Source organism: Epinephelus lanceolatus, chromosome 13 (assembly GCF_041903045.1).
Source record: "Epinephelus lanceolatus isolate andai-2023 chromosome 13, ASM4190304v1, whole genome shotgun sequence".
In the NCBI taxonomy this organism is placed as follows: Eukaryota; Metazoa; Chordata; class Actinopteri; order Perciformes; family Serranidae; genus Epinephelus; species Epinephelus lanceolatus.
Window position 1 is genome coordinate 39,421,460 of NC_135746.1, and position 288,358 is coordinate 39,709,817.

General features: G+C 40.0%; 8 protein-coding genes across 12 annotated transcripts; 6 read left to right on the forward strand and 2 right to left on the reverse strand.

Annotated features, from left to right (window-relative positions):
• The first annotated feature begins 8,363 nt into the window (after nt 1–8,363).
• LOC117270666 (B2 bradykinin receptor) lies at nt 8,364–15,420 on the forward strand. Its single transcript, XM_078174101.1, has 2 exons — nt 8,364–8,448; nt 12,695–15,420. Exon 2 carries the CDS (start codon nt 12,701–12,703, stop codon nt 13,793–13,795), a length of 1,095 nt encoding a protein of 364 aa, XP_078030227.1. The 5' UTR covers nt 8,364–8,448; nt 12,695–12,700; the 3' UTR covers nt 13,796–15,420.
• A 3,479-nt stretch (nt 15,421–18,899) lies between these two features.
• cep85l (centrosomal protein 85L) lies at nt 18,900–41,236 on the forward strand. Of its 3 annotated transcripts, none has more exons than XM_078174100.1 (13): nt 18,900–19,201; nt 23,127–23,291; nt 26,072–26,931; nt 28,228–28,313; nt 28,877–28,994; nt 29,083–29,262; nt 30,758–30,910; nt 31,068–31,219; nt 33,080–33,197; nt 33,283–33,333; nt 34,956–35,060; nt 36,031–36,211; nt 36,866–41,236. In XM_078174100.1, the coding sequence occupies exons 1-13, from the start codon at nt 19,153–19,155 to the stop codon at nt 37,030–37,032; spliced, it is 2,385 nt and encodes a 794-aa protein (XP_078030226.1). In that variant the 5' UTR covers nt 18,900–19,152; the 3' UTR covers nt 37,033–41,236. The 3 variants fall into 3 exon arrangements, with proteins under 3 accessions (XP_078030226.1, XP_078030225.1, XP_033505003.2); XM_078174099.1 differs by having other exon boundaries at nt 18,901–19,201; nt 31,065–31,219; XM_033649112.2 differs by having other exon boundaries at nt 18,901–19,201; nt 29,095–29,262; nt 31,065–31,219.
• Nucleotides 41,237–48,253: 7,017 nt separating this feature from the next.
• On the reverse strand, nt 48,254–79,263 carry gopc (golgi-associated PDZ and coiled-coil motif containing). Of its 2 annotated transcripts, XM_033648848.2 has the most exons (9): nt 78,722–79,219; nt 67,222–67,386; nt 60,269–60,292; nt 56,934–57,109; nt 56,673–56,838; nt 56,490–56,585; nt 52,989–53,153; nt 52,743–52,908; nt 48,254–49,278 (listed from the first exon to the last, which is right to left on the reverse strand). In XM_033648848.2, the coding sequence occupies exons 1-9, from the start codon at nt 78,980–78,982 to the stop codon at nt 49,163–49,165; spliced, it is 1,335 nt and encodes a 444-aa protein (XP_033504739.1). In that variant the 5' UTR covers nt 78,983–79,219; the 3' UTR covers nt 48,254–49,162. The 2 variants fall into 2 exon arrangements, with proteins under 2 accessions (XP_033504739.1, XP_033504740.1); XM_033648849.2 differs by lacking the exon at nt 60,269–60,292 and having other exon boundaries at nt 78,722–79,263.
• Nucleotides 79,264–103,116: 23,853 nt separating this feature from the next.
• Nucleotides 103,117–126,153, forward strand: mcm9 (minichromosome maintenance 9 homologous recombination repair factor). 2 transcript variants are annotated; one of them, XM_078174102.1, is made up of 15 exons: nt 103,117–103,241; nt 103,631–103,814; nt 106,945–107,107; nt 108,071–108,177; nt 111,000–111,206; nt 111,315–111,396; nt 112,550–112,750; nt 112,858–112,983; nt 114,034–114,153; nt 114,306–114,480; nt 116,231–116,433; nt 116,842–117,045; nt 118,112–118,194; nt 118,661–118,806; nt 121,401–126,153. In XM_078174102.1, the coding sequence occupies exons 2-15, from the start codon at nt 103,650–103,652 to the stop codon at nt 123,334–123,336; spliced, it is 3,918 nt and encodes a 1,305-aa protein (XP_078030228.1). In that variant the 5' UTR covers nt 103,117–103,241; nt 103,631–103,649; the 3' UTR covers nt 123,337–126,153. The 2 variants fall into 2 exon arrangements, with proteins under 2 accessions (XP_078030228.1, XP_078030229.1); XM_078174103.1 differs by lacking the exons at nt 118,112–118,194; nt 118,661–118,806; nt 121,401–126,153 and adding an exon at nt 117,158–118,091.
• A 2,823-nt stretch (nt 126,154–128,976) lies between these two features.
• Nucleotides 128,977–135,041, reverse strand: LOC117270517 (gap junction Cx32.2 protein-like). Its single transcript, XM_033648168.2, has 2 exons — nt 134,898–135,041; nt 128,977–132,289 (listed from the first exon to the last, which is right to left on the reverse strand). Exon 2 carries the CDS (start codon nt 132,278–132,280, stop codon nt 131,519–131,521), a length of 762 nt encoding a protein of 253 aa, XP_033504059.1. The 5' UTR covers nt 132,281–132,289; nt 134,898–135,041; the 3' UTR covers nt 128,977–131,518.
• A 1,110-nt stretch (nt 135,042–136,151) lies between these two features.
• On the forward strand, nt 136,152–139,060 carry LOC117270524 (gap junction Cx32.2 protein-like). The gene is made up of 2 exons (XM_033648178.2): nt 136,152–136,293; nt 137,247–139,060. The coding sequence occupies exon 2, from the start codon at nt 137,263–137,265 to the stop codon at nt 138,133–138,135; it is 873 nt and encodes a 290-aa protein (XP_033504069.1). The 5' UTR covers nt 136,152–136,293; nt 137,247–137,262; the 3' UTR covers nt 138,136–139,060.
• Nucleotides 139,061–153,029: 13,969 nt separating this feature from the next.
• On the forward strand, nt 153,030–160,139 carry LOC117270823 (mRNA decay activator protein ZFP36L1-like). Its single transcript, XM_033648731.2, has 2 exons — nt 153,030–153,206; nt 156,388–160,139. The coding sequence occupies exons 1-2, from the start codon at nt 153,153–153,155 to the stop codon at nt 157,405–157,407; spliced, it is 1,074 nt and encodes a 357-aa protein (XP_033504622.1). The 5' UTR covers nt 153,030–153,152; the 3' UTR covers nt 157,408–160,139.
• Nucleotides 160,140–220,337: 60,198 nt separating this feature from the next.
• Nucleotides 220,338–244,538, forward strand: LOC117271059 (prostaglandin E2 receptor EP2 subtype-like). The gene is made up of 2 exons (XM_033649144.2): nt 220,338–221,265; nt 238,772–244,538. Exons 1-2 carry the CDS (start codon nt 220,468–220,470, stop codon nt 239,027–239,029), a joined length of 1,056 nt encoding a protein of 351 aa, XP_033505035.2. The 5' UTR covers nt 220,338–220,467; the 3' UTR covers nt 239,030–244,538.
• The last annotated feature ends 43,820 nt before the right edge of the window (nt 244,539–288,358 follow it).

Below are 288,358 nucleotides of genomic sequence, written 5' to 3' on the forward strand. Positions count from 1 at the left end.
TCACCCAAACGAGCAGTGTTCACGCACGGTAGGACTCTAAAGCCAATCCCTGTTCTTTTTTCCTACTTCCTTTTGTGCTTAAACCTAACTGTGTTTTTGTTGCCTAAATCCAACCATGTGTTTGTTGTTGGAGGAAAATAAAGTTAATTCACAGTGCTGTCTCGACGTAGTGCCTTTAATTTGAAAAAGACTGTATGTAAACGTTAAATTTCCTGTGAAAATGGAAGCGTATCTTGATAAAAGAGAACTTAAATGTCACGGAATGTCAACAACCAATGCGCCCAGGGTACCTTGCACATCTTATGTGGACATGGAAAGTCTATGACCAAAGCGCCAATATGTGATGAGGTCGGAGTGAGAATGTGTAGTGTAAAACTTAAGATGTGAACAAATCACAAGTGTCATGACAATCGCCAAAGGTGGCCTGTACCCTACGCAAGAGAAATCATCACAGCAGAAGATGGCATATTCGCAAATTCTGGCAATACTTGTTGCACCTGTTTATGTAAATTCCAGCATGGCTGACTACTGATGAAGTATCAGGGTCTTGAAGGGTTATCCCATTTTACAGAGGAAGAATGCAATCACTACCCTTTGTAACTCTGTTCTGGGGGGCCTTGTGGAATTCAAAAAGGGGTACGGGTAAAATTAAGACATAGGATTGGGCCCCTGTCAGTCTGGATGGATTTCCTAGAGTTTTTTTTTTCTTTTTACTGAAAAAAGGTGCCTGCTTTGACTGAAAACTAGGTTGATGATACCCTGGAAATCCAGAGTTCTCGCGAGAGCACAATTTGAATTTGCTCAGCGAGTCACTCTGGCAATCAGTGATGATGGTCATTACCCATGCCCTTGGAGCCGAGCTGCACCAGTCACATCGGTGTATCTGATATAGGCCAGAGGTGAGCTAAACAGATGACAACAGCGCTGCGACGACGAAGTCCGGAATCAGTCAGTAAACATTGCAAGATGGCTACGGATGAACACCAGTTGTTTGAAACGGCTTTGGCCGCTACAATGAATGAGTTAGACTTGGCTTTTTCTCTAAAAGAGGAACAGAAGACGGCGCTTGAGTCTTTCCTTTACAAGAAGGACGTTTTTTGCTGTTTTGCCACACGGATACGGCAAGAGTCTAATCTACCAGTTAGCTCCACTGGTAGCGCTCTGGATATGTCACCCCATGCATTGTTCTGATTGGTCGTAGTGTTATCCAATTGCGTGCAGTGATATTTACAAATGCATGCTTGGTGCTGCCCCTCGAGTTGGGCCATTTGCATTACTCATAGCCAGACCCTAAATCTTTCTAGATTTGGGTCTGGATTTCCAGGCTAGGTTGATGAGAGAGGAGGGGCTGAAACAAAAAAAGTAAAGCTAGCTCAGTGAACTGAGAAAACACTAAATTGCTCTGAGAGAGTCTGCAGATTCAGATCTGTCTCTTTACATTATACACATTCATTAAAAAAAAAAAATGAATTAGTGCAGCTTTAATTTAAAGGTCTGGTGGGTACAATTTAGGGGGGTTGGCAGAAATGGAATATAATTTAATAAATATGTTTTCTTTAGTGTATAATCACCTGAAAATCAAAATCATTGTTTTTTGTTTTTTCATCACAGAATAAGCCGTTTATATCTCCATAGGGAGCAGGTCCTCGTCTTAGTCCGGCATGTTGCACCACCATGTATCTACAGGAGCATAGAATGGACAAAAAAAAAAACTGGCTCTTGATAGGGCCATTGCTTTTTCACGTTGGCCATGGTTGTTAGAAGCCCTTCTGCAGTGAGCAGTGTCAAAAAAAAGCACTGTGTTTTTTTTATAAGTGAAACTGCTTTATTCAGTGTTTTTAGCGGTTTAAATCACCAGGTCCATTTGTTTTGGAGAGGAAGACACCTCTGTGAATAATTCAGCTCCTGGTAGAAACCTCCTGAACATCTGGACTTTAAGTTACTATAGAATAAAGGTGTTGGAAAAAGACTATTTGTAAAAAAAGAAGAAAAAAAAGAAAGAAAAAAAAAGAGTTATTTTTCATTGTTTTCACTGGATTCAGTCGCTTGGTGCATTTGTTTCAGAGAGGGAGAGTCCTCTGTGGATAATCTGGCTTCCAGTAGGGTTTGCATGTTCACGACACAACCTCTGCCACCATAACCAGAAGCCTTGGAAGCTGGAATGACCACACCAAAGAAATGGACACAAGGTGTGTCTCCATTATCTCCCTTATCTTCAGCAGGTGTTTGACGGTGTTACCTCCTCTTGGATTACGTTCTTTAGATGCCTTAAAAGCACACACCTGTTGCTGATCATGTGAGGAGCAAACCTCCAGATGCAATATGTACTGTTATTTACAGATTTCTGTGCAACCACACTGATGACTTGAGATGATCTAGACATTTTTTTGGGGTGTGCTGGAATTGTTATGCTTATGATGACAGTGCGTGAAACAGGGTTTATTTACGCCAGAGATCTGACCTTCAGGTCACAGTCAGTTAAAGGAAAGCCAAGCTCAGAGTTCAGTTTCTCTACGATTTCTTTGTTTACCTCATCTGTCCAGGATTGCAGTGTGTATTTTAGGACTCCTCCGGGGCTAGTTGTGTAACACTGTTGCTGGCAGGAAATGACAGTGGGGATAAAGATCATTAACTGCTGGCGTGTCATCATACTAACCCCTCCCTCCTTATGTGTGAGTTGGTGATGCACAAGCACAGATCTGTTTATTTTCTTCTTCATATTTTTCTCCTGGTGCTGAAAATAGCCTTCATGTGAGAGTCAGAGGGGAAAAAAGTCCAAGGTCTAATGAAAACTTCACCAGTTCAGTGTATAATAAAACAAAGACATTTTATTGTTGATTTTCAAGAGTCCAAAGAGACAAATGGCAGAACAGAATGTCTTCAATTTTCCCTCGGTCCTTCCAAAAGAAGAAAGAATTAAGTGTTGGCTTGACTGTTACATAAATGTTGTGACACAAGATAAAGTGCTGGTGGTGTGTAGTCTACTGTCTGGTTTATATTGAGAGCTATTATAAAGGGATGTAAAGTTAAGGGCCACAATTATTAATAAATGTTCCCATGAATGCATCATCCTACCTTTTTTTAGCTTTATTTACTCAATGGCAATAACACAGTCACTCTGACAACCCCCTCAAAAATCAAAAAATGCAGGGTATAGAATCTTGAGTTGTTGAGGCACTTTTCTATATTCTGGTATGATTGTATTGTTTTTTCTATTGTGTGATTGATTTGACTGTCATGATGTATGTTGCGTGGCTGTGATTATATATTGGGATTGCTGAGTTCCTGTCACACAACAAATTTACCTTCGGGTACTAATAAAGAAACCTTGAACCTTGAACCTTGATGTGTGTCTCTGATGGTGTCATAAGTCAGTGCAGGTATATTCAATTTTTATGTCTTCGCGCTGGCGACAGCCATGGCTGGAGGCTTTATGTTTCTGACGGTTGTCCGTCCGTCAGTCCCATCCTTCTAAATGTAATATCTCAAGAACACGTTGAGGGAATTTCTTAAAATTTGGCACAAACATCCACATTGACTCAGCAATGATTAGAATGTTTTGGTTTAGTTTAGTTTAGTTAAGAAGGGACAGTGCAAATTAATAAATACACATGGTATAAAAAAAAAATGCCAGAATTAGCCAAATGGCTATTTTTCATCAGTAGGTCCTTAGCCAAAATGTTACACAAGGCTACCTAAAAAACAACAAAGCAAAAAACAAACAAATAAAAAACAAAACAATTCAAAAAAGAAAACAGTGCATCTGTCTTATGCTCATGAACATGGTATCTCAAGAAGGCCATGAGAGAATTTCCTAAAGTTTGGCACAAATGTTCACTTGGTCTCAACAATGACCTGTTTAGAATTTGGTGGTCAAAGGTCAAATGTCAAGGACACTGTGACCTCACAAAACATGTTTTGGGCCTTAATTCAAGAATTCATCCGCTAATTAGGACAGAATTTCACACAAATGTCTCATATAATGATGAGGTCAAAGGTCAACTTCACTGCGACATCATAATGTTCTGCAAAAATGCTTTCTGGCCATTATTCAATGTCATAGTAGACAAGGGGAGACATTTGGTCAGATACTGAACTGGTTACTCTAATTTTGGGTGCCCACCTTGAAACTGTACTGACCACCACCATATATGGAAGTGATAATTCCATGACTGTAGGATATTGAAATAAATAAGCTAAATAAATAAAAGTAAAAGATATGCTACTGTATGTAACTATTTTGTAATATATATGGGGTTTTTTTGTTTTGTTTTTTTGCTTGAGCACCTGACCCATAAAACATCTGTCCATGGTGCTGTTAATGGTCTTAAAAACCTCTCTGAGAAGGGGGTGAAGGAGACAGGGTGGCTACAGGGGGCATGACTGGTAGTTGGGGAGGAGTTGGCTTATTTGCTGGCAGATAAAGTGCCAGACAAAGAACTGGAGACTATAAAATGTTTGTTCAACTAGTTTAGCATCTAGATTTATTTGACAAAAGGATGGAGCCAACAACAATATTAGGAGGCAGCTCCCAAGTGCAAGAGCTGGCAGATAGAAATATTATGGTTTGCAAAAATCTCCTAGGGTCATCTGGACTGTCTCTGGTCTATGATATATAATCACTGATTTAGGCTTTTATAGTGGAAGCAGTGCAGTGATTATGTAGTTGACAGAAATGTTGCCTGTCAGCCTCGGAGCCAGACTTCCTAGCCTTGGCACAAAGCTGGTTTCTCTAACGTGAGAAGCCTGCCAGCTGAGAATTGAACCAGGTGCTATCACGGCCCTTCCCCACCCTGAACTGACAAATAGGACCATGTTTATTCATAAAATAATCAAGTGCCATGGTTGCTATGCAACCATAATATTACTGGGAAATGTATTTACAGTAGTAATGTCACAATGCAGAACTTCATGTATTTGTGTTTTTCTGTATGCACTCATTGAGGGGAAAGGGAAAGCCCAGCAAAGGAGAGGACCTCCCTAAAGGGATTGATGATGAAGCATCAGGACAAGGAGGGTTCTCCTCCCTCCGTCACACTTTCAGTAACATTTAATATCTAGATAGCACGAGAAGCTATGATCAGGGACTCAAGGATTTGGATGCTTGGTTCTTATTTGATTGACAAAAAGCAAAGCTCTTTTCTTTAAGATAATTCATCAGGGTCATCACTGTATACTGATGCTCTGTTGAGGTAGCCTATGTAAATCTACTTTCAGAAACATTTGATGTACTCTTTTGTTAAAATATGTATCACATGCATACATTTTGTGTTGGACTTGGATACAAGATCTGGAATGCATCCCATGTCTAGTAGTTTATACATAAATACTAGTACTGTGTGAAAAGTGAGAAACGTCTCCTGGAAAAAGCAAAAATTCAAACCACGTGCAGGATGGCAAAGGACAACAACCACCTTATCACTCAACAACTGAGCATATCAGCTCAACACTCATTCATGAAGTGTTGGTAAATCTGTGAGTAGATTTGCACATAAAAAACCTTGGTTCTTAAAACCTGCACCGAGTTCATGAACACCACGGAAAACTAGGTTTTGATGTGTGTATGTTTATGAATGCCAATCAATCGTAAATTTACAGCACACTGCCGTTGGTCAACAATTAGCATACATCCACGTCCATGAATATCCACTGACCACCGTATATGGAGGTGATAATTAGCTACTATGCATAGGTGCATCCAAACATGGGGCAAACAAAGAAAGAGAGAGAGAGAGAAAAACAAAAACATTTCCGACGCTGAGACTGAAGTTCGTACTTGTACTCATCATCTTCTGCTTATCCGGGTCCGGGTCGCGGCGGCCTCAGCCTCAGCAAAGAAGCCCAGACAGTCCTCTCCCCAGCCACTTCCGTCAGCTCTTCCGAGGGAACCCGGAGACATTCCCAGACAGCCGGGCGATGTAATCCCTCCAGCGTGTCCTGGGCGGCCCAGAGGTCTCCTCCCAGTTGGACATGCCTGAAACACCTCCCAAGGGAGGCGTCCGGAAGGCATCCTTACCAGATGCTCGAACCACCTCAACTGGCTCCTCTCAGTGTGGAGGAGCAGCGGCTCTACTCCGAGTCCCTCCCGGATGTCCGAGCTCCTCACCCTATCTCTAAGGCTGAGCCCAGCCACCCTGCGGTGGAAACTCATTTCTGCCGCTTGTTCTCGCGATCTCGTTCTTTCGGTCACTACCCTGAGCTCGTGACCATAGGTGAGGGTTGGGACGTAGATCGACCAGTAAATTGATAGCTTTGCTTTCTGGCTAAGCTCCTTTTTCACCACAATGGATTGGTTAAGTTGGCTCTTGGGACATGGAGACTGAAGTTATTTTTATATTAATTATATATAGACCCAAGTAAAAAAATCCAATTAATGGCCACATTTATGAGTTGGACCTGACACATATTGAGTGAAATTTAAAAACGCCATAATGTACAAATTCAGTAGCAAAACCATCTGAAATATCATCAACATGGACATTAAAGTCACCAGCAATCAAAACTTTGTCATGACAGAGAACAACAGAGAACTGGATTTTGGAGGACGATAACAACACAAAGATCAGCTGGAGAGATTGGTTGAAGGCAACAGGCCACGTTTAAAAGACTTTGTTAAAAATAACAGCCACCCTACTGCGACCACGAGTCCTGGTAACCTGATAAAATTAATATTAAGGGGACATAATTCTAAAACCAAGCTGTGTTCCCTCAGTTTGGACCAGGTCTCAGTAAAAAACATAAAATCAAGATTTTCAGATAAAATAAAAACTTAAAAAGTCTTATTTGAAAGCGATTGTACATTTAAAAGAGCTAACTTGACACTAGTAGTTTTAGGCACAGCTGTTTGCTCATAGAGCCACAATCCTGGTTTCATTTAGTACATCCTGAAAATCCTTCCAAGCCTGCAGGAGCAAGCTGTAGAATGATGTCAAAAACACCTGCTCAGCCTGTAGCAGGTGTCACCTCCCAGTCCTCCTCAGCAGCAGCTAGACAGCATCCAAGCGACTACATACACACGTCATACAGAAGTCTCTGGGTAGTTTGTAGCTTCAACAAAATTGTCTTTGACTGAATGTTACTGAAGTGAGCCCATTCCCACCCTCCACCATGGGCAGGTAAAGGCCGGCTGACCACACCCCTGTCATGTTATTACCAGTGTTTGGGGTAATACATTAATACATTGCAAAGTAATGCATCACATAATTATGTTGCTAGTTGCGTTACAGAGGTTCCTCAAAAAATGATGCCAGCCATCTCTGAGAAGTCAATCTGCAGCTGATTCTGACCAAAAAGTGTAAATCCTGACCAGATTTTATGTTTGAAACCTTTTTATTAATGCTTAATTATGTTTGTAGTTTGATATGGCATACAAATTTGACCAACTTTAGCAATAGTAACAAGCTAAGATGCTTTTAGTTAGGAAGTACTTGTCTGAGGACATCAGGGCTTTATTATTGTATTATCACAGCATTTCACACAGGCCAATCAGGTGTGACAGACTGTTCCTGCAGATAAAAAGGATATTCCTGGCTTGGCGTATGGAGCAAGGAGTTAAAAATGAACAGTTCAAAAGGCTTTTAGATATGTTGCATTATTTGGATTGTTTTATTCTTTGCACAGCTGTGTTCAGGCATTTAAATGAACAGTGTGGACAGTTTGACATGAACAGTGACCCCTAACTCACAGAGTTACAAAACATTGAACAAATGTTGCATTGTTTGTAATTTTGTTTTTGCAAAACAAAATTCAGACATTGAAATACAGTAAATGGTTTTGTACCATATTTTGCATTTGTGACTATTAGAAATGAACCCATCATCCCCATATGAAGACATCTTTTTTTTCCAAACCATTCACTGTTCAATAACAGTGCTTAGTTTTTTATACATATCAGATATAACTTATCACAAAGAGCTAGGAAAAATTAAAAAAAAAGGCATAACAAACAAAAGCTTGGGTCTCAGAAGGATGAAATAGTTACAGGTGATTGTGAAAAGTTTGATTTTGGTGGTGACTCAAAATCTGAAACCAGACTAGGACATGTTGATTCAAAGACTATGAGAAAAGAAAACAAATGCAAGACAATGAATGTCATTCTTTTTCTGCATCAGCACACGTGTGTTCTTCTGTGTTCTCATGTGTCACTAAACCCAAAAAGACTTTTTGTCACCAATCACTGAGTCAGGGATTAAAGTAAAAGCATAATGCTACTGGATAGTGAATACCATTTTGGTGAGGCAGAACACAGCAGAGGAGCTGTGGGGGGAAACAGATGGAAGTTGTGAGTGATGACGCAGTGATTATCTCTGGGTCTGCATGTATAAAAGTGACCAGTCTTCCAGTGCTCACTCCAGTGGAGGCCTGATCATTGCGTCGATTATGTGCTGGAAATGAACCTGAGGCACATCTGGATGGAAAACACAGAGCCAGCCAAACTACAGAGATAAGGTGAGCGGTTCAAAAGCTTTTAACAAAGCAGATAGAAAGCAAAGTATATTTCTTGGCAGTTTCTCTGAGCTTTTTATTTTTAGTGCATGGATAGGGACAAATTTATTACAGCATGCAGTGACAGTGTGTTGTAGTTAGGCCATTTCTGGTGTTGAGTATTTACTATACACTTTGATCCAGTCCTACTTCCAGCAAAACTACACTTACCTTAAATGGACATCTGTAAAAATATTACAGAGTTGGAGCAATAGACGATCTCAAACAAAAATGTAAACAGTGGGGGAAAAAACAGGCAGAATTTCACACCATTTATGACACAACACGTCATGCTTTTGCTCTGAGTAAAGACGGAAAGTAGGCTATGGCTGAGCCACTCTGCGATGGTATCTGTTTCTCATAAGTGATGAAGCATTGCTCACCTCCAAAGGAGGGAGGCAGAGATACCATATTTCATGAAGAGATAGCATCTTTCTGCAGGAATTACAAATTTATGCAATAACAGTAATTTAAGGTCCGTGTGATATTTTCCGACTAAGAAACAGCAAAAAATCGGAACCCCTTACAATGTGGCAAGGAGTCATCCATTACCTTTAGTATGAATGAATGGATGAATGAATTATTCTGATTATTGTGTCATGCAAGCAGTTATGCTCAGCCCACATGGGCTTACAAGACACCGTAAATTCAGCGCAAGCCAGGATCAGAGTCCACACATAAATTCAGGCAGCATTAAAGGAAAGAAAATAGAGCAAAGTAGCAAAAGCATCACACATAATCAGATAATCACTTTGGAAGACGAAGTTTGCGGATCACACACACACACACACACAGGCATTTATCATGTAAAACTGAAAAAATAAATCAAAATAAATACTAATTGAACAAACTTTCCAGGCTTTAGCAACAAAGTTGGCAAACTTAAACACATCAAAATTAAACAGCTACTCTAGCTTTTGGTCATCTGAGCACCAGAAAATATCAGGGTCAGAACGAGCCATTTCATGGAACATTATATCTCTTAAGTCAACACAGTTTGTATAATATAAAATAAAATGGGACTCACTTTGCACTTCACCCAATCACACATCTCACATCGCCTGTTTTCTTCCTCAATATCATTGAATCAACTAATCTCAGTGGCCAGAGGAAGAGTACCAGCTCTCAGCTGTGCAACTAAAGATCTTTGGCTTCCAGATAAGTAGGATGTTACATATGGTTCAGGGCCACACATCTGTTTTATATGCATTCGTATTAGGCATTGACAGAATGTTTTCAAACCACTTTTTTTCTTAGTATGTAACACCTTGTTCACCTGCCTCAGCAAATCAAAATTAGGTAACCTCTAACAGAATCTGAACTGTGTGGCAAGGCTTTGAACAAAACCGAAATGGTGATCACATATTTCTACAGCTGTAGCTTCATTCCATTGGCTCTGGGTCAAATTTTCAAAATCAATCCTGTAAGTATGGGACTGAATTAAAAATTTTACTCTTGATATACATGATCAGGCACCTCTGTATTTAAAAAGAGTTGTTGGGCCCTCTGACCACTAGGGGGGAACATCAGGTCTTCTAATCATTTCAGTTTTATTTGACTTAATTGCATAAATAGTACTGTATTGGTTTATGTGAGTTTCTTACGACGGAGTATTAGGGCCACATTGAAGAAAAAAAAAATCTGAGATTTCGAGAATAAAGTCGAAATATTACGAGAAAAAACTCGTAATATTTCGAGAATAAAGTCATAACTGAGAAAAAGTCATAATATTACGAGAATAAAGTCGAAATATTATGAGATTAAAGTCATAATTTAACGAGATTAAAGTCATAATATTACAAGAATAAAGTCGTAGTTTTTAAGGATAATAACCAACAACAAACAGAATATCAGATTGTCTTTCATGCCGTTGTAAGTAGCCTACTTAATTAGGTTCGGGAACCGGCACTGTGCTGGTTCTGTGTCAGTGGAAACTCCGGGCCCAGCTCTGCCACTGACTGGCCAGTCTGACATTCTTCATAAGACATAAAGAACGTTAGTGAAGGCTAGTGTAATATTAATGTGCCTGCTGCGGCTGGATCTGTGGGCGTTTGGTGGCTAAGAAGAGTGTTAAGAGTGGGTCAGCTCGATCTTACAACTGCTTCTTAGTGAAAGATCTTAAGCTAAAAGCGATCCGGGAAACGTGGCCATTATCATGTCAACATACAGGGAAAATGTGTCCAGAGTTTATGACATTTACTGGGAGAGCTACAGCCATTTGACTAAAGCTGACGTTATTACTGCTGTAGCATGATGTTATTAGGCTAAATACTACATTTCTAACAGTGTCTGAGCTGATTTATTGACACAGCATGCTTGTAGGCTGCTGTAACGTTAGGTTTACAGAGGAAATAATGGGATGTGACTTAATGGGGTGAAAATATCGTTAGTGAAACAGAAACAAGCGTTAGTTAGGGGACAAGAGTCACAAAGACTCACGTATGTTAAAAGTTACTAACAACCGGTGTATTTACTGTCTGCTATGTGTCCGGGGTCCTTCACCTGTGGAACGAGTAACGTGACCACTAATTGTCCCCAAACGAATGCATGTTTCTGTTAGGCCTATGTGTTTCACTAACGTTCTTTATGTATTATGAAGAATGTCAGACTGGCCAATCAGTGGCAGAGTTGGGCCCGGAGTTTCCACTGACACAGAACCGGCACGGTGCCCGTTCCCGAACCTAATTAAGTAGGCTACTTACAACGGCATGAAAGACAATCTGATATTCTGTTTGTTGTTGGTTATTTCCTTAAAAACTACGACTTTATTCTCGTAATATTATGACTTTAATCTCGTTAAATTACGACTTTAATCTCATAATATTTCGACTTTATTCTTGTAATATTATGACTTTTTTCTCAAAATATTACGACTTTAATCTTGTAATATTTCGACTTTATTCTCGAAATTTATGATTTTTTTTTGCTTCAATGTGGCCCTAATACTCCATCGTAGTTTCTTGACTCAGTTAAATGGAAATGTTATTTGTGATTGAAAAAGTGGTAAAAGTGTTGCTTGGTTTGACTGTCACCAATCTGCCCAAGGAGAATCCCAAAAATGCCCAATTTCAATAAAGCAGCCCATTTTTTTTTTTTAATTTTTTATTTCATTTCTAATTTTAAATCTAAATTTTCTAATTTTTGCCCTTTCAGGAATTGAATAGACTTAGGATGTGCCTTCAATGCACTGTTTTAATTAATTACAAAAACCTAAAACCACTGTTATATATTGAAAAATTATCTCCACCAACTCATCTTGATAATTCTTGACTAAATTTAAAAGCCTTCACTTATGTGAACAGATGTTAGCTTTTACAAGTCTACAAAGTTTCATTACAGAGCCACAGTATGAGTGAGTAGTAAATCCAGTTGGGAGATCCAGTTGGGAGAAAAATGTTCAGATCGTTACTTTAGTTAAATGAAAAATAGCCCAATTCAGCACACCTAGCCTGACAACAAGGCTTATACATTTTTATCCTTGTTTTATGTACTGTGTTCTCTGTCTCCAGCCCATTCTCACTCCCAGGTTGTCAAAGACTGATGCTTTGTCACGTTCATTGTGAAACTGATGCGGAAGGCACCCTTTGGCAACTCTATGAGACATGCTGGGCTTTCATCTGTGGCAGTATTTGAAGCTCAGAGTAACTGATGTGAAATAAAGAATGAGAAAGTCTGCATAGCGTGGGAGAGAGGGGAGTTAGATGGGTCAAATGCAGACTTAAACGTCCACTGTTTATGTCCTGTGTGAAAACAAAAGTCAGTGCAGTTTTAGCGTAACGTTACATTGTTCATTCGTCACATACTTACATCACTCACGTGATATATTTACCCCACGTTATGTATTAATTTCAACTCAAAACATGACTTTTTTCCTACACCTAACCAAGTGGTTTGTTGCCCAATCTTCTCTTTGACTATTTGACAACGTTATGTGTTTCATCCAAGAGGCATTTATGCGTCATGTCACGTCAATGGGTGTTTTTGGTATCTGTATCACATGCCGAGGGCCGTGAGAAAGTGTCAGTTTTTGACGACCTGGGATGAGAACATGTTGCTGAGTTGTATGTTCTTCTGCCCCTTTTCTTCTCGCTGTAAAGTACGTTCTAACTTCAGTTTTGAAAAGTGCTGTAGTACTGTACATAAAGCTTGCTTTCTTATGATGACACTGCTTTGATTACAAATGTTCTTTGACCACTGCTGTCATTCACAGGTTCCAATGGTTGTGAATGCATCAGACTGGTTGGTCCCAACTGTGGGCCCGGAGCTGGACCCCTGCAGTAACTACACTGAAGCCTGGCTGTGGCTGTCCTCCCTGCAGCCGGCCTACCTGGGTTTGATCAGCATTGTGGGGCTGGTGGGGAACGGCCTGGTTCTCTGCGTGTTCTGCCTGCAGAGGAAGCCCTGCACTGTGGCAGATGTCTACCTGGGCAACCTGGCAGTTGCTGATTTGGTCATGATGTCCTGCCTACCCTTCTGGGCTGTTACCATCGCCCGAGACTACCAGTGGGACTTTGGAGAGGTCCTCTGTAAGCTAGTCAATGTGGCCATCTGTATGAACTACATCTGCAGCATTCTGTTCCTCATGCTGGTCAGCATGGATCGCTATCTGGCTCTGGTGAGGCCCATGAGCACCAGCCGTCTGAGGAGAGCCACCTGGGCCAAGCGTATCTGCCTGGGGATCTGGAGCCTGGGCTTCTTCTTCACTCTACCCATCCTGCTCTTCCGCACAGTGATGCACGTAGAGGATCCTGGTGTGGACGCCTGCATTCTGGCCTACCCCCACCCAGCGTGGAGCTTGCACCACAATATTACCAGTAATGTGTTGGGCTTCCTGATCCCTGTCCTGGTGATGGCTTACTGCACTCGTCACATTGTGACCGTGCTGAGGGACAGGGGAGCAGGAGGACTCCCTGGGGTGAGGGCGGAGAGGAAGGCCACCTACTTGGTCCTGGCCGTTCTTGCTGTCTTCCTCTTTTGCTGGACACCGCACCAGGTGATGCGGTTTCTTGACACTCTGGATTACTTCCAGGTCACACCTGGATGCCTCTGGGGTCATGTCCTGGACATTGGCATACAGCTGTCTACATATCTGGCATACAGCCACAGTGCTGTTAACCCCTTCCTGTTTGTCATTGTGGGGAAGCATTTCAGGAGAAGGGCCAAAGAGGTGTTTGGAAAAACATTGAACCCCTGGTCCAAAAACATGTCCTACCTGACTGTGAGCTTCACTTCAGTGAATAGACTCAATGAAACACAACGTATAAGTATTGAAAAGTTTAAAAAATCTGGACTAAAACAAACTGTATCATGACCAGTGGCCTGGTCAGGCAGTGGGACGCCTCAGTGATTAACTTTAAAGCTGTACTCATTGAAAACAGCAGAACACACTGTAAACACAACACTGATATATTATCACTTTATAAAGTTGATATGGCATTTTTGTTTGTAAACAGTTGCTTAATTATATGTCCAGCAGACACATTAGCATCCAATCTTCTTTGCATTATTGCGTAATTTTGTTGATGCAGTCCCCACCCATGGAACAACACAGCAGAGCTCTTTGCTTGATGCAGTTGGACCAAGGGCCACTGACCAGGCATTGATTTTTCATTAATCAGGAGTGAAACCAGGTTGCATAAAAAGGTCTGTAGAGTGGAACTGCAAAGTTGTTGATGGTGCTCTGTGAGGGGTTTTGAGGGTGAGGGCTTAATTCGATCTATTTTCAATATTAAAAATACTGATTAGTGCAGCTTTAACTACAACTTCTTGTTTGCCATTGACGTATGCATGATCTGGAATGTTCCAGATGATTCTTGTTGAGTTGTAATTACCGGAGGCCGCATGCACCAGTATTGCCAAGGGACTTATTAGCACAGAAGTTCCACTTGGTTCTGTGTCTATGCCCTCCTTCCCTTTGCCTTTTCTTATTGTCTCTGTCATTATTTTGCTGACATGCTGAGAAACATTATCATCTCTAACAGATTCATTCCCAGTGTAAAATCTTGGAGATTTATGATGTAATAGATGCTAAATGACTGCTGTTAAGTGCTGGAGATGAATCCCAATGTGATTTATTAAGAGTATTATTGTCTCTGAGCTTCTGCTGTCTATGAGCAAGTGCATCATTCAGGTCCTGCACTATGAAGGGAACTTATTTCAACGTGATTAAACTGAAGGACGGTCACATTTCACATTTCTTTAAAAAAAAAAAAGAAAGAAGTTGCTCAAAATAGAAGTAGTTTGATAAAGATCCAATCATCATCTTAGTTGGTAGTCATTTTATAATCAAGGCACGTCTTTTCTCGGATAGGCACACAAGGTGCAATTAAAGTGACTTATCAAATGTTTTGGCAGTTTTAAATGCTAAAGTGAACACACAGTTTCAACAGTGAAAGTAATTATCTGACTATTAAAGGCTGTTTAACTTTTTCTATGAAACATAAAGGGTAAGCCTGGTAATATTCCATTATTTTTATTGTCAACAAATCATGTGCAGACCAATGAATTGATACTGAGAAGTACTGTATGTGTATCCAAGAGAAAAACTCTTGTTTTAATTTAGAGTTGTAATTATTTTAGCATGAACACAGTAGTTATTGCCAGTTGGTATTGGTGAGGTGTATAGATGTGTTATTATAATCTTCTAATTGATGAAGTTTATTAAGGGGTGTAGGGGTTCAACTGTGTTTTAAAAGGGTCTCATTGGTATTGTTGGGATTTTGTTTGAAATTAACAAGACCAAATGTAATTTGTATACCAAACCTGAGCCATCATGTGACACTTAGGCCTATTTTCCTTTCGTAATGTATAACGTATGGAGTAAGTTGTTTTAAATGACATGACACCAGTGAGAGGTGAATAGTTCTGAAATGTATATATTGTATTTGTTAATGTATTTCATAAACCTTTGTCGTACCTACCTTGCATATCACTGGATGTATTGAATGAGCATTTGAGAAATAAAACTGCTGGTGGTTCATAAGTGATGATTGAGAGGGATTACTTTTGTGTGAGTCTCTATATTGTTTTTTTTTCGTTGTTGTTGTTTGTTTTGTTTTTTTTAAGGAAAGTCCTACATAGTATACCTTTAAAGGTCCAGTGTGTGTGATTTAGGTGGATATATTTTTAGAAATGGAATATAATGAGTATGTTTTATTTAGTATATAACGATGTGAAAATAAGAATTGTTGTGTTTTCATTATCAGAATGAGCCATTTATAACTACATAATAGTGATGGCCTCATGAAGCCTCATGAAGCATTTTCTTTATTTTCTGAGCCCCCTAGATGGTGCTTTTTGTTCATCAAAAGGTTGAAAGGATACTGAACTGCCATTCCTTGAGCCTATCCCTGTAAACCAAGAGCGCCATCTAGTGGGCTCAAAAAATAAACAAAAAGGCTTTATTAAGTCACATTTAGCCAGTGATGGCTAAATATTAAGTCACATTTAGCCATCACTACCACATAGGGGGCTGCTCATTATCTACGGAGATAGCCATGTTGCACTGTTTCTACAGGGGTCCAGAATTGACAAACCAAACACTGGCTCTAGACGACGACATTCGCATTTTATTTATTTATTTTTTATTTTTATTTTTACATTTTTGCATCAGCTACGGTAGTTATCTCCCCACTCCAAAGAGCACTGGAGAAACACCTATTTGTAATGTAAAAACTGCTTTATTCAGTGTTTTACAAGTTTAACTTTCTGAACGTCTATATCTTAAGTTATCAGAGAAAAAAGGTGAGTGCAAATTAGCAGGTGCTTGGATTGTCAGCCCATCTGTGATTTGCCAAACAGTGTGGGAGAAATACTGATTTGTAACGTGACACTGCTTTATTCACTGTTTTTACCGTTTTTAATCACCTGGACCATTTGTTTTCGAGAGGAAGACACCTCTGTGAATAATTTGGCTCCCACTAAAACCTCCTGAACAATGAACACTGAAGGAATTCTAACCAGGACAAGTTTCCATTGGTTGCAATCTGCAATCTTCACCGCTAGCCAGAGTCCTTCACAGGTCCATTTTTAAAAACAGGCACACCTCCATACCTCCATTCCGTACCAGAAAACATTCAGTGAAATCACTGCCAGGTTAGGAAACATTTTAGCATGCTCCACCACCATATAACCTCAAAAAGATTCTCCTTGTGTGTCTTGAAATCAATGTGGGCTGCCACCCAGGCTGCAAAGTTTCATGGCTGGAGTCCTCCACGTCAGTGACAAATGTGACTACGGTGTCAAAGTTTGACTTGTGTCACTGACTTTCAAAATAAAATATATTGTGGCTTGATAATAGTGATTTAGATGTCTATATACTGCAAATCTTTTTCATTTCTTTTATTCAGAAAAATAAAAAATAGATTTAAGTTCTCACCCTCTGCCCACCCGCATGTAGTTCATTTTTACCTGTGCTCGTACCTGTGAATTCATATATATACCTTTTTGTTTTTCACTTGTCACACAGCTTTTTGCAGGTTACCTGTAGGGTACAACCCAGCGCTTGATGCTGCCACTAGCTGCCACTGAAATTTGACACACAGTTCCTTTAAGTGAACACACACACAAGACTAAGTCATTAAAAACAGTGTTCTGAAAGCTGGGCTCAATTCAGCTGACCCTCATGATCACATTGGTGAATAACATGGTAACCGATGGGAGAAGGTGACATCTTTAAACTACTAAAAAGAAAAGCTGCTTCACTGACCTGTCCGTGTTTTAATAGCTTGATTTTTCAAAAACAAATGTTGCCTCTCAGTCCTCAGGTATGTGATCCCTTCACCCATCAACAACCACTGGTAGACCTTCAATTTGCTGGAGCGCAAAACAGTAGCACCATCTAGTGGAGACACTGGCACAGTGCTTAGTGTCACCATCAGTATGACAGGTGTGTGTCCAAGCTTGCCTGGCAAAAATACAAAACAAACTACTTTTCAACCATGACTCTGACTGAAGAAAACCAACTGTGCACCTTACACCTTCCCTCTGTTTTTGTGTTGCCATGTTTCTCTATATTCCTCCTACTCACACTTCTCCTGGTAAACACTGTGGTTATTACAAAATGTGTGAATTGCATTTTTTAATTAAAATGTAATGATATGATGTATCATGTAATAACCAACCAAACTGGATAGATGGTAAATGGTAGCGATGGCCTCATGAAGCCTCTTGAAGCAATTTCTTTATTTCCTGAGCCCACTAGATGGTGCTCTTGGTTCAAAGAGAGAGGGTCAAAGAATAGCATTTCAGTGTGCTTTCAACCTTTTGTTGAACAAAAAGTGCCATCTAGTGGGCTCAGAAAATAAAGAAAATGCTTTATGAGGCTTCATGAGGCCATCACTAGTAAATGGACCTGCATTTGTATAGCGCCTTTCAAGTCTTCTGATCACTCCAAGCACTTTTGTTGCTTTAATCATGAAAATATCTCCCATTCCAGTTTCAAACCTGCCACCTTTTTGCTGTTAGGTGACAATGCCAAGCACTGCACCGCCATGCCACTGTGCAATGTATGTTGTATAACCTTTTATACATTTGTGTAAAAAGTCTATTGAATCAAATTTTTAAAAGAAATTCAATGGCCGAATAAATTTCCTCTGAAATAAATAAGTTCCCTGAAATATAAAAATGTGTTAATACCAAATAACAGTCTATAACTAAAAAAATTTCTCTGAAATAACAAAGTGTGGGATTATGAAATAAAAGTTCCCCAAAATACATAAATATAGAATTAAGAAATATATAAATGTAAAATTACAAAATAGTAGTCCCCTGAAATATATAAGTATGGGATTATGAAGTAAAAATACCTGGAAATAAATGAATGTAGAATTCCGAGATAAAAAAAATCTCCAGAAAAAAAAGTGGGATTTTAAAATAAAAGTAAAAGTAATAAAAATAAAATAAACAAATGTGGGATTACGAGATGAATGTCTCCTGCATTAAATAAATGTAGACCTGTGAAATAAAAGTCCCTTGAAATACATTAATGTGTATATAAAGAATATAAGTCCAGTTAAATAAACAAATGTGGAATTATGAAATAGCCTAAATGTTCTCTGAAATAAATAAATCTGGAAATATGACATAAAAGTCCACTTAACTGAAAAAAATGTTAAATTTTGAAATAAAGGTAGACCTACCCTAAAATTAATAAATGTGGAATTACGAAATAAAAGTACCCAAAATAAAAAAATGTGGCTATAATGACCACTTTCTATATTATATTTATTTGTATTAAACATGTATTGCCTCATTTTTTTACTTCAGGATTTGTTCATAACCATATTTTTTTATTTTAAAGTTTATTTTTATTTTTATTTTTATTTGATATTGGCCGAACTGACACTCCGTAGCCCTGACAGTGGCTGCAGTGGCCCGTGGTTGAGCTCTGAGCTGCGGAGGCGGAGTTTGTTGAATCACTTCCTCTCAGAGGACGTTCAGCTCCGGACGTGCGGGCTTAATTTATAGGAAGGATACCGTTATAGGACGGAGAATGTTTTTCACACCGACAACATTTCAGATACGGTTTTTTTAATCATTTGTACTATAATGTAATGAATATCAGAGTACTCGTCTTTTCTGATTTTGGCCTCGTCCTTTATTTTGTCCTCTGATCGGACTGACGTTTTTTCCCTGCTGTTTATAACATACAGCCAAGAATAACACAGAATGTGGTACAGGAGTGATTTAGAAGACGGATACGAGTCTACTAAAACAGGTGAGTCGCCTATAAGATAACGGTGAGAAGAGAGCGGTGTGTGCTGAGAAGATGATGCTTGAGATGCGAGCTAGCTGGATGTGGTTGTGGTTTAAAGGCCACCAGCTGCTGCAGTACAGCAGCTAGCACACATGAGCAACTACTGGGATATTACACCACTGTGATACTACAGACTGCATTAACACGAAGGATCAACTAACTGAGCACAGAGAGAAGAAGAAGTGTGTGTTGGTGTGGTTTCTTTGCTCTGAGGAGTCACACAGCAGCTGCAAGTAAACTGAAGAGAGCAGATAAGAAAGCAGCTGAGATTACTGGAGGTGCGGCACTAACTCGGCCTAAACGAGTCAGTGATCATTGAGGACTGGGATGTGCTTGAAATCAATTGATTACAATAAGTATCAATACGTATGTAAATACTGCATATGGACTAGAGTAGTATACCACAGTAGTCTTCATAATGTAAACAGTGGTGTAGTGGTAGATGATGAGGTGTGTGCACTACTGGGTAACGTTAGATGAGTAAGTTACAGAGGAGGAAGTGGGAATACTGTGCTATATCAATGGCTCTTTAGCTGATAAGTGGGTATACTGTAAACTGACAGAAAAAGAGGTGGGTTAACCCTGTACACCTGTATACCCTCCACTACACCGCTGAATACAGTTTCAGTTTAATTTATTTAAGAAGGGACAGTGCACATTAATAAATACAGGAGGTAAAAAAATGTCACAATTAGCCAAGAGGCTGTTTTTCATCTGTAGTCCCTTGACCAACATGTTACACAAGGCTACCTTAAATACAACACAGCATAAAGCAAAAAAACACCAAAACAAAACAAAAAAAAAACGTGGCATGCACTTTAAAATATTTTTTGAACAGGACATGCAATTTAAAACTGGAAAAGGACATACTAGCAGGAGTCAGCAACCTTTACTATCAAAAGAGAGACAGTTAAAGTAAAAAAAAAAGTCTATATCAGTATATATTTGTGCTTTACAATAAAGATAACACAGCCTATTGGGTCCTAATAAGCTAATCAATATTACTAGGCTAATAGTTGTAAATGAGCATTGATTATTTTGTGCATAAACATTGCGTTGGCGGTGAAAGCAAAGAAATCTGTCCCTCACTATTGAGTTCTCTGTTTTCCTCTGAGAATTTTTCTTTCCTGGATTTGGAATCAATAGCTAGCCCAGCCAGGGAGACTCCACCACTAACTAGCCACCGCTATTCAGATTCACCAAAATTTAGGAGAAGGCGCCAGGTCATAGATGTATGACGCAAACTTAAGTTGATGTAAGGAGTGTTAAAACTTTTTTTTGAAAGTGTATGAGTGTTTTGAAAAATGTATGAATCACTTTAAGCTTACGTCAATGTAAAATGTAAAATTAAAACATAAAAAAATAACTTGTTATTGACTTCCATATAATTTCTTGTAAAAGCCACATAGAGCCACTGAAGAGGGGGTGTGTATATCAAACACAAGTTTTAATATTTTATTAAATCATCTCAACTTAAAATCTGATATTTTTTTTAGAATTGGGCAGTGATGGAAATGCTTTGGTTTTTTGTCTAGTGTTTTGAGTGCTTGTTTGAATGAAACAGTATTTGAGTGTTTTATTGTAGCCTACATCATACAAAGCTCTAATCATACGTAAACAAAAGCTTCAATAGCTATTTTTTTTAAAAAAGTTTTTAATTACTACTGTCTCGAATCATTATTCATAACATGTTACTGTTAGATTTTCAATAGAAGGGGTGAGGGGGTAAAAATCGATAAAGCATTGTATCGCAATATTTTTGTGTGTCAATATTGCATCATCACACAGTGCCAAGTATCATTTTTTAAATTATATTGATTATTAATAGGACAAATACAAATTAAACCTCCACACTAGAATAATATAATCAATTGCTTTTTCAGACCACTAGATACATTTTGCTGCTGAAAAAAAAACTGGCTGAAATGAGATGAACAGACTGCAAACCTTATCTTATTAGATAAAACATATGTTGACAAAGTGTTTTTCTTTTGGGACATAAAATGCAACTGAAAAAGGTAATGGTAAGGTAAATCAATATATTTTATCACAATACTCAGCATATTACAACATATTTAAAATTGCAATAATATTGTTTTATGACTTAAGTATCATGATAATATTGTATCGTGGATCCTGTGGTGATTCCCACCCCAAGTTTATATACCAGGCGAATACTGTTGTGTCACTAACACTCAGCGTAGTTAATACTATGAAATACTGAGTGAAATCTATAAAGGAATGCAAGTTCATTCTGTAGCATCACCAGGAAGTCACATGATGGCATCCACCACTCCAGTCTTTGTGGAGGTGGTTGGGTAGGGTCCACCTGTTAATGCATTCCTGTAGGCCACATTTGATCCTGACAACAGGAGGGATATAATATATAAGGAAAGACTACCTGCAGATACTAAAGAGAGAGACTGAGACAACAGACTTACCTCGAGCTCAAATAGGCCTTGTGGATTCACTTACTGGTTTACACAAAATTAGGGGTGGGAATCTCTAGGCACCTCACGATTCGATTCAATTCTGATTCCGAGGGCAATGATTCTCGATTCTAAAACGAGCCAATAAGAAAATTTACACTAGATATTGAAAAAACATTATTGTAATAAAGCTGGGAATACATATCCAGTGCATACAAACTGTATTACTCACTGTGGTTGAGATGACTACACTCCACCGGTCCATCCTCCTCATCCACAAATCTCAACGGGACTCTCCTGTCCCTCGTCGACCTCCTCGACATTTCTCCTCCAGTATTTACAAAACTATAACTGACTATAACTATCTATGAACTATAAAAACACGAACTATTGTAAGAAAAGACAAACGGTGGCAAAACTACAAACTATGGTGAAAACACGACGAAAACACAACAAAAAACACTCAAAAACACGGCATAAAAAAACTCAAAAGCTCTCAAAAAACACAAATACTATTATTTACAACACTAAATATATTTCACAAAGAAAACGCCACCAAAACTCCGCTAAAACATTCCAACTTGCACTCTCCTCGTCAGCTGTCACACTCCTCCTGCTGTGCTCACTTCCCTCCCCTCCTCCACAGGTAATGACGTCACTACCGTAATGTTCTTGCTGTGCTTCTCAGCTTTCAGAATCCGTTGGAATTACGTCAATAGTGCGAATGGTCGAGGAATTACGGTAATTTGAAAAATCAATTATGAGTTTTCCACATCAGTGCTCGCATCGTTCAAGACAGAATCTCGATGCATCTAAAAATCGATTTTTTCCCCCACACCGACACAAAATTATTTGGCAACTGTTTTGATAATTGATAAGGCTCATCATTTAAGTCTTACTTGAAAATGCAAAAACATCACAGGTTCCATCGCCTGAATATTTGCTATACTTTAAAATGAAACATCATATTTTTGGTTTTGGATTTGTGGTTGGACAAAACAAGACCTTTGAATGTGTCAGCTTCATTTCCATGTCTGGGTCTGTTTCACCTCGAGACGCGCACTCAATCCTTCAAACACACACATACACACACGAGTGTGTACATGCACACAGCATTATGGCAGTCTCCCACTGGCTGATGATAATCATGAGGGCTGACGAAGTGCTGTTAGTGAGCAATGCACCTTTGTTCAGTCAGAACTCCCTCAGATCAAACTTGCTAGATATTTACAGTGCGTCTTAGATCCTGACACTGAGAACAGAGGCTTTTCAGCATTCAGCAGTACATGGAATCCAAAGTGTAACACTTACCTGAGTATCCAATAACTATTGGATGGCTTGCCATGAATGTTGTACACTCAAGTCTCTGTCAGAATTATTTGTCCAATATTTTGTCTTTGACCAATTACCGAAAAAAAAACCTAATAAGAATATCATTTTCAAAACTGTTGTTTTAGGCTCCAGTGGCGGTGGATCTCCAGGATGGGTTCCTGGCCATGAATCAGCCTGGCACAGTAACCCTCCTGGTCCTGGGAACAGTATCTGTGGTGGGCGCAGACACAGCACGGTGTCTGACAGTGGGGACACTGGCATTGGCACATACTGCTCTGACAGCGTGGAAGGTAGGAGGTCCTGTCTGTGTGCTCTGCACTGTTTGTCTCTTGCAGTAGTTTTGTATTAGCTTAAAACAAATGTGAGTGTGGTGTAATGAACTATCAGCAAAACTACAGCGTTATTTTACAGGATCCCTCTTACAGTCAAACATTCAGCATTCCCAAACAACACAACACATCAAGCAAACCTAAGAAACCAAATGGAAAGTTTGCTTGTGCTGAACATGATTGATATAGCAGCATTACCAATACACTAGAGATATGAGGCTTATGCATCACATAACACCAAAAAACAAAGAGGCTGATGGATATGTGGATTTAATGATGCTCATAAGCTGTTTAGCATTCACCCACAGCTGGAACAGTAAACCATGAGTGTATATTTAACAACTGCAGTATCACTGCCAACACACAATAATTCATGACAAACAACTCCCATATTATGTAACTCCAGAAAACTCCCAACAAGGGAGCTGCTGCTCTGTCTCCTCCAGAAGCTCACTTTGTTTTGCTTCTAGTTCTGCTAAAATTTGCACAAATCTTTATTTTCTCGTTATTTGGAATCAGCTGCGTCAAAGTTTTAAGGTGATACATTGTGCCAAATGTATGTTTCTCTTCTGATTGTTCTGCACTGTTCTAACATATAACACAACAGCGTTGACATATAACATACATGTCAGCAGCACTTTCTAAACAATAACAATGGCATTAACATGGCACGAAGATCATTTACCGTCCTCTGCTTTGAGGGTAAGGAGCTCCTGGACCTCATTGTTTTCCCAATTTGTGGCTATTGTTGTCCACTGTTTTTCTTTGAGTTACCTGCTAACTGCTATCAGCTGCTTTTTTCCTGTTGGTGGTTCGCACACATAATAGATTGTCAAATGTTACACCTGTCAAGTGGTGGGGGAAAAAGTGATAAAGCATAGTATCACGATATTTTGCATGGTGATATTGTATCAATACAATACATCATACAATATACACACCTTTTGGTACTAGATTATAAAATCAATTGCTTTTTTGGTCCACTAGATGGTGCTGATGGTGTTTTTCCTGGTGAGGTCAGCAGATGTCTTAGTCAACAGCATTTAGCAAGAATTTCATCAAAGCAAAGATGGAGGCAGCAGAGAAAGAAATCAGACATGCGCCGTCTGGGTTTAAATATCTGGACTTATTTAGGATTTTTTAACATGAAAGGAAAGAAGGACTTGGATATGACATAGGCGATTTGTAAGCAGTGTCATATGAGAATAAAATACTCAGGCAATACTACAAAAATAACACAGTCCATCATCTGCTTCATTTGCAAAGATCTGCGTCCATACAGCTTTGTTGAAAACTAAGGCTTTTGTTACATGCCAGAAACACTGGAACCCAGGTATGTGACTCTGTCCTGATCATTTTTCACCGACACAGCCATACCCAAGCTCTGCAGAGAAGTGAAGCATAAAGTTGAGGAATGTACTCAAACAGCAGGAAGGGTGGCATTAACTTGTGATGCCTGGTCTTTAAGGTCAGAGGATCCATATGTAACTATTACGACACATTATCTCACAGAGGAGTGGTGACTGTTGTCTCACGTTCTCCAAACTAGAGCAGTACATGAAAGTCACACCGGAGCAAACACTGCAGACCTCCTGCAAAATGCGGCACAGGAATGGGGGATTGTGGATAAGCCTTACCATTCAGTTAGCAGGATACCTGCATGTGAAGTGTTAATCTGGCCTCACAGAGGGCGTCAAATCTGCCAACAGTTCAGTTTGTCAGGTGTATGCAGCATTTCTGACTAGCTTTCAGTCTGCTTTGCATCACATTTTGCTGCAATAAAAATAATCAAACTGAGATGAACAGACTGAAATCTTTAACTTATGAATTAAAATTTATGTTGACAAAATTTCCCTTGGAGGAAATAACTAATAATTGCAATATATCGCAATATATCTTATCACAATACTCATCATATTGCAATATCCTGGGTCCTCTGGCGATTCCCAACCATAGTCCTGTCCATGGTCCCATCCTGCCGGCTTTCCTTTTTACACAGAGGTCGTTTTGGCACTGTTACTACCTCTGCTACTACCTTCAAGGCGAGATCACTCTGTCCACCCATTACATGATTGTACCTTTTATACAGAATGGCGAGGCAACATAATAGTGTGAAGTTCTTGCCTTGAATAGACAGTGTGAAAGGGGATATAGACTGTAGATCACACATTAAAGGTAACATAATTTTTTCCTCTTACCTGTAGTGCTGTTTACCAGTCTAGATTGTTTTGGTGGGAGTTGCCCAGTGTTGGAGACATTATCTGTAGAGATGTATGCCTTCTCTCCAATATAATGGAACTAGATGACACTCAGCTTATGGTGCTCAAAGCGCCAAAAAAATACATTTGAAAAACTCAACAGACTCACAAACAACAACAGCTCAACTTTGTAGAAATCATGACCTGCTTACTCAAGATAATCCAGACCTTGCTGCTTGCCAACTGTATCACTGCACAGAAGGAAGAGTGCATCTACTCATTGGCAAAAGGCTTGTGCTGATAGTGTAAGCCAGCAGTATCAAACTAAGATGCACACTTCCTTCTGCAATCTAGACTGATAAATAGCACTAAGGGTAAGAAGAACATGTGTTTTTAATTTAGGGGTTAAGTGTGTGAAGTGCCTTAAAAGCACATATATACCCGAAATTTTAATGCTTAATTCAAGTTAAAGTTTAATAAAAAACATTTTCTCTGTGTGACCAAACCCTGCCTAATGGTCTGTTTGGCCTGTATGTCTTACAGACGACTCCAGTTCCAGTACCACGCCTCTATCCTTCCAGCCGCTGTCCCAGCATCACTTGGGCCAGGATGATAGCGCCGTCCCTTTTGTCCACGTCATGCTGTCCCCGTCCTCCTCACCCTACACCAGTTTTAGAGTTCCAGCCTCACCCAGCAGCTCAGGTCGTTGGAGCAGGTCTTGCCAGCTGCTTACACCAGCCATATCTCCCCTGGGTGCACCAAGCTGTCTGGACATGAAGGACCACCAGCCCATCAGGAGGTGGTCCTCCCTCACCAAGTTGTCATCTGGGGCTGATAAAAGCTCCACTAGGACATCATGTGATCAGTACAATGCAGATTCACATGGCTCCCTGGACAGAAATCTGCTCTATGGGTATAAAAAAGAGCCTGCTCGGGCAAACGTGGACCTTTATCTGCCTTTATCCTCTTCCATGCTCTGCCACAGCCTGCTGCAGCGCTCACCAGGAGCTGGCCCCTGCTACCGGTACAACCACAGCAGTAGATCCAGCGGTTTGGACACAGACATGTCCCTTTCCTCAGCTCTGTCATCTTCAGTCAAGCACAGCAGTTTGGACATGAACTACAGTGCTTTACCAGAAGCTAAACTGTCTCGTGGAGGTACACAGGTTTATGGCCTCAGCTTACCCAAACAAGCAGACTCTCCACTGGGTCATCAGACTGACAGAGGCTCCCCGATTCAGCCCTCAGTCCGCACCCAGATGTGGCTGACTGAGCAGATGGAGTACAGACCCAAAGGAGAGAGTGTAGGAGGTCAGATCAGTACTGCTGGGACAGAGGCCTGCGGCGGAGATGGACCGTTATCATGTCAGCAAGGACATCAGCAGGAACCAGGGCTTAGTCAGGTGAGAGGAGGGGTATAATAATGAAGCTAGAGGGAGAGGGAAGGTATACACAGTGGCATGCAAAAGTTTGGGCACCCCTGGTTCAAATTTCGTTTACTGTGGACAGTTGTAGAAGATGAATTGATTTTCAAAAAGCAACATTACTTTTTAATTTCAATCTTTTACAGTTTCAAAATAACAAAAAAGGAATAGGGCCTGAATAAAAAAACAACAACAAAACTTTAAAAACCAAAACTCAACTCGATAATTGTTTAGATCTCCCATGCCGTGGTTCTGATAATTCATTTAAATCAATCTGAGTTTCAATTTGGTGCTGCACATGCCTCGTGCTACAGGCATCTATTCTCTGGGATTCTTTAAGAATTTGTGTATACACAAACTTTTTGTTGTTTACAAATTCTTGGACTTTGGATTGAATTTTGAAAAAACAACTTTAATGTCTGAACCAACAGGAAATAAAGTATTAAGCTTGATCGCAGGCTAAATTGAAGGGTTCTGATAGGAAAGTAAAAACAAGAGAAAATATAAACTAAAGCTTGCATTTAAGGTCTGAAGAAAAGACCCATGTTTGCAAGAGGCTAAATTAGAACCAAACTTCCCCCCAAAAGACTCTTTTCTCTTCAGCACTCTGTTAACTTCATATTAAAGAAATGTGAGGTAAAAATTATCCTCAGTGTGTCAGTATGTCGGAGTAACCTCTACTCTGTACATCCAGAAAAATTTAAACCTTACTACAGAACATGGTCCATCATTAATACAGAGTAAAAGACATGTGTAGACTCAGCAGACAACATGAAATAAGACAGGTTGATCTACAGGAGAATAAATACTTGAAAACAGTACAGAATGGCTGAGAGTCTTACTGCATTATATTCAATTATATTGTTATTTTGATATGTCACCTGCCACCTGAATTTTGTTTTCCTTTACATAAATAAATGCAACAGAATGCAGGATGTTTTGCGTTTGAGACTCAAAATTTCCTGATGGAGGACCCCCAGACACCCCAACTTAATATGTGTCGCTCACAATATTTAAACAAAATGACACCCTTGTTTGCATCACTGTATGGGCAGTAAAACAGTTACTTAAGTAAGCAAAACTTGTTACTGTATATAACTTTATTTTTGAAATTAAATAGACGGGTACCGTTTTTTTCTTTGCTTGAGCACCTGCCCCCGAAACGTGAGCAACGGATCAAAAACAGATTATGAACATCACTGTTATCAGTTAAGTCGGTATGTACTTGTGCACTGTGTGTGTTACAGCATGTGTGTTGGTGATGTGTGTTTGCAGATGCTGATGGGGAGCTCCCTTCCAGTCAACACTCTGGTGAAAGTTAAAGAGGGGCTGTTGAGACAGAGAGAGCTGGAGATAGAGAGGTACTGCCGGACACACACTTGCCCAGCACGTATTAAGGTGCGCTCACCTATTTTCTGATCCAGACATTCAGAAGGAGCCCGATTATCTACAGGAGTCTCCTCCTCTCCAAAACAACTAGACCAGATGATTTACACTGGTAAAACAAATGAATAAAGTAGTTTCATGTTAAAGAAATCAGTATTTTTCAGATGCTCTTGTTGTGGACTGGCTGCTAATTACACTGGCTACCCTGAAAATGCAAATTTGTCTATCTAGAGCCAGTGTTTGGTTTGTCTGTTCTGGGCTACTGTAGAAACATGGCGGTGAACATGGCAATCTCTGTGAATGAGCACCTGCTCCTTATGTAGACATAAGTGGCTCATTATCAGACAATGAAAACACAGTGATAATTATTTTCTAAGTAATTATTCACTAAGAAAAGATACTTGCATCCATATTCCATTTCTGCCAATTTATCCCCTCCAAATCCTACACACTGGACCTTTAATACAAAGCTGCTGTGTGATGCTCTCGAAAGGCCAGATGACAGTGTTTGTGAGCAGGCTCATGTTGTGTGTTTTAGACAGAAGCAGCAGATCTTGCAGCTCCACGCTCGGATCAGAGAGAATGAGCTCAGAGCTCAGCAGGTCCTGCAGAGCCAGAGAGGATGGTTCGATGAGCCACACATCCCAAGTACTAAGGTACCAATACTTTGTGATGAATGAGTATCCAAATTCTTACTGTGATAATCACATCCCTTCATAAGACAAGTCACAGCACAAGTTGTAGTTTTTCCAACAGGAATCAGCGATGAGAACACCATGCAAACAGCCGTCTGACAGGCTGTGCTGTGATGAAGATCTTGGTAGGAAGCTGGCAGTGGCTGAACTGGAAGTTCTTCATTTGAACGAGTTCTTCAAGCAAGCCACACAAAAATACACAGAGGACATCAGGAAACTGGAGGAGAAGGTACAACAAGGACAGAACAGAGCTGATGAGAACAAATTCATCCATGTGTGTTTGTCAATATGTGTTTATGCTTTTTATATTATGTTGAAAACAGTTGAAGTCCCCCTCCACTCAGATATGTGTTTTTCTTCTTTTTATGTCCCCTGAATGTCTGACCTAGACTCTACTGACTTGTATCTGTGCGAGGTGTTTTCACTCCTCTACTGTGCACAAATCTGAGATTCAGACGTACGCTGAGTGAGCTAGATTAGGTTCATCACTAATACGAAAGCCAATCACTGACTAATACAGGAAACTCATATCAACAAGGTAACAGACGTTGACACAACACAAGCAAAGAGACCTGAAACCCTCCAGCACAGAGCGGACTCGTCGTGATGTTGTTACTTAAAAATCTCTTGAACTTTTTGGACAGAATTTTTATGTAAGTAACTTGTACACCATCTGTGCCCTACTTGTTAACAGACATCTACTTATTTACAAGCAGTGTAAGAGTCACAGTATTGATTGACACACTAGAAGTCAAATGCTACATCTGCCCCAACACTTAGAGCAATCATATGTAATTAATCATATCAGCTATGAGAGGTTAGTGTGAGGAAAATACTGTAAATGAAATTTCTCAAAATGAGACATCAGTTTGTCATTTGTCAGGCGAGAGGATCATCGCAGACCATGTGTATAATGACTCATGGTTTTGTCTCGTTTCTGATTGGTGCAATTTTAGATTTTACAGTCGCCCCTTGTCACAGTTGTCCCCAGTCTCCCCTACAGAGAGCAGAGTTAGCATTAGCAAAGTGAAAGTTTAGACAGCAAACATGGCAGAGTGGCAGTTTTGGGATGGAAACCATCCCCAGATGGTCCATACACTGTTTACCAAAAACCCTCATCATACCACATTATTGTATGTTTCACAAACCCTAACGCTGTGTCAGTCACTTTCTGCAAGCTAACAAGCTAACAAATGAAAGATGCTGACTACACTTACCATGCTGAAACATCTTTTTGTTGCGGATTATGGTGCACAACAGACTTGTCATCTGATTCTGACTGAGGCTCAGACATGTACAGCTGAATCGCTCCCGTGTTTACGCTAACGCTAGCCATCTCCATACACTCTCCTCTTTCACCATTCACCCTCGAGCAGCGGTGATTTTTTTTGGTCTGTTTTTATATTTTTCTATTTATACATCATGCTATTTTAATATCTAACAAGTGCTGCTTTATTTAATTTATGTGCATGTGTGTTTTGTGCTCTGAATTTATTTGTGTGTGTGTGTGTGTGTGTGTGTGTTTTACTATATACTCAGGGAATACCTCCTAATCTCATTATTTTGCACTGCAGCACAATGACAATAAAGTCTATTCTATTATATTCTATTAAACGAAGAAAAGATCATAACAGTTTAAACATGTCTGGAGGGGGACTTTAATTACATTCACCAGGATAATATGAAATCAGTGTATAAGTGACATGATGTGTTTCTGTTGACAGATAAAGACGAGGGATCGTTACATCAGCAGTCTGAAGAAGAAGTGTCAGAGGGAGAGCCAACAGAACCAAGAAAAACAGCAACGCATAGAGACACTGGAGAAATACCTGTCTGACCTGCCGACACTGGATGAGGTGCAGGCCCAGGCCCAGCAGGTATATACACACACACACACACACACACACACAAAATTGTTTGTAATGCTCAACTGGTTAATGAATACCCCATTAACTTGTAGTACAGTGATGTTCATTGACCACACTGTGTGTGTGTGTGTGTGTGTGTGTGTGTGTGTGTGTGTGCGCTCAGCAGGAGGAGGTGCAACAGAAAGCCAAGGATCTGGAAAAAACAGCATCTCGCTTACAACAGAGCCTAGAAGAAGGGTTTGCTCTGATGAAGGAGAAAGACATCAGCATTGAAATGCAGGCCATGAGGGAGAAGGAGCTGATGGCATCTGTACAAAGGTACATTATCAACCAGAAAATTACACAGTTAACACAAGTTCTCCTCAACTTGCTGTTACACTGCTCAGTTCCCCTTTTGTATGCACCATCCATTTGGCCCCATTTTACCATGTTGTTCTGCAGCTTTCATGTTTGGTAATCCTTCCAGAAAGATGCTTAAGATTCTTTAAGCCTGTTCTTGACCAGGTACCATTTCCTCCCAGTAACACGTAAAGAAGAGTTTTCTCTGACAGGCTGGCCGTCATCCATTTTTCCGTAAGGACCAGTCTGCATGAAATTTGATTATTTTCACCAGAGGTTTGGTTTATTACATTATCCTGCATCTGGCAGGCCCCAAGGTGTTGAATCTTCCCCAAAAGACAGACTTTGACACATTTGTGCTGTAGAAGACAAACCACTTGGTTTATGGTGACCAGAAAGAAACACTAACTTCTGATTGTACAAACAGTACTGCAGTGGGAAATTATTTGACCCAATAACAATGATGGGTTCTTGTCAAAATGGTCTCAACTACAACCAGTAAAGGGTTAACTAATGTTGGCAGGATCTGACTGGGGGTAGGTAAATAGCAGAGGTCTAACCTGTCACATCACACCTTTCTTTAAAACAAGTCGGAAAACCCTAAGAGACAGTGCACATGCTGCGTCTTTAACTGCCTGGAAAATGCAAGGTCAGGCACTGGGTGCTACTCCTGTGCCTTTTCTGTACCAACTTTCAAGAGCACAGTGGCAGGTTGCACCTGTGGTTGCTAAGCAACCATAACAAGCACCATATCTTAGCTGAAATCCTGAGGGTAGAGCTGATCTTCTTCCAGACACTGTTTGTGTGTAGGCTTGTTGTCTGTAGGACAGATGTAAAGCTCTGGCAGCCCTGCACTAAATTAATAAACTTCTTCTCCATATTTATCACAGACTAATATTTACTCATGAAGGGAAAGACGTCTGCTGGCTGTGATTGGTTGTTTCTCAGGGCGCAGCTGTCGCACCCTGGAAAATAGGCGCTTGGTGTCGCTCTGGTTTTGACCATGCCTGCTGTGCATCTACACTGAAAGCAATTAATTTGAGGGCTCAAAAAATGCAGCATGTGCATGGCCCCTTATTTCACAGTTTTTGCTCTAGCCACGTCAGAATAAGACATTCCACTGTATTTGCCATACAAACACTGCAGCAACATGTCCACAGATAGAAGTTGCATAGTACTGTGTGTACCGCTGATTTAATGAAACACAAATAAGATGGCATTTGCTAATAAACAGTGTATTACTACAGCTTTCTTTACAGTTGGAAACATGGAGCAGCCATCTTGGATTTGGAGGTCAGGGTTGGTGAGGTTCTCCCAACTTTCCAGATCAGAAAGTCCAGGAGGATTTCAAGTTGAAATTTCTTACTGAGAAGTCAGAAGCTCCAACCTCTCAGTTCAAATGGAACGTACCAAGAGTCCCAAAGGCTGCTTACAAATGAGCACTGATCTGATCGGACTAATTCCTAGCACTCTTGTCTGAGCTGGGGTTCTGTTAGACTGCAGGAACAACACCACGGCTTTCGTGCAGGGATAAACGGGAGCCTTTCCCTCTCTCTCTTTTTATCTTATCTCCGTACAAAGATAACATCTTGAAATAAAAGGGTTTTTTAATCAATTTAAAACATTTTTAACTCACATGATCACATCTATACCTTAATTTGCAAGGCCCAGAGTGGATGTGTGTCAACTGGTGTCTATAACTTCATATGCAGTTGCGCTGCACTAAATTCCTTTGCACTTAGTCTGAAGGAACTCCCCCCTCTACATTCGATAAGAAACTGCTGTGAACATGGTCTTATGTCTTGCTCTGTGTAAGTACATGTCTGTCTCTTGGTGCAGCCTGCAGCAGAAGGTGCAGCACTGCTTGGACGATGGGGTGAGGTTGCCCATGCAGGACCTGAAGCGGCTTGAGATGGAAAACACTCAACTCCTGGAGCAGCAAAACCACAGCAGCAGGGTAGCATCCCAAACACACACATGCACAAAGCATGCACACATAAACAAATGAACTCCACTAACATGTTCTCTGTGTTCCCCACCAGCTGATCGAGCACCAGAAAGAGCGGATAGAGAGGCTGACCTTGCAGCTTACGGTGAGAAATAAAAATCACACACTCAGTTTTTTTTTAACCTTGAGGCCATTGTCTTTAAATAGAATAAAGACGTGTGCCTTAATTTAAAACAAAAATATAAGATGTTGTAGTTTGGCTTTAACTGCCTCCTGACTTATATTTAACAGACAGACATGAGGGTGGGATTGATTTGTAATCTCACTCTTAGGAAGAAATCAAGAGTTCTCCTCAAATCTATAGAGCTTTTTATGTCAGGTTCAGACTGCATGACATTTTTGCCTGTTCTGACAGTCACTATCCAAGACCAATGACCGCTGGTAATCTTTCACAACTTGTGTAATGTCATCAGATTATTCATGTCCTGTTTCTTAATATATAATGACGAAAACTCTTTGTGTGGGTGTGTCTGTTCGACGTTTTTCTCCTGACTGACTTGGTCAATCCATGTGAAATTTGGCCCAGTGGTAGAGGGTCATGGGAGGATGCGAATGAAGCAATATTACATCAATTGGCCAAAGGGGGCGCTATAGCAACCGATTGAAATTGCAAACTTTGAATGGGCATATCTCATGACCCGTATGTCGTACATGAAACTTTGAACAGAGATGCCTCTCCTCATGAGGAACAAATTTGCCTCAAGAACCCATAACTTCCGGTTATATGGATTTTCCACCATTTTGAATTTTTTGAAAAACACTTAAAATCGATCTCTTCCTAGGAAGTTTGACCAATCTGCATGAAACTTGGTGAACATAATCTAGGGACAAATATCTAAAGTTCCCTCTTGGCAGAAGTTGGAAAACTCACTAAAACTGAGCTTCTATAAGGCAATGAATATTGCGGAGGGCGTGGCTCATCACATAAAGGTGTATAACATCTCAAGGGTGTCACTGATCACCACGCAACTTTGAAGGCATATGACCACACATAATCTGAGGGGACCCCTCCATTATTGACCCCATCAAACACAATGGGGGCGCTAGAGAGCTAATTTCTTATCTAGGCCTAACCGCCATATCGATTTTTGCTAAACTTGGTAGATATGTAGAACAGGACTATAACAACAGAAAAATGCTTAAAAATGGCTAAAATGTGACCGATCGCTGTGGCTCCCCCTGTGGCCGAATGTTTTTTGTTTTTTTTTTCTAATTTTTGGTATGACTAAGTCATGGTATGGTATGCTGTACATAATCACAGAAACTGTCAGTGTGTCATTCTGTCAGTCAGTCATTCTGTCTGTCCCATGTTTTTCTACTCACTGGCGTGGTCAATCTATGTGAAACTGCACATAGGCATTGAGGAATGGCATAGGTAGAAGGTGACAAAGCTACCAATGGGTATGGACTAGGTTATCACTATTACTATTATTTCAGTCACTACGGCTGTTAATGTCCCAGCTGAACTGTTATTGTAGGAATGTAAATAGTGCCACCAGATGGCAGGAGCTACATTTGAAGTACCGCATACAAACAATGCATGTCACTGAATCCTCCACAACAAAAAAAGTAGAAGTAGAAAAACCTCTCAGCCTGTAAAGTCCTTATGATGGAGAAAAGCTGTCATTTCTGAGCTCACACACATGGTGTATATTCTTCCTCTAAAGAATAAATCAGGCTAACCTGTCACATTTTCTGCTTTGATAGGCCACCAGTACAAGACTGCAAAAAAAGAAAGGTCTCTCTCATCGACAGCAGTCCTCTCTGGAAAAGGAGGACAACCTGACCCCCTCATCCAGAGCCTTACCACAGGTAGCAGTGTTGTCTCTGTCTTTCTGTCTGTCATGCCGCACAGCATATTCTGAGCTAAGGATGTATTTGGTCAGTGATCAGTAGTGGTGATTTGGTTAGGTTGTTCAGATGTCCTCTAGAATTTCAGCACAATCCATCGACTATATACAGATGGACGACATGTCTCCACTTCCTCCCACTGTATGAAATTGAAGCCAAAATATCACAGATACAGGCACTGCCATCCTGCGCTGGTGATGTCATGTGGAAGAAGAGTCTGCACAGTAGTGATTGGTGGGTGGAGCTGTGGTATCAAGGTCTGATCCATACACCTGCCAAACTCAGTCTAGGGTCTGTCACAACTGTCATTCATAATGTGGAACTCCCTTTTTATAGCATTAGATAACTTGAATAAACATAAGTGCTACAAGTGTTACCTAAAATGACAGAACCAGATCGGGAAAAATGTATTTGGTGTGTACTATTGAGTTTTGGTTTGGCCCATGTCCCATATGCTAGGGGGGCGGGTGTAAGACCTATACTGCAGCCAGCCACCAGGGGGCGATTGAGATGTTTTGGCTTCACTTTTGGGGAGCTGTCATGCTGTCCACCTTTATATACAGTCTATACTGCAAACCAAACTGATCTAAACTGAACTTTGTGTCTTCATTAATTCACACAAACTCATAATGACGTACTGTGTGCCACATATTGCCTGCACTCAAGAGTTCCTATAGGCAGTCAAATCTTTTACTTTGTACACGCTGTGAAGTAGACCCAGCCCATCAGTTCTAAACAAAGTTAGAGAGAAATAGAGATATTTTGAACTGAAAAAGAAAAGTTAGCATCCATATAAGATCAGATCAGTGAAGCGTATTAGCTGGGGGAAAAAAGTTGGATTAGTGCATCCCTGAGGGTCAGGTTTTTTGCTGCATGACATAAATGGCTACCAGAAACTACAATAAATACCCATTTGTTTCCCACTGAGAAGCAGCGACAGGTGGATGAAGGGCTGCCGGTGAGTCCCTTGTCCCATGTGGAGATGCCTGAAGTGGGCCGGCTGCTCAAAGAGATGTCCCTGTGTTTACTGGACCTCCAGGCTCTCTGCAGCATCCTGGCTCAGAGAGCACAGGGCAAAGAGCCCAACCTGTCTCTGCTTCTGGGCATGAAATGTATGTGGGTAACACACACACACACACACACACACACACAGACAGACAAACATAAAACATTAAGTTACAGTATTAAAAGTGTTAGTTGCGAGAGCACCAGTCTCTTAAATGTCCAGTGTGTAAGATTTAGGGGGATATGTTGGCAGAAACTTTAGTCTATAATCACTTGAAAATGAGAACTGTTGTGTATGAACTGTGTGAGCTGCAGTGACATGCCAAAGTCTGTCAGAAATACATGAAACTGTGTTTTTGAGTGTTCTATAATTGCCAGGTCTGTTTGTTCAGGAAAGAAAGAGACCTCTGTGGATAATTCGGTCCATGGTATAAACCTGAGCCCTGAGATGCTGAATAGTGTCAGAGAAACGCTGAATTGTAATGTAAAACTGCTTTATGCAGTGTTTGTAGCAATTCTAATCACCTGCTTCATGTGTTTTGGAGAAGAAGAGACCTCTGTGGACAAAAACTTTCTGAACAATGAACACTGAAGGAATTCTGGCCGGCACAAGTTTTTAGCTGGTTGCAATTTGCAATTCACAGCTAGAGGCCACCAAATCCCCCTAAATCTTACGCACTTCACCTTTGACTAAATGTCCACTGAGTTACTTCAGGTAACAATCTGGCACAATCTGATAACTGTTTGCTGTCTGTGTCCAGCACTGAGTGTTTCGGCGGAGGAGAGTGACAGCAGAGAGGTGGTGGAAGAAGAACTGCGGTTTAAGCTGCTGGAGGTGGGCCAGCTCAGGAGAGACATCGATGAGCTGAGGAAAAGCATCTCAGACCGCTACGCTCAGTATATGGGTGACAGCTGTGTCTCACAGTGACACCCAGGAGCCTCCAGCTCTGATGGCTCAGTGTTTGTTTTGACTCTTTTACTTCCATATACTTCAGAGATAACCACATCAAGATTAATAATAATAATATATTTACTATAACAAGAATGATAAGGTCCATAACAATGCAGGCTTTCCACAGACAAGTGATGTGTGTCGTCTTCATGATGTGGTTTGTACATGATAACGCATAGTGTTAACATGTCATGTAAGCCAGTCATGTTGTTCAGCCTACCCTCAATATGGCGTTGTTGGCCTTCACATTTATTTTGTTGTGCGCCAGAGCTCGCCCAAAGTGAACCACAAACCTCAGTTTGGTGTTGGACTCAGGACCAGTTTTCTGTATCACACCAGTTCACAACTTTAATATATCAAACATACCAAACTTTCCTGGGTAAAAGCCTCGGATCCAGAAAGAACTTTAAAATTAGCCTAAGTGTGAAGACATCTTCCAACAGTGAACTGCCAGTAACTACACAACTGAAGGAAAGCCTGTTGAGAGAGATGAGGTGTTAGGTCAGACTGGTTTTCTAAACTCGTCTGCTATGAGTCCTCCATCCCATTCGACCACAAAGGTCATATGTTCCTACCTCTGAATATGACCCACAGGACCATGGGTAACTTCGTGGTTAGATTCAGGAAAAAGATCATGGTTTGACTTAAAATAAGTATTACTGTTACTAAAAAAAGACCTGCAGTCTTTTTTATATCTATTTGTATGTCATGTGACACAGTCCTGCACAGGTCCATTTTTTAAAACCCTCACCTGCCCATACCTGTAAAGCTCAGTACCAGAACCGACCCATTACCTGTCATTATGTCAAAGTCAAAGCCGCACCCGCCCATACCCGTTACTAAAAGTCCTGCGACCCAACCCGCACCTGTGATTAAACACACACAGGCTACAGTCACTCCCATTAAGCTGGATGGAGGAAAATTCTCTTTGGCTGCACTCAATGGTGGGATGGTGAAAACATTCTGTGCAATCACTACCAGGTAAGAAAACATTTTAGCATGCTCCTTCCACCACCATAAAACCTCAAAAGGATCCTCCTTGGGAGTCTTGAACTTGTTGTAGGCTGCCACCATATACTGCGGCCATTGGGGCCATATTGCGGCTTGATAATAGTAATTTAGATGTCAAAATATTACACATATACTGCACATCTTTTTCATTAGTTTTATTATGAAAAGTTACACAGCTTTTTGAGGGTTACCCCAACCCGGTGCAGGACTTCTGATGTGACATCTGATGTAACGTCATCACACACCTGTCATATGTGCTACATTAATAATAATAACTGAACGCTGACTTTTAGTTTCACACGGGACACAAACACCCATCTCCTGGATGAAAGTCCAGTGCAGCAGACTTTGAAGCTCTTATTGCTAAGCCACCTGACTTCTTCCTCTGCTCCTGTAGTAATTACTATGGCCACTAGAGGTCGCCTCCTAGCAACAAACACAGTTATGAGCTGCAATTTCTGCTTGTGAAAACAACCTATGTGGTTGTATTTTGAACAACTCAATATTTTTAAGTTGACAATGGATCAAATTATCTGTAATAAAAAAGGTGTTGCTTGTAGTGATGAACAAAGTGAATGAATTCAAACTGTGCAGTTCAGCTCAGCTTTATGGAACGTTTTATTTGTAGCTGTGTATATAAGCAATTGTTATAAGGTGATATGTGAATATTGTATTTACAGCTTGTTATGCTGCCCCCAAGTGGCCCAAAAATTTGTTAATTTCTATGAATACTACAAGCTTGCATTGCTTGTTAATAAGCTTAAATAAGCAGAGAAATTATGGAACGCAGAAGGGCTTTAAACATCTATTTTGACGTTTAATAATTGATAAGTCAAATTTGTTTGTCTTAACAGGTAAAAATATAACGTCTTAACACGTCAAATGCATGTTAAGAGGACAGGAAATGCCTTGTTAACAAGTACATTTCTGACCTTTAAAACAGTCAAGCTTCTATGCCATTGGTTGACATTAACATACCCACCCCTTTATGATGTAGCAACTGCATTCTAGTGATAAGATTTCTCTTTCACTTGTGAGATTGCATCACGTGATCTAGATGTTGTAACAGACCCAGAATAGACTCTGCAGATGTAAAGTTTGGCCATAGCAATGCCCTTTATAAACAAGCCTGTCAATACAAGCAAGTGCTAGCGAGGGTGCTCATCAACACGACGTGAATACAGTGTCATGGTCGCGCACACACAAACATTCACAAAACAGTCCAGAACATGTCCCATTCGTACCAGAATAACCAACAACCTCCCCTTATCCCAAAACACGGCCAAAGGGGCTCTCAATAACAAGTTTAAATTCTAAATTCAGACTTTTTCCAGCGTGTCCGAACTGCATGCTGGATAACATGTAAACTAGCTGCCTGGCGTCACGCCCAGAGTAAATTAAATCAAAGAAACAAAGAAATTAGGAAGTGGCTCGTTCACTCTAAAGAGCCGGTTCACTCCTTCACTTCAAAAAGCCGGTTCAAAGACTTGACTCACCTTTGGACTCTAGCCTCTGTCGCTGAACTGGAACTGTTGTTTTCCTGTTTTAACAGTACAGAACAATACACGCAGACGGCATGCTAATCCTCTTTTCTGGAGCGATTAGGAAATAAAACATGTGGAACACACCACCAGTTGTACCTCAGACAATATAACATGATCATACCTCTGATCATCTCTGACAGCCATCTCAAGGCATTGGTTGTTTTCCTTTTTAACCAAGTGCGTTAGCAATTAGCTTGCCTTGCTCCGTTAGCACATTGTTAAATTTAACAGAGAGTGAGCTAGCTCACGGTAAACAGCTACTCCAAAAAGATGATTTATGATTTCTTATGACTCATGAACAGACAGTAACACGAGGCAAACAATTTACATAATTCTTAATTTCAGCTCCATGTAAAGTGAACAAACGTGACGTTTACCAGATAACGCTCCGCTTGTCTGCCTTAATGACACAGTTTACACATTTACATCACTGCTGACTTACTAAATCGGCGTTCTGCCGAGTGAAACATGACACTGAATTCAGCAGCAGACCTCAGTAATATCAGTAACATAAAGTCGTAAAACAAATAACTTTCGGCATTCATTTCATTTGATATTGAATAATGATGGCAAATCAGTAACACACTCAGAATAAATTCAACACTATGCCCAATGTACTCTAATTTAATTCTGCCCTTTTTGTTCAACAAAAGGTTGAAAGCACACTGATTTGCAATTCTTTGAGCCTCTCCAAGAGCGCCTTCTAGTGGGCTCAGAAAATAAATAAATTGCTTCATGAGGCTTCATGAGGCCATCACTATATTAAACATCTTAAGACATCAGAAATGTACTTGTTAACAGGGCATTTTCTGTCATCTTAAGGTGCATTTGATGTGTGGAGATGTTTTATTTGTACCTGTTAAGATGAACAAATTTACCTTATTAATACGAATGTTAAAATAGACATTTAGAGCCCTTCCACATTCCATAATGAAATCCCACCTCAGCTATGTGGATCTCATGCATCTCTCCTGTTGGTGGTGCGTATCAGACTTGCAGATGTCGGATAACTGTTAGAAACTTTTATCTTTATAAATTTTAATGTCTTAAAAGCAATATGAAGTGTGCAGATGCTCTGTCAACCACCTGATTAAAGCTAACCATAGGACCCTTGAATAATCAATGGGCAGTTTATATTTAACTAATAACTCATCAGGTGATACAAAGCTGTTCCAAGAGGTGTTATTTTACAGTGATCATGTCATATATCATTTGTCATCTGTCACTTGTTAAATGCTTATTGTTTCCAAAATTGTTGGGGGAATTTTGAGCCAAAGACGCTGAAAGAGCAAACTGAAACAGCACAATGCACTTTGTGATAGATTTTGTCTTCTGTGCAACCACACAGGTAACTAAGCTTAATCTATCACACAAACAAACTGACATTTTTTGTCCATGTGATTTAATAATATTGAAGTAGTATAACCAACCGTGAAAACCAAACCAAAGATCTGTTTGGTTATTTAGATGAGTCCACCTGTGGATGTTTGAACAAGCCACTGGATGGCTTGTTACTCTGTATAAGATATTACTCTTTGTTTGATATTATTTCAGTTTCAATGAATGCCAAAGGTCTGTGTTTTGTTTTTCTTTGTTCAGATGGCAAATAAAATTATTTTTCTAAAGTATTTGCATGATTTCTTACAAACAGCTGTCAGAATACCTGCAGGATATTGTGTGCAAGATAAGAAATGAAGCTCAGCGTAAGTTCAGTCAGGAAGTATTTCAGTTGTCTCCATCCCACTGCTTACTCCAATCTATCTAGACTATAAGTGTTCACTCCTCTATGTTTTTTTATGGTCAAGCTGATCAACTTTATTATTTCTTGTAAAACATAGACGTATTTTAAACTTGATGCCTGCAACATTTTCCAAAAAAGTTGGGACAGGGGCAACAAAAGACTGGGGAAGTTATGGCATGCTCAAAAAACAGCTGTTTGGAACATTCCACAGATAAACTGGTTAACTGACATCAGATTAAAGTATCATTAATAGGTATGGAAGGGGCCTCGAAAGGTTCAGTTGTTCACAAAACTGTGTGGGCAAATAGTTCAGCTGTTAAAGAACAAAGTTTCTCAGTGCACACTTGCAAAAAAATATTGATTTCAGCATCTACACTCCATAATATCATTTAAAGATTCAGAGAATCTGAAAAAATCTCTGCATGTAAGGGACAAGGCTGAAAACCAACACTGCATGGCCCTGACCACTGAACCCTCAGACAGCACTGTGTTAAAAACTGACATGATTTTATACTGCACTGCTCTATTTATTTATTTATTGCAGGGCAATACAAAACACTAACAAACTAACAAAAACAGTGAATACAGGCCAGTGAATTAATTGTTGTCATGGGATAAAGAGGACAAGGTTGTGCTGGCTGTCGTGTGTGTGTGCGTGAGAAGAAAAAAATAATTACAAGAAGAAGAAGAAAAAGAAGAAGAAAAAAGAAAAAAATAATAAAATAAACAAAGATAAATTAAAATAATAATAATAATAAAGGGGAAAGAAGTATATTAAAACTAATCCTGCCTTTACCCTGTTACCACTAATACCAATTATTAAGTAATATATGATAATAATAAAGTCATAGGGAGTGTCCCCCCATCCACCTGCAGCGAGGCAGTACCAGGGCATCACTGAAAAAACTCGGGTCAGCAGGGGGAGCTCATCAGGATCAACCAGGTTATTGTTGCATCTTATGGTTATTAATATGACGTTTGGGCAAAAATGTTATATTGTTATAACTGTAGTTTTATTTAAATTTTTGTTATTACTATTATCATTATTATTATCGCAGGTGAGTTGTGTTTCTTTATTTTGACTGATCTGTCTGACTTTGGGTCGCCCCTAGACCCTAAAAGAGCTGGACCTGTGCAGACTAAATCCCTTGAGAAAAAAACCTGCTCCCAGACTGTTCTGACTTCCTGACTGTGTTCACTCTTCCAGTTATCCAATCAAACCTTGTCACGATCTTTCTTAGCCAATCAGGATGCTAATGTCAAATTTAAAATCTGCTCTCTCCTCTGCTGCTGTCAGCTGTCATTTTGGACAGAGTTGATGTGCCCTCCTCCACCCTGTTCACCTCCAGCCATCAGAGTCCAGGACAAGCTCATTCAAGCCCATTCCTCTTCTCATTCGGGCCATCAGCACAATATTTTAAATGTCAAATGGTATTAGAATATCACGTGTGGATGTGCACATTAAGACATTTTGCAGACGTTGGGATCACTGTGTGGGATCACAGTTAGAGAAAAGAGCAGTTCAATGCAGAAGAAAAACCTGTTTGACAGATTGAATCAAAGGGGCAGAATATGATGTGAATACATGGATTAAAAACAGGCACTGAAAAGGTAAGTGGGTAAGAAAACAATTGCTAATTAATGCTCATGCAGTTATAGATGTCCCTGCTAAATATATAACTTCAAACACAGAGTTATTTTCCTCTGCATTGCCTTGCTCCCCTCATTAAAGGCTCAGTTTGTCTCTTTGTCTCTGTAAAGCTTCTTTCAGGCAGTTTTCTGACCCTCTGCTTTTCACTTTACCTCCAGCCTTCTGTGTAATTTAAGATATTCTGTATGTAGGGAAATAGCTTTTCTTTTGTGAGCAGATGAAAACCAGGAAGTTATGACATTTCTCAGGTAAAGTGCAGGACTCTTTCTGTCCATCATACTGACAAAATCTTCAGTATGATTGTGTTGGTCTGGGTGCCTTTGCTTCCCAGTGAACACTAGAATTTCCAAATGTAGCATGAACGTCCTTTGAGTGTCCTTGATTGGGAGTTGACTGTGACCATTGACTGGTTGTAACCATGAGACACAGTTGATGTTGGGCATTCACTGATGGTGTACACTCATCAAAACCACATGAGCTTGGCGAGACATTTGCACTGCATTGTCTCATAATCCCTCCAGGGAGTGCAAATGTCATGCAAAAGGTCCCACCACCTCCCCTACACCAGAACAAGACACTTTGTGCTGACTTTGTGCTGTTTTTTTTGCGTCTCTCTGTAGTTCCTTCACGTCTTCGTTGTCATTTTGTGTCTCTTTGTAGTGATTTTGAGTGTGTGTACACAAAAGCAGGGAGAAAGATCACTTTTCACACCCAATATTCAGTTTATTTTCTTGGTGGTGGGAATTTCTGATGTTAAGACTACACTACTGTAAGCATGGATTACTTTGGGATTACTTTCGTCTCAAAGGTTTAACATTCCTGGACTATCATCATGAGAATGCTTGTGCCTCAAGGTTTTTAAGATTATATGATATCCAGATCAGGTTGGAAACACAGAATGATGCAGGTTAAGGGTAGAATAACTAGTTATTACTACTTATTACTACTACTTATATACTACTTATTAACATACTTTCTAATCACATCAGATTTCATGAGCACATGGGTATGTTTTCATGTATTGTCATGAAATCATAATAAAGAAATGATATCTCTTTGTAGTGAACTCAGTCTCATCCTATCTGATGCTGCCATCTGGCAGTCTCCTAATGGTATTACACACTTTTCACCACTAGAGGGCAGCATAGTTCCATTGAATTTTTCTAAAACGCCAGCCGTTTTCCCTTAAAGGGATAGTGCACCCAAAAATGAAAATGCACCCATTATCTACTCACCCATATGCCGATGGAGGCTCACAACACTTGCGGAGATCCAAGGGGAGAGGGGTAGCAACACAACTCCACCTAATGGAGGCTTACGGCGCCCCAGATTCAAACGTCCAAAAACACATAATTGAAACCACAAAATATCTCCATACTGCTCATCCGTAGTGATCCAAGTGTCCTGAAGCCCTGACAAACGTCATTTGAACTCTGTGCGAAAGCACGTGAACACACATGAACGCAGTGCCCATGTCTCACCGTCTTGCGGAAGCATGCACACCTGAACATGGTGCCCAGAGAGGCAGTTAGAGTTACAGGCTACAATGAGGCTAAAAACAGAGTTCAAATGACGTTTTTCCAAACAACTTTTTATGACGCAAGGGATGTGAGGACTCTAAAACTTCACCTGAGTCTCCCTCGGCATATGGGTGAGTAGATAATGGCTGAATTTTCATTTTGGGGTGCACTATCCCTTTAATGGCTGTCAACACCTCTCCATATCAATGTGTTACTCTATTATCTGACCCTTTTCTCTTTCGACCTGATCACCTCTGTCACAGACATGTAGTCAAGCAGACTATACACACTACATTACTGTGCGACCTGTTTACATTACAGTTTGTACATTTTAACTGGGGATGACCAAATCATTGCTGATTCTGTTATAAACTGCCCTATTTAGATGCCTTTCAATTATGCTGAGAGTTTTGGCTTGCGTGGGACCAAGTCATTGTTTTGCAAGACACAAGTCTCAAGTCTTTGAACTCAAGTCCCAAGTCTAGGCTGAGAAGTCCCAAATCAAGTCCCAAGTCCTAGACGTTGAGTTTCAAGTTCTGAACAAGTCATAACACACTCTTCAATAAAAATAACGCAATATTAAGTTAAGAAAAAATACAAATGCTTTTTAAAATTGCATTAATTGTTAAAATAAGTTTGCTAAAAAGCATTAGCTTTTCATTTTAGCCTTGACTTATCATTCTTTGTCCAACTTCAAATGTCAAGTTAGGAAGTTGTTCCTTCTTTGTCTGTACTTTTCAACCTGCACAATCTTGCATACTGTGATACCTTTTTTGTTGACCAATGCATATTTTTTGTATGTGAACAAAATTATCTTTCATATCATTTTTTCAGACTGGTGCTCAGTAACATAATGTTAGTTCTTCATGTTTCTTTTCTGCAACTTGATTGGATGCTATCTGATCGGTTCAAAGTGGATCATCTGGGGAGTTAAATGTCAACTTGTGTTTGTTGATTCTGAAAATGAAGGGAAATGACTTGATTTGAGGCTCACTTTTTAAATAATTTGCTATCTTCAGGTTTGAGGGTAGGTATTAAGTATTTTCAAGACATATGGCTTAAATCCAAGAAGTCACTGGTGTGAAAGTCCAACTCGAGTTGCAAGTCTGTTTTGATTTTGTCATGTCGATTCTAAAGTCATTAAACTTGTGATCATGTCTAACTCGAGTTCAAGTCATGTGACTCCAGTCCACACCTCTGGCTTGGAGCCTGTCACACCTGCTTGCAAGTCTAGTTAGAATTCATCTTCATTTTATAAACTCTGAGGTGAGTTTAAAGGCACTTAAGACATTTTCAAAAAGACAGCAACAACAAAAAATACTCCAAATGTATTACAAATAAACCAAATTGGAACAAAACTTTATTTAAAGGCTAAATAAATTGCATGACTTGAATACATTACTTATAATAAAGATGCACATCATATGTGTGAAGAGTTTAGAGACACAAACCAAGCACCAAGGAAACAGAATAACAAAAAGCAAGTAAGGAAAGTGACACGTATTCTGGAAGGGCACAAAGTCATGGCGTAGTAAGAGTTCCACTCACTCATGTTCCTTTGGGCTGGATCACTGGCAGCTAGCAGTGGTGACACATATACAAGGGCTGGGCACAATAATGTATCAACTGAATGTCTTTGCATCAAACAGTACAGTGGTGAGGCCTGCGTCTTAATCCAGTTTAGAGGAGTTTGTGGTTTGTTGTATTTTACTACATCATACTGTCAGGTTTGACAAAATATAATGTGCTACAAGAGAATGTAATGTGACACAATAAAAAAAAACAATAACAAATGTAACAAATTACAGTCTACAGCGATACACAGTTCAGAGAGACCCCGTCATTAAGAATGATTGCATTCAATTACATGATATCAGACACGTGTTATTGTGCCCACCCCTGTATTTTCAACATACAGTGACATGCCAAAATATGTTAGTGATGGAACAAGGTTAGAAAGCTATGGCGGGAAAACGGGTAATATCTACCCCACCGTCACCACCTTATAAACAGGATACAATACCAGGGAAAGGTTTTTAGGTCATACAGAGTATGACAAATACAGTCTATAATTACATTGTCTTCAAGGACTTGGGAGGGTATTTGCAATGTCAGTTGTGACATTCTTTCTTTTAAGTATTTAAGTTTTAAAAATATCTAAAGATGGAAGAAAACCTGCTCCCTTACCTAACAACCTAACATGGACATATGGCGTAGTTTGTGTGTTTGATTGTTTTGCTAAATGCTGGCTCTGCAAAGCTGTATGAATTGACAAGGACCCCCTGAACAATGAACATGCCATTAATATCTGGGAATTGGAATACTACTGGGGTGTTAAAGGACACCAGTTGTGTGCCCTACAAAGTTAGAGAAAAAGAAGGTAGCAGTTGTGGCTGGAATTTAGAGGTGCCTTTGAAATGGTACTTCTCAAGATTATTATGGCACAGTGCCTTCAAAGACAGAAAACCCAGGATGGGACAGGATGGGATGTCACTGGCACTGTTGTCAAATGGCGAGAGCAGTCACCAGAGGGTGAGCTACTTCACCTGAAAGCCATCCATTACAAAATTATGGAAGAGGATAAGGGCCACATTTGATAAATGTGTTTAAATTCTGAGTCTAACAAGAAAATTCTGAGCAAGTCAGAATTTTGACTTCAAATTCAGAATTTTGATTATAATCTCAGAATTATGACTTTAATTCTCAGAATCCTTAATTTAATCTCAGAATTATGACTTGAATCTCAGAAATATAATTATTTTTACTCAGAATTCTGACTTTAACCTCTTCATTTTCACTTTAATATGAGAATTCGGACTAATTTTTCCATAATTCTGCTTTAATCTGAGAATTCTAATTCTTAATCTCAGAATCACAATGATTTAAATTCTCATAATTCTCACTTTAATTAAAGAATTCTCACATTATTCTGAGAATTCAGACTTTAATCTAAGAAATCTCACTTTAATCAGCGAAATCTGATTTCAATCTTACAATTCTGACTACAATCTGAGAATTTTGATTTTAATCTCAGAATACTGATTTAAATTCTTAGAATTCTAAATTTAATCTCAGATTTGACTCCGTTCTCAGAATCCCTAACTTTGTCAAGATTCTGACTTCAATCTCAGAGTTATACCAATTTTGATGTCAGAATTTTGACTTTACTCTCAAATGGCTTTTTTTGTTGTTTTTTATTTTGTTTTTTTACATATGACCCTAATCTCCTTTCATACAGATTTCTATGTTGAATGAGAGAGAGAGAGAGAAAAAAGAAAAACAATAAGATTGCAATATGTTCATTGTATGAATAACTATAAAGGTTCAGCATTTTAAACTTTAGAGCCAGAAGTAGCTCGTCAAGTACTTTTACACAGTTCAACATGGATATCTTCAAAAGAAAATTTGTCATTCCTCTTAGCTTTCAGTTATTACTACGTTTATTTATGTGGTTGTTAAAACATTCAGACCCTGCATACATTATTTGACAGAATATCTACCTAGCTTGGGTTTTAAATTTGTTTTAAAAAGGTCGAAAAAGTGTTTTGGTAACAACAGGCAAGATTTTATAGCATTTTTCGCTTTGATATTTATTTCACAGGGTAGAGCATAAATGGCCTTGCTCTTGCTAAGTACAATGATCACTTTGTCTGAGAACGCTGGCAACAGATTTATTCTCTATTTGTAAAACAACACTGAAAATTTCTTTTTTTAATTTAATTTCCTTTCTGAGATATTTCCCTGGCTTCTACTAGGGCCCCTGCAGGACAATAGTCTTGTCATAGTACTGTCGGGACCAGATGAATAACTATGCAAACAGAGGCAAAAAACTCTACAGCGTTTCTCCAAAAGCGGCACCTGAAAAACATTTTTTTAACAATAAGTAACCTCTTCCTCTCTGATGTCAGCTTGGTGACATCTACTTCCTTCAGTTTTCTCATATACAGCGACTGTCTATTTCCATCAGTATCTTAATCTCTATAAACAGATATCTGCATATGTGTGCAGAATCTGTAGGCAACGGCACAAGATTTTGGCGTTCTGGTTTCGGTTTGTAGTACATTTGTAGTACAAGTATTATTGACTAACCATGTTTTAACGGCTGGTAAACAGTCCGTGTGGAGAGGCAGAACGCACTGGCCGAGTTACTATCCCCGAACCCATCGGCTAATGTGTTTTAGCTTTCTTTCTTTTTTGCATTTATATGCAATTATCTGTTTACAGAATTTAGCTGAAATGAGGAAATCTCAACACTCGAACCCCCAAAATATTGGCTGGTGCCCCCAGAAGCTTATAGTTGTCAGACCAATAGCCCATGGGTTCCGAGATTGTTAATCTCTTAATAAAATATCCAGAAAAAGTCAGACATTGTTCAGTATCACTCTCTGCTCTACATATGTTACACTTATGCTTCTTTAAACATGTGTACTTTTACCCCAAATCATTGCCACATGCCCAGACTAGACCCCCGAATTCCATTACCCTAGAACACCGAGAGGAAGAAGGGAAAACAGACGGTTTCTGTTCATTTTCCCTTGTCCCTTGGCTCTTCATAGAATTCTTTGATTCAGTTCTTTGAGAGGGATTTAACACCAATCCTCTTGTTATACCTTCAAATACCGTTGGCTTATTTGAGCCTCTAGGAGGAGCAGTCAGTCTCGGGAGGCTTTGAAGGGGTTTCCTCTGAAGGTGTCTCACTGGAAATCCCAGTATCTCCATTCTCCGCTCCATTGCTCAGTGTCATCTTTTCCAGAGCTACGGGGTGGACACAGATTCAGACATATAATAAGTAATATGTTATTCTACATCATTCAGAAAGCATCTTTCTAACCGCAGTAGAGTTAAGTGGTGTCTGGGCTTGTTTTAATAAGCAGCTCATAGTGGAGAGAGGGTGGAGTCAGTATTGTAGAGGAGGGTAACTATGCAGGTACACGGGGTATACCCGCTTCTTTTTCTGGCCTTTTACAGTATCAGCCAAAAATCCATTGGAATATATACGAGAGTATACCCACTTCCTTGTCGGAAAACCTGCCTATCTACCTAGTAGAGCACTCACCTCATCAACTACCACTACACCACTGGGCGTGGTTCCCTCCTACTGTGTCATTAAGTGTTTTCGGACCACAGGGACTTCTTCAAAGTGGTAAGAACCCCTGTTTTTATTGGGTCCTCACTACAAGAATTAGGAATGATCGCAATTCTTAGGACACAGTTTATAGTTCCTTTTTCAGAGTAGCTCCTCACCCAGCACAATAGGAAACTTAGAGATTTAAGTGTACATTGACTGATCTAAAACATGAGCCAATCCAGCAGCCACCATTCTTAAAAACCTGTTTGCAGACTACAAAAAAACACAAACAACAGCTCGTAAGAAAAAAAAGAAAGACAACATGGACAAATGGATGGACAGTGAAGTCCAGGTTTTACTGAGCATATATACATTGGGGAAACACAACAGGATTTTGATTCATCAAAGCTACGGTGAGGTTGCTATACCAACCGCAGGCCAGTTGACGTCACTTCCCTTGAAGGCATGTAGTACTCAGGGCTCCCCACCAGACAGTTCCTCTCAGGGAATCCCCACAACTGTTTGGTCCGAAAACACCAAATGTGGAATTTCTCAATTATGGGATCAATAAAGGTGTATCTTATCTACCTTTAAGCATCTACACAATGTGTTATTATTGCTAAATGTTGCTTAATGTCAGTCCTGGTCAAAATAATCACTAATTTGCAGTCTGGTGCTTTCACGGGTATCCTGTTTGGTTCGGTTAAAACCAAGCCTAGTCTGGACTTTTCCTCCATGCAGACTATAGTATTGTTCAGACGGGATTCGTTTTACATAGGGGTGTGGACTAATGTCTGTTTACCACAGGATGTCTGTAATATAAATGTCCGATTCGCACGGGACAAGAAATCTGTAATTCTACCAGAGATGGGAGTGGTAACTCGGTCTGTGCCCTGGCGTCACCTCCCTGTCGGCATGTGCGTGCTATGTTGCTTCCTGTAAGCACCAGCTGAAGGATAATAATAATTAATAATTAGCCCAATATGAAATATTGCCCATGATCAGGAATGTGTGTACACAATGATTAGCAATATGGATTTATATTAGGCCTACATAACACAACCAGAAGTCTCGTGGCTCTGAAAAGTGCTTTCCTCTTGACCTTTTTGACTGGTCTCCCATGGAGGGCTATGCGATCATTAGAAAAATGTCCACTATCACGACTGCCAACAACACGAATGCTTCTTCCTGCACCTCCATCATTGAAAAAATGTGGAAAACTAGTTGTAACCATGGAAAAATGGTTGTAAACAGGACGTGACGAAATATTTTCATACATTTTTACAGAGGATCGCGTTCGCGCAGGATTAATATTACGCGAGGTATTTTCTCCGGAGCGTTTTACAGAAGGTAAAAGTCACCGTAATTTTTACTGACATTATCCGTAATGATTACAGACATGACACATTCGGATGGGACTAAAATCCCTGGTAATAATTACTTTACCCTATGTCTCCATGTTAAACTAATGCCATCCTAATAGGGTTTATGATGCAGTTCATTTGTGGTGTGAAAGCAAACCACAGTATTCTGATACTAGATATGTGCTATTAGGATGATTTCAAAAGCTATAGTACAAGTAAAGTAGTGTGTTGTGTTTATATGTATACAGTTCATTAACTTCATCATGAGTGACACAGCAATCTCACCTTAATCTCTCCATAACATTGCTGGACAAGATTAAACTTTTTACTTATCTCACTACCTATTTTCATTACAACTCTAATTCCAAAATGTTGAGATGTTGTGTAACACGTAAATAAAAACGGAACGCAATGATTTTGTAAATATGCACTGATTCTGAATGTATGCCTGCAACACATTCCCATAAAGTTGGGATGAGGCAACATATGACTGGGAAAGGTTGTGAAATTAAAAAAAAAAAAAAAACACAACTGTTTGGAACATCTCACGAGTAAGCTGACTAATTGGTAACAGGTAAAGACATCATGATGGGTGTGAAAGGGACATCCTTGAAAGGCTCAGTTGTTCATAAGCAAAGACAGTCACTTTGTGAAAAACCTTCTAGCTAATAACAAATTGTTACCTAAAGCTAAAACAGCGGTTTATGTCAGACAGTTTAGCTTAATTTGCCTCGTACCTTAACACTCACCAACAGTATTGTTACCTGCAGGCAGTGACTCTCCTCAGCAGCAGAGGGAGGAGCAGAGAGGACAGGAGGACTGATACTGACTGATGTGAGATATTAAGTTTATATTGTGACTTTGTTGTCTTCACACTACTGTTGCTGCTCTAGAAACAACATTTAGCAATAAAATATTCAGTTTTAATCCTGTTTAATCCTTTTTTTTTTAAATAGGGCCTTGTAAAATTTACAGGATTCATTCCCTGAGAATCTCTTTAACATTTGAGCAACACTCTCAACTCTCAACACACAGTTGCATGGAATTTATGGATTTCATCATCTACAAACTATAGTATCATCTAAAGGTTCAGAGAATCCAGAGAATTCTCTGCACGTTGGTAGGCAGGGCTAAAAAAACAATACTCAATGCTCGTGTCCTTCAACCCCTCAGGCTACTTTGTATGAAAAAACAACAAGACTATGTAAAGGATATGCCCACATGGACTCAGGAACACTTAAAACATTGTAAGTAAACACAGTTTGTTGCTGTTTCTACAAATGCAAGTTACCATGCAAAGTGAAAGCCATCAACAACAACATCCAGAAATGCCGTCGACTTCTCTGAGCTGGTCTGACGAGTCCACATTTCATATTAAATATATTGTCCTTGTACTGTATTCAATCGATTAAAGGCAAAAAAAATATTTGTATATCATTTGGTTCTGTTTTTATCTTAACACACAGTGTCCAAACTTTTTTGGAATTGGGATTGTCTTTAACAAGCAATCGATTTGTAATCTAGTAATACTAATAATAATGCTCATAATCATTTATTTCTTTGTGAGCTCTTTGTGGGACTCACATGCACGTGTGGCTGGACCATCTACACACACAGAGGTAGTGCAACTTCATTCTCTGCCAGGACGCCATTACTCCACTAAAACTTCACATAGCAAACAGCAGTTTGCTGCTATATTAATGCTCTGAATACTGCATACAGCACCTGATCCAAGAACCAAGATGTGAGCATCTTATTAGTGGTCAAAACAAGTCTTGAGATCTTACCCTGCAGCGATGCAGAGTTGTTGCTAGGTGGCGCTGTGCTGCTGTCCTCCAGTTCATCTAGGTAGAGTCGATAGCGATGGCCGCTGTCATCTTCATACTCCACGTTCTCATCATCGCTGTCCACCTCCGGAGCCACGTACACCACCTCAAACTCTATCTGTCCTCGCTGACACAGACACACTGAATGAGCATTTTGAGGGAATTGTTGTGGTGCAGTGTGCGCACGTTTGTTAATGCCTGTGTTACCTGCTGGGACAGAATGGTAACAGCCTCCTTGTGTTTGGCATCTCGCAGATTAATGCTGTTGACGGCGAGGATGGCGTCTCCAACATGCAGACCTCCACATCGGTCTGCAGGCTGACTGGGATGGATCTCTGAAATCAGAATAGGAACACCATGCTCCTTCCCACCCTGAGGAGGAAAAACATTAGTTAACTCAACTCAATTTTATGGTGCTGTCGGGCATGTTTTATTAAAGGGAAACTTTGGTGTATTTTATATCCATGGACCATTTTCCCCATGTTTTGTGTCTAAGTGACATTTGGACAACTATTTTGGAAATTGGTTCAGTATTGAGAGACAAAACAGGCTACAATGGGACTACTCTGGGCAAATGACACCATCGATGTATGTCCACTAAAAGTGTTTGTTTTTGCCACTGACAGGCACAGATTGTTATTCTATGTGACAACATTATGGAAATGATCCCTACAGAGATACACATTTTTGTTAAAGAGTAAGATCCTTTTGTTTAACCAGAAACAGCCCAGGAATCACTATCACCAAGCCCACCAGACTCCAAAATAGACAGTGATTTTTGCATCATACAACAAACTTCAAAGTCCACAAACAAAATAAAACTCACAAAGACTGTCTCAGTATGTCACAATCAGCTCTGGTTTGGTAGAAATAAACCTTTAATTCACCCAGTTAGATTATGAAGATACGCTGGCTTTATACACACAAATTTCTGTTTATTTAAATGGTGTCTGGTAGTTTTGTTGCCTCTCTCAGTACTGGACCAATTTCAAAACTTTTTTACCTAGGAAAAAAAACATGGAAAAACAGGGTCCAAGGGTTGAAATATACCACTTAACCTTTATTTTTTTATCTCTAACAGTCCTTTAAGACAGTGAGCAGTTGCTGCTGTTTCTACCGTCTGTATTTTAAAGATGCAGCAGCAGGGCACAACCCCCTGCTACAACGACTACTTTAATCCTTCTAACCACCAGTACCATCAGAGGCTGCTGCTGTCCACCTACTGTTATCTCATCATGCAGCTAAAGAGAGCAGGCTGTGGCTTAAAATAGAGGAAATGGTTGGCAATATGACATAGTCAAGTCTTGCTCATTTATAACCTAATGTTATTTAGACCAGATGTTGAAGGTGATGTTGTTTCACGATAATTTCTTTTGGCCACTGTTGGTGCAGACCAATACAATTAGCTCCTATATTGTTTCCCTCTGTGTGGTTTCTGTGGTTGCCATGGCAACATGGTAAGACACAATGGCATGCTGAAAAAACTGAACCATAACCAACACAATTTAAGCATTTTTTACAGCATTTCTCTGTGCTGTGACATCCTTGACACCCACCAAAATTAGCGTGAATACAGATTTATTAAACGCGAGACCAGCTAAAAACAGGCCATTGATTGCTTGGATGCCCCACTGCCAGTAGATCAGAGCTGTGTACACAGCTCAGCAGACGAGTTGTCCTTTCTATGTTTTATTTTCCTGGTGTGTCACATCTGACATCACGGACAGGCCAGAAAACAGGTTAGTGAATTGTAGAAAGCAGCAGTAACAGAGCCAATACTACATTTTGAAAGATGTTCAAGTGTTGCTTGGAAGGAGATGGATGGTATTTTATGACGGCCTGTCACTACATCGCGGCAGCAAAGGGGCAAACATTGGCGTGTCCACCAGGGTTTTTTGTCCAGTGAGCAAGCTCCTTTAGAGTCAGTTCTCTTTATTTCCAGGTCATTCGTTAGCTGCTTAGAGGGTGTTTTAGTCCCAGATTTTTAAAGCAACACAGTGGAGTTTTTGGGCCCTCAAAATCCAAGATCCTTGTAATGATACATCAACTCACAATAGGTTGGATGACACCTCTGTCATTGCTTGAGAGCGTCTGTTTCGCTTGCACTGGCACTATGTCGTTTCAGGGTTCAGGTAGGAACCCGGACACAAAACAGGACTACAAAATTTGGCTGCTTTACGGCATACATCATATCCCCCTCCTCTCTTTGGAGTAGCGAACGGAGTTACACGTGGTTGTCATGGCAAAGAAAAGGAAGAAGGTGAAGGTGTTGTCTGAGGAGACAAAAAAAAGAAAACAGGAGAGTGATAAAACAAGAGCTCGAACAAGGATTAATATTGGCCTGGCTTTCACACGCTGGCGAGAGCTGAAAGAGGAGGAGGGATGCCTGACTGATGGTGACCTGGCGCTGTTACTGCTGTTACCCTCTACTGAGGAGACTCACTGTCTGCAGGTCGGCTGCCTCAGGTACATCTTCAGATAAAGTGTTAGCCTACGTACAGACAGCTTTCATTTTAGTTTGTCTTTAACACTTTGCTGTTAGCACCGCGAGTGCGATGTGCTTGTGTTGACCGCGATCGTAAATCATAATAGCGGTGAATGAGAGACTGCGGACAGAGCAGATTGAAATATGGCTTTCTACATGCTGATCACATGTATTGATAAAGTACTGGCTTGGCTGGCAGAGGTTTTATCGCACTTACAGTAATAAGCGTAGTTGTCGTCAACTAGAGTGAGCGCTAAGGGCTTTCGCACAGGCGACCTACACCATGTCAGCCTTATGGAATTTTTGTCTATTCAAGAAATTACATTTCATTTATCATTTTCATTTATCTATGGTTTTATTCATGCATGCCTTTTTTTACTTAATTATTTTAATACTGTACCTGAAGTTATATTTGAGCAAAAAGGAAAATGTTTCTTAACCTGTGTCACTGTTTTTATTTGTTTGCTTGAGATGATTACTGACAAGTTGGTTGTATCTTGGTTAAAATGTTCTAAAGGGAAAGATAGAAAATATTGCAATATCTTGTGTGCTGTGAAGTGGTTTGAAAAAAATGAAATCGGAATCAGCCAAAATTGGAATAGGCCATCCAAACAGTCGCAAATCGGAAATGGGGATCGGCCCAAAAAATTGTAATCGGTGCCAGTCTACTAAATAACCTTCCTCAAGTCTATAAGGACAACTTAAATACACATTGATATGTAATTGCTCTCCCCCTCCTCTTCTACTGTGTGCAGGCAGTCACTGTGTTGATGTGTGATGTGTAAAGCAGGCAGAAGGACACCGCTGGCTGCAGGAGCGAGAGTTCAGTCATAGTGAGGTATCAGCAAAACAGAGTACCAGCATAGTAATTGGAAACTTAATGTAACACGTGTGGGAAAGCTGAGTAGTCACTGATCGTCCCTGCTGTGATTGGTGACTAGCAAGCTTAAATCCCAATTGCATATTTGTACTGAATATCGGCTGATAAGGATGGGCAGCCGTTCATTGTGGGTATCCTTAGCTTAGAATTGTGAGGAGGACACCAATCCAGAGCCTTATCTTACAGTGAGAGTTTATTCTCTGCTGCCTGAACATCTTTTGAAGTAACCAGGCTTGCATTCAAAGATATGGAATTATTGGCTGCTTAAACAGATCTTGGATGGTATTTCAAGGGGCTGACTTAACCACATTCAGGAAGAAAAAGAACAGCTGAGACTTCTTACTGTAATGGAGATTCCAAGCCCCTCATGATCATCTTTGACCAGCACCACCTTTCTGATAGGGCCCACTCCCTGGGTCTTCTTCAACATGTCTGGGTCCTGTAATGACATCAACACATTCAGCTCTGGAAGCACAAATAAATAAAGGTATCAACAGTTCCAACTGTTCTGTGGTTTCACACTCACGTGTCCGACAGGAGAGGGGAGAGGTTTCTTAGGATCGTTGCGACCCCTGCACGCGCGGATGACGGTCTTATGGCGGTGAAGGTGAATCTCTGCCTCCAACTGGTTCCACAACTTGTCATGTGCCGGCCCTTTCATGTCACGACCCAGTAACTGGATCTGCTGCACCCTGGAGGACATATCCAAAGATCCTGCTGTCAATTCTAACACCAGGAAGTCCATCCATGTTTTGCTCATCTTTCACGTGAAAGGAGTTGTCCCTACCTGCCAGCTAGTTCCTTGTCCAAGTATTTGGCAGCCAGTCTGGCACCGTACACTTCAGCCTGCAGCACTGCCATGTGTCTGCGCAGAGCCTCGTTTTCTTTCTTAAATAGTCTCACCTCAGCCTCCAGCCTGGCCTCTGCTAATTTCTCCTTCTTGCTGACCTCCAGCTCCTGTTCCTACAACAAGACATCACATGTGAGCACACACAACACAACAAGCACTGGAAGCAAGATGAGTGGATGAGTGAAAATCCTGTTAAACTGTGGTGGCTGAATACAGCACAATTTAGCAGAGGTGGTTTTCACACCCCTTTTAATTCATTTCATTGACAAATGAAAGTACATGGAGAGTTGAATCTTAAAAGTATCTATGTTGAGAAATTTTAATTCATGTATAATAAATTCCAGCCATGCAAATAATAATCAAATAAGATTACTAACTCATATTCAGATTAGGATTAAATGTCTTCCTGAGATTGAAACAGATTACATTGGAGGAAATAAATCCCTGAGAGAAAACAGCTGAAGCTGAAAACTTGAACCAGTTATATCACTGTAAAAATTGCATTTGAAGGTCAGTATTTGGCTCAACAGTCGACAAAGGAAAAAGATTTGGGGAAAATTTACAGTAAAAACCAGAATCTCAATTGACCAATCCTAAATCCCACCCCTTAGTTACTGTTGGTAAATCAGACAATCTTGACAATAAAAAAAAAAAAAAAAAAAAGTTTTTCGTGAAATTCAAAAGTCTAAAAGACTAAAAAGATGACATCATGGCCACAAGTAGTAGAAAATGGATAAAATTTTAGGGGATGGAAAAATGACAATATGATTTCTGAAATTAAATTTTATTAATAAAGAAACAAATAGTGATATAACTGGTTGATTGACATAGCCTAATGATTAAAGCCAAAAAAAAAAAAAAAGGTTAGGAATAATACTCATGAATTATAATTACAGAGTAATACTGTTATGTACCAACTTGATTTTATTTTATAGATACTGTATAAGCGTTGTTGGAGAAAGTCTGAGGACTAAGGGGCCATACACATACTGCCTCTTTAACTGGACCATTTCCTAATTGAGACCATTTCTTAATCTCAATTAACATTGAGATCATTAAGAAAAAATACTGCAGTAAAATGAATAAAACACAGGATCATGATACCCTTTGACATCTCCTGTCATACTGGAGTATTAGTTTCTTTAGACTTTTTAATACAGAGCAAACAAGACCACAGCAAATAGGCAGAAACAGCAAGACTGAAAGGCAGTTTACCATGAGTAAGGACAATAAGAAAAATATGCTAGTTAAAATGCTTTAGGATAATTGCACTCTACTGATCATTCTCAATTTTTCAGTTCATGAATTAGCTTGAAAATGACTGAATACCACCATCTACAGGCATTACGCGACATTTAAGGTGGACCGAGAAATTCCAATCGGAAGCTGTGAATCAGATCACTGTAGATCTACCAGAGCCTTTGAGAGCAATGGCGATGTTACAGAGTCAAAGTTATGTTTTATGTCATGGCAACAAGCGCATAATCCATGTGACTCCAAGGCAGCCATAATAAACAACAGCCTACTATCAGTATCAGACAGTAAATTAAGTACGTGCTGGGCTGAATAAATTCCGGGGCACAGAAATGAGAGAGATTTAATATCAAAATAAAAAAAAGGGATCAAGACCGTTTTTTAAATGTTCTATTTTTGACATGCGCACTAAATGAAATATTTGAAAAAGAAATCGAAATCTGTTTCTTGTTGGACATTGAAAAACAAATAATGAAAGAACAAATCGTTTTCCATTTTATTGTTTTTTCGTTCTTAATTGAAATTCAAATGAACGAATGGTACCGACAATGCATGGGATTGCTGCACCTCAGGTACCTTACCTCAACTGCTTAGCAACTCCTCCAGTCTACAATGAATGCATTGGCCCCAGTATAAACTGTATTCTTTCATTGAAATTACATTTGAAAAAGTGCAGGTTGTATTATATTCAGGAACTAGTTTAAACATTTGGATTGAAGCCACATCACTTCACAGCTTCAGTGCAGTCAAAAGTGACAGCTGAGATGGAGAGATGCAGAAATTTCTTGAAAAAAAAAAGAGGGTCAAGAGAATGGCAAGTTAATTAAGGTTTGAGAGGAATTTCAAAATCATCAATGAGGCGGAAATGTCAAGCAACCATCAAGCAGCCAAGAAATACAGTGTGACAGGTTGTCATGTTAGATAATGGTGAGCTTTCAATGACAGTCTTAGAAATGCTAACAATCAGAATAAAGCTGGAAGCTTTGGAAACTGCCAAGTAGCTGACAAGTCTACAACCAAGTTCAAAGCTGTATCTTTGGCTGGGTTAAAAGAATGATGCACCAAAATGCACTGTCCCCTCAGCACAGAACAAATCTGGTGCAGTGTCAAAGGTAAGAAAAAGATTTATACCCACTTGACCAAACTGGAAATGCTAATCAGAACTGTGTTTTTTAGACTTGGCAGCATCTGTGACTACCCACAAAAAAGTGACACATTTATCATTGTTAAGTAAAGTGACAATGAGAAAAGTCTATCCTCCATCATGTTAGCATGCCAAATTGACAAAGCCAAGCTCCCTCAATATATGTTTATTCTGAAATGTGAGACATGTAGCCCCACTTTTTAAAGTACTTCAGTCTTTCTATTTCATAGACAGCCCAGTTGTTAAAAGACCATCTTTCCAGCAGTAACATACTTATTTGAGTCCTGACCTGCTGTGGAGAAGATCCCTGGCCTCCAAGAAACACAAATGAGGTGCTTGTCACCAAAATTAAGGTGCAGGTCGCTAATTTATCCAATTTTACCAATGTCTGCAAATGAGCAAGTTATTTGCTAGCTTGAACCGCCAGAACTTTCATAGTATGGACAGTGCTAACCACTGAGCCACTGAGCCACTGAGCCGGCCAGCTAAGATGTTTCTGTGTAGAGTTTGAATGTTCTCTCTGTGCCTGCATGGGTTTTCTCCAGGTGCTCTGAGTTCCCCCCACAGTCCAGAGACATGCAGGTTAGATTAATTAGTGACTCTAAAACTGCCTGCACAGGTGAACGTGAGCTGGAATTTTGTACCATTTTTTGTTGTTGTTTAATTTTCACTTAACAGTAACGGAAATTCTCTATGATCGGTCCTTCCTATATTTTACATGGACAGCTGAAAGCTGACTGTGTCAGTAGGAAGGAAGACAGTTGTGACTCATGTCCCAGGCCTTTCTACTCCTGCCTTTAAATATCACTGAATCACTACTTGCGTCAAGTGTAGCTACACAATCTATCCAAAAAATGTACATGCACAAACTTACCATATCGTCCAATGTTGCCGCAGGCTTTAGGAGAAAAGAGGCAGAGGAGGAACAGAAAGATGTTACAGATTAGAGAAAATTTGATTTCAGGCGACAGATTGTGAGTAAGTTAACCATTAAAGTTCAAGAGGCAGATATAATTTAAAGCACATCAGTTGAAAAAAGCAACTGAAAGCAGTGGAAGCAAAGGGAAAGGAGTAGGAAGCAAAGGAAAATGCACTGTCCCATACATGCACACCTTTGGCACTGCAAGTGAAAGTTTTAGGCTTCAAGTCTCAGACACTCTCAGTTACCTCAGACTTACACATGTAACTATACTGATTACACTTTGGGTCCAAAAAATCTTGTAGTGCACAGTTGTACTGCCACTAACTACGTCACACTGCTAATGCTCTGCTTTTGTTTGCCAGCATGTGTGGACAGTGTGAGGCGTTTCTAAATGTTGTCAGCTGTCTGGAGGATTAAATGTTAGAATGAATGTTGAGGGCCATTTGATATCTTATAATGATAATCTCTTAAGAGAAGGAACTATATTAGTATATGTCTGATAATCATGAGCAAAGATAGATTTACATTATTTTAATAATCTTCAATGAATAAACATCCTGTTATCCCTCACCCACCTGGTTTGAACCCGGGGTGGGGGATTCAAACCCTGGGCTGGAGGAGCCCTTCTGTGTGGAGCGTGCATGTTTTCCCTGTGTCAGTGTGGGTTTTCTCTGGGTACTCCGGCTTCCTCCCACAGTCTAAAGGCATGCAGGTTTCTTTGACTCTAAATTGGTTGTAGGTGTGAATGTAAGACTAAATGGTTGTTTGTCACTATGTGCTAGCCCTGTGATAGTCTGACGACGTGCTCCTGACCTAAATTAAGATTTCTTTGTATATTTGTTTTATTAATTGACATTATTTTAATTCTGATTGTTTTTCATCTACCTTGGATTTGTGAAATGTTCTGCTGTTCGGCAAGTGTTTGCCATGTCCTCACAATAAAGAATTGTTTGTGACCTTTACTGTTGTAAAATTATCAACATTTGTTGCTGTATCGTCCAGCTCTAATGGACACTAGCAATTAAAAGAACTGTGTTGGGAAACAATACTGAAGAGACCGCTGCTGTGTTGCAACTTAAAGCTTTGAGTTCACAAGGCTCTGTTAAAAACAATGACTCTAAGTTAGTTGTAGACACTATTTGAGAGATTGTATTTGGATTTGTTAAAAGAATGTGTATTGCAATGTGCTGGGAAACATCAACTGCACTTGTTTATCACAACAACATCAATACAACAAGACTTGCTGTGTGTGATAAACCAAAACTCATACAGAGACAAGATGTGCAGACATGTCAGTAGCTGCTCGTTATAGTCATCGTTTATTTGTTATGTTTTTCCATGACCTCAGCAGCGTACTGTAGGGGGATTATTTACCAGATCAATAAATCCAGATGTCTCTAATGTTGAGCTTTTTTAAGACAACCATGTAAAATAAGACAGAAAGAGAAACATCTGTGCTGTTCATAAAATACACCAGTGCAATGCATGGGGAATGGGCTCTGTCGTTGGCCCAGACTGAACCGCCACTTATACAGTACAAGCCAAAAGTTTGGACACGCCTTCTCATTCAATGCGTTTTCTTTATTTTCATGACTATTTACATTGTAGATTCTCACTGAAGGCATCAAAACTATGAATGAACACATGTGGAGTTATGTACTTAACAAAAAAAGGTGAAATAACTGAAAACATGTTTTATATTCTAGTTTCTTCAAAATAGCCACCCTTTGCTCTGATTACTGCTTTGCACACTCTTGGCATTCTCTCAATGAGCTTCAAGAGGTAGTCACCTGAAATGGTTTTCCAACAGTCTTGAAGGAGTTCCCAGAGGTGTTTAGCACTTGTTGGCCCCTTTGCCTTCACTCTGCGGTCCAGCTCACCCCAAACCATCTCGATTGGGTTCAGGTCCGGTGACTGTGGAGGCCAGGTCATCTGCCGCAGCACTCCATCACTCTCCTTCTTGGTCAAATAGCCCTTACACAGCCTGGAGGTGTGTTTGGGGTCATTGTCCTGTTGAAAAATAAATGATCGTCCAACTAAACGCAAACCGGATGGGATGGCATGTCGCTGCAGGATGCTGTGGTAGCCATGCTGGTTCAGTGTGCCTTCAATTTTGAATAAATCCCCAACAGTGTCACCAGCAAAACACCCCCACACCATCACACCTCCTCCTCCATGCTTCACAGTGGGAACCAGGCATGTGGAATCCATCCGTTCACCTTTTCTGCGTCTTACAAAGACACGGCGGTTGGAACCAAAGATCTCAAATTTGGACTCATCAGACCAAAGCACAGATTTCCACTGGTCTAATGTCCATTCCTTCTGTTTCTTGGCCCAAACAAATCTCTTCTGCTTGTTGCCTCTCCTTAGCAGTGGTTTCCTAGCAGCTATTTGACCATGAAGGCCTGATTGGCGCAGTCTCCTCTTAACAGTTGTTCTAGAGATGGGTCTGCTGCTAGAACTCTGTGTGGCATTCATCTGGTCTCTGATCTGAGCTGCTGTTAACTTGCGATTTCTGAGGCTGGTGACTCGGATGAACTTATCCTCAGAAGCAGAGGTGACTCTTGGTCTTCCTTTCCTGGGTCGGTCCTCATGTGTGCCAGTTTGGTTGTAGCGCTTGATGGTTTTTGCGACTCCACTTGGGGACACATTTAAAGTTTTTGCAATTTTCCGGACTGACTGACCTTCATTTCTTAAAGTAATGATGGCCACTCATTTTTCTTTAGTTAGCTGATTGATTCTTGCCATAATATGAATTTTAACAGTTGTCCAATAGGGCTGTCGGCTGTGTATTAACCTGACTTCTGCACAACACAACTGATGGTCCCAACCCCATTGATAAAGCAAGAAATTCCACTAATTAACCCTGATAAGGCACACCTGTGAAGTGGAAACCATTTCAGGTGACTACCTCTTGAAGCTCATCGAGAGAATGCCAAGAGTGTGCAAAGCAGTAATCAGAGCAAAGGGTGGCTATTTTGAAGAAACTAGAATATAAAACATGTTTTCAGTTATTTCACCTTTTTTTTGTTAAGTACATAACTCCACATGTGTTCATTCATAGTTTTGATGCCTTCAGTGAGAATCTACAATGTAAATAGTCATGAAAATAAAGAAAACGCATTGAATGAGAAGGTGTGTCCAAACTTTTGGCCTGTACTGTATATCCTGACTTCGGGGATCTCCATGTGACACTTCTCCCTCCCTGCATTTTCTCTCTGTATCTATACTGTCTCTATCTAATGTAGGCAAAATGTAAAAAAAAATAAATAAAAAAAATACTTTGCCCTATTGTAAAATGTTATTTATTTGCAGACTAACTCTGGCACACTGTCTAACTCGCATAAATAATTAAACATTTATGTAACTAGACCTCCATCAGGGGAACAGTTTTGTGACAAAGAGAGGCCCTCTAAGTAGGGAGTGGCTGAGTGTGCAATCAACCACATTCCCCACATACAGTGGGTGGGCATAAATATGAAACATCAATTTACTATGTGACAATCCGTAATATTATACAGAGAGAGAGAGAGAGAGAGAGAGAGGGGGGGGGAGGAGTCCAAAAGTCAAAACACACTGTTGTAAACATAAAAAAGTGGGTTTCTAAGACGTGGAAAACAACAGCTCCAACTCTTTCAATTGAGAAGGATTTGTCATTCCACAGAGGGCTTTTCGGGAGAAAGCCTTGGATGTAAAAAATAGATTTGCACGGCAGGGATACCCTTCACAGTTTGACCAGGCATATGAGCTGGCTCTGATAGAGATGCCCTCGGACTTCAGCAGGATTTATACTAATGTGTCAAATTGACGCCATTCCCTAGAAATGTAACTACCCGTTGCAGTGACACAGACCTCCTGTCTATTTTTGTAAGCTGAAAACCATTTCCCTCAGAGGAAACAAAGCTTTTACTTACTTTTATTTCACAGATAAGAAACAATAAATTGTTAAGACAATAAAGCACCCACAAAATACCATTTAAAATCTTGAGTGTGATTTATCCTGGCTTCATATGGGTAGACTCACAAGTCAGTCTTTAGACGGTTTGCTTAACTAAAGACTGATGACTTTCTCCCTGATTTCGTGTTTAGATGGGCGGATACAATTTCAGAGTTTAAAAAAACTCCCTACGTTGCAGAACCAATAGTAAATCTGCAGGGCGGTCCTTTGGTGGCTCGCTGAACTCTTGTGCTTGTAAACATAGTCCGACTAGAAACACGTGTAGCGGTACAAAATGGCTCAGCCGTGCTCGCAGAAAACGCCGTCAAAGTTAGTGGATGTTTGTCGCGTTTGCGGCGACGCATTCTCGCCAACTAAAAGAAACAAACATAATCTTTTACAAGGCCATGACTCATCTGTCCGGCCGGACTCTAGAGAGAATCGCCTTGTTGTTTACAAATACTTCCGGGTAGAAAACCAGCAGAGCTTTTAGCTATATATATATAACGTTAGCCTATATATCACATTTTTCACATCACTATCACCGTTTGGACTAATTCGATGTTTGTAAAGTCTATAAACACAATGATTGAACAAACATTACTATTTCTGTGTGCACGTTTAGCTGGGCTAACCGTTAGCTGTTAGCCCTGTTAGCCGTTAGCAGTGTCTGTAACAGATAATAACTCATTAAACGGTCCGTGAAAAAAATATCTTTTCCAGTGGATATCTTAGTTACAACATGATTGAGCTAGCAAAGCAGTTTTGTGTTGCTATGTGTGGTATTTATTCAGTTTTAGGAAATCACGATGTCTAGAAAGCATCAGTGGCTGCAGCTGACAGGGACAGCTAACAGCAGCAGCAAAGGTAACAGGACGTCATCTGTTAAAAGCCTCCCGTTGTCGGATACGACATGAAACTACTCCAGTTAGCTCAATCATGTTGTAACTAAGACATCCCCTGGAAAAAATATTTTCTTCACGGATGAGCACACGTTTGATAAAACGGAGTTAATTCTCTCTGCATCCATTTTCAAGCTCTCTGTGTGTTTGTTTCCTTGCGGACGAGAAAAGGAGGAGCGCACATTTCCGAGAAGGCGTGTCCTTTTCAAAAACACAAGAGGCGTTGCTTTGTTGACGGCCGTTTTCGCCGGTGTGTTAAACACACTTTAGAAAGGAGTGTCCCCAGACTATCAGAAGGCGGAGATTGTCTGGTGGCGAGACTATCATATGGGTAGAGGAAATCTTCGCTAGCTGCTAGGCTAATTTATGCAACGTAAAATGCCCCAGGCTTGTGCTAATAACGTTAGCATGTTGTATTTGTTTGGAAAATGTGTTTAGTATTATCAGCATTTTCAACTCAATAACGTGACCAATGAGTTTTAAACCACAGACAGACAATGAGCTGATTTTATGTGTTAAGTGTTTTGTAATGACTTTGTATGTTTGTTTTACTGTCTATTTGTCTGATTTCACAGTGTTGTCTTTTGTGTTTGGTGAGCTGAAGACAAATTCCGCCCACGGTGGACAAGAAAGATATATTCTATTCTGTTGTAGTATAATACAGTTGTTTTGTCGGTGAACCTTGTGAGCTGTAATGGAGCCGAACTGTTAAATGTTGGCTTCGTATGAGTAGAGGAAATCTTTGCAAGCCACTAGACTAAATTATACAATGTAAAATGCCATGGGCTTGTGCTAATATATTAAGCATGTTGTATTTGTGGGGAAAATGTGTCCAGCAATAGACAAGTGCTTTGTCTGTGAATCCAGTGAGTTATAATTAAGTGAATTTGTATACTTGTGTTTGAAAATGTCACTATGAAGCCATATTTAATGTGTGTTTTGGGTGTGTTTTGAATCAACTAAACTTAACAGCACTTAACAGAAACACCGCCAATATTCAAACCCTTACCTATGGTCATGAGCTTTGGGTAGTGACTGAAATAATGAGATTGCAGATAACTGTGTAGTAATGATGCTGTTTAATCAGCATCTTGAAATGCCACAGATGTCAGGTGGATGGATTATCTTGGAAAAGGAAAAGTGCTCACTATTTTAGCAAATATGTGACCAAATTTGGAGAGAAATATATCCCCTGAGTGCATTAAAAAAGTCTTAGATCTTCAGCATAAACCTGTGAAAAATGAGATAAAAAACAAACGTGTTGGGTTTAAATTTCTGTTCAGCGTAGATATATTGTCTCAAAATTATTGGTGTTGACTTTTTCTATATGCTGTTATGTTTGTCCACAAATCACAACTACATTGCACTCACGTTTTGTGGAATAAAGGATCTTTTCACAAGGACCTTAGTGTAAAGAATGCAGTCTTGATAAGGCAGAGGCTGATTTGATTATTTTTAAGTATACTTTGATGCAATTTTTGCCCATTGGCATTTTAAAGACCTTGTTGTATTTATTATGAAGGTTCCTATCTATGTATTGATATTGTTTTGTCACTTTCCATGCAAACACGTTCCTACAGGTTCATCTACGAATGCAACCTGTAAAATTTGGAAATGTATCTCTTTAAGCATTTATTAATAAGAGCCTACCTATTTAATGTAAATACTTTTGGGTATGTTTATGATTGTCACTATACAATGTGTTTTTACTTTTTGACTTCTCTCTATGTATAATATGGTGGATTGTCACATAGTAAATTGATGTTTCGTATTTATGCACACCCACTGTATGTGGGGAATGTGGTTGATTGCACACCCACAGCCACTCCCTACTTAGAGGGCCTCTCTTCGTCACAAAATTGTTTGCCTGATGAAGGTCTAGTTACATAAAGGTTGCAATTAATTTGTTTTTTTGGAAGTTAGTCTATGTACAGAGTGTCTAAATTGTGTCCTACTCGTCCCTCTCATGGGCACCTGTTTGGAAATAGATGTGTGAAGTATTCTTTTGATAAAATGTAATTTATTGTCATTGAAGGTTGGAGACAGCATCTCGTCTTCCTACCTACCAGTCTGTCTTTGATGGAGTCAGAGTCTTCAGCCTGGCCTTGCTTGGCATGAAGCTGCAGCTGGAGAGCATGAAGCTGGAGGAGCTGGTCATGGACTTCCCTCTCTATCACTTTCCGCTCAGCTTTAGCCTCAGTCAGCTCAGAACGCAGGTCCACCAGCTGAGCCTGGAGCAGAGGGCAGGAAGAATGAAGGCAAAGAAGAGAGTGGTAGAGGGAGAGGGGGGGGGGGATGAGGGGGGGCATCAGAGACAGATATGTCAGGTTTGAGTCAACACTGCGTTAGCTTCGGAGAATACAGAACAGTCCCAGCAGATCATCCCACTAGGACCTAGGAGTGTGCACTAATGGGGTGAGCAAAGTCAAATTTGACCATTAGATAAGCCATGATTCCAAGGAGTCAACCTCAAATGGGAGACTGAGCTAACATGACTGGACTGTCAGAACACCAAGTCACAAGGTGTCAGTGCTTACCACAAACCATTCAACACTTTATTATCACTGTCAGTACACTGAGAGGACAGCTATGTCCTCGGGGTCTGGAAGTGGGTCTACTAGTTTACAAATAGAGTTTCCATTATAAAGCTTCTCGACCAAAGAGAGCTGAAGTTGAAATGCTGCATTCCAGACAACTTGGAACTCTAAAATGTCTGATTTCCTATGAGTGAAAGTATGATGGAATGCCACTAAAGTCGGAGTTCTTCCTTGTAAACTCCATGAATGTATACAGAGAGCTGGATACAGCGCTGGAGGCAGGGCCCTATTCATTTCATTTCATGGGGATACAATTATCTAATCTTGCAGCTCTTCTAGACTTGCAAAATGTCATGCGATTGAATGGATCAAATTCTGATAGTGAAACGAGTTAATTTGTATATTTCTGTAACAGAGGTTTCCCGTACCGACTTTAAACTCACCCGAATTGATCATCTTGTCAATAGCACTTGCAGGCTCGCTGCGAACAGAACTCGACTCTGTAGCACCTCTTAAAAAGAAGTTAACAAATCAAAGAAAGTTCGCTCCTTGGTACAACTCTCAAACCTGAAAATTAAAACAAATATCGCGAAAATTTGAAAGGAATTGGTGATTAACCAAACTGGAAGAATCTCGTTTAGTCTGGGAGCAAAGTCTCAAAACGTATGAGAGGGGCCTCCGCAATGCCAGAGCAAACTATTACTCAGCATTAATAGAAGAAAATAAGAACAACCCCAGGTTTCTTTTCAACTTCTTTCCAGGCTGACTGAGAGTCACAGCTCTATTGAGCCTTGTATTCCTTTAGCCCTTAGTAACGGTTTTTTAATGACAAAATTCTAACTATTAGAGGCAAAATTCATGACCTCCTGCCCTCAAACGGAACCAATCTTGCCTCAAACACAGCTGTAAGACGTAATATCTAGATAGCTTCTCCTCGATTTCTCTTCAACAACTGACCGCAATGATTTCTTCATCTAAATCATCAACGTGTCTCTTAGACCCCATCCCAACTAGGCTACTTAAGGAGGTCTTTCCTTTAGTTAACACTCACATATTAGATATGATCAATATATCCTTATTGACAGGCTATGTACCACAGTCTTTTAAGGCAGCTGTAATTAAACCTCTTCTAAAAAAAAAAACCCACCTTGGATCCAGAGGTGAGACCAACTATAGACCAATATCTAATCTTCCCTTTCTTTCAAAGATCCTTGAGAAAGTAGTCGCAGACCAGCTGTGTGACTTCTCCATGATAATAATTTATTTTAGGAATTTCAGTCAGGATTTAGAGTGCATCATAGCACTGAGACAGCACTAGTTAAAATTACAAATGACCTTCTGATTGCTTCAGACAAAGGACTTGTCTCTGTACTTGTTTTATTAGATCTTAGTGCAGCATTTGACACAGTTGACCATCAAATTCTGCTCCAGAGACTGGAACATTTAATTGGCCTAAAAGGTTCTGCACTAAACTGGTTTAAATCTTATTTATCTGATCGTTTTCAGGTCGTTCATGTTAATGATGAATCATCTCTACGTACTAAAATTTGTTTTGGAGTTCCACAAGGTTCTGTGCTCGGACCAATCCTATTCAGTCTATATGGGTCAATGACATGATGCTACTTTTTTTGTGTTCATATGGTTTAGTCAAATTTAAAAGGGTTAAAATTTGAAAATAAATGTATAATTAACTTACAAATTTTAATTTTGTGTGGATCCAATATAAAATTTCTGCTTTTAATACATTTTGAGAGAATATATTAGAGGATAATGGCAAAAATGTGTAAGTGGTGTAACCATAAAAACTTGCACCAAATTATTAAACTTGCTTAAAAACACTAAAATTCTTAATGAAACACCATATCAACTAGTTTGGCATGATCTTTAAATTATTACTTTTTTTATTACACGGCTCTATTAAAAGCTGTATTCTGATTGGTCGGTCGCGGCATTTAGCAGTCTGATATTACTGTGTAATGACCGTTGCTAGTAGCAACGGTCATTACACAGTTGCTATGTAGCCCAGCGTTGCTAGGGATGCTGCCCTGCAACACTGCAGCTGTCAAACAACTTCCAAAGGAAAAAACAAACAGAAGTGGCTGATTTTAACATTTCTTTTAACTTATTTGGAGAGTAGCTACAAGGATTTTGAGGAATGGGATGCCGCTGAAGAATAAGAAATGGAGAAGGAAAGAAAAAAAATCAAGCGAAAAACGGCACAAGGAACTAACACCTGAAGAGCCTCAAGTCATAGAGGAGGACAAAGATGAGATAAATACAAAAAAGACAACAAAATGGGCTACTGTACTGTACTACTACTAGACTACTATTCTGACGGACTTTCTCTGCCAAAAAAAAAGAACACGGATTTGAATACACACTCGGCAGTCACGCTTAATGACGCAAGTTTTATGCCTCGGTTCAGTCCACTAAGCCTGGGTGAGTACAAAACTTTCACCAAAAGTTGTCGAATCCGGTCGGTTTTAATGCACTTCGCGGAGGCAGACAAAATTATTTATTTAACTGATAATTAGCCGTGTAATAAGCGGGATAATGTATAATAAGCCGGTGAATACTGGGAAAACAACTCCCTTCAGGGGAATATAAACCCTCCGCTGTGGAGGGGTTATATTCCCCTGTCAGGAGTTATTTTCCCAGTATTCACCAGCTTATTATATATTATCCCCTTACATATTCAATAAAGGTAATGGAATACAATTGTTCTAAACATGAAATTTAATTTGGGGAATCATGAAAGTCAAGTAAACTACATGAAGTGTCAAGTGGTGTAACCACCATTTAAGAGGCCATTTTATATTGTAAAGAAGGCAATGTGACAGGAAATGGTATTACAGAGAAGGACCTCTGATGATCACAACTGCTGCATGACAAGGTTAGAATCTCTTAAAATTACTAATAAATTGACGTTTTTAGACTCTGGTCAGGTTTGGTAAGTTTACATGTCAAATGGTATGACCCTAGAAAAACATTAATAATTCATAAAAATCATTAAAATGAATATTTACTTTAAAAATTATGTTTGAAATATTGAGACTAAGGCCATGTGCTTACACAGGTGTCCATGGTAATGCCTGTAAAATTTGATTTTAAAATGAAATGTGAAATGGTGTAACCGGTTACACCATTTCACAGAGCCTTTCTGTTATAGGCAATTATGTCAAATATCAAAAGTTTATGATAGTAATTTGTTAGATATCAGTAGTTTATGATGCTAATTAAAGATGTATTATAAAAAAAATCCTTTTGATCTTGTACAGTAGCTTTAAAATACCTAAAAATCCAATAATTCATTTAAAGTAGAAATGTTACTCAAACATTAAAATTTCTGTCTGTAAAATACAATTGTTTTATTTATTATTTCTGCTATTTCATTACTAATGTATGATACATTTATAGAAAACTAAAGTAATCAAACTAAATAAATAAAATAAATTTTCCCTATTAGATGCCAGTTTCTAGGAGGGCCACCTGACAACCCCTAAGGGTTTTCTTTTGGCTCCTCCTGCACACTTTTTTTTTTTTTCCTCTTTTAAGTCATCGTTTTTTATATGTGTCAATACTGTATGTATTCTGTTTCTTCTTATTGACATCCTATACTCTTTTTCTTGTGTGCAAATAAAAAAAAAAAAAAGAAAAAAGTGGCTCATCATAGAGTGCTAATGCAAATAAATGCTAATGAATGCTAATGCTGCAGCAAGGGCCAATTACGTCCTTACAAGTTGTTGTTGTCGGGTGACTTTTTCCCTTATCAGAATTTAAAACACAAAACATGAAAGATGAGTTAAATTTTAAAATTAAATGACTGTTGTTAGCAAAGAATTTACAGTAGAAGAAATTAGTTAATTGTTGTCAGCTGTTCCTTTTTCTGAACTTCCTCTCTCATTAAATATTTATCAACCGTATTCACAATAGTAGACCAGTTCACCCTTATGAGTTGTTGTCAGGTGACTTTTTTCTTATCAGAACTTAAGATACAAAACAGTTGAATTTTAAAATGAAACATGATTGTAAAATGTTTTTTTCAGCAAAGAATTGACAGTAGAAGAAATTAGCTCACTGCTGTCAGATGTTCTTTTTTTCTGAACTGAAATAACATGAAAAAAACAAGTTCACTTAACCTTGTTGACTGTCATATTTGATTTTCTGTGTCAATTCCTTCACCAAACAGTGGTGTTTGACTGTAGAAGGAACGTGGTCAGGCAGTGTATCATATTTTTATGAAAAATACCAGTTACACCAATTGACACAACCCAGTGTCATTTGGTGTAACTGGTATTTTTCATAAAAATATGATTATATACAGGAAAATAAATGTGGAGTAAAATGTGGAATACATGTAATCCACTTTTGCAGTGCAACACTGTGTTTTTTAACAAATTTTGCATAATTTGTCATGTGTTATTTAGAAAAAAGTTTTTAGGAAATATCCTGCTCAGTACTGCCAAAATGCACTGAAATTTAAATATAGAAATATTCCAAAAATATCTTATTTCAATTTAATGCTTTTGAAATAAAGATTTTTTATAAGTACACTTAAATCTACTGTAGGTGGATAAAATATTTAATATTTATCATTCTTTCGTGGTTACACCATTTGACATTTTCAGGAACATTCAGTCTTACTTTTCATTAAAAAAAATGTCAATTTCATGCAAATGTCATTTCAAATGACATAAAACCAACAAAAAACAGAATGTACATTTTAACAAATCAGATGCATGCTTTGAAAACTATTTTTGAAGATATTTCTGAATTGCTCATCTTGTCAACCCTTATTTGTCACTGACCCATATATGCTTCCCTTTGGTAACATCATTAGAAATCACTCTGTAAATTTCCATTGTTATGCGGATGATACTGAATTGTATTTATCGATAAAGCCAGAAGAAACTGATCAATTAACTAAACTTCAAAAATCTAAATGAGCACCAATTTCCTTATGTTAAATTCAGACAAAACTGAAATTATTGATCTTGGCCCCAAACAACTCAGAGACTCTTTATCTGATGATATAGTTTCCCTGGATGGCATTGCTCTGGCTTCTAGCACTACCATAAGAAACCTCAGAGAAATATTTGACCAAGATTTGTCTTTTAATTCTCATTTAAAACTAACCTCATGGACTGCGTTTTTTCATCTGCGTAATATTGCGAAAACTAGGCCTATCCTGACCCGAAAAGATGCAGAAGAATTGGTCCAGGCTTTTGTTACCTCTAGGCTGGATTACTGTAACTCTCTATTATCAGGTAACTCTATTAAGTCTTAAAAACTCTCCAGCTAATTCAGAATGCAGCGGCACGTGTACTAACAAGAACTAAGAAACGAGATCATATTTCTCCTGTTTTAGCTTCTCTGCATTGGCTCCCTGTAAAATCCAGAATTGAATTTAAAATCCTACTGTTAACTTATAAAACTCTAAATGGTCAAGCTCAGTCATATCTTAGAGAGCTCATAGTGCCATATTATCCCACCAGAACTCTGCGCTATGAGAACGCAGGGTTACTCGTGGTCCCTAAAGTCTCCAAAAGTAGATCAGGAGCCAGAGCCTTCAGCTATCAGGCTCCTCTCCTGTGGAGTCATCTTCCTGTTGTGGTCCGGGAGGCAGACACCATCTCCACATTTAAGACTAGACTTAAGACTTTCCTTTTTGATAAAGATTATAGTTAGGGCTAGCTCAGGCTTGCCCTGTACCAGCCCCTAGTTAGGCTGACTTAGGCCTCATCTGCCGGGGGGCTTCTGTCCTTCTCTCTCTCTCCTTTGCTAACACTCAAGTCCTGTTACTGCATCTCGCTAACTCGGCTGTACTGCATGTCACTAACTCGGCTTCTTCTCCGGAGCCTTTGTGCTCCACTGTCTCTCAGGTTAACTCATATCGCAGCGGTGCCTGGATGGTGTGACGTATGTGGTTGTGCTGCTGCCGTGGTCCTGCCTGATGCCTCCTGCTACTGTTATCATTAGTCATACTTCTACTGTTATTATACACATATGATTATTGTCACATATGTATACTATCAGATATTAATATATACTTTCAACATATTGTACCACAATAGCCATAATTATTATTATAATATTATTACTTAAATTAATGTTGTTGTAAGCTATTATCATTACCATCTGTCCTGCATCTGTCTCTGTCTCTGTCTCTCTTTCTGTCTCATCCGTGTCATACAGATTAGAGATGTACCAATACCACTTTTTCCTTCCCGATACCGATTCCGATCCCTGGACCTTAGGTATCTGCCCATACTGAGTACCGATCCAATACCAGCGCGTCAAACAAAAATGGATGGGATTTGAATTGTTGAATGTCTCAACTCCTAAAACTCTATGTAAAATATTAAGAAATAAATACATAATAGCAGAATGAATGCCATAAAAAAAATTTTATTATTATTATCCAGTGTTGATACAAATCAAGACACAGGTTAAAGTGCAGCCACACAATTTGGTAAAAAAGACATTTTAAAGACTACAGTAGAATGCTTTTTATACTCCGCTCCGTTTCCGTTTCATTTGCCTGTAGCGTGCGTATGCGTAATGACGTGAAGCATTATGTGGTATCGGATTGGTCATAGGCTGTACTCGCCAATACCCGATACCGCATTTTAGGCAGTATCGGGTATCGGTACAACTCTAATACGGATTACTGTTAATTTATCATGTTGATTTGTTCTGTACGACCTCTATTGCACATCTGTCTGTCCTGGAAGAGGGATCCCTCCTCAGTTGCTCTTCCTGAGGTTTCTATCAATTTTTCCCCCTGTTAAAGGGTTTTTGGGGGAAGTTTTTCTTTATCCGCTGCAAGGATCCTAAGGACAGAGGGATGTCGTATGCTGTAAAGCCCTCTGAGGCAAATTGTGATTTGTGATATTGAGCTTTATAAATAAAACTGATTGATTGAATTCTATGTGGAAAAAGTCAACTGGCACACTTCGCGCTGTCTTTTATTTACCTGTTGCCATGGTGAATCGTGGAGTCGGAGCTCCATTGATGATGGCTTTTTATTGTCGGCTTAACTCAGAGTGAACATACTCAGAGTTGACTGAACTAACTCAGACAGGCTGTTCTGGAACCGGTAACTCAGAGTTTCCCATCTCAGGGTAAATCAACTCAGAGTTCAGGGTTAGACTCAGAGATTGTTGAACCTCCTACCTGGAATACCCCTCAGCTGTGTATTCCATTGCAACACCAACATCAGTTTGTGATAGTCAGCCATGTTTTGTGTTTACACTGGCACTGTGCACCTGGAACTCTTGGAGATCGGAAATTGGACATTTCAACTGGGAAATTCCAACTTCTGACTCTGACTGGAAGGCAGCATGACTAAGACTAAAATCAAGTTTATAACTATGCCTTTGATGGGCACTTTACAGATTGCTGCTTTGACTGCAAAAATAAAACTAATTCATTAAATTTAAATTTGGCAAAAAACCTAAACAAACAATGTTTCATTACTAAATTCTGTCCCTCACTTTAATTTCCATCTCCATCTTTTTATACACCCTGGGCCTGCTCTAGAAAACCATGCATAGTTTTTCCTGGAATATGAATGCAATGTGTGCTTTCTCACCACACTGTCTGCTAGAGGTGGGGGGAAAAAAATCGATACAGCATAGTATCACAATATTTTGCGTGGCGATATTTTATCGATACACAGTGGCCAAGTATCAATCTTTTACATTACTAATTTTTGGAAATCACATTACTAACTTTTGGTACTAGAATAATAAAAATCCATTGCTTTTTGGTCCAGTAGATGGTGCTGAGGTTTTTATCCAAGTATGGTCAGCAGAGGTCTCAGTCATATGAGAATAAAATACTCTGGGAATACTACGAACATGAGGGCTCACACTCCACTGAACAATCGACCAGCATTGGACACACTTAGCTTGACAAAACTACAATCCAACTCTGACAGAGCTAAGAAAATAACACAGTCCATCACCTACTTCATGTGCAAAGATCTGCATCCATACAGCGTTGTTGAAAACTAATGCTGTGTCTCAAATCGCATACTTCTGTACTTACACTTAATATTTTGACTGCATAAGTGCGTTCACACTGAGAAGTATGGAAAAATGCAGTGCACTATGAGTACCCGGATGGTGCACTCAAAACGGTCAAGAAGTTGAGTGTGGAACTATGGACACTTCTAGCCCTCATTGGTCGCCATCTTGGCTACATAGCGGAAGGGGAGGGACCACTTTTCAAACTGGAAATGACGGCCGAGGACTGTGTGACCGTGAATGTCGCTGCATTGTACAAACGTAAGTTATACATGTGTTTTTTGCACTAAGCACCACTATACTGTTGTTGGATATAAGCCAGCAGTATGTTTATTGGGTTAATTTAGCAGTCTGTAATGATTTGGTACCGCGAACGATAACGCTAATGCTAGTTTGCTAACTAGCTAATTTGCAGTCGTCATTTCCGGTAAGTGCACAACAGCCCTACCCTGTTGAAACTTGCGCACTACGCCAATAAATACATAGTGCACATAGTATACTACATGGAAGTGTACTAACGGAAGTATGTGATTTGAGACCCACCATAAGGCTTTTGTTACATGCTAAAAACACTGGAACCCAGGTATGTGACTCCGTCCTGACGTTGTCCACCGACACAGCAGTACCATTATCTGGCGACTGCTGTCTCACATTCTCCAACCTAGAGCAGTACACTAAAGTCAAACTGGAGCAAACAGTGCAGACGAAAATGGGGGATTGCTGACGAAAACCATACGGTTTTAGCAGACAACACTTCTAACATGGGGGTGGCCATCCAGTAAGCCGGATACCTGCATGTGAGGCGTTTAGCTCATGCGCTTAATCTGGCCTAGCAGAGGGTGTCAAATCTGCCAACAGTTCAGACTGTCAGGTGAATGCAGCATTTGTGACAGGCTGGTCAGTCTGTCTGCTTTGCATCACATTTTGCTGCAATAAAAATGGTTAAAGTCAGATAAATAGACTTTAACTTTATCTTATGAGGTAAAACTGATGTTGACAAAGTTTTCCCTTGGGAATATATTTGCAGTTGCAAAAAAAAAGAAAAAATAATAAATTGCAATATATTACAATATATGTTATCGCAATACTCAGCATATCACAATATCACAATAATATTGTATCGTGATAAAAATTACACAACTCTCTTCACTTAACATTCATATGAAATTGGGATGATATTCCTCAAAAATAATTACTTGAATACTTCTATTACTGTTTTTTTAAATGGTATAAACACAAATTTGAACAAGTGAAAATAAAGCACACAGCAAATGTAGGCTACATATGAAATACTGCAGGTTGTAAAGGATGAGCATCTATGGCAAAAAAATTGGGGTGACTGGGATCCAAATTCTGCACAAAAATATTAAACCACAGAAAAAAATCAATTGAAACATTTCTTTTACAATCGGCTTGTGCAAACACATGGCTGCAGTGCTATTCATTTCCTTGCTTGCTTTCATATTTAGTGCTTCACAAGTACTCAGGACTTAAAAGGCTCTAACAGGGCGGTTCTTACTTCAAGTGTGTTGATTGATTCCTATATGCTGCTTGGCTGCTGAAGGAGATTTTGGATGTACGGATTGAAATCTAGTGACAGAGGAGGCCATGGCATATGATTCACATCATTTTCATACTCCTTAAAACCATTCAGTGAGCCCTCATGCCCAGTGGAGGGGAGCACTATCATCCTATCATCTCAATTATCTGTTCTGGTTTTTCCTTTAATTTGTCTCCCATCTGTATCTTCTTGTTCTTTTGGTACAACACAGGCAAAATATGAAGATATTGTTTTATATGAAAACATAAAATATTGAAAAGAAACATCAAAATACACAAATATAACTTTCAATAAATTTGAAAATGTTAGTTTATATTGTACACAATGAGCATAGATATACTGTTTCTGCTGACCATCCCTGTTTGAATTAGGAAACAGAGGAACAAATTGGGAGGCAGGTTTCTGTAGTGACAGATTATGTTTTTCATCCAGATATTTGGAAGAGTTTTGAGGTGTTTTAGAAATCCCCAGAACCGCAGTAATGTTGTTAAATAACCGTCTTTTTTAAATGTTTGGAATGAGTTGTTTTGTTTTTTGTTTTTTTTAAGCTGAATGCTAGTTTGCCCTGTAATGCAACTCTGTAACTCAAATGTAGTTGTATCGTCAAAATGATGCATTGATATCCATTCTGAATAACTGAAACAGTTTGAAAGTCATTTTTTTCCCTACTATCTAAACACCGGTACCAGCTGTGTCTTCTCACTGTCTCTTATTGTTAATGTTTACTACAGTCATTTTGCTGTTCTCTGCTACTAATCAAGACAAGAAAAGCTGTCATGGTCATTTCAAAGCCTTGTTATATTTATCTTTTAATAAAAATTGACCATGTATGCTCTAAATGTCTAATTATTCTCTGTGGTATAAATTGGTATCAAATACAGATATTTTTCAAGGTACTGAAATAATAGTATGAAATATATGAAATAATAATATCAATACACTGTCACCTCATTGCATACATTCTGCAGCAAAAAAAAAAAGACTTAAGTCAGATAAACACAGATAACTTTATCTTATGACATAAACCCGACGTTGACAAAGTTTTCCTTAGGGGACATGGTTTGCAGTTGACAATAAGACAATAAATTGCAATATGTTATTGCAATACTCAGGATATGGCAAACTGTTTAATTTTGAAATAATATTGTATCGTGATTTAAGTATCGAGTGATAATATTATATCGTGTTGCCTCTGGTGATGCACACCCCCAGTATTTACACTGAAATAGAGCAATGTTTTTATGTGCCATATACCGGTCGAGCAGCAGCGACACATCACTAGTCAGAATGACATAAATGGCATACCCAAAGACAGGAACAACACGACATCAACCAGTTTTCTGTGTCGGGAGGGAAGTCTGAACGATGACGAGCGTTACCCTTACTTACAAGGAAATCTGAGGTGTAACGTTAATCGTGCATCACACAAGTTACTAACCTCTAGTTTATGGTTCAGTTGGAAAACCGTCTGGGTTTTGTGACAGAGCTGAGCGAAACAGGAGCTGAGGCTGGTCATCTTCTGCCGACCCTCGTACGTTATATCCACTTGATCCGGGTCTATTTCTCCGAGCAGCAGATCCACGTCCACGAAGGCCTTGTCAAATTCTTTCTCCAGCACTTCTAACCAGCGAAACATGGACATACCGGGGCCAAGGCCCGTGCTTTGACCCACCGGGGAGCATCCAGCCGAAGCGGACATGGCTAGACCACAACAGAACCCTTACGTTAGCGTTAGCTTACTAGCTAACTTTGATGGGGAGTGACGTTAACGTCAGTGGATCCCCTCTCTGGTGACCACTGCGGAGGAACACAGTCGAAATAACGTTGAAACTCGATGACTGGGTTGCGTATTGGCTGGGTGGAATGAAGTCTGTCAAACTGCGTTGACTGATTCTTGGGACAAGCACTGCCTGACCAGGAAGTCCCACATCAGACTGATGACTGTATTTGTACAGCAACTACTACTGTCTGCCTCAATGCAGGCAAAAGTAGTCGACAGCAGAGCAAGAGCTCGAGGAAACCTCGCGATGCCATCTGCTGGTATTACAGGCGAATTATGCCCCCGATTAATCCATTACTAATTAAGAGCCATGCTGTTTCCATGGCAGAGGAAAGTTCAGTCATATTTGTGAACTTAATCTACTCTCTCAAAAATCAGAAACCAGACTAGTAAGGGACTTAGAGAGAAAAAAGAGGGGCATGTCAAATAATTGCACAAGGGAAGGACTATTGGCTATATTTTGGCTTAGGGGACAAGCATACAAATTTAAATGGTTGTAGGCCTATTTTGTAGGCTTCTTATTTCACCACAGATTGAAATAAAAAGGAAACAAATTGCCCAAACTAAACCACTTATGAAAGCCAGAAACTGTGAAAACATAAATTATTGTTGGACACATGTCAGGAACACCTCTTTCAGAAAAAAAATAACCAAATCTGAGCTAAAAATAGTGATATCTCATCACAATCACTTTATTCTATGTCTCACTTAAAATTTGGCCCAAACTAAAACGTTTGCGCGACAAGAGTGGAAAAACCCAGGCTTTTGTCAACTCCAGCATTTTGAACTCAACTTTGAACTTTTAAACATTAAAGGGTACATTTTAAAAATCTAAAAAATTAATTTCCCGCCAGTCACTCAGGGAGTCTCAAGGGAAAGTACTTTGTTGCTTCAGTGAGGGTATAAAACAACAAAAAAAGCAAGACAAAAAACAAAGTAACAACCAAGCCATCCTCTCCTCTGATAAATAAAAAACTGTGCCTAAGTCTCGAACTTGTGATGTCATATGGTATGAAGTCTGAAGCTGCTCCATAGAGAATGACTTGGAGTCATTCTGGACCCACAGTATGTTACTTTTTTTTTTATATATACCTGAATAAGCTTTATTCATTTGTCATGTTCACAGTTCTGAAACAGAAAATGTTCCCATATATTCAGAACATTCCCCTGGGTGCTTTCAGTGTCATCTACAGCCGTGGCCAAAAGTTTTGAGAATCACACAAATATTAATTTTCATAAAGTCTACTGCCTCATTTTTTATGATGGCAATTTGCATGTACTCCAGAATGTTATGAAGAGTGATCAGATGAATTGCAATTAATTGCAAAGTCCCTCTTTGCCATGAAAATGAACTTAATCCCCCCAAAAACATTTCCAATGCATTTCAGTCCTGCCACAGAAGGACCAGCTGACATCATGTCAGTCAGTACGTTTACATGCACAGTTTAATTCCACTTTTAATCGGAATGAAAGGCCATTCCGATTAAAAGTGGTCATGTAAACGGTCATTCTGAATGAAAAATGGTCATTCCGATTGAAAATTAAATCCGATTAAAGGGGGTGGTTTATTCCGTTCGTCATTCTGAATGAAAGAATTTTGTGTGCATGTATACACTCATTCCTCTTTAAGTTCATTCCGGTCTTTCTGCGCATGCTCGTTTCCTTGCCCTTCTGGCGCGATGACGTATATAGCGCGGCTGAGGTAGAGCAGTCGGACTCGTTGCACTCACCAGTTTCCATTCACCACAGCACGGTCTTCTATCTCCCTTCTCCTCCTCCTCAACAGATGAAGCATTAGCAGAACAAGGTTGTTGTCGTACTGCTGCTTCAAGAATATAAGCAAAACACGCCTGAAAAAGGCACTAAGAACGGCGTCGTCAAGCATCTTGTTATCCGGAGCGAGGACTACAGTGTTTTCTTCCAGTAAACGTAAACACGTAACATCCGCCCCGCCCCCTATCCAATCAGAAACATGCCCTGGCCCAAACCTTGCACAGACCTGAATAAAGGCGATTGAACTCATCTCCCATGTAAACCCTCATTCGGAATGAATATTTCCCATGTAAACTACCTGGAAAGACTTTAATTCCGAATGATTTCATTCAGATTTATTTCATTCCGAATGAGAAGCCATCATGTAACCGTAGCCAGTGATTCTCTTGTTAACACAGGTGAGAGTGCTGATGAGGACAAGGTGGAGATCACTTTGTCATGCTGATTGAGTTAGAATAACAGACTGGAAGCTTTAAAAGAGGGTGGTGCTTGAAATCATAGTTCTTCCTCTGTTAACCATGATTACCTGCAAGGAAACACGTGCAGCCATCATTGCTTTGTACAAAAAGGGCTTTACGGGCAAGGATATTGCTGATACTAAGATTGCACCTAAATCAACCATTTATCGAATCATCAAGAACTTCAAGGAGAGAGGTTCAATTGTTGTGAAGAAGACTTCAGGGCGCCCAAGAAAGTCCAGCAAACGCCAGGACCGTCTCCTAAAGTTGATTCAGCTGCGGGATCGGGGCACCACCAGTGCAGAGCTTGCTCAGGAATGGCAGCAGGCAGGTGTGAGTGCATCTGCACGCACAGTGAGGCGAAGACTTTTGGAGGATGGCCTGGTGTCAAGAAGGGCAGCAAAGAAGCCACTTCTCTCCAGGAAAAACAACAGGGACAGACTGATATTCTGCAAAAAGTACAGGACTGCTGAGGACTGGGTAAAGTCATTTTCTCTGATGAATCCCCTTTCCGATTGTTTGGGGCTTCTGGAAAAAAGCTTGTCCGGAGAAGAAAAGGTGAGCGCTACCATCAGTCCTGTGTCATGCCAACAGTAAAGCATCCTGAGACCATCCATGTGTGGGGTTGCTTTTCAGCCAAGGGACTGGGCTCACTCACAATTTTGCCTAAGAACACAGCCATGAATAAAGAATGGTACCAAAACATCCTCCGAGAGCAACTTCTCCCAACCATCCAAGAACAGTTTGGTGACGAACAATGCCTTTTCCAGCATGATGGAGTGCCTTGCCATAAGGCAAAAGTGATAACTACGTGGCTCGGGGAACAAAACATCGAAATTTTGGGTCCATGGCCAGGAAACTCCCCAGACCTTAATCCCATTGAGAACTTGTGGTCAATCCTCAAGAGGCGGGTGGACTAACAAAAACCCACAAATTCTGACAAACTCCAAGCATTGATTATGCAAGAATGGGCTACCATCAGTCAGAATGTGGCCCAGAAGTTAATTGACAGCATGCCAGGGCGAACTGCAGAGGTCTTGAAAAAGAAGGGTCAACATTGCAAATATTGACTCTTTGCATAAACTTACTGTAACTGTCAATAAAAGCCTTTGACCCTTATGAAATGCTTGTAATTATACTTCAGTATATTATAGTAACATCTGACAAAAAGATCTAAAAACACTTGAAGCAGCAAACTTTGTAAAAACCAATACTAGTGTAATTCTCAAAACTTTTGGCCATGGCTGTAGAACATGTTCCACCATTCATTGTCTGTGGAGCAGCCACAGGATTTATACCCTATGACATCACAGATTTGAGTTTTAGCCCTCTAGTTTTGAGATTTGGGGGAGAGACACTCTTATTTAAGAAATTAAAATTACATTTTATGCAGGCTGAATAAATATTAAGATTGCCTTATTAATGATAGGGGTTTCAATATCTCTATTGAAATGTTTTCTGGCCAATAAGGTACAGTAAGTTCCTTTCAAAATTATACGCTCTTTCAAAACTATAACTCTTTATTTGCAGTTGTCCTTGTGCAGAATCATATGCAGATATCAACCATATTATTATGGTTGAGATATGAAGCATATTAAACACACTGTGATTTGAAAATATTTTTTGAAAATTTACTGTTTGGTTTCAACATTTTTGATAAAAACAAGCAACAAGAGATGCAACTTTAATGAAAATGTCACCAAATCTTTATTTACTGTAGGCTATAAGGTCAAAAACCACCAATAACTCCTCCCCTACATCAAGGAGGGGACGCAGCATCTCAAATATATAAAAAGTAAACACGGGACAGTCTGTGCCAGTAATACTAATAAAATATTATATCCACAAATTTAAATATATAATAATTCAAAAACCCCTATTTTTGTCACTCATAGGTGGAATCAAACAGCACATTGACACAATTTCCTCTTCAAATAAAAAGTAGGCTGATAAAACAATTGATATGTGCTCTCTTTGATGTTTGTGTTTAGAAACATTTTGTTGTTCTGGATGTATTCTTTTATTGTATTATAATGAAGCCATACAACTGTCTTCAAACAAAACACACAATTGGAAAAACAAACAAACAAAAAACAGGACAAAACTATATAGCCTACACAGGGGTGTCTACAAGAAACAAAGACATTAAGGAAAATTATTAAAAACTTTACAAATCTCCTTTTTTCCCCATTGATCTACTTATTCTTTAGTACACGTAATGTGGTTCAATCAGTCTATGGTCGTAGCCTTCAAGTCTCAAGCAAGTCTCAAGTCATGGTGAGAAGCAAGCAAATCAAGTCATTGCTCAGGTGAAGGAAGTTGGAGGTCAAGTCATACTTGAAAAACTCATAAAGACAGTGGTAAAGTGCAACTTAATACATTAACTATGGTACTAAAAGTATAAATCTATGTAATTTCTTCTCATGCCACGAACTTTATCTGACAACTTAAGTTATTAGTCTCTTTACAAATTTAGATTTTTGCAAACCTGTGACAACATACTAGCTACATACAGCTGGAACTATGAGTGAATTAGTGAACTGACAGAAAATAAAGATTTAAGTCATTTTTTATGGGAAAACATGTCATGATTCCAGCTTCACAAATGGGAGGAATTTCACTGCTTTTTCTTTTTATTATTTAATAATTTCAATGCATTTTTAATAATGCTGATGTTTGGGCTGTTGGTTTGACAGAACAGACATTGGGGAGGTGTCACTTTGGGCTCTGAGTCATTGTGATGTGATTTTTCATTATTTGCAGAATTTTTATAAATTAAACAATCATTTAGTGGAGAAAATAATCAGCAGATTAACCCATAATTAAAATAATCATTCGTTAATGGTTCAAAATGAACTCCACCTCTACCAACTACAACAGTAAAATCATGCTTTTACATAACGCATGAGTCAGAATAATCACATGATATAGTATTATTATAGTAGACTATAACAGTCAAGGGGGACAAACACCTACCTGCCAGCCTATTGCTTGTCCACACATTTCCCACTCCTGTCGATCCACCGGGCCCACCTCATCAGGCTAACACAGCTCACCTGTGGATCATTATTCCCTGTCACTATAAAGACGCCCACTTCACAGACACTCCTTGCCAGATTGTTCTTCGCCTCATGCAAGACTTTCCAGTGTTTGTTTCCGGACTGCTCCCTTGGTATCGACCCTGCCCATGCCTCACTCTCCTGCTCCGTCTGCTCCCTGGTAAACCACTCTGCTTTCTGTTTTCGACCACGAGCTCTGCTTCTGCCCCCCTGGTTCCTGTTCGCCTGTTTCCTGCAGCTGTCTGGAAAGATCGTCACCCAGCTTTCCAGAGTGAGTTTACTGGTTCAGTCATCTGTGATCCTCTGAACTGTGGATTGCTTCGTTGTGCGGCAGTATGCCTCGCCTTTGAGTGCGCGCCACAGTTTCCACGTTTCATCGCTGCTGGCAAGCTCTCCCCTGTCCACTGCCAGCTTCACATCGGAGAGGCTGTTTTCTCAGCGAGTACTCCTAGTTATGGAACCTCAGCTCTTCTGACATTGCTCTCTGCCTGCCCCCTCTCATTACCATCGCATGCTATTGAACTGCCGCCCAGCAGACGCCGGCACCTCACCTGTGTGCTACTACAGCATTCCATGCGGAGAGCTACAGACTGATTCTGTTCCCCTGGACACTCTGAAACTGAACATTGACTCTCTCTGTTCCCTCACCAGTCTGCACTCCCTGTATTTATTGAAGTAGTGTATTAAAGCTAGGTATAAACTGTTCCGCCTGTACCTAGTGTTGCTTTTGGGCCCAAACTCCACTCGTTACATCATCTGCTGCTCCAGGCCCCTCTCTGAATGGTCAGGGTGAAAGACACTCAATTCACGTTAATATGCATGCTGCTGTGAGAGGGCAGGGATCATAATTATGTATATTTAAATCCCAAAACACAAGCAGAAACAGTAGGGCAAAATAACTTACTGAGTCACGGTGGACTAGGAGGAAAATATCACATGGCACTGGTGCACACATCAAGTGCACATACACACAGAGTGAACTCATGTTCGGAGAGCAGGCAGGATCCCCTTTCACACTGCCTGTTTGGAGCGGGAGCGCTGTATATAAGATACGATCACAGGGAGGGGGGATAGTGTGGTCTGGGTCAAAGTACTGGGAATGGAGGTAGTAACAGACCTGAAATGACTCTTTTCTGCAGGCAGTCTGCAGGATGGGATGATGGGCGGCACAGGTGTGACTTTTTCACAACATGTAATGCATGCGACCCGTTGTGGGAGATTTAAAAAGTAGCTGTTAGCACATAGCGGCTGACTCAAAGAGGCAAAGCAGCTGAAAATGTCTGCAAATTGGGAAAACAATGCGGTTGGGGAGCTCCTTACCCTTCTAGCAGAGGATGAGGAGCTGACAGTGTGTCGCTGGTTTCCAGGCATGTTCAATATTGAATGAGTTATAGGAAACTCACATGTATCACATAAATAGAACCAAATAAAAGGACACGCTGTGAAGCTCATGATGCCGCTGTACTTCCCTGACTGCCATTCCTCCATTCAAAGTTGTGCAGGAGGACACAGCAGTCATAGTGATGGCATGAACACCAGCTGGCGGGTCCGCTCGCACTGCGTTTAAAAAATAAAACTTAATTTCTCAATATCTAGAAAAATACAAATACTTCACAAAAAAGTTGAGTCCTCTTAAGTCACCTGCTGCAAGTCTTAGTCAAGTCTCAAGTCATGAATACCAAATCAACCTGAACTTGTATAGTGCCTTTCTATAGTCAATCTGACAGCTAAAAGCGCTTTACACTATGCATCTACACACACTCATCCATTCACACACATTCACACACAAGGGGCCGAGGCTACTGTATAAGGTGCCACCTGCTACTTAGTTTCTTGACACTCGCACAATTTGGGGTTCAGTATCTTGCCAAAGGGTACTTCAACATGTGTCCTAGAGGAGCCAAGGATCTGACTTCTGATCTTCTGATTAGCTTAGGACCTGCTCTACCTCCTGAGTCAAAGCTGCCCTGCATACTGACTGCATACAGAGTCAAAGTCAAGTTGAATCTTTCATCAGTGTTAGTCAAGCAAGTCTCAAGTCCTCTAGTCTCGCTCACCAGACCTTTCTCAAGAAAAGAAAGGTCTGGCTGGGCCGACTCTCACTTTGAGATTGGAGAAAAAAACGAACCGGCTGCTTGTACTTCTTTCAACCAATCACAATCGTTCTGGGCGGTGCCACAGCAACGGTGCGCTTGCACAAATATTGCCGGGGGGAAACAGGTTTTGGTGTAACACACCCACAAAAATATCACCTACAGGACGCGAACCATGGCAGAAAAATGGCTACATCCCCGCAAGATCAAACACCGCAAAAGTTACTAAAGGACGTGTTGAAAACGGTTGAAAACTGCTACACAACCGGAGGTGGTAGGGCGGGACTTCAGCGGGTGGCTCCGCCCAATGAGAGGCTGATCTCTGCAGGGAACTTCCGCCCACTCAGACTACAAGTCCTCTAGTCAATTCATGTGACTCAAATCCCCCACCTCTGCTCATGACTCATTAATTTCTGCCAGCATGGGTTACTTGAAGAAAGAACAATACAGTCCACTAAAACAGTTATATTTTGTAGAAAAACAAAAACAAATAAGCAGCACCAAGGATATGTATGTGTATGTATGATAAGGCCAGTGCCAAAAAAGTCATGGAACGTGATTTGGCCAGCCACCTGAACAACACTGTGGCCACTATGCTAGATCCACTCCAGTTTGCCTATAAGAGCAGCAGAGGCACAGACGATGCTGTGCTGACTCTGTTTAATACAGTTACAAAACATCTCATGGACCCCAAACGATATGCCAGGGTTTTGTTTGTGGGTTTCAGTTCAGCTTTTAACTCAATGAAGACACATAATACTCCTGAAAAGGCTAATTGATCTTAACATTAACACAGGGTTAGTTCTCTGGATCAGAGACTTTCTTTCCTGCCGTCGACAGAGAGTCTGTGTCAGGAGGAGCATGTCAGATGAGCTCACTGTGAGCACAGGCTGCCCACAAGGATGTGTTCTGTCCCCTGTGCTCTTCTCTCTGTTCACCAATGAATTAATGATCAATGAGGAATATTTTAGATTGTTTAAATATGCTGATGACATGGCCTTAGTTGGTCTTTTACAGCAAACAGATGCATCGGGTGAAACTGCCTACCTGGCCCACACTAAGGCCCTTCAGACATGGTGTCACATCAGCAAGTTAGAAGTTAATGTGACCAATACTAAAGAATTGATTATCTGCACAAAACAAGATTTGAAGACCGAGCCAGTTTCACTCGATGGTCAACATGTTGAAACAGGAAAATTTTAAATATCTCGGTACAGTTCTGTGAGCTTCTCTGGAAATACTGAGTATATTTTCAAGAAATGCTCACAGCAACTTTATCTTCTTAGGAAACTTAGTAGCCTTGGTGTTAGTCAGCAGATTTTAGAATTAGTGTACAAAACTATGCTTGAGAGTGTTGTAACTTTTCACCAGTAAACTCTGTAGGATTTTGACAGTGGCAAGTAAAATAGTTGGCAGGCCACAAAAGCTGTTGACCCAACTCTTTACTGAAGGACGAGAAAGAAAGCAAGGAGTATCTTGGGAAATAGCTCTCACCCTCTCTTTGGCCAGTTTGAACTCTTAAGCTCTGGGAGGCGCTATTGAGTCCCTCTGGCAACCAAAAATGTATTTAAAGGGATAGTGCACCCAAAAATGAAAATTCACCCATATGCCGATGGAGATTCAGGTGACGTTTTAGAGTCCTCACAACACTTGCAGAGATCCAAGGGGAGAGGGGGTATTAACACAACTCCACCTAATGGAGGCTTACGGCGCCCCAGATTCAAACGTCCAAAAACACATAATTGAAACCACAAAATATCTCCATACTGCTCATCCGTAGTGATCCAAGTGTCCTGAAGCCTCGTCATAAAAAGTTGTTTGGAAAAACGTCTATTTGAACTCTGTTTTTAGCCTCATTGTAGCCTGTAACTCTAACTGCCTCTCTGGGCACCGCGTTCATGTGTGCGCGCTTGCGCGTGAGACCAGCAAAAGCACGTGAACACACATGAGCGTGGTGCCTATGTCTCACGGTCTCGCGTTCAAAGCTGGCTGTTTGGACATGACCAGAGCAATGGATGTAGATGGGGAAACAGAAGAGGTGGTAGCAGTTGGTACTGGGGTTGTACAACCCATGGTAACAGCTGGAACAGCCTGAGGAGAAGATGATGATGGGTGTCTGCTGGATAGCTTAACAGTAGAAAAAAAGGAAAATAACAATTAATCACAATGAGCACACTGTGCCATTACTTCAGTGTTTTTTCAGTCAAACAAATATGTTAGTACCTTTGCAGAATGAAATCCACATACAACTCTGTGTTCATATCTGGCTTTTGTGCTGAAGAGGACACTTCTCAATTTGCAAGATATCAAACAAGGCATATAGAACTGAAAAACAAAATCCATATGCACCAGCCCCAAAGTCTTGGCTATAACTTGATTTAAAGGTAACAGTCTTACCTTCTGATGAAGATAATTTCTTCTGTCTTGATGCCGGCCTGTTTCCATCTTCAGAGGGTCAAATTCATGATGCAGCAAGAAACCTCCAAAGCCAACACATTCTTACTCTGACCTCGTCACATATCGACGTTTGGTCATGGTCTTTTCATGTCGAGATATGATGTGCAAGGTACCCTGGGTGTATTGGCTGGTGATGTTCTGAGACGCCGTGTCAACTTCAGCCTGTTACATGCATTGTCTGTTTTCAAAATACACTTTTTTTCACAGGACATGTACAGTTTGCATACAGTCTCTTTCAAAATAAATGGACAATGTCGGTACAACACCGTGTATTGATGTTTTTTTCTTCTTCAGCAGCAAACACACGTGGTTACGTTTAACCAACACACACACACGGTTGGTTTTAGGAAAAAAGAACAGGGTTTGGCTTTACTTTCACATGAGAAGTGAACACCTGCCTCCTGAGTCAGAAGAATCGGTGGTTGTTGGACCCATCCACCACCCGTACCATCCACCCTCCAACATCTGGGGTGCTGTTAAACAATAACAGCGACTGGCCACGTATCAAAGAACAAGCACCTGTTTTCGATGACCTCAGAGTGAGACCGGCTTGCTAAAGCCTGGCCATCCACTCATCATCACAACAATAAATACCAAATAGCATTTATAATAACCTTGCTATAATTACTGACTGATTTTATTGCATAATGACTGCTGCATCATTATATTTATTATTTATAATATTATTCATTACATTTACATAATGACTAAGGGCTCTAGTTTCCCGGCGCAGCGCAAGGTGGCGCAGGGTGGCGAACCCCGCGCAGAGCTAGTTTCGAGCGGCGCAACCCGAGGCGCGCTCAGGGGAGTGGGGAGGTGTCGACAGATCCAGCTTGGCGCAGTGACAGTTTCGTGCCAAAAGGCTTCGCCGAAGGTGCACTGAAAGCTCACCAGCTGAAACCAGGTCTACTGTCAGCGCAGGCGGAGCGCAGCTGGTGTAAGTGGAAGTTTGGCTGACCGGCCGACAGTGCGCACACGTCACCAAAACCTCACAGGCAGGTTTCCAGAATATCAGGCACATTAACGATGCAATAAATACCCACAAAAACCACTTTTCAATGCAACTATCTGCAATCAGCACATAAATGTATCTCTATACCGACTGTCCCGTCACATCTGATGCCAGATCAAAGGGGATTGGCACCGTTTGGCACATTTGGCACGCGTAATGGAAACCCAACCTGATTTGATTAACACAGCTGCAAACTAATGAGTTCACATCCCTCTCAGCCAACCACAAACAGCCACAGCTTCAGATAGGGAGTATATATTCAGCATCTGTCATCTTAGAAAAGTCAAAAGAAAAGAAACAGAGTGAGACTGCGAGAGAGAAAGAGAGAGAGCACACGCGCGCACGAGAGAAACGCAACATTGATTTACAATTGTGGTGACCTCCTCCCAGGCTACCTTTGCATCATCAGCCCGTGGAGGTCTGCTCACAGTTCCGTATATTCGGACACTGTGAGCTTGGACCTCCCGGACCAAAACAACAGTTTCCTCCTGGGAGGAGTTTGGCCATCCGATGCTGCTGCTCTCTTCTGCCATGGCGAATTGGGTAAACTCTCATTACGCCTTCGCGCAGCGCATTTAAGGGCGAGGAGAGGGGCTCATTTGATTGGTGTGATGTGTGTAAAACCCACTCCACGCCTTCTCTCCTCCCTCTTTCCGACTTGCGCAGGTAGAAGGGACGGAGGTGGGAAAGAGGAGTAGCTGCCAGGGCGCACGGTCTACCAAACTTGCAAAATCCGCCTGGCCACACCCAGTTGGCGAAGCGCAGGTGCGCTGCGCCTCCGCCTCGCCCGGTCTGCGTAACTGGAGGCCTCAAAGTCAGTTTTATTTATGTAGTGCCAAATCATAACCAAAATGATCTCAGGACACTTCTCATATAGAGCAGGTCTGGACCATATTCTTAAATTTACAATTCCCACCATGAAGAACCACTTTAACAACAGTGGCAAAGAAAAATTCAGTGGAACCAGATTCTATGGTGGGTGCCCAGGTAAATGACCCAGGTGTCAGGGTAACCCAATCCGGTTCCTACTGGGCTCCACTGACATAGAACACACAGCTAAACATATTTGGGACTAAAAATAACCTCAACAGGAAATTTCAATCAGGCCGTTAATGATCTCAGAAACAAGGGAAGGAGAGATTTCTATGCTATAAAAAAGTCTTCAAACATAGATATACCTAGAATACTTAGAACCTGGCTCAAGATATTTCAGTCTATCATCAAACTGATATTGATTAGTGAAATGTGGGGTCCTCTTTTAACTCAGGACTTGGAACAAACACCCAGTTGAAGATCTACACGCTGAGATTTGCAAGAGTATACTCAGAGTCCACAGGAACACCCCTAACAATGGATGCCCAGCTAAACTCAGCCAATTCCCTCGTTTACTTAGGATATAGACACATCACGTAACAGCACATCAGGACAACCCTCACACAATGCGGTCCAGCGAAATTATAGCTAAATAAAAAGAAAACGACATCAAGTATTGGACATCTACTGTACCACTAAAACCCAAAACGAACTTCAGAGTCATTTGACCCTAAAAAGACAGTACACAATGGCAAACTATCTGACCGCCGTGACAGATCAGAAAAGACCCTAACAACCGGTATGTATGGACTCAGTGATCAGTGATGTGTCGGCTCTGTCCTCAGAGACAGATAGAGCACCATTTCCTGTTATCTTTTTTTTTTTTTCAACTTTCTGTATGTATCCATACTTATCTCATTTGTATAAGTCATTATATTGTGGACATTACAGTATGTAGGGTAAATTAGCCACAGCTTGTCCAACTGATGAATTTGTTTGTAAATGCCATAAATTCTGGGTTCATCCCATTACCTGATCTCGCATCCACTTTTCCCTCAATTGCAACTCTTCCTTGCGTCTTAGCTCCGCCCTCGTAAGACATGAGGGAGAGATGCAAGGATGAGATTCGGGGAGAGAAGAAATGAGGAAATATTCTTTCAGAGAAATTAAATGTCTTTTCCTCTGATGTTTAAACGTGGAGCGACATCTGTTTCTGATGACGGCGGCAGCTGATTACAGATGGATCAACTGTCAGTAGGCTTTATTATAAACTTCAACTTTCAATGGAGTTTGTGTCATATATTTTGTTTTTTGCTGCTCAACAAATTAAGGGAACACTTAATCATCACAATATAACACCAAGTCAGTTAAACTTCAAGGGTAGTGACCACTGGTCTGTGCCAGACCACTGAATTGGCCACAACAAGATGACGTGCGTGCTGCGCCGTTCTGAGCAGCTGTTTGTATGTTACGGGTCCCAGTCCTGTGGAATGGCCCTATCCAGAGAGCGTCTGTCTCGCTGGATGGTGGAGGCCATAACATTAGCCTATTTCTCTTTGGGGAAGGACCCCCCAGGGGGCCTGAAGGCTCATTCAACACGGAGTGTTTCTACTTCATGGGCGCTTTTGCGCAGTGTGTCTGTGGAGGACGTGCGCAGCTGCCTCATGGTCGACTCCTCATACCTTTGTGAGATATTATGGTCTGAATGTGTCCAATGCTTCCACTGCGCACGTGGTATTGTCTGCAGCCAGACAGTGAAACGTTTTGGCCTCATTAGCATACTGGTGTATATTATATGGTGGTTTCCCATGTTAATTCCTCCTTAGGCCAGAAGGGATACGCACGTCAGCACGTTGTAGCATGAGTAAGAACTCGAGTTCGAAATAAAGTAAAACGTGAGGGTTGTGCTACAACCCAGGTTTTACGAGTGAAGAATGACAGTTCTTACTAATTCAGCCTTGTTGTCCCGCCGTATGGGTGCGGGCTGAGTAAGCTGCTATGAAAACAGTGGCAGGCGAGCGGGGCCTATTATAGCCGCGGGAGCGGGCCCAGGCTTGTCATAAGAAGAGAGCCTATCACCTGCCACACTGGCCAAGACATAACTTGGGTGGTGTTAAAGTTTTTATAAATAAAATTTATTCAGCAACACTGCTGATTGCAGCTTGGTAGCATGAGTAAGACTGGGTTGTAGCACAACCCTCACGTCTTGTGCAAAAACTGTAGAGGGAATAAATTAGTTGAAAGACTAAGAAAAGAAAGAAAATGAAAGTGAAAGAGGCAAAAGGCTTTAGGAGGGTCTCACCCACCCTAACCCTAACCCTTTGGAAATGTCCCATCCAACACGTTTATAATTGTTCAAGCAATAATTTGCGAGCAAACACTGGTTTAGAGTCTCTGGGAATTACTTTCATCTTCTCATTAGTTCATATAAATGATGCAGTGATAAATAAGATATTGGTAATAAATGACTAAAGAAGACTTACATTAACAACAATGAAAAATGGATTTGAATGGAACATTTCCTTAAGACCCTCCTGAAGTCCTTTTCTCTTTTTACACTTTTATTTAGTTATTTAAAAAAAAAAAAAATCTAATGATTTACTTTTAATACCGTGACGTTAAATTGATCAACACCCTAACTTTTTAATACATATATTTGAGGAATTAGATATCTTTTTTTTTAAGAAATTTAGAAAGCAATGAAAGAGAAGACCTATAATTACTCAGTATCAGTAACAAGAGTAAAAGAAGGAAAGGGTTTTAGGAGGGTCCACCCACCCTAACCCTCTGGAAATGTTCCATCCAAATATAACAAAACAACAACAACAATCTGAATCTGCTCTATAAACTCTTAAAACTGCTTCTATCTCATTTTCAGTTCATACACTGAGTTGTAATCTTTAAAAACAGACATTATAAATGGTTCTGGAAGAGTATGTCCTGAGTCTTTCCAATAACCTAAACACAGCTTTAAAAATTAAGTGAATGGTACATTTCCTTGAGACCCTCCTAAAACCTTTTCTCATTTTACACTTTTTTTTAAATTATTTTGGATAAAGCTTTTACTTTTAAGCAGATAAGGAAATAAGTCATAACACTAACCTTTACATCTACATAAAATGTTTTGGTTTGTTTGTTTTTAATAGAGGAAATGAGAGTTTAATGCCAAATAATTACTTAAATATATGCAAGACTTACCTTTACTTATTTATGACCTAAATTTAACACTTATCAATACACTAAACTTATCAATATCTTATTCTTAACATTACTCATTTCTAACCTAAACATAGCACTTGCCTATATCCTATAATTGTCAATACTTATAAATATATGAAACTTATCATTACCTATTCACAACCTAAACTTAGTCATTACTTATTTACAACCTTAACTAAACACTTATCTATTAGCTAAATTAAAATATCTTAACTTTACCATTACTCATTTATAAACTAAACATATCACTTATCTATATCCTACATTTGTCAATACTTCTAAATATATTAAACTTATCATTACCTATTCACAACCTAAACTTAACACTCATCTTTTACCTAAATTATTCAATACTCATCAATATCTGAACCTTACCATTACTTAATCCTAAACGTATCACTTATCTATATCCTATATTTGTCAATATTTGTAATTATATGAAACTTTTCATTACTTATTTACAACCTGCACTTAACACGTCTACATCCTAAACCTATCAATATTTATCCATTTATTTATCAATATCTGAACATGCAGTTACGTATGACCTAAACACTTATCAGTATCCTAAACGTATCATTACCTTTAACTTACCATTACTCATTTACAACCTAAACTTATCACTTATTTATATCCTAAAACTATCAGTGTCTTAAACTTAACATGAATTATCTATAACCTAAACTTAACACTTATCTATATTCTAAATTTAACAATATTTATCAATATCTTAAACCTAACATTAGTTGTTTTTTGTTGTTGTTTTTTGTTTGTTTGTTTTTTTGTTGTTTTTTGTTTTTTTTAATGAAAAGAGGAAATGAAACAGCTGTAAAGAAAGATTTAGAAAGGTGTGTGTGTGTGTGTGTGTGTGTGTGTGGCAGGATTGGAATTACCACTTAGTACACTATACCTGATCCTGCAGCTAAAGTGTCAGGAGTACTTAAAGCTCCGAACTGAACAGGGAGTTGACCCACCAGCCCCATACCTCTGCCATCACTTCCGACTGGTTAGCAGGCGGAAGCCAAGCGGGCATCTGTACTATGGGCCTGCCCACTTGGGAGAGTGTTACCTGCACAGGGTAGCGGCCGGTGGGAGGTTCGTCCTGCTCCTCCCTCCCTCCACGCCGTGGGTCAGGGGCAGATGGCTGGCGGTGGCGCTCACGGCGGTGTTCTCGCTCCCTCTGAGTCCGTCTCCGCCTCCTGGCTCGAGGCTGTTGGAGAGATGGGCAGAGAGGAAAAGAAAGCAACAGGTCAGTACAACAATGAGATAAGTCATTTGGGTTGAGGTAGGTCATGGAGGTCATTGAGACCATTCACAATTCAGTCAAATTTTCTTGATGGAAAAAAATCCATCAAGATGAACTTTATTATATTTAAATGAGGTTCTCTAAAAATGCCTGGTATTCCTTTAGAAATACTGTAGCCAGCCTCCACAGAAGGCATACATTTACAGCAGAGTGTTTAGGGTGGAATACTTACACCCGTCTGGGCAGCCTCCTGTCTTCCACCCTGTGGGCCTGAGGTGGACGGCTGAGGACTGGAGCTCCTCTCTGACTGCACCTGTGAGTAGGAGTGGGGGGGAGAATGGATTGTTAGATGCACCACAAGGGGGCCCAAGACAATTTGGTATCAATCACAAATGTCACCCAGCTTACCTGTGAGCCAGAGGTGGACGGCTGGGGGCTGGAGATGGCTCCAGGGCTGCTGTCCTCCTCCCTCTTCCTCTTGGTGTTCTTCAGTTTGTGAGACAGAGAGAGGGTAAAAAAGAAACACTTAGTTCAATCCTTTTTAGGTTAAAACCCTTTCAGACTGGTGCAGTAGAGTCGGATAAATCAAACTGATCAAGTTAGGATAGAGCGGTTTTGACTGAACTGACTTTGTAATATTCATATTATTGCAGAAGTGACTTTTGTGCTGTATCTTCTTCCTCTCAGCTTGTCTTCAATAATTAAAAAAATCTCTGTTCAGTACATACGCAGCAGCATTTTAGGGCAACTCAGTCTCACTACAAAGTTCTTGACATCCGGCACTTGGTCAGTAACTTTTGGTGTTAGACTCTGACAAAAAAAGGCGTCCATTCACATAGGCATGCTAGGCAGCCAGTCGCTGTTATTGTTCAATGGTGGCTGGCAGTGTCAGGGGGAAATGTGGCGGGACAACAAGATTGTAAAGCCAAAACCTGTCCATGTTCTTTTGTTGCCTAAACCCAACCACGTGCGTTTATTGTTGAAGGAACAAAACATTAATTCGCAGCATTGTACCGACTTAGCTTGTTAAATTTGAAAGGGACTGTATGTAAAGTGTAAACTTCCTGTGAAAACGGAAGTGTATTTTGAAAATGGACAATGCATGTCAGGCTGCAACAGGCTGAAGTTGGAACGACGTCCCAGAATGTAAACAACCAACTAACCCGACAACAACTACTTGCTTTTGTCTATTCATCTGTCTTTATTAATTAAGGTTAAATTAAAGTGTGATAACATGAACACTAAATTCATGAGACTTTCTCAAATGCTAGCATTAAGGTAAACGTCCCTATTAAGCCCACCAAATCTGCTTTTCAGACATTTTTAATATATACCGCCCCAATTTAAGTGAGAACATTTTAGTTGAAATGATAGTCTAATCATCTGACGTGTCAATAATTCATGTATACCATTTTTTTTTATGTTTTTATTGGTTAATTTGTCAAAATATGTCAAAAGTCTGTCATCGGCTTAATGGGAACTTAATGTACCCTTTAAGCCCATGGGTGTTCCAAATAAGCCCACTTCATGATTTGTTGATAAATAAATATTAAAAATCTTAGCAATCCAAACTTGTTCTATTAAAATCTGTAATCTCTTAGCTCTCAATAGCTATTTTCATTTTCTCTCCACTCCTATCCTCTGGCCTGTAAACGGCATTTGAAATAGATGTGATGAGACTTTTTGCTGTGTTGTCAACACTGAAAAAGCTAAACTTCTACCAGCTTCTCTGGAATGTAGACAAAAAACTACTCATGAACAAAATCTAAATTATAATGGAAACTACTCTTCAATACTTCATCTTTCAATATGAGTTATCATTTTGTCTGTATCTCTATCATACATTGTACTGTTGGCATTTATAATTGGCCAAAATTTCTGGTCCAGCCAGCTGGTTGAAAGTGCAGATGTTTTTATCAAGATTTCTGAAGACCTACTGACTCAAAGAAAAACAGTTTCCAGTTTCAATACTAATATTTTAAGGATAATAAATGATGATATTATGATATTTAATTGCCTGAATTATGGGGCTGATTGATTAGGTGAGGTCAAAGTTAGGCAGGAAAATGGTTCAAAAGTCAAAAGGGAGAAGATCTCCATTGAAACACAGTCAAGTGGGCTTAATGGGAGCAGGTGGGCTTAAGGGGAACATAAGTGAATTTCTGGTTAAAAGTCAAAATATTTTATTCTACACACATGACACTGAAAAAACAACTACATGGAATAAATCTATATATGCTGCACTAAGATAACATGAAAAGTATCAACTGATCATGCACTGAAGTAATTAGCTATACTCATTTACATCCACCCTAAAAGGTGTGATTTTTTTGCTAGTGTCCCCTTTAAGTCCACTTGGTAAAAATGTTAACTAAAAAATAAATAAAGATAAATATACACATTTATTATCTATTTAACAGTATAACAATATATTCTGCATACAAAAAATTTAAACTATACATGCTTATCATGCTTTATGTCATTGCAATGAACAATGCTATGCAGCGACTGTATTGATGATGCAGCATGTGGGCTGTTTGCTAGCATGCTAAAACACATATTTTGACTTCGAAAGAAAAAATATTTCTAATTCGAGTAATATTCTAATATATGTTTTATTCAAAGCACTGATCTCTTACATGTTGATAACAAATGAGTACTTGCCAAAAGCAGGAGTAGAAATATGGAAAAAACGCTGTTTTCTGAGGGCACCAAAATCACTGAAGTGTTTTTTGCATCTTCTTCTGGGAGCAGCAGGCACATGTGCTTTGATAACTCAATATTGACAAATCTGATTGGTTTACAATAAAAAGTATAATTTATGTAACAAGCAGCTTCATTGGAAGAACCATGACACAGCAAAATGGTGATTTTTTTTTTATTTGACTCAGAAGTAGGGGGCTTATATGGTAAGTGGGCTTAGGGACGTTTACCCTAATGTTCTAAACAAGCTAATTAAGGTTGACACCAACTCTAATTTTAAAAACTTTTAAAAGCTTTAAAATTATTTTAAACGGTAAATATTCTTACCTTGCCCATGCTGATGAAGTAACAACTGAAATGAGGTTAGTTGCTGGTCCGTTGAAGTTCGTAGTTATCGATGAGTTTCAAGTTATCTCGTGCGCACTGCTTCTCTCAGGAGTGAAAATGACAGAGGTAATGCGGCCTTCAAATATTTATACGATGCACATAGCAACCATAGAATCCTAATGGCATTGCGTCATCAATGCCAGCATTTAGCCTGCAGTATTTAGGCCTATTTATTATTTGTTTTATTCACTTTAATTTCGCAATAATTTCACAAATTATTCTTTCCCTAATGTGAACATATTTTAATAGGCCTATAGGCTGCTTCATATTGCATGTAGTTAAAAAGGTCTTATTTTAGTTTCGTGGTTGCGTTATTTCTTTGAGACAAACTTGATGCAGAACCTTACAAATACAATTTATTGGTCTGTCAGCTCAGTTACAGAGGTAGTAGCTTAAATTGGAAATCCAAGGGCGACACCTTGTGGAAATATGTAGTTAGCTGACAACTGTTAGCTGTAACGTCAGCTCTTTCAACACTCATATGCAGTGAGCCATATTTCAGATAAGCACACGCTGATTGTCTCATGACCCGATGTGGTGATGTGGTGAACACAGTTGAAATAAAATGCATCACTTATCTGACAGTTAAAACCTCCTTTTAGATAATGCTTTGATAATAATGATAATGCTTAGATACCTCCTTTTAGATAAAACACCAGTTGTGCTGTTTATCATTATAAACATTTTGACACCACAACATTCAAAATATAGGTTCAAAACGCATTTTTTTTCGCATACTACTAAACACAACAGTTAAAGAGTTGTCATGAAATTATCTTTAGCCTCGGTGTATTGTGCATATGGAGTTTTCATTTGTAACTTACTGAATAGATTCTTCATCTTGATGACAGCTAAAAGTACAACTGGGTGGAGGCATAAGATGCCATCAACATTACAATCAAGGTCATGTAATCCATAGGTCATCCATATAATCCAAGGTCATAATCCACTGTGATTCAAAGTTGTAAAAGAATAAAAAATAAATACACAAATATATAAATAAATAGTCCAAGATGAAGAGTGAATAGAGACTGTATATTAGCCTGAATGATGACTGAAATGGGTTTTGACATTACATTCAAATGAAATGTGCTGTGTTAGAGATAGAGATAAAATAACAGCACCCATGTTGACCTTTAGCTCATTTAATGAACAGGAGATGGTCCTGTAGATGCAGAAGCATCAGAGAGTCACGAGACTGAACCACTGAGAGGATAACAGAAAAAGGTGGCAAACCTTACTGATGTCAGAAATGTCTGTTTTGTCACTTAAAGTTTTATCATCATTTCTCCTCATTTACCTTGTTGTGCTAATACACCAAGCACTTTCTCTCCTTCTCACTCTTGTGTTGTGCTGCTGCCGTGGTCCTGCCAGATGCCTCCTGCTGCTGCTGTTATCATTAGTCATACTTCTACTGTTACTATACACATATGATTATTGCCACATATGTATACTATCAGATATCAATATATACTTTCAACATATTGTACCACAATAGCCAGAACTATAATTATAATATAATTAGGCCTACTTTAATTAATGTTGTTGTAAGCTACTGTCATTACCGTCTGTCCTGCATCTGTCTCTGTCTCTGTCTCCCCTTCTGTCTCATTGTGTCATATGAATTACTGTTAATGTATTATGTTCATCTGTTCTGTACAACATCTATTGCACGTCTGTCCATCCTGGAAGACAGTTTGTCACATTGGAATTAGCAGTATTATTGTTTCCACGTATTCATTCTAGATCTAACAGTACTTTAAACTCATCTCAGAAATGGTGAAAGATCGTACTGATGTGTTTTTTTGCATTAAATATATGATGAAATAACACTGAATTTATGATATTAACAACAGTGAATGTCCATCCTTTTTTATTTCATAAAAAGTATAACTTTAATATCTTACCATCACTACCTTTACCATAAAAGGACTATTTAGCAGTTTGTTTGAGGATGGCTTTAGATAGTAAAAAAATTAAAGGTTACTTAAAAAATATTTCATTGATTATTTTCATTGATTTGAATATATTATTATTTATATATATTGGATAACAATAATTGTATCATTTAAAAACAATGGATGAGCAAATTGTCGATTTTAATGACATTAGCTTGACTTCACTACCTTTGCCATAAAAGGACAAATAAACAATTTGGTAGAGCATGTTTTTGAAAAATTATTTGACCTTTATTACACTTTAATTTTTGTATAAATGTACATAAACCTATTGAGTAAGACCTCTTAAGTATAACATGATGAAAAAATATGTCTACGTTTGAAAATCCCACCACACAGAGCCCAAATTGTAGAGGTAGCTACAGATTGAGATTGAGGTAAGTTAACACATTTTTCATCAAGATTACTCAAAACAGTTGAGCAGAACGTTAAAGGGTTAACTGAGAGGTAACAGAGAAAAAGGAGGTTGATCCCAGAAAATAATAGTAACAGGATGACGTGTTCAAATAGGCTACAGATTCATGTAAAACACATGACAACACAATAATATCAACAACAATAAGGGGTTATGAATATGTGTTATCCAAAACCCATGAGGTAAAGAGCAGAACAAGTAAAAAATGTTTTTTCATATAGCAGGTTACATATTGGATTTGTCTATATTAACTGAATTAAGATACAAATAGTGCACTGTGATGTTTTGTAAATGTAGGCTTATCTATGTGGGTTTAAGTTACGTTCACACATTTTCATTTGGTTTTCTCTGAGTCATGGTTTAGCAATGAAAGTGAACTATAATATCATAAATTACAACGTTATGTAGCCCTCTGGTGTTTGCTCAAGACATCTGAAAAGAGAGTAGATGTAGAGTCTGTTTCAAGTATTGATTGACTGACTGCAGTCAGTTGCAGAATGCTTTTTAAAAGACATACCTGTTACTGTCTAATTACTGAAATAAATTAAAGGACTTTTTTACATTCTACAAACAGTTTTGGATGTTTTTTCACATAGTAAACCTCTTGCAGTAAACCTCCGACAAATGAAAGACTCTATTGGAATAGTAAGACTGCCCCTCTGTCAGGCATTATACAACCATCTCAATTCAGTCCTTATAGTACAAGGATGGTCTGAAACCTCCAAGCCCCTTGGGGACAGTAAAAGCATCCATCCATCCATCCATCCATCCATCTATCCATCCATCCATCCATCCATCCATCCATCCATCCATCCATCTGTCTGTTCATTCGTCCATCCGTCTGTCCACCCAACCATCCATTCATCCATGAAGCTGAACTGAACACAATCACTTACATGTAAGCCTGTACATAGCTTACTGTGTGACTGCTGATAGCCAATCACAACAGTTGCTCTGGTGTTATTGCTTTATATTGTCTACAGGAAAATAAAAAGAGGTCTTAGTGAAATGTGGCAGTTGTGTCACTTTTCACACGGTGAACCTTGTGGCTGACAAATAAAGTCTCTGTTGCTTTAATAAGGCTGCCCGTCTCTCAGATATTAAGCAACCACCTAATTTCAAACAATGTTGCTAATGCCCTAAAGTAAGCTAAAAAGGTTGTAGACTGAGCAGCTATGTTGACAGCTATGGTTTCAATATAGTGACTGACTTCTATTTTAAATCTGTATATGGGTGGTATCTTTTTAGTCCATATGCACATCTAGTATTTTCCATTTAAAATAAACAGTCTTTTACAATCAATATCATTCTTATCATAAAATGAATGATAAAATGAATACTTGAAGCAGTATATTTACAAAACACCTTGTTTTTGTTATTGTTAATAGAGCGTTTCTTTGAATAAAGTTGTAAAGGGAGGGAAAAAGTTGGATCAGTGATCAGCAGAAACAAGCTGGATCTCCACTTCTGGATTAAGTGGCCATAAATACAGACAGTAAAATGTCTTTTGGAGGATGTGTGGTAGTTTGTAAGGAAAAAAAGGCAAATTTCTTACACTTCACTAAACAGCTTCCCCTTAGCATTGGGCTTGAGCAAAACAGTGTGATTGAGTCTGAATAGTTTCACGCTCCTTTGGGCTTCTCCCTGAACCTGCACTTAACTTTACTTGATCAGAAAAGAAATCCTACATGTAGAGATGCCGACAGGCATTTAAATCAATTTAAGAATGAGTGTATGGTCATCTTCACTGATGGGTCTAAGGACCCATGTTCTGGGAAAACTGGTTTTGGGATGTATGAAGATAATGTTCAAGTCCAGCAGTGCATCCGTATTTCTGACAACATGTCTGTTTTTTCTGCTGAGCTATAAGCAATTTTATGGGCTTCGTGGTGGATAGAGGTGGTCAAACGCCCTAATAGTGTCATCTGTTCTGATTCTGTTGCTGCCTTGTTAGCTTTGAGAGGTGAGACATCAACAGCTTCAGTGGCAAAAAGAATGGAAAGTAGATTGCTGGGGCAGACATGACTTCTCTCTGCAGCCCTCTGTTTAGAGGAAGAGATGGATGATTAAATCTGGAAGAAGGGATGATGTTTTAACAAGTCTGAGACTGAGGCATTGTGGTTTAGCCAGTTATCTAAAAGTCACTGGCAAACATTTAGACAGTTTGTGTCAGGGGAATTGAAAACTGTCCAACACATTGTGTTCTCTTGTAACAAAAAAAAAGAAAAGAAAGGCAACGGTTGTTCGAGGAGCTGCCAGATCTGGGTCCACCCAGGATTTCCTTTAAATCTATTTTTGTGTCTGAAGTGGCGTTTCTATTAATTGGTAGAGCAGTCCTGGAATTTCTCCATGCTTCTGCACTTTATTTAAAAATATAGGGTGAATATTAAACTCTTTCCTATGGAGGGCAGCATTACGCTTTATTAGCATACAGCCTGCCGGAACCGTATTAGAAGAAGAAGAAGTCGTGTTCCCGGTTGGGCTCAGGCGGAAGTGCTGCGTACCCGCGTAATACAAGCTCAAGTCAGTCGTTTATTTACATCGGTGATGTGCCTACGAAGACTGTTTCAGTCATTGTAAATACGGTATGTGAATCCCTGTCTTTGTGTTAGAACAGTATTGCAGTTATTGAAGTAAAGTGTCGCTAGGGTAAAGAGTGTGTATGGCTAACGACGTTAACTTAAAGGCGGTTGTTAACACCGTTCCGTAGCTAACGTAATATATCACAGGTTGTCCTAATTAAAAATTGCGCACAGCACCTTTTTTAAAATTGGAGAGCGTAGATTAAGTGCGTATATGATTCACATTTTATCATTCAGACTGCCTTAGTTGCATTAAAACTTCAATATTTCAGTCTTTGGGCTATAAAAATGTTTATCACCTCGTTCAAGTGATTAGGGTTTGACATTTCTATGTTCTCGTGTGTATAAATGTACAGCCCTAAACACTGCATTGTTAATTTCTGTTCTTCCAGGGGTTCCCATCACCTCACTATGTTAATCAGCCCGGATCAGGAGGCCCTGATAGGCCGAGTGTTTGAGACCTATCTGACAGAGCACCATCATGAGGACATTCTCCAGCTTATTGCTGATACTAATGAAGAGACCCATCGCCCTGTTGTTGTTAATGCCATGACTCTGTTTGAAGCCAATATGGAGGTAATTTCATCACAGTTCAAAACACAGTCTTCTCTATTCAAAATAAACAGATGTCAGTCAGTGTACTTGAGACTTGGAGATGTGTTCACTTCACTTCAGTCAGGTGATGGGGTTAAAATCCGGCATTTTTTCCTGTACTGATATATCTACACTAAGTTGTATAAATATCTGGGGTTTATGTTAGATGACCATCTCACATTTGAAGAGGGGGTAAACGTTCTGTCAGACTCTACGGGTAGGGCTCTAGGAGCTGTCCTTGATAAGGTTAAGTTTTGCAGGGATCTTGGCTATAAAACCTACTCTCAGCTGTTTAAATCTTGTGTTTGTCCTATTTTAGATTATGGTGCAGGAGTTTGGGGTTATGGTAAACGTATAAAGTGTGAAGCAGTACAGAACAGAGCCATGCATTGTTTTCTGGGTGTGCATAAATTGGCCCCAATACTTGCATTATGCGGTGACATGGGGTGGGAGCCATGTGAGGTGAGGCATGGGGGTGACATGGTGCATTTGTGGAACAGGTTGATCAATATGCCTGATAATAGACTTACTAAACAAATTTTTTTTATGGGATCTCTTAAACAATTATTCTTGGGCCAGGCAGCTTGAAAAATTATTTTGTATGGCTGGTCTTCAATATGTATATAGAAATAAATTATCTTGTTCTGTCAGTCAAATTAAAAGAGTATTATTTGAAAATTATAAACAAAAATGGTCAGAAGAAGTTCAGTGTAAACCAAAACTGAGAACATATTGTCTGATCAAAGGTAGTTATGGCCCAGAGCACTATGTCACCCTCAACCTATCCAGAGCTCAGAGGTCAGTTTGTGCCCAGCTGAGGTGTGGTATTCTGCCTCTGGTTCTAGAAACTGGACGCTTCCATTTGATCCCTGAGGAAGACCGAAAGTGTTGTTTGTGTGATCTGGGAGAAATTGAAAATGAATTTCATTTTTTGTTTTACTGTCCTTTGTATCACGACCGTAGGCAAAGGCTCTTCTGTAAAATTTTATCTGAAGATGGACCAGATTTGTTTTCAGTGTCTGATGAAGGCAGACTCCAGTATTTATTTTCAGAAAAGGTATTCCTAGTAGCTAGGTTTATCCAAAATGCATACGAGCAGCGTAGAAGTACACTATATGTGTGAAACACTATTACCATCTAACATTAATATGTATGTAGGTAAGAATGTCCATGGGTATATACAGTGGTGGAAAAAAGTTTTCGGACACCCTTAAAATTTTACACAATCTCAAATATTATCATGAAATATTTGTGGAAAAATCTTTTTTGTGTTTCAAAAGGTGTGGCTGCATTAGACAGATACAAACAAATACAAATTCTATTTTTTTGTTTATTGTTTACAAGAAAAACTAACAAAACTAAATTCTTGACAGTTTCAATATGTCAGTTCTCAACATTGTCGGTATCAAAGTCAACAGATGACAGAGAATGTGTTCAGAACTGAACAAAAAATAAATAAACCATCACATCATCAAATTAATATTTAGTAGTCCTGCCATTGGCATGTAGTAGAGCTCTAATCCTGGCTGGCATGTTCCCCACGAGCCTTTCACACTGTTGAGGGGTAATCTTGTCCCATTCTTCTTGAATTACTGCTTTTAATTCTTCTCAATTCTTTGGTTTATGCTTTGAAACAGACCTTTTGATAATCCACCACAGATTTTCAATGGGGTTCATGTCCGGGGATTGAGCTGGCCACTCTAAGACCTGGATACTGTGCTCCTGCAGCCAAGTTCTACTGGCCTTGGATGTGTGGCAAGGGGCATTATCTTGTTGAAACATCCAGTTTTTACCTCGACGGAACAGTGCACGCGCAGAAGGGAGCATGTGGGTTTCGAGAATGGTACAATACTTGGTAGAGTTCAATGTGCCATCACAGACAGTGAGATGACCAACACCAGCAGCACTCATGCATCCCCAAACCATGATACTGCCTCCACCGTGCTTGACAGTAGGTACTGTACATGCTGGAGATAATGCTTCGCCTGGCCTTCTGTGTACCCTCACATTAGTAGGAGGAAGATAAAGCTGGAAACTGGACTCATCTGACCACAAAATCTTCTTCCAATTCCTGGCTGTCCAGTTCTTGTGTGCCTGGGCCCAACGACGCCGGGCTAACCTCTGTCTCTCATTGATCAGGGGCTTCTTGATAGCCTTGTAGGACCTTAAGCCATGATCTAAAAGTCGGCCACGTACAGTGCGGGTGGAACACTGGACACCAGTTTGGTTTGACCACTGCTGCTGAAGCTCCTGTGATGTCATTTGGCGGTTTTGCCTGCACATGCGGATCAGGATGCGGTCATTTCTTGCTGAAGAAACCCTTGGACGCCCAGATCTTGGTTTGTCTTCCAAGCTGTTGGTTCGTCTGTATTTCTGCAGAGTGTATCCAACTGCTGAAGGACTGCATCTGCACTTCCTGGCTATCTGGCGGCAGCTGTACCCTTCCTGGCTGAGAATCTTTATCTTCAGGCGTGTTTCCTGCGTTAGGTTCCTTGTTTTAGCCATTTTTGTGTCTGAAGAACTTTCAAATGTGCTGGCTTTATGTAGACACGAAGCTTGGCAACAAAAATTGTGTCTTTTAATAAAAAGAACGACCTTCATCAGTGGTACCAAAATGACCCAATACTCAAAATTTCTTATGTATTTTTATGGAACCAATCAATTTTAAGTTTTTAATGGCTTTTTTAGGATTTATTTAGTGTTTTGGCTGTGACTGTACTAAAAGAAATCGCACCTTAAGACCTAAGAGTGATTCTTAATGCAATATTTCACAAATGCATGGGGTGTCCGAAAACTTTTTTCCACCACTGTATATAAGTATGTATGTATATATGTATATGTATATGTGTGTAGGTGCGTGGATGCATATATGAAAGCATCATTTCCTGTACTTTCCTTTTATGTTGTATGGCTCCTTTATGTCAATTCAAGTGTCTTGTAAGCCCATGAGGGCTGGGCACCTTTGGTGTATGACACTTGGAAATAAAAACTAACTAACTAACTAACACAGTAAGGCTCATGTAAAATAATCAAATTATGTTCTGCTATCATGTGATATTATATATACATATATGCACTAATGACACTGCATCTCTTTTATCTGTGTCCACAGGTTGGGGACTATTTCAACGCCTATCCCAATGAAGTCTTGGCCATATTTGATAAAGTGTTACAGAGAACAGCTGTGGAGTTATCAAAGAGATCTTCTCCGAGTCAGTGCGGAGGACAAAGACCAAAAGAGAGAATGACCTACACTCTTCATGCTCGCATCACAGGTTAGACATCCAATTGGGACTGATGTTTAAATTAGGGATAGACCGATATGGATTTTTTAGGGCCGATGCCGATACCGATTTTTTTCCATCACCCTTAGCTGATGACCGATTATGGACTGCCGATTTTCTTGAGCCGATATTTGGGGCCGATACTGCTTTTGCTCCCTCAATTTACATAAAAAAATGACACAATGATAACAAATATTACAGGTCTCAAGTTTAAAATAAGAAACATTTATTGAACAGTAAAAAATACTAAAACAAGATGGAAAGTTGAGGTAGAACAGGTAGAATATTATTATTATTATTATTATTATTATTATTATTATACATTCAAATAAAAAAAAGAGTTCAGTGCTCTTAAATCTTCCAGTAATGTCTTTATAAAATAAACAAATATTTAAGCTGAAGCATAAATAAAACAACAACTACTATACACAGTAGGATTCAACAGCTTTGTTCAACTTAACCACATACTTTCAAATGAAAAAAAGTGCCAGGGAAAAATAAATCCGCGAACCCACGCGCGTATCGGCCAATGCCGATACAAGTAAAAAAACTCAAATATCGGCCCGATATATCGGCCGGCCGATGTATCGGTCTGTCCTTAGTTTAAATGTTAGCAGATGTTGGGCAGAGCTTGCACTGTGAGGAATGCTATTACTACCTCCGAAGCTGGCGTTGAGGCAAGACTACTCTGTCCTCCCATTTTACGATCGTACCTTTTATACAGAATGGTGAGGCAGCATTTCCATGTGAAATTCCCACCTTGAAGAGGCAGTGTTAAAGGCGCTAGTAGTACATGAAACAGATCATCTGTGAAAAAAAGGTTCGTGCTTCTAATGGCATTTGCAAGAATCCTCCACACCAAAAAAAGTATCTACCACTGCCTCTGACTCCTGACACCTTGCTGACTCTTTTCTGACTTTTCTGTTGCTGATTGACTGTCCCATGTTTGTCCAGGTCTGCCAGTGTGTCCAGAGCTGACCAGAGACACCATTCCCAGGTCCAGAGATGTAGGACACTTTCTGTCTGTCACTGGTACTGTCATTCGCACCAGTGTTGCCAAGGTAACAGCATGGCACACCTTCAGTTTTCAACAATCTGCTGAAATTGTACTGACACCAATACACCATTTCAGCTCTCCTATTCACCCTACAGCAGCAGCTGTCAGTTTTCAAGTAAATTGCTATTGTTACCTTAGAGAACATCACACACACACACACACACACACACACACACACACAGAGTGTAGTAGTTAAATGTGTTGCTTGAGGCAGACAGAGTATGAACAGTGAAGTGTGGGATTGCTGCTGTGTGTTAATTAGTGGATCATTAGGTTGCTGCTATTGTAGGTGTTCTTTCTCTGTTTGGGTCTGACACCATGTCATAACTGGATGCGTGCATCAGACTATTATGCCACATCGCGTTACATCATGCGCTCTCTGTCCACACTGGATCTGTTAAATATGGAACTCTGCCAAGTCATGTCAACAAACCACTTACGTAGCAGCTATGGTCTCAGAGTAACAGCTGACAAGATGGATGAGTACCTGCTTCCTTATTTTTCATATTCGCAACAAAACTATTGCTGGTAATGTATAGATATTATTGTTGTAGCTACCGTACTATCTCATACCACCATCTCCACTTTGTTAAACAAGCTAGCATCCCACACAAGTCCTACCAGAAACGATCATCTTCTTGGCGTTCTCCCTCCAGCCACATGTCAGCTTATAAAAGTTTTTGTAGTTACATAAGGAGGCATCCTGATTTAAACCTCATGAATCATCTGTTCCTCATTCATTTGTTATCTTCATTGGCTCCCCGAGATAACCAGCTCTCCCAAGGCCGTTTACCTCTCCACTCTCCTAGATGTTATGCAGACAAGATGCTCCGGCCCCATCTCCCCCCCACCACCTCCTCCTGTGAACTTTGTTTCTGGATCAGAACTCTCCGAGGTTGTCTCCATGGTAACGGCCGTGTCTTCGTCATCAGTTATCAGACGGCAAAGACAATGGGTTGGGACTGAGTGGAGATGAAGTACATGGACTTACACATACACACACATGAAGACACACATAACACGCACACCCCCTCCAACTCAACGCCTTCTTGGCCCCCTCCCCCCCTCCCTCCCTTCGTCACAATGTAGCCTGGGAGGGTGATGCGATGTGCCCAAATGTGGCTGTGTGTGCGCCCCCCAGTGTCTGTGCTGCAACGACCCCCCCCCCACCATATGTGCAAGTCTTCGAGTTTTGTTGTAATGTCTTATTATGTTGCTTATGTGCTGAGGTGTTTTTTTTTTCCTATTCCCACACTGTGCCCCCCTACAGGAGCCTAGTTTGGGAGTTGCTTTTTTTTCCTCCCTCTTGTTCTCCTTTTTTCATCTAAGTAAACGGGGCACTGCTTGTGTGGCGACCCACAGTTCTCCTGCTCCTGTCCTCCCCTGTTCTGTTATGTGGGGGTGGGAGGGGCGGGTTTTCAATATTTGTAGTATTTTTTTTTTTGTATGTTTTTAGTTTGTAAAGCGCTTTGGGGTTGCATTTTTGATGTATGAAAGGCGCTATATAAATAAAGTTTGATTGATTGATTGAGCCATTGTGGTGCTTCTGGTGCAAGCGACAGAGTAAAAATAGAAACATGGCGTCTGATAAAAGTTCAGCTCAAAACGGCACGCTGCATTGTGCTGCATTGAACTGATTTAGTCACTACGCTCATCACATCCAGTTAGGACAGGGTGTGAGACCTGACTGAGTCAGTTAAATCTAATTTCCAATCCAGCTTCCATGTAAGAAAGGTGGATTTTTCTTTTGTTTGTTTTTATTATATAAGCTATTGACATGCAATATCCACAGAACAAGAGTGTAGTATTTACTCAGTCCCTCAAGGATGTTGTGAAGCAGTAGTAATGCAAATTTAGCCAATCCCCGTGAATTCTGCATAACCTTATAATTTTGTCCAATCCCCACAACTTTACAGCAAATTTGTCTATTTGAAATGAGTAAAATCTCATTTCATTGTGCAGCGTATTGATTCAGTCAGCCCCTCACTCACTCTGTTCATCATGAGATTACTGCTGCACCTGTGACAGAGTCACACACACAGTAGCAGGGCTACCTGTAAGCATCACACAGCAGTCGTTACCCAATGTTTATGGGTTTAATGACAGATTTGAGCCGTCTCAGTGTTGGTGTGAGATTGTTGGGACTATTTAACAACTCGATGCCAGATGTTAGGCGCTGCTGCTGTGTTAGCAGGAGGAGAGCAGCTCACAGAGATGGTCCTTCAGTGCTGCTTCAAATGGCAGCAACAGCTGTTTGTCAGCGATCAGCTCCCATCCACGTTCCCTACCATCACAGATTTTTAATTCTATTGGAAACACTAGATGCTCATTATACTGGGCTCTTATTACGAGAAAGCATTGCAACTCTTTTTGCAAATTTCATTCGCTCCCGCACTTTCTTAGCAATGAAACACCTAAAAATATTGCAACATGCATTGCAGCTTTTTAGAAAAGCTGCTGTGAAATCAGTCATTACATGCCCTAACAACCATAAAAACAGCCCGTGAAGTCCTGGAGGTACTGACTGATATAAGATCAAAAGGTTACACCAATGGGGAAATCAGGTTTATCACAGTACTGGAGGATTCATAGGTGTTCTGTGCAAGCACTTGATTATTTTATGACCAGATCAACCTCAATAAAGTGCTGGCAGCAAGAAGGGTGTAAAGAGAGGAATAGACAGTCACATACTAAATGTGATGCTCACTTGTAAATAGGTGTGTGGGAGAGTAAAGCATGAGTGGGATTAAGTAAAATCACTTCCTGTACAACATCTTCATTTTTTTATTTTGAGTTTTACTTAGAATCCCTCTCCACCTCTCACAGGTTCTGGAATACGAGCGTGATTACATGTGTACAAAGTGTCGTCATGTCTTCACGGCGCAGGCTGATTTCGACCAGTTCTATACCTTTGTCCCACCGGTTGCCTGTCCCAATCCTGGTGGCTGTAACTCATTCAAGTTCAGCTGTCTGTCAGGAGGATCTGAGCCCGCTGCCTGCAGGGACTTCCAGGAGATCAAGATACAGGAACAGGTAAAATAGTTATTCATGTGTCAGTTGTTTCTTCAGTTAAGAAAAAGAGTGTCTATGGACTGTACTTGAACTGTACTTGGTGTAAATCTTGTCTCCCTCACACAACAGGTGCAGAGGCTGTCAGTGGGCAGTATTCCTCGTTCTATGGTGGTGGTTCTGGAGGATGACCTTGTCGACATGTGTAAATCTGGTAAGGACTTTAGGTAGCAAGGTTTGACAAAGACACACTTGCTTGTCAACCCATAGTAATAGTAGGGGCGAGGGATATAGTGTTTGTACTCAATGTATGGTGACTTGTTCCATGTGGGATGTATAAAATTACTGTATATCAAACATTGAGTACAACTATCATGTCACGACCCCCAAGACCACTGTCTCCTGGGCAATAGTGTATGCAAACAGGGTATGCATTGGTGTCTGCAAGGCTCCAGGCCGCAACTATTCAGTCACATTGTGCGACCATGAAGCACAAGTGCGACTCAAATATTATTAATATATGAACTGGAGAGCTCTAAGTGTGTTTTCAGTTCACAGTGAATTACTCCACATGGCTAACAATGGCGCAGTTATGGTTGAACTTTGTGCTAACTGCTAACATTTAATTGTTGACCTGAAGCTTTACGTTCACCACAAAAGCATCAAAATTTTGGGCCCAAGCCAGGTGCTTCAGAATAAAAGCACCAATGGGTCTGCTTTGATTTATTTTATTGAAACAGTACTTTTTAAAAACTTTATTGTAACAGTACATATTTAATATTATTATAACAGTACTTAATTTTACTTAATTATAACAGTACTTTATTTAATTTCATTTTAACAGCACTTTAATTAACAATATTATTAGTACTCTATTTAACTTTAATGCCACTGTATTTTTCTATTTAGTAGTTTAGTATTTTAATAAAAATATATTGCCCAGCCCTAACTACCTGCTTCTCCAGACAGCTTAAAATCAGATCGCCCCTCCATGCACATGTGTCATTACAGTGACTGCCTGTGATGATACTTTGGAATCCACAGTCTCATCACCAACTACCTCCGCGGGGTCGGAGACAGAACATTCACATGCATCATTTCCACTTATCCAAAACAATATTGTGTTTTTTTTTAATGAGGATGACTAGATTAAAAGCTTCTGTTACAACATACCTATATTAAATGCAAACTATTGTATAGGTCCTGTGTGTTGGCAGTGTGGGACAAAGCATTGTTGTAGCATCAAGGTTAAAAATGAAATAAACCTCATTCCACCAGCATTCATTTTCACCTGATGGTGGTAGTGTACAGTGTCATGCTCATCCTGTAGCTGTGCAGTTGTTATGGACTGTGTGGTGTGCTCCTAGGAGATGATGTGACTGTCTATGGGGTGATGTGCCAGCGCTGGAAGCCACTCTATGATGGCACTCGCTGTGACATAGAGCTTGTCCTTAAAGCCAACAATATAGAGGTGAACAACCAGCAGGCTGCTGCTGCTCTTCTCATGAAGGACATTCAGAAAGAGTTTGAAGACTTCTGGGATAGTTACAAACATGATCCCATAGCTGGTATGTAAGAACTGGCCTCATAACACTAAACATTCTCCTGTGGTTTCATTTCTTGTTTTATTGATTTTTTTTTTTAAGAATAATGTTCTTCTCTCCTCTCTCTGTAGGTAGGAACCAGATCTTGTTGAGCCTGTGCCCACAGGTGTTCGGCATGTATGTGATTAAACTGGCTGTGGCCATGGTGTTGGCTGGCGGCGTGCAGAGAATAGATTCTTCTGGAACCAAGATCAGGGGTATCTTTCTAGTTTCTTATATTTTTAAATTAAGCAGCTGAAAAGAAGGACACCAATATTTCAATTTCTATGACCTCTAAACCAAAGAGTTTACATTTTGTTTATGTAATGTATTGTCACAGCAAAGGAAGTACTGGTAAAATGATTTGTTTGAGATCTAGGGGATTTAATTATTAATTAATAAGAACCAACTACTAACAGGCCACAATATACCTGAATGCCTGTGTTGCCACTCAACATGAAAAGATGCAGGCCTTACCTTTAGCTCAGCCAGGCCCCCCACTTCATTCGGTCCCCACCCTGCCATCCGACCCTCCCTTGCTTACTGTTGTTGACTCTGTCAAGCCTTTGAACGCGGCATGCCAATATGGCAGTTTTAACAGTATCAGTGAGAAATACTCCAGCACCGTGGTGACAGACAGCTCCAACTTACGATGTACCTTAGCTGCTCTCCTTACAAGCACCCGACAAGGGACAGTTTGGGAAACACTGGTAGGAAAAGAAGTTCCTTAGCTCAGGTATATCTTAGAGACCTTGGTAGAGCGCTAGGATACATTGAAACTGGAAAACAGGAGACATCTCTCCTCTTGCATTTTTGGCTGAAGAAAAGTGGAACATGCGATACCTTCCTCTAAACTTTGAGGATATCTGCTGTCGGACTTGCGTCTCTGCAGTTTCCCTTGTTCTGAAAGTTTGACAGACCTCCTGTGCCTGGTTTTAGTTGCTAACGTAGGACTTGATAGTGGTAGTTCTGGGGAGAGGCTTAGCGAAGGGACAATTAGACACAGACAAAATGCAACGTACTGCAGGGATAAGTGTTATTGCTCATTGTCGATCAGTGTCAACGCAAAGGGTCACAAAGAATCTTACGTGTTATAAGCTGCCCTTTTGAGACTGTCAACCAATCAGAACCAACAAATGGTAACCTGTGGCTGTGACAATAGAGAAACTGTGACATATGTTTGCTGTATGTTGGTTTTTATGAGTGGAAAAACTCTCTGTTCTCTGTGGAACGCTGTCTCAAGGTAGAGTTGACCTTGTCCTCTCTAGGTGAGTGTCACATGTTGCTGGTTGGTGACCCCGGCACAGGGAAGTCTCAGTTCCTCAAGTATGCCGCTAAGATCATGCCACGCTCTGTCCTCACAGCAGGAATTGGATCAACAAGTGCAGGTAGGCCCTTTTTCACTGTCAGCTCTCAGATCAAAGGAGTTTGTTTTCGCTGCCTCTGAGCTTGATGTTCTCACATAAACAATTCTACATGCCTACATATAGACATGTCCAGTCAGTTAAGTGAATAATACACATGATGTCATGTGTTGAAGGACTGACAGTAGCAGCGGTGAAAGATGGAGGTGACTGGCATCTGGAGGCAGGAGCCCTGGTCCTGGCAGATGGTGGTTTGTGCTGCATTGATGAATTCAACAGCATCAAGGAACATGACCGCATCAGCATCCATGAAGCCATGGAACAACAGTCTATTAGTGTGGCCAAAGCAGGGTAAGACAGCCATGCACACACATCCACATGCTCATAGAAATCCAGTCTAGGCAGAGAAGACCAACATGCATCAAGTTTTAATGGGGTTAATGTTTGCCCCTCACCAGATTAGACAGGGCAAAAATATGGTGATCACTGTAAAGGTGGTTGAAAAGTTGTACACAATAAGGAGGTTACTAAATACAACATGGGTCACTGACACATAGAGCTATCTGGGTAACCTGAGACTCATCATGCTTATTGTGTTCGCCTCTCCTAAGAATCTTCCTGTTGAATACTTAATAGGATGAGTGTGAGGAATAGACTAGATAATAACTAATCAGTTATATGCCTGGTCCATGGCCTTATCAGTGAATGGCACTGTATTACTGCATGTCAATAGTCTATAGTACTTCAGAGGAGTTTTCAAAATATTGTGATATATATATGTTGTGTATCGCGATGTAGCCTGGAAATACCGTGATATTATTTTTAAGCTAAATTGCCCATCCCTAGTGTATTATGTGCATGCATATAAAACAATGGTTATGCTTTGTGAGCAAAGGAACAGTAATTGGTAAAAATGTCTTCAGTACTCATGGGTAAAATTGATTAAAAAAACTTGACAAACTTAGTGAGCACTGCAATTCTTGTAAATCATGCATACCACACAACTAAATGTAAAAATCTATTCCACTGTGTGTGGGTCAGCTATGTAAGCTGTGATTATCCTCTGCCAATATGTTGCTTTTTTTTTGAGTGGATTGTTGTTTTCTTGTTGAGTACTTTGTTAGTGGTGAGTAAAATTCTTCATGAAATTGATATGCTGAGAATTAAGACTTAGAGGAACTAGACTGTCAGCTTTGTCACGCTGTACTTAGTCAAAGCAGTGCTTCCAGCTAAATACTAACGTCAGCATACCAACAAAGTTATTTCTGAGAAGAACATCAACATGTTCCTATAACTGCTGTAACTGTGCTGAGTCTGTTAATCCTCTGTGACCATGTTCAACGGCGCCATGGTCACAATTTAACTTAATGAGATTAAAGATAGGGCTGCAGGGCTCCAGATCACAACTATGTAGTCACATTTTGCCACCATGGAGCACCACTGTGACTTGCAAATATTAATATGAACTGGAGAGCTGTAAGTGTGTTTCCAGATCACAGTGAATACATTCTCACATTTAAGGGCGCAACAGTTAACTTTGTGCTAACTGCTAACAACAACAATTGATCAGAAGCTTCAAGTCCACAGCAAACACATCAACACATGCAGCCCGAGACTAGCCCGGTGCTTCAAAATAAAAGCACAAGTGGTTCCACTTTGATTTATTTAAATACAGCAATACTTAATTTACCTACAGCAACCTCCAAAACAAAAAATTATGTAACTGCCCATTTAATTTACTCAGGACACCTCACTGAGAGGCTACTCAACAAAATTGCTTTCAGTACCACCAAGATGGCAGATTACATTGCTTACCTGTGATCTTTTGTTCTGTTATTACAGATATCTGTTAATGACAAAAAGAAGTGGAAGACTATTACATGCAAGACTCCATCCTCTCTTTCTAACCTATAGAATATGACATGCCCACTGAGGTTGTCACAGTTCTCACTTCAGGCCAAAGAAAACCTTTTATTTTGAGCTAAGTTTTTGGGTTCAGAAACAGTTTATTTGTGGTGAAAATGCTGTGAACGATTCAAAAGTAGATGCATGAATCTGAAAGGAAACTGAAACTACTCTTCATTGCCCCTCTTCTTTATAGTATTGTGTGTAAGCTGAACACTCGAACCACCATCCTGGCAGCTGCCAACCCTAAAGGCCGGTATGACCCCAACGAGTCGCTGTCTGTGAATGTAGCTCTGGCCAGTCCTCTGCTCAGTCGCTTCGACCTGGTTCTGGTTCTGCTGGACACCAGAAACGCAGAGTGGGACCACATCATCTCCTCTTTTATTCTGGAGGACAGAGGTACAGGATGTGCTACTGAAATGAAATTCTAAGAGAAAATCAACCACCATCAAATGTGAAATTGGATTATAGTAATATTTTAATGATTGTTATTTTTATATTTTTCACAATATTCTCATTAGCATTGCATATTGTAATTGTATAGTGAAATTTATACATCAACCCAGTTAAAAATCATCTATCTATATATCAGTTAATAGATGTTATTAATAAATGCAGTGTGGAAAAAAGATCTTAAATTGCTCTGAACATAGGTTTATTTTAAATTGCAGAATGTTTCAGCTGAACACTGCAAAAATTCTGTATTGTTTTTATTAAGGAATGATTCTGTTACGATAATTATCAAAAAATTAATTTTCTTTTGATGATGAAAGTAGTGAGATGTGAGTCATGTTGTGTTGCTGTCAGGACTGCCTGCTGAGAGTGGCAGCCTGTGGCCCATGGAGAAGATGAAGGCGTATTTCAGTGTGATTAAAGGCCTGCAGCCGCAGATGTCTGAGGAGGCCAATAGCATCTTGACCTGTTACTACCAGCTGCAGAGACAGAGTGATGGACGCAACGCGGCCCGCACCACGATCCGCATGCTGGAGAGTCTCAGCAGGCTGGCTGAAGGTGAGGACAGTCAGCTGTTGGTCAATGTTGACCCGTTGTTGAGCATCCATCGCCTTGTCCTACATTGGTGCTTCTTGTTGGCCCACGTTGACTTTTCTTTTGGCCGATCCAGCATTTTGAATCAGCATCGGCAAGGGTGGAGCCTGTTGGTGAATGAAATCCCTCTACCTGGCAGTTCAGCTCAGCGCACGAGGAGAGAAATGGAAGTGATGAATGTAAACAAAGAGCTGAAGTCAAAAGGGAGTGAGACTAAAACACATTTGATATACAACGTAAGATTATTTTACTTTTGCCATTGTGCTCTTTAGCATAAATGTTTCCTGATGGTTTGTGTTATGGTTCACTGGCACGTGGTAATTATACTCTTATCAAGACAGTCTTCCAGTTTCCCTTTTTGAAAGATGATTACATACTACCATCCCCTGCTGGTGTGGAGAGTTATTTCCTCTCATGCAGGCGCAGAATGTATGTGCTGGTTGGCCATCGGCTGAATTCTTTGCAGTGTGTTCATGTGCAACATTTTGGCCGAGACACCGCAACATGAGATGACGCAGCAGTGGGTCTTTGTTGCCACTAGTTCTCTGAAGTTGGTGTGGTGTGTCCGGGCCTTTAAATTAGTTGACTTTGAGTTGTCCTCATCCCTTGTATGATGTATGATCACAGACTGAACAGCTTTGGATTTTGGACTGTTCTGAAATAACATACCATTTAAAGATGTCACCTTGGGCTCTGGGAAATTACACAGGACATGTTTCACTATTTTCTGACATTTCATTGACAAAACAGAGTTAATAATGGGCATATTACTGGTAATTGATAATGAAAATAGTTATAGGCTGCTAGTTGCAGTCCTGCACCCAGCAACCTGTTGTGCTCTAATGTGACTTGATGTGGCTCCATACATCATTGCATTGGGTTGGTTTACTATTAAAAATGAGACTTTTTCAATACATCAGCTAGTTCATGTCTTTAAATGTAATAGAAAGCAATGTCTTCAAAAAACATGCTAATAAATTGAATTGTATATAAATAACTGAAAGCACTCACACAGAATTGTGTCTTACAGCCCATGCTAAACTCATGTACAGAGAGACGGTGACTGTAGAGGATGCTGTCATTGCGGTCTCTGTCATGGAGTGCTCCATGCAGGTAAGGAGAAAACTGAAGGAACCACTTTGCTACAAGAATATGATTTTACCATTGTCTTTTTGTTTCCTAAAGGGAGAGTTCACCCCAAAATCAAAAACGCATTTTTCCGTATCACTCAACAGACTCATGTCAGCACAAGATGTAAACATCCATTGTAAACATTAATGGCATCACCTCAGCTGAGCTGTAACGTTAGCTAACTCTGTGGTGCTGGGTGAGCTATCCTTTTGTGCAGTGATACAGTTGGTGGCTGTAGATGCATACCTTTCCACCAGTGAAGGCCAGACAGCTATGCTTACTGCTCAGCAGGAATGTTGAATTGATTTATATTAAACTATTTATCGTGATACATGTTGACACTGACACATTAATGACCATTAACATTTATTCTGTCCTTGTTTTCTACTCTAATACTGAGGCCTGTGATCCTGCAACTGTCTAACTATATGCGGCACTCCTCTTTTAGGGTGGTGCTCTGCTGGGAAATGTAAACGCATTACTCACCTCATTCCCTGATGACCCAGGTCAGCAGTATCAGACTCAGTGTCAGGTACTGCTGGAAGGGCTGAACCTGCCACTGCTCCTCCAGAAGGAGATGGACAGACAGGCCAGGTGAGTAACTGCCTGCTCATTTGATAAGTCTCAGTTAAACCCAATGTTGGTTTACCCTCCCACTGATATGCACATTTCAGTGTTTAAAGGAATGCTTTACCCTCCCAAATGATCATGTGGATAGCAGTTACTCAGCCCATTTTACAGTGAATTCATGATGAAAACTTTGCTTTTCTTTCATACCTCCACTTTAATCGGAGAATCTAAAGATATAAAATTCTTGATGAATTGAAGTAAGCAGAGACAGTGTTTTACAACAGTAAAAGTATATCAAAACATCTGTTTACAAACTGTCATACAACTCATGCAGTGTAATCCAAGTCTCATTTATCCAGTCATATACCCAGTACTTCCCAGCATAAGCATTTTCACTACAACCTTACATTTTGAAACTGAACTTGAAATGAAACTCTCTTCAAAGCCAGGCTACCTTGATGACAACAGTGATTTTACCTTGCTGAACACAGGAGCTGCTGGTGCAACACTACCTCATTTTGTGGTTTGTTTGTGTTATTGCGTGACTTTAGTGAAACTGAATTAACCCTTTAAAACACCAAAGTCACACAATAACACAAACAGCCTAACTCACCAAGGCAGTGATAGAACAGCAGCTCTTGTGTTTAGTGAGGTAAAATTACTGTTTTTGTCAGAGGAGTTTGGCTTTGAAGAGAGCATAGATACTTTCGGAAGTCTGTTTGTGCGTACAGCTGGATAAATGAGACTCACATTGCATGAGTTTTGTTAGAGTTTGTAAAGAATGTTTTCATATTGTTTTGATGTTAAACGTGCTCTCTGTAGGCCTCAATTCATCCAGAATTTTCTCTGGTTTTGGATTCTATGCTGTAAACCAGATGTATGTGAGAAAAACAAAGTTTTCTTCATGTATGTAACATAGCATGGGGTGAGTAACTGACAGAGGTGTGGACTCAAGTCACATGACTTGGACTTAAAGGGGTAGTGCACCCAAAAATGAAAATTCAGCCATTATCTACTCACCCATATGCCGACGGAGGCCCTGGTGAAGTTTTAGAGTCCTCACATCCCTTGCGGAGATCGGCGGGGGGAGCGGCTAGCACACCTAATCGTAGACAGCGCCCCAGACTAACGTCCAAGAACACAAAATTGAATCCACAGAGTACCTCCATACTGCTCATCCATAGTGATCCAAGTGTGCTGCAGCCGCGACATAAAAAGTTGTTTCGAAAAACGTCATATGAACTCTGTTTTTAGCCCCACTGTAGCCTGTAGCTCGACCAGCGAAAGCATGAGCTTTGCTCACCCGTGTTTACATCACGTGACACATGCACCACAGGAAGGGACAACAGTAACCACAGTAGCTAAAAGATAATTTGCACTACGGTCTTTTAGCAAAGGACAGCCCAACATGTCTGAAGACTTTGAAACTGAGGAGGAACAGCATTTTTTTGTTGAGCCGTATTTGTTTGAGCCCGAGTATACGCACGGAACTCAGGCTACTGGACAAAGCAGCCGCCGCAGTTCATGAGCACTGGAAACCTGGTGGTGTAGTTGTTTCAAATGCAAAGCAATGCCAACGGATGAGGAAAGTCTTTGCTGCTCAGACTGGGAATTGGCGATGCCTGCACTTGAGAATCTGGACATCAGTACTGATGAGACTGCTGCTCTTCAGAGATCACTGATCAACCTGAGCGCGCGCACACGTGAGCGCGGAGCACAGAGAAGCAGTCAGAGCTACAGGCTACAGTGAAGCTAAAAACAGAGTTCATATGACGTTTTTCAAAACAACTTTTTATGTCGGGGCTTCAGGACACTTGGATCACTATGGATGAGCAGTATGGAGATACTTTGTGGATTCAATTTTGTGCTCTTGGACGTTAGTCTGGGGCGCCGTCTACCATTAGGTATGCTAGCCGCTCCCCCCGCTGATCTCCGCAAGGGATGTGAGGACTCTAAAACTTCACCAGGGCCTCCGTCGGCATATGGGTGAGTAGATAATGGCTGAATTTTCATTTTTGGGTGCACTATCCCTTTAAGTCAAATTCAAGTAACAAATCTAATGACTTCAGACTCAACTTGACAAACTCAAAAAAGACTTGCAACTCAACTTGGATTTTAATTCCAATGACTTGTGATTTCACTTGGACTTGATCCCTTTGACTTGAAAATACTTTCACTTTTTTACCTAACCCCAAGCCCAAAGATTAAAAAGTGTGTTATTTATTATAATATACTACGAGTCCTTCCTACAGTTGGTTGTTGATGTTTGTATAGGGGAGTGTAGGTATTCATAATGCAATACAAGCCCCATCAGTCAGCCTCTACTTTATAACTAGTCACGAGCATCCATAAGACACTTGACAGTTAAAATTCATTATAAGTCACATCTATAATGTTTTGTCACTGTTGATATAGTGCATCAGTAAGCATTATGTGTGTTTATGAGTGCAGTCATACAGCATTATAAATGCATTATAATTCACTGAATGCACCTGGTTTGTGCATGGGGTGTTGTTGTGTTTAATATATTTTAAGTTGTTCTGTGAAACAGAATTGAACATGGATCAGGGTTGCTGTAGCTTTAAAGAGGAGTTAATCTGCATTTTTTTGTCCACCAGGCTGAAGAGCAACACCCCAGATGCCTCCCAACATGACCCACCAACTGATAATTACCAACATCAACTCAGAGACACAAACACCATCAACAAAACCCACTGCCATGACAGCACTGCCATGTCCAGTCATTGCAAGGGTGCTGACTCATCGGAGAGTGGCCTGGACTGGTTTAACTCCATCACTCCATCACTGTCGCTGGATGGTATGGCTTCATTCATGATTACATCAGCTGAAGAAAACCTAAGCAAAACAAAACCAAACTCCAGCTGGTCAGAAATATTTACAGTAACCAAACAGCCAGACTGTCAGAAGGACATTCTTATTAATGCTGGCTCATCATTAAATCATGACGGTGCGTCAAAAGCTTTCAGAAAAATTACGTCTGCTTCAGAGGAAAAGGAAAACATTAAAGAAAAAAGTCCCAGAACTCAAAAGGAGATGAAGCAATCTGAGAGACAGGAGGATGAAAAACATCCAGAGTCACTGGAGTGTGTGATTCAGAAGGTCTCCAAGAACCTAGTGGACAGAAGACGGGAGCTGGAACTGAATCATCCGCAGAGTGACAAACACGGAGGACGAGGAAGATGTGTGGATAGTGCAAGTAAAACTGTGACTAATGATTTTAATACAACTTCAGATTCCACGCTGTCATCAGGTCAGAAGTTCCCCTCAAATACCCGAGTTCAGGATAACGTGTCCTCTGGCGAAGACCGTAGTTTTGAGAAGGAAGACAAGAGGGACCAGACTGGAACAAAGACCATCAGTACTGTACTAAAGGAAAAGATGGCAGCTGAAGCTGAAACGGGGAAAGAATTGCATGAGAAGTTTTCAGGCTTTACATTCAAACCAAGGAAGATGAGACCTTTAGTCCACAACCACACCCTTAATGGCAGCACAGAGGTCGGCTCAGAGTTCCAGACGTATTGTAACCGAGGCAACAGAGATCCTCAAACCTCCACAGAAAACACAATCAGTAAACAGAAGCCAGTTAGTCAGGATGACTCAGCAGGCCCACATACAGACACGAAGAAGAGTAAAAGAAAGAAAAGACAGAACCAGGACCAAGATCTTTCAGAAGGTGGGAAACAGTTGAGCTGTGTAAGTGAGGTAGGAGAGGGCAGGTCTGAGGCCAGTTTCTCTTTTACATCCGAAGAGCTGGATCAAGACGATTTTACCTTTGTAAAGGGCAAAATGTCAAAAGGAAAAACTGTGGGTAGAATAAAGGGAAGTGATGATAGAGAAAATCTGTGTCAAGAACAGAGAATCAGAGTCAGCACTTGTGACAAGACTGAAGTAGGTAGCTTTACCTGCTCCACACCTTTAAAACCAACCACTCACATCAACGATCCAACATCTTCCAAACCAGGCCACACCAAGTCCACTGTGGCCGTCTCAACCCTGGCCAAACTCTCAAGATTCTCATTCACCAGCACAACTGAGCCCACAACCACCACTCAAACAAGCATGGAACAAAGTCCACTTCGAAGAAAAGACGCTGAATGCTCCAATGCCAAAGACGAGGAAACTCTGAATCCCCCCCAAAACAGTCGCTTACTAAGGAAGATTAAAACTGTGGCCACTGTGGGCAAAGTAAAGGACATGTTACCCCCACCAGCCACAGAGCTCACACCAGGACAGAATTATGAACAACAGACAGAGTCACCAACAAAAATTCAGTGCAAAGCAAAGCAGACAGAGCCTGTTCATGCTGCAAACCACAGTAACAGTGTAACAATGGAGAATGATGGTCCTGATATCTACCAAAGCACTGCCAATCTGAAGAAGAGAAAGTGTTTTGAGCTGGGCCCTCCACTGTGCAGTGTTGGGGGTTCCCAGAGTCCGTTCTCAGGACTGTCTCTGTTCAGCTCTGTTGACTTGAGTAATGATGTTTTTGACACTGACTGGGACCAAGAGGTTTCAAAGAAAGCCAAAATCTAAAGGCAAAGGCTACTGTCACAATGTGTGTGTGGATTAAAAAGAATATCACACCAATTAAATCATGTTTTCTCTGTGGGGCACATCAGTTGAATTTTTTGCCTGATGTATGATTTAGTTACCTTCTGCAGTCTGAAAATAAACCTGTTAAATTGATAAAGAAATTCAGGTGTTGATCCTGGAATTGTATTTTTCGGCTTCCTCTATTTATCTGAAAGGACTGGGACTCAGCCACAGCAGCTCGAGCTCAGGCTAATTAATTGACTGCATGGTGGCAACATGACAAGCAACATGATGTTTTGGCCAAAAACATATCAGTGTTTTTGGTCCATCCTTATCCAGAGGAGTCACCAGAAGGCAACCATATGTTTCCGCAAACCAAGAATATGTTACATTTTTACCTTTTAATACATATCATATGAACATTTCTTAAGTGACATATTAGCTGACTTTGTCATTGGGAGTTGGGGGATGGTTAATGGCATGACACCTAGGTGAGACACCTGCCAAGCTGCAGACCACTTTCAGACCAACAAATATCAAAACTTGTTCTTAGCGATTATTCCAGCAGCTTTCTAGCCACCAAATGTGGGTGCTTATTGTCAACCTGTCGCTGTCGTTTCCACCACGAATAGTGGTACAAAAAGTGGTTGTTTTTTTTACAGAGACATCACCAAAAGCAGGTATTTTAAGCAAAAACATGGTATTTTTTCTAACCATAACCAACTGTTTTTAGTTCCTACACCTAAATATATGTTAACCTAAATCTATGTTAACCAGTGTTTTTGAAACATAATGTTTCAGTGTATCAGCCAGTGTTGGGCAGTAGCGTCACTACAAATAGCTTATTAGCTTAACTACATTTCTCAGTAGCATGGTGGTAGTGTCTCTACTTTTTGAGTCAAATAGCTTTTCATTAGTGAAGCTGATTAACTGACTGAGTAGCACACAGTGTTGGGGAAGTTACTTTTAAAAAGTAGTGTTTGCTCGTTACTCGTTACTTCTTAAAAAAGTAATCCCTTACTTTACTTAGTTACCCTCTCTGAAAACTAACTTTTTACGTTACTTGTTACTTTTACGTTACTTTTATGGTGCTTGACTTTGGGTAGAACCCCATCTCATTTCCTAAATGTGAAAAAATCCGAGTTTCCCACTGGTATTTACCACTTTGGTGATAAAATAAAGATTAAAGAGTGAGAGTTAATTTGTGTTAACTAGGCTACATGAATTTGAATTTGAAATTTCAATGTCACAGCAGCAATTTAAAATACACAAAATAGGAGCTGCTGCAACAGGCTGCCGTTCACACAGCGCCAGGAAGGTAGGCAGGTTATGATTGTTCTGTTTTCTGTTAACACAATGCTGCATTTTATTGATGTTTTGGGGGTCGTTTTGATTTCCTTTGAGGTTCCGGGGTCGTATGTTGCCCATGTCTGAGGTCTGACTAGCGAGGTTAACGTTACATTAAACAACACTTACCCAGCCATACAAGTGCAGTTCGCTGTCAGTATATAGTTGGTCGACTTGTTCAGAATTGCCCAGGTCTTGTACATTAGTTAACGTTACTGTTTTGTGCCCTTGTCGCTGGCTCGGCAGTACTTCGGCCCATAGAGCACAAAAACCATCAGATAAATCTCGGTATTCAATATCTTGGACATGACCGCAAAGTACAAAATTATACACATCAAGGGATTTATATGCCTTGAGTTTTTCATGCGTATAAACGCCGGGTTTCTCCACAAGATATAAAAAAATGTCCGGCCACTGTAGCTTAGGCCATTTCGTTGGGTCGGAAACCTCACTCCGTTGCTAATTGTTAGCTTATTACAATAAGCTGTCTTCGGTTGACAAACCATTAAAATAATCCGAGGAGGCGTGTGTATCTTCCATATTCCTCATACGATTCTTGATTTTGGCGCTCCTGTCTGTACTGTTGACATGGCAACTGTCACAGTTCCTGCCTAGTGCGCAGCTGAGGCAGACAGGCAGTGTCACCGTCAAATCTGTCCCCGGGAAAAGTAACGTTGTGCCCAACTGACAAAGTAACTACGTTCCTTTACCATATTTTCAGTAGTAACGCGTTACACTACTTTTTACCCAATAAAAGTAGTTGCGTTACACACAACACTGGTAGCACAGTAGTGTTCACAAAAGTTACAAGCTCTCTCTGCTAGGAAAAGCTCTAAAGTGCAGCTGACTTTTTCTTTCTGAGATGTGGATAAAAGTTGCAAATAGATACTAAAGATAATAAAAGATAATAAAACTGAAAGGTCCGTTATTTTTATTGTTTGTATAACTGTCTTTTATTAATTATGATTTTAATGACTGAAAAATATATTTTGGAATTCTGACACAGGATCCCTGGGAGTGTGGCAGATCCATTTAGTCAGTGGGTTGTGAGGTGGGTTAATGGCATGTGCCACAGACGCTCATTCAGATTGGGATCTGGGGAATTTGGAGGCCAGGTTGACACTTTGAGGTCTTTGTCACATTCCTTGGGCCATTCCTGAGCGATGTTTGCAGTGTGGCATGGTGCATTATCCTGCTGGGGGGCCACTGCCATTGGGGAGTATTGTTGCCATGAGGGGGGTACTTGGTCTGCAACGGTGTTTGAGTGGGTGGAACATGTCAGGTGGTATCCACATAAATGGCAGAACCAAAGGTTTCCCAGCAGAACAATGCACTGGAACAAAATAATCAAAGTTATTCACTTCACCTGTCAGTGGTTTTAATGTTTTGGCTGATCAGTGCATGTCTTTATTTTGTTGTGTTTTAGGCCAGTGTGAGCGATAAAGCAATCAATAAAGAGGACAGCTAGAGGATTCTTGCATTATTTTTTGAATAAATGTTAGCATTGATTATAGGAGAGGTCAAAGGTCATCAACCAGGAGCCAGCGGGCGACCAGAGGAATATCAAGGAGACCATTCACATCCGTCGCCAAAGAAAGATTTCCCCCCAGTTTTACCTGTGATAATGTGATTGAAGTTGTATACTCACATAATGGAAACTAATGCTGGGTACACATTGCACGAGAATCGAGCAGATTTTGGGTGGTTGCAGGGGATATGTCCCACTCAATATTTACAAAGTGTGCAGTTGTCCCGTCCAATAGAAGTAGCAGAGAGCTTTTATTTTGACAGAAGTGATCTCCACCCTAAACTAATGCAGAAATGGCACAAATTGGTGTTTGATGCTTGAAATTTTCTGTTGACGGACGCCAAAAACCTCCTGTTTCATACGTATACCCCCTAATGTTGAAATGAAACCTATGCCCTTAGGTCTCTCACATATTCAGCATTGGTTAAGACTAAAAAATCTTTTAGCGTTGGCCAACCTTTGGTCGTCTCTACTCCACTGATGAAAACCACAAGTTGGGGTTGAAAACTCAGAAGAAGCCAGTAAGTGAACCCTTGATTTGAGATTTCAGTGTCACTCATACAGATTCCAAAGATCAAGAATGAACGCCCATGATCAAGGATCACAATATTTTTCTTCAACGTATCTTTAAAGCTGTATAAAAATGTTATTGTATATAATGTACAATGGTATGAATACAGGTGTATTACTGTATAAAAAGTAGTCCCACAGTACAAACAGGGCTAAAAACTGAACTGTTCCTCATCTGTTGCAAGTTCATTTATTGGGGAAATATGGTTTCTGTATGATTGGATGCGTCAGAAAGTCTGTGGTAGGTGCTGTGTCAGCATGTTTTTAGTAATTCACAATAACAGCATGGGTTGTCTGGAAACCTGTTTCCACAGCAACATGGAAATAAAAACCCACAATGTCATCACTGTACCGAAAAGTTACTATATATGGGTTTCCAAAGTGCTCACTGTGGGCCGTGTGTGGCCTGTGAGTTACTTTAAAATAAAAAATTCAGGGTTAAATCATTTTATGGCCAACAGAAGGAAGTAATGACCCAAAATGGAAGTTGAAAGCAGGAATGAGCAGGTTTCAGTCTTAACAATGCTGACAAAAGTCACTTCAGCATTAATTCTCTTTAATGACATATTCACACACTTTCATTATTATAATGTATGTCCATAAAACTTAATTAAATTAATTCATTATTTCAACAAAATAAGATGTCCATATAGTAGGTAAATAACAGAGATGAGATCACTGATGAACAATCTACCTCTGTTAATTAGTATTTTCCTCTTAAATGATTTAGCAGAAATAGATCCTGTAACTAGAATTAATGAACAGAGGAAAAGAGAGTACAAAATTGAAGGTGCTGTTGTTTGTACAGTTGATTCAAACTGAATGGTGTATTTAATATGTTGATATTTTGACAAGTATTACAGGTCCAGTGTGTAGGATTTAGGGGGATATATTGGAAGAAATGGAACATAATATTCATAACTATGTTTCATTAGTGTACAATCACCTGAAACTAGGAATAGTTGCGTTTCGTTACCTTAGAATGAGCCCTTCTTATCTACATAGAGAGTGGGTCCTCGTCTACAGAGCCCAGAATGCTGCTCTACAGTAGCCCAGAGCAGACAAACCAAACACTGGCTCTAGATTGGGCCATTCCTGTTGTTGCATCAGCCACCGTAGCCCTCCTACACACTTGGCACATCTGAGAAATTTCAGTTCTTCAACTTCACTACATGCCACTAACTTCTACAAACTAGACCTTTAAGTGTGTTTAAGGTTGTGTAATAGTGCTCCAGGAATAAGTCCTAAAACCCAGAAATCAGTAAGTATTTTAGCACTCACGGCTCCCTCTTCTTGAAGTCAGTGGGTTTTTGATGACTGAAATAAGGTCTGTGGTTAACACAGGCCTAAGAGATTTTCATGTTTTCTTCTACAACCTAAAATACAGCAGTATATACCCTACTTGTAAATTTTAAAGCTTCTAGGTGTCTTAGGAAAGGTAATGAGACTACATTCTACATCCTTATGCCAAAACCAGCTTTACAGCCCTGTTGTGGTGGCGACATTAGGTCATGCACCTGTGGTGTAGTTTATGTATAGCCCAACATTAGCTTTTTACTTCTAGCGATTGCATTTAGGCTTCAAAAATCATGAAAGTTGTGTTTATTTGTGAAGATTATCTTGATGAACAAGATGTGAAAGTATCATAAATGTTTGTTTGCCACAGAGATTTCTTTGTGCAATAATCCAAAATACAGTGGAATAATCTCATAGGCTTTTGGATGATGGGACCAGGGTGAAGCTAACTTCCATGTCAGCCTAAAGAAAAACATCATGTAAAAACAGATTGGAATATAGGCTACAGCCTCCTTTATGAGACTCATGCCTCTTTTGGGTTGTAGCATCAAGGGTCTAGGTGAATTGTGTACAACATGACTTCACTGTAACTTCAGGGCTGTGAGAGAGACGGACAAATGTAGAGTTGACAAATGTTACCCAGGAAGTTGTAATAAAACAGCAGGTCAGTGTGACCTCTGAGATATGAAGTAATTTCAGCCATGACAAGTTGATATTTGGGCAACACCCTAAAATCTGCTTAAATGCCATCTTGGTTTTATGTCTATAAATATTTGAGTCAGTGCTCTGTGTGGAAATATATATGAAAATGAATGAACTGAAGTTATCATACTTCCTAAGACAATGAGCTTGAGGTAGAGCAAATAATGAGGCAAACAACTGTCTAGGGTAGACAGATATTTCAATGTTAACAGACATTACCATTAAGTTTTTATTTTATAAATGAAAAACAGGCAGGTCAAGTAAAGTCCAGGTCCAGGCTACATGACTGATTCCAGGTCAGATCTTTCTGAGTGTTTTAACTAAATACTCATGTTGGTGAATTTACACTGTGACCAATACTTTACGTATATTAGATACATATTGCAATTGCTTTTGATAATTTTGTTATTTACAGAACAGTACTGTGTATTTTTTAACAGTCACCTCCCCAATTTAATCCAGTCTCCACTACAAGACAGCAGGACAGCATCCACGACCCAGCATCACTGTACCCACTGGAAGTTATATTGTGAGTGAAATTTGATCTTACTGTACTGCAGATTTTGGTGTGTAAGTTATTCTCTTTAACTTACAAGGCTCATATGGCCTGTGACTGTCTCCATGTGACTCCTGTTGGACACTCCCGAGCCACAAACCTTCTGTTCATACTTAAGTGATTTACAGTTAATATAGATATCATAACTGTGACTGATGTCTGAGGTAAACAGCAGTATAAAGCGTGGGATAATGTATTTTGGCTTTGATTCATCCCTAGTATTAAATCAGATGCCCAGCCTCTGTACTGTACACTACTTCTTCCCTCATTTACCAGGCCAGTAAATCTCAATGAATTATTCTTTGCTGCTTATGCTTTCAGTAAAATGAAGTGAATAATTGAATTGTGGAGAATCTATGTGAAGCATCTCCATATTGGCCATGTTTAAAGATTTATATTTGAATGCACAATCTAAACAGCAAGAACTTCTTAAAAATGAACTGCTTGGCAACCAGACCAGGCGTCTAATTGAAACAGGCATTTGTCAAACTGTGTGGCCACACCTGGCTAGTAAAAGGGACAAGGCGTTTAACTGGGACTACTGTACAGCAGTACACTAAAGAAATGTGATTTCACCAATGAAACTCTTAAAATGGAACAACATAAAATGTGTTGTACTACTTCTTGTTGAATAGCTATGTGTCTTTATTCAGTGAAAATCCCCAAAATACACTAAAGCAGAGAATACACTGTTTGATTTTATAAATGTTTAACTCCCACTGTATGAGTAAATTGTCTGTGTTGTAAAGCCAAAGTTCACCATTCATGTTTTCACACTCTACGGTTTGATCGTCAAGCCAGTGCTTACACCGTACAAGTAAAGCAGAAAATACAATGGCCTGTCGGCCCCCTGCAGACCGTTCTGTCTATTGAAAATTGTAAATAAAGATTAATTTGAAAGCTCCAAGGCAGGTAAAACTTAATTTGAACAGTACAGAAAATATTACTAGGTAGCTGAACATCAGTGATTATTTCCTGCCAACTTTTCTCTCATTCATATTGATTGCGATAGTGTGATAGATAATCTGGACGACACTTAATCAGGATCACATGATCAGTCCTCCCTTCTCCCTGTATACAGCATGGCAAACCACTCCTGAAAAAGCTGAAATTTGGTCTGACTCTAAAATGAGTGGTTCCACTCAAAAACGGGGTCAGAAATGGTCTCAAATCATACAGTGTATGTCCAGATTAACACTGTTTTCTTTTTTTATGTAAGAAATCAACATCCTAAGGTTGAGCTTCTTCTCAACTGTTAGCCAACTAAGCTTCCTAAAATGTCCAGGCTCAACATGTATATATGGATGAAGTTTTAAAATTACCAGAGTCAAAGTGATCCTGAACCAGAGCTTCAGACACACTATGAAATTTTGAGCGGAGTGACAATTTGGTTGGCGATATTTTAAATATCTAATGACATTAGAATTTCATGTTGTGTGGTTGTTAACATTATGATGTTTTGCAAACCTTGGGTCTTGGTTTCCATACCTTGTGAGTAAGTGTTGTTCTCGTATGTCAAGGTGCTGTTTGCATGAAACATTTGGAAGACACTGGATTTTGGTTACTTAACAACAACTCTTAAAACCAACAAAATGTCAATGTCATCTGTTGTTAATATTCTACGCGGAATTGATGTATGCATTAGACGTTGTCATGACATTGAATTTTGGTCACCTGACGTCAAAATCAACATCAAATGACACTGGTAGCCAGCTGGGTCAAGATGACCAAAGAATGTGGTCATCCTTACTAGAAATTCTATCCTAAGGTTGGATATAGCCATGAACTTAACAGATAGATATTGATCAAAATCACATTCAAGATAGAAAATACAAACACATCAGACTCCCCAGCTTTAACTGAAAACTCAGAGGTCTCACTCAAGCACAACTCCACATTCAGTACTCTTGGACCAGATAATGTCATGTTCACATTGACCACATGTGTGCAATTTTAATCGACAAGGTTGAATATAATCTCCTCTGCTACTTGCCACAGACCGGATTCATGCAAAGCTTGAAGTAAAAAGTAAAATATACAATGTATAACTGTTGGTACACTAAATACATGTAATAAAAAACTGGATGTGACTTAACTCAATATTTATGTCAAACAACCTTGAAGCAAAGGGAGAGGCAAGGTCCCTGGCATACTGACAGGTATGTCTGTGTGTTCACAGTCCTTCAACAGTATGTAACTCCCTCAGCTGAATTGTGGTTAGGTTTGTCAAGAGAGTATATCTCTGAACTGCTGTTCTTCCTTTTCCTGCTGATCATTTTTGAGATCATCAGGTGGAACATCTCCATGATGTTGAGGACCACAGAGAAGACGGACATTGCCAACATAAAGACAATAAAGATGGTTTTCTCTGTGGGGCGACTTATGAAGCAGTCCACTGGGGCTCGACAGGGGTAGTCAGAAAATGTAATCTTACTGGGCATGAATATGAAGCCATAGAGGTAGTACTGGCCTACGATGAATCCCACTTCAAGCAGGACCTTGGAGAGCAGCTGGATCATGTAGCTGGCCAGCAGGACGCCCTTGAGCTGGACTTTGCCATGATCGTCTGAATACTTTGGAGCTTTAACCATCCCGTTTTTACAGAGTTTCTGCTCTTGGCGTCTCCTCAGCTTGTTCTCTCTGCGAATCACCAGCAGGACGTGGCCCAGGTACATGAGTGTCGGAGTGGAAACGATGAGGATCTGGATGACCCAGAAGCGTGTGTGAGACATGGGGAAGGATCGATCGTAGCAGGCATTCTTGCAGCCAGGGCTTTTGGTGTTACAGTCCATGTTTGCTTGTTCATCTCCCCATATTGTATCCACGCCAGCAGCTAGGATGAAGATCCTGAAGAGGAAAAGAACACTCATCCAGACTTTCCCCACAATAGTGGAGTGTAACTGCACCTTGTCCAACAATGCAGACAGGAAGGACCAGTCCCCCATGATGACAGCCTATGACAGAGAGGACAGAGAAAGCTATCATGAATGCACAGTTACATTTAATTTGTTTACTGTTTATTTACACATATAAAAAAATACTAAAGATACAAACATCATTTGCAAAGGAATTTTAAGTAGAATTGCCTAAAAGCCCTCCAGGGACATGCAGGACAGCATATTACAGGAAATAATTACAGCTATCTAAAATGCACTGTTTATATCTTTCCATCAATATTTTATGCATAAAAGAATGAAACGAACACATAGTTTAGCATAGTACTTGACAACAATGCATTCCTAAAACACCCTACTGTTACACAATAATGACTGAGACAGTCACAAGACACACACTCAAGAATATGAGCATTTGCTCATCTGATATAGCTTAGAGCTTTCATAAGTCAAAAGATAAAGGAAAAAATAAACACAAGCAAAGGGAGAAAAGAAAACAAGCCGTAATCATAATAGGGCTTTAGGCTTGTATGACAAAGGGAAATATTGAGCCTAGCTTGGAGATAATCCACATGGAATATATCGGTTGGTTTAAAGGAGTGATTTCAGGTGTCTTTTAAAATGTAGTCAAGACGAATTAAAAAAAATACTAATAATAAGGTAAAGAATTCCATATTTTGGACCCACTGTAAAGTATACTAAACTGAGATTGGGAAGTATGGAAATCACCATGTATAATGTTATGCATATAAGTTCATGAAAAGAAGGTGGAAGATTTTTTTTTAAGAATTATAAACAAATAAACCAGTCTGGGAATGGTATACTGAGGAAACCTATTTGAAGAAATAGAGGCTGAGGAGAATGGTTTTAGTGTACACAATTATTATTCTCAGGGCTTGTTTCTGGAGACAGTGTACAGACTAGCCTAAGCTATATCACACAATAGTTAATAGGCCTATATGGAATAAGCATTAAATAATAAAACATAGGGGCTACCTTATGATCATATGGTGCGTCTTCCCCAGTATACCACTACTTTTTATTATATTTTCGTGGTTATAGCTCTGATACGTTCCCAAGATAAGTGTTTATCAAGCAGAAATCCAAGGAATCATGTAGAACACTAATTAGTTATGGGGATGTTATTGATTGGGATTTTAAAAATCCCTGATTTAAGACCAAAAAGAGTGAATGTTGCTTTTTTGATGTTACATGTAGTTTGCTGGACTAAAACCAAATAGACAACTTATTAACTTATTTCTTAAACACCTTAATGATGGTGTCAAGGTCTTTATGTGGATAGAAGACACCTGTATCTTCTGCAAATAGGATTCTAGATCACTTGTCTGAGGCATTTAAAAGGTAGGTAAATATATCAGAAATAACAAAGGCCCAGGAATTGAGCCTTGTGGAACATCCCAGAGTATGGGAAGCAATGGACAATTTGTTGCATTATAGTATACAAAATGCTGTCTATTTTTAAGTTTTAAAATGATCAAAGACAGAGCAGATTTCATGTCAGTAAAGTGGGCATCACCGTGACGTCATGATGGCTACCTCCATTATTTTGTACGGTCTGTGATTATAATACAGCTAACTGGCCGATATGTTTAAATAGTACGTAAATGTTAGTGAACTAGTTTGCCTTGCTGTTATGGACAGGTGCCACACAGTGGTTTAGTGTTAGCTAGCTAACAAGATTGCTCAAGGACTCATGGGTAACAATTAGTCTATCATCAGTGATGTGTACTGTAAATTAAATGGGTTTTGTTTACAAATAGGCAAATTTATCTTTGGTAATAATATGGTAGATTCATATGTATTTTCAGACATATTTTTAAAAAAAAAAAGAAAAAGAAAAAAAAAACTCCATGTAAAACTGATATTAAATTTTAAACAATAATTTGGTGGCCCCTCTGCATTAAGTCTACAGTTTATGGACTCCCTATTGAAGACCCAGGAACTAGGTAAAAAAGCTTTTAAAAAAAGCTCCCCCTTCTTCCTGGAATTATGAACAGAAGGACCGTTGGAGTCTTAAAATGTTTAATATAATAGCTATAATTCCACTTTGCACTAATCTGTGAATATAGTAGATGGAAGAAAAATGCACAGATGAATATAGATGAAAAATAAAAATTTTTGTTATTTAAATTCATTCATTGATTCAGCCTACCTAATAAATCAAAAAAACAGTCAACACCAGTATTATAGAAAGGATAGAATGATTATAAGGCAGATTGATTTTATATGTTATTTAGCATGTGCATATGTTTACAAATATATTTTTCTTAATGCATTATGTCACTTTATTTTTTTTTATCTATATGGATTATGAATTTTGAAAGACTGACTGACACCAATGCTTGTATTAGTGGACAGTAGTTGCCAGATAGATTAAATATCTAAGATATAATTTTTTTTAAATTCACATTTTGACAACTTCAGGACACTAAGCTCTGGTTATTAACATGTTTCTCAGGTGTATCAGGTTATAACATTTTATAACAAGGTTCAGCAACATGTTGCTATCCAGGACTGTTCATTAATCAAACTTCCAATACTGACAGCTGTGAAATATAATCAAATCTCCATCATGGCTTTCACATTTTAACTAATTCAAATCTGATTTGTACAATATTAAGTCTTACACAGTAATAACTGTTCCTACCTTGGTAATGACCACTGCCTCGTTCAGTCAGCTCTTCTAGTCTTCTACTGGGACTTCTACTTCCTTCTTAAAGGCCTAATCCAGACTGACATTGCAGAATCATCAGATTCTCACTAACCCGCCCACACTCCCTAACAGCATGACTCTGTCACCCCCTTAGTGTTGAAACGGACTGATGTCGAGAAATGTCAACTGATCTACCCATAACTGACCATAACTGACACCAAATCAGCTTTTCCCATACAAATGAATAATTCTCACTCCTCTGAAAATGTCACGTAGTATTGAGCTACGTGCTGAACAAAACGCCAACCTACAATACAAGGGCCATAAGGTGGGTCCTGCTTTATGACCTGATCTTGTGGCCCTGTGAAGGACAATCTTCAGGAAAAGAAACATCAAAACAAACCTGGGGTCAGGTAGCATTCCAGCACAGAGAAACTGCACACACTGTACAGAGGGTGGGACGAACGAGGGCTCAGTTTTGGCTGAGTAGATTATATTGGCCCCGGGGCCCCACTGCAAATTAATCTGGCCATGACTGTTAATGAAATGTGGCTAACACCAAGTGTTTCCAAGCGGTATTATTGTCTCTGTCCCAATGACAACTGGATTGCTTTCCATTTTACGTAAAGCCTAGCAACTACCACAGAATTTCATAGTGAAAGTGATCTTACAGGGAACCAGTCTGAACGCTGATGATGTAATTGTTCTATAGCCATTATAGAGTGTATTCAACGTTGACTTCATAATTCTAAGTTAAAACAAAAAAACTGCTATTTTTTATGTTAAGCTTTTGACAGTAATACTTACTGAAGAGAGCCGCTCTTTGCCCTCAGAGGTCCCTCTACTCATAAGCATCAGTCTGCTGCTACTCACCATAACAATGTTATGTGCTTTAACTACAGCCCATAGTAACACTCAACAACATGTTGCAATTGCATACTCTCCCTTTTTACACTCATACCGATTTCTTCACGTTAACATTTCACATAAACAGTGTACGTGTATGAAATGAATACACGCATACAGTCTAAGGTTTGTGACATATCTGTCCATCAAAGTGGGAGGTAGGGTGGAATATGACTTACAGTGTCAGTTAATGGTGGAAAAATGTGGTGCAAAGGGTCATCAAGGCTTTCTTTACAGGAACTAAGCATTATGAAACCCTTTTCATCAGACTCATCAAAAATATCACGAGTTTGACGGAGAGAAACGAGAAGCTGTGAGCTGACATCTGAAACGTACGTGCCTGAGTCAGTCGGACCAAACCCATAGGGCCTCGACACTATTTAAGTCTCATCCTGTGCAGTCGATTATGTCTTCGGTTGCCCGCGCTCTGACTCTTCTCTGATGGACTTACGGAAACTAATTTCTAATATCTGAAGCCTGACAGGTGAGTGTTGTGTTATGTTTCTGTAACCGTGCATTAAAACACTTGAGGTAATCAGTGTTTCTTTAAGCATATTTTAGTTGCAAACTTTGAATAACTGGCCTCCATGACAAGCATGTGTCATGTCTGTGGATTATTTGTATAGCCATAGCCTTTAGACATCTGGGCCTGTATTGATCAAACTGCTAAGAGTGATTGTTGGACTTGAGCAAAGATAAAAGTAGACACATAAACTTAAGAATAAAACACATTCATCTTATTTCCTTATACTTCATTAAAAAGGGACCTTTTGTGCTTTACCTTATTTTTTGTCATATAAATAAGGTTACAATGTCAGATTTTTATATTAAACCACAGCTTCAAATACTGAGGTAAACATAGCCAATGTAAAAGTACTCCCTGTGAGCAAAAACCTCAGACTTCAGACCATTCTGAATACCGGTTCCAATGTTTTTTTTCTACTCTGGCTACAAGCTGATGTCAGTTTGTGAAGGATTTCTTTATAGGGTCATCTGCTCGAGACATGCTACTGCAGGCGGTTACATTGCGTAGCCTACACTGGTATATGACACTACATGCTAACGTCAGGAAAACATGTAATCTTGGTTAATAACATTGTTAATTCCTCACAGATTTTGGATATATTATTCCTGCTGGAACATGTCAAGTTGTGTTTAGAAGATTGTAGCTACATGCTAACATCAGACAGCTCAGCAGGATATATTCCTGCACTTGGCATTAATTTTGTTGGCAGTACGGATATATTTTGTCTGTAGTCGGGGTCCCCCATATACATATATTTTTACAGACACCTATTATTTCATTGTCTCTCAATTTAAAAAGGTATTATCTTCATGGGCATTGCAGACACTTTGATGAATAAAAGATAGAGCTTTGTACTGGTCTCGTTTATTTTTCAGTAAGTTTCATGTCTGTGTGTTTCTCCTCTCCTTCAGACATTAGCCTTCAGCCATGGGTGACTGGTCTTACATGTCCGCACTGCTGGACAAAGTCCAGTCTCACTCCACTGTAGTTGGGAAGATCTGGATGAGCGTCCTCTTCCTGTTCAGGATCTTCGTCCTGGGTGCTGCTGCGGACAAAGTCTGGGGAGACGAAGTGTCCGAGTTCTACTGTGACACCCTGGAACCGGGATGTCATCACGCCTGCTACAATTGGATGTTCCCAATTTCCTACGTTCATTACTGGGTCCTGCAGATCACTTTTGTGTCCACACCCACCCTTGTCTACCTGGGCCATGCTGTCCACATCATCCACAAAGAGAAGAGGATGATGGAGCAGCTGCGGGACTGCACTAATGGAACTGTGCAAAAGAAACCCAAGTATACAGATGACAGAGGGAAGGTGAAGATAACAGGTATCCTCTTTGGCACATACATAACCCAGCTGGTCTTTAAGATTGTCCTGGAGGTGGCATTCAGTGTGGGCCAATTCTACATATTTGGCTCTGTGTTCATGGTGCCCTTCTTCCACTGTCAAATGTCTCCACCCTGTGCCCGTCACGCCGGGGCCCTGTGTAACATCTCTCGTCCCACAGAGAAAACCATTTTCATCATCTTCATGCTCGCGGTTTCAGGCGTTTCTGTGCTCCTCAACATCATAGAGATCATCTACCTGCTCTGTAATAAGAGGAGAGAAAGAAGAAAACAGCTTGAAGCTCACCAGCATATGCTCAGCCCGCAGCAGCACCCATCCAGCCCAGGCTGGGGGGGCATCAGCAGCCAGTATGGAGGTGTCCAGCTGCTGCCTCTGCCAGGTCAGGGTCTGACAAGCCTCTGCAACGATGACAAACACATCGACTCCATCAGTAAAGAAAAGGACACCTGATAACATGAACTATACATGTCAGCATTAGTTGTTTCTGGACGTTTCTTGTTATATGGCTTAAGATGAAAGTGTGAAAGGTTCTTTTCTGGATTGTCAAATGTACTGTGCCTCAGGATGATAATGTTTATAGCATAGAAATACATTAAGAGCAGAATGGACATTCAAATCATTCAAAGATTGTATCATGGAGCCACTATGAAGTCTCTTCTTTATGCTGTCTTTGCATTTTTACGCAGAACCAAACAACGGCAGCATCCTGCTGCTCTGGTGTGTGATTTTAGACAGCATGCCAGCATTGCAGAATCAAAAAGGGGTACAGGCATGACGCAACACAACAGCGCTGCCTCTAATGTGAAATACATGTGTCAGCAGTGCTTTATAAACAATACCAATGCAATTTTTTATGCCAATTACAATTATTTACTGTCCCTGTTATATGGCGGCCGGTCTCATCCTCTACTCAGGGGGTAAGGAGCTCCTGGATCTATTTTTTTTCTCTAATTTGCAGACAATTGTGGTCGCTGTTCTTCTTAGTTACTTGCTAACTTCTAATAGCTACTTTTTAGATCTTGGTGCGTTTCATGCATAACATGTCATCAAAATGTCACATCCATGCCACCCATGATCCTGTCTTGCTGGCTGTCCCGTTTATACAGATGGTTGTTTCAGCTCTGTTATAATGCTGGCTTAAAGGTGAGACAAATCTGTCCCAACATTCTGTGACTGTACCTTTTATACAGAACACAGAGGCAGCATAACAGGGCTAATGTAGCATAAGCAATGATGATGTAGCATGATGGACTGGACTTAGAAGAATGTCAGTCATTCTTCAGTGGAAGTCATTGAAGTCAATCTGCCATAATGTATACTATATATGTATTTGACAATGAATTACACTGCACTGCAATAAATGTTGGTATAAATAGATGGCAGTAACCATTTCTATATGCAGAAGTGGAATGTAACTACTTACATATAAGCAAAGGTAAAAATCGGAGGTACTTGTACTTGACTTGAGTATTTCTATTTTATTCAATGTTGTACTTGTACGTCACTACGTCTCTGAGGTAAACATAATACTTTTTTTACTCCACTACATTTACTTGACAGCTTAAGTTACTTTTCAGATTACAGTTTCCTTCCTGTAAAGTGAAAACTATGTATCTCCAAATTTGGTGATTTTAAACTGAATTCTGATAAACACAAAATTAATTGTTTTAATTATACAGCTCATTTGATCCTGTACAAAGGCTGCAAATTAGCTTTAGATGTCACACACGTTCTTCTACCATGTTATGTGTGTCTGTATTGTCCCTATTAAACAAACAAAGAGCATAACACTCGACTGATCCTTAGGGAGAGCGATTAACACGTTACAGCAGCACAGGAAACCAGTAACGTCCAAATGAGGGTTCGTGAAGTGTTTTCTTTATTTCCAAGACCCACTAGATGGCATTCTCTGTTCAGCAAAGCGTTGAAAGCACAGTGAGCGGCTGTCCCTTGGGCCTGTTCCTATAGACCAAGAGCGCCATCTAATGGTGTCAGAAAATAAAGACAAAGCTTCGTGAGGCTTCAGATGGCTTTACTGTATATGAACAGTCTGAAGAGACAGGAAACATTTTTTAAAAAAAATGTTTTAAATGAATAAATAAAACAAAAACAGTAATTAAAGGAACAGTTCACCCCTAAATAGAGAATACATGTTTTTCCTCTTACAGGTAGTGCTATTTATGAGTCTAGATTGTTTTGGTGTGAGTTGCTGAGTGTTGGAAATATCATCCGTAGAGATGTCTGCCCCTCTATAATGGAACTAGATGGCACCCAGCTTGTGGTGCTCAAAGTACCAAAAAAGAATACATTTGAAAAACTCAACAGCAGCGTCTCTTTCCAGAAATCAAGACTTGGTTACTTAAGATAATCCACAGACCATGTTGTGTGCAGTTTCATGTAGGAACTATTTTCTTTCTACCAAAACAACATCCGCCAACTGTATCACTGTGCAGTGGGCAATGTGCATCTAATCATGGATGAGAGGCATGTGCTCATGACAGTGTCAAATGTAAACATTAATGATGGCCAAATTAAGCCTCATGAAACATACAACATGGTGCTTTTGGTTTAAAGAAAGAGGTTCAAGAAGTGGCAACTCAATGTGTTTTAACCCTTTGTTGAACAGAGAGCACCATCCAGTGTTAATTTGCGACAGCTATTTTAGATTTAGTCTTAGTCTTGAGATGAAAATGTTTATTAGTTTCAGTCACATCACACACATTATCTTTAAAATAATCCACTCAGGCTAATTTGTGTATCAGAAATTACAATCAAGATGACAGGTTGTATAAAAATTTCATTTAGACATTTTTTATACAACTACAAATAATTTGTACACTTACAAATGGTCATTTCTCCAGCAGCGAGTTTAAGCAGGTTTAAGGGATGATTTACGAGCACACACTTACTGATCACCATTTGAAAAGCTCAACATCTTTCTATTTATGGTCTGAAAACTTTGACATCACAAATAACTAATCTGAGACAACTAGGATTTGTACCCAGATTCATTGTAAACTCTGACTTATCCATCTCACTGTTAAAAAGCAGAAATATTATCTTAATAAACCCTGATTTTTTTCTTAATCTGCAACATGTTAGTCTGGAGGTTTAAACTTGTGTCCTCTCACAGAGTTGGTGATTAAAACTAAACTGTCATCTCTGTCAGAGAAAACAGATGAGAGTTTAGACTGTTTACTTACAGCACAGCTGCACTCACAGATAACTGAGCCTCCTACCTGCCTGTCCAACAGCAATCAAACCAGCTGACGCTGTTCCGGTGTAAGAGTTTTTGCTGGCTAGCAAAACATCCTGGTGCTCATGCTGCATTTGAAGATAATTACAAGCAAAGCCGTTCTTGGGTTTCAATGTCTGATAGTCTACCACTAACATTTTCATCACATCTCGTCTTGTCAATGAAAACGAAACATAGATTTTGTTTGTTTTATCATAGTTTTCCTCAACGAAATTAACACTTGTGCCATCCTTAAGTTTAGGCAACAGAAGCATGTGGTTAGGTTTAGAAAAAACACATCTTGGTTTGGCTGAAAATTCATACTACTGTAATTTCACGTCACGTGACAATTGCGGTGACATCCGTTGCTATTGTAGCATGCTACACATACTGTACTAGCACACTACGTTGTTATATAGGTAAGTCCATTGGCTTTTAGTTCCACATGGGAAACATACAGTGGGCTCCCAGGTGAAAGTCCAGTGTTTGTTGGACTTGGACCCATCCACCTTCCCTCCCACCCTCCCTATACAAACTCTCTCTCTCTTTATACTACAGTAGTTGCCAGCAGTATCATAAATAGCCGCCATTCGGTGCGTATCATGCCGCTGTGATGAGTGTCTCAGTACATCATGTCTCACACCACCATCCACTGACAAAGTGCAAGCATTTAACAAGTTCAGTTGTGGCAGGTGGTGTCAGAAATAGTCTCCACCGGATGCGTATTAAACCGCTGTGAAAGGTTCATCTGTACGTCAGTGTCTGACGCTGAATTCATTGATAAAGCAGCAATATTTAATGTGTTAGGAGTGAGAACACGTTGGACACTCAGTACCAATGCCAGACACCATCAGTGTCTCTTGGTTCAGTGGCTAGAGACCTGATTGTCCTTCAGCCATGTTTCCAAACTAGATTTAAAATGTTTAGACAGACTGCACTCACTGATACTCAGAGGTAAAGAATTCTGTATTCCAGCTGCTTTAAAGCTATGGTCTACGTTTAGAAAGATTGATCATTATTATTAACATCATTCAGATGGTGGTTATGTGCCCAGTAGTGCTAGCTACACAATGTGAAGAGCAAAAGGAACCAAAAAAAATCCATTCTCTCTGGCAGCTGCAGGCCTGCAAAGAAAGTGACCAATCACAGCCATCCGGTCCGCATGGGAGTTACTCCTTGCTCAAATTTGCACTCTCTCTCTCTTACCCTCCGTCCAATCCCCTCGCTCCATTTTGACACTCCTCTGCTCCTCGTCCCGCCTCGTCCTAACCCCCCTCTGCATTTGAAAGTATGAGCAGTTTGTAAGGCCCTCGGGATGGGCGCGCTGCAGTTTGTTTACAATGGTTGCTAAGCTACTAAGAGCAATGCTAACGTTAGCATCCGGTGGTATGTAGACAGCTGAGATGGTGACAACACTCAGTTCCCGAGGAAGGTAGAATGGTCTGCAGGATATTGACAGAGCCTCAAGGTCTGGACAACAATGGTGAGCAATGATCCTGCTGTTGTTACACCAGTTGTTATGGAGATAAACACAGAGTCCCCCTCCTTTCCTCTTACCGGACTCGATGTTTCTGTCCTGCCGGTGGCTAGCGTGGCCCGCTAGCTGCACCGCAGCATCGGGTATGAGCAGGTGAAGCCAGCTTTCCGTTATGATCATAATCTAGGGTGACCATATTTTGATTTCCAAAAAAGAGGACACTCGGCCGGCCACGACATAGCCTACTTAAATGATACTCACAGTTTACTCAAAGATGCCTTATCATTTTAAAATATTTAAAATTTATATGTATGGATAGAAAATTCAGTTATATTACAAAATAATATCTTTCAAAGACAGAAATTCAGATAGGCCCCAATAGGGGACACATACACACACTAGAGTGTGCCCAACGCTACCCGACGGGTCGGGCCGGGTTTGGTCAAAAATGTAGCTATAAATTGTATTCGGGCTCGGGTCGGATTCGATCAGCTTTCAGTGAAAATGTAGTGTAAAATAAATAAAATCCTATTGTCTGTCCTGTTTGTGGCTTGGGCACTGTTATTTACATGACAACACCTGAACATAACACACACAGACACACATTGGCTGTTTGTTTCTACCTCTCCCCTCTCTGGAAGTCTCGGACCTCCAGCCGCCCGCCTCCGCCTTGATTAAATGCTGAAAATAAAATAAAAGAGGGAGACAGGTTTTTCCTATTTTATCTTATTTTGTTTTATTTCTCCCTCTCCTCTCGCTAGAAGCGGGGAACATAGGACCCTTTTTCTTAAAAAAGGTTCTATGTTCCCCAGTCCCATACAAAGCGGGGAACATATTTCCTTTTGGGGAAAGCGGGGAACATAGGACCCTTTTTTTTTAAAGGGTCCTATGCTCGTTTCATTTCTTCGGTCTTCCTCGTTTTTCCATCACCACACACACACGCCAAAATGCCCAGCAGGAGGAAGAAGAACAAGCGTCGCATGAGGAGGGTGCAGGCCCAGAGGAGAGCCCTCGAGGAGCAGCATGCAGCCAACCCCCCAGTCAAAGCGAGTCCTGGGATCGCAGTGTGTGCGCCCCCTGCAGCAGCCCCAAAGAGAGTTCAACCGTATAAGAGGTGAACATGACACTGTGCTGAGTGCAGAGAGGTCACAGCCTCTGGCTGGGTGTAGGGCAGCTCAAAGCCCAAGACATCCTATAACTCAGTGCCGGCTACAATGTAGATGTGTTCATGGCACTACACTGGTGCTCCATGGCATAGAGGAAGAAGATAGTAGCTCTGTACAGTAATAACATGGATGTGGTGGGCAGAATTGGCTCCTCCTCCCATTCCACATATCAAATTATCAAAAAGATTTTACAACCCCTGATCTTAGCACAGTGGCATCTGCTTTCTCACAAGATCACAAGATTAACATTACAGATGTGCCATTCATGTTACAAAGTAGTCTGCTAATAATGTACACTTGCACATATTTGATTGGCTGTGCCAGATGACGTTTTTGCAGCCACTGAACCATGAACATCACTTTACACCAAACAATGGACAAGCCAAGCAAGGCAGTCAGCGGGCACATGCAATCATATCAAACTTATCAAAATGTACTGGGAAGTTTGATCAGTTTTGGTTAGTCTCGCCACCAGACAATCAGAGATCTCCGCCTTCTGATAGTCTGGGGACACTCCTTTCTAAAGTGTGTTTAACACACCGGAGTAAACGGCCGGCAACAAAGCAACGCCTCTTGCATTTTTGAAAAGGACACGCCCTCCCGGAAATGTGCGCTCCCCCTTTTCTCGTCCGCAAGGAAACAAACACACAGAGAGCTTGAAAATGGATGTCGAGAGATTTAACTCCGTTTTATCAAACGTGTGCTCGGTCCACAAGATTGTGGAGAAGGACTTACAGCGACTTGAGCCATTTTGTACCGCTACGCGTGTTTCTAGTGGGACTATGTTTACAAGCACAAGAGTTCAGCGAGCCACCGAAGGACCACCCTGCAGATTTACTATTGGTTCTGCAACGTAGGGAGTTTTTTTAAACTCTGAAATTGCATCTAAACACAAAATCAGGGAGAAAGTCATCAGTCTTTAGTTAAGCAAAGCGTCTAAAGGCTGACTTGTGAGTCTAAGTTTTGGTCAGTAATCATGGCACAGAAGAAGGAACAAATAACCCTCTGATGTTTCAATCACAGCCATGGATGAAATATATCAAAAGTATCAACGTGTTGGTAAGATGCAAAAAAAGTCCTATCTGACCAGAGCTGAAAGTGATTGCATAGATAAGTTTCACTTTCAGTCCTTGTTGGATAGGGCTAAGATGGGTGTTGGGCTTGTTACTCTACATTAATAGTAATAAATTACTCATTACTCGTTAGTCTTTTCAAAAGTAATAATATTACTTATTGCTCCCCGCCAACAGTAATATTTTTTTTTAGTTTTACACTACATCCCATAAATTGGTAGTTGTGTAAATCCCCAAAATTCAGATGTGTACCCCTGTGTGAATCTCTGAGTAATTGCTGGGAAGTGTAGCAAAGGCTAGACAGCATGCAAATGATTTTTTTTCAACCTACTTACCTATTTTCCCCTAGGTTCTGCCTCAGAGACGGAAAGCGTGAAGCAGCATTTATCAACAACATATCCAACCACAAGCTTCATTACTTCTTTGTAGCTGCAGCAGTCCACAAGTTAAATCCAGTTTTGGTTGTTTAGCCTGTTAGGCTACAGCCGACGACCGTAACCAAGAAGGGCTTACCTTTGTCGGGGTGTATTTCCTGAAGTGTTATGTTGTTGTGCTGCCCGTCATGGTAGGTGTTAGGTGAAGAGTGAAAACGTGTTTTTCGCAGTGGCAAGTTTTAAGTTTTAGTACCTCTACCTGCAGCAACAGTGTTCTTGTCATCTTTCCTCCCAACAAAATCAAAGTAATGGGAATATTTTCCCACCCACCTGCTGTACAGGAACCAATGAAGGGAAACAGGGAAACTTTGCCAATATTCAACCAGCTATGTGTCATCTCAGTGTGTGCAAATGAATGTTGTTTGGCCTCCCCTGGAGTTCCCCGCCAATTCACAGGAGGAGGTCTGTCAGCTGACAACAGGGTGGGGTGATGGAGAGGCATCACAGTGTGATGTCACACAGCTGTTTAAAAATTCACTTTTACACTGTAGCCTATAGTTTTGGTGTTAGCTTCTAACTATCTTTGTCTTTTTGACCTGTTGTTGCTGCTGAGTCAGTTTGGCATCCTGGATATATCCCTCAAACACATATTGTAGACCCCTCTGTCTGCTTTTCTCTGAAATCACTTTTTTGTTTTTCCAAAAATCTGTTACTATTTCTTAGGGAGTGCAGTTAGTTACAGTGTGGGCTCCATGCTCTGACAACTTGACGGGCCGTCACAAAGGGGCAGGGCTAAGCAAAGGGTCAATTACTTAACACCTGAAGATGTTGAACTACAGTAAAGCTACCCTATTTAGAAAACTCTACACACACACACACACACACACACACACACAAAATTATGACAAAATATAATACAAAAAGTCACATGCCAGAAAAAAATGCCACTCAATAGAGTTCATTGCAAAAAGTGCCCATTTGTTCACAGGTCATACATAAACAACATTAAACATTCAGTTGCCTACTGTTCATCAGGCTTTGGTTTTGTCTACAATGTCAAATAATCAGATACAAGAAACAAGAAACAAGAGTACAGGTGGGGGGATTGCAGCAAACAGGATTACTCTCAGCCAGGTAACTTTTAAAATAGCAAGCATCAACTTATCTGAACATTTGTTAATAAATAACACTAACCAATACTTCTGACTAATTTGACACTTGATATATTTAGGTTGGTTTTACAAATTCTGCCTGATGAATACACTGCTTGGGCATGCCTCACAGTGTCAGGATGAAAGGAAAAGTGTGCAGGGCTGGTCCAAGTTGGTTCAATACAGTAGAGAAGCACTGGTAAGACAAAGAAATAAAATCTTCCTTTCCTTTTATGGAACAAAACTGTTTGTGATTTCAGGAGCTAACTACACAAAAAATGGCCAAAAAAAGTAATTTAACCACTTTAATCACTCTGCAAATGTGAGTAAAGTTGAATTACAAGCTACTGATAAATGTAGTTAACTACTAGTTTCATTACATGTACATGTTCACTACTGTAGCCCTTTTTACACTGCCTCTTCACGGAAGGAATTTAATGCCATTTTGCCACCTAGCAATTCTATGTAAAAATGTACAGTTACAGAGCAGGGGGACAGAGTTGTTTCACTTTTAAGCCAGCATCAGAGATGATAACAGTGGAAACAACCGTCTGTATAAAAGGGACAGCCGACATGAAGGGGCGGCACGGGTGAGATGATTTGATCACGGGTTATGTGTGTGATCCACCACAGAAGATTTAAAAGTAGATTGTAGTTAGCAGCTATCTCAAAGAAGACAAATAGCTGCCGAAAATGTACTCAGATTAGGAGAACAATGAGGTCAGGGAGCTCATTATCCTCCAAGCAGAGGACAAGATCAGCCACCATAAAACAGGGACAGTAAATTGATTGTTATTGCCATGTTAATGCCTATGTTATTGTTAATAAAGCCTTGCAGACATGTATGTTACATGTCACACTTGAGGGCAACGCTGTTGTGTTAAACGTCCATGATGTTTGCTCCTGTTAACTGTTAACTTCCATAGCAGCATGTTGTCACTATTGTTTGGTTCTGTGTACAAATGTAAAGACAGCATAAAGAAGGGACTTGGTATTGGCCCTACTGTGCAATCTCTGTGTAAAAAGGGCTTGTTTTTGTCTGTGTGTGTGTGTGTGTGTGTGTGTGTGTGTGTGTTGGTCATGTTACAGTAATTGAAGTTATGTGCTTTTTTTGTTATAGGCCACTGAAACACCCCCATGCCTTTTTCCAACTGGCATAAACACGCACACACATCTTCACACACACACACACACACACACACACACACACACACACACACGATCCGACGATCTGGATGAGAGGAGGAATGAGTCTTTGAGAGCTTGTCCTGGACTCTGGATGCTATGGTTGGAGGTACACGGGGTGGAGGAGGGTGCGAAGATTCTGCCTAAAATGATGGCTGGCATCAGCAGAAGAGAGAACAGATTTAAAATTTTGCAGCGGCATCCTGATTGGTTGAGAGATCGTGGCAAAGTGTGATTGGTTAACAAGAGGAATGAACAACCATAGCTGATTAGAGGGAGAGGTGAGAGTGGGATGGAGAGAAATGTAAAAGGGTGAGCACAGAGAAGGTCTTCCTGATTGAACTTACGCAGAGCTTCATTTCAACACTACTGTGTTGCTTCATCATCTACATGCTTCATCCTGCCAAAGTGACGGCTACAGTGGAGAATTTTGCCTAGTAAAACCAAAGCTTAAACAATGTTTGGCTTGTGGCTGGCCACTGTGAGTCAGGATTACTGAAGTGTACATTTCAAATCAAGCTGCAACATTTACAGCACAGTAAGGACTTGCTGGATTAGAAACTAAGCTGAAATGAGAACAATAAATTGCCCTTGCTAGTTTCTTGCAGTTTATGCTAATACAACTATGGGGACAAATTTAATAACATTGCACAACCCCCCGTGTAGTGTCAGACACTGTCGCCCACCGTCACTGGGGGTCAAAGGTTTGTGGGGCAGACATTTCTACAGAACATGCTTGTGTATGCACACAGATAAGGTATTTACAGAGCTGCTTTAAGCTAACAGTACCTGAAGATCACACAGGGGTCAGTCACAACACTGATTTCTGACGACTAACATCCTCATCAGTGGGGTCACCTTTATATGACCACCAGCATTTCCGATCTTTACGCAGAGGAATCAGCAGGTCAGCAGTGATGTCACTCTTGGCCCAGTTCCCTGTCTGTTTCCTGACATGAATGACATAATGTTTATCTGATTGCTGCTATCAGATAGGACTGTTTTTTCTGTCTGACCTTGGAATGCAGCGTTTCCTTTATTTGTTTAAGATATAACACCATTGGCTCATATTTTCTCCAGTCAGCATCCTGTTGCCAGCAGGATTTGCTCCACTGACCTCGTCTGTCCTCCCACTGGCTGAAGTTTATTTTTTGACTTTACTGAAAGGTTTGTATTAGATGTCTTAACCAAGAGTGTCCCACTGGTAAAAATGAACTGAATACTGAGCGCAATGTTTGAGACATTTTGAGCTTTTTAAATCCATGACATAGGTATTATATAACTTTGATGACATCATCCCAGTCATAATGGTTGCACAGAAAAAATACTAGGGGGGGAAATAGCAATTCTTTTGCCACAGACATGGCACAGCATGTTTTTGAAGCATCCCGGTAACTAAAAAAAAATCACGCCTCATCTGTTTTTTTTAAAGAGCTGCAATGCATTACAAAGAGCAGACTGACTTCTCCTGCTAACAGGTTCTGTATGTGTAATATGGATACATTGTAATATGACGAAGGATGTTTTTTAATAACTAAAACAGCCACAAATCCCTGATCCATGAAATCCATTTGCTCACTTGATCCATTCATAATTGGACTTTTAATAGTATTAATTTTGTCTGTAGGCTACATCACAACAAAGTAGTTAACAACAACAACAATAAACAGAATTGAAACAAACCCAAAAAGAGACCATTTATCTATGTAGCTTACTTAATTATTCAGGGTAGAAGCACAAATATCAAGGAAAAGTGACCAAATCAACAAAGTAAGGAATGTTTCGCTTCTGAAATGCTCTTGCTGTGGTATGATGCCTGCGGTGGATGGAACAAAACTGGGTCGCAGCCATGGCAGCTGAAATACGATGCAGTACACCTGGTGTAATTGAGCTGAACTTTAATGGATCATAACATACCAAGTATGGAATTAATCTGCAGATGCTCCAGTTTGAAATGAGACCAAACTTTTCTGTGGATGTCAGTGTTTGAGCCATGTCAAAGACCAAAATATGGCCTGCAACAGACAGTATGGCTTGTTGTTTTTAGCCAAGACTATTTCCAGCAAACTTGTGTAGTAGTGAGTCAGCAATCAGTGATGGTATAAAACAGTCAATAAAACAGGTTTAGGTTTTACATGTGCACACAAAATATTGGGCTGATTGGTCTTGTGGTTTGGCTGAAGGACAGATGGATACACACATGTAGGCACACAGGACCAAACACATGATCCCTTTCAAGCTTACAGCTGACAGAGATGAAAATACATATATTAATTTGTGCTTTTTGCGTACATAAAAAAGTACAAATATAGAAAATGACCTGCTTTTAAATTATGCTATCTGTGTTCAGTCTGGCTGAATGTGTTGTGAGGTTGCTAGGGGCTTGATTAGTTATTTTTTTAGACTAACAGGTACCCCGGTCTCAGTACAAATCGAATACTAACAAAATTACATAGACCAGTTTCGTGAAACCAGCCTCACACATCCATTTGTCATGAAAACAATGAAAGTTCCATGAACACATCAATGTCAAAAAGACTATTTCTAAAACAATTGAAAACTACAAAACTGACAAACAATGGTGTCAGTAGTACTGGACCGCAGGTGGGAACTTTTACAGTATGTGTGTGACCTGAAGTGACAATAGTAAAGTGTGTCAATTTGTAAAATTGGTCATATCTGTCAAGTTTAGTGTTGTACAGAACATTGTGATCACAGTCCTACAGTCCAACAGAGCCCAAACCATTCCCCCCATTTACAGCAGCTATATGAACTATTTAAGAGCCTGAAAAGGAAGGGGCCAATTTTTTAAGTTACGGCTTCCGTTTAAAAACCACAACAATTTACGGCCCCATTTCACAACATATGTGTATGTCTCTGGTGTAACATCATACCAAAATGTGTGAAGCAAAATAAATTGGATAACTGCTTTTCAAACAAATAGGCACTTTGCTCCCTGCCTCCCTGTTGTGTTTTCTTTTTCTCCATCAAAGCACACAGACCTAAGTCCCCTACAACAAAAACAACAAGAGAAGGGAAAATAAGTTGTGGCAAGGATTTTCAAAAATAAACCACAGTGTACTTTGTGTTGCAAAATACCACTATGTCAACAATCAGGCGCCCAGAACTGGGTGCCAAGGTCTCTGGGATCTCATGAAGCCCAGTGTGTTGGTGGGAAGATTTCCATGTCAGATTTGAGGCTGTAAGAAGAGACTTGGAGAGGTTAGAAAAGACTATTGCTTAAAAAAATAGTCACCATGTGTGAGCTTCAGTAAAATCAGACTACTGCTCCATGGAAATAAAAAACAGGCTGATGCAATGCTTCAACAATACCACACAGCAGCCAAGAGGTCTATATTAAGCTTCAATGATGAGTAATCTACAGAGCTGATAACTCTTTATCAGAGGTGCTGACTCGCATGACTCGGACTTGAGTCAGTCTTGAGTCACAAATGTAATGACTTTAGACTTGACAAAATAAAAGAAGACCAGCAACTTGATCTGGACTTTAACACCAATGACTCGTGACTTCACTTGGACTTGAGCCTTTTGATAAGTACTTGATACCTTCCACCAAGTCCAAAGATGAAAAGTATGTTTTTTTTTTTGACTTGGTATTCATGACTTGACTTTGACTTGAGACAGATGACTTGAAAGGACTTGACTACTTTATTAAATATTAATATTTTACTAGATATTGAGAAGTTACATTTTGTTTTTACAATATGATGGCGCTACCACAGCCCCTGAGTCATTCCACGAAATCTGCACCTTTTCAACTTTGAAAACTTAAAATTTAAATTAAATTGAATTGCTATTTTTTTTTAAGTTGCCAGGGATTAAAGACAGTTTAAAGTTACAAGAACTTGTACTGTGCCATCTCAGGCTTTGGAATTTCATATTTTATGACTGTTTTTCTCTTTAATGGTTTAATAGTTTTGTCAAACCCCATTATTGACCTTAGTATAACTATATATAATATGCTTAATTAGACATATGTAATAGATGACAAATATATCAGCAATACTCTGGTCCCTTTTTTCATTGAGATTATTTTCAGATGTGTTTTTTTTTCCAATTTGAAATTTTCATTCAGATTATCAAGTGCATCCTTGCATTGAGTGGCAATCACATGTCTATTTAGAAAAAAAGATATATTTTTTAGAAGAGAAATATTGAAAGAATGGCCCAGTCCAAAATAAAACATAATTTAGATTGTAATGGTAAGAGCTGAAAGTCCATTTATATTACTGTTATATTTTACATTTTCATGACATTAATAATAACAACAGGATTGATTGTGAGCCCTGTTACGGTAACCGGGCTGACATGACTAATGGATGACAGGACTCACATTCTACTGCCTACACTGTTTTACCTCCCAAGTTACAGAATATCATCAGAATATTGTTTTACACTTGATTGGCAGTGTTGTGTTATTGAAGCGCATTACATTTATAAGAGGTCTAATGTTTTTTTGTCATTGCAGTGCATGCATGCATTACTGACAAACATTCTGGATTTTTTTTTTTATTGAGACAGATTATTGTCAAATTGGTCATTAACATATTAAAACACATTGAGTCATGTTTAAGTGATATTAATTTAGGAACATTTAACAATATTTAATTCATTTAACATAGTACCAGTAGTAAAAAGATTTTTGTAGCAGTTAAACATAACTGAAAACAGCCAGACCATACAAACTCATCATATGTCAAAGGCCTCATTTTCACAGTGAAAAAAAAAATCAAAACAGTTTGATCATAGTATTGATATGAGCTCAATTATACTTACATGATGACCTTCAAAAATAATTTAATTATATAAGGCTGACTGTTAAAGACAGTAAAAGTAAACACTGATCTGTGCCACACCTGTTACTCATGTCAAATCCTGTTACTCTGGAAAGGTAACAGGGTTGACCATTTCAAGCTAAAATGCTTATTGCCAGTTAAAACAAATGCTAGCCTAAGCACATGCTGTGAACTTTCAAAGGCAGTTACCTGTAGATACTGATTATAATATGAAAAAATAAACAGGACTGTTTATTTTACGCCAGGATTGACGTTGTATGCTTGCCCCCCCTGGTCAAACCTTAATAAAACATCAAAAATAGTATATCAGAGATTAGACAAACGTACTTGTCATTGAAGTGTTAGCATCCAAGTTCAGAGATGATGCATCTTCCTGTAAATCATGTCAAATCTAATAACAGGATTGACATGAAATCAGGGGACACTGATAAACTGATAAATATTATATATATATATATATATATATATATATACATATATGTGTGTGTGTATTTTATTTTATTTTTTTACAAAAAACACTGTTTAACATTAAGATCAGACATAAAACAATATGTAAATGTGACCATTTTAACATTTTGCCAACATTTTACATTTGAAAATTCCTTCTGGGGTGCAACAATCATAGCGAGGGACAGGCCAAAAACCTCACCCTCACCCGCATAAAAGTAATTTTGATTTTTTAAAACAATATTTAATTGACTTTATTTTAATTAATGCCAGATTGAGGATAGAAGACATAATAATGTTATATTTTCCCTTGATAGGAGGCAGGTAGCTGTTTGTCCTGCAGAGGCGCTGTTCTCTCCTGATTTCTGCAGCGTGTCAGCGGAGGCCCGCCCACGCTGCAGCGATGGCTGCCTGTTGAAAAGGAAGTGCGCAACTCCACAGCACGGCAGAGGCAGAGGGGGCTCTCCACGGGGCAGTAGAACCATAAAACCGGGACTACCACTTTTAATCGACAGCTCATTCAGTCATTTCTTCCAAAAAAAATGACGGCGTCCATTATTTCTCCATTCTTCGACTACAGAGAAGCGTCCAACAAGGTAAATTTCGCTTATCCGAGCAGAAAGCGGTCGCCTGAGGTTTCTTCTTCTGGAGAAAACATGCTAACATTAGCCTAGCCACTTTTGTTAAGTTTGATGTCACGGTTTAGGACAGTATCACGCATCACCCACATGCTTGTTGACAAGTTACAGTACATTTGTGTCATCATTAAACACCATTCGGCTCCCTTAAACCAGTTAACGCTGCGTTTGTGTTATTCAGAAATAAGTTTTTGGCCAACTTTGTCTGCATTAAGTTGCATAACGTTAACGTTATGCAACTTAGGTAATTTTAATGCGACGCACACACACTGAGTAGACTGTTGAAAGTAAATTGTTACTGAAATAAAATGGCTACGTTGAATGTGAAAGCCCAGCGTGCGTGCGTGCGTGCGTGTGTGTGTGTGTGTGTGTAAACCGTGAAGGCTAGCGTTGTTTATAACTGCACGTAACGTTAGCCATTAAAAGTTAATTCCCGCTAACTGTTAACTTCCTTTGCGTCTTTCGTCTGTGTATGAACTTTGTGTTAAGCTAACTAGCTCATCGTCACTGTGTTATCGTAGTTATAAAACGGTAACGTTAGGTCATGGAAGATGTCATGAAGTTGCAACACAGCGTTATCGTATTAGCCAACGCTGCTTTTTTTTAATTTTAATTAGCTGTGTGTAAGAATCTTACGAGCTGTCGAAACCGTTTTCAGCATCCACCCCTTTATTTATATTTTCCATCAAGGCCATAAGATTGACAGTTATTGCTGCTGCCTGTCATTAGTATTCTGCATGGATATCAGTGCCCCAACAGAGTAGAGTGTAGTTAACGTTACAGGTCAGTCAAATATTGGCCATGAAATGCAGAGTAGCAGGCGCGTTATTCCCAGAGCAGACCTAATTATTAAACCAATTTGTGCGCCTCAAGCAGATTTGTACATTTTTAGTTTCGATTCTGGACATGGATTGCTTAGGTAATCTGTTAAATTGCTGGTAAGGCAGGCTGTTTTAAAGAGGCATCACATGTGCAACGCATGCGGTAAATATAGAATTAAAGATGTCCCAAAGTGGCTTTAAGGCAGTGCTTCTCAACTTTGGGGTCATACAGACTACTCTGTTTACAAAGACTGATGCAGATACGTTTGTGATAAGTTAAAATATACAAGCTGATCTGTGTAGTCTTAAAATACAAGACTGTTTACACAATGCTTTTAGACCTCTTCCAATGCTCATTAAGGGATAGTTTGGATTTTTAAAGGGGGTTTGTAAGAAGTACTTATCCATAGCTGGTGTATTATCTACAGTAGATGGCGGTCAGCACACCGGAGGGGTGACACGCAAGCCAAGCAATGTAATGCTGTGGAGGGGTCAGCAACAAAAGGTATTTTAGCTACCTAAAAAAATCCTACTTAAAACAATCTATCAGTTTTCATACACCAGGGCAAAGTGCTTTACAGAACAATAAAACATAATAAAGGATACAGCTCTATAATTAAAGAATAAAGAGGAGGAAAAAGATAAAAAGGTAAAATTAGTTCTGCATTAACAATTAAAAGAATCCCTATTTAAAAATAACAAAAGTGCAGTCAAGAGATGCAAAGATAAAAATATTATTTAAAATGGAGTTAAATAATGTTACAGTGCAGTTAAAGTCAATAAAAGTATTTCAGTAATAACAATTACAGTGCAGTGCAAGAACTGAAAAAAAATATTTGATTGAATAAAAGCCAGCAGCAAACAGAAAAGTCTTCAGCCTTGATTTAAAAGAAGTGAGAGATGGTGCAGACCTGCAGTTTTCAGGGAGTTTGTTTCAGATATGTGGTGCATAAAAACTAGATGCTGCCTCATGTTTAATCTTGACTCTGGGGAGACAAAGCAGACCTGTCCCAGAAGACCTGAGTGGTCTTGATGGTTCATGGTGTAGCAGAAGATCAGAAATATATCTAGACCCCAAACTGTCCAGTACTTTGTAAACCAACAGTAGTGTTTTGAAGCCCATTCTCTGACAGCCAGCCAGCGAAAGACCTCAGAACTGGAGTGATGTGAGTTAGGTGGCGGTAGATCAGCAGCTGCTGTGTTCAGTTAGCAAAAACTTGTAAGTCGTGTCTGATAGATTTGATGAGAGCATAGGGTTGAACCTGAAGCGGTTAATGGCTCCTTTTGTAAGGGCAAACTGTGTGACACAAGTGGTGACAATACTCCAAATATAGCGTACACTTCATTCAAAACGCAAACAGCAAAATGTATTTTAGCCACCTAAAAATCTGTTTGAGTGTAAGCTGCACTGCTTTCTGCCAGACAGCCTGACTGTGAAGCCATTCCATATCTATTGTCTCATATTAGCCACCAGACTATTGAGAAAAACAGTAATTTTAGCTCACTGACCTCCGGAGCTGCTGGTCTACCTCACCTCGATTAGTTAGTTAGTTTGTGTTATTAAATGACTTTGGTGAATCCTAACTTTTCCCCTTTTTATAAAAAAAAAAAAAAAGCGAAGGTCATACAATAATACAGACTAACTGGTCAAGGCAGCAGTAGACCAGCAGCAAGGTCAAGCAGTGAAAATATTCTAAGTACTTAAGCTGGTGTTAATTTTTTTTGGTGGCTAAAATATGTTTTGTTGCTGACCCCTCTACAGCAGTACATTGCTTGGCTTCTGTGTCAGTCTACTGCCAGCTTCTCCAAACTTTGGCGTGCTGACAGACTGCATTTAATAGGCCAACAATGGATAAGTACCTCATACAGCCACACCACTATTCCTTTAATTCCTAGCAGATTTAAACAGCCATTAGCAGATATTTGTCATATGACTTTGGCTCAAAGGTGACATAAAGAAATATAAACATATTCTCCATCAGGCCCTTTTTGAAGCTGTCAGTTTAACTTTGATTGTTTAGGAAGCTGAAGCACTAGCTGATGCTGAAGTTGTGTCGATATATTAAAAACACATTTGTATTGCAGCCTGCATGAAATGCTTTGTCATGTAAGATACCACATGTGAGCTGTGCTGATGTAAACAGAAGCACATTAGGTCCAAACATAGCTTTTAGGAAGTAAGATTAAAATTCATGTTTCTTAGTAAATGCCTGCTTTTATTAACCTGGAACCAGTGTCAATTTAAAGCAAGTCTCTGTTCCTAGCCAAGTTTGTGGTAACTTCGACTGCTTTCTAATTTCTTTTCTTTTGCTTTACAGAACAGTAAGATGTTCAACTACAGCAACAACAACAGTCTTGGTGGACCCCAGCTGACGTCTGTCCCATGCCCCAGTGCCAACCTCTCCCCCTGCACCCCCGCTGGGTCCCTGCTGGACAGGAAGGCAGTGGGGGCCCCCTCTGCAGGAGGCCTGTTCCAACGCCGTCACTCAGTCAGCCTCCCCAGTGCAAAGTTCAGCCAGAACCAGTTTGTCAACAACCTTAAAAGGGATCCCCCGGTGTTGGTGGGTAGCGGCTGCAGCAACAACAAGGAGAACCATTTCCGTGAGCGCTCCTACTCTGAGCTGGGGGACAGGCTGTGGTCTAGCACTCAGGTGTGCATGGGCGGAAGTGGCCAAGTCAACTCGAGCCGCTATAAGACGGAGCTGTGCCGGCCCTTTGAGGAGAATGGAACCTGTAAGTATGGCGACAAGTGCCAGTTCGCCCACGGCATGCACGAGCTGCGCAGCCTGAGCCGTCACCCAAAGTACAAGACGGAGCTGTGCCGCACCTTCCATACCATCGGCTTCTGCCCATATGGCCCCCGGTGCCACTTCATCCACAATGCAGAGGAGCGCCGCGGCCCCCCTCCCCTCTCCGCCTTCAACAAGATGGAGCGCCCTCGGCTGCAGCACAGCTTCAGCTTTGCAGGCTTCCCTAGCTCCAGCGGCCAGCAGGACAGCCCCACCTCCGTCACACCCCCACCCATGTTCTCCAACGAAGACCTGACAGAGTGGCAGAGCAACCCATTTGCTTACTCCAGCCAGGAGCTTGCCAGCCTGTTTGGCCCCAGCTCAGGACCCCCACCCATGTCTGAGCATCAGGGTCTGACCCCACCTTCCCCAACTGCCCCCTGCCTTTTCCAACCTGCGTCAGAGAGCTCCCCCAGCCCCCCGGACTCTCTGTCTGACCAGGAGGGCTACCAGAGCAGCCTAGGCAGCCAGAGCGGGTCTGAGTCCCCGCTCCTGGATCCCTCCCGTCGCCTTCCTATTTTCAGCAGGCTCTCTGTCTCTGATGATTAAGGCGTCTGCATCCCTGAGCTGAGATGGGAGTAAAGGAAAGGGAGGGAGAGAGGAAGATGGAGACCATTCACCTCCCTAACTCCCCTTTCCTCCTCTCAGCCCTGTTTACAGAAGAAGCAGGCAGCTCTGTGGATTGTTTTATCCAGCGAGTCACATCAGAAATCCAGATCAAGTCTCTTCCAATATTCTGAACAGTTGGTAAAGCAGAATCTTATTAGCTTAGCCCTGCACTGGTGCCATGGTGGAATGAATGTGAAAAGTAGCTCAGAGATCCCATTATAAAGTAGTTTAATATGGGCCGTAGGAGTGGAAGTGGGGTCAGTGTGTGTGTGTGTGTGTGTGTGTTCAGTACAGGGTGTCTCTGTGCTGTACAATGTGTGTTGCAGTGTTGTGTATCTTTACACAGCCATTATTATTATTATTATTATTATTATTATTATTATTATTATTATTATTATTATTATTATTATTATAATAATTCAGTGTTCAGCTCAGATCAGCACCGCAAAATCAACAAGAGGAAGTGGGAAAGATTCTAAAAGTGCCTTGCCTAGCTTACACTAGTCACAAATACTAGTCATGCGAAGCCAACAGTAATCATGCCCAGTTTCCTTTTCCTTTGGCTTGTCACATTGACAGATTGCTTTCCTTCAGTCAGCCTGGAGTGCTGGTGCTATGTGCCTTGTAATATAGAGCTGGTGGTCAGTTATCATTCTGTTTGCTTACCAGAGACTCACTTTTTAAAAACAGCCAGCATTGGGATGAATCTTTTAATGGGATTCAAAATGATTTCTGGAGTTGGAGGTTGAGTTAAAGGGTCATTTCACACAAATTACCAGAAAATGGATTCTCTCATTTATCATTAGTGGCATACCTGTACAGACCAAATCACCATGTTTGTTTACAATAACTTCTGGGTAGCAAACCCCTGTGTCAAGTACGTAAAAGCAAACAGCGCTGAGCAAACGGTAACTCGGGTTAGTTTTTAGCCACCTAAAGAGAGCCTGCCAAAAGATGTTGTCAGTTTCAGTGCACGCTGTATTTAGAAAATTTTCACAGCTTTACCTTGCCATCAGACTCCATAGACAAAAACATGTCGTTTTACTTTGCAGAACACAAGAGTTGCTGGTCTAATGCTACCTTGACTGCTTAGTGTGTAGTAAAGAGTTGAAACAATTTTAAGTAAAGTGCACACTTAAACTAATACTCATCTTTTTTTTTTTTAGGTGGCTAAGACACAATTTTCTCCAGCCCCCATCCACAGCAGTACATTGCTCAGCCTAGCAAAGCAAAAAAAAAAGTCAGATAGTTCGGACCACCGTGTTTAACTATGTATGTTTAAACGTTACAGTTATGGCCAAAATTGACAATAGAAATAAACAAGTTTCCAGTTTTCACATATGTCAGCAATTCAGATTGATAGTTGTCGTTGTTGTTAGTGTGAAGTCATAGTGATTTGGTCTCTGGCTGTGCAGGTAGTGTTGATTATTTGTTTGGAGATTTCTGTCTCCATCCTAGTACATTGGAGATGTGTGAACTGTGCTCACAGTATTAAAGAGTTCCATTTACATTAATTTAAAGAGCAACATCTTTCCCAGCGCGGTCTCCGTGTTATTCTATTGTCCACAAAAGTCACTGGAGACAGTTTTCACCCAGACTGTTCCTTTTGTGCGAAGTCATTCCAATAACAGCTATTCCCACTGAGCTCTCTGGAGTAACAGAGTAATGATTTGATCACACCCACGTGAAGTGGATTTTCGCCTCGCGTTGCTCACCCCAGTGTGGACGCTGGAATGTTTTTTGGTGTATTTTGCAACAATATTTACTATTAATCGCTGCGCTAACAGTTGTGCTAACTAACTGGGGAAGGCAGCTAAATGCTAGGTAGTTTCTTAGTTAAGTACAACCGATAGCTGGAATCAAGTGATGTTAGCACGGTAAACAAGGAGGCTCAGGGCCCTGAACCAGCATGAACCAAGATGATAACACTCTTAATTGTTTTTCATATTGTCATGGCAGCAAATTACTGCTTTACTTCTTCTGTTTACTTTGCACAGTAGCAAACCGCCTTAAATCACTAGAAGTGTTATTCTGAGAGTCAGCTCAACAAAATAGCTTACACTAGTCACAAATACATATTTTCAAATCTTAGCATATAACATTACATCTTTGCTCACTAATCTCTGAGCCCTGTCCCTTTTTGTTCTGTGTCTGTACAGTATAAACGTTCAGTGGCAGAGCTCCTGTGCTTGCAGACGGCAACAATACATTTGTCCTCCATTTCTGATTCTCTGTAACGTCAGGTGAATCTCAACTAGACTTCAGTGCTAATAGGTTTTTACAACACAGCGTCCCACAGATTTCTCACTCAAGTCAAAAATTTCAACTCGTGTGAATAGTGCAAATTTTCCATGTTTGCAATCACTTTGTAATCTGGCTGTTGAAATTACTTGCTTCATGTTTCAGTGTGAACACACCTTAACAGAGACTCTACACCGTAGGGGTTTAACTGTTAAAATAATTTCTTTGCCAACAATTTAATAAGGAGAGAAGTATTTGTTTTGTTTTTTAAGATTTGGGTGAACTGACCCTTGAACAGACTGCCAGCAGACAGCATTTACAGCAGGTGGCAGGCTCCTCGTGTTAACTGGTCACGTTTGTCTTAAGAATTCAAACTCTGCTAAAATGTTTTGATCGTTTGATCATGTTGGTCAGCAGCTGAGCCTGTCCAGCCCCCCATATATCAGTTCTCTCAGTCAGCTGTCTGAAATCAAACGCGCTCCTGTTAATTCCACCATGTTCATTATTATCATTATCATTATTATTATTATTATTATTATTATGTTATTATTATTATTAGTATTATTATTATTATTGTCTAGTTTTTTTCCCCCCCAAAGCCTTGTCAGTAAGGGCTTTGGCAGTCATTGCTTATTTATCAAAATGTATTTATTGCTGATCTTAAGCATTTTTATTTTGTATTTATCTCGTTAATGAAACAATAGAATATATATTTTTCCTTTATGTGAAATTATGATCTTCCGTATTAATCGCAAGATTGTGAAGACCTGTTTGTGTTATTATTATTTTTTTTCCACAGTTAATATATTACACTGCAATGACATGTTTTGTAACATTTGATTTATTTTGAAATCTTAATTTAAAACACAAAGGTTTATTTATTGTCCTCCCATGTGTTGGATTGCAGGTCGAGCTTCTCTGTCGCAGTCTGAAGGCACAAATGCACTGGAGGCATCAGAGTTGATGCCCCTGTGCATGTTAGAGACAAATTGTCGTTTGGGGGGGGGGGGGGGGGGGGTGTTAGGTTCAAATGATGTTAAAAGCTAATACAGTATTAGCAAACTAATCAGGTAACTAAGCTAGTGGCATATAGTTGTTAAGGGTGTGGATAAAGTGTGAATACACTCAGGGTGCAGGTGGTGCTGGGTTAACAGGGTTCTGTATGCGGCTGTTGGGTGTTGGCGGCTCCAGAGATGATAGCCGGTGTGTCTGTTTCTGAAGCTATTTCTTTCTTTCTACACATTGTTTCCGTTTTTGCCAGAGCAGCTGATGCCTAAAGTGTGAAATTCACAATGAATGTATATAAACCCCAAGTTTAATTGACAAGTGAAATTAGATCCGTTTTATATTTGCAAAATATTTTTTAAAATTTGCAAATCTTTGTATTTGTAGAAGGTGTTTTATATTTACAGATTACACATTAACACACAAACTGTTGATCTGTTAACACAAATAGTTGTGACACAAACTCTTTTTCCGAACCTTTCAACCATGTTTGGATTGCACTAAAATGTTTGGAGAAAATATGTTTGTATTTCTCAGATACATAAAACAATACATTTAGTGGTTTTAGACCTCCATCTTGTGTCATTCTAGAACCATCTGCAAAAATAATATTGCACAGCACAATTAGGGCTGGGCGTTATCGAGAAAATCAAGTATCACAATAACTTTGACCAAATACGTTGATAATAATATTATGATGATATTGTAGGGTTAACTACTGGTGCTTTCACAAAATATGTACTCAGATATTTTTTTTGTTTTTCATAAATAATCATCAGTAATGTGGATATGATGACTAATTGGGTGAAGACAAATAATAGAACAGCTACAACAGTTGGGCAAGTTCTGAAAATGACATCACTTTACTGTAATGCAGCCTTTAAAAACAGGAAAAGACAACACAACACATATCCAAAGTCTACAAGCATATCGAGTCTCATATCACCATGTTGATATATTGCCCAGCCCTGAGCACAATATTCAAATGTGACTATTAATACTTACCTATTGAATTTGTTTGAATGCTGGAACCCTGTTTACAGCTCCCACCTGCATCTTGCTAAATGTTAAATTTCCAGACTGAAGTGCCACACAGTAACCAGAGCTTCCACTGTGTTCAGGGCTCATCCCTGCTGCAGTTCTGGGCAGCATCTTTATTCTCTCAAATATAAACTGGCTCTGGAACAGTCCCATCAGTGTCCTCTATTAGGATGATTTGATTATTAGTATCACTGAATCAGTTTAACCCTGTGACTAAAGCATTTAAAGCTCTTATTTTGACAAGGTGATGGAAGCATGCCTGTCCCATGGTATCACGCACAGACTTATTAGCACTTTGAGTCATCATGATGGTGATGATGATGTAAAGGTTATTTTTTAACCACTTTTGCCCATGAAAGTGCCTATAAATACATTCCAGGTGTCCCACATGTTGTGCCTTCATATTTTTCTATAAGAGAGCAGATAAAAGCCTTAAATGTATTCCTGTAGGTTAGAGGTTAACAGGATTGACACATGAGAAGCAACTGTTGAATGTATTCTCCAGCAGCTGTTGCTGTTACTACAGTGGTTTTGTTCATGGTTTATTTTGTAATGACAGATTGCAGTTAAAACCAATAAAACATGTATTTATATTGAACGTGTGAGTTAATTTTGCAGCGTACTTTGCACCAACATTTAGCAGTTTACTGAGGTCAGAGGTTAGCCCATTCACTACATAGCTTGTGACATTACTACAGCCCATTTTCCAAAGGATGCTGTAGCGCAGTGTTTCCAGGGGTGGCGGGGTCACAGCCACCCTGATTCAAATGCTGCCCCCCCTCGCAAAAGTAATTGAAAATAATTTGAGGCTTCATAGTGATGTTTATAAACTTGAGTAGGTTTTTTCACAATTTATTTTTCTTGTTCCTTACAATCAATGTACTTCACATTAAAGCTGTATATGTCTTTTTTTAAAGGACAACCATTTTGAAGAACAATGACTCAAATGAGCATGTATAGATACAAAATATTAAAACAGGATTGTTGTTAAAGTGTCAACTGTACCAGTTTATATTGTGTACATTGGATAATTAGTAATGCAAAATAAATCAAATTATATTAGTATGCAATTGCTTAACTTTCATATCAACATAGTTTTCAACAGAGTATCTCAAGGACATCTTGAGGGGACTTCAAATTTGACACAAACATCCGCTTGGACTCAAGGATGAACTGATTAGAATTTAGTGGTCAAAGATCAAGGTCACTATGTCTTCATATGTCTTCATCATTCTCATGATTGCAGTACCTCAAGAACACCTTAAAGAAGTTTCCTTGAATTTAGCACAAACATTGAGGATGAACTGATCAGAATTGAGTGGTTAAAGGTCACTGTGACTTTGTGTCCATCTTATTCTCGTGAATGCGATATCTCAAGAAGGCCTTGAGAAAATTCCCTTAAATTTGGCACAAACGTTCACTCAACAATGAACTTGTAACAATTTGGTGGTCAAAGGTCAAGGTCACAGTGACTTCATCCATCACATTCTTGTTAATGTATTATGTCAAGAACACCTTAAGGGAGTTTACTCAAATTTAGACCTAACATCCACTTGGACTCAACGGATCGAGATTTGCTGGTTAAAGGCCACTGGGATCCTGCATCTGTCTCATACTCATTAACATGGTATCTAAAGAAGGTCTTGAGGGAACTTTCACAAATTTGAGACAGACATCCACTTGGACTGAAGAATAAACTGATTAGAATTTTGTGGTTGAAGGTGAAGGTAAGTATGACCTCACAAAATATCTTTTTGGCCATAACTCAATAATGTAAAACTAATTATGACAACTTCACACAAATGTCTAAAATAATCAGGTGAAGACATTTTGCATACAAAAGGTCAGCTTCATTGTGACATCATAATGTTCTGCAAAAAGACTTCTGGCCATTATTCAACATCATATCTCAGGAACAGAAGGGGAGACATTTGGTCAGATACTGAATTGGTGACTCTAGGTTGTCCACCTTGAAACTCTGCTGATTGTATAGATCTCAACCATAGAGCAGTAATTCTAGTTTCTTGTTAATGTTTGGCCCTCACTGTGCAGAATCATGTATGGGAGTTCTACACAAGAAGATGTTCATCCACTGAAGGGGGAAAGTATCTATGCTCTGTAAGGTGACCTTGGGTGACTTGAAAGGCACCTCCAAATAAAATGTATTATTATTATTATTATCTCTGTTATCACCTTAAATCTCAGATAAAATAAATACTTCGTCCAAATAATGACCATTTGTCAATCAGTTAGTCATGGTGTGTTACCTAGAATTTTTGAAGAAAACTCAGTTTTTCTCACGTCTCCATGGAAAATAGTGAACCTACGGCCCTCTCCTTTTACATCTTTACGCAGGGGCAGCATCTCTCCTGCATAGGACTGGAAACACAAAGACTTTTCGGTAACATAGCCTCTTTTTTGTTGTATTCATTTTGTGTCTCTTTGTTTGTTTTGCCCCTTTTGTTGTTATTTTGTGTCTTTTTGAGGTCATTTTGTGGTGTTTTTCGGTTGTTTGTGTCTCTTTGTAGTCATTTTATGTGTATTTGTAGTCACTGTTTTGCTGTAATTGTGTCTTTTTAGGGGGGTCATGTTGTGTCTTTGTAGTCATATTTTGTTTTTTGTAGTGTTTCTTTTTAAGGTAATTTTGTGGTGTTTTTTCATCATTTTGTGTCTCTTTTTGATTGTTTGCCACTTTCTTTACTTATTTTGTGTCACTTTGCAGTTGCATTGCATCTCTTTGTGATCCTTGTAGTATTAACACCATTTTCCATGGAGGCTTGTAAGAAAAACAAAGTTTATTTCATGAATTCAAGGTAACATGGCATGACTAACTGATTTACAAATGGTCATTTTGTGGCTGAACAAGTTGGGAGGCCAATTTTGGTCCTTAAAGCAATATATAGTGCTGGGCATCGGTACTTGATAACTTTTGAAGTCTCATTCAAAATAATCCAGTACAAAGTAGTATTGAAACTTCTCTCGTCAATTGATAACTGTTTTTAATTCTTTTTGTACCCATGTCTAGAAAAAAAAAAAAATCATATGGTTTTGCTCACAGCCAATCACTGCAAGCGTTCTTTGATTCATTGCGACATATGATAGCCCACTGTTGTGGCAGCCACAACCCATACAGTCTGTGGTGTGGTGAAGTCGAATGCTGTGTATCTGACAGATTTGGCTGTTCAGCGTGTGTAGATGCAACCAAAATGTTCAAAGGTATGGTTGTACATGCCCATGGTGGCATTTTTGCTCCCATTTACATGATGGGTATGAAGTAGGAAAAAAGAATACTATACTGATATTGGTATTACTTAAAGGGTACTGATATTGTAATGATACTCAGCTCTAGCAACAAAGCCAAGTGAGATGTGAAAACTTGCCTCCACTGCAAAAACACAAAGAATAGACTATTCAAAGAAGAAGGAGCTGAATAGATTTAAGAGGTTGTAACTCATTATTTGATTTTCTTTTTTGAAAGCCATTCCAGACACAAATTATTATTCAAAGCAGTATATTTATATGTCCTAAAACATGTTGGAGGGGATTTTTAATGAACCAAGCCTCCGCCACTAATTCCAGCTTTATTTCCTCAGAGAAAAGTAGATGATTGGAGGCTCAGCGCCTGAGTAAACACAAGCTCAGTTGCTGTTCCCCTTGTAGTACTCTGACCCCTGAACCAAACAACATGTCTTGTGTTGCTTACCTCCCAGCATATAATCCATCTGAGGGCCCGTGGACTCATTGCTCTCCTCCATGCTGTTTCTTTAACCCTGCAAGCTGTTAGTGGAGCTGAGGAGAAAATAAACGGGGACGAATATCTGGAAACATTGGCAGGAAAATTGTACAGTGAGGATGACCTCTGACTTTGGTGCTTTAGACCAAAACAAATCCAAATCTGGGCTGCTATTTATCAAGAGCTGGAGAGCCCTCAGTGAAAATGACAGGGGGATCTGACCATTAAGGGTTTCTCTCAATCATTTATATACTATAACTGGGCCTAAACATCCCAAACCATAAGGCCATCTACCAATGGATGACTTAGTAACAGTTACCCCTTAGCCATCAACATGGAACCAGCTCCGTTCTGGTTCCTGCACATATTTTTGACCGATCGGCTCAGAACCTGAATGGTTCTCAGCTGGAACCAATTAATTAGAGGTTTTCCATGGCCTGCAGTGCGAACTGGAATGACATCAGCTGGCGGGTCAAATTTCACAGGTTGCAAAGAGAGGATGAAAAGGCAACAGTAGAGAATTCAAGTGAGTAGTTGTCAGACAAAAAAGAATGTGCAGTGGTCCCATTAATAGTGGGTCCATGCTTTTGGGTAAAAACAATTATCTGCAATAACAGAACAAAAGTTTGCAGGTAATCAATGTAATCTGTGATTTTGCTACTACTGTTTACTTTTGTTGTGAATTGTGCAAAATCCTCTAGAAATGACTACAATGGTTTTGCACAAAACTAGTCGAAACACGGGTTGGTTTGCTGAATAGAACCAAGGTTCCAATAATCCTGAACCAAACTGGTTCAAGAACCAGAGCTGATTTGGTGAAAAAGGAGTATGAGGCGGTCTATCTGTTGGAAGATCTCTCACAGATGAGCAGGAGACCACACTGGTAAGTATGGTAATGGTCAGTATTGTTGTCATTTTGAGGGAAATTTAAACCCAGGTAGTTGAAGACCAGGTAGTCTTCCAATGAACTGACAGCATCAGTATTTCCACCAGTAACTGATGCCTGTGGTGATGTGACTCTGGAGTCGATCCAGGGCTGTATAAAGCACACAATGGCACACAAAAACATTTTCTCTTTTGGCGTCTTTGTTCACCGTTGGGGCATGCAAGAAAAACAAAATTTTCTTCATAAGGAGTTGCTTATGTAGCAGAGGGACACTAGGACCCAGGCAAAATTTGGCCACTCAAGGTGAGAGCTGCTTGGGTCCTAGCATCCCCCTTCTACACTTACCTTGTCTATAGCGTCTTTATGACATCATACATCGGTGTGCTGTCCACATTAGTGAGCAAGCAACTGGAGGCAAAGACAACCAACACTGCACAAATGTTCCAATCGATCAAATTGGGAAAAAACAATGGCCACTTTCAGACCTGAAAATAGTAGGATGTACAGGGAAGAAGGACAGAAAAACCTAAAGAATTAGTAGCAGTTGTGGATCAAAAGCCTCCGCCTTCAGTCTGGAGGAGCGGCGTCAACTAATTTTAAATGGTTATGTGAAAGCATTGTGTTAACATGCCTTGAGCTCAGTGCAATTACAGTGTGCGGTGACAATTTTTACATGTTTTCAGCCATGACCCAGATTTTTAACAGCGTTTCACCAGACCTCTGGTAACGGATGACATAAGTAGAAAATTGTTGCTAAAGTTAGCTAACGTTAGTAACGTTAACCTAAAAGCGGTGCATCCAATGTACAGAGTATACTATACGACTACATACTACTAGAGTACTATAAAAGACAGAAACACTCAAGCACATTTACTTACCAGAAACAAGACAGCAGTTGTTGCAGGCATGAACTCAACTGCACATGAAATACTTATAGTTCACTAGGCTCTTGCACGCTTTCCCTGGTTTACTGTGTAATATAAGTAATGTAAGGAGATCTGGAGGACAAGGTCATTTGTTACAACGATTGTTTCAACACCAGGCAAATCAGTCAAGTTGAGGGAATACTGTAAATCTTAAATTAATAGCCTGGGCTATTAATTGCTTAAATCAATAAACTCAACAGGCTTGTATTTGGGACAGGCGTCTATGTGGGACAGGCTTTTAATTCCTTTCACACAAAACTATTGCTTATCAAAGATATGAAATACAATGACATTTTTTATTTAAACTGGTATGAATATTACTTGTATAAAAATTAGGCTTTGAATAATGAAGCATATCAATTGTGAATTATTCATTTGATCTAGCTCTGAGGGACAGTGCATCAGAGAGAGAGAGAGAGTTACAAAATTCGTTCTGACACAACACTGCTTTATCCTGTTAAAACAATATTCATGACTTGGATTATTTTTTATGAAAAAGCCTTGATTCTTTTGATGGAATATGAAGGAATATGAATAACTTACTGGGTAATCAAGGAATGGATATATTCTGACTATTCGACAACTTCAAAGGTAGGGTGTCACCACTTTCATCTCTCTTGTTTATCATGCTAGTAAATCTCAATGATTTACTGTAATCTTTGGTGCTCATGCTATAGTTTCAGTAAAGTGAACTGATTCATCGAATTGTGGAGAATCTAGTCAAGCTTATAATATGTAGCATCTCCATATTGACACCTAACTAATGTTAGCTTAAGTGGGTAGCTAAAAACCTGTTTTATACTTCCAAATAACTATAAAAATGAACTGCTTGGCAACCAGACCAGGTGTCTAAATGAGACAGGCCTATATTTGTCAAAATTTGTAGCCACACTGGACTTGTAAAAGAGCCTAGGAGTTAAACTGGGACTAGGCTTTTAATTAAAGATTTATAGTATTCATTTTTCTTTGTTTTGTATGGATCACATGCAACATGAGTTTTAATTTTATGACGATACCTGTTGCCTGCAGTTTCATCCCCTTCATGTGGTCACTTTCGTCTATATAAAATTCACAAAATACAGTTATGACCATATATTTAAATATACCTAAGCTAAAGACATTCAAACTCAGTTTTTTACAATTCAATATATTTCATGTTACCAAACTTTTATTGTATGAAATGAATGGATTATGTTCTTTATTCCCTTGAGAGATAATTTCAAAATAACAGCCAAGACAGAAATGTATTTCAGATTTAATTTATCAAAACAGATTATCAGTGGGTCAAAGGTTTAAAAAAAACACTCTTTTAGTATTTGGTGACATTGTCTTTTAATTGTTTCACCTAAATCGGATGCTTGGGGTAGCCTCACACAATCTTCTCACAATACCCATTCCTCAGTCTCAGTCTCAGTCACTCAGTCTAACTCAGTCTGGTTTGTGGGCCTCCTTACACAGACATGCCTTTTCAGTTCAGTCCACAAATTCTCTCTTGAATTCAGGTCAGGGCTTTTTGATGGCCACTCCAATACTTTTTGTGCCATTTTCTGACAACTGTGGCTGTATGTTTAAGATCGTTGACCTGCTGGAAGACGCAGTTGTGACCAAACTTAGATTTCTCGCTGATGTCTTGAGATGTTGCTTCTGATTTTCAGATAATCCTTGTTCTTCATGGTGCCATCATGCTACACCAGTTTCATTTCCAAACAACCCTGCATGATATTGCCATCCCCATGCTTCACAGTTGGGATGATGTTATTTGGATGGTAGGCCTCACCCTTTTTCCTCCATACATAGCACTAAAGACTGAGGCCCAATAGTTCAATTTTTTGTGTAATTTGACCAGATAACCCTCCTTCAAAAGACTATCTTCATCCAGGTGATCACCTGCAAAATTAAGTCTCACTCTTTTTATGCTGGTCTTACAGTAGGGGTTTCTTCCATGCAAAACAGCCTTTTAGGCCTTGGCACTGTAGAGCTGTCTTGATAGTGAGCATAGATACATTGATACCTTGTGCCTTCAACTCCTTCACCAGTTCCTTTGTTGTTGTGCTGGGGTTCAGTTGAACCTTTCATGCCAAGGTTTTGTTCAGTCCTAGAGGATAATTTTCTCCTACTTCCTGAACAAGTAAGTGTCTGGTTCCAAGACTTTTCCCCTTGCATACAATACTGCAAAAGCACTTTTGGAATGTTCAGTCTCTTGGAAATTACTTCCTAAGGATAAACCAGACCAGACTGGAGGGCCACAATTCTTTTTCTGAGGTCTTGGCTAGGTTGATTGGATTTTCCCATTGTATCAAGTACAAAAAGGCAGTGACTCTAAGGGTATATAAGTAAATAAATACAAGTGCATTTCTTGTTAAAACACAGATGCATCCATATTATATTCTGGTTATGACAATTGGCCGGTCAAATGCTTTCACAAGTAATTCCATCAGTTTCTGGAATCCTTCATATGGTTTAAAAAGACAGTCATCTTGGTGTATTTAAACATTTGACCCACTGAAAATATCTTCTACTTAATAAAAGCTGAAATAAATGTCTTTCTTAGCGATTATTTTAAGATCACTTCTCATGGAAATAAAGTAGGTAACTTAACATAAGTAATATATGGTAACGTGACATATGTGGAGCTTTTAAAATTTGAGTTTCTCTGTCTTTAGCCTAGGTGTATTTAAATATATGGCCTCAACAATATATGGATTTATCACTTCCTGCTTTCTACAAAAATTTTGTGCATCATAATTGTCACATAATTGCAAACAAGCTAAGTGCCTCTTGGCTGTGAGAAAATATTAGCAAGCCATTTGTGGTTTTAAAATAAGTGTATAAATCATTCCAGTCAGCTCAATCACATGGATTTACAATCTGTATTAGAGCTGTGTAGCATTGTTTTTTTTGCCATGATTCATGCTGTGTGGAGGGCAAAGAAATACATCTGTGAATTTTCTTGTGTTCACAGTCTGATTTATTGCATCAGTGTATGGTCGTGACAAACACATTATCACTATTTCAAAACTGTGTTTTCCCCTAATGGAGTTGCTACATCCTGCACAAGGTCAGTCACAATTTTTTTTTGACAAAACATTAACTCTAATTAGCTCATTTTAAAAAGTGTTTCCATGACTGGTCTCCTCCCACAGTTACACAGTTAATATTGGATGAGGTAGGAGTTATTTTGCTCAGTTTTTGCCAGGACTGACTCTACCCTGAGATCTCTGATTAAGACCAGTCTTTGTCAGAGGTTTGCGTCCTTCCAGGGTCAACATTGCTGAACATGATATTGTGTCTATCAGGTTCTTTGGATAGGATACACTAAAAAGCACATTAGGGTATTTTCAGGAACTTTTTCATAGCTCTCGGAACCTAGACTACTATTATTACTACTATTAATACTACTACTATTATACACATATGATTATTATTACCACATATCATACATTAATATATACTTATAACTACTACTAAAATACTATTTTTATTATTTTTATTATTGTATTACTACAAAAAACAATACTAAAATGGTTTCCTTATCTGCTTTGAGGGTCCAAGGCTGTAAAGTCCTTTGTGGCAAATTGTGATTTGTAATATTGGGCTTTATAAATACAATTGAACTGAAAAATTTAATTTAACTTCTTTTTGTTGTGTCTGCACTGGAGGAACTAGGAATGATTGTAGTTCATAGAACTTCATTTGACTTTTTTTAAATGCTTTTTTTAGAGTAGGTACTCTTCCAGCACCATGAACCACCAGAACCATGACTTTTCTAAGTGCCTGTTGATTGGTCCAGACATAAGTGTATGATGCCTGGTCCAAACATTGTAAGTGTACAGTGACTCGTTCAGGTGTACAGTGTATGGTGATTGATTCAGATGTAGTGATTGATCCAGACATCGTAAGTGTGTGGTGATTGGTCAAGACGTAAGTGTACGTTGATTGGTCGTAAACAGCTAATGCAGCACAGGTGTTGTGTTGACTGTTTCCCTGTCAATATGTGTTTCCCCCTGCCTAAACCTGAACCAAACTCTTAACCCTAATCACTGAGCTGGGTTCAGGGGCTATGGAGCTGGAGCAGGAAATGAACTGTTGAAGTTCTCCATACATGAGTGACAGAAGACATGAGTCACTGTGCTGTTGGGAAGAAAAGAGCACTGCAGTTTAGTGTTGTTATGACCAGAGACTTTACAGTTTCTCTATCAGTAGTTTTTTTCCCCCCAACTGAAAGGAAGTTGAGCAAACAGAGGCAGAGTCTCTTGAAAACACCAATGTATCCTCATACAATGGTTTATATTATGCAAAGAATTAGTGGCCCAGGAATGATGTTATGTACTTAACAAAAGTTCCTGTGGTTAGGTTTAGGAAAAGGAACATGGTGACGATGTACCCTAAAATGGCTTAAAGACCTCCTTCTTAACTTCCGCCAGGAAATTGGTCACATGATTGCAGCCTTCCCAAATACATGAGTTATATATGAATTACTGGCTTATGATTACATCCGATCTGTAGGAATTTTTTTGTGTGTTACTTTTCATATGAAAATGTATGAACAATGCATGAAAACGGCCTCGAAAACCCAGAGCTCTCAGCTGGAGGCAAGAGGGATGAGCTCAGAGGGCGTGTTTGAAAGATAGGATGATGAGTAAAGGAGAAGAATACTGCTTTGAGTTAGCAAGAAAGATCAAATCTACAGGATATCTCCTGGTCACACTTCACTGGAACACATTCCATCTTCTCAGAGGGGAAATTACAGCTGACAAATAACATGATGACATTTATAATGCCTGTCCAAGACTAAGAGTAAATACACCCAACTCAACTTATCCATGGTTTGAATTATAGCTGATAGCATCAAGCTGACGCAAGTTACATGGAAACGAAGGTTCAAAAGAACATAAATCAAACATCCCACACTGAGAGAACTGCTTTCTGTTTGAGTGAATCAGCAATGAGAGTTCATAGTTACTACTAAATCTCTGGGGACACTCTTCAAAGGGTGTAGCATTGTTAATCAAAACTCAGTGTTTTGATTTACAGCTGTGGCTCAGAGGTAGCGGGACCTTCAGTTGAAGGGAATAATCTTTCAATGCTGTGTTTTCTTATATTTGATTTTGTTTTTTAATTGGAGGAAATTAACACAGGCAAAATTTCCCTGAGTAATAGCCAGGAACTATGACGCATGCAGGTCGACCCACCTGCAGGTCTCAGGTGGAATGCTTGCTAGAAAATTACATGGGTTTGGCTGTCAAAAAAATAACAGAGCAGTATTAGTAAGAAGTAAATTAGTAAGAATTCACAGAAACATTGCATGCAGTAAGTCCACCTACCACCTTTACTTGTTTAACCTTAGGGCGGGTTTGGGCAGGCGGGTCAAAAAAAAAGACTAAGCAGCGATCTGAGTAAGTTATTACTAATTTACAGACATTGATCAATCACAAACTGAAAAAGAAAAAGTTTTAGAAGTCGAAATATTCTAATTTACATAGTAAATAGAAACTATTTACAGTAAAGATATGCTGCATATAGAAAATATATTGTAGTAAAAAGGAATAATCTTAAATTTTAGGGATGAGTGGGTACACCTCTATCATTATCTGTGTCTGTATCTGTTTAACCAACCAAATTATCCACATTTGTACTTGGAATGGGTGGAGTTTTCCAATTTAAACCAAAGTTATCATTTAAAGCCTGAAATTGATATGGGTTGATCAGAAGTTGCAATATGTATTACTTGAGAAAACACATAAAAAGTACATTATCTGTACTGGATACTCATTTCATCCAAGTATTTGTCTCAACCCTATTAAATTCCAGTGATGCTGCATGTGCATGTATTCACAGTATATTTGACTGTTTTTGTTTTTTTTTAATAGAGGAAATTTACACAGACCACAGCTAAAAACTACAGGTGTTAAGCTTCATTTTGATTTGTGGGTTGCAGGGGTTTGAAAGAGATTTCCAGCTGCCACACCAGGTTTTGTCTCGGTACTCCTTAGTTTTCCTGAGTGATAGCCAGGAGCCATGATTTGTGCTGGTCCCAGGCTGATTCGGGAAAGCTTACTACTACTCATGCATTCAGGTGGGCAGGTTAAAGCAGCTTTCCTTATAAGTTAACAATTAACAGAAATAGTGTGTGCAATAGTCCACTTTCCACCCTCCTGACCCCCCCCTCCCCCCTTCATTTTATTTTTAACTAAACTAAGTTTTAACTAAAGTGTCTGAAACCCCACCACAAACCTTTTTATTGGGGGGCATCAATCATTAAGAGGCTGAAAAAAATGTTTTCTACCTACGGGTCCCAGATTGGTTTGGGAAAGCTTACTCGAAAATATCACAGGTTGGGGCAGGCGAGTCAAAAAATGATTAATTAATAATGATTTACAGAAACATTGCGTGCAATAGTCCACCCTCCACCTATTCTTGTAATTGTTTACCATAACTTTCCTCATGATGATTCCAAGAGTTTTCTACTTAGTTTTTCTTTCTTTCCGTCTTTCTTTTTTTTTGTATTTTGCTATTATTGTCATTTCTGCAATTTACACTGCACAACTGCTCTTTGCAATTGAATGGTAAAAACAATAAAACAACTACTAGCAAAAATCCTACATGTGTGGATTACTATCTCTCTGTGGATTACAATTCAATACAACCCAGGGATTTAGGGGATATCATGGTTCTTAATGTGCAATAATGGGACATTACATGCAATATCATGGACATAGTGGTTAAATATTTTGAATTAAGAATTTACAGTACACTTACCTGTACTTCAGGTTGGACATTGTTTATACAGAACATATATGCCACTTTTCATACACATCTGTGGTCCTTTCCATTGACCTGTTAACATTTCTGGTATGTACATTTGGTTTCTTGCAACTATTGCTAATCTTTTATATGTTATATATCTTATGTTTTTTTTTTTGTTGTTTTTTTTTTTTTTAATTTTCACTCCTTTTTATTTTGCCCTTTTGATGATGATGATGATAATAGTTTATTTCGGTCCAGTTGCATAGCAAGAAACATTTCCAAAATCAATAGATACATTTTACAATGGCCGAAAAGGTGTAGGCTGAAGCAAAGGCTTATTGTGGCTACCCTTTTTACATTTCAGTTAAATGTCAAAACAAAAAACAATTGCAACAACAAAACATGACATAACAGAGAACAACATGTAGTTTAGACATGACAAAACAAAAGAACAAAACAAAATCGAAAATCCAAAAGTACATATACACATATTTTCTTTTATATTGTTTATTGTTGTAGCTTTCTTTTGTTAACATATGACTTATGGTAATGACAATAATGATTTATATTTGTCTATAACCTTGGATTTACACATTTTTTTAAACTGACAGATTGATTTGCATATTTTTAGTTCATTGTCCAGGCTGTTCCAAAGCTTGTGCTGCTTCTGCACAACATTATCCCAAAAAGAAAGTCCTGTTTTATTTTAACATATATGAACAGTAATAGTTTCACCACAACACACCAGCAGCCAAGGACCAGCCAACTTAACCATGTCACTGCACCTGCACAACGCCGGCATGTAGTTAGTGTTACACCCATTAAAACCGTATGTATCACAGCCATGGTAATCATAACAGCCACGACCATAATCATCTTCGACCATAGCCATAATTATAGCCTACTATTCCCCATTTATAATCATAGCGTCAGCCATGGCCACAGCCACTGCCCATCACAATCACAGCCACAGCAGCAGTATGGTGTAGAGAACCAACTAACCTCCTCTAGTACTCTTCATTTTAGCTGCAATGATACAGACTTGTGGCCGAGTTACCTACTATCACAATAACACCAGCCAGAGCAAAGAGCACCGCTATGCTGTGGTAACTGCCAGTGGCTGAAGTGACTGTAAGACAGAAAATGCATGAGTATTTTGTGTGAATGCAAAAGTTGTTGAGAAAAATAATTCCCACCATGGTCTCTCAGAGGGTCTGTGCTTGCTTTATTGATCTATAAAACAAATATTAATTCTACGGCTATTTCAAGCTCCATGTTTTGACCTTAAGGATTCTTGAGTTATAAAGTTAGTTTGTTTTATCATTCTGATTACAAATGCTGAATGCTAACAGTAGCCCTTTTTACATGGAGATCACATTTTAGGGCAGCTACAAAGTCCGTACCTTATGCCTCTTTTGCATTTTTACACAAAACCAAACAGTGGCATCTGCATTAACATGTCAATCATTTACTGTCTCTGTTAAATGGCAGCTTATCTCATCCTTTTCTTGGAGGGTAAGGAGCTCCCAGTTTGCGGACATTTATGGCTGGTGTTCGTCTTCCTAGAGTTAGCCACTGACTGCTAACACCTGCTTTTTAAATCTCGCCTGGTGGGTCAACAACATAGTATGTAATCAAAATCTCACACCTGTTTCTACCCATGATCACATCTTTCTGGCCTTAGGTTTTACACAGATCTCGCTTTGGGGCTGTTACCACCTCCGTTCCCAGCTCAGAGGTGAAACAACTCTGTCTCCCCTTTGTACCCTATATACCAAACGGCGAGGCAGCATAATGGTGCGATCTTCCTGCCTGGAACAGGCAGTGTAACAGTGGTTAGAGATACAGGATCGAGGTGACACTGCTAAAGTCTATTAGGAATTTAAAAAACTAATCACATGCTTATGATGGACGGGTGAATAATGTAGATATTTCGAAAATACCAAGCTAGATTATTTGATGTGTTTCGAACATTATGCCAAATGGAAGTTGACACTCTGTAACTGCACTCTGTTGTATCTATTTTTGTCCAGCAGACAGTCAACTGCACAGAGGCAGAAGTGTATCTGACAGTGCATTTGTGTGTGTGTGTGTGTGTGTGTGTGTGTGTGTGTGTGTGCGCCTGCGCGCGCCTGCTGTGTATTCTCAGAGTGAGGACTTTGCTCTCTGCAGAACTCCGCAGCCTCGTGACTCTGCTCCAGTTCCTCGCTCATTATTATGACACAGATTTTCCAGACTGGGCTGCTAATCTAACCTCCAGCAGCCTCACTGCTCTGTAGGACCACTGGTCACCATAATCACTGATTACACTAAAAGAAATCTCCTCCAATATACAGCAATACTTAATTAAATCACATAATATATCACAGAAATATTGTTATTCTCTATTGTATTGTATTGATGCAGTGTCTATTGTGGAACAGTTTACTCGAGCAGAGCAGGGTCTATGCAACAAAGTTAACATAATAGCTTCATTGTGGAGCCTCCAGTTAAAAGGAACCTAATATGCTCATTTTCTGGTTCAAACTTGTATTCAAGGTTCTTCTAGTACATGTTTACATGCATTAATGGTAAAAAATAAACACACTTCATTTCCCTCATGGTGTCCAGGCTGGAACACTTGTATTCACCCTCTGACTGAAACGCTCTGTTTTATTGCCTGTCTCTTCAAGACCTGATCCAAAATTGATAAGAAATTAACATCATCAGGAACCAAGATTACATTTTTCCCGTATAACTGTGTATAACAGCAGTTTCTACTCTTAAACATCACCAATAAAAGCCTGTAAACACAACCAAACATGTTCCAACAAGAATACGATCTGAAAATGGGGAGAAATGAACAACATCAGCGACCAAGATTAATTATTTTCCCGACGTTAGCATGTGCAGCAGTGTACTTGCAGTTGAGATATGACTGTGTATGGCAACACTTTCTACCGTTAAAAATCCACCAATAGGAGCTTCTGAACACTACTGGACATGTTCCAGCAGCAATATGATGCATGACAGCTATGCACAATAGGCCCGGGGAGAATTATCCACATTGTCAGGTCCATTTTCACCAAAAAAAAAGGAAAGAAAAAAGAAATAGGTAAATAACGTGAACGAGGTCCATGCTGAATTGTACTCGTGTCCACTCCCCACAACAAAAAACTACGTATTTAGCAAGTGAATTGTTAAGGCATAAACATTTACTACATACATAAAGTAGTTGGACCCCAAATTTGATGCTTAGGCTTGCTGTTGTGGCTAGCCCAGTTCTGTGACCAGTAACGTTAGCAAGTGCATATCAGCTATATTACCATCTTCATCATATCTAGGCTACTGGGCAATCTCAGGCCACATATTGTCCTTGTGGTTGTTGAGGTGGTTGTTGCGATATTTGTTGTGCAATATTGGATGGTGAGAAACCGAATTTATAAAAAGTTCCCCCATTTTGGCAGCAATGACCTTTGACCTGGAAGTATGACATCAGTTGGAGAGGATTTTATTGGTCCGACACATATTTCCACTGGCAGAAATTCACTGAAATCAAGGTGTGGACAAATGTTTTTATCCCCTGCATGAATGTTCTGCAGGGCTGTCCAAGCATTCATAAGAACGCAAAAAAAAGTTTTCATATATTTCCGTGCAGCTTTTTGGGACCTGTGTAAAAGGGCTTTACAGTCTGATTATCTCTATGCAAAAACTCTGTGCAGCTTTACTCCAGCAGCACTGACAGTGATGATTCCATTGAAATGAACTGATTTTGCTCCAACATTTTGCTGTTATAAATGTTAGTGTGAGTAGACCCCCGGTCAGAGGGACAGCTCTGGGACACCCACTGATATTAAGATTAAGCTATGCTGACAAATATGATAAATATTTATAGAATTGATATGACTTTCTTTAACTAGAAGTACTGACCTTAGCAACCGTACCACTCAATGCCTATATCTCTGTCAAAGACAGCTCTGGGGATACAGCATAGCATTAAGCACACTGCCTTTCAGCTGGTGCTCCCACATTGTGTGTCCTTTCTGCCTTGGGAACAGGTGCAGCCCAGAGGTAAGTGAAGAGTCTGAGATGAGTAGTTTGGTTCAGGTTGAACTTCCTGACCCCCACCAGCCTGTCAGGGAGGGAGGACAAGGCTGAGACAGGTTCTCAGGTGACCTGTGAGAACACGTCAGTCCTCCAACTACAGCTGAAGTAGCTGTGTGTGTGTGTGTGTGTGTGTGTGTGTGTGTGTGTGATAAAAGTATGACACGACAGGGGCTAAACTGCCCGTGATGTTTTAGTAAAAAGAACGTCTCTGGAATGAAAAGCATATGACTGGGAAGAAAACAAAGGGAATGAATACTTGCTTACTGCTTTTCCTTTCATTAGCACCAAGTTGTAAAACCCACTACACACACAAACACAAACACAAACACACACACATACACACACACACACACACACACAAATCTACACCACCACCACAAGCTGTATATGACAGACTGCAGTGACTTCATGCTCTTACAACAAACAGACAGACAGACAGACTGTGTGTGTCCTTTGGTCAGAGAAACCTTGAGGAACCACTACAAAAAAACCCTACTATTGTTCAGATAATTGCCCAAACTTCCCCTGAAGGCTCTTGGCCATGGGAACACAAGTCATGGGAATGGCTGCCATGGTAACAGCCTGCCAGAGCCTGTTAATGACCAGCAGAACTGATGGGTCATGTTCAGTCCTGAGCATTAGCAGCTGAGTCAGGCTGCTGTGTGCTGAAGCAGCTGATCTGTGGAGGTGTAAACAGGCCTAGCCACCTTCATCTGCCCTCACTGCGCCGCAGCCTGCTACCTGCACTGCTCTGCACTGCTTAAAAGAAGGGTCTCCAACATTTTTCAGGCCAAGGTCCAGTTTGCTCAGAGAGACACAGAACTAAAAACTTAAATTATCAATCAATACTTTGGCAGACCCCCTGCAGTAACCTCCTGTTGAAGACCCAGGGTTTAAAAGCAAACTTCACCCACAAAATGATATTTAGTAGTTCAGTTACTCATCCTGCATTAACTTGAATTTGTGAAGAAAATTTGTTTTTCATGCATGTCTCCATGGTGGACGGGGAATCTAAAACCAGAAAACCTTCTTGATAAATTAAAGTAAATGGGGTCCATGTTTAACAACAACAAAATTATATAAAAAATCCATTTACAAACTCTCACACAACTCCTGCAAAATTATCCAAGTCTCATTCATCTGGTCGTATGTTCAGCACTACCCAAATAGCCTACACGCATTTTCCCTAAAACCTTACTATTTAAAACACTACACAGTCTCAAACACAGATAAGTAGCACGCCTGCACTGACCTGATCTCTAGCCTACTTGTCTTTTTTTGATGCTTGGACAAAAGCCCTGTCATCACTGTAATGACACCAGGGGCTTCCTTTTGTGTTGTATCTTGATGCCAAAGGGGTCGGGATCAGTCACTTAAGTCTAGTTGCATGACTGAGAAGGGGTGAGCAGTCAGGTTTAAGGAACAAAACTACATGGTTAGGGTCAGGGTAAAAGATTGTGGTTGATGTTAGTCACATGAGTTGACTTACGTAACTAACATAGGCAAGGAAATGAGACCGTAAAGCTAGTAAACACTGATTTTAACAATACAGGATTTGAAATACCAACAAATCAGCTTTGCAAATGTTTTATGAAAAATAGAAATGTATTCAGCACCTATGTTACAATGCAAGGATCTACCCAATGCATTTCCATGGGTAACAATGAATGTAAACATAACTTTTTTTGTTTGAGACTTGATTGATATTATCTAAGCACTGATAGTTTATCCAACCTGGTCTCACTTCGTAGTTGTCGAAATCTGACTCTTGGCCAGTGACTTCCAGCATCAGACACTGACCAAAAAAGCCGTCCTTTTGCGTCGGCATGATATGTGGCTGGTCACCTTTATAGTTTAAAACCTGGACAATGGGGCAGGACAAGAGCGAAAGTTAAGGGGGTGAAAGTCTGAGTAGGGTGGGCAGAAGGGGTCGTAGGTGGGTCCAACAACCACCGACTTTCTCCTGGGAGGCAGGTGTTCACTTTCCATATGTTTGTAAAGCCAAACCCTGTTCCTTTTTTTCTAAACCCAACCACATGCTTTTGTTGCCTAAACCCAACCACATGTGTGTGTTGGCAAACGTAACCATGTGCGTTTGTTGTTGAAGGAAAAAAAGATGTTGATTCACGGTGTTACTAATGTAGTGCGTTTATTTTGAAAGAGACTGTATACAACCTGTAAACTCCTGTGAAAAGGGGAGTGTATTTTGAAAAGAGACAATGGATGTAACAGGCTGAAGTTAACATGGTGTCCCAGTACGTCAACAAACAACACACCCTGGGTACCTTGCATGTTGAATGTCTATGTAGAAAGTCGATGACCAAATGTGACATGTGACATGTGACGAGGTTGGAGTGAGAACTTCAGCCAAGCCCAAAACATTATATGCAATATTTTGACTTTTTTTTTTTTTTAACATATATGGCATTTCGTTTTTTTAACACACACTGAATATATTGGCTTTCCAAAACAACTCAGCTTATCCCTGAATTCAGTGATGGGGATTTAAATTTGTATGTGGGTAAAATGTTGACACTACATAAATAGTCTGTATATTGTTTATTAACATAATTAAGCTGGAGCAGGGGGACTGTGTGCTGGGGGGTGGTGTGATGTCCAGGGGAGCGGGGGTGGGGGAGGTGTTGAAGCAGTAGCCCTTATTAGATAGGAATTGTGCAGATTTGCAGGAAAGCCCAATCAGTCTTTTTTTCAGCATTGGCAGTATAAAAACAAAATTGGGGAGGGCAGAAAATTGCCGCCTACCTACTTTTGTTTATACAGAATGCGCCTTTTTCGGGGCAATGGGCGGCGTGAGCAAGTAGCAAAATGTGAAGCTCAGCATGTGACGTAAACAGAGACGTGGGAGGGAAGCCGCGGCTAGTCAGGCGGCGGTAGTCAGACGGCAATTCTCTCGTAAATCGGCCTGTTCTTTTCTGTCCCCATCATGTGACGGTTAATGGCCTCTTCGTTTGGTGAGTGCAAGGAGGGTGCGCTATTCCTTGTCTCCCCAGTTGCTCATCTTTACAGTGTCTGTCAGGTTTGCATTTCCCTCTTGCTACTAGCTGTTCGCTAATTCCTGCTATCAGCTGTTTCCTGTTTCTTCAACAGCCCCAATATGACTACCCTACGAGGCGGAAAATTGGGCACCTTGGATCAAAATCTGGCAGTGTGAAAGGGACTATTGTGCCAGGAGTGTAGGGTGGGTGGGGGGGTGAAGGTGAGGATGTGTGGGGTTGCAGCCGTGATGTCTGGGCCAGGGGAGGGGCAGACTGATCAAATCTATTGAAGAACAGATTTACATCATTCGCCCACCTCTGGTCGCCTCTGGCCTGGGAGTGTGGTTGTTTGTGTCCTGAGACGGTTTTCAGACCTCTCTAGACTCTGCTGACGTCACTCTGCTGCAGCTGTTCCTCCATCTTCTTTTCATATGCTTCCTTTCCCCGACTGATGTTTCTCCGTAGCTCCTTCTGCATGGCCTTCAGCTCCTCCTTGGTTCCAGAGTTAAAAACTCTCCGCTTCCCTTCAGGAGAGCTTTTATATCTGGAGTAATCCAGGGTTTGGTGTTGGAGAAGCAGTGTACAGTCCTGGTGGGTATAGTGCTTTCCACACAGAAGATTATCTAGTCCGTAATGCATGATGTCAGTCTGTCAATGTCCTCCCCATGGGAATTGCTGAGTACCTCCCACACAGTGGTCTCAAAGCAGTCCCTCCGGGCCTCCTCGGCCTCATCAGACCACCTCTTCACAGTGCGGGTGGTTGCTGGTTCCCTCTGCACCAGAGGTTTGTAGACAGACAGAAGACGAACCAGGTTGTGATCAGCTCTTCCCAGGGGGGCAGGGGGGATGAGTGGTATGCCTCCTTGGTGTTGGCATAAAATAAATCCAGTGTTTTATTGTCTCTGGTGTGGCAGGAAACATACTGGTGAAGGTGGGCACGGTGGTGGATGGACAAGTGTAGTTGAATTCCCCAGAGATTAGAAGGAGGGCCTGAGGGTGCTGTGTTTGCAGCCTACTTGTAACAGAGTGGAGATGGCAAAGATGTCAAGATGACAAAGCAAATAGAAGATATACTTAACTAATCCCTGAAGGGAAGTTTTTTAACCCTGTTGTCAAACAGGACCTATACAAATGGAGATATGTCAGAGCTAGGGGCTGCATTTGGTACAGTGCTTTGCTCAAGGCACCTAGGATACCCTCCTGCTACCAGTCCATGCTCCATACTTGGTACATATGGGGACTTGAACCTTCGGTTGCCAGGCCAAGTCCCTATGAACTGAGCAACTGCTGCCCCAACTGAGCAAATAGATCAATCACTTTGAGAAGAGGTTATTTAGTTTTTTTTTTGCTGTTATTTTTTAAGATTCTTTCTTTTTGCAGATGTTTTACCCATTTGCTGCCACTCTACAGCCTCTCTCCACACACAGCAGTGTTAACTCAGGCCAGTCCATCTGGATCAGATCTGATCAGGTTGCAGCTGAATCCAGTCTGCACTGTGATTTGCTGAAGGCCTGGATCTATGCCCTCATCCAAGGTCTCCTAGTTTCTGAGAAAACACAGAGAACACAAACAGAGACACAGTCAAACACACAGTCACCTATCAGGTTCCCTCAGGCCAGACAGACCTCAGGTCTGTGTATCACTTTACCTCGACTACATTAAGCTACTGTTTTGCTTTCTGGCAGCAGACTATAACAGGTATGATTGGACAGTGACTGAACACTGCTCACTTTGAGGAGCACTTCCAAATCAGATAAAGTTGTCTTGTTCATTATCTCTCTCCAATTTGGCTAAAAAGATCAACATCAATTTTGACCTCAGCTCAGTTCACAAATTGATCTTGGATGAGTTCAGCCTACTTTGGCCTACAAACTGGAGAATGTGGGAAACTGCCAACCTAACTCCACAAAAGGTGAAAAATCTGCCTAACAATGACTCCAAGGCATACTGATCCTATGTATGAAGCACACATAACAGTAGAAATGATGCATTGTGGTTTTAGGAGCAATTAGTGTTGGAGCTATTTCTTCTGACTCAGACCACTATGTGCAGTGTCTCTGACAGAGGAAGGAATCTGAGTGCAATGAGAGTTAAAGTGAGCATAGAGAAACTTGCCCTCTTCAGCAGATGAATATGAATACATATGCATCACTGTGCGCAGTGAAAGTGGACTTTAAGCTGCTACCAGTTCTGCATCTGTTCTCTCTGGTTTGTTTGTCAATGCTTTGTTCAGGATACAACATATAAATCTGGCAGCTTTAGAGTTGCTGGTAGATTAGACTCACCTGTGGTAACTGATTGGACCTGATTTAGAAAACAGACACCTGTGTATATAAGGAGCACTATGTGTTTGTACGACCAAATCCGAGCCATGAAGTTTAAAGAACGCTCTGTAAATATCAACTTTTTAGGGAGTTCAGACACAAGGCATCCAGAGACACTTATTTACTAACTAACACTGTAGTTTCCATGACATCATTACCACATGCCACTGACCTGAGAACACACAAAGTAAACCTCTGAGCCCTGACCTACACTTCATGGTGGAGTATGACCTCCAACTCTTCCACTAAGCCTGTGAGCTTCAGCCCCAGGCCATCTGTCTAAAATACACACCACATCTAAAAGACAAACAGTAAACACAACATCTAGCTGCACAGCCCAGCAAGCCACACCCCTGTGTACAGGAAGCAGACTTTTCTCTAGCAGGGTGCTGAAACTTGATGTAAATTTAGCGTTCTATTTTTTTTTGTTGTTGTTGTTGTGTTGATGTGATTAGTGTTGTTTTAGAGTGTTTTTAGAATATCTTTTACAATATACAATTTACCTCTATGTTAAAAGATTCTGTAATTGTACTAATAATTGTTGAAGACCCATTTGAGGCTATGTTTTATCAACCCGGTCTCACTCCAAAGTCATTGAATACTGGTGCTTGGTCAGTAACTATTGGCATCAGACACCGATGAAAAAAGCTGACCTTTCACCTCAGTATGGTATCAGGGATAGGCATCAGGGGAAATTGCATCGTGATTAACACATTAACCTTTACAGCCCTACTATTCTTCTTAATGAAAAAACAAAATTATCAAAAACTCATAAGACTTTTATTAACATTTTTGAGCAATCCATAAATTATTGATTATTTACTTATGAGTGAATATAAATACCATCATAAACATGTTTATGATGGTATTATTAACACTTACATAGTCTTATTAACACATCATAATGTTAATACACATCTTATAATGGCTCATAAAGTCCAAATTAACTAACATTTATTACAAGAAACTTGATATAATGTGTTATCATTCTATCTGTTGTAGCACTGCCACAAAAGTAAATATGTTGCGATATGTTCTATGAGAGGTGGCACGGTGGTGCAGTGGTTATCACTGTCGCCTAACAGCAACAGGGTTTCTGGTTTGATCCCAGGAGGGAGCCCTTCTGTGCGGAGTTTGCATGTTCTCCCCATGTTATCGTGGGTTTTCTCCAGGTACTCTGGCTTCCTCCCACAGTCCAAAGACATGCAGGTTGGGGATAGGTTAATTGGTGACTCTAAATTGGCCGTAGGTGTGAATGTGAGTGGTTGTCTGTATCTATGTGTTAGCCCTGTCCTGGGTGTACCCTGCCTCTCGCCCAATGTCAGCTGGCTCCAGGCCCCCCCCCCACTACCCTCAAGAGGATAAGCGGTTATGGATATATTCTGTAAGAAAAAGATAGATTGACAGATCCTTCTTCAGATCACTAACTGATTCAGTTCATGTTCTGCAATACCTATGCAGCATTGTGGGTAATAACACTTCTGCAGAGTTGCATGCCAGCTACAGTGTAGAAAAGCACCTGAAGAAAAATGCAGGTATTTGCAATTCTGGGCCTTACTCAGAGTCTTATGACCATTATGACTGTCGGTCATGATGAAAGAAAGATTTAGGACTCAGGCAAGAACTTGGCGCAGATAGTGTGTGCTCTCCAAAAATCTTTAATATAACAAGCGATCTCAAACACTTGTTTCTACATCTGACCAAAAGACACAGACGAAAGTCTCCTGGTTAATCCTCAGCAGTGCTGGTTTCTGAATTACAAAAATAATCTGACAAGGGCTACACTGTGAAATTCTCATCGACTGCTTTTGTAGGTTGTAGGTTAAACAGAAACTCTAGCTATTGTTTTCTCAACAACTGCAGTTCATATTGTCACTTATGTATCTCCGCATTTTTATAGTCAGACAAAGATGGTGATGTGCTTTCAGTTTCTTTGTATGTCTTCTCTCTTTTTCTTCTCCTATCATTTGTGTGTGTACGTAGAGTAAATCTGCAGTAAAGTCAGCCAGCAGGAGTGACGCAGATTTATCTGTAGGATTGTTTGGGAACAGATTTTGGAGGAGAGAGCAGGGGAGTGAAGGGAAGGCAGCATGACAGTGCCTGACATTACAACACATTCCACCACTGGAACTACCATTGTGCCCAGAAACTTTTTGAAGCTTTACATAATAGTCCTAATTAGCCCCCTCCTCTAATAGGCCCTGACCCAACACAAACACACCGATAATCATATCAAACTGTTAAATTATAGAGAGCCATTACAGCTCTACATGCAGTTCAACCTCACAGCAGTTTAGTCATGGGAGCTTGGCCTCACTTGACCCCACAGCCCTGTTGACTAGAGGGCTCCAGAATCTGCATGTGTGAGAGATCACTTCCTTTCCAGAATCTTTTATCTCTGTCTGTGAAAAAATACACAGTGGGAGGGCAAAAAAGTTGAAAACAATGCAATTGGCCACTACAGTGGCATACATGTACATACATGCAAAGGACACATCGCTGCTATGGTGGCATGCAAAGGTTTGGGCACCCCTTGTCAAAATTTTGTTTACTGTGAGTAGTTAAGTAAGTAGAAGATGAACTGATTTCCAAAAGGCATGAAGTGAAAGATGACACATTTCTTCAATATTTTAAGAAAGATTACGTTTCAATTTCAATCTTTTATGGTTTCAGAATGACAAAAAAGGAAAAGAACCTGAAGCAAAAGTTTGGGCACTTTCAAAACACCACAAATAACTAATCTGTGACAACTGGGATTTGAACCTAGATTCACTGCAAACTCTGACTTCTTCATCTCACTGTTAAGTGCAACATGTTAGTCTAGAGATCTAAACTCGTGTCCTCTCACAGAGTTGGTGATAAAAACTAAACGTACATCTGTCAGAGAAAACTGATGTGAGTTCAGACTGTTTACTTTACAGCTACACTCACAGATAACTGAGCCCCCTACATGCCTGTCAAACAGCATCAACCCATAAACCTTCTTGAGACAGTTTGAAACTGAGTGGAGTCCTGTGGGGATTAGCTTTACACACAAGTGGCCAGTGGCTGCTTGCTCCTGCTAAGAGACGGAGCTGCTAACCAGTAATGGCCAAATGAAGCTTTGTGAAGCATTTTCTTTATTTTCTGAGCCCTCTAGATGGTGGTCTCTGTTCATCAAAGGGTTGCAAGCACACTGAATTGCTGTTCCTTGAGCCTTTTTCTATAGACCAAGAGCGCCATCTAGTGGTGCCAGAAAATAAAGACAAAGCTTCATAAGGCTTTATATGGCCATCACAACATCTGCTAACAGCCACTGCTGCAACTAACAAACTCCACAAATCAATTCAACAGTGCCACCATCCACAGTCAGACACACATGGCTGATTATTTACTGCTGAATCAATCAATCAATCAATCAATCAATCAATCAATTTTATTTATAAAGCCCAGTATCACAAATCACAATTTGCCTCAGGGGACTCCTCCCAAAAAAAACCTTTAACAGGGAAAAAAAATGGTAGAAACCTCAGGAAGAGCAACTGAGGAGGGATCCCTCTTCCAGGACAGACAGACGTGCAATAGATGTCGTACAGAACAGATCAACATGATAATTAACAGTAATCCGTATGACACAATGAGACAGAGAGAGAGAGAGAGAGAGAGAGAGAGAGAGAGAGAGATGCAGGACAGACGGTAATGATAATAGCTTACAACAACATTAATAAAAGTAATAATATTATAATAATTCCAGCTATTGTGGTACAATATGTTGAAAGTATATATTAATATCTGATAGTATACATATGTGCCAATAATCATATGTGTATAATAACAGTAGAAGTATGACTAATGATAACAGCAGCAGCAGCAGCAGCAGCAGCAGGAGGCATCTGACAGGACCACGGCAGCAGCACAACCACACACTTCACACTATCCAGGCACCGCTGCGATATGAGTTAACCTGCAAGACAGTGGAGCACAAAGGTTCCGGAGAAGAAGCCGAGTTAGTGACATGCAGTATAGCAGAGTTAGCAAGATGCATTAACAGGACATGAGTGTTAGCAAGGGAGAGAGAGAGAGAAGGAGAGAAGGTGCCCGGTGTATTATAGGAGGTCCCCCGACAGACTAGGCCTAAGTCAGCCTAACTAGGGGCTGGTACAAGGCAAGCCTGAGCCAGCCCTAACTATAAGCTTTACCAAAAAGGAAAGTCTTAAATCTAGTCTTAAATGTGGAGACGGTGTCTGCCTCCTGGACCGCAACAGGAAGATGATTCCACAGGAGAGGAGCCTGATACAGCTCACAACTCTCACCAACAGCTGACGCTGTTCTGGTGTGAGTGTTTTTACTGGCTAGTGAAACATACTGGTGCAGACTATTTACTGGAGTTAGCCAGCCCATCGTTCATTCGACATTTGAAGAAAATGACAAGCATGGCCCTTCTAGGCTTTCAGCATCCGATAGTCCACCACTAACATTTTTGTCATATCTGGTCAATGAAAATGAAACAGATTTTGGCATTTTTTCTGTAACCACTTATTCTGTTGGGGTCATGGGGGAGCTGGAGCCTATCCCTGCTGCCACTGGTCGAGAGGCAGGGTACACTCTGGACATGTCGCCAGACTATCACAGGGCTGACACATAGAGACAGGCAACCATTCACATTCATACCCTACGACCAATTTATAATCACCAGTAAACCTAGCCTGCATGTCTTTGGACTGTGGGGGGAGCCAGAGTTCCCGGAGAAAACTCACGCTGACACAGGGAGAACATGCAAACTCCATACAGGAGGGCTCCCCACTCTGAAGTTTAAACCCCTCACCCCTGGTTTGAACCAGAAATCATCTTGCTGTGAGGTGATAATGCTAACCACTGCACCAAAACCAGTGGGTGACATAGATTTTGTCTTGGTTGTTATTATTAAGATCTATGTTCAGCTCGTCATGGTCACATTTTTGTCATGGAAAACAAAGGTTTCATCATAGTTTTCATCAATGAAATTAACAATGGAGTTATTTCAGTCTGGATCAAAGTGGTGGATCTGCCCAACAGATAATTCCTTTATTAGAGCCACAATGCTAGTGTGAATAATAGCCATAAAATAACCTCTTCTGGCATGTGACCATATTTTACAAACATTATAACAATTTTCAATTTCCTTTTTTTCCTGACTTGAATTGCCCAAATCCACCATTTTACAGTATTTTAAAGATGTAACTTTTCATTAAAAGTTTCATTAAAACTCTTGACCTCAAGGTTTTAAAACTTACACAACATGCCCGGTAGTAAAACTACCTGTTTGGTGGATTTGGCCAACATGAGCATAGCCTCTTTATTTTGTGCCGCTTCACATGCAGTGGTAATGAGCAGATGTTATTGCTGCATGCCAACAACAACAATCTGCAGTACAGCCGTGTCCACCTGATCTTAAAAGCAACTCCAACTGATTGAGACAGAATGACACAGCAATGATTCATGGATGTTTCATTTCCTCTCTCCCCTCCCAAACACTGGCTAAATATGGAGAGGATTAAACTCTGTGTTGTGCAATTCCCTCTTTATATAACTGGGGCACTGAAGACATCACTAATATGCTTTTGTTTGACAGTTTGCTGATGAGTGTGTTTGTGTGAAGACCATTTCTAGGCTGACACCCATTTACAGTCTCTAAAGGCACACTGTTTTCAGAGATACAAGTGGACACTGTTGGACACAAAACACCTCTAAAGTACAAATCTGGAGATCTCTCAGTTTTTCTCATATTTTCACCCTCTGTGAACAAACTGCAGTCCCTCTATTGAATCTTAGGTTTCTGGATGTTGATGATTTCTCAGTGTTGTTTGAACCTGAAAGGATAACTCCAGTTTAAATTAAAATTGTGTATTATTTTCATAGATTTGGGCATCACTTCTATCAACTATGGTGATGACCAAAAATAATTGCAGGGATCTGGAAACATGGTTAAGTGTCGTAGGTAAGGAAACATGAGCAGTCAGACAATCACACATGTTAGAGGCCAGAAGTATTTGGGACATCTGGGTTATCTAAACCTCATTATTTTGAAGAACAAACAGCTGAGTTGTGCAGCTTAGTTAAACACTTAGTTAAGGTTAGGGTCCCCAGTTTTAAACAGGGCAGGGGTAAGGGTTAGGAGATTACCCTTGGCAAATAAATGCAGGTCTATGACGAGATGCAGACTGCGCTTTCTTGCAGAAAAAGCCACACTACTTCCCATGTAGGCATAAATCAGGCCCCCAGCAAACCAGGCTTTGAAGACAATATTTGTAATGGCCAAACAGTGGAATTTCAACTACTGAGCTTATCATGTGGGCCCAATGAGAGTCTTGAAGCCTGGTATAAACTGTGAGATTTTGGGCTATCTCAGATGAAAGGTGACCAACGTGAAAGAAACGTGGCGATATCATTGATTATATCTCTAAGACGGTGGTCCTACATTGCACAGTGAGAGAGGTTAAAGGATGGCCATTGTCAGTGTCTTGCAATCGAAGACAGCCTGGGATAAAATTCTGACAGTGTCAGAAATTTGGGATGACCATGTGACTGAGTGACTGCTGTTACAACCTACATCTACTAACCAACCAACCAATAGAAATGCAGCACGAGATGACGCAGTGGCACTAAACCCAAACAGACAGATAGGTAGCAGCTCATCATGGAGGCAAAACACCTTAAAAGAAATATATGGGATTTCAGCAGAAGCCTTGTCTGTATGATGTCCTCCAATTCTTACCATGATCGCGTAAAGAAGGATGAAGCATAGAAGGAAATAGCGTCGCAGGTGCAGTTGCCAGGTGAGCAACCTAGCAGCTAGCAAAATAATAACGTGAGTAGCTGCACTAAACTTTCTAAAATCTCACAGCCTGTAGAAGGCTTAAGACTTACGCTGGAAAGAGACTTCTGTAAATCAAAGAAAAAACTGTTTTGAGCATTACAGCTTCTGTAAAATGACTTGTTTCACTGTCAGGATTTGATCCATTTGGTCTGATAACATTTGGAAAGTGTAGAAGAGCCACAAGATTAAATCTTTTTATCCCCATGCACGTAAACTGAGCGCTAAACCGTAGCTGGCTCGGCCGGTGGAAGTCACTAGCAGGGGCGTAGCCATCATTTCAGAAGTGAGGGGGACAAATTGTTCAGAGGTCTATTGAGTGATTTTTCATCCTCTTGCATTCAACTGCACCTCTCCTAAAGAGCCACATATCACAGCCACAGTACAGGACCAGGGGACTGACTTTAGTTCTTTAAAATTATATATTATCAAAGTCTAAAGTTTTAGCTGCCAAACTCTGGTTGAGTTGACACAGAATGCCCCTGTGTCATGTAGGCTGACACACACCATGTAGCCAGAGAACTAAGTGCCAAATAACAACACTGAACATGAAAAGTTCTGTAAAACACCATTCCTGTTAGCAGGTTATTAGCACACAAAATGGAATGGAAGTGACAAGGTGACAGGGTAATAAGCCACATTCGCGTTCATGTGTGTTCACATGCTTTTGCTCGTCTCGAATGCAAGCGTGCACACGTGAGCGCGGTGCACAGAGAAGCAGTTAGAGCTACAGGCTACAATGAGGCTAAAAACAGATTTCAAATGACGTTTTTCCAAACAACTTTTTATGTCGGGGCTTCAGGATACTTGGATCACTACGGACGAGCAGTAGCTATGGAGATATTTTGTGTGTTTTTGGACTTTTGAATCTGGGGCGCCGTAAGCCTCCATTAGGTGGAGTTGCATTGCTACCCCCTCTCCCCTTGGATCTCCGGAAGTGTTGTGAGGACTCTAAAACTTCACCCATATGCCTCCCTCAGCATATGGGTGAGTAGATAATGGCTGAATTTTCATTTTTGGATGCACTATCCCTTTAAGGAGGAGTGGGTTTATTTCTGGCATGAAACTAGCTAGCAAGCAATTCAATATAGGTAACAATAACATTAGTGTTCTTGTTAACTAGCTTAACTTGATACACTGGCATCTATTAATTAGTCATCATTTAGCTAACATTATCTACATGCAACATTACTCAGCTTACATGGTTTGTAAGAAACTGTGCAAGGTTTTTTGCTTCTTGCTGGCTGGTTTGCTGAACATAGTTAACACACAGCAGCACTGCCCAGCAGCACAAGTCTGGTCTGTGCGCAGTGCGTTTAAAGACAGCTCAGAAAAACACGTTACCACATGTTAAAACCAAATTGAACGGTGGTAACAGCTGTAAAAAGTGCGGGGGGGGGGGGGGGGCAGAGGGCACAGATAGGGAAGTGCGGGGGACATGTCCCACAGGTACCCCGATGGTCTCTAGTACACCTGCTCCATGGGCCCAATGATGGAGGAGCAGCTGGGTGATTTAATACCAGGGAAATAGAGCTAGTTTGACTTCATGCACCATTGAGCAACTTTCATAGCAATGAATTGGGTCCCGTCTTCAGTACTGTATTGCTGTATACATGACACTGAGAATTTTATTTTTTAGTCTCTTTGAGTCATGCTGTTCTGTACAAAGCACATCCTGAGCCTTCTACTGGTGTAACACACCTGTGGGGGTGTGGCCAGCAGAACACAGCTTCTGTCTCTTCAAAAAGTGGGGCATCGCAAAAACACATTTTACAGCAGCAAGAAAGATCAATTTTTGAAAATTGTTTTAGTTCTGTTCTTATTTCTGGAGGATTTTTTTTTTAAGACAAATAACATAGCCTACACGTTATATATAATAACACACTGCACGGTACAAATACACATACCTGGGGTCATATCATCATGGCTCCCTCTGGCCACCACGTTAGACTTGCCATTAGCATGTTAACTGTTTTCCCTCAGAAAAGTACCATAACATATACACATATACAACACACACACACACACACATCTCCAGAAATGATGTAATACATAAAACAGGCAAACACATGCTGACACACACACACACACACACACACACACACACACACATTTGGGAAAATGCTATGTAGCCTATGTATGGAAAGAGCCCTCTTTCAAATATAAGGTGGAAGCTTCTGAGTAATCTTGCTGAGAACCAGTGTTGGTTATGGAATAATTTTGGCACGATGGATGCTTAGGGGGGAGTAGTTTATTCCTTTGAGGTTTAACAGTTTTAAACCTCCCTCTTCAAGTGTGTTATATAAATTTGCCCTTTTGATTTTATCTGGTTTGTTGTTCCATATAGATTTAAATATTCGTTATGAATATTTATGGATTTTGGATATGGATAGGTTTTTTTATTCATGAGAGCCATGAAACTTTGCGTTAGTACATGCAGGACATGTACGTCATACGCCCCAGCTGTAACCAGCTTGCTTCTAATCAGTCATACACTAATCACTGCCCATTCCTATGCAAGGCAATCCATTTAAATATGGCCTTCTACTCAATGATCCTTGCTGCACTAATGCTGCTTCGCACTGCTGCGGCTGCTGCTGGCAAAGCTTTGCTTCCACCACCCCAGCCCCCACCTTTCTAATTCAGAGTCCTAACATGGCTCTAAGGTCAAAATGGTATCAAATGTCTTGTTTGGCGCATTCGTGTACCCCTGAGGAGGTTTACTACATGATGCTCCCTGTTTTGGCCCAGCATGCTGCTTCAGAAAGCACCTCAAGAGTGGAGCCCTCAGCTCCAAACATAGCTGTATTTCTATTTGTTGCAATAAATGTTTAAATCTATGATGAGCGTTCCTAACTGAATTAACTATATTATATCAAGGATGTAGAAGTGTTTATTTATTAATATTTAACCCATGTCCTTTGTGGAGGACAGTGGGACTTGCTACATTTTATTTTCAATTATTTTCCATTAATAAGGGTAAACAGAGATTTTTTTTCTTGTACACACACACACACACACACACACACTATGTAAAAACCGCTGTAAGCATACATAATATTATATATATATATATATATATATATATATATATATGTATATATATATAAAAGTAAATTAAATTTTATAATGTAAATGTACTGTACAATAATAAATGTTTGTGGAAAAAGATGGACCCAATGTCCACCAAAAAAAAAAAAAAAAAAAAAAGGTATAAAATATTAATGTATAACATTTTTGAGAAAAGTATTTGTTATGTGTTTCTTACATTCCAATTATTTAAACTATGAAAAAAGAATATTCTTTTTTTTTCTTTTAGGGTTGATCTTTTTAAATTGTTTGCTTATTTTTATAATCATATTTGTATGAGCACAGTTGGAAGGATCCTGAGAACCAAGCATTTCAACACTGTATTGCTGTAAGTGTTGTGCACATGACAACTTGAGATGAGCATTTTTGAAATTTTATAGCTATGAGTGGTGCCGACATCTCTTCCCCTTTCACATTGCCCCCCTCCCCCACCCACTCATACCCACTCACACACTGTTGTAAGTTGACGTGTGGTGAGAATACTGAACAGCAGCTGGATCATGACTGGGCTAAGAAGCAGTTCTCTGCTCTGCGGTGGAGGCGAAACACTCCCACACCAGTGAACTCTCACACCATGCTACATGAAGAGCATGTGAGAGGTCACACAGCCTGGCTAGAGAACCTTCCAGCATTACTCATCAACTACAGTAAACTATACTATATAAACTATATTGACTGACCTCAGCTCCTCCCAGAGAACCCAGTGATGTGGAGGTTTTGTCTGATGTTGGTTTATGGCTCCTGTAGTCTGTCAGTTTGGCTCATTATCTCTTTAGCCAGCACTTCTCTGTCCTACTTTATCTTTCCAGAGAGTTATATCATCCACCTTTGCTGCTCCAGTTATCACTTGTACTCTGAACCACTGCTTGCTTGTTACGTCAGCCATCTCTGAGCTTAAGCCTCCTCGGCTGTCGCACTCATTTTAAGTTTCTTTGAATAACAGCATGCCAGTACTGACACAGAAGAGGAAAGAGCAGGGTGGGAAATAATATGAAAATGGAGGTTGAGCAACAACGGCCGGAATGAGAAAGGAGGGGTGGAATAAAAAGCTGGGGAAGAGGAGAATGAGTCAGGCAGGGGAGGTGGGGGGGTATGTCTTTACTAGACCAGCAGAACAAAGGGGGCTTTGTGCAGGGCTGAGAGAGTGAAGTGTAGCCAGGGCTGAGGGAGTGTGCATTCCTGTGATGTGATTACGACAAACTTTGAATGGAATCTCCTACAGACCAAACTCTACACCGTTCTGCTCAATCTTTCTCTCCTTTCCAGCCACTTCTTCCCTCCCGCTTCAACTTCAGGCAGTTTCTTAGGACTTGTCCACTTTAATGAGAATCAAGGGTAATTCTAGTGTATGACCTTGGATTCTACTGTGGCAAAGGTTTCTAGCAGTGACATATTGATGTCACTTTATACTGTAACTGCAAACCACCATTTGAAAGTGGGGAAATATTAAGCCTGTTCTCATTCCAAAGTCGTCAAATACTACGGCTTTGTGAGTGATTTTGGCAACAGACCATCTGTACCTGGAACATTAATGGATTAAAAGAAGGTGTTAAAAAAACAAAAAGCTCTAAGTCATTTTAAAAAACGTCCTTAGACAGTGTCTTCCTCCAAGAGCTCTATTTTAAACCTGGAAAAATACATTATCTTAAGAGACAGTGGGTAGAAAGGAATTTCCATACCATCTGAGTACTAAAAGCCTGAAATTTTATCAATCAATCAATCAATCAATCAATCAATCAATCAATTTTATTTATAAAGCCCAATATCACAAATCACAATTTGCCTCACAGGGCTTTACAGCATACGACATCCCTCTGTCCTTATGACCCTCGCAGCGGATAAGGAAAAACTCCCCAAAAAAACCCCTTTAACGGGGAAAAAAAACGGTAGAAACCTCAGGAAGAGCAACTGAGGAGGGATCCCTCTTCCAGGACGGACAGACGTGCAATAGATGTCGTACAGAACAGATCAGCATAATAAATTAACAGTAATCCGTATGACACAATGAGACAGAAAGAGAGACAGAGAGAGAGATGCAGGTAATAACAGTAGCTTACAACAACATTAATGAAAGTAATAATATTATAGTTATAGTTCTGGCTACTGTGGTACAATATGTTGAAAGTATGTATTAATAACTGGCAGTATACATGTGTGACAATAGTCATATGTGTATAATAACAGTAGAAGTATGACTAATGACTAATGATGGCAGCAGCAGCAGGAGGCATCTGGCAGGACCACGGCAGCAGCACAACCACACACGTCACGCTGTCCAGGCACCGCTGCGATATGAGTTAATCTGAGAGACAGTGGAGCACAAAGGCTCCGGAGAGGAAGCCGAGTTAGTGACATCCAGAATGGCTGAGTTAGCAAGATGCAGTAATAGAATACGAGAGTGAGAGAGAGAGAGAGAGAGAGAGAGAGAGAGAGAGAGAGAGAGAGAGAGAGAGAGAGAGAGAGAGAGAAGGTGCCCGGTGTATTATAGGGGGTCCTCCGGCAGACTAGGCCTAAGTCACCCTAACTAGGGGCTGGTACAGGGCAAGCCTGAGCCAGCCCTAACTATAAGCTTTATCAAAGAGGAAAGTCTTAAGTCTAGTCTTAAATGTGGAGACGGTGTCTGCCTCTTGGACTGTAACAGGAAGATGATTCCACAGGAGAGGAGCCTGATAGCTGAAGGCTCTGGCTCCTGATCTACTTTTGGAGACTTTAGGGACCACAAGTAACCCTGCGTTCTCAGAGCGCAGTGTTCTGGTGGGATAATATGGCACTATGAGCTCTCTAAGATATGATGGAGCTTGACCATTTAGAGCTTTATAAGTTAACAGTAGGATTTTAAATTCAATTCTGGATTTTACAGGGAGCCAGTGCAGAGAAGCTAAAACAGGAGAAATATGATCTCGTTTCTTAGTTCCTGTTGGTACACGTGCTGCTGCATTCTGAATTAGCTGGAGAGTTTTTAAGGACTTACTAGAGCTACCTGATAATAGAGAGTTACAGTAATCCAGCCTAGAGGTAACAAAAGCGTGAACCAATTTTCTGCATCTTTTCGGGTCAGGATAGGCCTAATTTTCGCAATATTACGCAGATGAAAAAATGCAGTCCGTGAGGTTTGTTTGTATCTCAACACAAAGCATTTAGCAGCGAACTCGGAGGTCTGAGTTAGCACAGCCTCTGATGCTAGCACTAGCAGCCAGCTTCGTCAAGCCACACTCGACCAGGCAATCAGACACCGTCTACCTGTGACCAACTAACTAACTCCCTTGCAAAATGGATGGCAATGGACTGCAGGTCAGTTTTGGTGGTGGAGGACAGTAGGAAAATTGTGTTCAAAGTCTAGCAGCTATACTATGACACATCAGCCAAAATTAATTTGAATTGATTTTTTTTTTTACTCTTTCACAGCAAAAATTGATGTATGCAATTAATTTAGATTAATTTATCACAGAGCATGTAATTAATTTGATTTTTTATTGTTGCTTGACAGCCCTGAGCAGAATTACATTTTCATATCAGGTCTAGGTAATGCAATATCAACTAAAATTTCAGATATAGTGATATGCTCCAGTTACATGTGTAATAACACCTTCAATAAATAAACTTTCCCATAAAATCCAGAGAATGAATGGAAAATATCTAACCAATATAGAATTTCTTAAATATATAAAAAATCATATTGAGATATTTATATTTATATCAGAGGCACAATTTCTAGTGATAGACCACCAATAGACATTGTATGGGACACATTTATGGCCTATATAAGAGGAATAATGATATCAATTTTAGTCAAAAAGAAGCAAGAATTGAATAATAAGATTGACAGTGCAGAAAATTAACCCCAAAATATTCATAACAAACCAAAGCTAAGGATGACGTAGAAAGACTGAAAAAATAAAAATTAGAATATGATAACCTTCTACAAGGGGTCAACAGATTATCAGCCTGGCTGATGACTGGGGCAGATATTTGGCATTTTGCCATGAGCTGCAGGGGTGACGTAGTAGACTAAAAAACAATTCTGCTCCTCTGCTCTTTTCTTATCACATATACAGCTAGTCTTCTGTCTCTGTTTGTCTGTCTGTCGGCTTGTGTGTGTGTATATGTAAGTCTGCTCATGTAACAGTGACTAACATTAAAATAATACAGAAAAGAAACTAGACCAGACACTGCTTGGCACTGTGGAAATAGTTTTGGCTTGCTGGGAAGAAGATGGAGTGCTTTGCGACACTTCAGCCTCTTGTCCAAATCCTGTGTTCCCACCAAGATGCACTCTAAGGTACCAACATTTGGCACCAATGGATTGAACATGAATCGGTATGCAGTAGGACCCATAGAAGTACAAAGTTGGGTACCCAACCCTGACAGACAGACAGACAGACAGACAGAAAGGCAGACAGACAGACAGACAGACATATACACTCCTAGCAAAATAGTCAAAATGGTTCCTGTGGTAGTTTCACTGGTGTCACCTGGACCACATTGCCATGATGACACACACACACACACACGGTCTTACAAAGTGAAAACAATGTCAGCTGTTGCAATGTTGTCACAGCTGGTAATAATGACATTTCCAAACACACAGATTCAGCAGCAGAGCAAACTTAGAACCCAGCAGGAGCAGCATCTCCCATAAGCATGCAGGAGCCTTAAATCCACTCACCTAAAACTGCATCTCAGCAGCAACAACACCAGTTCAAGAAAATAGCCAACAGCAAGGCTTCCTCATGGCTACATAGCTTCCTATCAATGTCAAACACAACAGCTTGCTGAACCAAGATGGCGTTGGTACAGGAGTCTGTGGAAGTGCTCAAGTTCACGCAGTCACAGGAGTCTGTCCATGCAGTCACACATTTTGGGCTGCATGCAGGGTTTCCAAGGAACTCCCATGATGCATCTGTGCCATTTGTACCCTGATGGTTACTCAAATGGAACACATAAGAACTGAGATAACGTATGTGGCCTTCTACATTGGGACAATTTTGCAGTGAGAGCACTTGGCCATTCCAGGCAGACCCATAAACAATCCTCGGTCACGGTAAGCTAATTCCCAGACATGCAACATCATGCTAAGGTGCATCTGTATGTCTCTCTTTAGTTAGCTCCCTCCCCTGCTGTCCATCTCCACTCTGCCACAAAGTCCGATTTTAATTTTCTCAACAGACATTTTCTTATATCAGTTACAAGCTTAAGGGTTAGAATATCACACACAAGCTTACCTCCTTCTTATGTCAGCTTTTCCCAGCCAAATGTACAACTCCCTGAAAGATTTGGAGCGACATATTAAATGTGGGTCTATGTAGATTATACAGTATTTAGAACAATCTGAGGTGCATGATGACAGGGGTTTATGGCAGAAAAGACACATGTTGTCAGTCACAGAGCAGCAATATCTTTGTTCAAATACATTACTGTGCCTGTCTAAGTTGTGGCACACACTGACAGTGTCTTCATACAAATCATGTCATTGTAATATGCCTCACTTGTGTTTCCCAGCATCAACCGTACACTGCATCTTGGCAACTGTACCCTGACTTCTTTTATCTGCATGGTGTGTTCAATGCATCCCACCCCCGTCAGTTGATGTGCCTCAGATGACGTGATTCTATGTTAGGCAACACTATGAAAGTGACACTATGTGATGTGGATGATTTGTGTTGTACTTTAGAGTACTGTTTAAATCTTCAACTCTAACCAGGATTTAAACAAAAGATGGGCCAATTACTCTCAACTATCTACTGTAAACTCTAGAACACTTATTGCATGATGGGATGCATGAAATTAAAGCTTTAAACAATATTCATGATCACTTTAGCTGAACCCCATCACTGATGTGTAATGTGTAAAATGTATCTATACTCATCATTGGATGCAGCACATATGAGTTTCCCTGCCTACTAGCAGTGACACTGACATGTCGGTGTTCACTGCTGTGCGCTCTCCTTCACTAGATGTGTGACAACGACAGAGCAGTGCCTCCTTGTGGAAAACATTCAGCCTGCAAGTGAGGGAGTTTGTAAATAAGTTACAACACAGTTTTATCCAGTGGTGGATAGAGTACTGAACATCTGTAATCAAGTATATGTACAATTATGCCCATTAAAATGACTCAAGTAACAGTAATAAGTACCTGGTTCATAAATTATTCAAAAAAAAGTTACTTTCCATTTTAATATTTTTAAGGGGCAGCAGGCCAGTGCAAAATAATGAAAAAACAGCATTCATTAATAAATCTTTTTTCTTATAAATTAATAATCCTAACTTCTTTTGATTAGAATTAATGAATTCAAGAGGCCAACAGACCACCAGCTATAAGTTAATATCATTGTAAAAACATCAAAGATTAACACTACACATAAAAATAATAATAATAATAATAATAATAATAATAATAATAATAACAACTATAAATAAACTTACATACCGGTTGCTTTCACCTACAGTATGTGCAAAATTAAAGGTGAACGTTATCTTCAGCTCACTCACTATAAATGCAAACATCAGCTGCTGACTTGTTAACACTAACTGTAATGTTACCCTTAAAATCAAACAAACGTTATCTAACTGGTAACTTTAACATTAACACTAATCTTATCCTACTGACTTGGGTTAAATTCTTTGTTAGCTGTCATGAGGTCAGAGGCTGGCGGCTCTATGCTGTGTTTGTGTGTGTGTGTGTGTGTGTGTGTGTGTGTGTGTGTGTGTGCGCGCGTGTGTGCAGCAACATATCCTGGTTCATATGCATATGATATCCTACAAAAAATGCATGCATAACAGTTCGTATGGTATCCTACGAATTTGTGTCCCACAAATTAAGTCATTTCCTTAATTTACAGTTACATAATTAAAATAAAGTTATGGAGGTTAGGTTTAGGCAATAAAAGTTACGGTGGTAAGGATGTACCTTAAAATTACTCAAAGTTGACTCAAAGTTTACACCAATCTGAACATCTGACTCCAGGGGAAAATCCAAGGCAATAGTGCATTTTTTTTGTGACCCATCCACCAACTGACCTGCATCCTCACAAGCACTCAGGACTGTTTCCTTGTTAACGTCCATCAGTGCAATGGTCACGTGATCGCAGCCTTAAAGCAGTTTCATGTTACTAATCAGTGTTTTGCTTTGCTGTTCGGCATGTCGGAGACGATCTGCTAGCCCGCTCACCTTGTATCTCTGGTTCAGGAGGATGTTACCAAAAGCTGAATTATCCGCTGTGGTCTTTTCCTGTCCAAAACAAGTGGACCAGGTGATTAAACCTGGTAAAAACAATGAATTAGTGTTGCATGGTATACTGGTACTAAAATAGTACCGCGGTACTAGAGTATTGCAAACAGTACTATACTGCATTTGGAAAATACCGGTACTTTGAAATTGATTCAATTCATTAATTTAGTTAATTTATTTTACTCATTTATGCACACAAACGCCTTCCTTGTTCCTATTGGAGCACAGATTGCGCAAGTGGTGTGTATGACAACACCTGTATCAACATCCACAGCTGGCGCACGTGAAAAAAGATAAGAGAAAGTCTGCCTCGCAAAGGGAGACAACACGAGACAACACAAACTTGGTGGAACGTTTGAGTTACCAAACCGTGACGTCCATACTGAGGTACTTACCGAACCATGATTTTTTTGGTACCGTTACACCCCTACTATTTATTGTTCTAAAGGTTTGTATCCAAAAGGACTTCTCCTTAGCAAAAGTACCGAAGAGTATCGAAAAGTATCGAAATTCATTTTGGTATTGGTACCGAAACAAAGATTTTGGCTACTTTACAATGAATAAAGTAGTGGGACATAAAAAAATGAAAAAGTTTCATTGCGGAGGGACCGCTAACTCAATTTTCAAGATGAAAATGCAATCACACAAATGGCTAATGCTATTGCTAGAGCTAACTAGATCCAGTGTTTGGTTGGTCTGTTCTGGGCTACGGTAAAAACAGGGCAGTGCAATATGGTGATATCCATGGACAGAACTTGCTTTAGATGTAGATATAAATGGCTCACTCTAAGGTAGTGTAAACACCGTGATTCTTATTTTCATGTAAAGAAAACTTATTATATTATATTCTATTTCCACCAATATATCGCTCTAAATCCAACACACTTGACCTTCAGCTGGTAACATAGCATAAAGCTAAAGCACTGTTGCTACAGATACTTGCAGTTTAATTGTTTTAGAATGGTGGTTGTATTTTATAAGAAGAAAGTATATCGTATGCAAACAACTATATCCCCCCAATATTTAACCTGATCCAGCTGTGATGTCATCAATGCTCATTGTGTGAACCATATTCTCATTCAAGATGTGGTAGATTTATGTTGTTCCAAACTATCCACAAGTGAGACAAAAGTGCATTAAGTTTGGTTAATGAATACAGATTCAAGAACAATTCTAAACTGAGACTGAGACACTTTTCCATGCACACAATCACTCCCAGGTCAAAATGCTGTATGTTTCTATTGTTGTCAGGGGCTGTACTTATCATTGCTAATGTTACCTTACTAGAAAATAAAGCTCTCTATTGTTGGCAAGAGACTCCGGGCAGACAGATAGCTAAATGCTTAACGTAAAAGTAAATGTCTTGCATCGGGGAGCTGCTCTACTCTGGCAAAGCTGTCTCAAACCCTGCTCACAAATACTCTCATTACAAAGACAGGGAAGTTATGTGATATAAAGAGACAGCAGCTGTCCTAATGGAAGTGAGGATGGATGGAATTTGTAATGAGATCATAGAATGACACACACAACAAAAGCGGCACTGCCTCAAGGTTTTAATTTTTCCTGAGATTTACACATTTTTTTAGGTAAGTTAATTATTTTACCTTCTTTTCACATTTTGAGTATATAATGGTATACTTGGATTTGAAAGGGTTTAAACCCCATAAAAACAGCAGATTTTTAGACAGACCACATGGAACAGTAATGTTCCTGGTCACAATTCTGTTATCATGTGTGTCTGAGGAAAAGGCTTTTTATCCTCAATTTGTTGCAGTTAGCAGTTGTATATCATTTGGGGCTTCCTGCCCACCATGTGTTGCACAACTGTTTGATGTCATCAGTCTGGCAAATTCCAGTAATCTGTTGATGGGAAGTGAAAGCATTGCACAATATCTTCTTGTTCCAGACACTTTCCAGTTCCGAAAAGTGATCTGTAAAATGATGATTGTGTTGAATATGTTGACTTGGCTTGAGATGTGTCAGCTGTCTTTGTTTATCTACTTGATGAGGTCTTGGCATGAGGATGAGGGAGAGAGTGTGAACACTATTCCACAATGTGGAAACCGTATTTTCTCCCTGTGTAAGTGTGAGTGTTCTCGGGGTAACCGGGCTTCCTCCCACAATCCAAAGACATGTAGGTTAATTGGTGACTCTAAATTGCCTGTAGGTGTGAATATGTCTCTATGTGTCAGCCCTGTGACAGACTGGCCACCTGTCCAGGGTGTACCCTGCCTCTCACCCAGTGTCAGCTTGAATCGGCTCCAGCCCCGCTGTGACCCCTAACAGAATAAGCAGTTGGGAAATGCTTGGCTTGAAAAATGTTGAAGACCTTTGCTTTAGAGAGTTGTTTGACCAAGGAGCAGTAAGAAAATCTGGTGCCACGACACGTCTGCTACAAGATAGAGGAATGGATTGTTCAGTATCATTTCATAACTCAGACAGCTCACTTTCAAGTAGTCAGATAATAATATTCAGGTGGATGATGATGACAAGGAGGACAGACAGAGAGAGCAACAGGGTGATGTCATCAGTCCGGCAAAAGGGAGGACTGCTCAGCCCCTTCATGTAGCCGCAGTACCAAATGCAAGACAGGGAGAGAGTGGTGACAGCCAGATAGGCACCTCAAGTGGAGAGAAGCAAGGGAGGAAAAGTCTTTTCATGTCTCGTATTACTATTTTTTTGGCAAATAAAACGCATCAAATTCAGTGTGCAAGGTTTCACAGACTTTTTTTTTTCTTTTTTGGATGACCGATTTAAAAAGAAAACCAATTGAAATAAACAAACTAATCAAAGGCCTTTTGTTCAATCTTCTTGACTGGACTTTCCTAATTAATAAAGGCAGAATTTGCAAAAGTCTCACCTCTAGTTTGTAACACAAGCTTTCTGTTATAAATGTGTAGTTTTAAAGCCAGAGATAACCCCGGTGACCTTACTGTGACATCATCGGGATTATTTTCATTGACTTGAGGCTGAGTGGTAGTGTAGTACTAACCATGACTAGTAAGCTGATCTTCATTTAAAAAGTGCACAAACAACTCTTTAGTCTACTGAAAATAAAATAGTGTCACAATGATAACAAACTGCTGTTACTCACACAGAGCTGCACATTATGCTGTCACATAAATACAGAGAGGCAGGAAAACAGTTAGCCTCAGAGATGTTTGGAAGAGAAGTATGTAAATACCGTCATTTTGGCCTGAAAAAAACAACTTTCCATTCACACAATGGTCTGTGGCTCATTATCTCTGCTACTTAACATAACACAGCATAATGACATAATCACATAAAATTGCTGCAGTGGATCAACATGGCTCTGGTGTTTAAGGAGGGTCAGTCTGAATGAGAACATAAGGCATGTTAGGTGAAGAGTGCTTGATGCTATTCGTTATGCATGAGTACATCCTCATTTTGTAAATGCCTTCAGTTACATTAACCATCACCTAACATGAAGCATCAAAACACAAATCTACTCAAATTAAGTTTAAATACAAGATACAGGTGAAACAATTTCAAGAAACTAGTTGAATAAATTGTTGCAGCAATATGATATATACAGATGCTTATAGGTCTCTCATTGAACACTTTAATGAGAATGAAAATGATGTGAATCATATTCTGTGGCCTTCACTGTCACCTCATCTCAACCCAACTGAGCACCTATGAGAGAGGAAGTTCTGAGATACGTACTGTCCTTACTATGAACCAAACTAAAGAAGACAGCCTGTCAGTTGTTGTTCAGTTGACATAGATTTTGCAACACTGTTTATGCCATGGCATCGATCTGTGTAATATCTCTGGTATGGTTGTATTGAAACATGAAGTAAAAGGTTGCATTAGTGACATAAATTAGGGGAGATAGGGGATGGTTGTAACATTTTTGATGGTTCATTCTGTATCTTAGTGCTCTTCAAACCAGTGTTTTTGAAAATGTGATATAAACTAGTTACATGTGTCTGCTATTAAATGGTGCAGCTGTTTTCTTTGTAACAGGAACAGAAAATGCATGGTTTAGTCTCAAACACAATCAATTATGAACTATGTACAAAATATTAACAATAAATAAAATATCAACTATAATTCTACTATACCAGAATTAATTTTCAATATAAATCTTACATATCATGAGATAAAGAAATATAATCAATGTAAGAATGCAACAATCAAGCATCATTGAAGCTATATGTGAAACATATAGTTCACTCCCTCTGTTTATAAATCTAAACTGATAATAAATACGTGACAATTTGAGGATTCTGGTGTGTGTGTGTTTTTTTTCTTCAGTTCTGGCGCAATGATTTCAAAGCCTGATATACAGAGTTATATGATTACTGTATGTTTAAATTATCCTGATGCAATACATTTCTTTTTTAAATGAGACAATTCGGGCACAATCTGTGTGTTGCTTTCAGCCAATTAATTCTTAATCTTTTTACAATTTTCTACATGCACTCAGGAATGCACTGTCGCTGACAGCTCAATATGCTGGCAGCGACTAACATTCCTCCCTCCTCTGCATGCTGTGGTTCTTTCATTGCTGGTAAATTACATGGCTCTTGAATGTGGACGCCTGAAAAGGATCCCAAGCAACCAGAATGGTGCAGAGGCTCAGCACTGTCATGTTGGAATTTCAAAAGCAAGCCATCCAGATTTGTGTGGCTAGGGCAGTTAGAGATGTGTGCTAGTGAAGTAGCAGTGAAGTAGCACGTCATGTGTCTGATGGATATTGTACATACAAAGAGGAAAAAGAATGAGGTCACAGCCCTCAGAGGCATTCAGCACCAACAACGAGGGCTTTCTAAGCTTCACAAAAACCAGAGAACCTTGGAATCAACTCCCTGTGATAATACACTCAGTTGTCAACTATTTAACTATGCCTGACTATGGATCACTTTGATGTTTGGCTAAAGATGATTTCTTGTGTAATTTTTAATTGATAAATCTTGAGATATTTGATTTTAAGCACAAAGCTGAGGAATATAAATACACCCTGAAGCAATGTTAGGACAGCCAAAGGTTCAATCATTACATACATACATAGGCACAAAATCACTTGTTATGGTTAGGAAAAGGAAAGGAAAAGGAAAAAATGGTTTTGGTGGCACCGTCACGACTGGAGAAGCTGTCAATGTCTCAGTCAAAAACAACAGCTTTTCTTTACACTATCCGCAGTGGAAACACAGTGACAGCACACTAAAAACATTTGGTGGTTATAAAGCTGCTGAAAATACAACGATGACTCACTAAAAACTGTGAAAAAGTCCATGAAAAATGTATGTTAAAAAAATCAAGCAATTTTCTTTTTCATGCTTGAAGAGGAATAAAATCACAGGAAAATCCTGACTGAGGTTGTCAGAACTTATGCATGGAAAACACTTTTTTTATGCTTTCAGCACCACAAACAAATATTATTCTCCTACATTGTAAAACTGGATTGGTGGCAATATTCTCTGCAGCTGAAAAGTCAAAAGGCCAATATGGGCTTTCAAAACATTTCAACGATTTGTTATGACTGTATATGGTGGCAGTTGGTGAAAACAAATAAAATAAAAAAATAGAAAAGAAAAGAAAATAATAAAGTAAATAAAATGAGAGGTTATGTGGAACTCATGAAAAATATCCAAAAAGCTTTAAGTTTAAAATGTATGCCATTTGAAATGAAAAAAAAACAAAACATTAAAAATCTATTCTTTTCCATCAAGTTCAAGTTTATCTGTCTTAATGTTACCCTCAGACAACACTGTACCACTATGGAACAGCCCATAGAAATGAATGGGTTGGGAGTGATAGGCATATTTCAGCAAACTTTACATCAACAGTTTATCAAACTAAACTATCATAACTCTCATCAGAACAAGATTGAGTTACATTTCAGTGTTTGATTATTTGTTTTACATTTAAATGTTTGTTTTCATCCTGACAGATTGTATGTTGTCACTATTTGGTGTGTTGCTGCTGTTGTTAGCTGCTTGTTGTCTTCCTAACTACTAAATTCTGATTCATCCTCACTAATATCAGCTCAGAGTGTTCCTTTAACCATCGTCTCATTTAAGGAGTGAGAGAATAATATTGCATACATTCTTTAAATTGTAGAAAAATATGTGTAAAATATAATCATACAGTCTGCTCTGCAGAGAGGACTCACACAGTGCAGTTATGGTAGACTTTACAGTGTCATAGCCTAACTTAATTACCACTAACACTGTTAAACTTTTCCAGGTTAATCTGTGGAAATAAAATAAAAAAATATAATGACTGTCATTGGAACAATGTAAACATGAATACACAATAGCAAAAACAGTCATGGTGGGATGACACCATGTGAATGCACAGTGTAGCTTCAAGGCAACATTTGCAATTTAACAATTTTCTATCACTTTATTATCCAATAAAGTACATTAAACAATTAAAATTGTTTTTATCATTTATCATTTATCATTGTGAATCCATTTTCCAATCCAATGACAGAAAAATATGTTTTCAGACTACTTTTTGTTGAGAGTTGTTGGAACAAACCATGTGAGGAATGTCCTAAAAAATGGGGTCAACATGGCCTCCAGAGCGTCGTGTTACAATATAAAGAGTGCTATTAGTTTCCTTATAGCCCACTCTTTGTTAAAGTGTTGCAACATAAGTGAGGATGTATTATGTGAGTGTAAACAGCCAAAAATTGGTATGTTACCTAGATCCAACATGGTAGCATAGAGGGATATGATTCACACATGTATGATTTAGTTAAAGTTTCTAGCAGATAACGGGCTGTTGTGTTTTTCTGTCCGTGAAACATCCTAACACATTTAGTGCTGTGGAGTTTCGTGTAAAATCTTGGTCCATGCTGCCATCTGCAGGACACATGTTACCTTCAACAAACAGTGACCATTTCCCTCTGAAATTCAAATCAAACGCCCATACAACAACATTAACATCATTACTATTCTCTTAATAATATTTTCTATTTAGAGTTGTTTTTTTTAATAAATTGAATAATTCATTTATATAAATTATTTAATATTTTTGGGAATGTTTAGTTTGAGGAGTTTTGTGTTTTTTTTGTTTGTTTTATTTTTAAATTAAAAATTCAAATGATTTCTTAGAGGTGGGCACACCAATTCACAAATATTAATTTAAACATGCTTCTTATGAGGCTTATGACAAATTCCAAGCATTTTTTCCAGATAGTAGGCTACCATAAAACTTTACCAGCCATATCATAAAAAACAGACTGTTATTGTTCAAGATATCCTATATGAATGATTTCTGAATGAATGATTTTATTTTATTTTAGTGTCATGCCACCTAGTGGCCCATCCCCCACAGGATTATATGTCTTCCTCCAACTATCCATTAAGGAGTTTTCAGGATAGATGTAGTCCTTCCAGTGTCCTTTCTTTCCTGAGATCTCCCCCAGTGTATGCACATGCCTTGAATACCTCAACACAGACTGGAACTTTCCAGGTGAGGAGGTGACCATACTGAGGTGTGGGTTAATCACAAGGGCTTCAAACCACTGCTATCATAGATGGATTACAGAATGGGCCTATCAGGCACAGGCACAGGGGCCCAAAGTGTCAGAGGGCCCCCCTGGCCCAAATGTCACTCAAATTAACATGTACCAACCTCAAAATGGCCACAAGAAGCCACAAGAACACCTCAAAGACATGCAAAACAACCACAAAGAGACCCCCCCCCCCCCCCCCCCCCCCCCTATTGCATTGGCACATTAAGGTGTATTAAAGAGGTTTAAAATATAAATACTTTGTAATGGTTATAATACATATTTTTACAGTTAAAATATGTAAAAAGATAAATAATAATCCATGTTCACGTAAAAGAATTAATGACCTGGAAAAGTTTGATTTCCGGTTGACCTCTGTGAAATCAGCTAAATGAGTTTGAAGAGAAGGATGATGATATTATTATTATTATTATTATTATTATTATTATTATTATAGCCAATTACAGCATAACTGTGGATGGAATCTCAGATATTCACTTATTCCATGTACAGTGCCACCTTCTAAATATAAATGGGCAGACCAGAGTCTTGATGGTGAGACATGGAACACTGTATTGTACTCTTCCTTACAAATATGTGCTGCCCAACAAAAGCAAAGCATTGCTCTTTAAAATTATACATGGATATTATTCAGTAAATTCTATTCTTTACAGAGACATTCTTGAAATGACAAATGCACCTTCTGTAACAATATGGTAGAAACACTTATCCTTTCAATGTGTGGGAGCGATGAGCGAGCATTGTCGGTTTAAGAGACATGAGACGTCCTTTCCACTGTAGCGTCACGTGAAGCGACGTCCATTCCTGATGATGGCGGCACAGCTGGATCTGCTGCATAACGGAGCCAGTGTCTGGCGTACATCCCAAGTCACATTATATTCGCTGATCAAAGCCGTAACGCCGTCATGACTTTGGTCACACACTTTTGCATGTATTACCATTGTTATTGAGTTTGTGGCAATTAAAGAACGGTCTGTAGCCCTGCCACTGTCACTGTGATGAGCATCATTATCATTATTATTATCATTATTATTAGCCTATCACTATTATTAAATCCACTCGCCATCATTCAGCAAGTCAGCTGCTGAGTGACGACATCAGACCTGTCAGTCTGCCTCAATCAATTCAATTTTATTTATAAAGCCTAATATCACAAATCACACTTTGCCTCACAGGGCTTTACAGCATACGACATCCCTCTGTCCTTAGGACCCTCACAGCAGATAAGGAAAAACTCCCCTAAAAAAAAACCCTTTAACGGGGAAAAAACGGTAGAAAACTCAGGAAGAGCACGAGGAGGGATCCCTCTTCCGGGCGGGCAGACGTGCAATAGATGTCGTACAGAACAGATCAGCATAATAAATTAACAGTAATCCATATGTCACAATGAGAGAGAGACAGTGACAGAGAGAGATGCAGGACAGACGACAGTAGCTTACAACAACAGGAAAGTAATAATATTAATTAATATTAATATTAATAATTAATATCACCTACAAGCTATTAAACATTATTCCACTCACATGACATGCAGGACAATTAATGATGGGCAAATGTGTGTGTGTGTGTGTGTGTGTGTGTGTGCGTGGTGTTATATCAACATGTGTGGTTCTGGACATGAGCAGCTGTACATTTAACAGCCACACATCACCGACAGTCCGCTGAACAATGCAACGGGTTGTGAATGAAATAAACTTAATTACAACATGACAGTCTTGCACGAAATATCATTAACGTTACTCTTTGTAGTCACGTAGACGTGTGAATTACAGCGTTTCATTGCAAAGAATGTATCTAACGGGTACACTTGCGCTGTTTCTCCGCCATCTCGTTCAAATGAGCCAGGTGTAGGGGGTGGGTATTTATACGTCATGGCCTCAAGCTGAAAAAGACTTCCTGTTAGGAACCTCTCCACCATCCTAGCTCGTAGCTGCTTAAAGCTTGCTGCTAGCTCCTAGCGCTAGCTCCTCGCTGCACAAATAAGAGACTTGGGACGGCCTAGAAGATGGCGGACCTCGAACGACTTCCGGTTCAAGCGAGGAGCTAGCAGTAGCACTATAAAAATAAGAGACTTGGGACGCACCCCATGTGTGTGTCAGGGGGCGTGGCTGGCTTCTCCTGCAGCAGCAGATGAGGCACACCTGTCTTCAATCACCTCATCTTCCTGTCTACAAAAGCCTGGTCTTCACTCCACTACGCTGCCAGATAATTCCGTCATGTTCGGTAGAGCTCTGTGTTCTTACATTTTGTATCTTGTGATCAACTTGTTGCATAGCCGTATTTTTGCTGCCTGTCCTTCTAGTGTTGCTAGAGTTCTTTTGAACTTACCTGTGGTTTTTTCCTGCTGTGCTCAGGTCGTCCTTTGTGCCTCACCGTGTGCCTGAGTTTTTTCAATCCATCCTTCGGTGAATATTCTACGAGCCAGCCAGCTCCCTGCCTTCACTGCCTGCTCTTTTGTTTTTTCGTGTTATTAATAAACCTTTTTTTGTTACTTACCTGCATCAGTATCTGCTTTGGGGTCCAAACAAAACCGGAACTTAACAGCATCATTATCTTCGGATGCCATTAAAGTAATAATGATTATAATAATAATGTCAAAATATTATTTACAGACTGATTTAACAGACGATCACTGCTGCCACGATCACTGGAAAGTCTGGGCGAGAGGCTTCCACAGAGGAGCGCCCAGTTTGCACCAGCTTTCTAAAGACGTTATTTACTTCATGGCTATTAGCGCTGGTGTTAGTGAATTAGACGTTGTTTATCAATGAGGCTCATTTGCATAGAAAGGGGCAATTTTTGCACCAAATATATGCATATTACCTCTTGCTTTGTGAATTAGATGGTATCTGTTTGCTCCATTTTTACCAGTTTAGTGGCCGCAAAAACCATGCAATCCTTTTGTGAATTCGGCCCTCAGTGCGCTTTCAACCTTTTGTTTAACAAAAAGCGCCATCTAGTGGGCTCAGAAAAAAAAAAGAAAATGCTTCATGGGGCTTCGTTTGGTCATCACTACTCACAGGCGTTGCTGTCTGCTCTATGCCATCTTTTCATCACGCTCCTGCTCCTCCAACTCTTCTTTACATCAATCTGGTGAATTCTGAGAGCCAAGTTATGATAGCAAAATATGCCTAGATTTCAACATCTTTGTGCTTTTTATGTGTGAAATGTTCTATTTTTACTGATAAAAACACTAATGGTATGTTATGGTGAACACTTAAAATACGGCTAAGGATTAGTGGTTAAACATTTCAGTAATCAAAAGAAAAATGACTAATGTGCTGCTGTTAATTGTTGCTGTGCTGCTGCAGACTGAGAGACATCTGGGGAGATGAGCTGCGGTCCTGTTTTCTTCACCCACACGGAGCTGCTGCCATCTTCTTTCCTATACATGGAGGAGCTGTGTCCCATTTTCTCAGACATTGCTGTTTCGTCTTCAACAAATAGAGGTAACAATGGTTAGTTTTCTTCATGAGCTCCAACTTTAAGCATGCCTATGAAACCTTAATGCAAAGCTGCCGAAAGAACTAACTAAAACAGAGGAAGTACACTTAAAGCATAAACAACAGACAAACTTACTCCTCTTCAGCCCCTATAAGACATAAGGCTTCAATGAGGTCTTTTCGTTGTATTCGATCCTAGGCAGCATGTTGCACCTCTCCCCATGACAGGTTCATCTTTTCCAGCTCTAGTGTCACGGTTCTGCCCCAGGTGGTTTTGGGCCTTCCAGGTTTTCTTTTGCCTGGTGGTGTCTATCTTAATGTGACTCGTAATCCAGCCCTGTTCCATTCTTACCACACGGCCTAGCCATTTGTGTGTGATTTCCTGCGTGATGATCCCACTACTGTTTTCTTGTACAGTTGAAGGTTGAAGATTTTGTTTGGCCAAAAGATCTGGCACATTTGTCTAAGGCATCCATTGTGAAAGGCTTCCACTCTCATTATGTCTGTTTTGTGTCTCTAAAATTTACAGCAGGACAGATTTGACATTGCTGTTATACAAGAGCATTTTCGTTTTATGGCTGTATTGCTTGGATCTCCAGATGGACTGGAGGTGGGAGAAGGCAACCTGAGCCTTTTCCAGCCTTGCTTTGATGTCTTTTTGGTCCCACTGTCCTTACTGATGAGGCTGCCCAGGTAGGTGAAGTCTTCCACAGACTCAAGTGTTTCCCCATTCACAAGAATGGGTGCTGTGGGGGTGACGTTTACACACATCACTTTTGTTTTGGAGCTGGTGATGTTGAGTCCCACCTGTTTGACAAAGTTGTTGAGATATAATAATAAATTGCCATCCACTTTTTTTTGTCTGTGCTCTGAGCTGCTGTGACGTGAATTTACCAAGTGTGGGATTAATAAAGTTTTATCTTATCTTATCTCTTTGGTTTAATTTAGGTTTTTCTTAACAACAGACAAAAACCTAAATTAAAGCCTCTGTTTTTTTTCTTTTATTATTTTTCATGTTGTGTTCCATGTGGATTCATTGAAATTGTTGAATACAAAGCCAAAACTGGGATACTGTGTTTGTCGTGTTATTCATCATACACTGTAGTTATGAAACTGGTTAAATAAACTATAATGAGGTGTCTCTTTCATTTTTTTAACCACATGTTTAAAGGGTTTAAAACTTCATAGATCAGCGTGGAAAGTGTTTCTGTTACCACAAAAGGGTTACACACAAAATTAGCAGAGATTTAAAAAAAAATGACTACAAAGACACTAAAAACAACCACAACAAATTAAATAAATAAATAAAAAAAATAAAAAAGAGGAAAAAAAATGTGTGTCTTGCATCTCTGTCGGAGAGGTGGTGGGGTCCTTTTGCATATCTGTGCCCAGGGGCCCATTCCCTCATAATGTGCCCATGACTGCTGTCAGTCTGACCTGAGCACAGGGCTTACAAAATGCTCCATTTTTTTTGTGAGCTCTCTGGCTGTAGCATGATGAGCCTGATGAAGCACTGATTGAAATGCATGAAGCTGATGCCCCATCCAGTGATGACAAAAGATCCTACACAGTTATAGGCAAGCAAGTCTATAGTTGTGGTTTATTTTGTCCTAAGAAAGAGAAGCACTCCGAGCAAACAGAATGGTGCACATCCTCAGTGCTGACATTCTGGGACTTAGGGAGATTTTGGAATGCAAATGGTCATCTTTTTCTTTGAGTTAAAGCCTTCATCTCTGCGTCCCATGACGGACTGGCAGCAAAGGTCAGTTTCTATTCCTGGCACGCACAGGACCAGTGGGACACAGTCATGTTTCCTGGAAAGGCATGGTTCACTTAGTCTGGCACTGGAAGCTCTGCTGGCTCACAAAATAGGCCGCAGTGTTAATTTAGCTGAAATCAAGGGGGACAAAGGGCTCTACTTGGTAAATCCAGGAAGAATGGAGACTGAAATGGTTAGTCTTTGAGATGGACATTTGCCTTGGTGGGATGGTCAGGGCGCATAATGGGACCAAGGATGTCATCTCAACTATTTGTTTGATATAGCTATAGTTTCATAACCTAGACGTACCTGCAGGATTTGGTGATACCACAAGATTGGGAGCCAGCTGTGATCCAACATGAAACCTGAACCCCCAGGTCACATATGTATACTGAGAGAGGACTTTTTGATGGAGTATTAGCCATCAGATGTTCAGCTGTTAAACTTTTCAACCATTCATTCAATCATTATCCTGTTAGGGGTTGTGGGGGAGCTGGGACCTATCCAAGCTGACACTGGGCAAGAGGCAAGGTACACCCTGGACAGGTCACCATACTATCACAGGGCTGACACTTAGAGACAAACAACCATTCACACTCACATTCACACCTACAGGCATTTTAGAGTCACCAATTAACCTGCACGTCTCTGGACTGTGAGAGGAAGCCGGACTACCTGGAGAAAACCAACACTGACATGGGGAAAACATGCAAACTCCGAACCCCCCAGCCCTGGTTCAAACCAGGAACCTTTAAGACACTTTATTATTCAAAGCAAAGTATTTATGTCTGGGGGGAACTTTATGCAGGTAATGCTTGATTCACAACCTGTATGGATTGTGTGTGCACTACAAAACCCTGAGTAAGCCAACCTCTCTGGTAAAACATTGCTTTAATTGCACAGATTCCAAAGCATGCAGCTGTGTTTTTTTAAGCATTAAAGCTGTAATGGTCCTTGTGGGTGCACCTTAAGGAAAAAAGTGTGCTTCTCCTATGTTACTAACTGAGTTACCATAGTCCAGTCTGAATGGGACACCACTCTAAATCAGCATAATGGCACTACAACAAGAGACACAACATCAGCCAGTTTTAGACCTGATGTCAGCTGGTTATCTGTGTGTCAATCAGTTTGAGGAAATGTGATTAACACAATTTTATACAGGATTGTGCACATTAGTGTGAAGTAGTCATGATGGGCCCCAGTGCACGTATATATATATATATATATGTATATATATATATATATATATATATATATATATATATATATATATATATATATATATATATATACGTCCCTGACAAGGTAAAATAATTAGATCTTTAAGCTGGCTTTTAAATCAGGGCCCACCCTACAACACAGGACCAAAATATTAGATAGTATATTAATGCAGAACTTGACTTGCTGTGCATTCCAATCCCCATACTACCACACTATATAGCATGCCCGAAAACGATTTAGTATGCCCCATTACATAGTATGTCAAATGCAGGATGCTAAAAATACCAGTATGTTCCACTACATGCAGTCTGATTTTGCAGTATGCAAGCCAGCATGCTTTTGTGGTTATTCTAACCCACAATCCTCTGCACAGCGGATGATATGGCAGCTTGTTGACAGTTGATTGACGGCTGACGGAAGCCGCAATGACGGCATTTAAGTAAGTGATAACCAGTGGCAATAGCAATGATAGGAATATTTTAACTGTTTAAATGAACAAAATAATAATAAAGATAACCAACCACCAAAGGACATAACTATGAGAATAACAATGAAAGAGACATGCATATGTAATTTTACTGTGGTGAATATATGTTAGATTCTACCACATATACAGTTTAACATAAAAGTTAAAATGATATACACTACATCGCAAAGTAGCAACAACAGCAGTGCTCTCCCCATTGACCTCCATCTCTGGCAAGCTTGGTGACCAACATTTTGTTTTATCTCCAAGGTAACGGACAGATGAGAAAGAGGGTCTAAGTCAAGGGTGTAATGTTAAGAGACAGTAGTAACGCAATCTCTCAGAAATACCTGAAATGACCACAACCTTAGAACACCGCAGTACATGGTTGTGGCACATAGCGTGTTGAAATTACATGGTGGCAGACAAGTTGGGTTTAGTATTCAAAACAACTTGGTTAGGGTTAGAGAAAGATCATGGTTTCTGTTAATAACTAACAGTTTGTTACGCATGGGACATAAGAACGTCATGTGTAGTCATGTAGTAGTGTAGTCATGTAGAAACTTAACATGGCGTAGTTAGGTGATTCTTTAACCATCATAATTCTGTCAGAAATAAAAAAGATAGATCAGTCATCTTACTATATAATGACAAAATCTCTGTGTGTGTGTGTCTGTGTGTGTGTCTGTTCCATGTTTTTCTCCTCACTGACTTGTTTGACCGATCTGCATGAAACTGGGTGAACATAATCTAGGGACCAATATCTAAAGTTCCCTCTTGGCAGAAGTTGGAAAACTCACTAAAACTGAGCTTCTATAAGGCAATGAATATTGCAGAGGGCGTGGCTCATCACATAAAGGTGTATAACATCTCAAGGGTTTCACCCATCACCATGCAACTTTGTAGGCATATGACCACACATAATCTGAGGGGACCCCACCATTATTGACCCCATCAAACAAAATGGGGGCGCTAGAGAGCTAATTTCTTATCTAGGCCTAACTGCCATATCGATTTTTACTAAACTTGGTAGATATGTAGAACAGGACGCCTCAAGGTGACTGGAGAAATTTAACTCTAATTGGCAACTGGGTGGTGCTATAACAACAGAAAAATGCTTAAAAATGGCTAAAATGCGACTGATCGCTGTGGCTCCCCCTGTGGACCAATGTTGTTGTTTTTTTTCTAATTTTTGGTATGACTAAGTCATGGTATGGTATGCTGTACATAATCACAGAAACTGTCAGTGTGTCATTCTGTCAGTCAGTCATTCTGTCTGTCCCATGTTTTTCTACTCACTGACATGGTCAATATATGTGAAACTGCACATAGGCATTGAGGATTGGCATAGGTAGAAGGTGACAAAGCTACCAATGGGTATGGACTAGTTATTTCTATTTTATAAAAAGCTACCTTTAAGGTGTGTTTTTTGCTTTATGTTTTCTTTGTGCTTGAGCCAGAGTTTGGATATCCAACTCTGCCTAATGTTGAATTTAATATTGATCTAATATCAACTTCAAATACAAATGACAAACACATAAACGCCCAATTTAAAGAAATGAAACATGTCTTGTAAGATATATTAGTACAGTAGTATATTAGTATTTTTTGTTTATAAAAAGCACCTGGGGGTGTGTGAATCATCCATGTTTTAGAATTTGTAGCTCCTTTGCAGCAATATCCAAACTTAAGGTATTGTCAACGGTCAGGGCTACTAGTCTGGACAGACATGGATGTAAATGTAACTTCACCATGACTGACTCTCAGAGGCATACAACCCAAAGTATAATTCTAGTTTCACCTAGTTTATCAATGCTTTAAAAAAAAATTCTGACACTCAGCTGCCATGACATTTTGTGATAGCCTACTGATGCAATGGCTAAGGCAAAGAGATAACCTCTTTGGCTAAAGCCAGCTAGAGGTCATGGTCATGTACGTGACATCAAAGACAAGACCAGACAAGAAATATGCACATGCACCAAGTGGACAGGGATGTGAATTACTTAAAGTTATGGTAGATTGTCTTCAGTGTTCTAATCTGTACAAATGACTATGACTTTAGGTTTTTCATTCACTGTTAAATATACATCAGTAAATGATGGAAACTGTTCAGTTAATGTGGCCTCTGGCTGCTACTTTTAGATCATCAAATTTATTTTGTAAATGATGTGTTGGATGTCAGTGGAGATTATGACTTTAAGTCAATAAGTCACTTCAAAATATAGGAATTATACAAGGCACTGCTATCAGCTGTTGTCTGTCTACAATACTTTATTGTGGAGAACTCTGATAAAAAAAATCTCAGGATAATTTAGATGTTTGTCACCATTAGAAATAATAAATAGCAAATTGTAAAATCAACTCTGACATGTACATGATTGTTTTATGTCCTCTTAAAACATAACCTCTTATCTATGTCATGTATGCATATTTAAAAATGTGTTTGATACTCCTATTCCTTAATTAAAATGTTTCAGGTCTATTAACCGCTCATCTTCTTTCACTTATTTTTGGGCTTTCCAGCTATTTTTTTTTTCATAACATAAGAACCAGAAAAAAAACTACGGAGAATTACCGAGGATAATACTTTGTGCTGATGAGGAAAATGACATTCTGTCTTTATTTAAGTATTTTACAGATGTTGCATTGTTTTGGCAGCGGATGGCAGATTGGTTTTCAAACAAGCAATCCTTTTACATTTATCTCCCTTTTAATATCATTTGGGGTTTTCACCATGATCTTAATATTACTTATATTTTGTACTTATGTTGGTTAGATTGACGAATATTTATTATCTCTTACATTTGTACCCTATTCTATGTGTAAATATGTTTTTTGTTTTTTTTAAGTATGCACCATTTAAGGACACATTTGCAATTTGGTTCTGCTTGTGTAATGACAATAAAGTTCTTGAAAAAATCTATCTCTGAATTCCATCATTTTATCTCTCAAACATCATCATTTACAGGAAAACACAATTATGAAAGGCAGAGCTCAAGTATGAGACATGGAAAATCTTTTACACATCAGACTGTGTAAAAGAATCATGTTGGCTGTACATATCATTTGTTGGTTACTGTAATACCAATTCATTGTGTAATGTTTAGTAATTGTAATCATGCAGGGTACATTTCAGCATTTCATTATGTTATAAGCATAAACACACAAACACATTCTATTTCACAAAAATAACTTTATTTGGTGAAAAAATACAGTACAACATTAACAATGGACTTCAGATTCATAAAGAGTCTGAATTCAATACACTGCAATGAGAGAGCAGTTCAAATTAGTTTGAGGATTTTTGCCCTCCATCAATGATGACATAAACAAAGTAACAGATTAAACAGATTAATTTAGTGCTAATACAAGTTCTGACGTACTTCCTATCATTTGTCAATAGACTGTTAAATGTCTCTCTTTGTGAGGGCCTTAAAAATACTACAATTTTAAAGGCAGCGGTTTGGTTTCAAGAGGGGACACAGTATATTATGTACCAAAAGCACTCAGTAAAGCAAGACAATATCAGGGGAGCAAAATGTACTTCCACTAAAGTTAGTTCTAAAATAAAAAACAAAACAAAATAAAACTTAAAAAACAGGAGTGAGGTAACATGCAAGAGACAGTCCGAGTCCAAGTGAGATGAACCAAAGTGAAAGCCTTTAGAATGCATAACATACAAAGTCCACCATGAGTGCAGGGGAAGGAGCAATGCTGTCCATAATCAAACATGAAAAAGCCTGCATCCTGTCCACCTCGCCATTACACATTAGCAACAGCACACCGACATCTTTGAGACTGCCTTGCTTTCCAGCTCCATGACAACCACCTAGTGCTTTAAAGGTGGACTTGAATTCAGGAGGGTAGTTTAGGTTCAAATAAAATGACAGCCACAAATACAGTTATCCATATCTTGCAACATCATCTTGCTCTTGTGGACAGTTCCAATGTCCTCTGGTGTATACACCACCATCCTTGTCTTTGATGACATGTATTCCTTCGGTGGTCTTCTCAATGGATCCCTGGATGACAGCTTTATGATCAGATTGCACATACACAGAAAAAACAATATGAGATCAAATAAAATACATAAAATCAGAATGTACACTTGCGAAATGAGGGGACAGGGTCTAAAGGAAGCCATTTCAAGTATCACAAAATATTCATACTGGTTTAAATAAACAATGTGATTGTATTTCCCATCTTTGTTGAGCAACAGTTTTGTGGGAAAGGAATTAAAGGCCTGTCCCACACAGAGGATAAAATCCACGACGTTCTACAGTTCACACGACAATAACACGAGGCTTCAACAGTCTTGAGTTATAAAATCATGTGGTTATCTTCCAAAGTACGTTTTTTTAGTGCCAAAAAGAACAATGGTAAATGGATGCATCCTGCTCTTTATACTGTTCCTAATGTCCTATAATAACTTCTGGGCATGCATGTTTTAGCTACCACGCCCCAAACATATGGAACATCCTGTCTTTAAATATTAGACTTTCTGGCTCAGTGGACAGTTTTAAACAACAGCTCTTGAAAGCTGGAAGCTAGAAAGCATTTATTGTCTATTGGCTGTGGTAAACCTTATTTGATTTTTGTCTTATTTAGTGTGCTGATGGCTGTGGGAGAGAAACTGTCTCTGAGTCTGGTGGTTTGTGTTTTGGCAGCTCTGTAGCACCTGCCAAATGGCAACAGTTTAAAGAGTTGGTGACCAGGGTGAGAGCAGTCTTTAATGATGCTTTTTGCTCTGCTGATGTAGTGGTTGCAAGTTCCTCAGCATGAAGTGGCAAGTCCTTCAACTCAAAACCCATCTTTTTAATACAGCCTATAACTAGCACTTGTCTGTTTTCATAGGCTATTTAATGCCTACCCCCCCTAATTTCTCATTGAATGAGTGTTGTATAATTGCATGATTTTATCTCTTCGCTGTGTTTGTATCTGCTGCTGAATTGTAAAGCACTTTCTGCATGGAAGGTGCTATAAATAATGCTCATTCATTCATTCATTCATTCATCCATTCATATGAAGGTTACTATTACTTGGCTTTTTTTTTATCTCCTGCTATAGGAAAAAACATATCATTTGAACTGATGCAGAAGTGATGTGATGTCATATCACAATTACATGTTGAACTTGATGTGTATGTATAATATATATGATTCATGTGAACATGTATATGTTGTCTCTTGTTACGTCGCCTGATGTTATTCTAAGCTGCAGTGATGAAATAAGATCCAGCAACACTGCTGGATTACTGCTGCGCGCCATCTGACTGGGTGACTCATGAGTTCTTACTAAGAGTGTTTGTCATTCTGTTGCGTTTTTTCCCTTGAAGCCGAGTTGATCGGATGAGGGGCGGGGCGCAAACCCCAGCTCTGTGGTTGTAAAGTTCGCAGTTCAAACGGCTGAGTTTGAGGAGAACAGCTCTGAAGTTTATTGGCTTTGATGGTCATTTGAACGTCTATGGCAAATCATTCTTCAGATAACAGACATTGCTATGACATTGACTACGTCCAGTACGGACAGCCCATCACATCTGGGGTGATGTTCTCGTCCGGTGTCCTGGGCAATATCGTGGCGCTGGTCCTGTTGGAGTTGCGGCGCAAGCAGACCAGTCCGTCCCTGTACCGGAGTCTGGTAATTGCGCTCCTCACGACGGACCTGCTTGGTTCCATCTCTGTCAGTCCTATTGTGCTGACATCTTATGCTCGGAATACATCTCTAGTGGGAATGAATTCAGACAAGGTGCTGTGCTCCTATTTTGGCTTCAGCATGACCTTCCTGAGCCTCTCCACGCTGGCGATCCTGTGCGCACTTGCGCTCGAGCGCTACGTCTCCATAGGTCACCCTTACCTTTACGAGAGGCACCTGAGTAAACGCTTTAGTTACATCGCTATTCCTCTTATTTACCTGAGCAGCATCCTGTTCTGCGTCGTTCCTTTTTTCGGTTTCGGTAAGTACGTGCAGTACTGCCCGGGGACATGGTGCTTCCTGGAGATGTGCCACGATAAAGGGGGGACTATAGTTTACATCGTATTGTACGCATCTTTCATTCTCATCATGATGTCCAGCACGGTGGTGTGCAACATATCAGTCATTATCCACTTGGTGAGGATGCACAGGAGGCGCAAAGGACGCAGTCGTGCAGTGTCGGCGCACACCAGGTACCACAGGTCTCTGTCCATGACGGAGGAAGTGGAGCATCTCCTGCCGCTGGCGATCATCACTGTGGTCTACATTTGCTGCACCTTTCCATTAGTGGTAAGAGCTCTGCCTCGAGAGATTAAAAAATGTATGTATTTATGTTCGTGGATGTGCAGCAGTCTTCCATCATGTTGGTGTGTCTGGATAACTCAATCATGTTCTCAGTCGGAAAAATTAGCCTACTCGCCCCAGCCTGCTTTTGTTTTTGTTCTTCTATTCAATCCTGACTCTACGGGTAAAAAAGTTATATACATGATTTCATAATTAATTCAAGGTCTCATAAACAACAGACCGCTTTCCCAAAAGAATTAATCACAATGCATTTTCACAGAACAGGAAGGAAACTCCCTCTTTTCACTTTTCTAGCAAGTCGGAATTTTTAATCCTCAAAGGACAAAAACCATTAGTCTTTGTTTTCAGTTACTATTGAAAATAAATCTAATCTCCTAATATACCTTATATGTTTTCTCCATATCAGTGGTGGGAGCTTTCACTTAGCCCAGCAACATGTCAATGATTTGTAGATAAGCAGGGCCACATTTAATTGCCACAGGGTCCTGGGGCAAAAAGTTGCTTTTGACCCCATAAAAACAAATACAAAAATACAGAGTGGGTTTGCTCATTTCAGTTTAGCTTTTTTTTTTTATTTAAAAGGATATCGTTTTAGTTTGTCTTAAATTAGTGTCAGTAGGCCTGTTGGCTTTATTTTTTATTATTTTTTATTATAATTTGGGGTGGGGGTGGGGGGTATTTGTCAGACAACAACACAACAACATGTCTACATGACTTTGACTCAGTTGCCACAATTACCTACACGGAGATAGATATATATATTGATCCTTACAGGAAATTACTTTATACGGCAGCTACATTCACACAAACACAAACAGGAGACACCATGGTGCTATATTGGGGCTGAATGTTTTGTACTTGAAAAAATAAACTGAAAATTCAAGTTTTGATCTTGAATTTTGAAAAAAATACATCAGTGTATTCAAGATAAAAATAAGTGTACAAAAAGTTTTTTCAGGTTAAATATAATTATGATTCACTCTGGTTCATTTTTCACTTTCATATATTTAGATAGTTGAGATCCTATTTCTTTCAGTTGCACGTTTTATCTTTTCAAATCAAATTCAGATCTTATTTTTTACAGTTTCAAATCTTTTTTTCACTTTCAGATCCTTTCTTTTCAGTTTCAGACTTTTGGCCCTGATCTAGCGTGGGGGCGTGGCATCAACTGAGAGGGGTGTGGAATAATGACAGACAGCTTAACAAAAAGCCTAGGGACCTTCCCCTATCACGTTGTCTTCAGGGAACATAGGAACTAAAATAATTCAGCTCAACACTTTGGGCTCTAGTTTCGCAGACCGGGCCCAGCGGAGGCGCAGCGCACCTGCACTTCGCCAACTGTAGTTGCATTGAATAGTGTTTTTTTGGGTATTTATTGCATCGTTAATGTGCCTGATATTCTGGAAACCTGCCTGTGAGGTTTTGGTGACATGTGCGCACTGTCCACCGGTCAGCCAAACTTTGGCTTACACTGGCTGCGCTCCCCCTGCGCTGACAGTAGACCTGGTTTCAGTTGGCGAGCTTTTAGTGCACCTTCGGCGAAGCCTTTTGGCACGAAACTGTCACTGCGCCAAGCTGGATCTGTCGACACCTCCCCCTGCTGCACCACCACACCCATCTCAGCGCACCTCGGTATGCCAAACTACCAAACTGAGTGCGCCTCGGGTTGCGCTGCTCGAAACTACACCTGCGCTGCGCCGGGAAACTAGAGCCCTATATGTAGGCAACACCATGTGATTGGCAGTGAAAAAACTGATGTCAGTACAAACTTCCATTTGCACGGCATGCACAAAAATCCTGCACGTCTAAATTTGTTTTAATTTCCAGTGTAAAGCTAAGGCTGTTAATATGTCACTTTATTAAGTTTTAATATTCTTCAATACATGGTAAGTTTATCTAAATATCGCCGTTTTTAAAATTTACTCTGACATTTTCGGATTTCAACATAGCACTGTGAATGCAACGCAATGATGGAGAGCCATACAGTCTTGCGATGATGGTGTCCGGTTCAGCAGGCCCACCTGCTGGAGCCAGCACACAGGAGAAAAATGTTCAAAAAGAGGTCGTTTTGTGACAACATACAATGTTTCTGACATCTTTAAGTGGTGAACTGGCAAAGCTGGAAGTTAAGCATAAGTCAGATTATATTACAGCGGTGCCTGGATAGTGTGATGTGTGTGGTTGTGCTGCTGCTGTGGTCCTGCCAGATGCCTCCTGCTGCTGCTGTTATCATTAGTCATACTTCTACTGTTATTATACACATATGATTATTGTCACATATGTATACTATCAGATATTAATATATACTTTCAACATATTGTACCACAGTAGCCAGAATTATAGTTAGAATATTATTACTTTCATTAATGTTGTTGTAAGCTATTAACATTATCGTCTGTCCTGCATTTCTCTCTGTGTCCGTCTCTGTCTCTCTTTCTGTCTCATTGGGCTCTAGTTTCCCGGCGCAGCACAGGGTGGCGAACCCCACACAGAGCTAGTTTCAAGCAGCACAACCCGAGGCGCGCTCAGTTTGGTAATTTGGCAGACTGAGGTGTGCTGAGATGGGTGTGGTGGCGCAGCAGGGGGAGGTGTCAACAGATCCAGCTTGGCGCAGTGACAGTTTCGTGCCAAAAGGCTTCGCCGAAGGTGTGCTCAAAGCTCGCCAGCTGAAACCAGGTCTACTGTCAGCGCAGGCGGAGCGCAGCCGGTGTAAGCCGAAGTTTGGCTGACCAGCGGACAGTGCACACACGTCACCAAAACCTCACAGGCAGGTTTCCAGAATATCAGGCACATTAACGATGCAATAAACCACTATTCAATGCAACTATCTGCAATCTATCTGCAATTGAGTAAACTCTTATTATGCCTTTGCTTGGCGCATTTAAGGGCGAGGAGAGGGGCCCATTTGATTGGTGTGATGTGTGTAAAACCCACTCCACGCCTTCTCTCCTCCCTCTTTCCGACTTGCGCAGGTAGGAGGGACGGAGGTGGGAAAAAGGAGTAGCTGTGCCAGGCGCACGGTGTGCCAAACTTGCAAAATCCGCCCGGCCACACCCAGTTGGCGAAGCGCAGGTGCGCTGCGCCCCCGCCTCGCCCGGTCTGCGAAACTAGAGCCCAATGTGTCATATGGATTACTGTTAATTTATCATGTTGATCTGTTCTGTACGACATCTGTTGCACGTCTGTCTGTCCTGGAAGAGGAATCCCGCCTCAGTTGCTCTTCCTGAGGTTTCTACCATTTTTTTCCCAGTTAAAGGTTTTTTTGGGGGGAGTTTTCCTTATCTGCTGCGAGGGTCCTAAGGACAGAGGGATGTCGTATGCTGTAAAGCCCTGTGAGGCAAATTGTGATTTGTGATATTGGGCTTTATAAATAAAATTGAAAATTGAAGCATAGGGCTAATGCACTCGCACTCACACTATGCATCTATTTGTGATATGAACTCACTAGAACTCGCGAAAGTGGTCAACAACTAGCCAGAGCCATACCAGCTGTGGGTTTGTTTACTGTTACCATAGCAACCGTTGCTAGTGTTCTTGTTTATTAGCATGTCGCCAGCTTTCTTCTTTACACCCATACTGTCACTCATAGCCTACACCCACACACTCGTACATACATCCCGTTTCCCCTGTTTTGATGTATTGTTTGAGTTGTTTTTTGCTTTTGTTTTTGTTTTTTTTTACATTCATTATGTTTAAAACATGATCATAATACATATATAACACCAACTAGTGAAATTACCTTCAAATTAACATAAATAAAAAACAAAAATAAAATTCCATGACCTCTATAACCTGGCCATCTCTTGATCTACAGATGAGGATTCCTGTTCCTGCTTTCCTCCTTGCTCTTGCTGTCCCTGAGAGAGGTTCTCTGTGGGCACATTTATAAGTCTCTGTGCAGATGCAGCAACTGTTGGATTATTGTTGACATTCTGGCAAGCACAGAATTTAATAAATATAATATACATTAATGGAAAAACTCTAAGCCTTTCCAGCCTTCTTTGGCTCATGACCCCACTTTGAAAAACTTTGGTGACCCCAGACGACCACAGACACTTTTTTTGTATGTTTTAATATGTTTTTTTGATCAAGGCTTCAAACTAATGTTGAATAAACAATGAGTCAAATTGAACAATGAATAATGAAAAAAGCTATGTAGCTACAAATATGGGCTATATCTGTTTAAAACATGTATTATAATGCTCTCTCTTAACCCGCCATATTTAATTGGGCGGCTGAGTTTGTGTTTTTAACATTATAAAGATGAATTTAATTGTAATTGATCAATTATTTAAGTATCTGGCAACCCCATTTGAGGTCCTGACCCAAGGTTGGGAACCATTGCTGTAAGGAGTACAATTCACAAACACTAGCTGATAGCATCAGGCCAAAGTCATACTGTAGCAGGGATCGACGTTTTCCACTGCAGGCTGCTGCAGGTTTTTTCAGCACCCCATGCATTCCCGCAGCCAAAACAGCACTGCCCTTATTCCATTTATTACCTCAGGAGGTAAGGAGGTTATGTTTTCGCTGGCACTGGTCTGTTTCTCTTTTTGTTTGTCTGTTTGTTTGTTTGTCTGCAAAATAACTCAAAAAGTTATAAACAGATTTTGATGACATTTTCAGGAAAGGTGGATAAGGGGACAAGGAACAGATGATAAAATTTTGGTGGTGAAGCGGTTGAAGCAAAGTGGATAAAATAATAAATAAAGTCTATTGTCTGACAGCCTCAACAGCAATTCCAATTTCTAATGAGACTGTGAAAATAGCGCCATCTGGTGGCTGGAAAGCATGTCTTGTTCTATTTGCTAAATATTGTTGTAATTCTAAAGTTGAAATTAATGTTCTGTGTTGGAAAAAAAGAAAGTGAAAAACATAAAAAAAACATATTATATTCTGTGTTGGTACAAAATAAAAATGAAATAAATACACCACAGTGTCTCCATGATGAAGGCATATAACCTAATAATGATAGTGATGCAAATAACCTAATTGGGATGCAGGCTGCAAAATCTGATGCAGAGGGGGAGGGAATATCATCTACTTGGCGGAGGTCTGCACTCTCTGATTGCTTTTCTAGTTTATTATCTGTGTTTTTCATGCAGTAGCTACGTACTACTGTCTGAATGCTAAATAATGTTAAGCTACTCAATGCTAACGTTAGCCCTATGCTTAACTTCCAGCTTTGCCAATTCACCACTTAAAGACGTCAGAAACATTGTATGTTGTCACAAAACGACCTCTGGTTTTGAACATTTCTTACCTGTGTGCTGGCTCCAGTGGGTGGGCTTGCTGATCCAGACGCCATCATTGCAAGACTGTATGGCTCTCCATCATTGCGAGCGGACACTGCGCTGCGTTCACAGTGCTACGTGGAAATCTGCAACTTTATGTTTATAACATAACTGTACATTAAAGACATAGAGTCAAATTGGTATGATATCATAGGAACCGTTCTCTGAGAATACGTTGCAGTATAGTCAGTAACTTAGCAGAATGAGCTGCGGTCAAGCCAGCCAACCTGATCTTACAGAAATATGTGAAATGACCATGACCTCTTAACACCACATTCCATGGTGGCGGCATATAATGGGTTACGGTACCACGGAAACAATGCCAATGTAAAATCAATTAGGATCCTTTGTTGTGGTGGACACACGAATTCCCTGGTTCAACAATGTCATGTCAACGTCGTTTTCCTCATGATGTCTTTAACATTTCTGTATACACACAAAAACACGAAAGTGTCCTTGATGACTCAACAATATGACAGGTTAATGTCAAGGCCATAAAATAAAATAAATGTATTATGAGGGATTATGTTAAGAAAAAGTAAAGCTGCTGGTTAATTTCAGATATTTTATCTAGTACTGTAGAAATGGCATATTTGGTAGTTCTTCCGGTTGTAGAGTTGTCAAATAGGGTCGTAAAAAGGTAAATCTACTGAATATATCAAATATCTAGTATAGCCAAACTATCATGTTTTTATTAGTATTAATGAGGGGAAATTATAAAACAGGAATACACAGCATTTGCCATTTTAATATCAAGGACACTTGATTAAGTTTTTACTTGCTGATATTGGAATTGGCATTGACCCCAAAAATCCAATATCAGTTGGGCTCTACCTGCAGTGTTACACATTGATGCCACCTGGCGGCATATCATACCGCTGCAAAAGGATGCCTTTTTTCATTGATGTCTGATGCCATAATCACTGACCAAGCAGTGGTATTCTATGACTTTGAACCTGTCATTTTTCTGAGTTAATTACATATGTCTCATATGTGTCATTCTTTTGTGCAGCCAGTGTTTCCACTGTAGAATCCAGTTCACAATTTGTAAGTTAATCTCCACTTTTGTGTTTAAAATATGAAAATATTTCAATGGAGAATCATTAAGACACTGCCACCACCTACATTTTATAAACCATCATGGAGAATGGTCTGTATGTCAGCTTCTATCTCTTCTGACATGGTATTGTTGGCCTCTTAAAAGCTTTATCTCAGTAAGTTATGCAGTATTTTCTGGTCCAGTCAATTCACACCATACTTGTTAGTCTACTCATGCAGTACATTAGAAATTCATGTTAATGTTGTTAATCTGTGTGAAATGTAGCCTCCCACCTCTTTTCACATCCCTCCAACAAAGCATCTGGTTTATATGTTATAGTAAATTCTTCCCTGTGTTGAGTAACCAGTAGGCCACAGTTTAATCCTCCCAATTCAGCCAATCAGCAGTCAGTAACATACAGTGGGGGAGAGTACCATCATACTCAAGTTCTCTACCTCTGTACAATTTTGAAGTATGTCTATCATATATTCACTACATTTAAGAGGGAAATGTTGCACTTTTTACCCTGATACATTTATTCGACTGCTACAGTTACTGGTTATTTTAGTGATTAGGATTTTTACATACAAAATATATGATCAACAAATATGTCAAAGATTTAAAGGTTTAGTGTTTAAGATTTAGTGGCATAGTGATAAGGTTGCAGAACTGAAACTTCTCCAATATGCCAAGCATGTAGGAGAACTACAAGTACAAACAATTGGCTGACAAGGAAACATGAATGGCCCGATCTACAGCTAGTGTTTGATTTGTCCATTCTGGGCCACTGGTAGAAACAACATGACAGATTCTATTGAAGAAGACCTGCTCTGTATGTACAACTCATTCTAAGGTAACAAAAACGAAACGATTCTTAGTTTTAGGTGATTCTAAACAAATGATAACAAAGTAATTAACTGCCGATACATCCCCCCTAAATTTAACCTGCTCTCATTCTAAAGCTGTCATATACCGCTGCTTAGTCATTGATTTCTGCATCAGACACCAATGAAAAACAGGCATCATTTTGCTGCCATATGATACACCACTGGACAGAATCAGTTTGATTTAATGACTTGCAAAGTCCATATAGGGTAGGTAGGAGGGTGGTGGATGGGTCCAACAACAGGCTGCTGTTTGCCTCTCATATGAATGTAGTGTCAAACCATGATGTTTTTCTAGCTCTAACCATGTGTTTTTGTTGCCTAAACCTACAACATTTTAAATTTATTTTGAAAAAGACTGTATTCATCTAACAAGCATAAACTGTACATTTCCTGTGAAAGCTGAATGTATTTTGAAAAGACACAATGCATGTAACAGGCGTAAATTGACCTGGGGGATATTCCAGGGTATGATAGTTTTTAAAGGATTCAAATTTCAAATAAGTCATCAACCATCTATATGTGCTTAAAATAGCTGCTGAAATTAGCAAGGATTCTTTTTTGATATTTTTTGAGGGGGCATTTTGCCTTAAATTGACAGGACAGTTAAGCATAAAAGGGGAGAGAGACAGAGGGAGTGACATGCAGCAAGGTGCCACAGGCCGGAGTCGAATCTGTGCCGCTGTGGCAAAAGCAATATATGGGATGTCTGCTCTATCCACTGAGCCACCAACATCCTGTCAAAGATGATTCTGCTTGCTAAATTTCATATGCCGCCTCCCTTCCCTCGGCAGCTTTAGCGGTGTTAATGTTTTTTAATGAAATATATGCTCATATTTGCTGTAGGCATTCATGAGCACCTCCAATTCCACAGGTGTAAAATAAGTTGATCGCTTTTTCTCTCCGGTTGCCATGGTGAAACGAGGTATCGGGGCTCCATTGATGATGGCTTTTTATTGTGGTTGTGCACCTGCTTAACTCAAGGTGTACCTACTCAGAGTTGATTGAACTAATTCAAATCAGCTGTTCTGGAACCGGATACTCAGAGTTTCCCATCTCAGGGCAAGTCATTCAGAGTTCAAACAGATATGTGACCATCATGTTTAATCATGTTAAAGTGAACAATGTGCAATTAATATCATGGGCAATTGTGCAATCACTATGGGCAATATGCAATTAATAACAGCACAAAGCACTGTCTATCTGTTTGTTGGGGAACCATCTCAGGACGTGGTCTGGCTTGTATACCGGGGATGTGCCGGTGACAAGCCAAGCCTGTCCTTGTACAGCTTGCATATAACTCAGTGTAATTGTGCGTACATAAATACATCTATGTATACTAATTTAAGTGCAATAATACCTGCACACACATGTGCTATAGGGCATTGTGCAATATAAACTAGCACTTCATAAACCTGTGCAATTGTTTATTTGTCATTGTTTTGTTTTTGTTTTTGTTTTTGATTAGTTAAACATCAACCTGCCAAGGGACTGAGGATGGAAATTAGCCACTGGCTACAATCCTACATATTTACATTTAATGTTCATCAATATATACTGGTAACATAGTGGTCCACAGTATACCACCATGCTGTTGGGAGACAAGCCCAGGGCCGTGCACTTAAATGCTCCACATGTTTTCAGGATTACAGATAAATTGACCAGCAGGCCACAGTTTGTAAGAATGAGTAACTGTATGTGAGTTAAAAGCAACATCGGCCCCCAGGGGACCGTCCTCCCCCATCCCGTTTGCCTTAAACACCTAACACGGATACATGCCATCTACAGAGGTTCTTTGATGACTCTGCATGTCTTTGTGGGCTGTATCAGTGGACAACAGCAGGAGGAATAAAAAGTGACCTGGTGAAAGGCTTTGTCGGATAATGCAGACCGAACCACCAGCAGCTGAACATTAGCTAGATGATGGTGCTGCTTTTGGACTTGGACAGGACTGAGCCTCCTCTGCCCATTGTATCTGTCCAGGGGGAAGATGTCAAGGTGGTTCACTTCTATAAATATCTCAGAGTGCACCTGGACAACTAGAGTCAAAAGTAGGCTGGAACACAGAGGTCCTCTATAAAGCCCCATTTCCATCCAAACGCTTTCCTTTGGAACCTTTAGAAACTCTTTAGACGTGGTACCTAGCAGTGTTGGGCTAGTTACTCTAAAAATGCAATGTATTACTCATGATTCATTACTGTTTTAATGTTTTTAAGGTAATAATATTACTTTACTTATTACTCCCTGCCAACAGTACTTTGCTACACTACTTGTTAGATTACTTTTCCGTTACACCCCATAAAACTGGTAGTTGCGTATCTCCTCAAAACTCTGATGTGTGCCTCTCTATGAATGTCAGGGCAGTTGCCGGTAACTGTAGCTAAGGCTACATAGCATCCAAATTTGCCTGGAGGTTTTCAGTTGCCTGAGACTGATATTTTCTCAAGGCTCTGCCTGAAAGACAGAGACATATTTGTGGAGCAACATTTATCCACAACATATTCCACCACAAGCTTCATTACTTCTTTGTAGCCTGCAGCTGCCCACAATAAAATTCAGTTTTGGTTGTTTAGCCAATGTAGCGCTACAGCCAATGTCCATTTATCCACAACATATTCAGCCACAAGCTTCATTACTTCTTTGTAGCCTGCAGCTACAATTAAATCCAGTTTTGGTTGCTTAGCCAGTGTAGCACTACAGCCGATGTCCATGGTCGAGGAGAGCTCACATTTGGTGGGGTGTATTTCCTGGAGCGTTGTGCTGTCAGTTGTAGTAGATGTTTCAGATCAGAGGATTGAGGACGTGTTTTTCCCAGTGGAAAGAGTTTTAGTACAGCTACCTGCTACTACCTTTTCATCTATCCTCTGGAAAAAAATTGAAATAGGAATATATCTAGCTGCTAATGTAGGCGTTTCCATCTTTATTAGCTGGCTGTTTTGTGACGTGCCTGTGCAGTGTGACAACTATGAAAATGAATCTGCTGATGTGATGTTGTATTTAAAGTCAGGAGTGACCTTATAACAAAAGTAACATTGTAACCAGTTGTTTGTTTTTGGGGTAAGTGTATTATTACAGAAATTTTATTAGTAATTAGCTACACTACTCATTACTGGAAAAATATTACAGTAACGCATTACTAGTAATACATTACTGCCCAACACTGGAACCTATACCCTAGTCTATTTGGCATTTCCACCACAAACAGTACTCTTAAATGTAGGTGGGATTGTTGTCACTCACTACTCCGTCCAGCACTTGCTGTATTTCCTCATCACTGGTGACATACTTGTCAACAGAACAGAGTTCTGAGCACCGACATTTTCAGAACAAAATAGAACAGGCTGGAGTAAGAGCCTCTCTCTATGGGATATTTAATAAGCGGTAAGGTGCACTGAAGGTAATGTGCACTGAGCCCTTTTCAGGCAAGCACAGGGGTTTAGTGCTGTTCAGTCAATGGACTAATTGTGTCAGTCACACTTGTTTATTTTTATATGGTTTGTGTGCAAAATTCTTTTTTTTCCCTTTAAGTTTTTATTAATTAATTTTAAACAGACAAAAAACAGAAACAACAAAACTGACACATTGTTCCAAGTGATGCAAACAAGATACACAGTAACCATAAGTCAGTAAAAGAAAATACCAAAAAATAAATAAAAAATTAAAAAAAAAAGGAAAGAAAAAAAAAGGAAAAGAAAGAAAAGGCAGCAATAACGTATCAGTTTTACATCTCATGAATATCACAGAGCAATACATATATATGTAGGGATGCATCGACCTGGGAACTTCGGCCAATCTCTAAAATCAACACCAATACCGCCGCTATGGCCGACAGCAGATACCCACCAACACCGACACGATCTCTACAAAAACAAAGACATGCCTATACTAAAATCAAATTTTGTGCTAAAAAAACATTATATCTTAAATTTGAAAAAATAATATCCTTTTTCACCTCCAAAAAAATTTAAAAAAATCCACAAATCATTGGATTACCATATTGTTTTCTCTCAACAAGTCGCAGCCACCCCGAAGATCACAAGCAGCCAGCAATAATAGGCCACTTGTACATCCGAATGACAATAAGATGTCGATCTGACAGACATGTTGAGGAAAATAAATAAATAAAAATATTATTTTTTGACTAGTATCACCCGATACCGACCTAGTTACCGACACATCGTGCATCCCAACACATAAATACACATACCTATCCTGTCAACTAGGACCCTACACCATCCCTAATACAAGCCAGAAAAGCCTGCCACATTTGGCTAATTTTGCTTGGGATATTGTTTACCCTGGCAATCTGTAAAAAGGATTGGCTGACTTCCGCTATCCTGAGATACTGTTGCCAGTGCAGGGAGATTGAGCCACCATAAATGATCTGTTAGAATCAGAGTTCAGGAGTTCAGATTCTGTTCAATTGTTTTATTGTAGAATGAACAAACAGTTAATTCGGTGTGGTTTCCTATAAAGAAATGAAACAGAAATAATTAGTTACAAACTCAGGCTGGTGACTGTGCAAAGGAAATTCATAATGGTAAATTATATTTGACTTAAGCAGAGGGCTCTTTAGCACCACCATAAGTGCATCATAAGTGACAGTCAACCATAATTAGCAAGTGGACCAACCTCCCAACAGCAACCCAACAGCATCTCCCACAATGTGTACAAACCTAAAGTAAGATCACCTCAACGAACACAAAGTCATGACAGTACTTACTTGAGCATGTACGCACACCATATTGAGGGACAAAGACTGGCTGTGTGGGAGAAGATCAGATATATAGGGGGATAACAGGTAGCTTGATTAGGTGCACTTAAGTGGCCCATCCCCCGTAACGTACCACTTCTGTGGGGGAGTTTGATTATCTTTTGAACACAATCATATTCTCAAAAGCAGCTGTCTCTGTCATAAGCTTAAGCCACTCTGCAAATTCTGGCTTACTTGGGCTCTTCCAGTTCCGTAAAATGATTCTGGCCGCTACCATACAGCCTGTTAATATCAATCCAAGCTCTGCCTTAGTTAGGCTTGATGGTATGAGAGACTTGTCTCTTAACAGACATAGCTGTGGTGATTCTAGTAGAGGTAATTTAAGCCACTCTTTGAATTTTTTCAGTATCATTTTCCAGAAAGGAAGTACTCTTGGACAGTCCCATATAGCATGAAGAAATGTACCCTCTTCTTTATTACATTTCCATCACTTTTTGTCCTGGGTTAATCCCATTTTAAACAGGTTCAGGGGTGTGAAATAATATCTATGTACAATTTTATAGTGGATAAACTTACATCTCACATCCCTCGTAGCCCATCCCACATTTGAAATCACATCTTGCCATGTTTCCTCATTAATCTCTTTACCAAGGTCCTTTTGCCATATCAATCTCAGACTTTCACACATTCTTTTATGTATATGTGACATTTTCTTATAAAATCCTGATGCAGAATGTAAAGTATGAGGTAAATTAAGAAATTTTTGGACCTCATTCTCCTCTTCCTCTACCCTTTCCAGCTTAAAAGTGGATTTCATACTACTCCTGAGCTGCAAATACTTCCAAAAAATCCCCTTTATTAGTTAAATTAAATTGCTCTTTAAGGTCCTCAAATGATATAAATATACATTCTTTATAAAGATCACTGACAACATGTATCCCCTTTGTTATCCATGTATCCCAAAAAAAACGCCTTTTTTCCTATACAGATTGAAGAATTATTCCATATAGAGGAATAACTTTGCTTATACTGTGAAAGCCCCAAAAGTTTGTGTGCTCTTGCCCACACCCATTGAGAGTGCTGTAAAATTAGGCTCCTCTCTTTTGTCTGTGTTACTATCTTCTTCTGAGATAACATTCCTACAACCCCAAATGGAGCTGCTAACGCCTCCTCTATTTTTACCCACCCTGGGTTAGATCCATGATTTGCCCAATGCCTTAATAAGTGATTGGTTACACCCTTTTGATGTTGGCATACCTTCAGATTTTTGCCAGTTTATTACATAGCCTGATATTTTGGAGAAGGATTCAACTATAGATAAAACATTGGGAATTGACATTATAGGGTCCTTGATCAGTAATAAAATATCATCTGCGTACAGAAACATATTGTGCTCCTCTTCACCCTGCACAACCCCTTTAATATCCATTTCTGCCCTAATAGCAGCAGCTAGAGGTTCCAAAAATAATATAAAAAGTAAAGGACTGAGAGGATCTCCTTGTTTAGTACCACGAGTTAACTTAAAAAAGGGTGATATTATTCCATTTGTTATTACTGCAGCTCTGGGATCTGCATAAATCACATTCATCCAATTAATGAAACCCTCCCCACATCCGAATAACCTAAGAGTATGTCGCAAAAAGCCCCACTCCACCCTGTATAATGCCTTTTGCGCATCTAGCGAAAAGGCAGCTATTGGTATATTTTCTTCCTGATTGAGCTGTATGAGATGTAACAGATGTCTTACATTATCTGTGGATGACCTTCCTTTAATAAATCCTACAATCCTACTTGAGCCGCATGTATTACGGATGGTAAAATATTTTCTACCCTCTTAGCGAGGACCTTTGTAAGAATTTTGCAGTCCACATTAATTAGACTGATGGGCCTGAAACTTCCTGGGTCTGTTAGGTCTTTATCTTTTTTAGCAATTAAAGAAATTAAAGCTTCATTAAATGTTTCTGGTAGCTTACCAAATAGGAATGATTCTTTAAACACTGTCACAAGGATAGGGGCTAGTTTGTCGACATACCTCTTATAGTACTCTGAGGGAAAGCCGTCTAAACCAGGCGACTTTCCGGCCTTCATCGATAAAATAGCACTCTTTACCTCCTCTACTGTTATAGGGCTATCAAGATAATCTTGCTGATCAGCTGATATTTCTGGCAAACCAGTCTTTGAGAAGAATGCTTCATAATCACTCACCTTTGGATTAATTTCTGATTTGTAAAGCTGGTTATAAAAATTTGCAAATGTCTTATTAATCTCCTTAGTGTTTGTCAACAATTCCCCTTTATTATTTTTAACAGCGGCTATAGCATGACTAGACTCCTTTTGACGCAGCTGTCTAGCCAGTAATTTCCCAGATTTTTCGCCACTCTCATAAAAATTACTTTTTAGTCTAAATAGGGTGTACTCAGCTTTTTTGTTGTATATTTCATTTATTTGAAGTTTCAGGTCACATATTTGTTTAAATACTGTATCATTATATTTTCCAGATATTGTTTTCTCTAGTTCTTTGAGCCAAGAATCAAGATTATTTATTCTTCGTGTTTGTTCTCTTTTTTTTTATACTGGAATAAGCTATAATTTTTCCTCTTATATAAGCCTTAGAGACCTCCCAAACCGTTCCAACCCTATCGGTTGAACCAATGTTCAGCCAAAAAAAATTGGTAAAGTTCCTCTTTTATCAAATTATTGAATTGGGGATCTTGAAACAGAGATATGTTCATCCTCCATCTATTTTTCTTTACCCTATCTGACTCCAATATTAAACCTAGTTGCACTGCAGCATGATCAGTAAGTGCTATGGGTCCTATCAAACAATCTGAGACAGTCTCAACCAAATCTTTACTAATCAGAAAATAATCAACCCTGGAATGAGATTTGTGATTATGAGAATAGAATGTATATTCTCTCTCTCTGGGATTGACAAGCCTCCATATATCAATCAATCCATTATCCTTCATCAATAGTTTAATTGCCACTCTACCTATCTTTAGGTACATTATTCGAGAAAGTGGTTTTATCTAGAGCCCCATCTAAAACCTGATTATAATCCCCGGCAATAACTGTATGCCCATCATCTTTCCCTCCAACTAATTTATTTATTTTATTAAAGAAACCTGGATCTTCCACGTTTGGAGCATATATATTACGTAAGTTAACTTTTATTCCATTAATTTTTGCTTCCAAACATATCATTCTTCCTTCCTCATCCTTTTGTTCCTTAATAATTAGAAAATTCAATTTCTTATGCACCAAAATAGCCACTCCATGTTTTTTACTTGAATATGAACTATGATAGATCTGGCCTACCCAATCCCTTTTTAATTTAACAGCCTCTGAATCGATCAAGTGAGTCTCTTGTATAAAGGCTACATGGGTTTGTTGTGATTTAAGATATGATAAACACTTCTTTCTTTTAATGGGGTTTTGCAGCCCGTTGACATTCCAGGACACTATTCTTACATAGTTAGCCATATTTTATCTGATGGGTTTCACATTTTTCAGAAGATGTCATCTTATAAATAGAAACAAAAAAAAGGGGGGAAATGAATGCCACCCAGCTGCCTATAAAACCAAAATACCCCAACCCATACAAAATGACAAAAAACAGAAAACCAGTGCAAAACCTCTTCAAAAAAGCAAACATCATCTAAAACCCTCATATGCAGAATCCTACGCCCTGACCCTCCCCTCCTCTCACTCTTGAGAGACCCACCACAAATACGGTCCATGAGTCACACTGAAGTGGTCACCTTCAGGTGCCCTTCCTCACCACCCCTCATATAATTACTCTTTAGTAGCTTTTTCTCACAAAAACATATGCTTATACTAGCCAGTGTTAAGTATTAATTATCGGTGTTCTACTGGCAACATTGAAGTCATATTTGGACACTATATAAACAAAACAAAAGAGAAAAGGTACTGAATTCACACATTCTTCGTCATCTCAACCCAACTGCTTCAAAAGTCAAGTGACACAGCCTTACCCTTATATTAAAACAAAATAAATTACAAAACATACCTTATAGCCTATTTGGTGGCTCCAAGTATCCCACCTCCCACTGCATCCCATACTCAATTAGTTAATCACATAACCCATACTCACAACTTCTTGGATGCAGGGAAAAAGAAATAGTTTATTCAGGTGCAAAAACAAGGGAAAAAAAATACTGCTGGGCTTCATGTCACTGCTTCATGGAAGAAGAATTAGTTTGTCGGAGTGCACAAGGAAGAAGAAAAAAAATGTCCCCAAAGTTTCAGAAATAATCTTCCTCACACATTCAAGCAGTCTGCCGCCTTCTAGCTTCTCCTTTAGACCAATAAGTCGCAGATTCTGGCGCCTGTCTCTGTTAGCAGCGTCTTCAATGGCTTGGTGTAATTCCTCACACTTTTTGGCACTTTTGTCTACTGTTTGGCTTAGCAGGTGGTTATCATCCTCCAGCTGGGAGATGCGGCTTTCTGCTTCGTCTAGCCGGCGAATTATTCCGTCGACGTCTGTTCTTAATCCGACATTTGCCTCCTTAATTTCTGTCATATCTGCTTGCAAAGCTGCCAGTAGTCTTCCAACTTGCCCCATCTCTTCTGTCACCTTTTCCAAGGACTGTTGCATAGCAGCCAGAACACCTCTGTCAGTGCTCGCATTTGCTGGCATGGTGTTAGCTCCTCCACTAGCGTCTTGTCAACATAATGCATGAATCACCAGATCTCTCAACTCAGTAAAACTGCAGCAGCTAGACAGCTATCAGATTATCACTTCCCCAAAACTTGTGGCACAACCACTAAGGTTTAGATAACGAATTTGGGGTATTGTGGTGGGTTCATCGGGACGCTCCCGACTAGGCGACCATCTTGCTCGGTGATATCACGTGACCTGATGTGCAAAATTCTTAATGTTAATCTTAATTTGTAAAGTAACTAACTGTAAAGGAACAAAAGTTATCAAATATTAGTAGTATGTGAATAAAAGCACAGTATTTTTCTCTGAAGTATTGTGGATTAGAAGTAGAAAGTCGCCTGAGATTAAAATATTCAAGTGAAGTAAAAGTACCTCAAATTTGTACTTACGTACAGTACTTCTATAAATGTACTTATATTCCACCACTGGTCAGCAGAGGGATGCACCAAAGTAATATTTCTTTTGCCCTGAAATTTAAAAATCCAATAATTATAATGACTCTAAAGTATTATCTAACTTTTATCATATGGAATTTATGCATTTTTTAAACAATGTGTGGACAGTGAAAATGCAATGTTTTTCTCTTATCTTGGTAAGAGTGCTCTTGACCACCTAAGAGAAGATCACAACAAGAAAACACGGGCAAATTCCAGATATCATTGGGCACTAACAAAATAAGAACAAATAATGGATGCAAACAGAAATAAGAGAAAATTTGTTCATATATTGTTTCTTGCATAAGGCCCATTGTCATTCTCCACTGGGCCTCCATGTTGGTGCCACTATGCATGTTTGATGCTTCTGGGAGGCCTCAGCTGACTATATTTAGTAATCATAACATGTATTTCTCTTATTCTCTTTACCCCCCCATTCCAGCTCCGAGTATACATAAACCTCTCAGGCAAAGGTGACAAGCAACTTGGAGGTGACCTTAGGGCTCTCCGTTTACTGTCTTGCCACACCATCCTCAATCCCTGGGTCTTCATCTTCCTCCGCCCCACCATTCTGAGAGTCATCTGGAGGAAGTTGCGCAAACCGCACAAGTCAGCATGCATCTGGGGGAAGAGTTCTCAGTCCAAGCTGACTGAGGGAAGGTCCCACTGTGCAGCTCCAGAGGCAGGGAAAGGGGGATGACTGGGGACAGGAATACAGATACACAGGCCCACTCAGACTCACGGTGTAGTCTCTGTCTGTGTGTGGACTGAAGAAAGGCTGCAAACTAAACAGAACTGATCTTATCACATCTCAAATGGCATGATTTTAATAACAGGACGTGCACTGGAGTGGTGAGTCACGTGAAACTGATGGTTGCTTTCCAGGAAGTAGACTTGTGGTGAAACACATGACTTGAATTATGAGAGTGAGCCTAGCTGTTCAGTTGTTATCTGAACAATGTGTGTTCACTGAGATGTAGGTGAGATGCAGCAGTCAGTGGATAATTTCACAGGAAATCAACCTATATGAAATACAACACAGTGTCAGGAAATTAACCTGGCGGATGTAAGAAGAGTGAAGCATGATGAACCTGCTCACAGCATGTGAGCCATGAGAGTTTCCGCTCCTCACTCACGGAGCTACGTTCCCTCCACTTCCCCCCTCAAAGTCACACCACTCAAATTGCTTTACTACTCATTTTTGACAGAAAATAGTGTGTCTTCGCAACACACAAGTCTATTCTGGGTTGGACATGCTTTAAAGTTGTGGTGTGAGCAGTGTTGGAGAGGAATGTCAGGGTTTATGACGATGCATTTAAAGTAAACCCAAAAACATTTTATATTTCTGTTTTTTCAATAACCTTTGACAACATTTTATCTTTGTAATAATATAGTAAATGTGTACTCAGTTAAGACAGCTTGTTCTCGTTCCAAAGCTATCAAATATCACCGCTTTGTTAGTGGTTTTGGTGTCAGACACCTGACGCCAAAAGCCACATTTTGGGATGTCAGTACATAATGACCTTGATAGCGTAAGATTTAAATGCTGCCAGTAATGGTGCAATATAAGGAGCTGGAAACTCCATATATGGGGGATGGGAGAGGTGGTGGATGGGTCTAACAAACCCCAAACACCTGGGAGCCTGGTGTATGCATGTATATGAATGCAGAGCCAAACCATGGTGTTTTTTCCTAAGCCTAACTGTGTGCTTTTGTCACTGGCATTGTTTAGGGCAACCCAGAGGGTCAACAGCAGACACAGGAGGATACCTAGCGTGTAATATGTAGACGTCAAAGTCTACTGACAAAGCGGCAATATGTGACGACTTGGGATGAGAACGTGTTGGTTAAGACTACTTGATTGTTGAGCAGTTGGCTCAATATCCAATCACACTCAGCATGTCAATATTGATACAGATTTTTCTCTGGTTTTTGTGTTAGTGAATTACAGAACATCTGACAAAATCAAATCTGCTAGGAAAGTGTAGGGAATGCATACAATTAAATAGTTTTTCAAAAAGCAGTTTAGTATTAGCCGATATTTAGAGTGCACAAAGTGGTGATAGATAAAAATTAAGATCACAGTACTGAATGTGACCTTTAGTTATGATCCTCAGATACTTACCTCCAAATATATCACCCTTGTTCTCACAATGACACAAACAGGATATGACCAATTAGTACCCATGACATAGTCTTTCACAGAAAAATGGACCACTTCCTGTGTAATTTGCACGCATTTACTCAAAATAATCAGTGACTTAAATTAATCTGCTGACTTCCAACTGGTAGAGTTTAATCATCATTAAATGTTTTTTTGGACATTCACTGGGGAATAAATTTAAGTAGGGTTGGATATTGTTAAAAAAATTACAATATCATGAAACTCGATCCATGGAGGTTTTGTTTTTGTAATACTTTTATCAAGCCAGGAAAAGTGACTTAAAGATCTGTGATGTCACCACAATGTAAAGTCTTTCCCATTCTCAGGTCATCAAATACCGATGCTCATGCCCCTTGGCATGTGATATCAAGCCAAAGGCAGCCTTTAGTGTCTTTATGGACCTGCATTTGTATAGCGCCTTTCTAGTCATCTAGTGACCATTCAAAGTGCTTTTTACACATTCACCCATTCACACACACATTCATACACTGGTGGCCGAGGCTACCATACAAGGTGCCACCTGCTACACTCACACACCGATGGAACTGCCATCCAATTTGGGGTTCAGTATCTTGCTCAAGGATACTTCAACATGCAGCCTGGAGGAGCCTGGGATCGAACTGCCTATCTTTCAATTGGTGGACGACCCGCTCTACCTCTGAGCCACAGCCACCCATGAGACACATAGGCTTTAAAATGACTCTAATGTAATCCCATATGAGGCAATATTTGATGCTGAGAGCAGCTGATGTGGTATAAAGAGCAAGAAAGTCTGCATAGGGTGGAAGGGAGGGGAGGTGGATCAAACAAAACAAGACATTCAGCCAGGACAACACAGTTCGTGTCCCATGTAAAACCAAAAGCTGACATTGTTTAAGGTGATGTTACATAACTTATGTACCTACATCCCATGTCAAATCAAAAGTCAGTGTTGTTTTAAGGTAATACAATACAAATTTATTAATATAGCACATTTAAAAACAACAGCGTTGACCAAAGTGCTATACAAAAAATAAGCATGACAAAAATACAAAACACGAAAAGTTTGTTAACACGAATTAAGAACACAAAATTCAGACCACAAAGCATCCTGCTATCACAAAGAGACTGAGAAGGCCAGAGAAAACAAATGGGCTTTTAAAAACAGGCAGAGTAGGGGAAGTCTAATCTGGAAGGGCAGCTCGTTCTAAAGTTTGGGGGCGACAACGGCAAAGGCTCTGTCACCCCTCTGCTTTAGCCGTGTTTTCCGGACAGCCAGGAGCGATGTGTCAGCAGACCTCAATGGTCGAGAGGAAACATGGGTGCAGGAGGTAGAGCTTAGTTTCTCTGCCCGAGCCCGAGCCCGGCCCAACCCGGCTTGGGCCCGTGGGCCGGGTTGGGCCGGGAGCCCCCCTCCCTCTGACGGGCCGGTCATATATGAGTTTTTGTTTTTTTTTTTTGTTAAAGCTATGATTTGATAATGTTATAGGCTATGTATTGTAGCGACCCTGCAGTAAATGTTCTGTTATAATGTCAGTGTTCTGTGAGTTAATGGCATGTTTGGGATTGAATGAGGTGTGGGGTGTGAGTGTGACGGGGATGAGGAGGGCTGTGTGAGTGCGCGTGCTGGTGTGTGTATGAGTGAGCTGGAGGAGAGAGCAGCAGTGCACAGATGGAGTTACAGCTAAGTTCTTGTTTTGTTGGTTGTTTTGGTGTGGTTACGGCCAACAGTAACCTGTACTGTTTAGTAATAAACGGTGGTTTAATTGCCGAATAACTGCGTCATCCTTTCCACACGTCCAATGTTGCAACATTGTGCGCGCACAGCCCTTCACCACCTGGATCCTAAAATAAACACCTGTTTTATTACATAATCATGCTTCCGCGTTGCGCCATTCTTTAAGATCCTATATTTCTGTCATTCAAATAACAAGAATTGTGGTTTAATACTCTTAATTATAACAGCCAACTTATTGAAAAATGTCGGGTTTAAATCGGGCTCGGGCCCATAATTACAGCTAATTGGACGGGCCGGGCTGGGCCGGTCCCAGACATAAAGTGCACGGATCTAAGCTCTAGCAGGAGGCTAGACAAGTAAGAGGGGGCCAACCCATTAAGAGCCTTTAAGGCCCTGACACACCAAGCCGACGGTTGGCCATTGGTCAAAGTCAGGCCGCTGGTGGGCGTCTGTCGTCCTAGTTTTTGCGGTGTGTCCTGCATCGTTGGCATTTCTGCGCCTGCAGCTTTTCGGCCGATTGAGCATGTTAAATCGGCAACAGAGCTTGTCGGTGAGAGAGATCACTCTGATTGGCTGTTTAGATTTTATTTCCTCGCCCTGTAGCAAGTGAATCTGCCTGTAGTGAAACCGGGGGTAACCGGTGTTTCCTCCTCAGGCTATTCAGGTTAAAGTGGGAAGAAGCAGTGGGTTTGTCGGGCAGCTGAGTGAAGTGGAGCCTACGGAGGAAACACAGGGACCGTCTGGGTGTAATAGTCCGTGAAGGTGCTGCGGTGCTCGGCTGCATAGATAGGAAACCCCTTGGCTGACAGGATGTACCACTCTCTCACTCTGCTACTTTGTTTGTCTCATGGATTCCTCGGACTTCCGGTTTCCCTTTTTGCGTTATTTCCTCTCACGCAGGGGCAGAATGTACGTGCTACTTAGCCGTCGGATGTAGTCTTTGTAGTGTGTTCAAATGCAACTCACACAGGGCGACGTGAGGCGACGTAGACGATGCAACAGTTGGCTTTCGTCGCTACTTGTTCTTTGATGTCAGTTTGTTGTGTCAGCACCTTAAAAGTAAAACAATAAGATCTTAAAATGAATCCTAAAAGATACAGGAAGCCAGTGTAGGGACTGTAATATCAGGGAAATGTGGTCTCGCCTGCGTGCTCCAGTTGAAAGTTGAGCAGCCGCATTCTGAATTAATTGGAGTCGTGAAAGGGAAGTCTGAGGGACACAAACAAGGTAATGTTACATACTTCACGTATGAACGTCACACACTGACATCACTTGTGTGATGTATTTACATCATGTTATGCTGTTGTTTTGTAACAAACTACTTATTTTAGCACAAAACATTATCTTTTTTTAAAACCTGAATGTGACTGTTTCACAAAAGTAACCTCGTGTAATGACGTGTTTCAGCTGCACACCACATAGAGACGCTAAAGGGTGCCCCGTGCATCGCTATGAGATGCCGAGGGGCATGACAACATGTTGCTAGCAGTGATGGCCTCATGAAGCCTCATAAAGCATTTTCTTTATTTTATGAGCCCACTAGATGGGACTCTTGGTTCAAAGAGAGAGGCTCAAAGAATGGCAATTCAGTGTGTTTTAAACTTTTTGTTGAACAAAAAGCGCAAACTAGTGGGCTCAGAAAATAAAGAAAATGCTCCAATGAGGCTTCATGAGGCCGTCACAAGTTGCTAGTTAACAACCTAGGAATGAGAACAGGTTGGCCAAGCGAGAACTCTCAGCAGGGCCAGAAGGAGAAACATTACTATGTATATTCAGTGGGCTGCACACCCTTGAAGTAAACCCAGAAGGCGGGAAGTTTTCAGCTTATATTCCTGGCAATTTCTCACTGGACTGAATAGATGCCATGTTATGGTCCAGTATCGAGATCCAATTATATCTGTCCTGAATTTCTATTTTTAGGTTGTGACAGTTAACCACATAATATATTTTTATTGTCTACTTGTATATTGAAGGAATAGCAGTCTACTTACATATAAATGTATTTATTATTGTACTGCTAACTTTTCACTGCTTTTGTGATCTAAAATGAATCCTTACATGTGCTGTGTTTATTTATTTTTAAATCATTTATATCAATCCTATGACTGTCCTGGTATAGGCAACTGATCTCAGAGATTTTTTTATTTCTACTTCTAGTTACTTATTTCTATATTTATATTTAGCAGAGAGCTGTTTTAAGCTGTTAAAGCTGTTTGTTAATTCTATATGGATTATGTTGTGCATCCACTGATAATGCTCTTCTTTGAAGCCTTGAAGAAAATCTGCTGTTGCTGATATGTCCGTTTATGAAATAAAGTCTGAGCTGCATACCTGTCATTGTATTTCTTCTCTTATATGTTGTTCATCTATCAGCTTTATAAATAACACAATTGCCAGAAAAATGTTTTGCATTGTTAGGGTGACCATCTTTTGATTTCCAAAAAAGAGGACACTCGGCCGGCCACGACATAGCCTACTTAAATGATACTTGCAGTTTACTCAAAGATGCCTTATAATTTTAATAGGCCTATAGCCTATTTAAAGTTTATATGTATGGATAGAAAATTCAGTTATATTACAAAATAATATCTCTCAAAGACAGAAATTCAGATAGGCCCCAATAGGGGACACATACACACACTAGAGTGTGGCGATCTGAGCCCGACAGTACCCAACGGGTCGGCCGGGTTTGGTCAAAAATGTAGCTATAAATTGTATTCGGGCTCGGGTCGGATTCGATCAGCTTTCAGTGAAAATGTAGTGTAAAATAAATAAAATCCTATTGTCTGTCCTGTTTATTTCTTGGGCACTGTTATTTACGTGACAACACCTGAACATAACACACACAGACACACATTGGCTGTTTGTTTCTACCTCTCCCCTCTCTGGAAGTCTCGGACCTCCAGCCGCCCGCCTCCGCCTTGATTAAACGCTGAAAATAAAATAAAAGAGGGATTTTATCTTATTTTGTTTTATTTCTCCCTCTCCTCTCGCTATAGAAGCGTCGGACCTCCCGCCTCCCGCTCTCGTCTCAAACACGGAGGTCTCCCTCTCCGCAGCTGAGCATCCACGGCGCACGCCCGGCCTGTTAAATAGCCTGTAACCACCGTGTGACACAAACTCAGTGCTTTGGTCATTAAATAATGTCAGGCTCGGTTCGGGTTCGGATAGAAATATGCTGCCCGTGCCGCAAACGGAGATTTCTCCTCTGAAAACGAGTCTTTCTAAAAACTCCGGCCAGAGTGGAGATTTTGGAAAACTCCGGTTGCGCATTTGCATGTAAACTGAGATAAACAGAGTTATAGGAAGCCGACGTCACAGTATGCGCCAGAACTTGCGCCTGTGTCAAAAGTGCGACCTATGTTGCTATGGTGACAATGGATACATGGAAGGCTTGAGCTTCTCATTACACTGCCACCTACAGGTTTGGCATGCTCTTGTGTATATATAATGGGTAAGTGTAAACGAAGATGGTGAAATGTCCGTTTATGAAAATAGCCGGCAACGTGTAAACGGCCTCAGAGTCTTTTGGTTTTCTGGCAGTTTTCTTTTTAACATCGGTGATGCAGAACATATCAGAGGCCGTTTACACGTTGCCGGCTATTTTCATAAACGGACATTTCACCATCTTCGTTTACACTTACCCGTGTATATATACACAAGAGCATGCCAAACCTGTAGGTGGCAGTGTAACGAGAAGCTCAAGCCTTCCATGTATCCATTGTCACCATAGTAACATAGGTCGCACTTTTTACACAGGTGCAAGTTCCGGCGCATACTGTGACGTGGGCTGCCTATAACTCCGTTTATCTGCGTTTATCTCAGTTTACATGCAAACGCGCAACCAGAGTTTTCCAAAATCTCCACTCTGGCCGGAGTTTTTAGAAAGACTCGTTTTCAGAGGAGAAATATCTTGCGTGTAAACGAAGGGCACAAACGAAGGAAGATGTCTCCGTTTATCAAAATCACCGTGTACGTGTAAACGGCCTCTCAGTGAGGCCACTGTGTGCAGAGCTGTGAGAAAAGTGAGACTTGCGCTGAAATGTCTGCTAAACTTTTTTGTTCTGTTCCCTGGGCACAAACCTGAGAGAGTCATCAAGGAGGAGCTCCATAGGATTGCAGGTGAATGATGTAGAAATCAGTTAAATTTATGATTACAACTCATATTCTGTTAATGATATGGTGCTGCAACCTCAGACTGGGTTTACTAATTTGAATTTCTTTTATGATTTCCCGGTATGATTGGCTGCATAGATGGAACACACATTCCTATCACTGCTCCCTCACAAAATGAAGGGGATTATGTGAATAGGAAGTCCATTCACAGCATTAATGTGCAGGTAAATTCACTACTGTCTCAAAATGTCAAAGACTGCATCACACTGCAAAAACTCAAACTTGCACCAAGAAGATTTGTCTTTTTTCTAGTCATAATGTCTCATTTCTAGTCAAAACAAATCTCATTACTGTACACTTAAAATAAGACACATCCCCTAAAAAGTAATTTGTTCTTAGACAATTTTCACTTGTTTCAAGAAAATTTTCACTTGAAATAAGTAGAAAAATCTGTCAGTGGAGCAAGTGTTATTTCTACTTATTGCAATTGAAAATGTACTTGAAACAAGAGAAAATTGTCTAAGAACAAGTTACTCTTTAGGGGATGTGTCTTATTTTAAGTGTAAAGAGATTTGTTTTGACTAGAAATTAGACATTTTGACTGACAACATATGTCATTCTCTGCACTGTCAGGATCATATGTGATGCAGCCCACATCATAACCAATGTGGAGGCCAAGTGGCCTGGGTCTGTGCATGACTCATGGATATATCGTGAGTCTAATCTGAGCAACATAATGGAACATGGTAAGCAGCCTAAAGTCTTGCACAATATAATTCACTTGTCTCCCTCCTTTAATGCACTCAAATGTATCCACTATACATTACAGGAGAGTTTGATGGCTTTCTGCTGGGTGACAGGGGTTACCCATGCCAGCCTACGTTACTGACCCCTTACCATGACCCAAGCCCCCAACAGAACTTCAACCTGGCCCATTGCAGGACGAGAGCCAGGGTGGAGATGACCATAGGCCTGCTGAAAGCCCGTTTCCAGTGCCTACGTCACCAGGGGCTGTGACATTATTGTGGCATGTGTTGTTCTTCATAATATTGCCACAATTAGAGGACAGCAACACCCTGCCCTACAAATGGAAGACCCTAATGACAACCCCATCCACCCTGCAGACATCCAGGATCGAAGAGCAGTCAGAGACATCATATGCCAGAATCACTTCACTGTTTATATCACAATCACCACCACCCAGAGCAAATAAAAGACAAATAATTTAAAATTTTATTTGGTCTTCTTTATTTCCTACAAATACAAAAGCAACAGTTAGTTTTTTGTTTTTTATACATCGCTCCAATCATTAACACAATTCACAATGCACCCACCTCTAACTTGTGTTTCAATATCTCAATTTCAAGATCCGTGTTTGTGATCTGCCGGTCCAGGAGCACCATTTCCTTTTCCGTTTTCTGCACCGTTTTAATTAGATGCACTCTATAAATCTCCTTCAGTGGTAACTGGGAATACATAAGGATGACATTAAATCATACAGTTGCACATGAATTCCACAGAATTAACCTTTGGCATTTACTGAACATCTTACTGTGTGAATCTGTGCTGTGGAGGTTAATGGACCCTCCTCCTGCTGCCCAGCCATGCTCTATTAAAAAGGATAAGAATATCTGTTAATACTTAAGTGTAAGCTAAACGTCACTCTATAATCCACAAAAGAATGTTAAGAAATGTGAAAGGGGAGGAAACTATCAGTAACAACATCAAGATGTTGGTCCCTCAGGCTCCCTCTCCATGGCAGCAGACAATGTGACATCATCATCCTCATCATCCTGTGAAGATGAGTGTTGTGTTTCAGTATACTTTAAACTACTATATGGCATAATCTATGGAGTATTGGCTACTTAAGAGAGAGGACGCCATCAGAATCTTTTGGGACAAAAGAAAAACCCATTAAAGGGAAATTAGTATTTCCATGAACTATATGGGCCCAAAAGAAGATATAGGCCTAGGCCTATTACATCTTATGAAGGCTGGTGGCTCCTGGGGGGTGACTGGCTCAGAAGATGAGCTCCCTCCAGGAATTCCCTCTGCCACTGGCCTCTCAGTGCTCCTCTGCCTCTGTCAGAGGTGATGATGGTGGTCCTCCACCAGTTTTATGGGCCTCAGCCTTCTTTCTGTTGGCTGAGTAGAAGTCAGATGTTACTTTAAATAGGTCTAATTTAACAGGATACAGGTGAGAGGACATTTATGTGTGTGAAAACAGCATTATGTTGGGGATAATGCACACTGAAACAGCCACTGAATGATATTTACTGGTAAACATGATTCAAATCAGGTACCCCCATGAGACTACTATGCTGAAGTCTCATCTGTTTGAACAATGTTTTTATATTTCATTTTGAGCTGCTTCCACGTTCTTTTTTCACCCGTGGGATTGCATCTAAGTGAAATAAATTTTAGCTTTAATACCATTCCACCAGTTTTCACTTAATAGGATTATGTGATTACACACATGAATAAAATACATTTAAACTTACGCATTAACTCGAGCAGCAATTTTCTCCCATGCCGACTCCCTCTCCTTTGCCGCTGCAGCCGTGTTACTCCTTTTTCTAAAGATTTCTTCAAATTCGCTGTATGAGCGCATTAAAATTTCCAACTCTACCGCCGTAAAATACGGCGACCTTTTTTTGTCACCTGTTGCCATGGTGAATCGTAGTATCGGGGCTCCATTGATGATGGCTTTTTAAAGTCGTGGTGCACGTGCTTAACTCAGAGTGAACATACTCTGTGTTGATTGAACTGATTGAAATCAGCCGTTCTGAAACCCGTAACCCAGAGTTTCCCATCTCAGAGTTACTCAACTCAGAGTTCAGGGTTAGGCTCAGAGTTTGTTGAACCTCCTTTCTGAAACGGACCCCAGATTCATGACAATGAGAATACGTTGATTGGTAACAAAAAAAAACAAAACACAATTGCTTTTCTTGCTTAAAAAGCAAAACACCCACGTGTTGGTTAAAAAAAAACTTTTAATGTAAAAAATGACTCTGCCTTGTGTGTGTTATACTGCTTCTAAAGGATGCCTTGGTGCGTCAGTGTCTTAAGCTGAGGGCCACTGACCAAATGTCGATATCTGACAAGTTGGAAGTAAGATCAGGTTGGGGTCATGGCTAAAAAACATGGAGAACTTTTCATGGCACATTGTATGGCAATATCATTTCAAAACATGTTTAACTCAACACTGTTATTTTGACTCTGCTCCTCCAGACTTAAGATAGAGAAGCTTTGTTTTTTTTTTTTTTTTAACTTTTCTCCTTTACTTACTATTTTCCAGATTCAAAACTAGCACTTGTTTTATTCCAATTTGATTGATTGGAACAACCGTAAAGAGCACAAAATTTAGCGTCTGTGCTCTGTTGGTGGTCGTTGCCTTAGAATCTGCTCCAGTTGACTGCCCTCCATCAGAAAAGAACACCAATATATGATGTCATATGCAAGGAGATATTTGACTTGGATGAAATTTGGAAATATACACTAAAGCAGATTGGAGCTTTACCATCAGCACTGGCCTCTCCCTGGTTTCCCACAGCGCAGTGCTGCTTTTATAAGCCTGTAAAACCCAAACTTGGCCATATAGCCAAAACAGGAAAAAGCAGATGGTTAACTTTCTCACCAGGAGCATATAAACAACAAAAGGTCACAGGTTAGGTAATGAGGAACTGGAGTAGGACTGCTATTTACATCCACATGCTCTGCAACAAATCAACAGCTTATTGTGCTTCCTTCATTTCATGTGACATGAGCATCTAACATTGTCGGGGAAATTCTCAGCTTGTCAGCCAACCTTTCCCCCCAATAACGCAAACAATGGTGCAAAAATAAGAGTAGCTGTCAGAGGTGATACAGAGGGGAACTTCCTGATGTAGTATCTAGTGTAGGAAGACACAGACAATAGGGACTTTAAGCAGCGGCGGATTTTGCCACGGCTACGGCTCCCGGAAATAGATCTGCACTCTGCTGATCAAGACTTAAGCAGTAGTGCCGGTGTTGCCTGCCGTAGCCCGCTGACTCACTACGAGAAAACAAAGCCTCTCAAGTAGTCGCTACAACGCGTGGTTCAGGTGAGTGAATTAAATGGTTTTCAATATATTTCTGAAATGAAACGTGTTCTACAATTGATAGTGACACACTACATGTTTCAGCGATCCTTTCCCACAGACGCAGGATACTATGTATATTTCACTGTATAAAAACCATAGTGAAATATTTTCTGCTATAGGCTATATTCTCCCCTCATCCTTGCATTGCAAATGGTATATAATTTCTCAGTATACCCTATAAATACTATGTACATTAGTCTTAATTCCATTCCTTCACACTCTGATTAAATGTGTGCTTAAGTTGTCAAATTTTAGGTCTTTTTTTAATTGAATTGTTCAAAGTTTATAAACATTTCTGCACATTTCTTTTCGTTATGCTCTGTACCTGTACTTGGCATAATGACAATACATTTGAATAATCTAATCTAATATTAACAGTTTCCCATTTCCCTTGAAGCTATGTCATCTGCATCTTTGGCCAGTGGGAGTGGGACAAATAAACGCACACAGTAGGTCACAGTTACAATTACAGTTCACACTGAACTAACTCCTTTGCTAACAACTTTGATGTTCATGTTGTCATTCTGCAGACCCCCAGTGGAGTGGACGGAGGCCCACAACATCTTCTTGTGCCGGGAAATATTAGTGACAGAGCCATTCAAACATAAGAAAGGCAGTGTAGAGAGAGGCAAGATGTGGAACAGGGTGGCAGAGTCCCTTAACAGCTGCCAGGAGCTCCACTTAAAAGTTTCCCAGAGGGCAGTGAGGGAGAAGTTCGCTGCCCTACAAGGAAAATTCAAATCTGATAACCAAAAAGATGAGATGAGCAGTGGGACCTCAAAAGATGTAACAGAATTGGAACTGCTCATCGAAGAAATAACTGAGAAAGAACAAGCAGCAGAGGAGAACAGAGGGGGTGAAGACAGCATGAAAAAGATAGAGGCAGACCAGGCCAAAGCAGAGGAAGTGAGGAAGAAGGCAATGGAGAGGATGGGACAAACAAAAAGAAGGGTAAGTGTAGATGGAGAAGAAGAGTGTGAGGGTAAAAGGAAAAGGAGAAGTGGAAATGATACAATTGCACATTTAAGAGAGAAAGGGGAGGCAGAGAGAGAAGGAAATAGAACTAAAGAGACTGGAACTGGAAGGCCAAGAGAGGAGAACCCAAGGACGCCAACAAACAACATAATGAAATGATATCACTTCTCCAGCAACAACAGGCCACGATGTTGCAGCAACAGCAGCAACAAGGGCAAGTTATGCTTGCCCTCATAGAGAGCCTCAAAAAAAGGACTAATTCTAGATTTCTTGAAATATTATTTGTTACATCATTTTTTACCAGCTGTGAATATTATTTTGAAGCATTTGTTTGTAAACTGAATAGCCTACCTCTGTGAATATTATTTATTTTGAAACATTTTTTTTACCCGAATACCAGCTGTCGATATTATTTTCCTTAAATGAATACCAGCTGTGGATTTTTGTAAACTGAATACGTGTGAATAAAAAAGTATGATTCATATCGGGACTTATAAGACATTTTTTCTATTCAGTTCTTGTAAACAATGAACACACATAGCAAGCATACACATCCAGAAATGTGTGAAATAGTTGGCTATGTCCCCAAATAAGCATTCCATGGACACCCTGACTTCATTCATGGCCTTGTTGAAAGCCTGCATTTGTGGCGTGAGCTGGCCATGGCGGAATGGAGCCTGAAGGTGCACATGCAGTGGGTATGCAGGGTCCCCATACACACACATGCGCTGACCACCTGGAGAAACGGCATGCTCCTCCAGGACACTTAACAGGTTGGAATCAGCAAGCATCCCAGAGTCGTGTTTCCTCCCCTCTGCAAGGCAAAAACAATTAGGCTATATTACATTTAGGCCGATTTAGCACACACACACACACACACACACACTATGAGAAAGATCTACTTTGACACACAAAGTAAGCATACAATTAGCAATGGATTTAGTTAACTACAATTAGGCTACATTGTGGCTAACAAAATAACACAAGCAATTATGTAGGTGATCTGCCTGAATTCTAGTTTCACAGTGTGGGCCATCAATTTTTTATTTTTTTTTTTAAGATTACTTTTTGGTGTATTTTTGCCTTTAATGTCAGGATAGTTTTAAAGTGTGAAGGAAGGAGGGAGAGAGGGGGCGACAGCTGGAATTCAAGCCATGGCATGCCTTTGTGCACAGGGTGCCTGCCCTACCTACTAAGCTACTGGGCTCCCCAGGTCATCATTTCTATATCAATTTTAATATTGTACTCATCAGTTTTATTGTTGACATTTACAGTAGTGGCAACTGTCACAGTTCTGCCATTTTGCTCACCTCACGCAGTACTTTTCCATTCACTCCACCTCTGCTCCACTCTGACTGCCAGAATCTGTAGGGGGAGACAGTGACAGAGGCTGTGTCACAGTTCTGCTCCTCTGCTCACCTCATGCAGTACTTTTCCATTTATCCCACCTCTGCTCCACTCTGACTGCCAGCCACACCCATCTCATCAAGGCAACTCTGCTCACCTGCTCACTCAGCCTGCCTCCTCATCAGCCCAGCTCCACTCACCTGCTTTCAGTCAGACTGGCTCAGTATAAAGACTCCTGCTCTCCACACACTCACTGCCAGATCGTTCTTTGCTTCTTTGCATGCAAGACTCTCCAGCACTACTTCCCGGACTGATTTCCTGTTACCAACCTTGCCTGAATCCCAGTAATTTCCTCAGCCTTTTGTCCCCAACTGCTTTTGCCCTCTTGGTTTCAGTCTGCCTGTTCCTGTGGCTGTGTGGAGATTTCCTGCCTTGTTGCAACAGGGCGAGTTTCTTTGATCCAACCTGTGACTCCCTGTTGAACAGAGACTCTTGTTGTTTTGCCACACTGGTTTCAGTGTGTATGCTGTGTGGATTTTCACCTGCTGGACATTTCCTCTGCATTTCCCTGTGCCTGTTGCAAACTACATTAAAGTCATTACCATCTGTACCTGTGTGTCTGCTGTGTTGCAATTGGGTCTTAAACACATCCGTTTCAGGCAACACTTTGAGACAAAGATCTCTAATGTGCACCAACTGCAGTGGCAACACGTGGACAAGGGGTTTTGGGTGGCATATTTTATTTTATTATATTCTGAGTATGTTACTGAGTATGTGTGTGTTTATGTATATAATTTCAACTACAGTTTGCACCACTCGGCCTCTTGTCTGTTTATGGTCAGCTTTGTGTGTTGTCATGGATATACTATACATAAACAAACAAACCAGTTCACAGTACTGGGGCAGTGATGTATGCCCAAAAGAAAAGCCCATTTCTGGTCAGAAGGACAAACACACCAACTTTTAAAAATTGTGAAAGACTAGAACATCAACAGGTTTTTGGATATGCACAAATAACACAATGATGACCTTTTTCAAGAGGGAGGCTATGTGCATGGTCAAGCAAGTCTGCCACTGGTGTAAGATCTAAAAGAAATAGCACAAGTGACAGCCATTCCACTTTTCCATAAGTTGACACGATAAAGCTGTGTTCACACCGGACCTGTTTTTTTTTTTTTTTTTTTTTTCGCTGTCGCTAGGTTCGCCCCTTTGATATCGCTTCATCGCTCAGTTGCAATCGCTCGTCAATGTGGCAGAAATCAACAGACTCGCGTTTTCGCTTTGATGACGTCATTGAAGCGATCAGGGAATTTGGGGGGGGGGGGGGGGGGTTCTTGACTGTCATGACATGTCAGCTTCATTAAAATTATAGCTGCAAATTAAAAGCAACAATAGATGTAAAAACACACAGAGACAATACATCTGTGATCAGTTCCCTAATTTAATTTGAACAATTTTTTCAATCTTCTCCAATTTCTCGTTTTATTTTATGGAAGTGATCAATGTAAGTGCACTTGTCCTAGAGCCGCCACGACGGTTTTTATAATGCAAATAACTCTGTTTAGATAAAACCTACAAGCTTCTCTTCCTATGACTTTTACTAAAAATGTGTTTTGTATGTTTTCTGAAGCCTTTAAGTTACAAAATGAAACACACTAGACTTCTGAGCATTTATACCTCGACCGCGGCAGAGCGCTGCTGAAAGTTATACATTTTGATACATAGGCCCTACAGGTGGCTATACATATTGCAAAACTCTGTAAAAGTACACCAAAGCATACATTTTCGTTTCCAAATATTTATTTGAAAACAAAACCATTCATACGGTCAATAAAAAAAACATTTTGTTAATAATAAAAAACGAATCTCAACAGTGACCGCGCCAGCCGGCGGGACTGCGGCTGAACAGCTTCCAATGTTCATTCATTCAGGTGTGGGTGTGTGGGAGAAGGCTATGTCAGAGAGGAGTAATATCAATAAAAAAAAGTTTCCACTTATTATTTCGGTGTTTATTTCTTTTATTCTTAAGTTTTTTTAAATTAAAATGTGTAATATAGCCAACAATATTATTACCAAAAGTTAATCTAATTTATTATTGTAGAATGTATTTATCAAATCACCACTTTCAACTGGAGACACAGTGCAGCAGCAGCTCAGCAGGAAAAAGACAAATAGTGTTAATTAATTGACATGAGACACTGGAGAGGTTGTCAGTCCTATTCTATAGTCTGTAATATTTCATTTTTTTTATCATAACTTCTCGGAAATTACTCAAATGCATTTTTGGTGTGCTTCTGAGCACATGGGCAGCATAAACAATTACATATGTTATATAAGTTACATATGTTGCGGCGCTTGGAGGGGCGCTGTAATCCTGGCGGTCCTAGTGTTAACCTTATGGGCCCGAACGACGCATATGCGTCCAAATTCACACCTGTTCTTCTCTATTGATTTTCTCCGTGACCGTGCGTCATAGGGAGAAGTCACGCATATCACGTGAAATAGCGAAATTGTAGCTTTCCGACAAGACCAAGCACTTGTCGGCAGTCCAGTGTTTTCATAGCGAAAAAAAATGATAAAGTTACACTAAAATCATGAATAACAGAGCTTTCATACAGCTCTGCACACACATTACTCTTGGATGGATTACTCGCGAATGCAGGCTCGCACAGAAATGCCACACATATCACATGAAAGTGCAGCAGCAGAGCTTTTCAGTGATACCACACACATCATTGTGCTGTCATCCCATCATGCTATAAATACAGATCAATTGTCTACAAAATAAAAACCTGACGAATTTCTTTACAATCCATTATACAGATCTTGTTATCAGTCACTTCATATAGTGAGGAATATCGTATCTTACCACGTCTTAGGCTTGCGTGTGTTTCTCCCTGTCTATCCGTGTTTGTAGTCCAGCTTTCAAGATGCAAATATCTCCATATTGTCCAGTTGACACTCGTCAAACTTTGTATGACAAGACCAACACTTCACCTTTGAGCACCCAGACAACTGTAGCCTAATTATGCATGCGTGACAGGGCCGTAGTCACCATATATATTGAGGGGGACATGTGTGTCCCCCAATGCCCAAAATGTCCCCCAATATATAACTGAAACTGAGAAACAACAATAAACTTTGTTTACTGCAAACAAAGTGGCAAATATTATCTTGGAGGACATCACTGCACTTGGTTGACTATTTTTCTATGATCTTAGATGTAAATATTGCATGTTTCTTTCAGATAAAACACATTTTTGACTTGTGAATGAGTCAATGGAATTTCTTGCAATAATGAAAAAATACTGGCAATCATGTCCGCCTGGCACAAACCACATGTTTTGGACAGCTGTGAAGTGACAGAATGTCCCACCATCATGGTTCTTATATTGCCAGATTCCAGAGAGTCTCCCCTCTTCATATATGGCAGAATATGTCAACTTCCAACTTGCTATGGTGAGATACATGTAAAAATGTAAGAATTTAGTCACACGGATTTGTTTTTTTCATTGATATAAAAATTAATATAAAATACAGGCACATAGGAGGACGTGGAATGATGACAAATCTGGTTAGCCTTGACTGACCTGAAAAAAAAAAAAAGATATAGCATGTGTATGTAGCCTTTATAATGACTGTGATATGAGCTTAAAAGTAAAGCAGTAAAAATACCCCAAAAACGCCTAGGGCACATATAGGGTTAAGCACCATGGACAGTACGAATGCATCTATCGCTGTAGCACAGAGGCTCTGATGCCTGAGTCAGAGCATGTGAGCGGAGTTGGAACTGCATGGAGCGAGGAGCGGGAGGATTATGTATGTGGTAAAAAAAAAATCATAATTTCTTCGTGTTTTGTGTAATAAAATATTTGGAAACGGAAATGTATGCTTTGGTGTACTTTTACAGAGTTTTGCAATATGTATAGCCACCTGTATGTATCAAAATATATAACTTTCAGCAGCGGTCTGCCGCAGTCGGAGGTATAAATGCTCAGAAGTCTAGTGTGTTTCATTTTTGTAACTTAAAGGCTTCAGAAAACATACAAAACACATTTTTAGTAAAAGTCGTAGGAAGAGAAGCTTGTAGGTTTTATCTAAACAGAGTTATTTGCATTATAAAAACCGTCGTGGCGGCTCTAGGACAAGTTCACTTGCATTGATCACTTCCATAAAATAAAACGAGAAATTGGAGAAGATTGAAAAAATTGTTAAAATTAAATTAGGGAACTGATCACAGATGCATTGTGTCTGTGTGTTTTTATATCTGTTGTTGCTTTTAATTTGCAGCTATACTTTTAATGAAGCTGACATGTCATGACAGTCAAGAACTCCCCCGGGATTCCGGGATTACGGGAGCCAATCAGCGTTGAGCTGCAAGCGACAGGACCCAGCGAAATACCGCTCCAGATGACATTTCTCATCTCAAGCGATGAGCAAAAAATCGCTCTGTCGCTCTGTTGCTGTTGCTTGGAACCCGAGCGATTTTTCTCCTGGGCGAATATACGCTCAATCGCCCGTTTGCATTGACTTTGTATGTAAATGCTAGCAGAAAAAAAAAATAGGTCCGGTGTGAACACAAACCAGAATATTCATGGCTGGCTGTAAATGTGAACATTTGTGGAATATTCATAGTCATTAGCTATGTAAATAGCTCAGGAGGAATATTATCTTTTTCAGAATAATGTTAAAAACAGGAATTTTTTATGCATGTAAACTTGTTTGATGATCCTACAGGAGCAGGAGCTTCTCAGTACCACCACTCTTCTTCTGCTTGTCATGAGCAGCAGACCTTCCTCCAGTAATGAGGTCAATGTCACAAATGCCCTAATATAGCAATATTATTTACATTTTTGACATTCAAGCTCCTTTTACACAAGCTGTTTGCAATTGTGTCTGTGATGTTATGAGCAGGCATACTTTACTAATCTCTCTAGGGGGATTTTTTTTTTTTTTTGTTACTCTGTTGTCAATTTACAAGCACACAGGCCTGAACTACACACATGCGAAAACAGGACCTATACATATGCATTAATGTACATAGAGAGGTCAGACCAACGGCTGCCAAAAAGGATGGTACTAATTAAGGGTCTGGTGCCTTGCAATCAGACTAATTAGTGATGCTGACCACAGCACTGTCCTTGTCATATTTTCCCAGGCTCAGTAACAGGATGTGATGAGAACTTGGCTTGAGATGACCACAATTGCTCCCAGATCCCAGACCAGTGTTTACGCGTCACTTTGACTCAGGGTTGTTGGACAGCTTTGGTTTACACACTACTTGAAGCAAGAAGAGCAGAGGCAGTGATCCAAGCTGCTGTTGTACACATACAGGCCATTATCATGCACTCTGACAGAGGCTATGTGGGTAGAAATATAAACTTCTGCAGCTCCTGACACTGAGCTTATTTTAGGGCATGAGTTATCTAATGAGAAATGCATCAATCTTCCAGATTCACTGACCTCCCCTCTGCACTTCAGGCTGATGCATTCTTTCTTCCTCCATGTCAGTATGGACATGATCCATATGTGAGCTGAATACATTTTTGTGCCGAGGAAACAGGAGGTATTGTTTGGGAGCACTAGTGCTGGTTAAAACACACATTTGTTTTATACTTGCATTGACAACACTGAAATGAGAAGTAAGTATATTGTATATTGTATATATTTCAGATTGTCTACTTTACTATTTTATTATTTATTTTATTTTTTTACTACTTTACTTTAATATTTTTTATTTTATTTTAATGTCTACTTTAATATTTTATTTTATTTTATTTTAATGTCTACTTTAATATTTTATTTTATTTTATTTTATTTTAATGTCTACTTTAATATTTTATTTTATTTATTTCATTGTCTATTTTAGTATCTTATTTATATCTTCATCTTTATCTCTTGTTTCCATTCATGCTGTATTTCTATTTCTACTTTGCACGGAGCATTGGAACAAAAACAATTTCCCCCCGGGGATTAATAAAGTATTCTGAATCTGAATCTGAATCTGAATCTGAAGTAGGCAGCAAAGACGCATTGGCACACTGTGGCTGTTGATTCCATCTTTTTCTCCCTTACATTTGTCCTCCTCCATGCTCTCTCTCTCTCATGCTCTCTCTCATGCTCTGTCTCTCTCTCTCTCTCTTGCTCTCGCTCTCTCTTGCTCTCTCTCGCTCTCTCACCTTATTCCAGATGTGTTGGATCTGGACCTTTGTCCTCCATAGATTCAGCCTGTGTTCTTGACTCTCTATCTCTGTTTCACTCTCCAACAGTGCCACCATTACACTCATCATGGTGTATGGCACCAGAACCAGAGGGGTCACCAAAACATCCCGTTTCGGTCCTCATCAGTTATGATGATAAGGATGAGTTATTTAATATTTAAAATGATGTACATATACAGTTTGTACCATTAGATTTAATGGCAAAAAATATGTAATTGCTTAAAATAATAAAATGAAATATAGTGACCCCTTTCCCTCATCTCACCGTGGTTTGCGCCTGTGCTGCCCTAATATGAAGCCTTACATGTAATATGGTTCTGCGTTGAATTGACGCGTAGGTTACGGCGTAGGCTCCATGTCGATTTGGAGCCTATGCCCTAACCCACGACGTAGCCTGATGTAAACCTCCCCAGAATTGTAACTACGCGTTGTGGTGACGTAGAACTCTGGTCTGTTGCTGTATTCTGACACCAATTACTTCAGTGGAAACAAAGCTTTTATTTAGGCTACTTTAATTTCACAGATAAGAAACAATAAATTGTGAAGACAGTAAAGCCTCCACTAGAATAACATTTTAAGTCTTGTATGTGATTTATCCTTCAGGTATTTATACTTAGGGATTTATCCAGGTTTCATTTGAGAAGAGGGAAAGATCGCCGGCCGCTAGGCTAATGTATACAATGTAAAATGCCATAGGCTTGTGCTAATAACATTAGCATGTTGTATTTGTTTAAAAAACGTGTTTAGTACAGGACAGTTGTTTTGTCATTGAACCTTGTGAGTTGTTATGGAGCCAAACTGTGTGCTGTTAAATGTTGTCATTGTCCCTAATTTAGACAATGTAAAATGCCATAGGCTTGTGCTAATAACGTTAGCATGTTGTATTTGTGGGGAAAATGTATCCAGATAAAGACAAGTGTTTGTCTGTGAATGCTGCGAGTTGTAGTGAAGCTGATTTGTGTACTTGTTTTTCAAATTGTCTCTATTAAGCCATGTTTAATGGCTGATGTTCAGCTCCCACTTGAGGTCCTGGGTGATGGTGGTCCCCATGAAGCAGAATGACTCCACACTGTCTTAAGAGTGTTGGGCTCCAGGTTGTTCAGCCTGCACCAGGTCACCAGCTGGTCAATCTCCCACCTGTAGGCGGACTCATCCCCGTGAGAGATGAGACCAATGAGGGTGGTGTTGTCCACGAACTTCAGGAGCTTGACGGACTGATGACTGGAGGTGCAGCTGTTGGTGTACAGGTAGAAGAGCAGTGGAGAAAGAACACAGCTTTGGGGGGATCCAGTGTTGATAGTCCAGGTGTCAGAGACATGTCTCCCCAGCTTCACGTGCTGCCTCCTGTCAGACAGGAAGTCAGTGATCCACCTGCAGGTGGAGTCAGGCACACTCAGCTGGGAGAGCTTGTCCTGTAGCAGAGCCAGGATGATTGTATTGAAGGCAGAGCTGAAGTCCACAAACAGGATCCTGGCGTAGGTTCCTGGGGAGTCCAGATGCTGGAGGGTGAAGTGGAGGGCCATGTTGACAGCGTCGTCTACAGACCTGTTGGCTCTGTAGGCGAACTGCAGGAGGTCCAGGAGAGGGTCAGTGATGGCCTTGAGGCGTGACAGCACAAGACGCTCAAAGGACTTCATTACCACAGAGGTCAGGGCGATGGGTCTGTAGTCATTAAGTCCTGTGGTCCTTGGCTTTTTGGGGACGGGAATGATGAGGTGTTGAAGATGTAGGCAAACACCGGAGACAGCAGGTCGGCGCAGTGCTTCAAGGTGGACAGAGAGACTTGGCTGCGGTCGGAAAGTCTTTTTTGCTTAGGAAGGTTCCTAGCTGAGTGAAATGACCCGGAAGTATTTTAGTGGCCGCCATGATAAGAGCTGTTCGAATTATCTAAACACTAAGGAAAGGAGGTTCAGTGATTCCTTTCAGATATCCTTTAGCATAGGATACATCGGACCTTCCTAAGCGATAGGAAAGGAGATAATTTAATCCCACAGTGCTTTGCGGGAGCAATATTTAAAGTGACTGACCGTTCACGGAGGCAAACGAATAAACCCGAAGAAGCTGGAGAAGAGGAAGAACGAAAGAAGCGACGAAAGGTAAAGAAAAAGAACAACTGGCTCTCAACATGACTGAAAAGTCACGGAGATCACCATGTATGTCACTGTTACATGAAGCTTTGCTCATCTCATGCCATAACTTGATAATATGCGTAACGTTATATGTTCCAAACTCTCAACAATATGTTAGACCCATGCGAACTATAAACGTCACGCTACTGTTGTAACATTACCCAATTCAAGTTAATACTGTGGTGTAAGATATGCTCAATGTGCATTAATCATGTCACTATTTGAGCGTTGTTGAATCGCCAGCTTTTAGCAATATCATTAATTAATTTGTCTTCAGTCACAGACGCTGACATCTCTGCACTCATACGGGCACGTGTGCGGCTGGAGCACCTCTTCAGCGGGAGGCAGCCCCTTTTAGACTATTACGCAAATGAATTTCACCCAAACACTTTAGAATAAAGCCTCCCACATCTCTACCCTGTATAAAAAAAAAAACTTCAAGGCACAATCATGTCAGCATTTCAAGGTGTATACTGAGTTTTGTGGTCGTTTTTGAACTATTGTAAGCAAATGACAGATGATGATTGATTGGCATATTAACACAGAAGTTTGTGTTTCAGGAAAAAGGGATATGAAACGTTTTTATTTAGATGATGTTTTTAATTCAACATGTTTGCAACTTAAGAATGATATGTACAGTAGTAGTTTTGTAAGTCTAACATTTGCCTCTCTTGCATACACTTGAACATTTGTCATAGCCTATATAATCACAGTGATTCAGGAGGGTGAGTGTGAGCAACCATTTTCAGCGTTTCAGTTTTGTGACTGCCTATCTATCTTTTTTAATTCAATTCAGACGTTGGTAATTAAGTCATATTTTTCACTCTGCTGTCCACGTTTATATAGCCTGCATGAAGCAACATGGTAAGTAGGCACAGGGCAGAGTATCTGAGATGCGCTTTTTGTAGTCCATCTAAACTAAACTGTAGTTTCACCACAGTCGACCTATGTCACTGACATCTGCCGTCGCATGATGACGTAGCCCAGCGTAAGTGCGGTCGGATTTTCTCAGCTCCGCAGTTCTCTTTTCCTAAGTCCTTATGAATTCTCCTACTCATCTTTCCTTGACCTCATGACGTTTCCCACCGAGGTCAAGGAATAGTGATTAGGAATAGACGAAAGGAGGGACTTTCCGACCGCAGTGAGAGCCTGGTCCAGCTACTTTGCGGGGGTTCCGCCTCTTAAAGAGCCTGTTGACATCCCTCTCCTGGATAGTGAGAGTAGTGGTGGGGGAGGAGGGGGCCATAGGTGTGGGCAGTTGAGGTGGGCGGCAGGCCCCTGCTGAGGTGGTGGAGGTGATGCTGGTGGGATGGAGCTGATGGTTGTGGGAGATGGTGTCTGGACTGTCCCACTGTCTTTCAAATCGACAGTAAAAATTTAAAAATTGTAATTCTTAAAATACTGGTAAATTTTGTCAAACCATGTCACCTACGTCACATTAATACTTTGAAACATCTTAAATCAGATGCCAATGTTAGCAGCAAGCTAATGCTAAGGTCTTATAACATTAGCTGTGAGCTTCATCTTACAGACTTTAAGGCATGTATTGTTGAGAGGAATCCTGGCTGTTGCGTCTGTGGGTCGATCGATTATATATTATACACTTTATATTACACAAACACACACACACACACACACACACACACACTGATTTTTAACATACTGCAGATGACCCTCTCACTTCAGCGCTGCTGTATATTTTATTGTGATTGGAATGATGAATCAGCTGAGGCAGTACTTAACTTACATAAGTGGATTCTATATGCATTATCACACAATCTGTTTCTAGCTGAGATGACTGTAAAGTCAGTGTGCTGCTCTGTGGGCTTTAAAGATATATGAGAGCTGAGCTCCCTCTAGAGATGTACCTAAGAAGCTGCACATCACAACAATTACATCCTGTAGCTGAGTAGCTGGCACTAAGTACTGGTACTGTATTGTTGTTTTGTTTTACCTGCAGTAGTAGTGGTATAATTAAGCAATATCACACGAGAGGGAGTGATGTTGTACTGTATATCGTCACGGCTGTCGCAGGCAAAAAAAGGCAAAGCAAAGCAAAGTCTTCTTCAAGTTGGAGAGGACATTGATGATGTACACCCACCACAGCCCAACAACCAAAATGCATCTCATTACAGAGACAGGATTTGTGCACTCATTTAAAGACAGGATACACCTTTACATTCATCCCCTTTTCTTTAGTCTTCTTTTTACAAGTTTTTGTGAGCTGGTGTGCAGTATGCCATAGGGCGATGTGAGGCACTTCAGATCAAATGCCAAGTTTATCATCGAGATCAAATACTACAAATATCACAATGATCTAAGGCATTAAGTTAGTTACCCTTTGACTGAAGTGCCTCTACATCATCAAGACTTCTGCTGTGCTTCCAAGTAGCAGCTCATGGCAACTGGGTGCTAAGAACCCAGGTGAAATCAGCAGCAGAGTATTTTTGGTCCCCAGAAGCAGTCATTTCATGGTTGTGAATTTGAATGAGCCAACCTCTTCTCCTTTTGTGGAGTGTTTTAGTTTACAAACATTTTTTCAGATTCTTCCCAACATATCAAAAAGACAGACACATAAATCTCATTCAACATTTTCATTTGGTATTGCTTTCTTTTAAGTCAATTATTTGTTCCTGCTGCTTTCCAATATCTTTTAATTGGGTAAGTACTTGTCCCATACATGAGATCATTTTTTTTTCGCATATTCTCTTCTTCTCTCCTTCAGTCTCCTCCACCTTGCCAATTCTGGCCTCACAAGTGACTCCAGAGCAGCTGTCCTCCGCTCAGCATGGGACTCGTCAGTGTCCTGAAATGATGATTTAGTTTTGGCTTTTTTTTTTTGGCAGAAGGATGTGTTGTCTGTTGGTTGTCTGTGTCACGCTGTTCAGGAGTTGATGAGTTCAGATGGAGTTTGACTTGGAAAGAGTGGTGTGGAAATGATGGTGCCTGGTGGTTTCACTCCCCACCCCGGAGCCACTAAATATTTCATCCATTTGCTGTAAAAAGGAAAAAAATTCAGTTAAAATAAGAGAAGCACAAGTGGTTAAAAAAATGACACTCTTTATTCCAACATTTAGATTACAAACCAAAAGTCACTGTACCTGTCTGGGATTCATGGCATTCTGGCTATGAGGATGGAAATGGGAGCAAGCCGGCCTGAAGAGGATGACTGTGGTAAAATGTCTGTTTCAGTAGTGGGGCATCGGGTGAATGTAGCTTCTGGCTGGGTTTGAATGAGACTTGGGGTGGTGGAAACTCTGGGCTGGGGAGTGTGACTCTGAGTGAATGTTGGAGGTTTAGGAGTGGGGGGGCAGGCAGTTGGGTGACAGGACTGATAGATTGTGGGTTTACTGCAGAGAAAGAAAGCCAGAAAATTGCAAAGAATTATTCACATGCATTTAAATATTCATGTTTAGCACAATCAAAAGAGAATTTACCTTGAAAGTCTCCCGCAGCTCTTATTTGCTCCAGTATGTCAGAGGCGTACTGGTTATTTAAAAAAAAAATAGCTCTGGTAAAATAATTGCCATCTATATTTGTAATGGGACAATGTATCATATATATATATATATATATATATATATATATATATATATATATATATATATATATATATATATATATTTTTAAACATTATTTTTTGGGCTTTTTGCCTTTAATGAACAGGACAGAGTGAAGTGGGGTGAGAGAGAAATTGGGGGTTGACATGCAGCAAAGGGTTGCAAGCCAGAGTCAGCCTGCAACCACTGCAGTGAGACATCACCTCTGTACATGGGGCGCTGGCACTATCCACTACGCTACTGATGCCCATATATTTCTTTTTACTTACCAGTTGCCAGTTTGTCAGCAGTTTCTCTGCTTATGCATAGTTTGACAGTACCTTTGTTGTCTTTGAGGGTAACTATGACTCTATCCATGGTTGCTGGTCAAAACCAGGTTCTGCAGGTGTCTTATATACCCAATCTAACCCAATATAGCACTAAACTATCACACACCTGTTTAAAATGAAGCAGATTTCTTGTGTGGGAACCCATGACAATTGAACAGATTGTGCCCCACCGCAGTGATTGCTCTGTGTTTTGATTATTTTGCTGATGATGTAATTCAAGAATGTGTTCCTTCTGCTTCACAGCAATTGTTCAAGCAATAACCAATAAATGTATCTGAACTGAACTCTGACTCAGTGTGAATAATAATTATACCTAGCAGTTACTGTTGCATGTTATGTAGCCAGAGAATAATGACTACATTGCACATAAATTCCATTGTATTAATCATCTTAATGGGTGTATGAGATGTTGTTTGTGATATTTAATATTTATTCTAACAAATTTAACACACTGAAAAACAAACTTTGTACCAATTAATTGGTGGTACTTTTGAAGTTCAATGTTTTGAAGTCATACAAAGTAGAATTCCTAAAACAACATAAGTACTTAACACAGTGGTCACAAGTTTGTTTATCATAACTAAAGGAGAGAATAAGAGAAAAATTGAGCAGATTATAGGCCTTGAAAGTCATATTGTCATATGACCCTAAATGTAAGAAAATTAACTACTTAATCAGCAGTCCAAGCTTTCTCAAAGCTACATGAATTGGCTACACACAGGGAGGAAAAGTAACAATTGTGACTACAATTGTATTATTCTTTTAATGGGCTTCCTTTTGCTTTACAAACTATGGAATTCTTGGACTAAACATATTACACCTCTCTGGCTGACAAACATTGTCATCATGTTGCAATTAGGTTTCCTTTATGGTCTTCATTTATTGATTTATTTATATTTGTTTGTAATTATACATAGGCCTATATGAAGTGCATTTGGAATCGAATTTTATCTTTTGTTCTTTTTATGTGTGCCTTGTAAAACACTATGTAATTGCTTGTTTGATAGACCTATAATAATAATAATGTTCGTTAACAGATTAAACCTTTATTGCACAGCATGAGACTAATAGCCTACAGTGTTAAATATTGTAATTACACTGAATATTCTGATTTAAAGGTAGTGTTTGTTGTCTCAATTAACAGCCAATCATGGTGGTATCTGTTAGTTATAATTTTAACCCTATTCACCTGGTGTGTCCTCCACTAAAAATCCTCACATCCCACTTACCAGAAGTCTTTGTGCTGCTCAATACTTAAATAATTAAAACAATTCAGTGTTAATATACAAAAGACTATGTGCAGTTTATGATCTGTGATATAAATCTCAATTAAACATCACTATCAGCCACACGTTTTCTGTTAACAGACTAAACCTTCAAATCTGACAAATAAAATTAAACTCTCTCCCATTCAACCAAAATCGAGAGTTTATATGAAACGTCATATTGTTGAGACATCTAAACCAATCAGCTGTTAGATCAGGTGAGAGCCAGGCGTTTCCTGTCATGCTCTGGGTCTTGCAGTCGGTGGAGAGGAACTGCAGCGCCTGGCTCTGAAAACTGCAGCCACTTCGCTCTCGCGATTTTAGCGCTGTCCACTTTTGTAATACGTCAGAGCAAGTCGGGATGAAGTTGGACACAAAACTAACCGGCATACATTGTGCTCCGAAAGCCGGTGATTGAATCTGCCCTCACTTCCAGCAAATCTCATTTAAGATCTGTTGTAGAATTCTTGAGGTCCATAGTCCCCTTAGAAGTTTCCCCCGTTTGTGAGGGTAAAGGTCAAACTGTGAAGCTCACAGTTCTCATTAGAACCTCACCCAGGTCAAGGATGAGTAGAAATTTTAAATAGACCAAATCGGTCCACAGGCGTAAGCTGTTTGGAATGATCCTGTGTTGCTTGCATCTCAAATTGAAATGCAGATGGTTTCTATAGTCTGCGAGCTCTCTGTTAAATTATCTCATCAGAATGCTTCTGCTTCAGATGTCTTGTCATTTTTACACAAGGCTTCTCACAGTAAGGTTGATAATTCTTGTTGTCATAGGGTCCATCTCAAGTCTCTTAATTTTATACTGCTAACTCCTAACTCCTTACTTGAACCGGAAGTCGTTCAAGGTCCGCCATCTTTAAGGCTGTCTCATATCTCTTATTCCTGCCAGTAAGGAGTTAGCGTTAGGAGTTAGGAGGGATCTGTTAGGTGCGATGAGGTAACACGAGAGATAGTGTTGTTTTTGGCGGCCTGTTTTAATTTTAGTTGTAGTCTAGTCTTTGTGTCAAACTGTCATTTTAGTTTTTATTAGTTTTAGTCACGTTCATACTCTTTTTTGTCTGGTCAAGTTTCAGTCAACTAAAAGTCTGAGCATTTTAGTCTTATTTTAGTCAGAATAATCTATGACTATTTTCGTCTTGTTTTAGTCGACGATAACTGATGACAGTTTTAGTCAATGAAAATTGTGTTTTAGTCTCTTTTTAGTAATGCAATTCTATTATACCCAGTCAATATAGTATAAGTACCTAGTATAGTATAACCAAACCAAAATTTTCTTTTCTAAATTAGCTTCCAGTTAGAGCTAAATATATATTTATTTATACAACAGTTAGTTCCGACCCAGTAATTTGATTGGACGAGAGGCATTCTGTGAGTGCTGATATAGAGTATAACATCACTGGGACATGTAATAGTAAAATCACTCCGCTCACAGGTGTTATAAATATAAATACAGCCGTTAATTAACCAACTGTCACAAAAGGAAAAAGGAAAGCCAGGACTCTTCTGTGCAGACCTCCGGGTGTGTTTGTGTAACATCAGCCGAGCTCGACAAACGGGAGAGGAGCAAAAATGAAGCGAACATAGTCAGGAATTATCAATGATCATCTGATGAGGTACTGATGAGGATGAGGGAGAGTGGAAGCTGAATTGCCAACATCCAGGTTTGCCAACGTTTCATTAGCCGAACTGGACGAAGTTACACAGTTGCAGATCAATGTAAATACAAAGTAGCTTGTGAGTTTCTGGTGTGTGTGCCACGTTGCCTGGGAACAGACTGGGGGAACTGTTTTTTTTTTTTTGCGTGTAGCTACATAACATACTTAAATAATTTATTTCATTACCTTTTGTTAACATTTCCTTACTCAGCATTGCTGTTTAAGCTGTTGTTGAACTGTTGTATAAAAGCAATATCACACGAGAGCGAGTGATGTTGTACTGTATATCGTCACGGCTGTAATCCGTCTGCGCAGTGCGACGCACAGCCTAGGAAACAGAAATACTGCAAAATAATAATAATAACGCGACTAAACATTATAACGTTATTTCGTCTCGTCTCGTTTTGGTCAATGAAAATGAAGAGACATTTTAGCAGAGGTTTTATTTTGTAAACCACATTTAGTCTCATTTTTATTCGTCAGCAATATTGCATTATATATTTAATTATAGTTATCGTCACATGACCACCATTTACGTTGCGTCTCATCTCGTTTTCGTCATGTGATGAAGGTTCGTTGACGACGATATTTAGTCATACTTTTCGTTGAGGAAAGCAACACTAACAAGAGGTTCCTAACAGGAAGTCTTTTTCAGGTTGAGGCCCTGACGCATAAATACCCGCTCCCTACATCTGGCTCATTTGAACGAGATGGTCGAGAAACAGCGCAAGTGTACCCGTTAGATACATTCTTTGCAATGAAACACTGTAATTCACATGCCAACGTGACTACAAAGAGTAACAAAAATGATATTTCGTGCAAGACTGTCATGTTGTAATTAAGTTTATTTCATTCACAACCTGTTGCGTTGTTCAGCGGACTGTCGGTGATGTGTGGCTGTTAAATGTGCAGCTGCTCATGTCCAGAACCACACGTGTTGATATAACACCACGCACGCACACACACACACACACACACAAACACATTTGCCCATCATTAATTGTCCTGCATGTCATGTGAGTGGAATAATGATGCCGCTTAATCAACATCTTGATATGCCACACCTGTCTGGATGGATCATCTTGGAAAAGGAGAAGTGCTCACTAACGTTGCGTTTAAACAAATTTTGCCACCAAATTTTCAGAAAAATATATCTACTGAGTGCAAAAAAAAGAGTTAGATCTGTAACTTCAACAAAGCCAAAAGTGTTGTGTATAAATTTTTGTTCAGTGAAGATTGCTTGTGACTATAAATGTAGAAAGATCTCTGTCAATCTGTTTGTGTCACTTAGTAAGGTTAGTATGTGTTCCCTGTGTTGCATGTCTTATGATAAAAAATACCATGGATGCGATTGTGGTAATAGTAAATTTTGTGGTTGATTCGGGCCAGTGGTGGAATGTTGTCCACGCCATAGGGCTTTCACACCCAGTTTCTTTTCAAAATTTCTTCTTAACACAACAGCACACCATGCCTGACTCAATCAATACCAACATCTGTGATTGCTAGCCTACCATAAACCAGAGAACAAATGACAATGGAAGCAAACAAACAAACCTCAAAACCTAACTAGACAGAGGAGTAATGTCAACTTTTGGCTCAATTAGTTGACGAGTGCAAAACTATTTTAAGAGGGAAATGCGGCCCCAGTGTCACGATACAAGCAGAGAAGCAGTCATGTGAGAATATAGCGCAGCAGATAAATGCTGTGTTCCTTCTGGCTGTACACTTTAGTGAGGAGTGTGAAATGAGGTGGTATGTGTTGTGGTCAAAAGGAAGAGTGGAGATTACAGCACACAAACGGGAGTCTTCACTCATCTGCTTTACTTATTACTCCTGGCAAATTTAAGTTACAAACAGAAATATATATACTCATATTCTGGATTATTTACAGGGGGTGAACTACCCGCTAAGCATCAGTCGCAGAGATTATAGTGTAAAAGTTAATCCTTAATCAAGTAAAAGTGTTATACTGCATAAGTTGATTAAGAAACAAAAGCCATATAACCACCATATAACCATGTCTTATGTATAAGTTCCTATAAAACTGATTGAGATGCATCTATATGTGTTAAAGCATTGTTATACATGTCAAAGTGTTCACAATACAAAGTTATGAGCTCACATTGTATTCACACACTGAAGAAACACACATATAACCTAACATGTTCTGTTTAATGATAACACACACACATTCAAATGTTTGTATTACCTGATGCACATTTAAAGGTTCACATTGCATAAGAGCACAAGGGACTGCATAAAGAAAATCCCTAAGATTCACATGTTTTTTAAAAAATAAAGTGAAAGCAAATCCAAATCTAAGGGTGGGAGATTTGGGAAATTCCAGGCTCAAAGTGAAAGTGATTACACCATTAAAAACAGGCCTGAGTGGGAAGGACTAATAAAAAGAGGTGGAGACTCTACCCAGTCTCCACCAGCATAAAAGCGAGCGCACAAAGAGCGAGTTTTCAGTCCAGCTCCGGGGCTTGACTCATGAGTTGTATGTGTTGAAGCTTGTGAACACATTAAACTCGATTGCATCGGACTTTGCCTGTCTCCAGTGTTTCTTTGAGTACTAATTAGATGAACCCAAGGTACTAAACTGACATCAGAGGACAACTGAGAAGCAACGTTGAGGACAGGGTCGGAAGCCTCCAGGCCCAATTCCAGGCACCGATAGTTTGACACCTCAAGATGATATTCAATGTCTTTGAACAGTCTGAGGTCAGCATCACTGGGCTGAGGGAAGGTACAGACAGTTCAGTGATTCAGCTGATGGAAATGGGGCACAGGTAGGACAAGTTGGTTTTCATGTAACAAAAAGCAGGTAAACAGAATATCAGGAACAGATTTTATTTAAGGTATAGGACATATATAGGTCATGTCTCAAATTTTTCTTGTGCAGCTATGCTCATTACTGTGTTATTTCATAAAATTAATGTAAACAAATGAAACCATCTGTATGAGTATGAGTTTTTATCTGCTGATCACCAAACCTAGCAGAATCACAAAGAATCGCTGTGCCACTCTAATTGATAATATATTTACTAATTATATGAAAAACAGCGTAATGAGTGGATTGATGATAAATGATATCTGTGATCATTTGCCTGCTTTTGTGATTTATGACTGTGACTGTGGGAAAAAGAAAGAAGAGCATTGTGACGACCCCTGAGCTGCTAAGTTGGTTGTGGATCACCACTAACTGTTTTCCTTTTTTTCCTTGAAGGCGAACACAGGAGTGTAGTGCTAATATGGAGCACCTGGGCTGAGTGCTGCTTGAGAACTAAAGCCCAGCTTCAGTGTTGCTCGCTCTCTCTCTTCATTTGAACTCATCCCCTTAAGCGTCAGCACATTTTGGTCTTTGTTTGGTTTTCTTTTATTTCGCTTTACAACACCTTACACATTTTCCACTCACTCACATCTACATCACTGACTTACTGATTAGCCACACTCCATATGCAGTATTTTATTAGTTATTTACTTTTTAATAATAAATATCTTTTGATTTAACACCCTTAATTGTGTCTCTTCCCGAGTTTGTCATGGCCTAGGAGCCAGTGTTTCTGATTTACTTACTCTGTTAACTGGTGACTTTCAGCCGTGTTTGTGGTTGTCATAGTAACAACAGCTGTTTTCAGGAAGATAATACATAGCTGTCCTCATAAATGCCTCTTTGTTCAGTGTTTCCTACAGTGTCAAAACCAAACACACCCGAGTCATCTGTGGAGTTTTGTTTAAGAAAACGCATCATGTATGATTAGCCACTTGTGTTTTGTACCTCATTTGTTGTGACGGAATTTGTTGACAACAGGAGGGAAGCAAGTTGCTTTTCCTATGAATTTCCATCAGTCAAGTTTCGCAATACAATTTTTAATCTTTCTTAGTCTGTTTGAATTTATGTGTTACATACAACATTGAGCTATGCCCATGCTGCAGCCCACTACACCAAGATCACCACCACACCTCAGGTGGAACCACAGAAAGCACACTGTGCACTTAATCTGAAAGAAAGAAGATAAATAAGATCTTTGTTTTTTGTTTTAGTGAGCTCTCCATGTACAAATGAACAGTTATGATGCACTCTACACTCTACTCTCAGTCGCCCCCCAGGGTATTTGTGTACTTACCCTTCAGTGTCGTGTCAAAACTTGTGTGAATGTGCTCTCTATGTTTTTATGTGTTTGTTTTTACCTACCTGCAAAGCAAATTTCCCTTTGGGCACAATAAAGTTGAAAGTTGAAAGTTGAAAAAACTCTAAAGGCTTCCTACCAGTTGATCTACAGGTCTCTCCACAGATTCTGCACAATTCTGTGAGGTTGTCTATTTACAGATATTCCCATTTCACAGTGGGTTTAAGTATATGAAAATATTTTGCCGAGGATGATATACTATTGATTGTAGCTTACCAGAATCATCCATCAGTCTCCTTGCCATTTCCATCCGTATGGAGTTAATGCTGTTGTAGAGGGACAGCCTCTCTGGACTTCCCTTGAACCAGTATTATCAATGAACAAGACTCACCAGACCACCGGGGGTCAATTGTTGAGGACTCACCCCTGTATTACCCCAGACTGGACAAAAACTTCTTTCAGCCATCCTTAGGCCAAAAGGAGGTAAAAAGTCACTTGGGATCCCTCAAGTTTCAGATGCCATCTTAAAGTATCCAGCCTTGGGTCAAAACACAGTGATGAACGACCCACTAGTTGTCGTGAGACAATGCTTCTTTTTTCCACCACATCCTGTCCCTTCCTGTCACCCCAGGAAATCACGCCCTCCACTCTCTTACCAAATGTCTCCTCTCCTGTGGAATCATCTTCCTGTTACGGTCCGGGAGGCAGACACCGTCTCCACATTTAAGACTAGACTTAAGACTTTCCTCTTTGATAAAGCTTATAGTTAGGGCTGGCTCAGGCTTGCCCTGTACCAGCCCCTAGTTAGGCTGACTTAGGCCTAGTCTGCCGGAGGACCCCCTATAATACACCGGGCTCCCTCTCTCTCCCTCTCTCTCTCTCTCTCTCTCTCTCTCTCTCTCTCTCACTCTCATCCTATTACTGCATCTTGCTAACTCGGCCATTCTGGATGTCACTAACTCGGCTTCTTCTCCGGAGCCTTTGTGCTCCACTGTCTCTCAGAATAACTCATACCGCAGCGGTGCCTGGACAGCGTGACGTGTGTGGTTGTGCTGCTGCCGTGGTCCTGCCAGATGCCTCCTGCTGCTGCTGCCATCATTAGTCATTAGTCATACTTCTACTGTTATTATACACATATGACTATTGTCACACAAGTATACTGTCAGATATTAATACATACTTTCAACATATTGTACCACAGTAGCCAGAACTATAACTATAATATTATTACTTTCATTAATGTTGTTGTAAGCTACTGTCATTACCTGCATCTCTCTCTCTCTCTCTCTCTCTCTCTCTCTCTCTCTCTCTCTCATTGTGTCATATGGATTATTGTTAATTTATTATGCTGATCTGTTCTGTACGACATCTATTGCACGTCTGTCCATCCTGGAAGAGGGATCCCTCCTCAGTTGCTCTTCCTGAGGTTTCTACTGTTTTTTTTCCCCGTTAAAGGGGTTTTTTTTTGGGGAGTTTTTCCTTATCCGCTGTGAGGGTCTTAAGGACAGAGTGATGTCGTATGCTGTAAAGCCCTGTGAGGCAAATTGTGATTTGTGATATTGGGCTTTATAAATAAAATTGATTGATTGATTGATTGAAATGTTTCTGTGTGACAGAATTGAAATGTCTGTTGGAAGTGAAATTATACATTTTATCAATAGTACATGTTTGGAGTTGTTTGCATGAATATGTGCTTCCTCATTTTGTTTTTCATTATATGTTGCAACTATAAGTTGTTTTTAATTGTATTCATTTTAATTGGATGTTAAGAACCGATTTTGACCATAATGAGAAGAGTGCCTATTGCGCGTAACATGTCAAAGTATATATCAAAGTATATGATCTGGTATAATAAGAAGCATTAAGTTTCTTTTCAAATAAAGTAATCAGCCTGTTTTACAACTAAGAAGACCGCCTTATCAGATCCGCCCGCTTTGGCCGGTTAAAAACATGTGCGCTCTGGTGCGCTCTCTCTCTTGTTTCCTCTCTTGTTTTCTCTCTCTTGTCTCGCTCTCTTTTGCTCTTCTTCTTGTTTTTGCTCTTTTTTTTCTTTTTGACTCTTCTCTCTTCTTGTTTTTTTTACTTTTGTTTTTTCTTTTTTGTATCTTAGCCTCATTCGTATTTATGTTTTAGTTGCTTTTATAATCTCACAATCAAAGTTATTTTAAACTTTTAAGTTTTGCTTATCCAGTTTTCTTTTATCTCCAGTGTTTTCAACATTTTTATGCGCATTAATAATAACTTTGATTACAATATCGAATGGCCAACACCATTATCATAAGCGAGTAATTATAACAAAGTAGACAAGTGCCTTTTTTGACCTGCCTCTTCAACCAAAGATTCATCAAATCCAGCGGCTGCCAGCCACTTGCCACAGTGGTTGTCGTGCTAAACCTAAAGGCTTTTTGCAGCGTAAGGAAACCAACGCTGGGGACACCCACAAGACTTTACAGGCTCAACCGCTCCCCCCTCCACAGTGCACCAGCTGATTTCATTCTGCTGGAAAGTCTGGGAGTTGCAAAGTGACAGTTCGGGGCCCCAGGAGAAACGTCTGCATGATTTGCTGCTAAGAAGGGAGGCAACGAACTCCCCTCACAGGTTATAGTCTAGTAGGAAGGGGGGGGGGGGGGGGGGGGGGGGGGGGACCTGTCTATCACAAATTTGGGAGTAGACATAGCTCTAACAGTCTCCCAGACTTTATTTTTTTAGTTACAGCAACATGTAACCAATCAAATGAAAGCTTAGAGTGCTGGGCAGTTTTCTATGGCTATTAAAAAGCTGATGTTTCTCACCAAATACCGACAAATTGGGAAGATTTCCTATAGGTCATAGCTTTTTTCATATTTTTTCTGCTAAATTTTGCAAAGAAAAGCCAATTACGCGTAGACATACATTTTAAATCATTAAAATAACCATTTTAATTGCTTTCTCATGCTTAATCTATGCAAAAAAGATGGTTTATTTGTCTCTGTACAATATATGGTTCAAAAGTTGTGGATAAATTTGATTTTTAATTTTTTCCATATATTCCGATTGATGGAATTCGAAATTCTGCCGGAATTCCGAAGACTACCCTTTTTCGAGATGGGAACATCAAAATTCATTATCTACAGACCTTCACGATTCCAAAAATATAGGTTTCATTTAGAAATCCACCGTGACCATGGGGACCCCCCCTTCCTACTAGACTATTACCTGTTGGGCAGTGGAGCTGATGTCGAATAGGAGATTTAATTATCTTAATCTTCATCTAGGATTCCTTAGATAAATATTTTGCGCATTCCTGCATTCCCAATTTAACATACTCTCTCACTATCGCCAAATTAAATAACTCACACGAGTGTTACTTCTTGTTTAATCCATTTATACATACTGTTGATTTTGTGTTATTTCATATTATCCTCATTCATTTATTCAGTTGTTACCCATTTAGCTTAAATAAATTTTCATTTATTGCCAAGTCGTTGTCTGTGGATATTTCTTTTGAGCAGGAATTAAGATCACTGTATGGAGAATTCATAACCCACATATTGAAATTGATTCATTATTGATAAGCATGCGGACGAATTAATAATTGGTTTACAGAGCTATTAATTTGATTAGTTGCTTCCCTCATTAGGAAGATGGTGCCCCAAACTTTATTACGAGTGCAAACATTCTCCAAAAGGTATTTCCCCTACATTGTCCTCATCAGAGCATGTGAGCGGACCAGGTGAAAATTTCCGCTCCTCGCTCGCAGACCTGTCACTTTGCGCCGCTTGTCCGCTCCGCTTGGTTCTGTGCATTCTTCGCTCCGCTCCGCTCCACTCCATCATAAATTTTATCCCGCTCCACTCGCTCACCACTCCGCTCAAAAAAACTGCGTCGTAATACCCTACCCTGTAATCTTCTATTCACAAAAAAAACATGGGTGGAAATAAGTCAAAGTGTAGAGGAGACAGACTGGGTTAAGCGGCCGACCTCCGGGGAAGCCCTCTCGCCTCTCCACGCAGTTAGGGACCGTTCTCCAAGGTACCGCTGCTTCTCTTCTCAGTTTCTTTTCTGAAGTACACAGTAAACTCCATAGTTTTGAAAGAAAATAGTGTGGGTGTGCACAGGTGCAAAGATGCATTCTGGGTGGGGCATGAGCGACCGGAGCGAAATTAGAGCGAGAGATAAGGCTCCGCTCCGCCTTTTAAAAAAAAGATAGCCGCTCCTCGCTCAAATACAAAATTCGTCTGGGCGGACTCTGGCTATATTCTTAAAGGGATAGTGCACCCAAAAATGAAATGAAAATGAAATTATATTCTGCGGCTGGCTGAGGCTCATGAGCTGCGGCAGCTGCTTCATCCAGTAGCCTGAGTCCCATCCGTATACTTGGGCTCAAACAAATACGGCTCAACAAAGAAATGCTGTTCCTCCTCAATTTCAAAGTCTTCAGACATGTTGGGCTGTCCTTTGCTAAAAGACCGTAGTGGAAATTATCTTTTAGCTCTGTGGTTACCGTTGTCTCTCCCTGTGGTGCACGTGTCACGTGATGTAAACACGGGTGAACAAAGCTCATGCTGTCGCTGGTCTCACGCAGGCGCGCACACGTGAACGCGGAGCACAGAGAAGCAGTCAGAGCTACAGTCTACAGTGAGGCTAAAAACAGAGTTCATATGACGTTTTTCGAAACAACTTTTTATGTCGGGGCTTCAGGACACTTGGATCACTATGGATGAGCAGTATGGAGATACTTTGTGGATTCGATTTTGTGTTCTTGGACGTTAGTCTGGGGTGTCGTCTGCCATTAGGTGTGCTGGCCGCTCCCCCCACTGATCTCTGCAAGGGATGTGAGGACTCTAAAACTTCACCAGGGCCTCCATCTGCATATGGGTGAGTAGATAATGGCTGAATTTTCATTTTTGGGTGCACTACCCCTTTAAGATGATAAAAACCTATCTTTGTTACATTTTGATGTGTGGAATAAAACTAAGCTCAGAGTCAAAAATGACACCCAGGTTCTTTACACATTGTGAAAATTTAAAAATTTGTAGTTTTGGTAAAAGTTTCTCTCTCTTGCCTTCAGGACCAATAATTAAAACCTCTGTTTTGTCCTGGTTGAGCTGTAGGAAATTCACTGCCATCCATGACTTGATATTTAAAATGCAGTTAAAAAGGGTATAAATTGGCCCTGTGTTATCAGGAGACACGGCGATGTACAGCTTTGTATCATCTGCGTAACTGTGGAAGATGATGCCATGCCTCCTGATGAGGTCCCCAATGGGAAGCATGTATAGATTAAAAAAGAACTGGACCTAAAATTGACCCTTGGGGCACCCCACACCTAATTTCATGTGTTCTGGAGGAACATGTATCCATACTTACAAAGAAACATCGATCTGTGAGATAAGAGCTGAACCAGTTAAAAACAGTACCAGAGAGGCCCACCAGGTTTCTGCGTTTAATAAAATGTGGTGATCTACTTTATCTATCGCTTAGATCCAGTAGTACCAAGACTGTGAGTTTTTGTGAATCTGCATTAAACCTGATATAATTTAAAATCTTTAAAAGGGCTGTCTTGGTACTGTGACACTTGTCTAAAATATTGTTTCTATTTAAAAAGTCAGTTACTTGGTTAAAAACCATTTTTTCTAAAAAATTACATAAAAATGGTAAGTTGGATACAGGTTGGTAATTATTAAAAATGTTGGGATCTAAATTACTCTTCTTCAGAAGGGGCTTCACCACTGCCGTTTTGAAGGCAGCGAGGAAGACACCCGTCTGAAGAGAGTAATTTACTATATTTAAAATCTGTTCCTCAAAGAATCCATAAAATGTTTTTAAAAGTTATGTGGGAATCAGATCTCTTTACCTGGGAGAAAACTCGACCAAGTGTCCTTGCATCAACCAGGGCAAAACTCTTCAGTGTTTCCTCAGGTAAAAGCAACTGCTGAGGTGTGTTAAAAATTACAGTCTGCTGGGATAAAAGACTGGATCTGATATCATTGATTTTACTTCTGATGTGGTCTGCAAAGTCCTCGCAGAGGGTGTCTGTCGACGTCTTGGATGATTTATTAAAATTGGTGTTGGTTAAAAGATCGAAGGTGGAGAAAAGGAATTCAGGGTTGTTTTTATGATCTGTAATGAGTTTTGAAAAGTGGGATATTCTTGCCTGTTTGACTGTTTTATTGTAGGATTTGAGTTGATCACGTAATATTTCATAGTGAACTGTCAATTTGGTTTTTCTCCACCTCCTCTCTGCACTCCTGCATTTTCTTTTTAACTTTTTGATATTGTCATTTCCCCACGGGGGTGTAGGTTTTGTTTTTATGTTTTTTGTTAAAAGTGGAGCCACTGAGTCAAGTGTTGACTTCAATTTACTGTTAAAATTGTCCACAATAAAATCACAGGGTGCAGGTAAAATTTCAGCAGGAGTGCTCTGTAAAATCATGATAAAATTTGCAGCCACTTCAGAAGTTAGGTAGCGTTTCCTCACTGTTCTCACCGGGGCCTCCTGATGGCGAAAACTGGTGATGTTAAAATACACACAGTAGTGGTCAGACACAGCCAGGTCAACAACAGAGGATACACCAGTGGACAGACCATAGGTTATGACCAGGTCCAGGGTGTGTCCTCTGTTGTGAGTAGGTCCTTTCAACCAAAGGACCTTGCCTTTTTTCGTTGTCCATATGTCTTGGGCAACTGGAAATTCAGAACATCTCAGTCATTTAAAAGAATAGGCCTATACAGCATTATTAAACATGAGGTTACATTGAAATATGACATACCATTACTATGGATGGGTTGACTTGCTCCTGGTAATGTGGCTGGTAAGGGTCCAGGGGAGCTGATGGCATGAGGACGGGTGGAGGAGCTGAGGTGTGGGGCTAACCAGAGGAGAGATGCTAACTTTTTGTATCTTTGCAGGGATCCTCTCCTCTGGCTCTTTGAAATGTATAAGCTGGTCAATATTGGCCACTGTTTTGGTTGTGGGGCTCGCAAGGTAGACAATTTTCCCTTTAATGTCTGTGATGGTGAATGGACCCAGAATGTTGCTTTCCATTTTACCTCCTCTGCGTTGCTGTTCCCTTGTTTTTTTTTTTTAAGGACAACCTCGCCAACTTTAAAGTTGTCCTCTCATCCTCTGTGGAGCTTTCTTTTTCGTGATCTTCTCATGACATTGAAGGACATTTTGTCTGACCCTTTGGTAGACAGCTGTTTGATTTTTGAGTCCTTCAAATACCTCCTCCCTCATCATGAGGTGCTCCTCACTTTCTTGTGTCACCTAAGTACAAAAATGCCAAGTGTTATATTGTGAGCTATATGACCCCAACCCCTCAAGTCCACGACAAACATAGCCACTTACCTCATATTCCTTAGGCACCTCAGATGGGTATCTGGCCTCCCTGCCAAACAGCAGGTAATATAGACTGTGCTGAATTGTGAGCTGCTGTTTGGTTTATATGCCAAACGTTGTTGCCTGAAGGTATTTATCCCATTTTTGGGGGTTCTTTCATGCAAGTTTGTTGAGAGACCTGAAAATATGCACATTACTTAACATAACAGCAGACATTTGTATGTCATTATTTTAGTCTATACCAATCATGTTGAGTCAGTGTATGATACCTGGAAACTCATGTGACTTACCTCTAGATGGTGCCATTAAGTTTCTCAACTAAGTCATTTGTTTGTAGGTGATGAGGAGAATTAAAACGCCTCTGAATACCCAGGGCCTCACATTTGGTATTCACCTTAAATTTATTTTGCAGAAAACAAATCACAAATCAGCATTCACAGTACGACTTGCTAAGAAATAAATATTTCTCATGAATCTTCTTCCTAATTTTTGAACTCTGTCCCCTGGACTGTAAGCAGTCTCTGATTGTATACAAAATCAAGAATACAACTGGTGACCTCCTCTGCAGACTTACTTTTCAGAGGGTAGGCCTCTGCCCACTTTGTGAAATAATCTACCATTGCACAAATGTATTGATTACCACCCTCTGTTACAGTGAGTTTGATAAGGTCCATGCCGACCAGCTTAAATGGCTATGTTACCTGAAAGGGTTAAATAACAATTAGACATCTGTATAGGAAAGAGCTGGTATGTAAGCACATTTGGCTTAGCATGGAACATTTCATTGCACAAAAAAACAAACTCTGGACCATGGGAGATAGGGACTTCTGTGCTGCTGCCCCACGTCTGTGGAATGCCCTCCCTGACACCTTGAGGGCACCACAATCCACTGACTGTTTTAAAAAAGGTCTTAAGACATTTCTTTTTACCTTAGATGTTTTTGTTTAAAACCTTTTAAATAACTGCTCATCTTGTTTTTATTCTCTCCATTCCTTTTTTTAATCTTTCTTTGTTTTTAAAATGTAGCACTTTGAGATCTTTTGATGAAAAGGGCATTATAAACAGGACTGTGCCTGACCAATTTGGCACCCTAGGCAAGATATTTGCTGGCGCCCCCCCCCCCCCCCCCCCCCCCGACTCACGGTTCGGTTCAAACCTTGGTTTTCAAAAACTACTGAAGAAACATTTCAAAAACTTCTTGAAAATGTCTGGATTTTATTAATTATTAAACAAATGTTGCATTGCAATTAACATGAACATTACTTAAGTTATATTAACTTACAGTTCACAATAAATAATAAAGCTTGTTAATCTCTTGACAGTCTACTGGCACTGGCAGTTTGTGTGTGGGAGGGAGATGCACTTGAAGTTGCATCACTCGGTGCTGAGGTGGATGAGGTGGCTGCAGTTACATTAGTAGGCCCAGGATTTGCAGAGGTGGGGGACAAATACTTCAGAAGTGCATCTAAAAAGAGGAGATATGTATATTTGACAAACTGGGCTTTTACAATATATTAATCAAATAGCTGTTGATTGTGAAACCATCATGGCATAACCATAATAGCACCTAACATTACAGCCTGCCTTGATCTAATGACATTTTAAACACAGCAAACAGCCAAAAATATAAAAAATGCAACTGTAAAATCACAAATTGCACAAATCTGAAAATTGGAAAACATAAATATACAGTATATGAATATATGCCTGGTTGGTAAACAGTGAGTGGTTTGTGCAGCAGCACACTAAACATTAAAAGAAAAGATAGGCCAATATATTCAATTATGTTGCTTATTCATTCCCCCAAACACTTTGAGTCTTTCTTTCCAACTTTCTCTAAGAACTAACTCTAGCTGAATGCTTAAAGTATTCCTAAAACAAGTGGCTAATGATGTCGCAGTAACATTGACATTACGTAGTAGTAGCCTAACTGATAATCATTAGCGGCTAATGAGCCGACGTTAGCTTGCAATTGCTTAAGTAACTGTAACTTACGTTGTGTTTCTACCATTTTAAATGAAGTGTTTCATCACATCACATCATTACCTTGGTCTCGTTCACGTCTCTCCTCCTCTTCTTTTCTTTTTTTTTGTACTGCGCCCCAGAGGGCTTTTGCCTCTTCATGACGATGACACCCGACTGTCAGTTTGTCACTCAACAGCATCACATTACAGGAGAGGGCAGGTAGCGGGGGGAGGAGGCAGGGGGGCGTGGTTAGGGACCGTGGCGAAATTGATGCTGTCTGCCAGAGAGGCAGAAGGATGCCAAGCAGGCAGAAATTTAAATTAGAAATATTATTTCATTATTATTTAAAGACGTATGGCCAGAGATGGCAAAAGTACCCAGATTCCTTACTTGAGTAGAAGTAAAATACCTATGTAAAAAAACGACTTGAGTAAAAGTAAAAAGTACTGATCCAAATATCTACTCAAGTAAAAGTAAAAAGTACAGGCTCTGAAATGTACTCAAAAGTACTTTTAAAAGTAAAAAGGATTTCTATTGCACAATTCACTGGCTGCAAAGCTATTAAACACAGGATAATTTATATGGAATCTACTTTAGCAATGTTATTGTTTGAACAAACACCACCTGCCTAGTATCCTCATGTACTTCACTATATAGTCCTTTAGGCATTTGTATTGTACACTTAAGGTTAACACATCACACTTCTGAACATTGAATTTTGGACCAGGATTAGCTTCTAAACTATGATGTCACAAATCATGCTCATATGCCCAACTCTTAATCAACCTTTTTAATAGCACTTTTTTTTAATAGCACATCAGGCAACAATTGTTTCTCACTGTACAGGTGTTGTGTTATTGTGAGTGACACACCCAGGGACTACAGATGAAAATAACTAAGCTTCTCTAGCCATTATGTCCCTGCCAATTAAATTAATAAAAAAATGAAAAGACAAAACAAATTTGTGCACTGTGCATTGAGTGAAGCTCAATGAAAAACCCTTCACACCTACACAACACATACTAGACCCCCTCTCCATCTCTCTACATTGCATCACTCCATCCCTCTATGTGAGTCTAATGTGAAGGCATGGTAAACAAAACAGTATAACAAAACCTTTTGTTGAGCTTCAAGAGAAGCAGGTTTTCCAAGTTCTCAGAAAGTAGCTTAGCCCTCTTGGGTCTAAAAATCATTCCTGCTGTGCTAAAAAGCCTCTCACAGGCAGCTGAGGCAGGTAGTGGTGTGTTGAGCTTAAGAGACAGGTGGCACACAGATGGAAATGTTTTCAGGATGTCCATGGTATCAGTTGGACTGGCCAGGTAGGACTCTAGTTACTTGGTGTTACCGTCCCGTTGATCTGTCTGCTTGATTGTCGAAAAGAAGTCCTCCTCCTCCGCCAACGACAGAGAGTCACCTGACTGGGCTGCACTACTCTGCTCCTTCAGGTGGGTTTTGATGTAGTCAAGACCTATGGGGGATACAAAACCAAATGAAGAAACAGAATTAGCATACAAGAGAAGGGGATAGACAGAGAAAGGAGGGACTGAGAGCAAGGGAGGACGAAGAAACGAGGGAGTATGGATGGAGGTGTGGAGGAGGAGGTAGGGAAGGGTTGTGGGGTTATAAGTGGTATTTAACAGGTGCAACAGTCGGTTACGATCCACTTTGTTTGAATGTACATATAGATGTGAGGGGAGTGAGTTTTAGGGTGTTAAGCATATTAAACATAATTTAAAAAAATATAGCAATACAATAAAATAAAGTGATGCAGCACATACCACATTTAAGGATGCCTTCATCAGTAGTCCAGCATGTCCTGAACTTGGGGACAAGAATGGCAGCAGCAATCAGCTCTGGATCAGCGAGCATCTCTCCAAAGTGACGTTCAAGCCCTGCTTGAAGAGCATCCACCAATGGCCCACAGTACTTGGAGGTGGTGTGAAGGTTCTGGAGCTTGGACTTGAGCAGTGTGATGGTGGGTACAAGCCACCCCATCTGCACGTTTGCCTCGCCCTGAAGAACATCAACTGCCTTTGCAACTGGGCCCATGGTCTTTGCATTTTTTGTGAGAAAAGCAATCTCGGCAGGACTGAACTTGAGAAACACACACAGATGCACAAAGCCATCAGTGTCTAAGCAGTCAAACATGTTTACATGATGGAATAATAATGCCCACAACACCTAAAACTATCCAAGGCAGGCAGTTAGTGTTGTGTTCTTTGCAAGCGCATTATGGCATTATTACCTAGTTCTACTCCCTGTTAGGCCACTAGGTGGCACTATAAGTTAGCACTACAGGTTATCACCTTCTTGAGTGTTGGTAGAAGAACAGCAGGGAAGAATGTATCACCTGAAAAGATGGTGAATAAAGAAGCTAGCTGCTCTTGTTGATTATCTCCTACATGTTTACTTACACCAGCCAACCCTACAGTTAGGTGGTAATGCAAAGTAAACTTACGTCGGAATCTTCAGCGCACTGAAGACCGCTGCAATGGCTGCTTCTCCTTGTTCCTTCACGATCCGTACAATCCTCTCAACAGCATAGAAGAGAGAATTCCACCTTGTAACAATAAAAAAGAATACATTATATTTGTATAGTACTTTACATCTGAAACAGATTCAAAGGGTTGAAGACATCTCAAAATGCAAAGTGTACCTTGTTTCACAAGGCCTCAGGAGCTGGAGTTTGCAGTGTTCTTCAATGATCTCTGTAGCTGGGGTGTATCTGCTGCTCTTGTTCCAGAGAGCCTGGCACTTTGCAAACGATGAGCGGGAGAGCTTCATGTAGACCCGGTCTTCATTCGCTGCTTTGACATCAACTGTTGCCACCTGTGAATATCAAAGGACCGTGTTGAGAATAAGTGTTCAAACTTACATGTCATCCCTTGGATTACCGTTTTTACTCAATCCATAAACTCAATCAAACACCCACCAGGTTCATAAGATGACAGGCACAGCGATGTTGCTTTGGCAGTTGGTATTCCAGGCCATCATCCTGCTCCAACAACGGACCGGCTTCAACAGCCTCCATCATGATCTCTTCACCATCCTCTTCTCCTTATTAATAAAATAATATATTAATTAGCATTCAAGGGTGCTTTTCAAGATATCCAAACACTTGACAATAGTTATATCATCTTCAGAAACCAATATGCAACTAGGGCTGAGCGATATATCGATTATATTCGTTATATTCGAGTATGAACTGATGCGCGATATAGCAGATGACCATATCGTCATATTCGAGTTTTCAATGTTTCCACTGGTCGTTGCTAAGGGGCAGTTATTTTCCTTCAGTCAGCCATCAAGTATGTAGATTAGCTCAGGCTGCAGAATAATAGTTCCTGAAAGGCTGTGTGTTGTGTTTGCTACAACAGAAAATAAATAAAAAGTCCCTGTTTAAGTAATGTTACTCCAGCCTAACTCTTCACAGCAGAGCTGCTCTGTGAAAAGCTAACTTAGCTAGTTAGCAGCTACGAGTAAACATGATTTTTTTTTTTCGCCATGGCTGAAAAAAAAAAAAAAAATCACATGAGAAAACGCGGTAGTTTGTCTGATCACGTTTGTTACTGAACCCACGGCTTCCAGCTCTGAAAAGTATCTGGAAGACCTCCGGTTGTTTTTAGACAGTTTTCATTGTCTTTAGCCTGACTCGTAGCAGCTAATTAGCTAGCTCACTTTCACAACATACCCCTCCGGACCTAAGACCTCCGTCACACAGGTTACCCACAAGCCCACCTTTCTTAAAGGGGAAGGCTCCGCCGATAACACACAGGTGCAGTGGGTGTGTAATTCAAGTCCACGACTTATGCAAAAGTACTAAAACCCCACATTGAAAATACTCCACTACAAGTTAATGTTCTGCAATTTAATCTTTACTAAGGTAAAAGTATGTAATTATTATAAAAAAATACTGAAAGTGTAAAAGTAAATGTAACATTACTCATTTTGCAGTAAAAATGTCCCTGTCAGTGTTTTACTATTACATCTGAAGTTTTTGGATCAATATTACTGTTTCATTAATATGTATGTTGCATTTTGCTGCTGTAGCTGTTTAAGGTTGTGCTAATTTTAACTACTTTATATACTGTTGGGTAGTTTAATCTACAGCAATGCATCATATTCTATAAGAACATCGTATGTTAAAACTATTTGAGAATTTACAGTATGTTATTTGAGAGAAAATGTGTATATCGAGGTATATATCGTATATTGCCGAATTGCCAAAAAATATCGAGGTATTATTTTCAAGCCATATCGCCCAGCCATATATGCAACACGCACCTGATTCATCTGGCTCTGCCCCGAGTGGTTCTGCGTTGTTGTTTTCATCGTCAACACCGCACACTCTGAAGGCTTTCAGAAAATTGGACCCACTATCTGTCGTCGTACGTACAATCTTGTCTCTGATGTTGAACTCTAGACAGACAGACGGGTAAGAAAAAAGGCATACAGATACGTTATTGATCCCACAGGAAATTTAAGTTCACAGTAGCAAGGGAAAAGGCACAGACAAATACACATGATTGCACACATTAGCAGTTAAGAATCCAGATATTCAAAGTTAAAGGCAAAGTATTAAAATGAATGAATGAATGCAGATGTGACAACAAGCCTAAATATTTAAACTGGATTGGACTCAAGTAAAATACTACTAAACCTACCAATAGCCTACATACCTGTATGGATCTTAGTCAGAGCATCTGCAAGTGCAGTGAAGTTGTGTGGTCCTTTCAGTTGCTTGCATGCTAGTGCAGCAGAGCACCGCTGCAGACTTGTAGGCTGTATCCAGTGGGCTGTGACACCGATGAAGCCCTTTCTGTTTGCTGTCCAGCAATCAGTGGTGGTCCCAATGAACTCCACATCGTGCATCGCCGCCTTGAGATTCTCTTTCATCTCTGTAGTTGCTTTGTCAATTCTGCTCTTCATGGTATTGCGAACCATGACAGATGCATTGGGTTGGAGGTATTTAATTAGACGTTGAAAACCCGGCTCTTCTACGATGCTCAGAGGGTGCAGGTCATTAACCACAAAATCAACAAGACGCTCATCCACACCTTTTTGTGTCACACGAGGCGTATCCCACAGTTTCAGCTGCTTGGGTGCTGCTTGGTCATTCGGATCTTCGTCATGCTTCCTTTTCTGAATAGCTAGTTTGGTGTACCTCTCCAGGTGTCTCTCGTGCTTTCTCTAGAGGGACAAATGTAGGAGAGCCATTATAAGTCAAGTAATACAAATGTGAGTCGGGGCGGCATTGTCTTCAGCCTACAACGTTAGCCTTATATCATAACCAGGGGTGCACACAACAGTTTTGATCTGGTTCTCAAGGAGCACCAGAGGTTGTTTCTTGGTGGCGCTCATTTTTTTCATGTCTGAGTCATGATTCAGATATTTTTCCTGATAAAATAAGATTCAATACAAAATTGGCAACTGAATAAAACCTACAGATTAACATCTGACTTCATGAAATGAAAAAGAAAAAACCCCCACAAGTTTCACTATAACATTACTGCTGTTAACAGTACTGTTTACCTTTTTGAATTTTAACAGTAGCACCACCTACCTAAAATCATTTCCCCAGACAATGTTTGTATCCCTAAGAACAAGAACATGAATTCATGTTACTCTAGACGCTCATAGCAATAATGTCTGCACTGTAAAATGTTAGGTACTCAAATGAGCACTAACACACTTGGATGTGGTGCTCATTTTAATATTTTCAGCGCTCATGAGTACTGAGCACCAGCTTATGTGCAGCCCTGGTCATAACGTTACAGCTGACTAGTAGAAAAAAAGCGCGATTTCGGCCGTTTCTGCTCAAACCCAAACCGACTGTGGCAGCTAACGTTAATACTAGCTAGCTTTCAGCATAGTCTGATAACGGTAGCTAACCTAGCCTTCTGCTCGTGCAAGCGCTTATCTTTGAGCGCTCTAACGTTAGTGCAAGCTAACTAGCTAACACGTAGCTAGCGCTAATGACTTACCTTTATGTGTTTCCTGAGGTTTGACAGACTGTTCTTGAACGCCAATACTTCCTGGTGTTTTGGTTTGCACAAGATGCAACGCATTCGCCAGGAGTTGTTTTTAGCACCAACAAACTCAAAAAGCTCTTTTAAATAAGGCCATGGGTGCTGCTCATCGACGGACTGCTCCTGTGACTGTGTGGGATCCTCACCGTCGTCCATGCTATACTGACTCTAGCCTGCTTTTCCTGGCAATCTGGACACTGAGCGAAGCCAAATTATATTCACATTATTGTATATCATATGCCTCAGTCAAGCTGACACAGTGAATGAATGATATAGCACATATGTGTTTTGATTAAATTCAGTTTATTATAGAGTAGGCCTTCAAGTAAGCTATAAAGCTGAAGTAAATTTGGATGACCATTTTAACTTACCCATTTGCGAATGTCAGCTTCCATAACAGGCCAGTAATAGCGGCTGATCACGGCATGGTGCGTTTTCTCCACACTACAGTGCGCACCAAGGCTGCTACAATTAAATTCTTGGAAGATTTAATTTGCATCAGCAGCTGATACTACCTTTGCAAGGTGTTCTTCCTTATCTTGTCCTCTTCTGCAAATGTAGTAGAGAACTTCATCAGGTCAAAAGAAAACTCAATTTAATATTAATATAACAGAATAAATGTAGGCTACTTATTTTGGTTGATAGTATATATAATTACTTACCCTTGAGCAAAAAGGTGTAAGACTGTAAAGTGTGACTGTGAGCCGGTGGATAAGGAGATAGCTGTTGGTGTGCGTCCAGCATTACCTATTGAAGGTGTGAATTTTATTTTAGGCAACGATTTGGCTGGTAGCAGAGTTTGGGCCGACACTCGTCCTGCACCTGTTATCACATAACAATTCCCTATCTCATTCTTTCGGTCACTACCCAGAGTTCATGACCATAGGTGAGGGTTGGGACGTAGATGGACCAGTTAATTGAAAGCTTTGCTTTCCGGCTCAGCTCCCTCTTTACCACGAGGGACTGGCGCAGC

Coding starts and splice junctions, on each gene's coding strand:
- LOC117270823 (XM_033648731.2), top strand. CDS start 153,153: ATGACGGCGTCCATTATTTCTCCATTCTTCGACTACAGAGAAGCGTCC. Junction 153,207..156,387: donor ACAGAGAAGCGTCCAACAAG/GTAAATTTCGCT, acceptor TTTGCTTTACAG/AACAGTAAGATGTTCAACTA.
- cep85l (XM_078174099.1), top strand. CDS start 19,153: ATGTGGTACAGGAGTGATTTAGAAGACGGATACGAGTCTACTAAAACA. Junction 28,314..28,876: donor AGAGAGCTGGAGATAGAGAG/GTACTGCCGGAC, acceptor TGTGTGTTTTAG/ACAGAAGCAGCAGATCTTGC. Junction 31,220..33,079: donor CTGATGGCATCTGTACAAAG/GTACATTATCAA, acceptor CTCTTGGTGCAG/CCTGCAGCAGAAGGTGCAGC.
- LOC117270524 (XM_033648178.2), top strand. CDS start 137,263: ATGGGTGACTGGTCTTACATGTCCGCACTGCTGGACAAAGTCCAGTCT.
- LOC117271059 (XM_033649144.2), top strand. CDS start 220,468: ATGGCAAATCATTCTTCAGATAACAGACATTGCTATGACATTGACTAC. Junction 221,266..238,771: donor GCTGCACCTTTCCATTAGTG/GTAAGAGCTCTG, acceptor CCCCCATTCCAG/CTCCGAGTATACATAAACCT.
- LOC117270666 (XM_078174101.1), top strand. CDS start 12,701: ATGGTTGTGAATGCATCAGACTGGTTGGTCCCAACTGTGGGCCCGGAG.
- mcm9 (XM_078174102.1), top strand. CDS start 103,650: ATGTTAATCAGCCCGGATCAGGAGGCCCTGATAGGCCGAGTGTTTGAG. Junction 112,751..112,857: donor CAAACATGATCCCATAGCTG/GTATGTAAGAAC, acceptor CTCTCTCTGTAG/GTAGGAACCAGATCTTGTTG. Junction 118,807..121,400: donor GAGATGGACAGACAGGCCAG/GTGAGTAACTGC, acceptor TTTGTCCACCAG/GCTGAAGAGCAACACCCCAG.
- gopc (XM_033648848.2), bottom strand. CDS start 78,982: ATGTCCGCTTCGGCTGGATGCTCCCCGGTGGGTCAAAGCACGGGCCTT. Junction 57,110..60,268: donor CGGCAACATTGGACGATATG/GTAAGTTTGTGC, acceptor GTCTTGTTGTAG/GAACAGGAGCTGGAGGTCAG. Junction 49,279..52,742: donor CAACTCTGCATCGCTGCAGG/GTAAGATCTCAA, acceptor TCCACCCCGTAG/CTCTGGAAAAGATGACACTG.
- LOC117270517 (XM_033648168.2), bottom strand. CDS start 132,280: ATGGGGGACTGGTCCTTCCTGTCTGCATTGTTGGACAAGGTGCAGTTA.